The sequence below is a fragment of the Nomascus leucogenys genome, chromosome 2 (assembly GCF_006542625.1).
Source record: "Nomascus leucogenys isolate Asia chromosome 2, Asia_NLE_v1, whole genome shotgun sequence".
Lineage (NCBI taxonomy): Eukaryota > Metazoa > Chordata > Mammalia > Primates > Hylobatidae > Nomascus > Nomascus leucogenys.
In genome coordinates, this window is record NC_044382.1 from 132,532,038 (window position 1) to 132,820,395 (window position 288,358).

Below are 288,358 nucleotides of genomic sequence, written 5' to 3' on the forward strand. Positions count from 1 at the left end.
TTTTATGGAATGCTAGACTTAAAAGCTGGAAAAAACAAGACACCAGTCACGTCACCAAATCTAGTATTATTTTACTCTCCAAGATTATCAAGCCCAATGTACACGGCACTGCCTCATTATTTTTATTTTTTTATTTTTTTCGAGACGGAGTCTCGCTCTGTCGCCCAGGCTGGAGTGCAGTGGCGCAATCTCGGCTCACTGCAAGCTCCGCCTCCCGGGTTCACGCCATTCTCCTGCCGCAGCCTTTCCGAGTAGCTGGGACTACAGGGGCCCGCCACCACGCCCAGCTAATTTTTTGTATTTTTAGTAGAGACGGGGTTTCAGCGTGGTCTCGATCTCCTGACCTCGTGATCCGCCCGCCTCGGCGTCCCAAAGTGCTGGGATTACAAGCGTGAGCCACCGCGACAGGCCGGCACTGCCTCGTTATTTTAATCAATACGATATTCAATCCTCAAAGGATTTGTGGTGAAAACATATTAAGATTATGTATTTTTTAAGAATGGTAAACACCAGGAGGAAAGTACATCCTTGAAGTACTCAATATATAAACATACACACACACACACAGACACACACACACACACACACACACACAATACATATTATGTCTTCTAACCCCAATTCAAGTTAATCTGCTTTCTTTGTATTCCCTGTAATGCCTTGCACAAATGATACACATGATAGGCATTCAATAAATCCATGTTGAATCTACTGCCAACTACTATCTGGTCCAGAGAGTAGTTAAAAACATTTCTCATTGTGTGAGACAAATGCTATTGAAGGTGTGTGAAATGAAGTAGATCACAAACACAGCATTAAGTAACGCTAACTTACGCAGTGAACAAGTTATTCTATTTTCAGTTTTCTCTCAATCCTTCTGAATACATCAAGGAGAAAGTTGTTTTTCTTTTTTTTTTGAGATGGAGTCTCGCTGTGTTGCCTAGGCTGGAGTGCAGTGGTGCGATCTCGGCTCACTGCAACCTCCGCCTACTGGGTTCAAGCAATTCTCCTGCCTCAGCCTCCCAAGTAGCAGGGATTACAGGCACATGCCACCACTCCCAGCTAATTTTTTGTATTTTTAGTGGAGACAGGGTTTCACCATATTAGCCAAGATGGTCTTGATCTCCTGACCTTGTGATCTACCCACCTTGGCCTCCCAAAGTGCTTGGATTACAGGAGTGAGCCACTGCACCCGGCCTTTTTTTTTTTTTTTTTTTTTGAGATGGTATGTCACTCTGTTGCCCAGGCTTGAGTGCAGTGGCAAGATCCCGGCTTACTGCAACCTCTGCCTCCCGGGTTCAAGCAGTTCTCCTGCCTCAGCCTCCCCAGTAGCTGGGATTACAGGCACCTACCCACAGTGCCCTGCTAATTTTTATATTTTTAGTAGAGACAGGGTTTCACCATGTTGGCCAGGCTGGTCTCGAACTCCTGACCTCAGGTAATCCACCCGTCTTGAGTTCCCAAAGTGCTGGGATTACAGGCATGAGCCACTACACCCAGCCAAGGAGAAAGTTTTAGTTTGGCACTGGTATGTCCTTGCCACCTCTCTAACCCTGACCTCTCAGAAAAAGAGAACAGGCCTCAATCTCAGATCCTTTTTAGCATTTAAAGTCTAAACTCCATTGTTTGTCTCCACAGTTTTGAATGGAGTCTCCTACTTACAGCGTGGGATATCTTGTTTCCTTCTATAATACGTTTATTTAAATTAAAATGTAGGTCCACTTTTTTTAAGATTTGGTAAATTTTAGAAAAGTGGGTTCACAGATAAGTGGGTGAAGCACTGCTTGAAAGATACATTTTTTAAATTGTTTATCTCTAAACCCTGGTGAACATCTTTGGCCTGGAGCTTTGCATGCACAATCCATGGATCAACGGTAGTCAAGCTAGCACTAGTTCTGGAAAAGGGGTGAGGAGCAGGAAGAAGGAAGCAGTCTAGACAGTGATGCCAAAAACCAAAAAACCAAAAAACCCACAAGTTTCATTAACACACAAGTCCCCCATAAATCAACTCAAATACCCAGGCATGCCTCACTCACCCCTACCTCACAGACTGCTCTGTGGCCTGTCTCAGATCATTGCTTTACCTGATTTCACCAGATTAAATGCTCAGTTGTGGAAGGGGCAGACTACATGACTCATCCTAGAACAACAGCCTCTGAAGATTTGGACCTCACTTTTCCTAACCATGACTCAACATATTCAAGCTCATTATTTGTATTTATCTTTGAGCTATATTTGAAATGGAGATCACAGCCCCAATTTGGTGATCTTAAATGTTAGCAGAAACTAATCTAAATTCCTAGCTTTAGGAATTCCTGGGGAAATCAAACCAGGGAAATTACATGACACAGGGCCAAGAATGTATGTAAGAAGTAATTACGCTGAAATTCCTTTGTTATCTATTAATATTAACTGCCTGGCACTGTGTCAGCATGGGGATAAACAAGTGGCCCTGCTGGTTCAATTGTTCAATTCTTTCATTTGAAAGGAGATAAGACAAAACAATAGATTCCTCTTTGGGAAGAAATGGCCTCTTATTTTTGTGGTAAACAAAACAGCTTTTTGGATAAGTCCTTTCATCATTTGATCCAGGAAAGATTGACGGCTGAGGTTAGAATTTCAAGATATTTATCTTGAACAGAAGTGGTAGGAGAGAAAAATAGCAGATGTAGAGTAAAAGGTGGTTCTAAATGTTAGGAATGAGATTTACAAGGGAGCAGGGTTAGACCCAAAAGAAGTAAAAGTAAGGCAAGAGGACTACAAATGAACCTATCCAGGCTGACTGTCTTCAGGTAAAGATTAAAGGAGCTTAGACACTACCATAAGTCACTTAAACAATTGCACAAGAAGTAATTATTAAATACATTTTATTTGATTAATAAATATGTACAGATATATAAAATTGGTGCATGCTTAATTCTTCAAACCAATCTTTTAGACTTTGCATTATTGGGACACTCTAACTAGTCTCTAAGAATAAAGCCAGTAGAATCCATTGTCATAATCCTGTCTGGTCTGCTAAAGACCTGGGTAACCCTAGTAACATTGAGAACACAGCCAGGGAAGAAGTGGACTGCCACTTGCTACTTTGACATTTCAAATTTCATATTTCCAATAAAAACTGTGCTGTTGGCCAGGCACAGTGGCTCACAGCTGTAATCCCACAACTTTGGGAGGCTGATGTGGGTGGATTGCTTGACCTCACGAGTTTGAGATCAGCCTGGGCAATGTGGCAAAATCCCGTCTCTACAAAAGATACAAAAATTAGCCAGGCATGCTGGTGCACACCTGTAGTCCCAGCTGAGGTGGGAGGATGGTTTGAGCCCGGGAGGTGGAGGTTGAAGTGAGCCAAGATTGTGCCACTACACTCCAGCCTGGGCGATAGAGCCAGACCTTGGCTCAAAAACAAAACAAAACAACAACAAAACTGTGCTGTCATGGTTTTTGGAAAATATATTCACATACCACCTGAGAATATATTCAAGATAAGTCAAAAGATCTTACTTAAAGTAAGCCAATGGAAACCTTTCTTTCTTTGTTACCTATAAAGCTGCAGTAGAATAACTTCTAAATACAGACTAAATATACTTAAATATCATCCATATGATTATAAAGTTAAAATGAACTTATATAAATAGTAATAAATACAACAAAGACAGTGACCAAGAAATTGGTCATTTCTTATATGAGCTAGCAAGCATATCTCAAAGTCCTATACTATACACTATAATTTGAATATCTTCCTCTGTAAAAAGTCATAATCCCACATTCCAGAGGTTTAAACTCCCCAAATCTGAGTAAGCAAATACCATGTAGTGAGGCTATTCTATACTTTCATAAACTTGATTAAAAAATTATATGTTAATATTTATGGTAAACTGTGCAATGAGGCAATGTAGATATCTATGCATATCCACAATTATAAAAGGGTAAGTTGAAGTTTACAAATGGAAATTACCTTGAAGATCCTCTTTGAAAAGACAGAAATCCAACAAAGTAAAATTGTTAGACCTGGGAAACACCTTAGCTGGTATGCTACACATTAGATATCTGACTTTGAGCAAAGTTCTTAGCTTTGCTGAGATTCCATAGGAAACAGCAAAGCTAACTGTATTTACCTTTCAGGGCTTTTTTGAGGATATGATGGAGTATTGCGTGTCAAGCTTGTAGCACTGCCTGGCACAGAAAACGGGCTCAATAAACACAAGCTGTTGTCATCAGTATCATCGACAATAGCTTAGTTAACCTAGAAAGGTTAAGTGAGGACTTGACCATGATCAAAAAGCTATAATAGTAAATGGCAGAGTTAGGGCTTGCATTAAGGTTTCCTGAATTTTCATACAGTGCTATTCCCACTAAACCACAACTGCCACTGATGTTTCATCCAGTTTTTAAGATCACATTTTTAAGAGATTGATTAATGTGGTGTACCCTGCAGCCTCTGTTCAGCTTCATTTCAACTTTTCAGTGAAGCCACAGGAACTGTGTGTGGTGTGAGATGAAATTGCAGTTGAACGGGGTCTTTAAGCCCGTTAGAGAAATTTCTCTTGTGTTCCATTAGTTTAATTATGACATAGTTAAACAGACTCTGAGAAATGTCAAACCTGGGAACATTTGCCCACAGAGGCACGCAGGCCCTGGCAGTTGCTCTTAATCACATTCCTCAGTCAGGTGTCAAGCAGAACACAGGCACAAGCACACAAGCAAGTTTTGTTTAGAATACCTCAAACAGCCAGCCAAGTGGCAAATGTGGACATCTGTTCTAGACTGTGGCTGTCCTGTTTTTTCAGTCTAATCTGTCAAGATAACCATTTCCCCATTCTCTTAAACAAACACAGACTTCCTTGTTTAAACACTATAACAGTTCTAACAGAACACACAGCTTTTAATCATTCTGTGTTAAGTACACTGGCAAGAGTCTGAGAAAAGAATCAAAACATCTTAAATGTAAACTGGCTGATTTTGCTACTTTGCAAATCCCAGGAAACAGAAAAAAGAAACCTGAAATTCCAGATAAAGGGAATACAACATTGTAGGAGAGACTGAAGTGAATTTTAAATTTTTAATTGAATTGAAAATGCAATTGTGAACCCAGTTCAGCTTCTCATGAAAAAAGCGATCTGATCATGTTTTATTTTTTCTTCTAAGTTTCGCAAATTTAAGTTCATTTATTCCAATGGTTTTGTATATATTTATAAAGGCAACACTAATGCTTGAGCAGAGTGATATTTTCAGGAAAGCTATTCAAAAACAGAGCAAAGTTGCTTCTCTACTAACTCTCTTGAAAGCCCTTTAGCATAAAGCTCTGTCACAGTGCAGAGCACATTTTTTTCCATATAATATTTGAGAATAAAAATGTGAAGGGTGAGGAGAACATCTGTCGTGGTGGAATAAGCAGGAATATTGACAACACTGAAGTTCAGGTGTGCACCCTGAGCCTCGATACTCTTCATTTCACTTGCAGAATATCCAGACTCACCCTGAGATATGAAAAAGTTAAAATTTACATAAAACCTGATATGTTTTCTACTTGGAGAAAAATGAGGGTTAAATAATCCAAACTCTGCTGGTGGCTCACGCCTGTAATCCCAGCACTTTCGGAGTCTGAGGTGGGAGGATCACTTGAGCCCAGGAGTTCAAGACCAGCCCTGGCAATATAACGAGACCCCAGTCTCTACAGAAAATTTTAAAAATTAGCTGGGCATAGTGGTGAGCAACTGTAATTCCAGCTACTCAGGAAGCTGAGGTGGAAGGGTGGCTTGAGCCTGGGAGTTTGAGGCTGTGGTGAATTATGATTGTACCATTGCACTCCAGCCTGGGTGACAGGGAGACACTCTGTCTCTAAAAACATAAAAATAAAAAGTAAATAATAATTCAAATTCTACATTGTCCATGCTTGAGTGTGGTTCATATACAGGTTTTGCAACCTAACCAACTTACGGTCATATCCCAGTTCTATGACTTAATTGTGACTGTACACAAGTTAACAAACTTCTCTGAGCCTTTTCTATGAAATGAGGATTAAAAAGTATCTTACAGAGTTCTTGAGAAGATGAAAGAAGACACATTTGCAATGGTAAGTGCTTGATAAAGTTAGTACTTTTTTTTTTTTTTTTTTTTTTTGAGACAGAGTCTTGCTCTGCCGCCCAGGCTGGAGTGCAATGGCTCAATCTCGGCTCACTGCAACCTCCACCTCCCGGGTTCAAGAGATTCTCTTGCCTCAGCCTCCTGAGTAGTTGGGATTACAGGCACCCACCACCATGCCCGGCTAATTTGCATATTTTTAATAGAGACAGGGTTTCGCCATGTTGGTCAGGCTGGTCTCGAACTCCCGACCTCAGGTGATCCACCCACCTCAGCCTCCCAAAGTGCTGGGATTACAGGCGTGAGCCACCGTGCCCAGCAAGGTTAGTACATATTATTAAGTAGAATATCCATTAACACCTGTCAAAATTGGATAAAGTCCCAACTGACATAAAATTCAGGTTTAATAGAGTTTATATGCAACATATGAATTACCAACTTTATAAAATTAGAAAATAATTTAACAATGAAAAACTAAACCTGTTTAAGAGATTTAATGCCAGGAGTATAAATCTCATGTCCAATTCCTTAGGTGAATAAGTGGCCAGAATTTGCACAATTTTCACAGTCATCCTAACACCGTCAGCTGGGCCACAGTGGGACACAAGTGGGACCCCAGTCTAAAAACTCTGGCATTTGGCTGCCTTGTAGACTGTGGTCCAACCACAGATGGCTTGAGGGCACCGGTAGATGGGGACTGGCTGGCCAGTCAAATCTTCCACTTGCATGACAAAGTCAATCTTGAGAGCAGTGGTAGCAAAGACCAACAGAAGCTTAGTTTCCATAATGGCAAAGTTCAGGAGTTGGGAGCAAAAGGAGCCTGTACTGAGGAGCCAAGGAAAAACTAGAAAAGAGGTAAAAATTCTGATCCTCCAGGAGCTGGGGCAGTGTGGGAAATGGATTGTTTTTAATCATTCTTCATTTCCTCTTGAATCCTTACAATATATAGCCTAATTGAAGCAGCCAGATCATTTTATCTTTGATGATTCGGAACACACTTGAAGATCTCAAAACACTTGAGGGTCAGAATTGTTTGCATCAGTTATCACGTAAGTATAGATGTCTAATTACTTCCTCTTGAGATTCAGTGTCTGTATTCTGATAGCTGCTACTAAGCGGTGGATTAGGACACTAATTGGGGTCTCTTGGGTCCAACCTATATACTTAAATTAAACAAATATTTGTTAAGAAACTGCTATATGTAAGGCACACTGATAAATATTGAGAGCAATTAACAAATAAATAAGAAGTTTCTCTGCCATCAAGAATATTACAACTTAATGGTATTTGACAAGTTCACAAGTACTATGAGATAGATAGAATGTGATAAATGCTTTAAGAGAGAAGCAAAACTTTCACCATGATCCAGAGGAGGAAGAAATTACAGGCACTTGGGAGGAGAAACATGTCAGGAATCAGGGAAAGCTGTGGGAGGGCATGACTCTAAACACCTTGAAATCCAAGTGAAATTTTGACAGGAAAGGTGGAACCTATGATAGGGAGCAGGAAGAAGTATTGTTTGAGGAACAGCAATAATCACTGATTGGCTGCTGTGTAGAGAACTTCTAGTAAGAGATAAAGATGGAAGGAAGCTTAAGGCCAGAAAATGAAGGACTTGAAGTGTCAGAATAAAGAATTCAGAATTTATTTAGTAAGTAATGGAGTCTGGTGAGGGTTTTGAGCAGGAAATGAAACAATCAGCTGAGTTGGAGGCTGACACATGCTTCCACACTTGAATAACTTTTCTATAAAAATACGACTTTATCAAAATCTTTATGAATAAAATAACACATACCTAAAAAATATGAATAGGCAATAGAAACACAGTAGAGACTAAGACTGTAAATAGTATAACATCTAGGCATAATGTGTTATCCAATTTGCCTTATCAGAGAGAGATGTCAATTTTCTCTCCTAATAATCACTTGAAGCTGATTTCTGCAACCATTATTCTCTTCTTCACAGAGCATGGAACAAACTGGCCTTTGTCAGGTTCTCTCCCTAAGTTGCAGGATACAGTAGTTATAAAGACTAGGAGCTAGATTGCCTTGACACGGGAATTTTCATTCATAATTGGCTCATCCCTTTTGGAGAGCAATTTGGCATGTCTATTAAAAGCTATGGATTATCCATACCCATTAACCCAGCGCATCCACTTGTAAGTCTCTAGCCTCAGGACATTTTTAAAACAAGGAGAAAGTAATGTGAATTAATATAATTCAATATTATATAGTATAGGAACATATATGGCAATATGATTCACATAATATATAGTAGTAAGATAGTATAGTTTACTTAGATATGTAAAAATAAATAAAAACTTAAATTTAAAAAAATAGGAAGACTTCTCTATATAAATGATGAACTATCTAGTTCATGAAATGTTACACAGCTGTTTTAAATAATAATTATGAAAACTGCATTAAAAAAGTCTAGCAATATGTCTATGTTAACTATTAAAAAAAGCATGATTACAAATCTATGTAAAAATAGATTTATACAAAAGAGACTTGATGACAACATGTATTTTTTTAAAATACCAATTGTGTTGGAATAATTTTATTAAAGGGGATGGGTTTTTTTCCCCCATTTTGTTTTCCAAAATGCTATTATGTTGTCATAATTATCAAAGAGTTTTAAAAAAAGAAGGTATTAAGACTGGGTGCAGTGGCTCACACCTCTAATCCCAGCACTTTGGGAGGCTGAGGCGGGCAGATCACCTGAGGTCAGGAGTTCAGGACCAGCCTGGCCAACATGGTGAAACCGCATCTCTACTAAAAATACAAAAATTAGCCGGGTGTGGTGGTGGGCACCTGTAGTCCCAGCTATTCGGGAGGTTGAAACAGGAGAATCACTTGAACCTGGGAGACGGAGGTTAGAGTGAGCCGAGATCATGCCATTGCACTCCAGCCTGGGTAACAGAGCAAGACTCTGTCTCAAAAAAAAAAAAAAAAAAAAAAAAAAAGAGGATTAAAAATAGATCTCTAAAAAGAAGCTAGTTAGTCCGTTTAAGGCATGTGAAGAAAGAATCAAGTGGCCTTGAGAGGTTTCTTTCCTGACAGATCCCATGGGAACTTAAGGTTCCAGGAAATCCTGAAGCTGCCAAAGCCACATAGCACAGGATGAAACATGAGCTCCATGATGATTTTGTCCTCTTTGATCCCTGCATGAGAGTGCAATCAGAAGGGGACACGAAAGGAAAGGAGGACATGTGTGTGACATTTCATTGAGCTGTAGCTCTAGTGTGCACGAATCATCAGACTCCACTCTCCAAGGTCTACTCTCAAACGCTAGGCAGATTCTCGCTTCCTCCTTTCTTTTTCTTCCCTTAGGAATGAGAAATAGGAGATCAGTAACAGAATACTAGGAACAAAATAGATTTACCAGCTGATATGAGCAACATACATTTAGAAACAGCTATTTCATTCTCTTTTTAAGTAAACCAGCAAAAATAAAATGTTTTCTGATCAATCAGGTCATCAATTGAGACCATGATAAAGGCCTGCTTAAGTGTTTTGTGAGTAGCTGGATGCAATATATATTTAATTGCTAGCTACAAATAGTCAAAGTATTATCTCTATGTTTCTTAGAATAATCTTATCTATAGAATTATTCATAATTCTACAATATGTATAGAAACTAAAAGAATTTTAAAAAGCATTACCATATAAAAACAGCAAATGAAATTACTATTTCACAAGGATTTAAATATTACTCCATAATTAATGTTCCTCTTGTACTAAAACAGTTTTAAAGCAAAGGTCTGACTCAAAGGCAATTAGTACTATTAAATGAAAGTTTTTGCTTTTGGGACTTTTCTTATTTACAAGATATTTTATCATTAATTTAAATTAGGCAACACTTAACTAGGTTGCTGACATGTATATTGTATAAGACAGAAACAAATATTCTCTGAATTCATTTCTATGTGCAGCCACTTTCCACTGGTAGTTGGCTGTTCAGACCTGGTCCTGTGTGCTGGAGTTATTTTCTGGGTGTGCAAACATCTTTAACCTTGCTCCTTCTGACTATTGTGAGGAAGATATACAGAAAGAATGCAGAGTCTCGGCAGTATTTCACACTTCATTCCGAGGAGGAGGCAAAGGTCAAGAATGAGGAAAATTAGGCAGACAACCATGTGTGGCCGAAAGAAAGGCTTACTATTCTGCAGAGGCTGATTCCCCTGACACAAAGAGAAGAAAGGCCCATGAATGAGATCATGTCAACTTCCTCTGCTTACATAGTAATGCTGGCCTTCTTTCCTTTCGGAAAAACAAGTCATCCATGCACCAGAGTTCAGGGCCGCATTGTAAAATGTTTCCGAACTCCCAGTGACAGCACACTGACACAGGTCCAAGGGACAGGTCCAAGCAAGCTTTTTCAGGCCTGGCCTAAGAGCCCTAGAGAATTCTCAGAGCCTATTTTCTGCATGTCGATGAAATCTAAACCTCTGATTATCCAACAGTGAATGAACTTCTGGAAACGTGCTAAATGAATGGACTTGATTTTTGAAGGAGAGTCTTTCAAGAATCTCAAGATGGTGTTGGGCTGGCTTTGGACTCAGTGATAAATTTTTTCATGTTAAAGGGAGGTGATTCTGGTTTTTGGCAGTGTGCCTACTTGTGGGGGACGAGACTCAGTAAAATCATTTCACAGATGAACTTTAAGTCAGAAAGAGTTTTTAAAATTATATTTTAATCCATGGATTAGTACACTCGATTTCTTTTATGATTATTTTTCTCAATCAATTATTTTTGCTCTCCAAGAGTGATTCTAGTTAGGAAATATGACATCAATTCCCAGAGTAGGCATTAACTCATGGTAGATTGAAAGGCTGAAGATCATAATATTTCATATAAAGAACGAGGTTCCTATACTCTAATGCTGAACAGCATTACGCAATTGTTTTATGGGCAAATGGGCCTCTAAGTTTCTGAACATTAAACAATAAGTAATATGTTGCTATGGAAATTCTATATTAAAATCAGATGTGTATAAATGTATTCATTTCAATATTTTCATATGAATTTTTTTTTTTCGCTAAGTCTCTGTTTAAAAAAAATTGAAAAGGCCCTGTAGCATTTTCATTGCTTTATGTCAGACTAATGGCCATCTCTGCCAAGGCAGAAGTTACTGATAAGGGAATAGGCCATTATTCTAACAATACTTCCCACATTCCCTCCTCAAAGTAAGCTTCCCATGAGGTCAGGTATCTCTACAGACTGTGAGTGGTATTCTTTAGGATTTCAGAAACAAAGCTATCTCACTCCAGGTAATTTGACAATACAGTAGATGCTCTGTTAACTCACCCCCAAATAGCCAAATTCCCAGACTAGCTGATATTTTCCCAGCCCTGATTCTTGGCCACGGCACACAGATGTCTTGCCTCATCACAGACAGGCTCCTCTCTCCAGACAAAATATCTGAACACCTTTGCTCTCACCATTTGTATTATATACTTAGCAAGATAGGTTGTGTTTGTGCCCAAATCTGTTTATACAGGTTGTCTTTGTTATTATAATTAGATGATTTATTTACTATTTAAAATAAACTGATAAAATTAAAGTGGTGGAAGAAAGAGATTTGTATTTTCTGTGAAAGAGGTGGGTTTTTTTTTGGTTTTTGTTTTTTTTAACATCATCAAATTAGGTGTGGAGGGCGGGACATGGTGGCTCATGCCTGTAATCCCAGCACTTTGGAAGGCTGAGGCGGGTGGATCACCTGAGGTCAGGAGTTTGAGACCAGCCTGGCCAACATGGCAAAACCCCATCTCTACTAAAAATATCAAAAAATTAGCCAGGTGTGGTGGCGGACGCCTGTAGTCCCAGCTACTTGGGAGCCTGAGGCAGGAGAATTGCTTGAACCTGGGAGGTTGCAGTGAGCCAAGATCGTGCCACTGTACTCCAGCCTGGGTGACTAAGCAAGACTCCATCTCAAAAAAAAAAAAAAAAAAAAAAAAATTTGGCATGGAGGAGAAACCTATAAATGGTTGCTGGGATAATATTAAAATTTAGGAGGATTTTGTTCTCATATTGCTTCAAAAGTTTCTTTAAGTTCTTGCTCCACTTAAAAGAAACCAAAACCAAAGAAATCACGCAGTTGAGATACGAATGCAAAAAAAGACGACACAGAATATGCGTCAATGGGCCAGAAAGTGTTAGACTAAGGCACATTTATATGTTTTAAGGTAAAAGAAAACATGTAAGATATGCAAGTACCATCTGAGTCTGTTTTAACTGACTTTGTTTTTATTAACCCAGATACTACCTACCAATTCTGATATTTTCGAATAGGAGGATTTCTACTGCAGTGTGTATCATGCCCTACAGTTTAAGAGCTAGAAAGCAGACATGGAATTCAGGAAGCAATTTCACTCAAAGCAGGAAAGGAGAACCTGAACCTCAGTGATGACAAGAGAGTAGGAGGTGTACATAAGAGAAATTACAGAGTAGAAGTAACCCATTTCTGACCGTTTATGAGAAGGCATTAAGAAGACTCCAAGGTTTGAGTGTGAGTGGGAGGTGGCATCTTGGAAAGATGTGGGGAGACCAGGAGAAGCATCTGGTTTAGTGGAGGAAAAGGGACTCAGGTTTTTGATTGATCGAGTTTGAGATGGACAAAGACCTTCAGGTAGAGATACCTGGATGCTGTTAGGAGGGAGTTAGAAACATAGTTCTGAAATTTAGGAAAGAGGTCAATAGTAAAAATACAGGTTTGGAAGTGGCAACATAGACAACAGCAATTGAAGTCCTGAGGATGACAGAAACCTGAAGGAAAACCAACAGAGAGAAGTGGCCTAAGGGAAAAAAAAACTATGTCTGAGGGTAAACGGTTTAAGAAAATCTATAATACTAAGGAGATAAAAGAGCTGAAAAAAACAAAGATGGGAATTACCATCGGACCAGGTTTCAGCAGGCAAGGGAGGGGAGAGTTGGGGAAGGTGAAGATGGTCAGGGACATGTGCTTCAGGGAAGTGTCACTTAGCCTGTCACCAGGCTCCAGTCACGGAAGCACTCTCAATAGAACATTAAGGGAATACACCAGATTTCAAAAGGTGAAGGATTGAGTATCTGGGGAGGAAGAAGAGTTAAGGGCCACAGAAAGCTCAAGAAGCTCAGTGTGAAGAGAAGGCAGACGGCATTGTGCCTTTCCGGGTAAAATGTTTGAGTGGTAGTGTTTAAGATAATGAAGGCTTTGGCTGACCATGTTTATGGGAGAAGGGAAGAAAGCATTAAACACACAGTTGGTGAGATAGTAAAAGAGAGGGACCCCGTGCGGGTAGACGAGGGAGAAGCAAGAGAGCCAGAAGGGGCAAACTTGGCAAAAAGGAAAGGGTCTTCTTTCTTCAACATAGGAGCCAGAAAAGAGAAAGGGTAAAGAGAGGAGGAAAGTTAAAGTGTTCACATCTGCTAGGCTCCATTTTATTACTAAAGTCTCTTCACACACTGGCCAAATCAATGTTTAGTGAATAAATGTGTCTAAAGTCATCTGCTAAGTGGGATTACCAAGGATAGGACTGGGGATTGGAATTGATGCATGACATGTAAGAAGCATACATACCAAATGGACAACTGATTGATTGGTACATTCAGTGAGATAAGCATTCAATTCCACGTAAAGAATAAATTCCTGGACACATACACCCTCCCAAGACTAAAACAGGAAGAAATTGAATCTCTGAATACACCAATTAAAAGGCTCTGAAATTGAGGCAATAATTAATAGCCTACCAACCAAAAAAAGTCCAGGACCAGATGGATTCACAGCTGAATTCTACCAGAGATACAAAGAGGAGCTGGTACCATTCCTTCTGAAACTATTCCAATCAATAGAAAAAGAGGGAATCCTCCCTAACTCATTTTATGAGTTATCATCCTGATACCAAAGCCTGGCAGAGACACAACAAACAGGAGAATTTTAGACCAATATCCCTGATGAACATCGATGTAAAAATTCTCAATAAAATACTGACAAACCGAATCCAGCAGCACATCAAAAAGCTTATCCACCACGATCAAGTTGGCTTCATCCCCGGGATGTGAGGCTGGTTTAACATACGGAAATCAATAAACTTAATCCGTCACATAAACAGAACCAACAACAAAAACCACATGATTATCTCAATAGATGCAGAAAAGGCCTTTGACAAAATTCAACAGCCCTTCATGCTAAAAACTCTCAATAAACTAGGTATTGATGGAACGTATCTCAAAATAATAAGAGCTATCTATGACAAACCCACAGCCAATATCATACTGAATGGACAAAAACTGGAAGCATTCCCTTTGAAAACTGGCACAAGACAGGGATGCCCTCTCTCACCACTCCTATTCAACATAGTGTTGGAAGTTCTGGCCAGGGCAATCAGGCAAGAGAAACAAATAAAGAGTATTCAATTAGGCAAAGAGGAACTCAAATTGTCCCTGTTTGCAGATGACATGATTGTATATTTAGAAAACTTCATCGTCGCAGCCCAAAATCTCTTTAAGCTAATAAGCAACTTCAGCAAAGTCTCAGGATACAAAATCAATGTGCAAAAATCACAAGCATTCCTATACACCAATAACAGACAGAGAGCCAAATCATGAGTGAACTCCCATTCACAATTGCTTCAAAGAGAATAAAATACCTAGGAATCCAACTTACAAGGGATGTGAAGGACCTCTTCAAGGAGAACCACAAACCACTGCTCAATGAAATAAAAGAGAACACAAACAAATGTAAGAACATTCCATGCTCATGGATAGGAAGAATCAATATCATGAAAATGGCCATACTGCCCAAGGTAATTTATAGATTCAATGCCATCCCCATCAAGCTACTAATGACTTTCTTCACAGAATTGGAAAAAACTACTTTAAAGTTCATATGGAACCAAAAAAGAGCCCGCATTGCTGAGACAATCCTAAGCAAAAAGAACAAAGCTGGAGGCATCATGCTACCTGACTTCAAACTATACTACAAGGCTACAGTAACCAAAACAGCATGGTACTGGTGCCAAAAGAGATATATAGACTAATGGAACAGAACAGAGGCCTCAGAAATAACGCCACACATCTACAACCATCTGATCTTTGACAAACCTGACAAAAACAAGAAATGGGGAAAGGATTCCCTATTTAATAAATGGTGCTGGGAAAACTGGCTAGCCATATGTAGAAAGCTGAAATTGGATCCCTTCCTTACACCTTATACAAAAATTAATTCAAGATGGATTAAAGACTTAAATGTTAGGCCTAAAACCATAAAAACCCTAGAAGAAAACCTAGGCAATACCATTCAGGACTGAGGCATGGGCAAGGACTTCATGACTTAAACACCAAAAGCAATGGCAACAAAAGCCAAAATAGACAAATGGGATCTAATCAAACTAAAGAGCTTCTGCACAGCAAAAGAAACTACCATCAGAGTGAACAGACAACCTACAGAATGGGAGAAAAGTTTTGCAATCTACCCATCTGACAAAGGGCTAATATCCAGAATCTACAAATAACTTAAACAAATTTACAAGAAAAAAACAAGCAACCCCATCAAAAAGTGGACAAAGGATATGAAAGATACTTCTCAAAAGAAGACATTTATGCAGCCAACAGACACATGAAAAAATGCTCTTCATCACTGGTCAACAGAGAAATGCAAATCAAAACCACAATGAGATATCATCTCATGCCAGTTAGAATGACGATCATCAAAAAGTCAGGAAACAACAGATGCTGCAGAGGATGTGGAGAAATAGGAACACTTTTACACTGCTGGGGGAACTGTAAATTAGTTCAACCATTGTGGAAGACAGTGTGGCGATTCGTCAAGGATCTAGAACTAGAAATACCATTTGACCCGGCAATCCCATTACTGGGTATATACCCAAAGGATTATAAATCGTGCTACTATAAAGACACATGTTCACATATGTTTATTGTGGCACTATTCACAATAGCAAAGACTTGGAACCAACCCAAATGTCCAACAATGATACACTGGATTAAGAAAATGTGGCATATATACACCATGGAATACTATGCAGCCATAAAAAAGGATGAGTTCATGTCCTTTGCAGGGACATGGATGAAGCTGGAAACCATCATTCTCAGCAAACTATCACAAGGACAGAAAACCAAACATCACATGTTCTCACTCATAGGTGGGAACTGAATAATGAAAACATTTGGACACAGGGCAGGGAACATCACACACTGGGGCCTGTCAGGGGGTTGGGGGCTGAGGGAGGGATAGCATTAGGAGAAATACCTAATGCAAATGATGAGTTGATGAGTGCAGCAAACCAACATGGCACATGTATACCTATGTTACAAACCTGCATGTTGTGCACATCATATACCCTAGAACTTAAAGTATAATAAAATAAATAAGTAAATAAAACACTACAAAAATATTTGTTATTGATTTTTTTTTCAACCTGGGTAAACATTACATAAATGATCACAAGTACTGTTAGGACCAGAAAAGACTGAATTAAAAATTCCTGATTTTCTCTCCAGGCTCTCTAGTCTGGTTGGGAAGAATGGATACATAGAGGCACACTTTTCATGGTGACAAAAGTGTTGGGACATTGGCATAGGTAATAATAGCACAGTGGCTTAGGGAATCCATTTTAATGAATAAATTATCCTTCTAATTCACACAGCATTGGCCCTAGCTCTTCTGCAAAAGGATTTTCTATAGTTATAGTTGGTGTTTTTAATGAGGCCTCATCAAGCTGTGTGAGATTTGCTTCTTGAAAAGCAAAGCCTTTTCTTGATAAGAATGACAATGTCCAGCTCCCCCTGCCAGAGAGGCCATCCGGCAGACCTTCCCTACTTATTCTCAGCCACTTAAAAAGGTGTCCAATTTAAACATGAAGCAGTTGGATTTGATTTTCCTTTTTAGAAATGTTGAACAGCCAAGACATTTAGAAGGTAATGTGATAGGACTCAGCCTTTACTAAGTTATTTCAATCTTATGCTGAAGCATTTCAACTGCATCGAGTAATCATGTAAGTTGAAAGAGACATTCTCTGTTTCTGGTGTACATGAACACTGCCCACGCTGATCTTAAACAGATAGAAGGAAAATATGTTGTATGATTTGAAGAAATGGGAGGCCTTCCAATGCCCACCCTCCCAAGATATCTCCCCCATAAGATTGCCCAAGTCCCAGATAACCTTATTTCATCCCTGTTGAGGAGGTCACTGTAGTTTTATGAGTCACCATTAAAATGAGAATAACCCCAAGAGAGAAGATCATCATTAAAACTTTATATCTTAGTATATCAAATTAATCAGCCTGTGAGCTGAGGAAATTAGACCCAGAACAATTAAGCACAGAAAGGCAAAGGAAGCAAATGGTCTGACCCTAGATATACCAAGCAGGGCAGCAGGTCTGGGTGGCAAACTACCCAGGGTGGAGGATCCTGAGCAGCCAGCCTGGTCCCCCAGAGCAGATCTAGAAATAATTACATCAGCTAAATAGAGGAGTGCTTCCTTAACTTCCCAAGGAACCCCAAACGCTGGCAGATCAGGTCCATTCCAGAAGAAACATATTTCATAAGGTCAGTTGCCTTGTACCCCATCAGTTTGCTTCACAGATGAAATTCAAGTCAATGACTCCCCCAGTCTGTTTTCTCCTTTGGTTCAGATAGGACCAAAGAATAAGAAACAGGGGATTAGAACAACAGGTGGGCCATTAGACCAGATGATCCTTAGAATCTCTTCTAACATCAAGATCCTAGGATTGTGTAAAATACTGCTGAAAGTATACGGGCCAAAGCTTAGAATTTCAAAGGTGTTTGATTAGATAAGACAATGTTGCAACTGAGATTTTGATTTTTTTTAACAAAGAAATTATCCTGCTTAATTTTCTATTATTTCTTGACAGATTTTGAGTAGAGAACCAGAAGTTTGTAACTATATTCCATTTAGCAGTTGAGAGATTCCAACTCCTTCAAACACCTTTTGTTTGTTTGTTTGAGACAGGGTCTTGCTCTGTCGGCCAGGCTGGAGCAAAGTGGCATGATCATAACTCACTGCAGCTTCAGTCTCCTGGGCTCAAATGGTCATCCCACCTTAGCCTCGTGGGTGGATGGGGCCACAGTCACATGTCACTACACCCAGACAATTTAAAAAATTTGTTGTAGAAGTGGGGTCTTGCTATATTGCCCAGGCTGGTCTCAAACTCCTGGCCTCAAGCAATCCTCCTGCCTCAGCCTTCCCAAGGGCTAGGAAAGACATGAGCCACAGCACTGGGCCCCTTGTGTATCTCTTCATGTTATTTTGAGATAGCAAAAGGAATAGGAAGGAGAAAATAATGTTTATTGAGCAACTATTAGGCACTTTAAATTAATTACTTTATCTAATTCTCTTTAATACACATTTTCTTTTGTTACCTCCATTTTATAAGAGAGATCATTGGTCTTATGGAGGTTAAATTACTTGCCTATGAACATAGAATCAGAGGGCACAGATTTAGAGTCTAACCAAATTTTTTATACCAAATCTCATGCTTCTTTAATATGCATCATGTTCTACCTCATACTTTGAGTTGTAATATAGATTTTTTTTTATGGATTCCACCAAATCACTCCACTCTCAAGGATGAAAGTCATGTGAATTTTAAATGTAGCTGAAATCCAAGGACATTTCTGACCCATATACTGCCCTTGCTAAGTACCCTTTATCAAATAAGGAAGTTTTATGGCTGTTCTACTCATATAAATAATTTCAATTCATTGAAATGTAAACTATTAAAGAATTTTAAGTGCTAAATATTGAAATACAATCCTGTTTGTTTTAAAACATATGTTAAAACAAAGCAAAAATGCCATGAGGTCCTTTAGAAAAGAATGTAGTACTCTAAAATATTTCCAGTATGACTAATGTTGCATATCTAAATAGGATGCTTAACAAAATAACTCTAGAAAGGTTAAGAATTCCTATTCATGTCACCATTGCAGATCTTTATTTACTTTGGTAATTATTTTGAATTTTTACTAAAGTAATAAATAGATTACCCACAAATATGGTGACAGACTTGCTAGCAATTATATGATCTTTTTTTTTTTTTTTTTTTGAGACGGAGTCTCGCTCTGTCGCCCACGCTGGAGTGCAGTGGCGCAATCTCGGCTCACTGCAAGCTCCGCCTCCCGAGTTCACACCATTATCCTGCCTCAGCCTCTCCGAGTAGCTGGGACTACAGGCGCCCGCCACCAGGCCCGGCTAATTTTTTTGTATTTTTAGTAGAGACGGGGTTTCACCGTGGTCTCGATCTCCTGACCTCGTGATCCGCCCGCCTCGGCCTCCCAAAGTGCTGAGATTACAAGCGTGAGCCACCGTGCTAGGCGTATATGATCATTTTTATTTTGTATTTCTTTTTAGAGACAAGAGTGAGCGCTTGCTGGAGTGCAGTGGTGTGATCATAGCTCACTGCAACCTCCATCTTCTGGGCTCAAACTATCCTCCTGTCTCAACCTCCAGAGTACCTGGGATTATAGGCTTGAGCCACCACACCCACCTATAAGTCATATTCTCTGATACAGAGCAAACTAACAAAGTAAGCCATGCCTTTCCTTAAATTAAAGAAGAAGTAGATTGTACCCCCCCACACAATTTGAAATCATTTTTTAAAAACCTATAGAAAAAAACTGATGTTCATTAAACTGGTTGACTCCATGAGGTCTGAGTCCTATAAGCATGCTTCTCCAAATGTATGATTTTTCCTACAAGAAGAAACAAATAGAAATTGAGTATTAATTATTTGAGGTTTTAGCCGCTCTTCTCTAAGACTTGCTAAGAACAAGGCTCTGATCTTGCTTTAGTTCTTAGATTACATCCTGCCATAGAATGTAACAGAAGACCTTCAGCCCCTTGAACTGCAGTTACCAATTCAGACTGGACCACCTAATATGGTCCACTTCTATCCAGCCTTCTATTAATAAGCCCAATATGCTGAGTTTTTAGATTAAGAAGGGATAAAGCACAGAATTCATCTACTTTCAATGGACTTTAAGTGCTTAAACCAAAGGAGAAGGGCAGCTTAATTCCAAGAGCTGCTGATCTTTCTTAGGCCTTAACCGATCTTTTCTGAAAAAGATAGGTTCCAGATGAATCCCAGAGTTGGGAAAATCATGCCAATTATTTCGAAATTCTGAACACACTTCTAAGTATCTACTGCTGTCCTATAACGATTTTTGACTTATTATCTTGGAGAAATTCTTATCCATGGATATATATCTGATTTCATAATAGACATCAATACAGAAGTGGGATTTGCTTTGCAGAAATTCTCTTTATAGCCAAATTTGCTAGCTGCACGTATTTGATAAAGTGAGAGATAAATTTACTTGTGTTCATATTTATCATCTCTATATCTGCTTACCTCTCTGGGGTTCCTTCAGACAGAATCTGACAAAAGAAAATTGACTTAGAGGAGAATGTGCTTAGTTCAACAGATATGATAGACCTTGTTTGGGAGAGCCCAGCATAACATTTATAACCATCTAGTAGAAGCCTTTCAAAGAGAGTGTATCATTTAACTGCCTCCCCACTCCCAATCTTCTCCACCTAAAAAATAAAGCTAACTAATAAAGAAAGTATTATTTTCATTGTGTTATTCTCGCCCCTATTTTACAGACTAGGAGATAAACGTTTAGTAATGTTGTTTGATTTCCTCAAGACCACAAATTTAACAGTGTAGCAATAATCATTTTTTTTTTAAGTTCAAGGTTACAAGTGCGGGTTTGTTATATAGGTTAACTTGTGTCACCGGAGTTCGTTGTACCGATTATTTCATCACTGAGGTATTAAGCCCAGTACCCATTAATTATTTTTCCTGATCCCTCCTTCCAACCTCCTCCCTCCAAAAGGCCCCAGTGTGTGTTGTTCCCCTCTATGTGCCCATATGGGTTCTCATCATTTAGCTCCCACTTATATCTAAGGGAAAGATTCTTTCAGGCCTTTTAACCCCAAATTTTACCTTTCTTTCTCATTCATGAAACCACATTGTCTTGTTGGTTTCTTCTAAAAACTTAGTGACCATTTTTCTTCTCTTTCTTACATATAGTTCTATTTTCCTTTCCTTCTATTGAATTTATCTTCTTCCTCCTTTACCCAACTGAGAAAAAATTGTTTCTTGAACTCCAAACCCTCTTTGTCTCTAAATTCTCTGATTAGAAATAAGATGCTAGCCAAGCTTTATTTCAGGTCAGAGCAGTCTTTATTCTGATTTGGACAACTAAAACTGTGTGTGTAGTGGGGAGGGGTGGGAAAAGTAGGGGTAGAACAGCCGAGACATCCAGGTGGGATCTTTAAGTAGGACTCATAACAACAGCCCTTAAGAAACAGGAAGGAGACCTGAAGCTGCAGAGTCATTCATTTGAGCTTCAGATTATTCACTTTCCTAACTAATCAATAATTGTTATAATTAAAATTGATAGCTGCAAATAACATGACAGAGGGCTGCTGCCAGAATACTGATTGTGTCTTTGGCTTGGAAAGATAGGCAGCAGCGTGGAACACTTATTTTCCAATTTGCTTTTAGCTGTGTGCAAATTGCTTTAGCTGTATCCAGCTGATTTAGACCTTGCCTGGAGGTGCACTAGATTAATTGGGAGCCACACATTCATTGCTTACAGAATGGACTCTGTAATTGGCAAAATTTGTTAGTGCCAGTTATAAAATAACTATATAGTTCTGTTTTTAGCTGTTGCTTCATTACTCTTTCTGTTAGAGGGGAGGGGGGACAATTAGAACACATCTGACGATTAAGATGGGAGCTTTTACTTAAGGATTCAAAGGAACGTGTCTACAGTCAATATTTTATCCAAGCAAACATTAGTGTGAATATGGTATTGATTTTTTTCAAAAACTGAAAAAGTACTTGAGCACATAAAAGAATTTTTTCATCTTTGTTGTGACTGAGCCTTAGATAAGAGAACCTATTTTGTTAGAACTGTCAGCAGATTTTTCAAAATGATTCTTTGTTCTCTCTTCTGACTTCATTGGGTTAAATAGAACGAGCACTCTTTCTTGCTTATTGCAAATGAAAGAAATAAGAAAAATCCTGAAGTCACACTCAGGTGCCCTCCAGTTTGTCTTGTTTCTCCCACTTTCTTCTTTGGGTCACAGCGTACCATGGGGGCGTCCACACTGCCGACTTAAAATACCAGATGAATATGAATGAATATGAAAGTCATTTTTGGCAGAAGGGCATTTTTTAAGAGCAAAACCAGGTAGGCCAAGGAAAAAACATAAGTTATAATTACAGGTTAGGAAAACTAAAAGTTTTTTTTTTTAGCCCCTTAAAAAGTGTCTTATGTCAATAGACTTAAATATGCGAAACGGTAAATTACATCTCCCAAACAACTCGTAGACGTTGTGACGCATGCCAAATTGTAGATGCTATTCCCACACATATTCAAAAACCATTTATATACACAAAGATGTCAGCCAGGACTCTGTCACCTGAGTGACAAAATCCCAACTCAAACTCATTTAAGTAAACAAAGGAGTGGAAGAAGAGTGTGTTTATTAGTTTAGGTAACTAAAAAGTACAGAAGGAAACTGTTAGACACTACCGGATTTATGGGCTCAAAAAGGTATCATGACTCTCTTCTTCCATTTCTTGGCTCAATCTTATTTCCTGCTAGCTTCACTTTCAGAAAAGCTCTTACCCCATGGAGGTCCCTGTCAGACCCAGATTTATATTATATCTGTTCAGCAACTCCAGTAAAAAGAAGATGTTTCAGCAAATTCTCAGACCTATAGTGAGTTACTTGCCCACTTACTGAACCACACATTATCGCCGGAAGGGTAGAGTGTGCTTATCACCACACCTGAGCCATGTGCTCACCTGGACTGAGAGTGAAGGAGGGCAGTTCCCCAAAGGAACACTGAGGTACTGTTACCAAAGAAACTGGAAATGGATACCAGGCAGGCACAACAACAAATGGCCACAACACTACCCACACTAAAGTTACAGTAAACTATTAGGATCCTTAGTAGTACTGCTTAAACTTTTCATTCATTGGTGTCTTTGGGTTCTCATTTAAACTAAAGATCTTTTCCTGCAGAAAAATGCCTATGTGACCATGTCATGCAAGATATTGCTTGCTATTTCAGACGGGTTCATGCATCCCTACAGCCCAACCAATAACACAGAAACTAGAAATCTTTCTGAAGGAAAAGTTGCTTTTTAAAGTAACCTGTATTGTATCTAAGTCCCACAATTTTAGGTTTTTCTTTTCCTTCCAATGGCCTTTTTTCCCCACCAAGTAATTTTGTTTGTGAAGAATTCCTCCTATGCAGGTACTTGTTATCCTTATTGTAGAAGGACGAAGGAGGGAGCAGGTCTTCAGTTCTTGCTTTCAGATTTTAGAAAAGAGAGGGGTTTGAATGAAAACTCAGAAAAAAAAAAAAAAAGAAAGGGAAAATTACCACAATCATAATGTTCAACTTTTATTGAACACTTTGCCCTTGAAGATAGAAGGAATTGTCATATTTCAAGACCAATAATTCTTATAAAAATGTATCATGTTCTGTAGCTATAGAATAAGAACAAAGTTAATGACAGGATGAGATAGTATCCTAAAAGTATTAACAAAAGACAAGATTAAATATATGAATTTAAAAATATATAATATCAATTTAATATATGTACATAGAGAAATATCTAGAAAGTTGTATACTAACCAGTGAAAACTGATCGTTTTTAAAGAGTTGAGGAGGAAGAATCAAAGAGACTTCTATTTCCTTCATTCTCATTTATTTATATATGCCTTGTGCAATGAAAAAAACTGTATAATAGAAGTGAAAATGTTTAAAGTATGAGAGTAAAGATTTCTGATACAAACAAAATGACAATTTGGCCCAGAATTTCTCTTCTCCTGGAAACTGTACTGAGTAACAAGGACTATGGAAAGAACTCTTTGGTAAAACTTGGATACCAAGAACACTATATCAACTTACTGTTATTATCGCTGTCCCAAACAGCAGAGATTAGGCAGACCCCCAAAGGAAGATGTTCTGGAAGCATCAGGGAACAGCCCAGCAAGGGATGAAGGAGCCCAAATTCACAGCACATCCCAAAAAGCATAAACATACATGCACTGAAAATAAGAGGGATCCACTAAGAAGTGAAAAATGAAAAAGAAGGCTGCTGTGAGATGAAACAGAGCTACGATCATGCTATCAGGTTCAGAGAAGAAAAGAGAGCCTGCCAAGCACAGAGATATCATATTGAAGCAAAATGTCTCTAAGACAGCAGGAAAAAAAAAAAAAAAAAGAACAATTACAAAGCCTGGAATTTTATCTTGCCCTATTTCCCACTCTTAAGAAAAACATCCTTCAAATAAGTGGTCTAGGAAAATGTAACCCAATCAATCACGTATAACATAATTAGTACAATGTGGTTTTAAAAACATTTTTACAGCACTAAAACTTAGAAATGGGTTTAAAAAAACACTCGTTAAAAAGATATTGCCATAGAGTAGATAAAATTCATAATCACAAAAAGTATCACGACTTTTTAAAGTAATAAAAAATTACCTCCATAAAGCAAGACTGCAAAATAAAAACATAAGAACACAGAGAAGACTAAGCATCCAAGGGAGTATAAAATATCACTGATAGAACTTAGGAAAAAACACAAGAAAAAAATTAACGAAATGAATTTTTCTAAATGGAAGGAGCAAAGGGGGAAATGGAAAATACCCAAAAAGAAATATTAAAGATAGAAATGCAATAAGCTAACAAGATAGAAATTTTATAAAAAATTAAAGAATTGTGCAGAAAATAATGGTTATAAAAGACAAAATGTATCTAAATGATCTAGAAATCAAGGATATTCAATGTACACATAATTGGAATCTCCAAAGATGGGAATGTAAAACAGAGCAAGTATTCTGAAACAATCAGCAAATAAACCTTCCTGAAATAAATAAAGATTTGTATCTATACATTCAAAGGCACATTTTGTATTAGGGAAACCAAAACAGGACAACCAACACTGAGACACAAACTTTTTTTTTTTTTTTTTTTTTTGAGACAGAGTTTTGCTCTTGTTGCCCAGGCTGGAGTGCAATGGCGTGATCTCAGCTCACCACAACCTCTGCCTCCCGTGTTCAAGTGATTCTCCTGCCTCGGCCTCCCAAGTAGCTGGGATTACAGGCATGTGCCACCACGCCTGGCTAATTTTGTATTTTTAGTACAGACAGGGTTTCTCCATGTTGGTCAGGCTGGTTTCGAACTCCTGACCCCAGGTGATCTGCCTGCCTCAGCCTCCGAAACTGCTGGGATTACAGGCGTGAGCCACCATGCCCGGCAACATAATCTTTTTAACTCTGACATATGAAGTACCATAAGAGGGTACTTAGCCTATTATAAATAAAGATATCTATTTGTTTGCTACTCCATTTGAGCACTTTTCTAATAAAGTTACGGGAATTTTAAGATAAAGAAGTAATACTCTGCACACCTAGGCCAAAAGATCACATCATTTATAATGAGGGTTTGGTATCATTTTGTCTTAGGTATGAAAATGTTTTTATAACCTCTTAAAAATAATAAAAATTGAGAGGAGAAGGTAGAAGATAGAAAACAAGTGATGACAAGGGAATGTTATTTAATATTGACCAAGTGGTGGAAGGGTTAGCACTACAAAGGCGACAACAAAAACGATAAGACTAAATTTGCAGGAAAGAGAGTACACAGAGAAGGAAAAGAACATCAACTAATCCTGTCATGGATGATGGTAAGGAACAAAGAGGATGGGTGTTATTAAATAAAGGGAGCCTTCGTACAAGGGAGCCTTTGGGTGAAGAAACCTTTGTATGGGGTAATTACATTTTTATATAATACAAGCAAGTTGTGCAAAATATTTGCACAAAAATATAAACCTTCCCAAATATCACAAGAATTACAATGTCAAAATTAGCAAAAAGATAACATAGTACAAAATAATATGACAGAACAGAGACAAACGTATCTTTTAGAGCCATAAATGAGCTAAATTTGAGTATTAAAAAAAAGTTTCTGAGAAACGAATCTCTACCCTTCCTAAAAGAGACACACCCAAAACAAATGATTCAGAAAGCTTGGGATGAAAAGGTTGGCCAAAGGTATTCAGACAAATACAAAATACTTGCATATATATACAAAAGATCTAGGCTTGCCTCCATTGACGTAGAAATATTTGAGTATATGAGACGGCAATACAAGGCAACTGTTTTATATCAAGAGCTATCTTAAGCCTGCTTACCGTTCCTGGTCCCATCAGTGACTCCCAGTCCCTAGAGACTAAGCAGGAGAAAAGCAGGGAAGGTGGAAGGAAGCCTTTCTGTTACTCCGGGCATTAACTAATCACAAGTCCCTCACCAAAATTATTTCTCACTAAACACGTAAGGAATCTAAACTGCTCTTTTCAAAGCAGCAATTCACAGTGCAGAGGAGTCCACTACTTGCTCCTAACTGCCCATCACATCTCATTCTTAAAATGATAAGACTTTCTCCATTACTTCAAAATAACGCATCTGTTAAAAGAACGTTACTTACACAGCTTCACAATTGATACGTTTAACTCCAAGATGTCTATTTTTACCTCTGAGATATTAAGTACCATAAGAGGGTACTTAGCCTATTATTAATAAAGATATCTATTTATTTGCTACTCCATTTGAGCACTTTTCTCATTAAGCCTGTAAGAATATGCATATAATGTTATGCTGGAATGAAATGTTATTCACTAATAGCCAAAGACAAACTTTGTGTAAATCAAAGCCATTACCATCACTGTAAAAGATTATATAACTAATAAACATTCTCCCTTTATTTATATATATTAAATTAACTGAATAGAAATAAATTAAATAGAGGTAGTGATACCAAAAGAGATAGAGATAATTTGGAGACACATCATGCCATATATTGTTGGTGAAAAAAAAAGTCAGTTTATTTTTAAAGCGATTCATGTCCTTCATTTTAAAAAACCAAATAGTTCATAATTATATTAATTAACAACAATATTTCCTCCCCCCTCCAGACTACTTCTTTCCACTTCCCATTCATCATAAATCACTGCTGCTAACAGTTTGAAATACTTTGCTTTCCAGGTTTCTCTATCCAAATATAAATATACTGCACAAACACACATACACATCTACACACAAACATACACATACACAAACATGTATTCATTGTTTTTTGTCTTTACAGAAATAAGATTGTACTCCTATAACCCTATACATAGTATCTAGCGAATTCAGTTGTTAACAATATGTGATGGCCACTATATCGTGTAAATACATGAAGACTTATTTCATCCTTTTCAAGGCAGCATACTGTGGCCCTGCTGTTACTAGAACACACTGATGGACATTTAGGTAGTTTTCAGTGATTTAAAATGATGCAATGAGCATTTTTGTACAGTGTCTTTGTGCAATTGAGGGAGAAGAGCTATGGACTATTTCCCAAAAGGAAATTATTATGTGCATTTACGTTTTTGACAAATAGTGCCAAATTTGTCTCTAGAAATTTCTCACCAACGGTGCAGGAATTTGGACCCACATACTCACCAACATTTAACCTTTGTCATACTGATAGATGAAAAATATTCTGTTGTCCTTTTAATTCACTAAATGACCATCTTTTCATATTTTTCTCAGTCATCACAGTTTCTTTTCTGTTAATAGTTATTTATACCCTTTGCTCATCTTTTCTGTGAGGTTCCTGGCTCAATGCTTTTTACAAATAATTTGAGTAGAAAAATTGGCCCTTTGCCTGAGGTATATTTCGCAAATATTTTCCCGTTTCCTGTTTGCTATGTGACTTTATTTATGACGTTATTCCCCAAGTGCAACTTAAAATTTTTAAAATGTAATTAAATTATCCATCTTTTCCTATATGGCTTCTGAATTTCATGCTACGCACAGAAGCACTGCCCCAATTCCAAGAATAGAAATAAATTCATCCACATTTTCTTCTAATAGTGTGATACTTGCACTAAAAGTTTGATCCATCTGGAATTTATTTTGTTGTAAGGCATTATATAGGATTCCAGGCTAACTTTTTTCCATATGGCTAACCAATGTGTCAAGGTATATTTAGGGCACTAACATATCACATTTGCTGGTCAAGTAATGTTTTATTACAAATGCAGATAAAATTACCTTTATGTTTTCGTGTATTAATTTTACTTATTAGTTTTGTTTGGTTGGTTGGCTGGTTGTTTTCTTAGACAGGATCTCTCACTCTATTGCCCAGGCTGGAACGCAGTGGTGTGAACACGACTCACTGCAGCCAGCCTCCACCTCTTGGGCTAAAGTGATCCTCCCACCTCAGCTTCCTGAGTAGCTGGGATGACAAGCGTGTGCCACCATGCCTGGCAGGAACATTAACAGTACACTCTTGTTGTTTCATAAGTTTTATGATTTTTTTAAGAAACATATTCTGCAATTTACAAATAAACAAAATGCAATTGCTAGTTCTGTGTTACAGGAACACGAAAAAGGAATATCCCGTTAATTTCTTTTCAACAAAAGACTCCAAAAAAAATGAAAAAAATGAAAACAATTATACTGCACAAAAACATTTTTAAGTGACTGTTTTAGTAGAGCTTAATTGGCTTTCAGGGTTTTATATCAGATAAGATTGTTATGCTCTTTTGCTTCGTAAACAAACACGGCAACACTTCTTTATTTATTTTTGAGACAGAGTTTTGCTCTTGTCGCCGCAGGCAGAAGTGCAATGGCACAATCTCAACTCACTGCAACCTCTGCCTCCCAGGTTCAAGAGATTCTCCTGCCTCAGCCTCCTGAGTAGCTGGGATTACAGGCACCTGCCACCATGCCAGATAATTTATTTTATTTGTTTATTTATTTATTTGAGACGGAGTCTCACTCTGTCACCCAGGCTGGAATGCAATGGCACAGTCTCAGCTCACTGCAACCTCCACTTCCCATGTTCAAGTGATTCTCCCACCTCAGCCTCCCAAGTAGCTGGGACTACAGGCGTGTGCCACCACACCTGGCTAATTTTTGTATTTTTAGTAGAGGTGGAGTTTCACCATGTTGGCCAGGCTACTCTCAAATTCCTGACCTCAGGTGATCCACCCGCCTTGGCCTCCCAAAGTGCTGAGATTACAGGCATGAGCCACCGCACCTGGCTCAACATTTCTATCAGTAGGAAATATGTTGGTGTTCTGTCCCAGCTAACTCAAATCATGAAAATAGTGCAAAGTATAAAATATCATATTATTCAAAATATATTCAAATGGGCAGAAGGAAATAGATAAGGACTAACTGAAACAGGACATCTTGGGGGAAAAGCCAAGTTTATTGTAAAAATGGAACAATCAGTTAAAAAGCAACCGTGTCCCTTGATCTTAAAGGTGCTAATTTATCTCCTCCTGTCTTGCAAACTTCTCCCATTAAACTTCCTTCCAGAGCTGGCTGAATCTGTTCTCTAGGCTGACCCGTGTCTGCTCTTGCCCAGTCCCTTCTTTCATCCTGGGGTGGCTGCCTTATCCCACACTGTCTTCTCACCTTGGCGTCATTGCACAATTGGAAAGACTGGTAGGCAAACAAGTGAAATTAATACCCATTATCCTTCCCCCCGCCAACCACCCATAACTCACATTCTCAGCAGCTTTTATAAAACACCACTCTACAAAGAAGCAGCTGGCACCTTCTTCTATAATTTTTCTTACCTCCTGCCTTTCCTAAAATCTTCCATGCATGTGATAAAGAATCATCTAAACAAGCAGCTCCTTCATTCCCTTTAAAGTAAAAACGAAGTTCTTACAAGAGTATACAAGATCATAATTAATGTTTCACTTTCCCCACCCAAGCACACACACAACTCTTGGGCTTCATGCAATGACCATTTGCTGAATTGAGAATATTCAGTTCTGTTAGAGAAGGCAAAGAAATAAATGAAATTGATGCAAATCATTGGATGTGTTAAGCATAATTAAATTATTTACCTGAGAGATATGTTAGATGGATAAAGTAAGTAGAGCATATATGTGTGAACCTAGTTAGGAAGGAAAGGAAGAACCAAATAAATACTAAATATTCATGATACCCCAAATATACATGAGAAACATGAAGCACTAAATATTTATTGTATCCTAAATATAAATGAGGTCACGAAGCAGTCACTATCCGTGAAGTCTTATCTCAGCCACTCAGTGACACCCATGCAGGGCCTCAGCTGCCCTCTACCTGGGAGATGCAAATAAAGCCGTTAACTGCTCATCAGGCTAATGCTAGAGCCCTGGGCCAGGCTTTCCAATAGAGCAGGCATGTGCTCACTCCAGGCACCTTCCATCCTCCTCGTCCTCTTCTTGGGCCCTCATAACTACATTACCAGAAGGAAAGGCTGATGGAGCACAAAGACCGACAAGATATATGATCATTGTGTAACCCTATCAGGTCCTGTGGCCCTTCCATTTGCTTGTACTCCCCAGCCTAGGTGCATTAACTTATTGCATTTTTTTTTTTTTTTGAGACAGGGTCTGACTCTGTTGCCAAGGCTGGGGTATAGTGGTGCAATCATAGCTCACTGCAGCCTCAAACTCCTGGCCTCAAACAATCCTCCTGCCTCAGCCTCCCAAGTAGCTAGGACTACAGGTATGCACTACCATGCCCAGCTATTTTTTAGTGTTTGTTTGTTTGTTTGTTTGTAGAGACAAGGTCTCACTACATTGCCCAGGCTGGTCTTGAACTCCTGGCCTCAGGTGATCCTTCCACCTCGGCCTCTTGTGTTACTGGGATTACACATAAGAGCCACACGGCTGGCCTCCACTCCATTTTATTCAACTTGCTTCTCACTGTATGCTTTAGTTTAAAATGCTTCAGCAAACTCTGATCTGTGCATTTTAAATCTGTGAGCTGCCTGTCCCACAGTTATAGGATAGCATGCCTGGCTGTGTAGCTGAAGGTTACTGTTGCCTCAAGGTTGTGTCCACACGACACCTCATCTGCCATTCTGCCCCTCACCTGTATTCCAACCACAATGTTTCTCATGCTTTCCCTTAAACACTTCAGACACATTCTCACCTCAGGACGTTTGCACCTGCTCTTCCCTCTGCCTGAAACATTTCCTGAGACATCTGCATGACTTGCTCCTTTAGTGCCTTCAGATGTCTCTTCCCTGAACCTCCTACAGAAAATTACATCATTTTCCCAACAATTTCCAATTCTCTAACACCAGCTGGGTGTCCTACAACCCAGTTCAATTCGGACATTACTTGGAGTGGGTGCAGCTCCACAGAGTTAAGGATTCAGTCCCACAAGACTTCCTTCACTTCAGGTGCCAGACACAAACGGGGTCCCCAGACTACCTGCATTTCTGCCCAGCCAACTACAAATTTGAGGCTTCTCATGATCCCCTTGTGGTTTAATAATTTGCAAAAATGACTCACAGAACTAGGAAAGAGTTATAATCTCAGTTTTATTATGAAGAATACAACACAGAACAGCCAAATAGAAGAGATATGTATAAGACACAGTATGGAGACAGGGGTGGCACAGAGCTTCCAGGCCCTCCCCAGGCATGCCACCACCCAGCACATGGGTTCAGCAGCCCAGTTCACCAGCTCCCTAAACCTTGTTTTTGAAGAGTTTTTATTGAAGGATCATTATATAGCCATGGCTGATTAAATCACTAGCCATTGGTGACTGGACTCAATCTCCCATCCTTCTTCCCCGAAAAAGTTCCAAACCTCTAATCACAAGGTTGGTTCCTCTGATGACCGGCCCCTTCCTGAAACTACCTAAGGGCCCACCAAGAGTAACCTCATTAGCATAAAGTCAGTAAGGTACAAAGGGGTTCATTATGAAAAATAAAACCTTCTAGAGGTTGTGGGTGAGGCAGATTCTCAAAGAAAGGAGGCAGATGAATGGCATCTCTACTGTATCCTGACATGACATTTGCTCACTCATTCATTTGACAATACTTAAGTGCCGTTTTAGGCGAAACACTCTTCTGGATGCTGGAGATAGAATAGTAGGAAAAAATGATTACGTCCCTGTTCTTATGGAGTTTACATTCTAATGGGAGGAGAGGCCATAATCAGATACACAAACAAATATATAACATGTCATTTGGTGGTAAACAATATGGAACAAGTAAAGTACGAGAAAAGAGGAAGTGCTCAGTGAAAAGGGGGACATTTCTATTTTGTGGTGTAAAAAATAAGTATATATATACTTGTATATATACCATATATATGTATACATAGTATATATGTGTATATATACATATACATATATACATATACACGTATATATATGTGTATATACATATACATACATATATACGTATATATGTATGTATAGTTGTATATATACACATATATATACGTGTATATGTATACTTGTATATATACTATATATGTGCTTGTATATATATACTTGTATATATATGTATACTTGTATATATGTATACTTCTGTGATTTACACCTTAAACGTCCTTGACCAAGGCGCATTGGCCCTGGAAAGCAGGTGGTACACAGGGGAGCCCTGCTAAGCATTCAGAGGGAGGCTTCCAGGCCTGCGGAGCTGCTGACATCGAGTGGGACAAGATTAGAGATTCTCAGCCTCCCAGGAGGATATCGCATTCATGTTAGGTACCAATTCATCGATTTCCACCACCGGATGGTGACAAGGGAGTCCCTCTAGCTGACCCTGGAAGGCCACTTGTTCACCTACCATACCCTGAGCACACCTCATCCAGTGGAGTCAGTCACAGGAATGTCCCTGGGCCCCATCGGCTTCCAGAAGCTACATTGCCACAGCGTGAGGACTGTCAAGCTGGAAGCCATTCAGAGGCTGGCCGCTCACAGGCACCGGGCGAGCTCAGCGCTGGCTTTCTCTGCTTCTGACTCCTCAGCTCCCTGCCAGTGCCTGACGGGGTTGGTGTGACTCACCGCATCTCCCTACCTCTGAGCACATCTGTGGCTCCCCAGTGTCCTGTTATGGCCCAGCCCACAGCACCGCAGGGTCAGAGGTTTCCTCAGCTGTCTGCTGGGGCCTCTCCTTGAGTCATCCCTGCTTCAGCCCTCAGCAGGCCTCAGCGGAGGAAACGGTCTGGTCACCAAGCTGTTGTCATAAAATCCACCTTTTATGGTCTGCCTCCCAGTATCTTATCACTGAGGGGATGGTGGGGGCTAGGGATGGCAGACACATGGGCACCTGGGGGTTTCTGAGGCTGAGCACAGCAGGCTCCCAGGTTTATGAGCTTTCAAGGCAGAGTCTCAGTGAGTGCTTGTCTTCATGGCAGACCTTCTGGGCCGGCACTAGGTCTGCCGAGTTCAGCTTTGCTCAGCTTTACGGAGACATCTATGTCCTCATCCAGAGGTGGGAGGGGGTTGCCCCACTCTGTCTATAAGTGGGAGAGGGCAGGGCCTGGGCATCCTGTCCCGAGGACACAGGACCTGGGCACCCAGTACCTAGGCCCCTCACAGGTACTCAGGAAATACTTCCTGAATGAATTCTGCCTCATGACCTGCTTACCCACTTTCAAAATTCCTTCTTTTGAAGGAATTAATCCCACCCCAAGGGTTTGCAGTCACTAGATCTGCTGGGTGGGTCACTCGCTCACCACTCACCCAATCAGGGACAAATTCAGGTTGGTAGAGGGGCAAGGAAAATGAGGCCAGTCCTTTATCTTTTTCCCTACCAGACACATTCTGCTTTGCTCTCTGAGAGTGGAGAGAGGGCCAACGGCAGAGAAGATTATGCCCCCACCCAGCTGGAAGTTCTAGGGGTTGCCCACCCATTCTTCCCCTTCCAGCAAGAGTGAGATGGTTTTCTGAAACTTGGTCAAGGCTCTTTCCTAACCTTGATAACTCTAAGTCAGAGACCCCAAGCTAAAGCCTGGTTTCTCTTTCTCCTGAGCGAATCTCCCTTGTTCCTGATATGGTGAGATTCTCCCTCTGCCAGTGGGCTAATTTGTTTTTTCTCTTTCCAATTTTGGTATACCAGGGCTCAACGCTTGCCCTTCCTAACATTCCAGTCCCTTCACCCCTCCACCCACCCCTCCTAATTATATCTAAATTCTAGTAAATATGGTCCTGAGTTCCTCTTTTCTCTCCAGAGTGCAGAACTTGCTTTGGGGAGAAGGTAGGTCCCTGTTCTTTCTTATACACTGTAAGTTCTGGGGAACCTCTGAAGAGCGGAGTGTGTGTGTGTGTGTGTGTGTATGTGTGTGTGTGTGCGGGAATGGTGGAAGAGTGGCACCTTTCCTCCTACCCATAGTCTTACTCCGCTGTGTCATGGAAGAGAGAGAAAAGAAAGACAGCAGGTTTCTGAATCTCTTCATGTTCCTTTGGAACAGTGCGTTCAGTGCAGCTCCGTGCCCGCTATCCTAATTCTGCCCAATCACCAGATTCTCTAAGGAAAAATCAGTTACAAGGCCGGGCGCGGTGGCTCACGCTTGTAATCCCAGCACTTTGGGAGGCCGAGGCGGGCGGATCATGAGGTCAGGAGATCGAGACCACGGTGAAACCCCGTCTCTACTAAAAATACAAAAAATTAGCCGGGCGTGGTGGCGGGCGCCTGTAGTCCCAGCTACTCGGAGAGGCTGAGGCAGGAGAATGGCGTGAACCCGGGAGGCGGAGCTTGCAGTGAGCCGAGATCGCGCCACTGCACTCCAGCCTGGGTGAGAGAGCGAGACTCCATCTCAAAAAAAAAAAAAAAAGAAAAATTAGTTACAGCGGAGGGTCTCTGTGAGTTCTGCTGGAGTGCAAACAACTGTCTGCCTCCCACCCACACCCATCCCAGACTTACACCTCAGGAGAACCCAGAGGACACTAGAAGAATCTACCACGTTTCACTGGCCTCAAAGAAAGGTTCATGCCTCAGACTAAACATTCATCCCCCTCTTCGCTCTCCCCAACAGAGTCCTAGTTCTAAGCCATAAGCCGCTCCTCCCATGCATGACTCAGGGGCAAATTCTCATCCTTCTTAGCCTGAGGAACTCATGGCAATCCCATTCTCTTCCGGTAATGTTTCAGGAGTGAGCATGTGTCCTGGTTCTGGCCAAGGATATGGGAGAGATGCCTGCCAGAGGCATCTGAGGAAGGTTTCTTCCCTCCTAAGAGACACAGGAAGACACGGTTCTCTCCCCTGCACATTGATGTCTCCAGACAGAGATCTGGAACTCCTGTGGCCATAACACAGGGGACAAGCCCAAGGAAGACTGAGCAAAGAGTATCACAGAGAAGCAGAGTCAGCAGCATGAGGGATGATGTCTGGAGATCACCCTGCTCTTGGCTTCGCGTTAGGGGAGAGAACACATTTCCTTGTAGTTGATGGCAGTTTCAGTCATGGTTTCTGTTACAGGCAGCTGAAAACATCCAGCTGTACAGCAGCCTTGCTAGAGACAGTCTCCCTCTCCATGGTTATTATGCTGAAAGGTCATCCCCACTAGGCTAGGGATTCCACCCACTTCCCCAACCCTGGGAAATTCCGATCTAGTGATGAGGAAGATGCAACTACTTCCTCTTTCAGACTTATAGTTCAGTGACCTCCAGTGATTAAATGGGGCCAGGATGTCTTGATTCACTGGCCCTCTTACCCTTATTAGGAAGAATTTTTCAATCAATTTCTGTATTTTGCCCCAACACATACTATTTAGAGCAAAGTCCTCTCAGAAGCCAAGAAAAATCTAGGCATTCATTTTTTGAGGTTCTCACCATATCAAAATAAAGAAGCAATTTCAATATAACATTGCAGAAATTATAATTTAAATGTTTACATCTTGCAAGTAAGTATGTTTCACATATTCCCTTGTCCCTCGGTACACACAAAATATACTGGTGAAGGATCTGGTTAGGGGAGAGTATTTAAAGAGTTAAAGCTGAGGTTTGAACATCCTTCTTTCTAATATTTTCAAAAATCCCCTGAGACAGTGAGAATGACATCATTTGTAGATAATTGAAAGTACAAATTTGGGGCCTTTTGTCAGAACGTTGGAATGACCCTTTGTAGGAGCCCATGATAGTCTCTGCCAGAATCACAAAAGCATCAGCCTTCCCACCAGCCTCTGACACCCAAGCACCAGTTCCCATGAAGCCCAGCTCTTGCATTCTGAGCTTCTAGTCATCAGATACATATGGTAGAGTATTGAAAAAGGCAAGGGCCACCATGACAACGAGAAAACAAAAAAAAGGTAACCCTTTCAGCAACCACTGTCAGCAATGCACTGAAGAGCCGCTAGGCTCTCAGGATCCTGGGCCTGGAATGTGGAGTTTAACGAGGGCATGATGCCTGGCTCCAGCACAGGCTGCACAGAGGCTTTGTCTCATAGCAGCCTGGAGAGACACACTGTTATTTGCCCCTCTGAAATAATAAGCACTTTAGCAAAGGAAAATCTTGTCAATTCCCTAGGGAGTGTATTATCCCTTCTCTGAAACAGTATAGCATAGGGGTTATGGTCCTGTCACTTACACAGTTACTTTAGCTTGATGCCTCAGTTTTTCCAGCTCTAAATGGGAATAGTAATTGGGTGGTTATAAAAACTAAATGAGTTGTTACATATGAAGTGCAAAGTAAATATACTATAATTTTGATGATGGTCATTATACCAGTTGTAACATTGTATATTATACAGTAGAACTATTATACTATTATTACTGTGTTAATAGAGCCCAGGCAGAAAGGAATTTGTGTTGGGTGGTGTGGCAGGCAGAGTGGTAGCCCCCAAAGATGTCCATGTCCTAATCCCCAGAATCTGTGAATCTGTTGTTACATGGAAAAGGGGAATTAAGATTGCAGATGGAACTAAAATTGCTAATCAGGTGACATTGAGAGAAGGAGATGATGCTGGATTATTTGGATAGACTCTATCTAATCAAAGATCATTATAAGAGGGTGGCAGGAGAGCCAAAGAAGATGTGATGATAGCATGAAAGTAAAAGAGAAAAAGATAACACCTCCATAAATCAGTAGAAAGTTGGGTCAATAAGTAACGATTCTGGTTCCCCAACTTTTCTGACTAAAGAAATCAGTGCTTTAAAACACTGAAGGTAAATAAATAACTTCCAAAGTTTCCAATAGTTGAAAGGAGGAATAGTGCTATGTTAAGTCTCCTTGCCTGAAATTGGGGGGGTGTGAGGGTGACACCCTTGAAAGTTATAGGGGTCATGATTTAGTTCCATAAGAATTTAGTTTCTTGCAGAGGTGGCAAATAGCCTTCATGTTGCGTGTCAACTTTGGTCTGTTTTTTAGGGACTACTGGGAAAGCTGCACTGAGAAAGTTGTTATGAGGTCTCACACACATTCAGGTGGAGAGAACGCAGCAATGATTAGCCATGTCCGTTATGGACACAGGAAAGAAGTTTTGTTCCATTCCAGGTAGACAGGGACATGACAACAGCTGGCCAAGGGTCAGGCCAGTCTGATCAGACCTAAACCTAGACTTGTCCATGGGTGTTATCATGCCTTGTGCTCGTGATAGCCCTGGATACTTTAACTTTCTCCATATTGCAGATTTTGATGTTTCCTTTCATTTTATTTTCAAATGTCTAAGCAAAAAAAAAAACTTCACTGAAATGTATAGTGTATGTGAGAATCTCTCAAAGTTTGTTCCTGTATATGAAAGAAATGCCTCTCCCTATGTGAAGAAAATCTGAGTTCAATCCCAGCAGCTCAATTAAGATTTATCCATTTTTTTCCAGGTTTTCCACAGACAGCCTTCATTCCAGAAGAAATAATATGTATTTTTAGTGGGCTAGCGTTGCTAATTGACGTGCTGTGAAATGAACCCGGCCCTCAGATGTGGTTTTAAAATTGAATTCATCTTCAACCTAAAAGAACTACTAATTATTATGTTAAAATCTGGGTCATCCAATTCTTTTTAAAGAGCTGGAGGTCTGGTCCAACTTTATCCACATTGGTCAAATGAGCATCCCCATTCTGTTTACATCGAGTTACAAGGAACCATCAATGGCTTTCCTATCTCCAAAAGCAACAAAGAAAAGTAGAACTCAGTACTCTACCTGTGGGGCAGGGGCTAGGCATGAGTTCTAAATTTCATACGACCTGTTGGTTGTCACAATTTGTTGGGGAGGTTGCTACTGGCATCTCCAGAGTAGAGGTCAGGAGTACTGCTAAATATACTACAATGCACAGAACAGTTCCCCCACAGCAAAGACCTATCTGGTCCCATATGTCGATAGTGCCAAGGTTGAGAAATCACCCCTTGCTTTAAAGAGTGATTTTGTTCAGAAAAATGAAAAGTCAGACTGGGGGCTTTGCTTTGTTTTCTCTTCTAAAGTTAACTGAATGCAAACAACATTCATGACTCAGGCTACTGCAAGAAGCAGGGAATGGATGACTGCGGTTAGTGACAAAAACAATAATAAATGGCTTTGCCTGTCTTGTCTCTTTCAGAGTCAGGGAAGGAATGAAATGACCACTAATTATCATTTAAACTGCTGTTTTTATCCTGCATCAATCAGAGCTATTCATTCTGGTTACTCACAGACCCTTGGGCTGAAACCACACTAAATCAGGGTCACAGCCAGTGTGAATGTATAAGGCCACACTTTTTACTCTGCAAGTGTTAATGACCTGGGCTGAACAGCAACGGCAAGTTTCCATGAAAAAGTCATCTGAGATTGTAATCTAGGAATAAATGGTTCTATATGGAGCCTATTACCTGGTTTTTAATATTCTGTATTCAGTGGGACCACAGCTGTAAACAACTCTTCACTCCCATTTCTCCATGAAGTTAATTTGCACTGTGTCAGCACTGCAGGCTTTTTGCATATGTTCAGGACAAGCTGATATGAGCAGGCCTGGAATGAGTAATGTTTAGTAAAATCAATAAACCCTATTATTAGTCACTAAGGGGACTGATTTTATGTCTATAAAAGTAAAACAATTAGAACGTATTAATGGCAGATTCATCATGGTAATATAATGGAGCCAAGTACACTTGTCTTTTGGGAATCTTTAATTTACCATTTGGTACTGACTATATGCTCAGCCAGAGAAATGGCACATGTAATATAAATAAGCCCTGGCCTTTGGCAATTCATGTTGTCATCAGCAAACACAACACTGTAACAGTAAGAGGAAGAAACAAAACTTCCTTTAGTGATTAATGTAAACCAGTCATGAATAATGTTCCAGTAAAAGCCTAGGGGAAGAGCCTATTCAAATTGCAATGTGCTTTTGGTCATATATCTCTTTGTATTTATCAGCATTCCTGTTTATTACAGTAGCAGAGTTAAACATGGTCCAATGCAGCTATTTATAACCTATTTACTTAACCACCTAATTAGAAGTGATTTTAAAAAGCCTGCTATGTAATAAACATACATTTAGTCATTTTGCAGCTGAAAGGTAGGATTGGCTTCCATATATATTATTAAGAGCAAGAAAAATCATCAGGAATCCACAGTATCACCCAGATACCCACAAGAACATGAAAATTCAGCTAGTGAAGATTTAAGTTGACCTTAGTTCTGCTTCTGTGCTTTGACAGTTAAGGGGTTGGTCAAGAACTGGATCAGCATGTAGGCAACCAACAGATACCCTGCCAACTACAGTCTGAACAGAGAAAACATACTTGCTTAACTGGTATAAGACAAATTACCTCAAGTCTTCAAGGATAATCAAGATGTCGTATAAAAACGAAAAAGCATTGATAGCTTAAAAATGATGAAAAATATGTGAAATACTCTTATGTGTAGGATTAAACACCATAAACAATGTTTTTATAAATGACAGCTTGGATGAAATTCAAAAGAAAAACTGAAAACTAACAGAAAAATATCTTCTTAATGAAATCTATTAAGAACATAGACGAGATGTGTAAGCCAAGCAGCAAAGGCAACACTTTAAGGTGGTATTTCAAAATCAAGGAAAACATTTCTTTTTGATTGCAAAATTCTATTCATTTCTGACGCAAAGGCCTCTAGGTAGAACTAACCAAATTATACCAAGACAAATTCCGTCGGCTTAAAGAACTTTTTAGTAAACCATGTGGTAGCACTGTCATTAGCAATTATAATAAAATAATAAAAACTTACAGCTGGAATGGAGCACTGAAATCAACCAGTCCAAACATACAAAGCACACTCCCACCTTGGGGCTTCGGTACTTGCTTTTCAGCGTCACCACAGTGGTGTTCCCCCAGATGTCTGCATGGATCCCCCCCCTCATCTCTTTAGTGGCCACTCTGTTTACAGTTACAAACTCCGGCACACATTCACTATGCCCCACTCCCATGCTTCATTTCTCTTCATTGCATTTATCAACCATCTAACATGCTCTATATATTATTTAGATATTTTATGATATCTTTATCCCACCCACCAAAAAATGAAAGCTCCATGAAGACAGGAATTTGTATCTGCTTTGTTTACTGCAATATGCCAGTACCCTGTGCAGTGCTTGGGATAAAGCAGGCACTCAGTAAGTGTTTCTTCAAAGCAAAGAAGGGAGAGAAAAGGCAGTTAAAATTTGGCATAAAATATTCTAGTAAATCAATGTAATGACAGCTGACTGACTAAATGACTTTTTACATATTTTTCCTATTATCCACATGTCATAACATTTGAATCTTTGAAGTATCATTCCATACCATAGAAACCTGTATCTACTAATTTATAGTGATATTGTGCTCCACGTTTAGGGTAGATACCCTGTAAATGGGAATACATTCACCAAATTAAATACACTATTTGGTTGTTATACCTATGTATCCTATAAGAAAAGTTAATATCTGTTTACTGTACCTTATGCATTGGATATTAATAATATTAAGAAACCCTTCTTTGAAAATTAGAATGACTATCAGCCAGGTAGAAAATAACATGAGACAGACAAGAGGCCATTATTTAAAAAAAAAAAACTTTTTAATTCTGATTGCCAAATTATTTAAGGCAGGTATAAAAAAGGAAAGCATTCAATATACATTTTACATAAAATAAACTAGATTACAGCATAAAACAAGTAACCAGGCAATGGCGTTAAAGTCTCTCTCTTCTAAAACTGGATAATTGTAAACATTAAAAAAAAAAAAAGACTGTAGAACTATTCAAGTAATAGAACAATCACAGATGTCTCTGGTACGCAGGCTATTGGGTTATTTGCCATTCAAGATTATCAAAAAATGACACCTCATTATTCACAGATGCTCATTATTTCCCCATTTTAATCTTTACATTATATACAACACAGTTTTTGTGGTACTGGCAACCCCATGCCTTCCAAAAGTACTTTTTCCACAATACACAAGTACAAACAGTGACTACAGGAACATTTTACACTGATGCGTCTTTAACAGGAGCCACCAAATAGACATCTAAATTGTACCAAAGTGTCATCATCACAGTTAGCCTTTCTGAGGGGCTTATGGGAAATATGTGAAGAATATGCAAGGTTCAGGCACACTGATACATAACATTATTTATTTACAATTTTAAAGGAAAAGGAAAAGAAAGTAAGTAGCCTTTTGTGGCTAACACTTTTCAACATGACAAATACATTTTTAATTTCCTTTACTGAGTGGTTTGCGACGTGGCAGCAGACCCTGTGTGTGCGAGCCTGGTTACTGATACAAAAAGTAAAGAATATATTTATATTTATATATATATATATGTATATATACAGATATGTATACGTATATATATATAAAACAGAAGTTTAATTACAGCAACATTTGTTACTCTGTGATAAAATCTGTAATTTACAAAAATGAAATGACTGGTTTTTGCCTGCCATTAAGGCATTTCAAATTAACACCATGGAACTGATGTCTGTATAAAGCGCTTCCCCATGTGATCCAGTCACATGACAATGTACATTTCCAATCTTGTTATTCTCTGCAAAAGAAAAGCAAACCTTAGCACACGGTTCTATCAACATTTTGTTTGTTCGTTTGTTTGTTTTTTGAGTCGGAGTTTTGCTCTTGTTGCCCAGGCTGGAGTGCCATGGCTCGATCTCGGCTCACCACAACCTCCGCCTCCTGGTTTCAAGCGATTCTCCCGACTCAGCCACCCGAGTAGCTGGGATTACAGGCACGTGCCACCACGCCTGGCTAATTTTGTGTTTTTAGTAGAGAGGGGGTTTCTCCATGTTGGTCAGACTGGTCTCCATCTCCCGACCTCAGGTGATCCGCCCACCTCGGCCTCCCAAAGTGGTGGGATTACAGGCATGAGCCACCACACCCGGCCAACAGTTTTTTTTTAATTTTGAGACAGAGTCTCACTCCATCACCCAGGCTGGAGTGCAATGGTGCAATCTTGGCTCACTGCAACCTCCGCCTCCCGGGTTCCAGCAATTCTCATGCCTCAGCCTCCCTAGTAGCTGGAATTACAGGCGCACACCACCGCGCCCAGCTAATTTTTGTATTTTTATTAGAGACGGGGTTTCACCATGTTGGCCAGGCTGGTCTGCAACTCCCGACCTCAGGTGATCCACCCGTCTTAGCCTCCCAAAGTGCTGGGACTACAGGCATGGGTCATCATGCCCAGCCTCTATCAACATTTGGCACTGTAAACCAGAAAACCATAAGACTGAGTCTTATTTTAATTCCATTCAAATGTGGAATTCAATTCCAGAGAAAGTGAATAAACACAAAGTAATGATATACACTGTGAAAAATATTAATTGTATAATGTTGATAATTTAATTCCTTTAAATCATTTTCCTTCTTAAAACTTAGGGAATAATTTAAAATATCAAAGAACAAACATTACCTTTAGCATTATGAAAATAAATGTCTCCATTTGCGACTTTATCTTTAAACATAATAAAACAAAGGGAGTCATGGTGAATTATTTTAGCAATGCTGTAAGGATAACCCAAGAAAATTTCAACTGTCTAAAAAACTTATCAGTTAATTACTAATCTACGTAACCCTTACAGAATGAGGTTCACGGAATATAAGTTGCATGTGAAGCAACTTATATTGGCATAATAAACACACATTACAATGATATAAAACCCAAGGAGTTAAGTTTTTGGTCGAAAAATCCTGTACTTGCTTCCTCCCAACCATTAAGATATTTCTATCTACAACTAATTAAAAATGTAGAGGCTATTTACCTCCTTTGTCCAGGAAACATTCCAGATGCAGATGCCTGGGCAGCCACCTGCTGAGAGGCAACAAGGGCAGCAGAGGTCAAGCCTAATGGGGAAAAAATATAGAGTGTCTGTGATCTTTAGAAGGATAAGAGTAGATACAGGCCCAGTGGAGAAGGGCCGCAGAACTAGTAGCAGCACGGTGTCCTCTCCTGAACACACACATGAACTGTTTCATGCAGCAAGGACACAGTACAAACCATTTGGTCTATCTGCTATCTATCCTTTCTTGAATACTCTGCAGTTTTCTTAATAGCTATTCAAAGGAGATACAGCATTCCATCTCTCCGGCTCTGCATGGTGCTAAATGGTTTGCATGCATTCCTGAATAGGAAGCTCAGGAGAAATAACAGATACCAGGTAACAACAGGAATCAAAAGTCACAGTGAATTACGGAAGCGGCATGCTATTTGCCTAGAATACAATACTTTCATAATAATTGTTATCACTTTAACATTTTCCCCAGTGACTGAACACAATGCATCCCATAAGATACACAGAATCAGTAAATCAAACTTAGAAATGCTCTTAACTTTCACCCTGCAAGACGAAGGTAGCAGCCAGAGACTGTAACAGCTCCAAATGGCATGATGTTGCCTAACAGAGAATTCTTTTAAATTCTATAGAAGACAGTCCTGGGGAAAAATAGAGTAAACAAATGCAAACCTAGGGAAGATTACTGTCTCCTTCTAGGTCTTTTATTTGGATATATTTTCTTTTCCCAGAGGTAACTTAAGACAGTACAATAACAATAATATTATCTTAAAAGAGACAATTGTTTTCTTCTCATATATACTTTATTTATATATAGATATAATGTGTTAGACTAGAAATAAAACCTCTTTCTCTTCTAAGTTCTTATCACACTCAATACAAATTGTTTAAGAAATAGAAAAGCTGTCTTTTAACACTACTCGTTGACATCAACTAAAAAGACTTGAAAAATAAAAATGACCCCTTCACATTTGTATATCACTTCCCAGTTTTGGAAACACCTTCAAACACATTATCTTACTTTCTATTCGCACAGCAGCACAAGAGGCAACTTGGCAAGTGCAATAGACTAAATTATGTCTCCTCAAAATATGTTGAAGCTCTAATCCACAATGTGATTAGATTTGGAGATGGGGCTTATAAGGAGGTAATTAAGGTTAAATCAGGTCATATCGGTGGGACCCTAATAGGGCAGGATTAGTGTCCTTATAAGAAAGCATACAAGGGCTCCCCCCTGCCCCTTCCCCACCCACCAGCTCATGCACAAAGAAGAGGTCATATGAGCGCACAGCAAGACAGCAGCTGCACACAAGCCAGGAAGAGTGGCCTGAGCAGACACTGGCTGTACTGGCACCCTGATCTTGAACTTCCGGCCTCCAGAACTGTGAGAAAATAAATTCCTGTTGTTTAAAGCCATGCAATCTGTGGTATTCTAGCAAGCTGTAAAGATGGTGCCACCACCCACCCACTATGAGCTGACAAAGATGGGACAAATAATACATGCTCAACTAATGAACCACAAGGCGAAGATTCCCTCATATCAATCCTATGGCTTAAAACATGTTGCTCTTTCCCAATTCTCCCATTTAGTGAAGTCGCAGCAGTGAAGGGCTGTAAAAAACCCTTGAATGAGGTTATAAAAGTGTTAAACCTGATCACATTACTCCCATGATTTCCATGGGAAAAGAGCAACTTAAAAGGCATGCAGAAATCAGAACAAGTAATTTCACCAAAGTTTCCCACCATCCCTCCCTTTTTCTACAATTTCCCTGAAGTAGATATCTGATCTTCTGATTGTTATATTCAGTGCCCCACACACTGGCCACCGCCCTCAGTCTGTGAGATAACAGTAAGCCGCTGATAACATCAACTGGTGACAATTATTAAGTGGTAGCCATTTCATGTCTCAATAGAATACAAAGATGTGGGAATAGCCTTAGCTGTGTCACTAGAAAATAAGTGTTAAAAACCCTCCTGAGAGCTAATGTGAACTCAAAGCTCAATATTTTTAAGATGTGAAATGCAATTTTAGCAACTGTTTTCCAAAGCAGAATGGACAAAGGTACAGTAATGATAGAGCTGCTGACCTTGAAAAGGGTCATATTGACCCGGGATTAGCGGGTAACCCATGCCAACGTGGGTGTGGTGGTGCGTGTGCAGGTGCCGCTGGCCGAAGGGGGAGTGGCGATCCCTTTCCCTTTCCGCCTCTCGTTCCCGCTCAGCTGTAGCCTTTTCCACAGGCTGCAACAGAAAAGAGAAATTTTCCCCCTTCATGCTCTGAAATTCAACTTTTAAGAGTACTAAACTACCTTTGTCCCTTTGACAATATTGTGTTAATGATTAAAAAGTAAACATAAAGACACAATTCTTTAGTAACTAAAGAGAATTTCAAAAAACATGCATTAGTTTCAGTTGGAATTAAGCCAACACAAAAGAACTGCTCCACCCAAAGTAAACCAAGTGACACCAATATTTTCCTGAAATGACGGAAATAAGAGGACTTCTCTCTACATTCATTCATAATTGCAGGTTAAGAATTTACCCAATTGCTTCCCATAAACAACTTTTACAAAATAAGTAGTTTTGGAGATATCTTTAAGGTCAAGTTTTGTAATTACACTTGTATTTTGTGAAGAGAACCTATATCACAATTTTAAATGTGTCTGTATACATTTTGTTCTACTGAAAAAACATGCCCTAAAGTTATATGCCAATATAAAGCACAAGAAATCACTGTCCTACACCCACATTTTGAATCTCTCAATTTTTGAACTCTCAAAGAGAAGCCACCATCCTCTCAAACCATAGTTTGGGGTAAGGATGGTTTATTTCCTATGACTTTCTACCTTTAGAGCCTAGCCACCCTTTAACTAAAGTTATCCTTCTCACTTAAAACAAATCCTTGTGCTAAGAAGGATGACTCAGACAAAGATTCAGAAGTCACCTTTTCTATTTTCTCTATAGAGTTTCTGGTAGACTCATACACATTGCAGATACTATTATTTTAATTTACTTTAAACTCTTTCCTAGCCAAGCACCATCCTATTTTTGTTTAGTCTCTCTTCACAACAGTCTCTAGGACTTGAGCAGTCACCTTTTTTGGGGAAGAGCCATCTTTCACAGACACATATTTGTATTACTTCAGCAGAGTTAAAGGGACATGACAAAGAGTCAAGGCCAGGAAACAGCAGACACAGCTCTCACTCCTAAGCCACATGACTTACTCTTGCAAATGAGCTTCACACTGTGCAAGGCTCAAATTTGTGCCTTATTACATGTCACGGGCACTCAGCTTTGCTCGTGATGAACCCCCAACCATGAACACTAATGTGAATATGAAGGGTCAATACAAGTAGCAGAAACCTCAAATCTCTCCAGAAGTCAAACTAACAACAAAGATAAGTGATGCAGGTTGGGGAGCTTCTATTTATATCCATGCACATTGATGGGGAGTAGCACATCTGCCTAGATGGGACTAGTTCCCATCAGTTATTGCCATGTGATTTTGAACCAGATTTTCTATTGTCTTTTTTTTTTTGAGACAGAGCCTTGCTCTGTCACCCAGGCTAGAGTGCAGTGGCACGATCTCTGCTCACTGCAACCTCCGTCTCTCGGGCTCAAGCAATTCTCCTGCCTCAGCCTCCTGAGTAACTTGGATTACAGGTGCCCACCACCACTAGGCTACTTTTTGTATTTTTAGTAGAGACGGAGTTTCACCGTATTTGCCAGGCTGGTCTCAAATTCCTGACCTCAGGTGATGTGCCTGCCTCGGCCTCCCAAAGTGCTGGGATTACAGGCAGTGGCTCACTCCCAGCCCAGATTTTCTATTGTCTCAAGAGAAAGAGGTCATCTGAACTTGTATGTAAAATGTCTGATTTTTAAAAGATATCCCGCAAGAAAACATTTTGTGGAAAGCTTGATTTGCCCAAAAGGTCAACAGTTTGTAGCCTCTGAACTACTTACTTACAAAAATTATATAAAATATACTCCTCTGTTACCTAATTTCTCAATGTATTATCAAACATATTTTGCACCAAAAGTTGGTTCCTCTGAATTTAAATTTCCACCTAACAACCATCCTCCTGGGTAAGCAAGGTATACTAGATTTTGCAACAGAACAGCTTGCTACTGCCATACATGCTTTAACAATTTTCTCTCATGTGTGAAAGCATCTTTCTTTTGAACGCTCCATTCTTTATGTATTAGGATGAAACAGCATCCTGAAATCACAGCTGGGTTCTGAAACCATTTATATTTGAAGACTGTTCTCTAGCTTGTTCCCCTTTCTCCCCAAAACACAGTACTTTTAAATAACAACAAAAGGAGGCTTACAGCAGGAGACTTGCTGCGGTATTGGTTAGCATGCTGCTGGAGCAAATCCAGTGCTTTAGATTCAGTGGTTGTCTTCGTGTTGATGCTAGGGCTGGTATTGACTTTCTCTGTCTCTTCTCTCCCTGACATCTTCCCATAAACAGGATAATGAAATCCTGGAGAGAGATAGGCCCCTGCAGATAAACAACAAATGCCACATCAAGTTACAGGCTGTATCTTAAAAAAAAATCATTTGGGTTACATGAATTTGTAAGAGTCAAAGAGATCTTAAAATAGGGGGTTACATTAAGAATGGGCTACATCGTCATTAAACTGTATCTAGCTTCTCCAATTTTCTTCTCCCAGTTAATTCATCCTGATGAAGGGAGGTTATAAACAGAATTGAGCTTACAGCCATTTCATACATTTACATGTCCGCTTAAGTGAAAGGAATAGTAACTACAATGATTATGACAGTAAGTGCTTAGAATATTTTTATAGGCAATAAAGTATCTGTCAGCCTAACAGCTATAGCAGACCATCAGAGACTATGGAAACTATGGCTGAGGATTCTTGACATTTCATTAAAAAAACTTATATTAAATCAGTTTTATCTTTGGGACTTTAAACAGCATAAAAACAAGCAAAACAAATGTCACTCTTGAAGCTTCTAATTTATCTTGAGTTTTTAACAGCTAATATTTGAACAGCATCTTCCCTCCATTATAGTCAGAACCAACAACACGTACCAGGATAACTGTGCATTAGGACGGGAGAAACAGCCCGATATGCAGGATGGCTGGGGTCGTACATCTGTGGGTAAGGATAAGCATGCAAGTACTGTATGTATGACTGATGCTGACTCATGGGTGAGGAGACAGCCACTCTTGTTCCCCGAGAGTCCTTCCAGTTCACAGGAGTCTTTCGATCATCGTTTTTCAGCTTGCTCTCCTCCAGTGATTGAGAATCAGGACGCTTCGCCTCTTTGGGCTCCTCTTTAATGCTTGTTAATGATACAGGAAGGCTGGGCACACCACTCTCTTTATTAGGAGTTTTCCTCGGACTATCCTCTTTTAATTTCTTCTCTCTATCAAGTTCTTCTGACTTTTGCTGATCCAGATATTTGGGCTGGTATACATAATGATGCCATGTTCTTGAATCTGGGTCCTGATTTTTTTTTTTTTTTAAAGAAAAAAAACCCAACAGATTTGTTTTAAAATTTCAATTTTAAAGAAAACTTGTTAATAATCATGACAGCACTACTACTCTTAATTTTAATGCTAAGTTGACGTTTATTTCTGTGCTAGACACTGTGCTAATTGCTTTACCTCCCTCTCTTAGAAAGTAATAATGTCCCAGGTAGGCGTTATTATTGATCCCTTGTACAGAAGACAAAACCAAAGTGTTTAAAGTTCAGGCAACATCAAGGTCATGCTGCTGCCCAGTCGTGGAGCTGGGCTTCAAACTCAGGTCTGCTGAAATTCAGAGCTGGGCCCTTAATGTCATTTCTCAACACTAAATAACATCCTCAGACATATTTAATTCTACCTTCATTTGCTTTTAATATCTTGCACAGGTAAAAAGAATGTTAAAAACTCCAACTCAAGCTAATAATAGTAAATGTAAGTAATTGCTATAGCTATTAACATCACTTAGGAGGCAAAACTCTTGGTTTCCCAATACATTTTCCTCATCTACTGCAGCTGAGGCCTAATATATTGGCTCACTTCTCATTATGTGCTAACATCTTAATCAAAACAAAATTTCAAATTAATAGCACACATGATGGCTTCTCTATTGGAAAACAAAGCCATCTATAAACCCCCCAAATTGTATAATTCTTCTGCAGCCCTGTGAAGTGACAGCCTGATTTACGCCTCTGTAACTGGGGTAACTGAGAATCCTAAATGGCCTTTGTGATCCCCATCCCATTCATGATATAAACCCACTGGGGATTCAGGTTCTCAGAGAACACGCAAAGTTGTGCCTAAGTAAATGTGTGTGTGGGTGGCGGTGGTAGGGGCTGGTGGTTCTTGCTCTAATGCACCAGGGATTATCTAAGCATGGGGGTGAGGGTGGGAGTGCGGATGTGCGGTGCTGGGAAATACCAGGATTAATGCTCATGGGGTTGCAGTGGGTCAGGATGTCTGAACCATGACAGAAGGTGCTAGTACGTTTGCGGTTTCACGGTGACCAATTTTCAGGTGTTCTCAAGCTGACCGACCCATGGGGCTCTGGGACAGCTGTTGAGGCCCGCCACCCAAACCTCCTCACCCTCCTCACAAACATTCAGCACTGAGCTCTGAGTTTTGGGGTACTTAATATAGAGAGTAAGGCTGTAATCTAGGCATCTCTGACCCCATGTGAAAGAAATTTGGGCCTCAAATTCTATTAAAAAGATTAATGGGAAATGTGAATTCAGGAACCCAGTTTTTATTATCTTCCCAGAAGATGCTAGTAGAAATTTGATAATGGAAAATAAATATTTTAGAGATGAGACTCAGAATCTCAGAGTTAGAAGAGAATTCAGCAGCCCCATCGTGGAATGCCCTTGCCTTGGACTAAGAAATTAAGGGATCCTGGCCAGCTGCGGTGGCTCATGCCTGTAATCCCAGCACTTTGGGAGGCCAGGGTGGGCAGATCATGAGGTCAGGAGATCGAGACCATCCTGGCTAACACGGTGAAACCCCGTCTCTACTAAAAATACAAAAAATTAGCCGGGCGTGGTGGCGGGCGCCTGTAGTTCCAGCTACTCAAGAGGCTGAGGCGGGAGAATCGCTTGAACAGAGGTGGAGGTTGCAGAGAGTCAAGAGTGCGCCACTGCACTCCAGCCTGGGTGACAGCGAGATTCCGTCTCGAAAAAAAAAAAAAAAAAAAAAAAGAAATTAACGGACCTCATCAGAGTCACAGAGCAAGTCAGTGGCATGAAACACAAATCTGCAAAGCACACGTCCACAGTTCCTTTTACCATACACCATGATAAGAAAATAGTGATAATGTACATTTTAGAGCTACATAGTAACTCCCGAGAATCTTAAGATATTTTTCAAGAGCAGAAGAAAAAACTAATTTGGGTTTCTTTCCTGTGTCAGAAGTCTAACCAGATCAAGCCCAGACATGTATAATACAAGTCTCAGACTGCTCTCTCCCTGTTGGGGCCACGCTCCACAATCTTACTTGTTTAAATCTCGAGGTTGGGTCTACACCTGTCTGCTTCATAGAGTCCATGACAGACTTCATTTCTACAGCCTCCTTAATAAGCTGGTGGTTTTCCATCTGCTTAGCTTTGAAGCTGTCGGCCTGAAGCTGCTGCTGGTGATTGGAGAGAAGCTGTGATTTACCTGTCTCCTCAGTTTTATTAGGCACTGATGGCCCTAGTTTAGAATGGTTTTTGTTAGGCTCCGGAGTAGAGGGAGCTTTTGAGATTGTGGCCGATGGCAAATTTTTCTGTTTAGTTTCCTCCTTGCCCAGCTCTTTCAAGGGGAGCTCACTTTTCCTTTCACAGTCTCCTCTCCCACTCTGGGCCATTTTCTGCTCTGCCAGCCTCTGGTCCTCATAGTACTTCTCATATTGCTGTCTATAGGCAGGGCTGGTAGCCATCAGAGACTTCTGGTCCATATAGAGCCCATAGGCATACTGGCCATAATAAAGTGACTGAGCCAGGGCAGGATGTCTTTGTGTGATCACCGACTGGTGCTGAGGCTGTAAGGATGCAGAATTGTGGTCCACCTTCTTAGAATCTAACTGCTCTGCCTTGTCTTTCTTTTCAGCATCTTCCTCAGACTCCTTCTTGATCTTCATTCCCTGCGTGCTCCCACTATTTCCAGCTGCAGGGGCACCGACCTGCCCAGGGTGCATGTAACTTGGAGAATAATAAGGATCATAGCCGTGGTAATAGGGAGAATGGGACTCTTTCAGTTGAGATGATTGTGCTGTAGTTGAAGAATGCCCTTTTACAACACTGTCCTTACTAGAAATAATATCTGATGGGGAACTGGCCTTTGATCTCATGCCCTCCGACCTGCTGTCGGAACCACCATCGTCAGCAGCATCAGATATGTCTGAATAGGCCGGGCTGCTTGTCTTTGCAGCTGAACTCTCTGCCCCATTCTGGGTCAACACATGCAGAGGTGCCATTGGTGCCTGCCCGTTCACCAAAGTGCTGCATTCCATCCTCGAGGCGCTCCCTATGGAAGGGCTGGGAGCATTGTCTGTGAAAGTGTAAACCTTATCGGCCTCAGCTTTGATACTGGCCATACGGCTCTCCTGAGACTCCGACAGTCCATTTGCCAGCCCTTCATTCTTGTTGAGATGATCCTTTAAAAAATGCCCAGGTAAATCTTTGCTGGCCCCCTTGGAGTCCTCTAGCTTCCCCAGCTTGGCATCCATTTTTGGGCTTCCCGTCTCTTTCCCTTCTTTGTCCTTTAGCTTTCGCTTCTCCTTTTTCTTTTTGTCTTTGAGTGACACCAGAGCTGGGTTCACCGTGATGGGCTCCCCCATAATCGTGGGCTTTGGTTGAATGGGTTTTAACGGAGGACTCTTTGGTGTAGCCTGAACAACAGTTGTTGTGAGGGAGGGCAGTCCGGGTATTGTCCCAGTGGTGGTGCTTGTAAAGGTTGCAGTGGGTATAGCGATTAGCTGCGGGGGAGTGGGGGCTGGGGCAGGGGCAATGGGCCGGGCACTCTTCAGTTTAGAGAGGTTTTTGTCCATTTTGCAGTTGTTAGCTTTTTTGCCCTTTTCTTTATCTCCTAAATTTTTCTTATCAATTAATCCTTCTGCTTCCAGTTTAGGCATCTCAGCAGCCAAACTGCCGTCTGCTGCTGAGCAACTGTCTAACGCAGCCGTCATGTTGGAGATTACTGGAAGGTTGTTCAGTTCATTGTTAAGGCCCTTCCTTTTGCCGGAATTCTTCCCAGCTTTAGCACCAATAATGGAACCTGGGCCATTGCTCATCAGCTCTCTCTTTCCCTTTGGGGTCCCAGGCGGGTTTCCAGCACCAGGGGATGCGGGTGCCTTCACCTGGTCATAAGCAGATACACTTGTGCTTGGCTCACTGCATTCAAGTGCCACATTACTCAATGCTTCCTCGCAGTCCGAGATCTTGTCCTCACTGTCAGGCTCGAACTCCAGCTTGTTTTCTGGGTCTAAGTGTGCGTGAGCCTGGTGGTACCTCAGGCCGTTAATGTGCTTGTATTTTTTGTTGCAGTTTGGGTGGGGACAGTCGATTAACACTGGAGAAGAGCAGCCTTGGTCCAAAAAAGTAGTCTCTGGTTTCCCTTGAGGGGTAGTGGGAGTGCTTCTGGAATTTGTGCGGACACGCTTCCCAGGCTTATTGTCCTCAGAGCTGGAGTTCAGGTCCAGCTCCATTGGAGGCTTGTTTTTCCTTTTGTTGGTGGAGGAAGGGCTGGCTTTGATGTCCTCAGCAGCACAATTTGGGGGTGTCCTTCGTCCGCTGGCATTGAGGCTGCCCCGCCTCCCTTTCCCATTGGCCCCCCCTCTGTTCTTATTCTGCAGCCCTCTGGACTCTATGAAGCTGGCCTCGGAGCCCGGGGCAGCAGCAGCAGACCTCGCTCTCTTCCCTCTGCCCCGGCCTCCTCTCATCTCCAGGTCACTTGTCGGTGACTCACAAAACCTACGGAAGCAAGTAACAGATGTGAAAATGAGCATCCCCAAAAGAGCCAGGTGAAATCACAATGCCGCAAAGAGGAGTCAACACTCCAGCAGCTTAAGGGCTGGGCCCAGTCACGGAAAAGACTGACAATTTCCAACACCTGCAAAAGAACAGGCTACCAAGGGCTTATATTCTTCCTCAGAAAAACCAAAGAAAAACAGCTCAAGTAGCTAGCTTCCAATCCAGTTCAAATTCCCACTTTGAGAAAAAATGAAAGCAAAGACAGCAGAGAAGGGGTGGGGAGTAGAGATCGTCTGATAGAAAAGAAATCTAGCATCTGCATTTTACTGCGTTCAATCCTAAATTGCTCATTTCTCCTTTGCCTCGTTTCAATTACAGGCACACTTTTATGTATTATGAATCTCTCTCTATAGTTTCTCTGCAAAGAGAGGATGGGGAAGGAGAGAAATAAAAGGCCCTGTTCGTACCTGGGAGGGGCCCAGTCGTGCTTGGTACAGTCCAGTAGGGTTCCCACGTACGTTTTGTTCCTCCACGTGACATTGACCACTAGAACACCTGCAGGAGGCAGGGGATGAAAAAGGATCATAGTTACCACTGATTACTATTATTTCCAGTTCACTTATTATTTCTTTTTTTTTTTTTTTTTTTTTGCCAGCAAAGTTCTATTCTCATTTGCTTTTAAAAGCTGTGGTTTGCATTCTTCCTCTTTCTGGTTTCAGTGACCTCAAGTTAAAACCCACAGGAAATAATATGTGTTGTGCATTTGTGCGCGTGCGCATGTGGTACAAAAGGGTGAGACTGTGTGTGAGAGTGTAATCAAGATACTGCTGACAGAAGGAAATGGTTTTTGCCATGTCCTGCTGTAAAACAGCAACACTCACCTCTTAATTTTTCTATTATTACACATAATTGCTTTCGTTTGGCAAGCAGCCAACATAAACTAGCGCCAGTTACCAGTGCTTAAACCAGAGGGTGACTGAAAGCAATCGGTTTTGTTTCCAATTCAACAATATAAAATGATGGTGATTTTTATTAAGAAAAACTAATTATGCAGGTGCATAAAAATAGGCATAGACAGGAGAGTGGGGACTTAAAGAGTCCAGATAGCAGACAATCAACTATGATTTCACTTCCCTAATCCTCCCCTCTTTGACTTTGTGAGACAATAATCAGCCTGGGTACCGTATCTGTTTCAGTGTTTGGTCTTGTTTCATATTAAGGACTCCTAAAATAGCCCTCTTAAGAAAATAAATGTGCACAATAGATTTACTCTTCGGGTTATCTTTGGAATCAACTTTGGTAAGCATTTGCCTCAGAGGATTAGAAAAGAAATCTCAAAACTAACACACTCGTTTCCTGCAAGCCATTCGGCTTTTTCCAACTGCTTTGCAGACAGACAATTTAATTTAGCACTGCATCTGTGAATTACTAAACTTAAAGTACGCTTAGTATACCAAATGTCACAGAGAAAATATAATATCCTCTTTATTTCTGAGAGGACAAATGCCAAATTACAAAAATCACTTCTTTAAAGCATATTTTAATAGAACCTTGATTTTGAGACATACATAAATTTTTAGGGTAAAGAAATAAAATATTTAGGTGAGCCTTTGTTTTCTTTTCTGCATCTACCTCTACTCTTTCTTGGAAGCGCCAGAAGACATTAGTCAAAATCTATTTCTAGCTAGTTTGCTCACTTGCATTACCATTGCCATTGTGAATTTTACAGAAAATCTGTACTGGGCTCCTTTATGGTAAGGGAAATCTCACAAGGTAAGACTCATTTCCTTGGGAACCTTTTAACAGCAGGTAAAATATTTGAATGGTTGGGACTCAAGTAATGGAGAACGATTTATTTCCAAAGTCTCAAAAGGAGATTTTAAAATTGTTTCCCATATGGTCTATGTTGCTATTACTTAGGCAACAGCTGAATTATTTACTCTGTGTTAATTCAGTGTATTGTAGCAATAGGCTAGCCGGGGAAAGGCTAGGATGGAGCAAAGCAGGTATTTCCTCAAATCATAGCTGATTCCAATGTGATTCCAATGTAATTCCCTCAGGACATTTTTTAAAAACCATTGAGTATAAAATTTCATATTGCGATGAGAATCCATGGTAATTAGGCATTTGGTCAAAATCTGCACAAGACAGAACAATTGGAGGAAAGGATTCTTTATGAGCACATCCCTTCAGGAAAGGGGAGGGGGTGGGAGAGGAGGCGAAGGGGAAGACTGAGCTGGTTTTCTCATCATCTGCTCTCTGGGGCACTGTGTGTGGTGTCAAAGACCTTTGCAGCTGCTTAAAATTCTTTAGCATGTCAGCTATATTTACAGTGCAGGAATATATCTGTATTGCCAGAAGGTTACTGCATTTTAGCTTTAGATCCAATAGGCTGAATCACTGCGTTCCAGAGTCCCTGATGTAGCACAAATGTATAATTAAAATTGCTTGAAAGGAAACATGAAAGAAACAACAAACCTTCCATTCTTGCAGTAATAAAATTAAAAACAGGAAAAGTCTGCACAGACACTTAACATTTGTCTGCAGTGAAAGGCTTTTGTTATTGCTTTTCCCCTAAGGGTTTCGCGTTTCCCGAGAACGCTGGCCGCGGATTGGCCGGCGCCCGCTGCGAGCACTCGCGTCTGATTGGCTGGGCCGAGGCGGCCGCTCGGAGCACAGAGGCAGCGGTCGGGTACAGGCGAGCGTGGCGGAGGCAAACGGACGCAGCCCCCACGGCGCGCTGGCCGTGCGGGGCTAGAGGGCCGTCTGCGCTGCTCGGCTACCTCGGTGCACGCGGGACACAGGCTCATTCTCACTAACGAGTCCGGCCGTGCCGTGAAAGCTTCGGTCTGCGTGACCGTGCTGCGCTCCCCCCACCACGCGGCTCCACACAGCACGCCGGCCCACGCAGAATCCTCAGAACGAAATTCACCGTCTCAAAACAGGCTCAAGGGAGACCTGGAGCCGGAAAAAAGGAAGGGACCCAGGGCAGGCAATTAATCACTGGTTATCTGGGACTACAGGTTGAAGCTGTCACAAAGGCTAATCTGCAGTTGCAACTTCCTCACTGTAAAATTATTCACATCTCCTGCTGCTCTTTCTGGAAGCCACACAAGCAGACCTCTTATCGAAGTACAAGTGATGCCGTTACTATTTGCACTCGGAAGGAATCAAGTCCTGGAAAGAAAAATCCATTTTTCAACTTCAAAGGGCCTAAATAAGTCACCCTTATTTTTCCAGAAGCACTCCGTATTTAAAATGCTCAAAACAAATGCTTTACACCCAAGGAGATTTTGAACAGTCTCCATCAAGCAGTGCTAATTAAATATGTGTGCTTGTGTCTATCTTTTTTTATATGTACGAGCCGCTTCACAATGCCACAGAGTATTTAAATCTGCCCACGGTTCACATCCGAATATATACAGGCACATGTTTACACAGCCAAATCTGCCACTCTATATTGGAATGAAGGATTAAGGAATGTTTCTCATATAAACTACACAGTGTACTGTTTCTTTGTAAGAAGGTCTATGTTTAGACAACACCCCATTGTGAAGGGCCAAGTATAAAGGTCGTGTTTAAATTCTAAAACATGCAAATGATTTATCATTTTGCTGAAATCTCAAAATCTTGAACATTTTATAACCCACAGTCATATAAAGCAGACTACACTTACTGAAGGCATAAATGCCCATGATGAAAATAGTTCTTTAAAAGTGCAAATTTGTATTTTATAAATTTGGGCATAAAGTTCTATTTCTCACATATAAGTTGGAAATAAGTGTACATTTATTCCAGAAAGATTAGTTTCTTTTCATGCACATTTATTCAAACATCTAGCCTGTGAGCTAGGTGTTGGGGACGCTCTATACAGGTACTTTTCATCTTTATATTCAAGTATTCTACCAGGTTTATTCTTCTCCCCTTTCTACCCATGGACTAGGCCTGGCCTTTGTCAGAGAGCTAATGCCCTGTAACATTTTATATTTGAAAAATATCTGAGGCTTATTACTAATAAAGTAAGAATACAGCTTAAGAGTACAATGGATGGTTTGAGAGTGTGCTGACCACACACAGGTTTCTTCTTTGTACTGGTAACACTTTGTCTAAGACGCTGCCCCAAAGGCCTATTACCTACAGAACATTTAATAAGAACAAGGTCTTTATTATATAACCTGAGCCTCTTACTTCCTCAAGCCAAAAAACCCTGAGACCTCATAAGGATTTCAGTCAGCGTTCTGTTATGTCCTTTGTAAAGGGTTTCCAGGAAGATGTCAAGCCCAACAAACACTACTGTGTGTGTCTACAGGGTACACATTAGGTGCCTATTTGGTGCTATGGAATCAACCACGTTTTACTTGGAGCTCCATCCAAACTCTGTACTTCAAGAGTCTGTGCATGAAAAGAACAGAACAGACACAGGCATACACCGTGGAAGTACAGTTTTGTCTATTACCTGCATTTTTACAGTAGGCCCCTTATGCTATCACATCAGGCTAGACCCTGGATTTCATGTTCATGGTGCCCCCACCTAGACCAGTGATCCTAACCCTGCCCCCATCTGACTGGACCAGTGATGGGCACCTGGAGCAAAGGCAGCCAGCCCAACAGGGACTTATGTTGGGAATCTGAATGAGAAATATGGAAGTTCCAAAGAATTGGCAATAGGAGTAGAAGCCTACAGCTTGCAAGGTAATAAGAGGTGTAAAGAACTATGATGGGCCGAAGTTCCAAGGGTGCAATAGCTGTGAGACCAGGAAGCCAACTGCACCGTTGGTGCAACACCCTCAGGGCTTTGTGTGTGTGTGCGTCCCTTTTCTCTCCAGCTTCATCACTGATAGAAGATTTCACCAGCACTCCTCCAGGACTGCCTAGTTATTTTCCAGCCATCTTGTTAAAAAGTTGTTCCTTGTGTTAAACTAAATTTGTCTTTGAATACCTTGGTCCTGGCTGAGCCTCCTGATACCCTGCAGATGCAGCCCACCCATCATCCACTCAACAGCCTTTCATCCAGGCAAGGATAATGGCCATGCTGGCATTCTCCCCACCTCCTGCTTACTCTCTCTCTTTTTCCTATTTTTTTTAATGAGATGGGCTCTCAGTATGTTGCCCAGGGTGGTCTTGAACTCTTGGCCTCAAGCAATTCTCCCCCGTCAGCCTCCCAAAATGCTGGGATTACAGTGTGACCCACCACACCCAGCCTCTATCTCTTCTTTACTCTCCAGCCTAGACAAGTTTCTTCAACCGTTCTTCATGTCACATTTTTAATTCCCCTAAAAGAAACCTTGAAGATGCCTTAGTCCAAATCCCTAGGGAAAGTTAAAGTTCCTAATGAATTAGAAGCAAATGGAGACAAATGCAAAGGTTCTCACTTCTGTGAACCCTTGCCCTAGACACACACATACCAGGCACACCACCAAAAGACAGCCATTCTCTCTTGGATCCCCACAGCACTGCATAAACAGTTCTTGCCCTGATGGAAACGTACAAGCCATGTTTCCCTCCCCTTTCTGAGCTCACAACTAGACTCCTTCTCAGCCTCCCTACCAGTCTGATGCAGCCATGTGACTGAGTCCTACGGAAATCAAGTGAGAGAACTGATGAATGTGGGCCACTTCCAGGCCTGGCCCATAAGAACCTCTCATCCTTTTCTGTCTGGCTGCAATGGAAATGGCTATTGTGATCTCGAAGGCCTCAGGATGAAGGTGGTAGAGTCTCCTTCATCTGGGACCCTGAATGACAAAGAGAACTTCCCAGGTCTGAACTTGAGGCTGTTTGCCCTACCGTAATACGTGGCCCCCATAATATTTTACTCTGCTCATATACACAGTATGTCTATCTCTTCCAACTAGATGACAGTCCTTGAAAACAGCAGCAGTGTCTGCACTCACAACCCCGGCAGCACAGTGGCTACCTAATAGTGAGAATTCATTAAACACCTAGGAACTAGGTGAGGAGAGAGAGAGTCTAGACTGAATCCTACCCAGTGACTGCCTTTTATTACTACCATACTTTTTCAATAAGCATAATCTCCCACTAGTTTTATAGATGATAGACATTCTCTGTGGAGAGGCTTTGCTCCCAACATGTTATAAATGTGGTTTATGAATTATTATTTCTGGTATTTGTGAAGCTGTTTCCTCAAGAACAGGGCAAATGCCTGATTTCCCAGTGGATCGACATAATTCTGTTTGTATTGAGTTTAAAGACTGCTTCAGAGTCTTTAAAGTGCCTCATCTCTGGGACAGAAGTCTTTGCCAACCATCGCAAATGCTGAGTTTGGAATCAGACAGAAGTTTTTTTGAACTCTCTCAGACTACCACATCTGGATGCATTTGATGTGCATCCAGGCAGAAAACAGAAACCTCATTCGAATAACACCAAATGATAACCCATTCATGCCATATGCCTTTAAAAAAGAAAGTTTACACGTTTCTTTCCTTTTATATATTTTTTTCTAGCGAAACATTGGTGACAAAATGTCACAATATGCTGATTTCATGAGTACAGGATAAAATTCGTATATTTCAGATATCATATTACCCTACATTTTTACACAATGTGACTATTGTACAAGGTATGATTTATCACCATTTCTTTGTTCAGGACTCCCTCCCCCCATTATTATGTTGTCGTCACTCTGTGGTATTCAATACTGGTACTTTGTAAAAGCTGAATCTTGTATAGTAAAAGCTTCGCTGTTCCAGCTTCGGAGCTTATAACCTTCAGACAGATCCTTCTTCAAATATAATTATTTGGAAAAATTTTAAATGTACAACTAAGGTTGCTCATAAAATACCTGCCAGCCGAAAATCAGAGGGACTTTCCCATTACCTGTGCCAAGTATATATAGAGCACTAGGACAGGAAAAGTAAGTGTTGTCACATGACCATAAAATGCAGTATGTTTTTTTTAAAGAGCCCTACCGCTGGGCTGAATGTTTGAAGAGTCACTTTAACCACATCCTGTAATCAAACCATCTGGAACACAGTGCTGCGATTAGTCACCCTGAACATAGGGCTTTATCTGAACAAATAGTGTATGGCAATGGAGCTTGGGAGATAGGGCAGTACTAACAAAAGGAAGTGTAATGAAACACTTTATGCCCTAGTGTGCCGCCACCCCAGTCATAAACCCCAGAGAGACACTGCTCTGGTGTTAATGTACTACTTTATGAAAGCACAGTGAGCTTAAAGATTAAAGGACTGAAGGGCTAAAAATTGCTGGTTTGGATAGATCTTCTCTGTCAGTGGCTGGAATATGTTGGCATCACTCTATCTGCGTTAATTATAACCTCTCAGATGACAGTTGAGCATTCCTATTAGGGTTTGGTGTTATTTTCAGGGCATTAGGAACAGGGTTTGTTTATGGGAGGGTAGTTACGATTCTTGGTTTGCCAGAGGTTAATCTGAACACAGACTTTTTTTTTGGTTCATCTAAACCCAATCCACATATAACAACAAAAAAATGAAACCTTAAGCAATAACAAAAGCAATGAAAAAATGCTGTTCTACTCTGCATTTTAAAACATGATAGTCTTTCTTACTTGACTGTACTTATCTCTTTCAAAAGTACATTTGATCATTGGTATACAATCTATGGAAATCCTTTTTTTAAAAAAAATCTGAAAGGATTTCCCCCCTAAATACACAAAATAAGCCCTAAACACACACACACATACACACACACACACACACACACACACTCACACACACTACATAGCTAAAGAAACCTTGTTTCCCCCTGGGCCTTATGGTTTAATATACAAAAGAACACAGAGCCACTTCCATCACTGTCACCTCCCCCGCAGCCTTTGTTCTGAGGCCTGATGAGCTGTATTGATTTGGGAAAATCATTGAGCTTCTTTGGAAAACTAGACTCTCGCTTATTCACTGCCATCTATTTCTTTCTCATGAAGACAGGTGGTCAATATCCAGTTGACTGGTCAGCTAAAAGAAGCCCTAGCTGCTTTTTTCTTGCTTCCCTAGTAACATTATCCTTTCCCACTTCTAGAAGATACAATGGCCTGTTAAGGAGTCTTGTGAGTAAGAAATGGGAGCAGAAATAAGACTTTTATAAGGCACCACCGGTAACACTAAAATACTGTCCCATATGTTCACATGGGAGGCTGCACTGCACATACAGATGGTGACAATATTTTCACTGACCAAGTTTAAGCATCAGTGAAAACTTAAAGGGCCGAAGATATAACATGAAAAAAAAATACTAAATCAAAACAGATCATTAGAGGCCAGGTGCAGTGGCTCATGCCTGTAATCCCAGCACTTTGGGAAGCCAAAGCAGGCGGATCACGAGGTCGGCAGATCGAGACAATCCTGGCCAACACAGTGAAACCCTATCTCTACTAAAAAATACAAAAAAAAAAAAAAAAAAGATAGCCGGGCGTGGTGGCGGGCACCTGTAGTCCCAGCTACTCGGGAGGCTGAGGCAGGTGAATGGCGTGAACCTGGGAGGCAGAGCTTATAGTGAGCTGAGATCACGCCACTGCACTCCAGCCTGGGCAACAGAGCGAGACTCCATCTCAAACAAACAAACAAACAAAAAACAGATCATTAAAGATCAATTAATGTTTACTGTGGAAAGACATGCTTTACTTCTTTTAAATAATCAAAACATTATGTTCTACCAAGCAAGTGTCCTAGTTATAAAATGTCATAGGTGTAATTTAGACATTTTAGGTAACAAAGAGCATCGTAAAAAAAAAAATCACATGGAGATCTTTAGAAAGTAATTTTTAATCAGGAATTTTGATCAGTAACAAAAATATTTGCTTTTAAGTTAGGCTAACATACATATCCTAAAGCAACATTGCCCTTGATGACTTGAGGCCAGCTTTAAAATAAAATAAAATATATGTACTGCACCATTCATATACAGTATGTACCCCTTATTGTGTAGACCGTTCCTCTAGTAGTTTCTGCTAAGGTTCCCGGAGTCCCTACTTTGGGGACGGGCAGGCAGAACAGGTTTGAGGTAATAGTGTTGGGGGAGGAGGGAGGAAGACAAGTCCCCTGAGCTTGCTTCAGCAAGGTCAGGAAGTCAGACATTTAACTGGGATGCATCAAAAGCCACCCTCTGTACCCCAAAAGGGATGGTCTTCATGCTGTGGTCCATCAGGGCTCAGTCAACACACAACAGGATGCAAGGGACAAAGGAGGAAGGAAAATAGAATCAAATAAAAAAATACAGTCTTCTGAGACAGACATTTGGAGAAATTCAAATGCATAAACTGAATATGTACATGTATAGAGTGTGTGTCTGTATACATTTGTACCAAGGGGTTTTATTTCTTGTCTTTGATTAAACTTCCTAGTAAGTAGCTGCCTCCTTTGAGGCTTAGTGCCACCAAACTAAGCAACAGCATCACTCCGATTTCTAATGCCAAGTTTGAAACTTAATTTTTCTCCTGCTCCTTGTCAGGCACCACTGGTTGGTCTGAAATCTGATGAGTTTGGATGACGATTTCTAGTGTGGGGCAGGTTTCTCAAACCCTCTACTTTTTTAAAGCCAAACTTCCTCATTAGAGTAGCAGAATGTTTTCTCCTTCTCTTCCTCCTCCCTCTCTTCGTGGGAAAACAAAGGTTCAATGCCCACTGTAACAGAATTGACTCCCCTCCCCCAATCCAGTCTCACAAGCTTGTATCATTAGCTTGTTAGGACATATTTTTCTTCTTTTAAATAAAAGTGTTAAAAAGTTTGGGAAAGGTATTTTGTAATTATTGAACTAGGCCTACTATGAGCCATAATAATGACACAGATTTGTGGTATTACCTCCTAATGGTCATTCCTTTCCTAAGGGTGTTATTTTAGAAGACAGCTATTACAAGTGGCCCTGGGCACATAGCACAGGGCCAGGGTCTCTCAAAATGAGAGGGAAACAGCTTTCACTTACTCCCACTGTCAGACTCAGGATGTCACTGAAGATAAGCAACTGAAAGAATGCAGCCTTTCAAATCATTGGTCCCAGTCCTTTCCTGCACTTAATATTAATTACAGGATTTTTTTTTTAAGTTAACTACTCAGATACCCAAGCTCTCCAAGATTCCATTACTTCGACTAGAAAAAAACAGGTAAAGAGAACAGCAAAACCAGACAAAAATAAATCATCCTTCAGGCAAAATCTCCCCGTCCATGCCACTCACCAAAAAACAGAGTACTCTAGGACTAAAAGGGCGTAGAAGGGTGTAAAATGCCCTGAATTTGAGAAGTCATTAACAGCTATCTGCCACTTCCCTATTTTCTGTATCTGGCAGCATAGTCTGTTTCTTGCCCAATTCTTCCCCAGTGGCAGGAGCAAAGGAAGGAGGAGCAGGCAGGAAGGCAAAGTAATTACCAAGATGAATGAAACTGAAAGATGCAAAGGAAATAAAATGTAAGAATGAAAAATCTCATGCCTTGTGGGGAGGGATAGGCAAGGAAAAGGGAATAGGAGCTATCGTCTTCCTAACGCCTCTCATCCCCTAGTTTTCCTCACAAATCCACTACCTCTTGTAGATCAGTAGGTCATGGGTGATTAGCAGAATTCCAGGTTTAAATGCTATTGAATTGCTTGTCAAAATATGTGTAATACAACTATAGATTATAGGACTGTATCTTAAAGTAATTTCTTACCATCCCCAGTCCTTGAGCTATAAGGAGACAGTGGGAACCAATTGACAATTATGCTCCACATCAAAAAGCTGCTACTGATCCATGTGTCTCACTGGGATTGAAGAGCCAGGCTTCCTATAAATTATGATGCTTTATTTAAAGTCAGAGCGCTTATTTGCTTTTGTGCCAGCTCTGGGCCCTTTTCATCTCTAGCTATACCGGGCCCAGGAGAGCATACATTCCTACCGCTCTGCTGGCCACCAGCTGTGTCCTCTGTAAATCATAAAACCTCTGAACAAGCTATTCTTTACAAAGGCCAACAACATTTACTGGAGAGGATCACTCTGCTATTATTCCACTCACTGAAATTTAAAATAGCAATTTACAACAGCAGCCAAAAACAGAAGAACTGCCTCTCTTAACTGTGTGTGTGTGTGTGTGTGTGCGCGCGTGTGTGTGTGTGTGTGTGTGTGTGAGTGAATGGGAGGGATCTGCATGTATATGGCACACAAAGGTGTACATTTTGTGTGTCACCAAAAAGCCACCATCTTTGCAAATGTAGAAGGGAAACAAGGAATATGAATGTCAGAGAAACCAGACTCAGTTTCACCTTTGGTGACAAGGTGAATGAGGCTTAAGTTGTTGGTGAACCTCCCTGTTCTTCCTGGAGGTGGCCATGCCCTGCAGGCAGTGTGAGAAGTAGTTCCCACATTCTGATAGAGAAGCCACAGCATGTGGCTCAAGTTCAGAATGCAACCGGGAAAGCTGAAAGGATGAACTCTAATCAAGTTTAGTCTGCAGTCATGTTTGAGGAGTAGGAAGGAAGAAAGAATAAACAGTGGCCATCAAATGGAGCACCCTAAGCACCTGAAAGCATGTCTCTGGAGACAGAGGCAGACTCACCTGTTCACAACCAGCTTTGTAGCTGCTTCATCTTGAGCTAACCTAAACCTACCTGAGCCTCAGTTTCCTCATCTATCTCATCTATAAAATGGGGATAATATGAATATTAAATAAGATGTGATTTATGTAAAGTATTTAACATGAGCACTGGCATAAAGAAGCCACTCAGCATATGTACTTTGGCGTCCTCATCTTTTACACTCTCCTGTAACTCACCCAGGTCATAAGCTGAAGAATGGAAGGAGATGCCAAAATGCTATGAATTCCACACTCAGAAACGCAGCTGGCAGCAAGCCCTCCCGCATTCCTCCCAGGTGAAGCAAACTCAGTTATGCGCATCTACACTAATTATCCGACATTGCTTGTGACCAGGCTTACTATAAATGTGGCCTGTCTATCTTTTAGAATCTTAAGGGCTACAAATTTCAACCTGAGGGACTTCTTTTATTATTTCTATACCCACCACCAATTTCAACTGATATAAAAGTTATCTTTCCTAACCCATCCGTTTTAAAGCAAACATTTCCTCTGACTACTCAATAGTAAAGTCAACTGAGAAATGCAGTTCTAAATCACTGAAGCCTCATCTCTGGACTATTTCAGGGTAAGGAAACCTCATTTCATGTTTTCAGGAACAGCTAACTGAATGCCTGACATTTGTCTAAATTACAGAAGCCAAAATTAAAGCTCCCCAGTACCGTGACAACAGCAATGAGACTCTGCAGCAAGGCTCTGGGGATGCAGATGGACGGAGCAGGTTAAACATGAACTCATCTTTCCAATTCCCATCTGGACCCACCAGTTTTCTTGACAGCACTCAGAGGCAGCCTTCCCACCCTCCCCCATTCCACATTCCAAAGTTCTTATCTTTCAGGGAAGAAAAAAAAAAAAAGCCCCACAGAGTTACAAGTATTTCAATAACGTGCTTAGAGACCAGCTCTTTTCTGTAAACAAGCCTAATGAAGTGTGACTAATAGTGCTCTCCTCCAGCACAGGGAAGGTAAAAGGGCCTTTGTTTGCACTTAGTGGAGCAAAGTCGTCATTTTGCTGGAGCAGAACAAAACTTAGCTGGTTATTGATTGACCAGCCTGCTCGATGTCACTGCTTTACTATTTCTATATACTCTGCGTGTAAATACGTGTGTTTACACAGACACGGAGACCGTCTGTACACACACAGTCACACACAGTCAGCCAACTGTTCTCTGCAAACAGGATGAAGTGTTCAAGGCATCTAACTGAAACCTAACTCCTCTCCGATATTTGTATCTCTTCTAGTCCTTGATATCACCTAACATTTCTCTCCATGTTGTCAGTATCATGAACCTCAATTTCAGGGCCTGTAAACCGACCCTCCCCATGGACACTTAATAGTTTCCGAAGTCACTCTGATTTAACCTGACCTGGTTATTACATTCTAGAGGTGATTTTGTTTTTTCATGAATTCAAAATTGCTGCTGTTTCCTTTCCGCATTTCACTGATCAATTCCGAAACTCCTGAAATTTGGCTCCAAATGTTAACTGCTAAATAAATATTTCATGATGACTTAAATTATCTTCTTCAATTAACGTTTGTCTTAAGTATTATTAATATACACAGCAGCGATGTTAGCAGGAAGATCTGAAGTTGGCTCCTGACTTCTTTCTTGGATGACTGAGGAATTCAAGTCAAAACCTGCTTTCCTTGCGAATCTGAGCACAAATTTCCGTATAAATTATTGACTGCACTTTGGCCTCATCTGAAACATTAGCCCCACAGGCTGATAAGTTCTGACCCCAGGTGGCACATCAGCCCTCTCAGAAGAGGCAGGAACATTAGTGCTTCGCACTGGGGACTAAGGCGTGTGAGCCAATCAATCACACTCTCTGACAGCTTTTACTGCCTCTGTGCATTAGGCCCAAGTCAACCTCCAAGACTCCTATTGTTCGCATTATTCTCTTATTCTCTGGTCTGATGAAGTTAGGGTTAAGTCCAAGGCTTTAGCGAGAGAAAGGCTATTGTTAGTAACTCAGTCTTTATTGACTCTGACCTGCAGGGCAGCCGACTTCAAGCCTTTTCCAGAAAGTAATGCACTGTTAATTGCTGCTCATCATCAGCGTGTGTTTTATACACCTCTCTTCACTGAAAGAAAACCTGACCAAATATTTCAGCATCCTCCCAGGTTGCCTTGTAATTCTCTCAAGAGTTACAGACACACAGACACACACAGACACACACACACACACATGCACACTTCTGGACAAAAATCTGATTTGTACTCGCCACAGTCCCTGAACCAGTAAATCTAATACCAATGCAAACAGAACGTTTGGCTGGACAATGCTAACACTTGGGGGTTGCCACCTGGAACAATAAATAAATTTTTTCATGGCAAATATCTGTGGGGATTAGTATATAGGGCAGGAAAATGCCTGATGGAAGAGTGAGGTAGAAACCTATTATTTCCTTCTGATGTCCTTTGCTTAAAATAACTAAAGATCTTTTTCAGTGGAAACTGCTAGCTCTATTTGTGAGCAGCCAGCAACAGACTGGATAGCCTCAGGGTGAAGAGTACAGCATTCCACTCAGGCTTCCTTTGAAGAAATTCAGCACTCTAAAGGGGTGGCAGAATTACTGGTCCAAAGGCTTTCCGGTTTTCTTTGAAAGAGAAAACAGGCAGCCCATTATCTCTTCTTACCCAAACAGGCCTCTCAGGGGAGACAGGAGGGAAAGGCGAGTGGTGTGGCCGTAGAAGGTACACACCAGAGCGTCCAGGTCTGTTGCTCACCGCAGCGGGGACACAGACCTGGCCCACCACACAGCACGCACAAAACCCGTCCCACCTCCCAAACCTTGCTGTTCAAAGTGGTAAACAACAGGCTAGAATGTGAATGCTTCAAGGGAGAAAGCACATGTTGACATTTTGGAAATCAAATTTCTTGGGTTCAGGGAAAAAGCACAAAAACCAAATGGTTTGGTTTTATACACAGCTTTTGATTGAGAAATTTTCAGCCACAAAAGACTTTGACATTTAGCCAAAGTATTATGCTATTAATACTTTATTAAGTACATCTCAGCATATGAATTAGTGTACTTTTTATACTATGAATTAGTGCACACTTTCCCAAACCAGTGAGCAGAAAGCCATTTTAAATTCTGTTCCATTTGTGTGCTAGATAATGGATTGACTCCCAGATATGTGAAAGTAATACTAAATTTGATAAGCTTTCCAAAAAGGCACTGGTTAGGAGAACAATGCTTTCTGTCTTGATAAAGTCTCCTGGTGCGGCCGATTACATTTTCTGGTGCCATTCCATTCAACTTAATTTTAATATTAGAGAGAATTAGATCAAGGAAATCTAAAATTTGCAATTAACCTTTTCCCTTTAAATTGCAGTCCTGTATCTGTAGCTTAAATTTTTAACAAATCCTTAATTTTTAACAAACAAGAATGCAACATCATAGCACATTAAACTCATAAATACAACGGGCTAACAGGGCCAAAACATATTTTGTAAAGCATTCAAAACAAAATAATAGCCTGTTCTTATATAAATGAACTTTCTTCAGTCGTCCTATTTCTTATAGCCTAGAAATAAGTTAGGAAACAATTCAGAGGAAAAAAACCAAAATATTCAAGTAGCTGCTGAAAAAAGACACACTACAAATTTTAAGTCTTGAGTTAATAAAGATGGAAACTGCAGGGGGTCAAAATTGAAATCACTAAAAATTGTAAGCCTATGGACAAACTGAACTCAGGATTTGCTCACTGAATCTTGGTAAAGTTGAAGTTGGGGCTTCCTCTGAAGCTTAAAAGAAGGCAATTCAAAACTAATAAAATAAGCATTATTTTACACACTAGGCAGTTAACATTTTTGTTATTGTCCCCAGGGGATAAAGACAGAAAATAAATATTAGGAACAGTGATTGAGTGCTTTGCTATGTGTAGGTCGCAAGAATAAGTGTTTATATACAGCTTATCTCATTAATTCCTCAGAGCCTGTGTGTCAGGTTCTTCTATTATTGCTATTTTACTGATGAGCAAAGTAACTCTTGGAAAGCTTAACTGGCTGACTTGCCTCAGGTCAGAAAGTCAGAGATTTGGAGCACAGGTAGTCTAACTTCTAATACCATACTTCTAAATGCACTGTATAAGTTTACATAAACTTATTTATAAATAACAGTGTCATGAAGGAACAATGCATGTATGGATGGAGACCCACAAGGCTAAGGTCACCTCAACGATGACAGTGGTATGTTGGAGGCATGTGCTGCAGGTGGCAAGCATCTCTTCTCAATACTATGTTCAAGGCCAGGCACGGTGGCTCACGCCTGTAATCCCAGCACTTTGGGAGGCCGAGGTGGATGGATCACGAGGTCAGTAGTTCGAGACCAGCCTGGCCAACATAGTGAAACCCCATCTCTACTAAAAATACAAAAAATTAGCTGGGCGTGGTGGTGGGTGCCTGTAATCCCAGCTACTCAGGAGGCTGAGGTAGGACAATGGCTTGAACCCGGGAGGCGGAGGTTGCAGTGAGACGAGATTGTGCCATTGCACTCCAGCCTGGGAGACAGAGCAAGACTCCGTCTCAAAAAAAAAAAAAAAAAATACCATGTTCAGTGACATCACACTGGAAGCTTGAAACTAACCCCGGTGGTGATATAATCACCAAAGAAAACAGCAAATGTTACAAATCAGGGCTCTCTCCCTGCAACTCCCACCACAGAGCCAGTTGTTAAATATTTACTGGCACACAAATGGTAATAAATTTAATTTGCTGAACTGCCATGCTTCAATCACATGAAATATTAAAATAAAGTATAACAGAGGCAAAAGAGCTCCTGTATTATAATTATGTTCCCCAGTCAAATATAAAAGTAAAAACTGGGAAGGTGAAAATTGTTCATCAGCTGCTTCTGATATCTCGTAAGTGAAGGAGCCCATCTCAGTTGGTTCTTTTCTTTTTTAAAATAATCCAATAATGGTATAGCTGTAAACAATTTGGTTTTATGTATTTCTATTTTTTCATTAGAAACTTTTGTGGAATAAGTAATCTCACAAGTCAAAGAAATCAGGAATATTCCTGAGATTTCAGTAGCCATCCAGTTTTATTGGACTATTACAAAAACAATTGATGAGGTACATTTGTTGCTCACCTGATGTAGAAGCTCTAAACACAGCCCATAACGTGCCCAGCCATGGCAGATCCAGACTGTTGGCCTCTCCCACTATTCCTTGCAGTTTAATGAACAGTCATATCCAACAAATCTCCTCCCAATAGCCTGCCAGTGGTTATTCTCCCAGACTCTGGGCCCCAAAGAGAGATTTGTCATTGCTTAAAATAAATTTTACAGATGTAATAGATAAAGGCAATAAAGAAAACAGAGCTTTTATAAAACAAAGTTGACAGAGCAGAAAGCTATCTCTCCAAAATGGGCACGTACGTTTGTGCATACTAGGTTGCTTGTGTGTACCAAAGGGAAATAGACAATGAAGGTTAGGAGGCATGAAATGACAGTCTTCTTTGCCTTTCAGGGAACGTAAATTTTATTCACTGAATGTAAATCTTAAAGCCACAGTTTTCAATCTGCATGTGTGATCACCAGAAATTGATTTCAAAGAGATACAAAATTATTTAACATGTTGCTTGGCAATGCAAATCCCAGGCTACACAGTCAAGATTGTCAATAGTGGAAAATTCAGATGATGTTTCCTGTTGTGATCCTTGTTGGTACAGATTATTTTCATCTGCCTCTTGGTGAATGCGCCACTACTGGATGCAATCCATGTCCTCAAGTGGCCCATTGCTTCTAATAGGCACTTCTCTTGTACTAGCTGAAATACTAAAAGATAATTTTCTTTCCCAATGTGTTTTGGGTACCTCATGCTCTCCAAATAATACAAGTAGAGTAGTTTCTTTTAAAATGTCAGTTCTTTAGGCTACTAGAAATCATGTACCTGGCTCCTAATACAAGGGAAAGAAATGGAAAGAAAAAAACTTCAATTTTCTTGCCTTCATAATATAGCAAAGGCACATTCTGCTCCCCCAGCCCCGGAAGATTAGTAACTTAGTTTGACTACTTTTATCACAACTCGAATATCAAAATACAAACTGGGTTTGCTCTGTGTCTGTGTGCGTGTGTGTGTGTGTGTGTTTAATCTGTTTAACAATTTATGGCCTTTAATGCTTAACCCTAGTCAATTAAATTAGCCTAATTTTATGTAAAGACATATTTTAAAATAGAATCTTGGTAAATATGTAGAAATCCCAGTATGCAAGCATATATTCTATAAAATAGAACACAAAATGATAAAAAAAATTTAATAAAAATTGTCATTCTAAAAACACATGGTCACAATAACCAACAATGTAGGTGCCTGGAATCAACATATGAGTAAATATGGCCAGTACAGATGCAGAAGGTATCCTCTGGAGCAGCAGATTACAGAGATGTAAATTTTCATCTACTTAATATAAATTAGCAATTCAATTCAAAGTAAAAATGAACTGCCTGATCCCTAAGTGCCTGAAGTATTTAAGATCAACTCTTCAAGATAACATCTACTTAGACTATATTCACAACCCCAGTCATTACATTAAAGAAATAAACTTATTGGCATGGGTTTGGAAGTCAGGATGGCAGGAGGAATGGCGGGAGACAAATATCTTTTACAAAGCATTTATACATAAAGCACTGATCCCAACTACCTATATTCCTATAGTTTAATTCCATCTGACCCCAGAGGAAAGCTGCTTCTGATAATCAGTGAAACTGGGCTCCTGGGGACAGTGTTCATTCTGTGCAGGTCCAGGTCCTGCACTGCATTCATCCCCTGAACACAGCTTCCTCCCACCCCCACTGTCACCGTGGCTGGAAGAAAACAAGTGGCAACATCAACACCATTGTTGATAACTGTAAGAACATCTACAAGTAGCAGGGTCTTCGATGTTGAAATTCCAAATTATAGACAGCATGCTGGCATGCTAATGACAGAACCCCTGTCTCTGCCTACAACAAATATTAGAATACTGGGAATTGCACTTTTGTTTGTTTAATTTAACAAGTGCATATCGTGCTGACTATGTTAGGCACTATTCAAAATGTCTTCCAAATATTAACTCTTTTAATCCTCCTAACCACCCAAAGAGGAGGTACTATATTATAGTATCTCTATTGCACAACCAAGGTACAAGGAAGGCAATAAGTAACTGCCCAACATCACATAGGCAGTAATCTGTGGAACTAGGAAAGGGAACCCAGTTTGTGACAATTATCCAATATTCCCATGTAGAAGACACTGGTGCAAAGAGAGTGAACAGAAGACTCCTGGCCCTCAACTCAAGGGGTTTGCCCCTTGCTCTAGTTGGTCAGGGTGCTAAATATACATGACAAGGTACGTGAATCACACAATAAGCTTCACCATATCACATTGAAAACTCATATCAAATAAACACCAACAAACAACAAAGGCCAGGCATGGTGGCTCATGCCTGTAATACCAGAACTTTGGGAGGCTGAGGCAGGAGGATTCACTTGAGCTCAGGGGTTTGAGACCAGCCTGAGCAACATACGGAGACCTTCTCTATGCTTAAAAAAAAAAAGAAAAAAATAATATATATACACAGCCGGATGTAGTGGCTTGCACCTATAGTTCCAGCTACTTACAAGGCTGAGACCAGAGATCGTTTGAGCCTTGAGGCGACTGAGGTTGCAGTGAGGTATGATAATGAGACCCTGTCTCAAAACAAAACAAAACACCACACACACACACACACACAAATCACATAATTTTCAAGCATAAAAGAATCTTGGAGATCACTTATTCCATATTTGTCCTCCTTATCAAGAAGGAAACTGGGGCCCAGAGAGGTTAAATGGCTAGTCCTGGGCCCTAAAACTAATTGGAACAGAGCCAAAAACAGAGCCCAAACCACACTTGGATCTCTAACTTTCTTCTCTTCCAGTGATCCTTTGCCTCCACACAGCAGCCTCTGGGGTAGGTGGCCATCAGGACGCCAGTTGCCTGGCTCTCAGCACTTCTCCAGTGGGCATGTGTTCCTTTAACGCCCATCACACAGCTGGGAGGCCTGACCCACGCCCAGGAGCCTTTCGGGAATTTTGCCCCAGTGAGACTAACACAAAGCTAAGTGATTAGAAATTGCTTTGGAGAATGGGGGTTCAAGACAAGACTTCCTTGAGGTCTGGGTAAAGAAGGGGCCAATGTACTAGGCAATAACCAAAGTCCTTCAGTTGGTGACACAGGAAGCAATTCATTTAATCAATCATTCAACCAATTCATTTAATCCTAAACTTCCTCATTAGCAAGACAGCCAGACCCAAATGTCTCAAATTTATGGCACATAAAGTAATTGAAGAGAAGGAACCAGAAGACTACCTATTGCAAAAGGCATACTGCTAAAATATAACCCATTTAACACCACATTTAGTGCACTGAGAAGAAAAAAAAAATCGGATGGAGCAGTAGTGACTTTACTGCCTCTGGTAAATATGACCATAGACTTCCTGGGATAGCACCTTCATCAGACAGGAACAAGTGGTGGACAAGAAGAACCTGGTGACTCAGCATCCCCCACTGAAATCACATTACAAAACAGAGTTTATCTAAACTTACATTGCAAGCCTTTTGCTCTACTTGCTTCATTTTATCACAAGGCTTACATAGCCACTCTGGCTGAAAGGTGGGGGGCTGCATCCTCAGATGCACACTGTCCGTGCTTTCCACAATGGAAGAAGAGGTGTTCTCAGGATGGCATCAGCCACTGCACGGCCTGCCCTCATGGAGATGGTTCAGCACCCAGGGACCTGACGGGAACAGTGGGCAGCATACAATACAATACTCAAACCAAATGGGCTGTCCCTGCCAAGTGAACGCTATAGGCTGCAAGGCACTAGCTTGTTCCAAATGTTAAGAATCAGGGTTCCATTTTTGAAGGAACTATAGTGTAGGTTTCAGAACCTGGGTCCCTGGTTCAAAAATATCCATGAATCCCTTCTCCCAAACACACACACACACACACACACATACATGTACACACACACACTCCTGGAAGATGGTATAGATGGGTTTCATACCTAGGCTTATCAGACTCCTGTGTTTTCCTAAACTCACCAGATGATAAAAATACCCCTGAGTGCTTATTACAGATACTAATCCCTAGCTCTCCCCTAAGGATCCAAGGTGATTCTTATGAGAGCCACTAGGCTAACAGACTTTAAAGAAAAATGTACATTATACAAACTAAGATATACATAAACTGTGTTGAGTTTTTCCAGGAAAGAAATGGCGAATGATGATTCTGATTAATTACTTTACAGTATTTTGGGGACTGGGTTGCAGGTGGGAGTAGGATGTATTTGACTATTCCTTTAGAAGTCACTAAGGAGCCTGGAACAAGGCTGAGAGCTTTTTATCTGCCTGAGTCCTATGACAGGAGTATTAATACAACAGCTTTGCTTGGTTTAAAGACAGAATTATTTTACCACCCACACTAATCTCTTCTGGCAAGAGGCAGAAATCTGCTGTGGCTACTCACAAAAGATGATGGAGCTTAGCAATCCTTTCTTCGTAGAGATAGAGGGGAATTTGGGACTTTTCAAAATATTAATATAATCTCACTTATTAAGATAAAATGATGTGCTAAATACAGCACTGGAAATTTTCGCAAGTGCAGCTATCCTTTTTCTTTTTTTTTAATGGAAAGGCTCTATAAGAGTGCCCATTTTCACATCATAGCCTAAAATATGAATGTCTTGATATGCTATGTAAATGTGTGCTATTTTACCAGAAGTCAAATAACTGGACCAGTCACCACACAAGATAAAATAAATTGTAGCTTAGAGAAAAAACTAATAGCAAGGCTCACTTCTTCCTTGTCATAGGCATGGATCCTCTGCCAAGAATGCCTTTGTATGACGGTGAGTGTGCCTGAGGGTAACTCCTAACTCCACCTAATCACCCTACTTTAGAATCAGTTAACCAGTACACTTTTCATTAAGTTTATCAAAGGCCCTTTCTTTTCTTTTAAAACTATAAGAGACAGAGACAGAGAAAGGAAGGAAGAGAAGCAAACAAGCTTGCCTTTTCTATACCTTTCCATCACACAAAACCCTTCTTGTGAGGTCTTCAAAAATAACAATTCAGCAAAAAGTGACAGCAGAGCAACCACTGGGTCAGCCCTTATAAGTCCTTTTCAAAAAGCTGCTTTCAGTGAATCAATTTTCAATGTTGTTTCAGTTATTCTTAGATAGAAAACTTTCTACCCCCTCCCCTTTTCCTTTGGAAATTTGGTAACCATAGTTTCTGTATCCTGCTGAGACTTGATATGTAGAGCTGTATTCTACCTGCTATTAAGCTGCTGATAGCAGTGTTTCTGTTGCAATTTATGAGCAATGTCAGCTGAAGGCAGAGAGTATTGTACACACTATATTTTCCCAGCTGGAGATCTCCGTGAATGGAAAGCAAAAACATGAATACACATGCACTGTGGGCTTGAGGGAATAAAAAGGCAGAAAAGAGTCAGCAGGCTAAAATCAGGTGGGTGGTCCTGATTATAAACCAAGTAGATAATAAAATATTCAAAGGAAGCTCTAACTAAATAGTCAGAAAGAGAGACACACAATATAAAGAGAAGCCCAGAAAGGTCTTTTTCTGCCTGTGTATCTCCTGCCCAATTCCTAGATCAGTAATGTGCCAAGACTCACTTTGCCACCTGGGGTTTTAAATAACTCACCATATCCAAAACGTCATTTGAAACCACAAAAACAAATCCCATTCCACATTAAATTTCTAATAACTACTACAGCACACGGTGAGAACACCAGATTTAATTTCTCAACCTTCTCTTCTAAATGTGTCTACCCACACAATACCTCAAGAGTCAAATTTACTTCTTTTCCCTTAAACGAAAATATTTTATATGGAGAAAGAAACTAGGCTTATCTTTGGGGCTAAGAAACAGGCACATCATACTGTCCTGGGGCTTCTCTTTTTTTTTTTTTTGAGACAGGGTCTCACCCCAGAGTGCGGTGGCAGGATGACATCACAACTCACTGCAGCCGCAACCTCCTGGGCTCAAGCCATCCTTCCAGCTCAGCCTCCCTAGTAGCTGGGACTACAGGCATGAGCCACCATGCCTGGCTAATTTTTTAAATTTTTTGTAGAGATGGGGTCTCCCTATGTTACCCAGGCTGGTCTCGAATTCCTGGGCTCAAGTGATCCACCTGCCTCAGCTTCGCAAAGTGCTGGGATTACAGGTGTGAGCCACTGTGCCCAGACCCCTTGGGCTTCTTTATCAGGAAGTACACAGAAAAGGTAACAGGTCTTAGAGAAGCCCAATTCTACAGAGAAAAAAAGAATCAAATAATGAATCAAGAAAGTATCCAGGAAAAGCATTTTTAAAAAGTCATTCTTTCCCTAAGAAGTCTACTGAGAAATACGACATAAAATATTAATAGGCACCTAGTTAAATAAACTTGATTTAACTGTCTCACAGCCAAATATAATACGGAACTGGTTTGTCTGTGTCAGTGGTTTCCAATCCTAGTGCTCATTAATTACAAGGGAGGTTTTGTTTCATTTTGTTTTTGAATAACCAAGCATGGCTGACTCCTAAATATTGTGATTTGGTTGATCTGGATCCCAAAGGCCACTTATTAAAAAAAGGAATTCTTATGTTTAAGCAGAGTTGAAAACCACTGGCCTATGCTATTCCTCCACGGAAATAATGAATCTCTAAAGAACTAATAAACTAATCTAACTATGCCCTTGATTACCTCAGTAGGGCTAAGTTGACTGGGAAACAGGAAAACTGTCTCCTGATACTAAATGAAAAATGCATGCAAAATGAATAATTACAAAAAGCAAACGGGCCTTTTTCACTGGAACAGTGAAAATAAGTGAAGGTCCTTTTGCTTTTTGTAATTATTCATTTTGCTTCTCAAGTAATACTGGAACAGATCTTCAATATAGGTGTTCAACTGACTTCCTAATCAGAATTTAGTGTTTTGATTCAGACACTCATCTCATAGTACCAAAATAAAATAAAAATACTGAGCCTATTAAATATACCAAGCCCAGAGCTAAACCGGGGGAAAAGTGATTACTAATTAAATAGCAACATGACGTTCTTTGAAGGAACAGCGTTTTGATGTTACCATCTCAAATGCTAAAAGGCAAAAATCTTAGATCTTAACCTTGTTCAGAGGAAGTCCAGAGAAAACAAATATGTCTCCTAAAAATTATTTCACCGGAAAAAAGTATGAGCCCAAGTCATTTATCATAGGCTCGTAGTGAGTATGCAGTGACAACAGTAAGGTCCTACTAAATTCAGGTGACTCTCAAAGAAACAGGAAAACAGGGGAACTGCAGTGGACTGGCTATTCTCAAACTGCAGAAAAAACATAACCCGAAAAACTGGGTACATGCAATTAATACATTTCTGGAGCCTCCAATAGCCAATGAAGGGGCCTAACTTAACTATCAGGTCCCAACACCCACCCCACATCCCCACCATCGGTAGCAGCATAGTTTGTGCATCCTTTCAAATGGATTCAGCACAAAGCTGCAAATGCTTGTTATTATTAAACTCAGTGTACTTAACTCACACCAGGAGAACTTTCTCCTACAAGAGATTGGAAATCTCTTACAAATGATTAGAAACACCAGACAATATGATGGTTATAGATAGAAATACAGATATGTAGGTATATCTCCCACTCTTAATTATTATGCAATTGGTTATGGATTAAGCAGTTTGGACATTTTTTGGACACTGCAAAACATTTATATTTATCCTCCAATCACAAGAGATGGTCTTAAACTTTTAATTTATTTCCCAGTAAAAAAAATATAAACATTCTTACACAATGCTAGGCACATAATAGAATTCAATAGATTCTATTGAATGAGCTCAGCTTTTCATCTTTTTTTGTTGTTCATTTCTCTTTTTTAATATAATACTATATCTGAGTATGTCCTTAAAGCAAAAATCATGAAAACAAAATAGAGTTAAACACAAACCAGACAACAGCTCAAAATTCAAAAAAGCCTAAATAGAAAATGGAGTAGGGGAGAGGAAACCTCAGGTATAATAAGACTTCTCATCAGTTTTGACGAATATTCCTATTATCAAATGTTTATCTCTAAATCGGTTGTTTATTTCAAGGATATATACAGCATGTAGTTTATGATCATTTAACTATAGAAAGAAAGCAATTATAATTGTTTCCTGACATGGCATAATTTGATGCCTTTTGCTGCTTATATACATTTTCCCTAAATTTGAAAGTTTTTTTAAATTATTCAAGACAGTATGTGCTTGCAAAGCAAGTTTATCTGCTCAAAGGCAAACCAGGTAAATTATGAGAAAATTCACTCATAAAGATAATTAATTCTAGAAGTGGAATATTTACTGGGCCATGTTCTCCAAACTTGCATTATCATAAACATCATCGTGGATCTTGGCATTCCTCTAAACATTCTTCTGTAGATTCTGGTGTGGTATCCAGGAATCTGCATTTTAGCAATCACTACACATTATAGGTAAATTGAATCATCAGGTAAAGCCAGACAAGGGCTAACCTATCTGTGTCTGGTACTATGTTCAAAGAGCCCACAACTGAGTGCAGTGGTTCGAAAACTGCTGCACACTGTAATCAACTGGGTAGTCTTTCAAGCTTTGATGCCCATCCCCATTTAAATCAAATCCTGTGGAAGTGGGGCCCAAATATCAGTACGTTTTAACTTGCCTAGGTGATTCCAGTGCACAGCCACATTGGTGAACTAATGTTCCAGCCTAGTTTAGTGGTTCTCAGTCCTCACTGCTCATCAGAATAACTTGTAGGAAGTTACAAACTAACTCATTAAAAAAATGCATAGACTGCATATTAAACCAATTGAATCAGAATATTTGACCATTAGGACTGAGCCAATGCATTTTTTTTTCTAAGTTCCTAAAATGATTTTGTGTGTTTGTTTTGCTTTGAGACAGAGTCTCCCTCTATCACCCAGTGTGGAGTGCAATGGTATAATCATAGCTCACGGCAGCCTCAAACTCCTAGGCTCAAGCAATGCTCCTACCTCAGCCTCCTGAGTAGCTTGGACTACATATATGTGCCACCACACCTGGCTAATTTTTTAATTCTATTATTGTAGAGATAGGATCTTACTTTGTTGCCCAGGTTGGTCTTGAACTCCTGGACTTAAGTGATCTTCTGCCTCACCTCCCCAAATGCTAGGATTACAGGGGTGAGCCACCACACCCAGCCCTAAAATGACTTTAATATGCAGTCTAGACTGAGAAGAATGGGCCTAATCGATTCTAAGGTTAATCAAAAGTATTTAAACAACTTAATAAGCTTTTATCCAAACACGCCTTCTCTGCAAAGCACATGACTATGTTTGCCAAATATAACAACAAAACAGTCTCTCCTTTGAAGGAGACTGCAACTCAGCTGGTCAGATAATAATACACCCTGATGAAAAAACAAGAGGATATTAAAGAGCATCAGCAAGGGTGAAATTTACAGAAGGTTGAATACCTAAGTGCTGAGAAGAAAACTAAAAATGTTATTAGTAAGTTTCCAGTACATGTTAGCTAAGTGACAAATCATTCAAACGTATGCAAATTCTTGACAAAAATTACTCAAGCTGACTTGGAGATCATGGATTTGAAATATAAAGTCTTCTGGAGCCTTCCAACCTGACTGATCCTTTTCTATTTGAAGACTGTCTTTTTCCTGCAGGAAAATTTATAAAAAACACTCTCAATCCACATTCCCTCCACAAACATTTAAAGCTAGTATGGCCAGTGGCAGTTTAGGTATCTGTAACACATTCTCATAATAATGTTTCCATTTTTTAAAGCAATATTTTATCTGTTAACATTTTACATTTACCAATTCCTTAATCCCGTTTTACAGACAGAAAAATTAGGCCTAAGGAGTTTAATGACTTGTTTAAAAGACTCTTGTCCCTATCAGGATTAATTCCATGAGACTACGGCCATCATTTTTTTAGAAATATCCTTAATCTATCTGTTATTTAAGGGAAATTCATTTTCTCCATCCATTTTTATGCTCTGTCCCCTCATGGCATTAGGCACTTCTAGGTGCTTGGAATACAGTAGTGGACAAGACAGACTCCATGCCCACATGGGGCAAGAGAGGTAATAACCAAGCAAGCAGCTATAATTTTAGGTACTAAATTCTTGATGAAAATAAGGCAAAGGTTTAGGAAGTAATAGGAGAGAGACTATTTTGGAAAAGGGAGTCAAGAAATGCCCTTCTGTGAGGTAGTATCTGTGCCAAGAGCTGAAAGACATGAGACAGCTGGCCACGCAAACGCCCGCTGGCAGCAACGAGATGGGCTGCAGAAGTAGAGATGTGGCATTCTACTTATTCAACAAAGCCTGTCTCAGAAGTCATACTTGAAAAATGGTACACATTTATTGAGAACTTAGTGTGTTCTCAACATTAAATGAAGTCAAAGAGATGTCATCAAAGGCCTTTGGTGAATGCTACTGGAGAGAAGTAACCAGAGAAGCCTAGAGCCATCTGAGGGGCAAGTGCAAACAATAAATACTCTGTGAACCCAAGAAGGAGAGGTGAATGCAGCATATGGAAATGAAGTACGCACTTCTTGGAGGTTTTCTTTTCCTTCTGTTTATCTTTCTGATCTTAAAATTCCATTTGACTCTTCATGCTGTAGTTTTAACAAATATTAATGAAATGCATTTTGCAGAAGCAATGACTTATCTAGACCGCTATTAAGAGCAGACAAAGCTCCTGTTCCTTTACACTGTTGTGTAAATATGGAACTTTCTTTGAAGTGTGTAATAAATAGTCATTTTATAATCTATAATACCTAAAATATTTTGTGACGTACCGTGTTAGCAAAACAAATCTTTAAAAAAAATAGCTGCACACTATTTAAAGTAGATTGGTTTGTTTAACAACTGGCTTAGATACCAGGAGAAAGTGTGTGAAATAGTAAAGAACTGGCCACAATCCAAAAGTCTATGGGCACAAGAATGGATAAATAATAACGGTATATTCAAACAACGTGATGCAGCATTAACAATGAACTCATGCTTCATGTTGAGTGAAAAAAGCAAGTTGGAAAAATATACTATATATGATTCCATTTATGCAAAGTGCAAAACCATGTAAAACTAAGCGATGTATTATTTAGGAATTTAGAGGTATATGATAAAACATGGGAATAAAAACCACATAATTCAGGATAGCGGCTATGTAGGGAGGGCAACAAGCACAACAGGGTTAAGGAAGGATCACTGAGGGGTTAAAAAGGTCCTGAAAGTGAAATTTTCTATTACTTAACCTAGAGATAGGAAATATATGTTTGCTTTCATGTTGTTTTTTATATCTTATGCATATGTTTTAAAATATTATATTGCATATATATTTAATGTTTAATAAGACAAGATTTTAACTGATTTAGGAAGAACTCAGATCTTCACCCAGATACATTCGTGCTTGTTTCACATTTGTCTATAAATTCCTTTTCTTAAGCTTAAATGTAACATTCTTTCTTGCATTTATTCAATATTTTGGTGAACACAGCCTGAAGGAAAAGAAAAATAATCCCCCCCCTTTGAAAGCGAAAACATCTTAAAACACAAAGTAAATTGTGAATGAAAACAGTTTTTCCCTGAGGAGCCATGGGAAACTGGAGCGAGAACTCTCCTCTTCAACTGAACATGGAGTCTATGGTGTCCTGATCTGTTTGACATAGGACACAGCACAGGGTCTGTAAGGAACACTGCAGCAACATTCACATACAAGGGTGTACTTTACAGGAAACCAAGGATTAATTTTCCCAAGGCTCACAGGCAAGTACTTCCAAAAAAGGGAAAAATACAACTATTACATATCCGTGCAAATCAAAATTCATAGAACAGTGGCAGGCAGCCAACCCAACTATTTCAGGTCTGCTCCCCCATCTGCTTGGCCTGTTAACTGTCGGAAAATACAAGCAAATCGCTTCTTCTGCAACTAATTCTCAATAGGGCTCCTAAAAACCAGACTCCATGATGCAACTTTAATAAGACAGAACAGCTTATTATGATCAATAGAGCAAAGCCTTCCAGCAGTTGCAGAGCCAAAAGCTAGCTCAAATGCCTCTTCGGTGGACACGGAGCACGAACACCACCCTTGCCCAGCACTGCAGAAGGCCCCGAGCCAGAAACACTCAGACACCAGGAAGCAGCCCTCAGTCCTTATTCCTCTCTGCAGATGAACCCAAAGGCGTTCTCATCCTGCTAGATTTTATTAGCCCCAATATATGGTAATTAATTTACTGCAGGCTCTTAATTCATAAATGGATCAAATAAAGCCTTACATGGCTTTTGGCAGCCAACCCTTACTAAATTATGGTGACTACAAGTTTGTTCAAATGCTGCCTGTAAGTCAGCCCCTTCAGCTTGTAAAGTTCAATTAGAGAGTTCTTAGCTTATTGTGTGCCTTAAAGCTTCAAAGAAGGCATTATTCATGCCTTTTCCACTGCCAAAAAAGGAAAGTTGGCAATGAAGCAATTCCTAGAATGTTGATCCAGGCATTACCAAGAAATCTTAAAACTTCAACTCTCAGTACCCAAAGGCCTCCACTTTGGGACAAAAATCCCAGTAAATTGTAATAGACTAAAATTAATCTAATTAACTATGGAAATCCACATAATAATTAAACAGCTGACCAAGAATGCACAAATAGAACCACCTGGCAGAGTTTCTTTTTCTACATTCCCCTTCTAAGTGCCACTGATAGGTTCCTGTAAATGTAGTCTAAACAGACAGGGGATTTAACCAGAGGCCAGAAAAGGACAACTTGGAACTGCCATTCCCACCACCATGGGCTGCCATTCCGTTCCCATGCTCACATCTAGACCGGCAGGCAAAGCCAGGGGTGTCACTTGCCAAAGGTTTGAGTCTGGCTAGCATTTTCTGAGGGTGCGTGTTAGTTGATGTGTGTTTCCTTTGTATGCTGTCTACTGCCAGGGCTGATGACAGCTCTGCCCAAGGCCCATGAGCCAAAACCTTTCCCTCTGATTCTTCCTTTCCCAGCAGGTAAGTGACTGGACTCCAGTGCTCCTTCCCGTGGGCTGTTCTGTGGTTGCCCTCAGATATGAAAAAAGATTGGTGTATTTTCCCAAGAGTACACCATTAGGTCAGAAAAGTCCTGGGCAACAAATCTCCAGGTCTGTCTGCAAAAAGAAGAATTTGGTCCTGCCAGTTCAGTAAACACCCCGGCCTTTCTTATTGCTGTGCAGCAGACTTATATGAAGGAGCAAGAAAACAATTCCACTGTGAGCTACTGCTGGGGAAGCCAAGGCTCTAAATCTCCTTGAACCTGAAAACAAATTAGCAGCTTTGCCTGCATCAAGCCGGCCATCTGAAAGGAGGCTTCTTTTCACTCCAGCATTACAAACTGTGCTCCTCGAAGATAACACTTTTAAGGATATAAAAACGTTTCCTTCAGTTTACTGCCTGTCACCTATTTACTCAACTGGCAGAACAGCGTGGACTCCATGCAACAAGCTCCCTCTGGGTGCCTGTGTAGGACTTGAGCAACATGGGAGGGAGAGGGGACAGAAGTGGGAAGATTGTTTTCAGTCAGGTTGAAGTCAAGTCATGAGTTCACTTGACTTCCCCTTCTTTCCTTCCCTCCTTCCTTCCTTTTCTTTCCTTCCTTCCTTCTTTCCTTCCTTCCTTCCTTTCCTCCCTCCCTCCCTCCCTCCCTCCCTCCCTCCTTCCTTCCTTCCTTTCTTCCTTCCTTACTTCCTTCCTTCCGACAACACATATTTATTGGTAACAGCCAATGTGCTGGGCACCGGGGCTACATTCATGGAAAAGAGAGAAAAATCCCTGCCTCAGAATAAGATATCAATTGATGTTTAAAATCACCTTTTACAGTCTCCACTCAAGGAAGGCAGGCAAGTACCTTTTATTATTCTGAAGTAGGTAGACTAAAGGAAAAAGCACCTTTCTAGGCTGAGAAGAAAAACTTGAAAATACAGGTGACTGAATGTGCTTTGGTTAAGTGAGCAGAGTGCTTTGGAGCTCTGGGGAATACACCCTGTCCCGTGGCTTGGGTTTACCACAGAACATACCAGTGTACCTTGGTTTTAAGGAGGTGTCTTCCATGCATCTGTCCCTTGTAGAAGGAAAGTGCTTATGAGATCTGTCTTTTCCTAGGACTTCGATTCTTAGAAGTGCAGATATTAAAGGGCTGGTCAACACTGAAAGAATTTGTGAAAAATCAGCTTGGCGAACAGCTCATGTTGATAAGTAAAGATAAAAACAGAGCTCAAGCCCAAGATAATGATCTGGCAAGGACCCATAAGGGAGGGAGGTAGGGCTGGGTTGTGGGGAGTCTGGCCATTCATATGCTGCTATTTTAAGTCCCAAGCTTATAGTCTTCTGAAAATCAAGCATCGCTGAAGCCACATTTGAAAAAAGAATAGGCCAAGCAAACCACAATCTCTGACTAGATCTCTGTAGAAGGATAATTATGATGGCACATTCCATATTGACTGAAATTATCTCAATTTCAAGTCATGGAATAAATAATAGCTATGAAGAAATTACAACAAAGAAATGTAAAGCTCTAAAAATTTTCTCATTTGTAAAATAGGGATGATATTATAGCCACTAAAAAAAAAAAATGGAGATTTAAGTCATAGTTTACAAAGTTTATATAATGAAGAGTGAATGCTTCACTCTCTTTTTTTCCAAAATTGGCACCAAGAAAGTTGGTTGCCAGCTAATCAGTGAAGCCTTTTCAGGGAAAACTGATAAAAGCAAGAGAAAAGGAATATGGGAATTGCAACTCTGCAGAAATAATTGATCCAGGTCTGCCTGTACCATCAACCAGTTCTACTGAAGCATGTAGAATTTCAAACTAGCTTCTCAGCACACCACTCATAGAAGCAGACAGCCAACAGTCACGGGCATTTGAGGAAAGTCTCCAACATAAAATACAGATGACAAATCAGACACACACACATAAACAAAAAAGAAACTTAGAGGAATTAAAAGCAATGCTGACAATAAAAAGAAGAAGAAAAGCTAATTAAATATCTTCAGAGAAACGAGGAGACGCTTCATTCATGAAACTAGAATAGAAGGCTTTTTAAGACAGCAATGCCAATAACCAAAATAGAAAATAAAAAACTTTTAGAAATTAAAAACTACATGAGGGAAATGAAAAAACAAAGATAAATTTGAAAAACTCTCCCGACAGAAAATACAAAACGCATATAAACCAGAGTTTTGAAAAAGGAGGAGAAAAATCAGAAAAGAAGAAGATTGGTAGAGGAGGTTCAACTTCTACATAAAATGAGTTCCAGAAAGAGAGAGCATGGAAATGGAAATTAATCCTTTCTAAAGAAATACATCTATAAAATTTCCAAAACTACAGGACTTGAGTTTTCAACAAGAGGACCAAGCTCAGAACAACAGATTAAAAAAAGAATCCCAGGCCAGTTGCGGTGGCTCACACCTGTAATCCCAACACTTTGGGAGGCCAAGGCGGGCACATCACTTGAGGTCAGGAGTTTGAGACCAGCCTGGTCAACATGGTGACCCCGTCTCTACTAAAAATACAAAGTTAGCCGGGCGTGATGGCGGGAGCCTGTAATCCCGGCTACCCAAGAGGCTGAGGCAGGAGAATCACTTGAACTCAGGAGGCGAAGGTTTCAGTGAGCCGAGATTGCGCCACTGCACTCCAGCCTAGGTGACACAGTGAGACTCCATCTCAAAAAAAAAAAAAAAGAAAAAAGAATCCTAGCAACTCCGGAGGCTGAGCTGGGAGCATAACTTGAGGCCAGGAGTTCAAGACCACCTTTAAACTCCTAGGAAGATCCCATCTCTACAAAAAATAGAAAAAAAAAAAATTGGCCTAGCATATTGGCACATGACTGTAAGTCCCACCTACTTGAAAGCCTGAGGCAGGACGATCCCTTGAGCCCAGGAATTTGTGGCTATAGTGTACTAGGACCATGCTACTCACTCTAGCCTAGGTGAAAGAACAAGTCCCTGACTCTAAAAAAAGACCTCATGCTAAAGGATGGCATTGACATATGTCAGAATACCGGAAACAAAGAAAACATGAAAGTTTCTGGGGTGGAGCAATAGGTATCAAATACAAGATCTGAAATCAGGAATGACATTGGACTCCTCAGAGACAACACTGGGGAGCTCAAAGCAAAGGAGCATAATCTTCAGAAGTCTGAAGAAAAATGATTTTCAACCAATTCTTCATGTAACCCCATTATCAATCAAGCATGAGGGTAGACAGAAGACATTTTTACGTATTACATTTTTTAAGCATCTGAGCTTTGAAAATTTTTACTTCCCATGAATCCTTTTCTTTTCTTTTTTGAGACGGAGTTTCGCCCTTGTTTCCTGGGCTAGAGTGCAACAGCGTGATCTACACTCACTGCAACCTCCGCCTCCCAGGTTCAAGCGATTCTCCTATCTCAGCCTCCCCAGTAGCTGGGATTACAGGCGCCTGCCACCATGCCTGGCTAATTTTTGTACTTTTAGTAGAGACAGGGTTTTGCCATGTTGGCCAGCCTAGTCTCAAACTCCTGACCTCAGGTGATCCTCCCGCCTTGGCCTTCCAAAGTGCTGGGATTACAGGCGTGAGCCACTGTGCCTGACATACCATGAATCCTTTTTTAGGAAGCTATAGGAAAATGTGCACCACGAAAATGAAGGGATGGACCAAGAGAGATGAGTCAGGAAATAGTGTATTCAACATAAGAGGCAATGGCATCTTCAGAATGGTATACAAGAGATATTTCAGATTTTTATAGCTATGAATAATGCCTAAGCAATCAGTCCAGACTGGAGAAGGTTAGAAAACTCTGGGAGAAACTATCCCAAAAGATAAAACGTATAGAACTTATACTTGGTGTATTTCAATATACTGAGAAGCAATTTATAATTCTGGCATGATAGTTAATGGTGAATCAGTGTGGATGCACAGAACACTAAGCAAACAAAAAAATAACTTATTAACTTTTGGAAAAGAGTTGGATTAGAAAAGGTAATCATAGAACATGGCTGTGCTGTAGTCATAATATAAATACCGAATATTGACCTAACCATAATTACTTCTGGTGGGCAGCCTCATAATTACTTGTGATGCAATTGCTTCAAAGAGAATAAAATACCTAGGAGTCCAACTTAAAAGGGATGTGAAGGACCTCTTCAAGGAGAACTACAAACCACTGCTCAATGAAATAAAAGAGGATACAAACAAATGGAAGAACATTCCATGCTCATGGGTTGGAAGAATCAATATCGTGAAAATGGCCATACTGCCCAAGGTAATTTATAGATTCAATGTCATCCCCATCAAGCTACCAATGACTTTCTTCACAGAATTGGAAAAAACTACTTTAAAGTTCATATGGAACCAAAAAAGAGCCCGCATCGCCAAGTCAATCCTAAGCCAAAAGAACAAAGCTGGAGGCATCACGCTATCTGACTTTAAACTATACTACAAGGCTACAGTAACCAAAACAGCATGGTACTGGTACCACAACAGAGACATAGATCAATGGAACAGAACAGAGCCCTCAGAAATGATGCCGCATAGCTACAACTATCTGATCTTTGACAAACCTGACAAAAACAAGAAATGGGGAAAGGATTCTCTATTTAATAAATGGTGCTGGGAAAACTGGCTAGCCATATGTAGAAAGCTGAAACTGGATCCCTCCCTTACACCTTATACAAAAATTAATTCAAGATGGATTAAAGACTTATATGTTAGACCTAAAACCATTAAAATCCTACAAGAAAACCTAGGCAATACCATTCAGGACATAGGCGTGGGCAAGGACTTCATGTCTAAAACACCAAAAGCAATGGCAACAAAAGCCAAAATTGACAAATGGGATCTAACTAAACTAAAGAGCTTCTGCACAGCAAAAGAAACTATCATCAGAGTGAACAGGCAACCTACAGAATGGGAGAAAATTTTTGCAACCTACTCATCTGACAAAGGGCTAATATCCAGAATCTACCATGAACTCAAACAAATTTACAAGAAAAAAACAAACAACCCCATCAAAAAGTGGGCAGAGGACATGAACAGACACTTCTCAAAAGAAGACATTTATGCAGCCAAAAAACACATGAAGAAATGCTCATCATCACTGGCCATCAGAGAAATGCAAATCAAAACCACAGTGAGATACCATCTCACACCAGTTAGAATGGCCATCATTAAAAAATCAGGAAACAACAGGTGCTGGAGAGGATGTGGAGAAATAGGAACACTTTTACACTGTTGGTGGGACTGTAAACTAGTTCAACCATTGTGGAAGTCAGTGTGGCGATTCCTCAGGGATCTCGAACTAGAAATACCATTTGACCCAGCCATCCCATTACTGGGTATATACCCAACGGACTATAAATCATGCTGCTATAAAGACACATGCACACGTATGTTTATTGCGGCACTATTCACAATAGCAAAGAGTTGGAACCAACCCAAATGTCCAACAACGATAGACTGGATTAAGAAAATGTGGCACATATACACCATGGAATACTATGCAGCCATAAAAAATGATGAGTTCGTGTCCTTTGTAGGGACATGGATGAAACTGGAAAACATCATTCTCAGTAAACTATCGTAAGGACAAAAAACCAAACACCGCATGTTCTCACTCATAGGTGGGAATTGAACAATGAGAACTCATGGACACAGGAAGGGGATCATCACACTCCGGGGACTGTTGTGGGGTTGGGGGAGGGGGGAGGGACAGCATTGGGAGATACACCTAATGCTAAATGACGAGTTAATGGGTGCAGGAAATCAACATGGCACATGGATACATATGTAACAAACCTGCACATTGTGCACATGTACCCTAAAACCCTAAAGTATAATAAAAAAAAAAAAAAAAAATTACTTGTGATGGCCCCTAATGACCACTGCCTCTTGGCATTCACACTCTTGTGTGATGCCCTCCCGAGTGTGGGCTGAACTTACTTATATAACGAACGGAAGTAATGAGCTATCATTTCTAACATTAAGTTATTCAAAGACTATGAATTCTATTTTGGGTGCTCTGCCTCTCTCTCTCTCTCTCTCTCTCCCCGCCTCTCTCTCTGATCTTGCTGGAAAGAAAGCTGCCATGTTGTGAGCAGTCCTAGGGAGAGGCCCACGTGGCATAGCAAGTCGAATTGCCCCGTGAGGAATTAAAGCCTGCCAAAAACCATGTAAGGAAGCTTAGAAGTGGCTCCTTCATCTCCACTGGATGGGGTCTTCAGCTGACAGTAGCACCTGCCTACAGCTTGATTGAAACCTTCTGAGACAACCTGAGCCAGAGGCACCAGCTAAGTTGCTCCCAGATTCCTGACCCATGGAAACTGTGGGATATGTTTGTTGTTTTAAGATACTATCATCTAGAATAACGTGTTACATAGCAATGAAGAGCTTATAACTCATAATTATATTGGAAGTATGGGTGGTGATAAAATATATTTGTGTTGGGGGAAAGGGTGAGTAAGGGAGCTAAATCATTACCTTCCATAATAAAAAGTTACTATAAAATACCTAAAACTGAAAAATAAATCAAGAAATATCCATATAAACATGTGTTTTCAAAATACAGAGGAAAATGCCAGTTCAAAGAGTTTAGTGAGTTGCCTCTGGAAAGTAGAAAATGGGTGAAGGGAAAGGTGAAATAGGAAACTACCGTTCTTTGTTATGGGCCTTGTAGAGCTATGTGGCTCTTTAAACTATATAAACATAACCTGAATAAAAGTTAAAAAGAAAATTCAACTACATTTATGTGTTAACTCTGGTGCATCCAATAAATTCTGTATTTCACAGTGGTCTTTTGAGCATTCTAAGGAATCTTAATACAAAGTATATACGAGTAGCACTAGAAGTCATTGGATCTGGTACAGGCACGTTAGACCAGGGGTTCCAAAACCTGCTAATGAAACTGGTAAGACTCTACCTCTTAGGAATCTTATCAGATAATGTCTTTAATGGGTTCATTCTTCTTTGGAGTGTATCAGAGCATAAAATAAGTGTCAGTCTACTCAAACCAGACCCTGCTTTACCTGCAGAAGTGCTACTAGTTTAACAAATGATGTGAGTAAATAGAGTCCTAGAAACAGATCTATTTTTGGAGACTCGAATCATGGCTACTCATTCAACAGGACTTCGCACTATGTGTAATGCCATCAGGGCCGACTATTTGCTAATAATTTTGTTTAGAATTCTTTAAGTCTGAAATGATGCTGGCATGAAGAACACTTTAAGATCTTTACCACTCCTTTGCTACCTGATTCTGCCATGAAGAACACTCTAATATCTTAACACTCCTTTGCTACCTGAATTTCAGGTATCTTCAAGAGATTATGTACTCCAACCTCCACCCCTTCACTGTACACATGAGGAAAGTGAGGCCAGGGCCAAGAAAACACAGCCAGAGGGTGCGAAAAGGGAGGTTACAGCCCTGTTCTCTTGACACCTGATCCAGTGCTTTTTTCCAGGGTTCTTCTTTTCCCTTGTACCTTATCGATCTTACCCATAAGTCCTAAGGCATTTCTGAACTACATCATATTTAGGTTATATAAAATGCATTAGTTTTCATAGTGAATGGGGGATAATGTCACCAAAAGGAGAGGGCACAACAGGAATACTCTGAAAGAACTTCGTTAGTCATCATATATACATATATTTTTATAACAAATGGGCATAGTGGGAAGTGAGAGTTCCCAACAGAAGCTCACCACTTAGTTTTCCTTTTCCTTTTAACTGGTCTCCCTTTTCCCTTCTTTTAAAACCAGTATACTATAGTAACCTTAAAGTTACAGCAATCACACCATTTTGTTTTAATTCGGTTTTTCTCATGGTTTAGCCACAGATCTTTTCTCAAAAACAGTTTGTCCAATAATAGTCATAACTGAAATACCAAGAACTCTTGAGGATTCTGCAATAATACATTTTTTAAATCTGCTAAGTGGATAGATGCTAGACTATTGCAGCCAAAGAATAAAGAATTTCTAAGCAAAATATTACAGATGCTTCTTGATTTATACAATCATGCCCTTTCAGAGGGTCTTAATAAACACAATATTTTGTAGGAAATATAAATGCACATTTTGCTTAGTTGTCATGAGGTATTATAAAGGCAAATAACTTCTCATATGCTTTTGTGGTCACGTACTATCAACTCCAAATACTTTTCACTATTCATGTATCCAAAAAAGAAGTTCATATGTAATAGAAGTAAGGCTTTGGCTGCCTTCAAGTGAGTTTAATGTTTTCATTTTGGGCTCTAATCAATCTTATTATGCCTACCAACTGGCCTGGCACTCTTGCTACACTTTTGTCGCTTTTCATTAATGATCAGAATGAAATAAACGGGGGAATGACATAAAACACTGAACCATACCAAGTTGTAGTGCCAGAATTCACAGAGCGAAAGAACAAAACAAAATTAGGCTCCCTGACAATCCCCTAATATTCCTCTGTAAACACCAGACTATTCTTTTTACTTTCCAAAATACACAAACAATTTACCCCAAGGAATGCATGAAGTTACAGTTGCATACCCACTGGTAGAGTATCTGCATCTCCCTTGGGTAAAGTGTAGTGTAAAGCCTGACTCTCCTGATCAGGCGTAGTCAGGGTAGAGTCAAATCTAGAGGAAAAAAAAAAAACAACAACAGCAACTTGTCAACAGACCCCAGGGGATCTGACTTAGCTGCCAGCCTGATTCTCCAGAGGAGGAACTCACTATGTGGCCAGCCCACCTGATCCTGAAACCTTTAGGTGGGTATATGTGGTTAGAACAACTAGATCCCTCCCAAGCCATCACTAGAGCCAAAGAACTCTGTGCTGTTAATTCTCCTGTGGACTCTGCCTTGATTTCTATGCAAGTCATAGATTCCCCCATACTTCATTTTCCTCACTGTGAGAAAATAAAGATGGTGATGCTAAATCACAGCCTCAAATACTTAACAGTCACACTCAACATATGATGTGCTTTGTTGAAACTCCATACTTGGAAATGTGCTACTTGCAAGAAACTGCAAGCTAAGGAGGACTGGTATGGCTGATGATATTTATTTTAAGAAGACTTTTAATTCAAATGCCAAATATAAAGGGAGATTTCCTAGAGGGTGTATACTTTAGGGATTCTCTAGTAACTGGGAAATGTAAGGTAATGCTCTCCTTCTGAATCATTGAAGATTAATGTGCAACCAATATAATTTTAAGTAGCTCACTCTATTCTGCTTTTTTGAAACCTGACCCTCCATTTCCTTAATCCCATTAGATTATCTGTCCCTGAGAATGTGATAATGCCCTTCGGTCACCCTATCAGGCAGGAGTCTATGAAGAGACGAGTTCAACATGGCGCTACTGCTTTGCAACGAAGATTGTCCTGGTTCCTGGTCTATGGCCTCCTAATGTGTCTGCCCTTGAGTATTCAAAGACTTTTTGAACTGAAAGTGACTCTCACACACTTGCTTACTGCAGCCAGCTTCAAGAGGGAGCCAAGTCAATGCCCCGGTCCCAGGTGTGGTTCTTCTGTGCTTCTGGTACCCACCCACACATGTTTGTCTGGACAATAAATAATTTTATATGTGCACTGTGTGCACTGTCTGGAACTGGCTGGCTTTTTGTATTCTGAAAAGTGACTAGGTCTTCTCATGAAGCTGGGGAAAGCAGTAGAAAGCAGCTTTTGCAGGTTCTCCTTAAACAAGTTGGCCTCTGCTGCTGCTCAAGTGAAATAAGACACATTAAATGTTCTCAGTCAGCTCTGTCAACTTGAGTTACTTCAAAAGTTGTCTGTCAACGTGGATATGAGGAAGACATCTACAAGACAATATACAAACTGTGCAAATGTACAAGTAAGTCCTCGAAGAGCTGGCAGGATCAAAACTGCCCACTGGGCCAGGAGAATACAAGGCATTGACTCTCCGAGGCACAGGAAGTGGTGGGCCATTTTTTTTCCTTGTTATGAAATACACAGTTGGAAACTACACTTGGGGTGTTTTTGCAAAAATATTTGGTGAATATCAAATTTTAAAAACATTTCACTCAATAAGCCGAATTAAGTTTCCACATTTCAGTCAAAACCTCAAACGGACAAGCAAATGTTTATTTATTTCCCCATAGCATATTTTTTAAATAGCTAGTTATATTCACACACACATAAACAGACTCAAAACTAGGAAAGACCCATAATATTAGATAAAACTAGAAATCCAGAAAGAACATACTTCCCACAGTCATTTTCTTCGGATGGTCTGTACCTCAGTTTTTCCATAAGAATAATGGGCCTAATTATGGGACTCATCTCTGTAAATGAGAAAAATGCTAACTAGATGGTGTTGACAGAGCAACAGAAGGTTCTCCAGGCAAAAGTGTTTAATTGTTCAGACACACCAAATGTGTCTTGTGTCACATAAAGGAAACAGCCACATTTCTGACATCCAAGGACTCAAATACTGTGAAAGAGTCTCAAATATATATATTGAGTCTGAAGACTTAATTATGAAATGAATATCTATGGGTATAATGTGTATGTATATAATAAATGCTCAATTTACTATTCAATTCCAAGAAATTATCAAATGAGCAGTAAGCACCTTGCCTGCCTCACAGCACTTTTTTAACCTTCTTGGGTCTCCTGACTGGGTTATGTCAGACTTTGCTAGATACCCTGCAATTGTGCCCATGAGCTGAATTCCCCCTACTTTCTTTGTTGAGGACAGCTTTTGAAAATCCGTGATATGACTTCTGTCATATTATAGCTCATTTTTCTTTTGCCAGGAAAATACCAGCCAAACTTATTTGAGATCAGAAAGGCCCCAGAAGGGCATATAGGAATGCTTTCGTAGATACTACTTTTAAAAACTACCTTGATGGTTCTTCCTCCTGCTGTAGTTATGTACAGAAGAAGACAAGGGAAAAGAGACTACAAGAGGAAATAAAAGTAGCAGGGGGCAGGACAGCACTTGGGCATGCCAGGGAAACTGCACACTGCATGCATTGAGTGACAAATTATATATTACAAACAAATCATGAGACACAAAAGGTTTTCTAGAAAATCCTGTCCTTCATCCTTCTTTATTCTGAAAAAGCAGAATCCAAAAGAAAAATGTTTGCAGAGACAGCAACAAAAGTAAATCAGATTCCTTCCAGTTCAGAATGGATGTTTGGCAGACTAATTTTCTCCCTTGAGTGTTTGAATTCTTCATATTTAAAAGTATCTTTTAACTTCTTTCACCTGGGAGAGAAAGAGCTCTAAGAGTCATTCTAGACACAAGCAGAAGTTAAATCCCAACCTTTGTGCCATCCAGAGCAAAGCCCTCCATTGAGGCAGAGCCCAGCCATGTGGTCTCTTGGGAGCATCACTTGCACTCTTGCTTCCTCTTGCTGAACAATTTTGATTTTTACTATAAGGAGAAAGTCTCATTCCTTTTCTACCTAGGGTAGGACCCTGGATATGAACATTGAGAGCTATACATTTGACTTACAACTTCATCCCTTTGTCATCAAAATGTCAGCAAGTCCAAAGTTAGAAAGGATAACTGAGATGGGCACTCTCATCCAGGAAATATAAACTGGTACAACTCTTAGGGGAAGCAGTTAGGCAATACGTGTTTCTACTACATTAGAAATGTTTGTATACTTCAACTCAATAATTCAGTTTCCTGAAAATTAATCCCAGCATAAAAATTCCAAACTCATAACACAAAACAAAAAAACTTCATACACAAAGATATACTATGTAATGCTATTTATATTTATCTAAGAAGTTGAAAGCAAGTAAATATCCATTGTTAATGGAATTTAAATTAAATTAATCTTTGGTGTGTCCATTCCATGGAATATTTGATATTTTAAAAAATGCTTCCTAGAAAGTGTTTTCATAACATCAGAAATGCTTGTGTTTTAATGTTAAGATTAAAAGAAGGCAACATTTAAAAGTGTATCTACCTAGAACTACTAAGAAATTATATTAAGGTTGCAGGATATAAGGTTAATATACAAAAGTCATTCACTTTCCTATACACCAATAATGAGTAAGTAGAATTTGAAATTAAAAACACAATGTTTACATTAGCAATGAAAAAGGTGAAATAGGTAGTATAAATGTAAAAGAAATATGTATAAGATCTATATGAGAAAAGCTAAAGATCAGGCATACTGGGTCATGCCCACAATCCAGTGCTTTGAGAGGCCAAGATGGGAGGATCACTTGAGCCCAAGAGTTCAAGTTTACAGTTATATGCTTGTGATGTGCTTGATATGATTGTACTACTACACTCTAGTTTGGGCAACTGAGCAAGATCCTGTCTCTAAAATAAATTTTTTTTTTTTTAATTAGCCAGGTGTGGCAGTGCACACCTGTAGTCCCAGCTACTCAGGAGGCTGAGAAGGGAGTATGGCTTCAGTCAAAAAGTTCAAGGCTGCAATGTGCTATGATCACACCACTGCAATCCAGCGTGGGTGACAGAGTAAGACCAGAGTAAGACCCTGTCCCTCAAAAAACAACAAAAAAAAGAGAGACACAGAGAGAAAGAACTGAAGAACTAGTTTCCAAAATATTCAAAGACCTTTTCAAATTCAATAATAAGAAAACAACTCTGTAAGAAAAATGGGCCAAAAACCTTAACAGTCAGCTCATCAAAAAAGATATACAGATGGCTAGTAAGTACCAGCAAAGAGGCTCCACAACACAAATTGTCAAGAAAATTCACATTAAAACAATGAGATACCACTACACACCTATTAGAATGGTCAAAACCCACAACACCGACAACACCAAATGAACTCTCATTCATTTCTGGTGGGAATGCCAAACAGTATTGCCACTTTTCCAAAAAACAGTCTGGCAGGTTCTTACACAACTAAACATACTCTTACCAGATGATCCTGCAATTGCACTCCCTGGTATTTACCCAAAGCAGTTAAAAACTTTATGTCCACACAAAAACCTACAAATGGATGTTTACAGCAGCTTTATTAATAATTGCCAACCTTGGAAGTTACCAAGATGTCCTTCAGAAGTGAATGGACAAATAAACCATGATACATCCAGACTCAATGAAATAATATTCAGCACTCACAAGCATTGAGTTATTGAGCCACAAAAAGACATGGAAGAAACTTAAATGCATATTGCTAAGTAAAAGAAGCCAGTCTGAAAAAGGCTACAGACAGTATGATTCCAACAATATGACATCTTTAGAAAGAGCAAAACAATGGGGACAATGAAAAGATCAGTAGTTGCCAGGGATGGGAGAAGGAGAGATGAGTAAGTGGAGCACAGAAGATTTTTAGGGCAGTGCAAATACTCTGTATGAAACTACATAGTGAATACAGCTTATTATACATCTATCTAAACTCACTGATTGTATCACGCCATGGGCAAACCCTAATATAAACTAGGAGCTTTGGGTGATGGTGTGTCAATTAGATTCATCAATTGTAACACATGTACCACTCTGGTGGGGAATGTTGATAATGGAGAGGCTATGCATGTGTAGGGGCAAGGGATATATGGGAAATTTTTGTAACTTCTTCTCGATTTTTCTGTGAACCTAAAACTGCTCTTATAAAACAGCCTTTTAAAAAAGTGTATCCAGGTCAGACACAGTGGTTCATCCCTGTAATTCCAGCACTTTGGGAGGCCAAGGCAGGAAGATCGCTTGAACCCAGGAGTTCAAGAACAGCCTGGGCAACATGGTGAGACCCCATCTCTACAAAAAGACAAACGAAAAAAACCTTATCGGCTGAATGATCTCAACTAAAGACACTAAGACAAAGGCAACAAAAGTAAAAATAGCTAGCCAAGTAACTAACAATTAACATGTAACTAAAAAGATTCCACAGAGTAAAGGAAACAACAGATTAAAAAGGAAAAAGAACGGAAAAATATTATAAACTCTGTTTCTGACAAAAGGTTAATATCCAAAACAGGGACTCCTTCAAAGCAACAGAAAAACACACACACACACACACACACAAATAATGAAAAAGTGTGCAAAATTTTTTTACACAATTTTTCATTGGGTTATTTGTTATTTGCTATAATCCCAGGAACTCAAGAGGCCAAGATGGTAGGATCACTCGAGGCCAGGAGTTCAACACCAACCCGCACAACACAGTGAGACCCCCATCTCAGCCAGGTATGGTGGCACACATCTGTAGGCCCATCCCAGCTACTTGGGAGACTGAGGCAGAAGGATCACTTGAGCCCAGGAGTTTGAGGCTGCACTCCAGGCTGGGTGACATAGCAAGACCCTGTCTCTTTTATTTAAAAAACAAAAACAAAACAAAAAAAAGGTGAGGGCTGGGGGAACCCTTGAATAGACTTTTCTCCAGAGGAGACACACAAATGGCCAACAAGTATGTGTGAAGATGCTCAGTGCTCAGCAGCACTACCCACAAAGGAAATGAAATCAAAACCATGAGACACCATCTCATACCTGTTAGGATAGCCATTATTTAAAAAATCAAAAGATAACAATTCCATTTCTGGGTTATTTATCAAATTGAAATCAGGATCTTGAAGAGATGTCTGTATTCCCATGTTCATCACAGCATTATTCACAATAGCCAACATATGGAAGCAACCTAAGTGTCCATCAATGGGTGAATAAAGAAAATGCGGAATATACACACACTGGAATATTATTCAGCATGTCAAAAGGACATCCTGTCATATGTGACACCATGCATGAGCCTTAAGGATATTACATCAAATGAAATGAGCCAGTCACATAATTATTACACATATATGATGTATCTAAAGTAGTTGGCCAGGCAGAAGCAGAGTGGAATGGTGGTTACCAGCAACTGTCGGTGAGAAAAAGGGGAAATTGCTGCTCAATAGGTATAAAGTTTTAGTTGTTCAAGATAACTAAGTTCCAGAGGTCTGCAGTACAACACGGTACCTATGGTTAAGAATTAAAAAAAAAATCAAGAAAATGAACTAACATATTAAGTGGTCACCTAAATTGTGAGATTATAGAGTTTTTTCCAATCTACATTTTTACTTTTCTTCCCAAATCTCCTAAAATGCCATATATTCCTTTTATAATTGAAAAATAAAAACCGTATTGAGGACATGAATGATTTGAGGGAAAAAGTATGTCAAATATTTTGTTCCTCCTTTCTTGTGCAGATTAATCTTACAATAACAAGGCTGGAAGCTGAAATATAATAAAATGTAATGAGATTTTATAATGGATTTTTAAAAATCAGTGACAAAGTAGATTTCTCTATTTTCAATTGTCTAGACCAAACTTAATTTAAAAGTAACATATTCCTGACTAGAAAGCTACACTACTCAAACAGGTATCAAGACCATATCACTTTGTTCCACGAATTTACTCAACATTCAACAAATATGTATGGCGCACTTACTCTGTGCCAGGCGCTGGGGATCCAACAGTGAACAAAACAGATGGAATTTGTGCACTTAAGAAGCTCGCAGCATAGTGGGGCTGAAAATGATGGTTTGTATACATCAACCCAGCTGAAGCTGATTCAAATACTACTGCCAAAATCAGATGCTAGAATTATAAAGAAATTCCTACCATTCCATGTTTAAAAATAAACTCCAGTTATTACATCACATTTGACTCTCTTTCCAAAGAGCACTTTGTAAAATACACAGGAACTTCTGTGAAGGGGTAGACAGAAATCCAGAATACCCAGGAATTGTATGAAGAGCAAGGGCTCTTTTCGTCCAACCACAGTGTGTTCAAATTCAGACTCTCCCCCACTTGCCAGGTGTGCTGCCTGGCACAGATGAATCCCTTTCTAAGTCTCCTTTATTAAAATATAGATAATGACAGTGGGCTTATTTTGGCTTTTTTTCTGAGGATTAAAGGAAATCATGACCTGACAAGCATGCCTAGCACAATGCCTGGCACAAAGTAAGTACTCAACAAGCTAGTCCCTTCTATTATCTACAAAACATACATGTTTACACATAAAAACAACAAAGAATCAAGGACAATGATGTAAAAGTCAACAAAATGGGGGGATTGGAGTAAGTGGTAATGACTGTTGATGGATACAGGGTTTCCTTTAGGGTGATAAAAAATGTTCTGAAATGAATTGTGGTGATGGTGGTACACCTCTGAATACACACAGAAAAAAACACTGAATTATACTCCTCAAGTGCATAGATTGTAAGTTATGTGAATTATGTCTCAATAAAGCTGCTGTGAGAACTTATTTTTAAAATGTCAGTGGAATACTTTAATCAAATGCCTACCTAGGATAACAAGCTATTCTTTGCAACCAATGAGACCATCTCCATTTTGTAATTAGAAAATACATCTTCAGCTCAAAGTCACTATAATATTAAGACACTCAAGATTTTCTTACTAATTCCTTCTTTACAGGAAGAAGATTAAAAAGCAGAACAATACCACATATATACACAAATACTACAAGATAGCGCTTACATCTTTTACTATAACTAAGTCCTAAGAAAAAAAGTTTTAAAGTTTTCCATTATATATTCACATGTAAGAATAAACCTGGCTACAATATCAACCAACACAAAAAAGGAATTAACAATGTCTTTACACAGTGAGTTTTAAACCTATTGGTTCATTACTTAGCACCTAATGTCACCACGAAAATATATACACAAATGACACCAAAAAACAAATATTTGATCTAAAAACATTAAACTGAATCCTACTCAACAGCAGCTTATTTTTCACATTGACAAGAGTCAAAGTGACGGTCTATGTTGTTGCTTTCCAACAAAATACACAATCACTCATCATATCCAAATTTGGCTGCATTCCCTCATCAGGAAAGCATAAAACGAGTAGGTCCAAGAGTAAAGCAAATCCAGGAAAATGGCACAAAACCCCGGACAATTCCTTCCCTTCTCTCCATTCAGTACACCTTTGTTGACTGTCTATTGTAAGCCTGTGTGAAGACCTGTCTTCCATTTTTTTACCTTCTGTATTTTTCTGTGAAGCTGGTAACATTTCATTAATCTTTTTTTTTTTTTTTTTTTTTGAGACAGAGTCTTGCTCTGTTGCCCAGGCTGGAGTGCAGTCGCGCAATCTCGGCTCACTGCAAGCTCCGCCTCCCGGGTTCACGCCATTCTCCTGCGTCAGCCTCCCGAGTAGCTGGGACTACAGGTGCCCGCCCGCCACCATGCAGGGCTAATTTTTTTTTTCTTTTTTTTTTTGTATTTTTAGTGGAGACGGGGTTTCACCGTGTTAGCCAGGATGGTCTCAATCTCCTGACCTCATGATCTGCCCGCCTCGGCCTCCCAAACTGCTGAGATTACAGGCGTGAGCCACTGCACCCAGCCCTCATTAACCTTAAAATGAAAATACCCTGATGAGTTTTGTTGTTTATTATGTATCCTTAATTCAATGTTATTTTTACTAAAAAAAATTTTTTTCATCAATGTACTCAGAATAGAGGTAACTAAGATGGTATATGGTCCAGTAAATATACAGATTTGATTCACTATTTGGATTGCCTTTTCCATATGAAAGTGGGTAGCACTTGTGTACTTCGGAAGTGCACTGCTACCCTGAGCTGCTCTGTTGACAATGGTGACGAACCTCAAGGAACCATCCACACTTCCTTTTTTTTTTTTATTATTATACTTTAAGTTCTAGGGTACATGTGCACAACCTGCCAGTTTGTTACATATGTATACATGTGCCATGTTGGTGTGCTGCACCCATTAACTCATCATTTACATTAGGTATATCTCCTAATGCTATCCCTCCCACCTCCCGCCACCCCATGACAGGCCCAAGTGTGTGATGTTCAAGTGTCCAAGTGTCCTCATTGTTCAGTTCCCACCTATGAGTGAGAACATCCGGTGTTTGGTTTTCTGTCCTTGCAATAGTTTGCTCAGAATGATGGGAACCATCCAGACTTTCACTGACAACTTCCACGGCAAGATGGCCCAGGCCAAGGGGAAAGTTCACAGCCAATACAGAGTGGCACTAACTAGTAGTTCTTCCAGCCCCTCAAAACTTCTGTAGAGTTCATGTTGAGGGTCACCACTTGGCCCTTTTTCTCATTAGCATGGTAATTAAACAACCATGCTCACCTGCCCAACTCACATATTGGGGGCTGATTTATCTCCGTTTAGCACAGGAGTCGTAAGAAGCATGCCCACTAGACATCTCAAGTTCCCCATTCCCGCATTGTTATAATTGCCACAGATTTGGATAGGGGTAATGAAATAAAGACATCTTATTCCTCTTGAGAGTCAAAGTTGAATTGATAAAGTCACTATGATATACCTCAATAAATAATATTTCACTCTGTAAAGTACTGTACCAACTCCATGCTCTTACTGAAAATACAAAGTAAGCCTGGATTAATGTTTAATCTCCCCTCAAATTAATCAGAATTTCAAAAGAAAAGTTCTATTTTCAGTAGTAAGATCGGCAAGTAAATACTGCAGAATGAGAATAACAATACCACAGATTCATTTTCCATTACATAGGATCATTTGCCTTTTAATTAATTAGCTTGAGGCTGAGTGAGATACCTCACTATAATCCCAGCACTTTGGGAGGCCAAGGCGGGTGGATCGCTTGAGCCCAGGGGTTCGAGACTAGCATGGGCAACATGGCAAAACCTCTTGTCTACAAAAAATACAAAAAAAATGAGCTGGGTGTGGTGGTATGCACCTGTGGTCCCAGCTATTCGGGAGGCTGAGGTGGGAGGACCACCTGAGCCCAGGAGATCGAGGCTACAGTGAACCATGATCACAACAACTGCACTCCAGCCTGAGCGATGAACTAAGACCCTGTCTCAAAAAAAAAAAAGAATTAGCTTGAACCTCCTCCTACGTTGCACATTTAAACACTACCATCTTTATGACTTTGGAAATATAGAAGAAGCAGAAGAATTTTAGAACATCTCTGGTGATTTAAAAGAGAATCATTTCGGCCAGGCGGGGCGGCTCACGCCTATAATACCAGTACTTTGGGAGGCCAAGGTGGGTGGATCACCTGAGGTCAGGAGTTCGAGACCAGCCTGACCAACATGGAGAAACCCCGTCTCTACTAAAAATACAAAAATTATCGAGGCATGGTGGTGCATGCCTGTAATCCCAGCTACTCAGGAGGCTGAGGCAGGAGAATTGCTTGAACCCAAGAGGTGGAGGTTGCAGTGGGCAAAGATCGTGCCACTGCACTCCAGCCTGGGCAACAAGAGCGAAACTCCGTGTCAAGAAAAAAAAAAAAAAGAAAAAAGAGAGAGAGAGAAAATCATTTCTTTCTCCAATTAACTACCCTGAAAACACTGATTTCCAAAATCAGTTTCCTTCCTTGAAAAATGCATCAGGTGAAGAAGGTCCTCATACAAACAAGCATTCGTCCTCTCACACCAGGTGCTGAGTCTTCTCGTTAAAATGATAGTCACTATCATAAGTTGCCCTTTGTATTTTCATTGCCCCCCAAACCCCCAAAAACTCTGATTCTCTGAGCACATTCTATATTTGCTACATTAACAACTTTCCTTAATACTATGGGGTTCTGTGTCATCTCAAAAATAATTCAGCAGAGGCCACACAGAAATAGAAGTATTGCATCTGACTCACTTGAGAAATCAACAGTAGGGTCCGCTCTTCCCATATCAATAAATTACGAAGAGTGGTACTACCAGTTGTTTGTTAAGCCTCTTAAATCCTCTGTGGAGTTCATGTTGAGGAGCAAAGCCAGACCCTCTTCCTCATCAGCACAGTGATTAAACAACCCTGCTCACCTGCCATAGCATCTTAATAGACACTATCTGCTCTGTGAGGTAAGCAGGATGGGTGTCCCTATGTCCATTTTATACCTGGGAAAGTGAAGCAATAATACATGTGTCTTCGTTACAGGGAAAAGGCCAAGGAACTTGCAAAGGGCTAAGACATCAACTCTTTGCCATGAGACAGTGGTTCTCAACCTTGTTTGCACATTAGAATCACCTAGGGAGCTTTGACAAAACACCAATACCAAACCAGACCAAAATGCCAACCCAGACTAAACAAATGCCTGGGGTGGTGCCTGGGCATCAGTGGGTTTTAAAAGCTCCCAAGGTGATTCAAAGGCACAGCACTGAGAACCGTCTTTGGCAAGTACCAGTTTTCTTTCTCTCACTTTCTTTTCTTCATGGCTTTACTTAACCAGTAAGAAAGCGAAAGGGTCGTGAATGATAGAGTGGCACAGCAGTAGTAAATAACGGTCATGATAACGGCAACAGATGCAGCTAAACCAAGTATGTTCTCAGGTAAGGCAAAAAAAAAAAAAAAAAAAAAGAAAGAAAGCCAATAAGAAACATGATTCAATAAAAATCAAAGGGAAACACATTCATAAAGGCTAAAAAGCCAAGTTCAGCACTTATGTATTTACACATATTGCTATATACACCATGTTTTTTCTGTTTTGTTTTTTTTTTAAAGAGCAAATTTTCAAACAAATGACTATACAGAGGCATGTGTGTCCCAAATGGCAGGAATAAATGCTAAGGAAATTCTTTCCAACATCTGTGAGTAATTTTATACCATACATCATTGGTCCTATGCATTCACCTTAAAGAAAAAAGATCAGAGTAGAATTACCAAACATCCAAATGCAGTAATAGTTTTTCTCTCCTATTAGGCATGATCTGAAACCCATTAATTTTTTCCAGAGGGAAATTCACTAGTAACACTTTATTCCTGAGCACAACTTGGTTCTTAGACAACCAGTACTTCAGGTACTGGCAGTAACACTAGGGGAAAGACTGACTAAAAGAATCTTCCTCTAATGAGAAACTCCAAACACAAGAAACAATTAAGTATTGAATGGGGATCCTCCTAGTCCAGTCTTGCGATTCCCAACCATCCAAAGAAATCACAGTAATATTCAATATTCCCCCCCAAAGAGCGCAGACATGAACTCTTAAAATTCTAGGATCTTAAAACACACGCACGTATATGACCTTCACAGACATATGAATGCACGTAACAAATTAAGTTTGTGGAAAACACTACCAGTTACACAATACTCTCCAAGTGAAAATACCAGGGACGGGGTTTTATTCAACTCCATCTACAGGACATTAGTCAAAGGCACCTGACAGTTTTATAAATGCTCAACTTGAAGCTCTTTGTTAGTGAAACCTCATACTACAAAACGATTGTAGCTTACTCTCCCCTCCCCTTCTCCTGGAATCCCTCTCTTTCAGCTCTGCCAAATAACTGGCTCCCAATGTGTTTGTTCTGTGTCTCTCTTTGTTTTTCCCAAAAGGAAAAAATTAATGGTCAAGTGGGTTTAATTTTTAAATTGGTACAAGAGCTTTAAACACACTATAGTGAGAAAAATGCAAATGGAATGCTCTTGCAAATGGTTGCACATTAAACATACATCTTATGACCCAGGCCTTTACTAAGATGAGTTCTTAAATTCTTTGGAGGTCAGAAGTTTAGTTTATTCAGCAAGAATAACTCTATTAACAGCTCCAGCTCCTTCTTGTCACCACAGTAAACATCCACACATTCCAAATCCTGGAAAATGTGAGGCAGTAAAGAGAAGGCTGGAGCTGCCAATAGCCTGAAAACCTTCTAAAGCTATCAGTCCGTTGTATGAATATACAAAGATATCCACAGAAATGGATGGATCGGAGCACGTATAAAAGCAGCCACGTTGGACTCAGCAGACCAATTTTTCAGAGGACAGAGTGGAACTGGTGAGGCTTTATGTATATCACTATCAAATAATAATAATAGTAATAATATCTAATAGCTCTTTAAGCATATGCCCAGAATTCCACATCAACTTATGTACTGCTACAGTTTTTAAACCCAGATTTTTTTCCTAAATAATCTTATCTTTGAGAAGAGGCTAAGGTTAAAAGTCAAAACTAAGCAGACTTCTAAGCAAAGTGAAAAATAACCCAAGCTTTACAGCTGTTCCAGAAAGTTTGTGGCTAATTTTACAACATCTACCACCCAGTGAGGTCACACTGCAGGGACTTAGTCCTACTCCACACTTGAATAAATAAAATCATGACAAGCAATAAACTGATGGGAGTGCTAAGTCATAGCTAAGAAATGGGAAGATAGCATTTCACCCTAATGAGTAAAGTATCCAAGTACAAAAAAATCTGATGTTCAAGTTTAGGGAAATTAACCCTCACACTTTCCAAATATTTTTCTGTTCCTGAAAATGTGCACCTAAACAAATTCACTGTGACCTTATTAAGGTCTTGAATACTTTTTTATACTTTTCACACTGAGTGTCAGTCTGAAAGCCTTATCCACCATTTCCCTTAGAGAAAAATCCAAAGGAAGGCAAACTGCACAACGCAAGAGAATAACATGATAGAAGCTTGCTCCCCACATGGGACCCCTTGTACTGGAGGGTGACTGAACAGACAAGCAAGATGAGACAAATTCTGGCTCCTCCTACATCAGTTCCTCCCAATGTGGTTCCACAGTTTTGTTTCAAACGGCTTCCTAGAATATCTGAAAAACCCAAATTAAAAGTACAAAATGAAGGAAGAGACCCAAAACTCAAAAATTTCTAAAGCCAAAAAAGTAAATTTTAATCACTTCCCTCTGAGCAAACAAGAGCTGACCATAGCTACTTTCAGTCCTTTTCTCTGATTCTTTCTTGTATATTGTCTTTATTTATACTTACCAGTGCTATCTACAAATATTTTTATTTAATTACAGAACATATCCTACAAGAGTATATTTAATGTAATATGTAGAATTCAGAGTTCTCTAAGAACCTTTTTTTTCTACCTTGAAACAGCTTGAGCTGTTTTCTACCTTTTAAGAATTATACTCAACACTTGTCATCTGATTTTCATTTATTTTTATCTTCTTCTTTCGTTTCCCAGTTTATCACTATCCTTAACTATTTTTTCTCAACTACTTCTTGCCCCCCAATTACCCTCAATATTCCCCATCCACTCAGCCACTTTTGTATACATTTCACCTTCTCCCTTTGAGTTTCGGCCCTCAATTTTTCCCCCTTGATTTAGAGGAATCTAATGAATAATTGTGAGTCTCAAACACTTCTTGTTACCCTCATCCTGCCCTTACTCCTCTGGCAAATGACCATGATATCAACAACTGTCATCTCCTTTATCTTTGACCAATCTAACTTACAGGGAAAAAAATGTTCCCCCACCCCTTCATTTTTCTTTGTTCCCTGGTCCACTCTGAAGCACCCTGGAGCATGCTTCTTCCTTATCTCTTCTACTCTACTCATTCCCCAATGGAGCACTGCCGCTCTTCTCGGTACTTAGTTTTCAATTATTGGTTGCCTTGTTAATGACACTGGCCATATGAAACACTTTGAACCTGGTGGTCATGTGCTATGAGCCATGGCCAACCATGATTTGGATCCACTATCAGCATGGCATATGCTCTGATTTATATTCCAACAGCAATGAGAGATTAATCCTGATCCATTTCCTTTGAACCTTGTTTCTCTTGTGGCTAATGGACTGCATTTGCCAAATGGCTTGCCAAGTTAAGTAACAGGAAAGGTTTTACGTCTCTGGCCATAGAAGAGAAGTGACCAGCTTACTAGGGCTTAAGTCTTTGGCCCTGGCCTCATTACTTCCAAGCACCAGCTGGCCACAACCACATCATGACAATGATCCTCACTATGTGCAAGAACCTTGGCTCAATTCAGAAAGTAAATATAAGCCTCTACAACACAAAAACAACCATGTCAAGATAGACACATTGGTTGGCACCCTAAGAATTAAATAAACTTGAGATCTATCTCCCTTCCTAATTTCCACAATACCTTTTAGGGGAAGAGTAAACCCTGACCCGCTTCTCACAGTCCTTCCATGTTAGCACTTAAAGAGGAGAATCACTTTTAGAAACACCCGACTCATCCGCAATGTAAAAGCAGCCATGCACAAGAAGACAAACACAGTTCTTACTTCCAACACAAATCCAGAGAGCAGAAATAAAAAACACTTTCCATTCCTCTCCGAATACCGCAAAAAAAATTCCCCTCACAGGTGGACATAAATACATCATGGGGAAGAGGGCATGGGGAAATATATAAAAATAAATTGTATTTACCTTCTTCTGTTTCATGCCACACGATCCCTTCCAAATTCACACTGGTCCCAGGTTCACAGGGCCCAAGACACTCTGGCTCTGTCACTACTCCAACTTCACATGTATTGACACCCACAGAACGAGTCCGAACCAAAAGCTGTTCAACCGGTGCTGCAATATTGGATGAAGATGGGGAAAAGTAGGAGGGTAGAATCTGAGGCGTGAGACTGCTGGAAATCGGCGGTGGTGGCGCTGGCACTGTAAACAGGGGGTCAACCTGAAAGACAGACAGGCTTACTGCAGTAGTGCTGCATTCCGTGAATTCCTTTTAATGCAATTTGCTTGTATCACTTCTAGAATATATCACCATTCCAAATTCCATTTGCAATTATAATATGCTTTGAGTGTTTTAATGGTGCCAAAATATAAAGTAGAATAGAAATGAGCATTTTGCTTTTTCATGCCAAATAAGCTAAACATGAGAGCGCTAGCTCCCTGAATCATAAGCAGGCCTTCAGTGTCCTTCTCTTTCTAAATTCATCATTGGACAACCGTTAGCCTCAGCAGATGTGAATGAAACATGTTTTGCAAAATTAAGGCTACTTCTCACATGTAATGAAATCTCACTTTAAAAATTCTAACATTTTCCAAAGGAGAAACTCTAATAAACACTAAAAATTTAAGTATAAGAGATGAAATTGTTTTCAAAGAACTTTATAAACCATAATGAATTAAATCACTACTAAAATATATTAGCTTTGCTGAATATATAAAATATATAAACTTTACAATCTATACCAAAACACAAAAACTGGATATTGTTAGCATGTATTATAAGCATCAACTCCTAATTAAGCATTCTATTGCAAAGTTTAGCAGAATTCATATAAGGGGGGAGATAAATGCGTGTGCCCAACATCAACATAACTTGAGTTTTTCCAATACGCAAATTCTTCCGTGGCTAAACTGGTAAAGATCCCTAATGAGTTTGATTAAGGCTAAGCCACCGCCTCTCTAAATACAGGAAATGTAAATCGCAGCCAAATACAAGATCTTGTGGTGCAATGGCATCCCCTTTGCACCGCTATCCCCAGGAGAGCAGCAAAGGAGTTCTTCATCGCAAAAACTTTAAAAGTCCGGCCATAATGAAACCAAATGCTCTGCATGTACTAAACAGTGCATTCATTTGGCCCATTGTAACAACTGCTAGGACTGCTACAGATAGCTTTGACCCTGATTATTGGTTGTGAAAATGCCACACACAAAGCCCATTTATACCAAGACTCCAGATTACCTATGTCTTCGTGTTGGACATAGAAATGGCCTACATTTAAGGGATGACACCCCGCATGTATTATCAGCTGGACTAACAAATCCTATATGTAAAAAGGGCACATCGAAGATCATTCCAGTAAAATGTTATCTTATTCTGCTGTTCATAGATTCCCAGTTATCCATTGTAAGTTATCTTTTGTAGCCACTTGGCTACAGGCATAATAGTATATAGTCTTTGTTGGGTTTTGGTTTTTTTTTTTTTTTGAAAAGAAACAAAACAAAAAGAGTGTATTTCAAGAGTCATATGAGGAAGTGTGCTCCTAGTTAAACAGCTGAAGCAGTCATCTGTGTGGGCGCCTTGTTCATATGACTGTAGGAACTATTTCTACAGTTTGCGTTTCACTAAAATGATAAACTGACGTTCACTTGCCTGAGTGATCCAAGATGCAACAGAACAGCCTTTCACCCATCTGCATGTTAAAAAAACTTAATTTCCTGCTCTCAAAGCTGCCATAAAACTTCTTTTGCTCCATGCTTTTTATTGTTCTGCATTCTTGATCACAGAGCCCAGGAAAGAAAAGCATTTAACAGCCCCAAACCCCAGATACTGTGATTTATGCTTTTGTGTAAATGTAGCTTAATGTGGATCAAAGTTCACACTGATAGTTCTTATTTTAAAACTGAGCTGACAAATGAACAAAGGGGTTCTGAGAGAGGAAATTTAAGGGGGGAAAAAAACAATGCTACCTAGTAGTCTTTATTACAACTAAAAGACTGTCCGAGATTAGAATCACTTTCCAGAATTAAAAATAAAGAGCAAAGAAAATTATAAAACAGTGTTTTTTTCTTTTGCAAGCTTTCCAGCTTCTTAATTTGTATAGTTAGTTATAAACTGACTGCAATTCGATGTCATATGTATAAATTGAAAAGAAAAAATGGAACATTATTCTGAAAATATTCTTCACATCACCTGATTAACAGCCTACATTAATACCAAGAGAACAAATGTAGCTTGAATAGGATGCATAGGAAAATGAAATAAAATTAGAGATGAGTCTTACAGCGTATCAATTCTCTGATTTGGAGGTGAGAACACAATGGGGCAATGAGAGTTATGGTGGCAAGACATACTAACACTAGGATTGGCGCCAACTCTGATATTAACTAGCTTATGACCCTGGAGAGTCATTCAGCCTCTCTGAGGCCCATTTTCCTCAACTAGAAAACACATTCCTGGCCAGGTGCAGTGGCTCACACCTGTAATCCCAACACTGTGGGAGCTCCAAGAAGGAGTATCACTTGAGGCTGGGAGTTGGAGACCAGCCTGGGCAACACAGCAAGACCCCCATCCCTATAAAAAAGAATTTAAAAATTAGCCAGGCACGGTGGCATGCGAGTAGACCCAGATACTCGAGAGGCTGAGGTGGGAGGATCAACTGAGCCCAAGAATTCAAGGCAGCAGTGAGCTATGATCATGCCATGGCACTACAGCCTGGACAACAAAGCAAGCCCCTGTCTCTTAAAAACAACAACAAATGCATTCTTCAGCCGCCTACTACTGATGACAAATCCTATCACAACAGAGCTTCTAGACTAAATCCTTATTTCTACATAACTCCACCTATAGATATATTTGCATGCAGAAACACACACACACACACACACACACCCCTCTCTCTCTCTCATATTTATGTAATTTCTAAGTTCAAATTTCTATGGAATCTGGATGCCTTGAGGGGAGAAGCCAGAGTACTCTGGGCCTACTTGTAAGTTAATTGTGTTTGTTTCCATTAACACAATTCAAATGTAACATGAAAGTTCCATTGATATTTATAGCAAGAACTTTTGAGCCCAGTTCAACATGTTTTAAAATGAGAAAGCTAAGGTTCAGAGAGTTTGACTATAAATATATACTTAATCATAAATAGTACCCTGATGTGATAATAGTCTTTAGACTATTTAAGGCTTTTAAGGCTTAAACCCGATAGTTACTATTGGTTTGAGGTTCACATCTTTGACTTGCACAAGTGAATTTCTTCGTTTTTCCACTGCTTCTCATGGTGGCTCAGAACTGCCACTCCCATAGGTACCAGACCAGCACTACCAGTGAGAGGAGAACCAAATGAGAGGAGAATCGCACTTTCTCCCCATTCACTGTGACATGTCGGGATTGGGGAGGAGGTGGAGCGCAAAGTCTCCCCATGTGGTCTACCATAGGCCCCTCTTCCTTAGAGGTCGCCAACAAGAACAGGATTTGCAGGTGGGGATTACAGCAACTCCCAGAGGTGTTTTTATTTGGCAGGTATGTTACTTTTTAAAACATTCCAGTTTTTTTTTTTTTTTAGCAGCGCTTTAATAAATTAGGAAAGAATTTAAATTTCTCCTATCTCGTAAAATAATAATTGGATAATGTGCTCTCCTGGACCCACATTCCTCATGGCATCAACTGACAGGACTGAGCTTCACTGCAGCCTTGCCACGTGACTTGCCCGACCAGAGAATGCTGGAGTTTGTGCTTCCACCCTCTCCCTGAAACAATCACAGAATGTCGCCTAGCCCAACCTACGCAGTCGAGAGAAAACTGTGGCCTATATTTGTACAAGTGTAATAAGCTATCTCTAGTGGCAGCCCAGGTACATATAAAACGATGGCATCCCACAAGCAGAAAATTGACAGAGTTAAACACACACTGGGAAACAGAAGAAGGGTGGAAGGGAAGTAATTCAAAGAGTGTGGCCAATTCTTTCTGCTAGGTAATGCACCCAGTGGGAGCTGTTCCCCCCAAAAGGTTTCAGTTCTCTTGTGTATCTCAGTGTCAAACATGAAGTCACATGTATCATACGTAAAGCAGGATTTTAAAGCATTTTCAGTAGTTATTTTTGCCTTACACAAAAGATCAACTCCACTGCACCCTGGTTTCTCAGGTCGCTGATCCATACACTGAACCATAATTTCTTCAGCCAATGAAGGTCCTTAAGGCGGAGGGTGGCAACGGTTTCTACAAGGACTCCCTCCAGTGAGGAGGCAGCATACCAGGCCTTGAACCTCTGGTTCCCTTAGCAGACCCTGTCAGTACTTGCTGTGTGGAACCCTGAGCAAGTTACTGGGCTTCTCTTCTCTAAGACTCAGTGTCTAGTTCTAAGAAATGGGAGTAATAATAACAATTACCCCCACAAGCATTGCAGTGAAGACTCAGTGAGATAATCCATGCAAAGTGAATGCTCAGCATAGTGCTTAGCTTAGTAAACACTGGCTTAAAAGTCCCTGGTCTGATATTACAGTTCCTTAACCCTGCACCCAACCTTCCAAAGCTCCTTTTTATATCCTACTATATTTAACATAAATCTATAATCCCCTCCAAATGCATGGTTAAGTGCGGTTAAAGTATGTTAAAAATATAAGAAAGGGGGCTTAACCTTGAGAAGCTCAGCCTGGGGAAATACTGCTTCTTTCATACACTGACATCTGGCAGCAGTCAACTGGCTTAACTCACCCCCATTTTACAATTTTATGGCAATGATGGGATCACCATGAAGGCCCTGATGAGTCCCGTACTACTACAGAATCTCCTCCTCCTAATCTCTAGTTGCAGCTTTTTTTTCATGCACTGCTGCCCTAACAGTCAGCTCACCTCAACTCTTATCACATATCCACCCAATAATTACTACACACCTGCCATGTGCCAGGCACTGTGCAACCTGCTAGAACAAGAGTGGCCCAAACAGACCAGGTCCCTGCCCTTGTGGACTGACTGTGTAGTGGGCAAGACTGTGACACTAGTCAGATAATCATACAAATATAGCAAAATTACAAGGATAATTGTAGAACTACAACCAAAGGACCTTTCATGCCGGCCTGAGAGCAAAAAGTAGGGTGTTAATGGAAGACAGGGCGGGGCAGGGATCTGTCTTCACTGGGAGTTGGAATCCAGCTCTACTGTTAGCTTGAAAACCTTAAGCAAGTAGTTTGATCACTCTGGGGAATCAGTGCCTTCATCTGTAAAACGGAAATAACATCTGGCTCATGCGACTACTACAGAAGATCATACAAATAACTTTAGCTCAGGGCCTGGTAGAAGGTAGCACTCAATAAACAGGGGCTATTGCTATTGTCAATATTAGTATCATTATTACAAATATATCTGAGACCTGAAATCGATAGGTGGTTTGGCCCTATGGGACCAAATGCTAGTATTTGCTACATTCAAAGGCAATTCACAAGAGGCAACTACAAATCGCTTTGTGAGGGGAGAAACACTAATATAGTTCTAATCAGATGCTCCTCATTTAAAAATCAGTGGGGGATTATTAGTCTAGTAATACTAATAACTGGAATAAAATATCAGAATAGAGAACTGGCCTGTTTTAGCAATGGTTTCTTTGTCAAAGCTCTTTTCTGTCATCTTGATAGGACACTGATGTAACCTATTAGAGCCCCAAAAAAAAGGAAAGCAGGAAAGCAGCTATCTCCACTGGAAAAAAAAGACCCATAAGTCTAACAGCTGGTGGTGGCAGCCTGTCAAACTGAGGAAAGTTAATGTCAAGAACAGACGCGCGGCAGTCTCTCACTGTTATTTTTGCATGATTATTCCCAGGTGTTGGTGCATGCTGAGCAGTAGCCTGGCTATTTATCACGCGAGAGAGCCTAAGAGCATGGGAGGGGGGAGCGGGGAGGCTGAAGGGAGGCAGGGAAGAAAAGGTTATTTACGCAGATAGCGGCACTTAGTGTGTGTAATCAGAGGGCTGGGTTGGGGGCGGGCAATCTGCAGGGAAACCCTGGCAATATTTTCTCTGTTCACCTTCTTTCAAGGGCTTCCTAAGTGCTGATGGGCAAGGAAGGATCCAAAGCTGGAGTGTTGGTGGGGACAGCTTTTCATCACTGGGGCATTTCACTGTGTTGGTCAGTGATGCTTTCAGGACCAGGAAACCGACAGCCAGTGAGGATAGGTGGCCAGGGTAGGGCTGGAGGTGCTCCCTCGAGCACTCCTGCTCCACCCAGACCCAACAAAGAGACATTCAGGTGGCTCTGCTGCCAGGTAGAAGGAGAAGGCAAAACCCAGGACTGCCAAGAAGCAAGCCTCCAGAAGGTAGAGAGATTCCCTCCTTTACCTGGGATCAGGTCTAAACCCTGACAGGGAAGCTTACCACAGCTTTCTCACATCTGTTGCCAAAAATATCCACACCGATCCTGCAGTTAACCCCTCAATCCCGGGATCACCAACAACCAGAGGGGGAATGGTGTTTTACTTTGCTCGGAGCCAATATTTTTATAGTCTATGAGAATGCTGGGGCACAATTACTTAATGCTCACGTTTTCTCCATATCCTGGTATTGGGCTGTTTTATGAGATTGCCCATAGTCACCTCTTCATTTAAAAAGCATTAGAAAGAGACTCCACTACTATGGAGGGGAAATCACAGCTCTTTAGAGGTGACCACTGCTGCAGTCTCTTACTTTGCATTTTAACCACCCTTTTTCTGCCTGACGTCACTGCTTCATTAGCAAAGCAGGGGAAGCTTAAAAAACCATTTCCTTAAATTAGGCACTGATCTTTCCTCCAAAACTAATCATCAAGGCTGAATTTCCATCCCTAAAGGACAAACCTGTAACAACTGAATTTTGGTCATTTCTAATTCCACCTTTCGTAAATGCGATGGAGACAACTCTTCCTTTCAGAACCATGATCAAAGCAATTTACGCTTTGCAGCTTGCTGAGAAAACAACATGGGCAAATTCTCACAAAGGGTCTAAGGTACCAGACTTTTTCTATCTCCTTTAATTCTCACAACATTCCTGTTTTATAGAAGCAGAAACTGAAGATCTCAGAGGATGGGCAACTTTATCCAAGGAGCTGAAATTCAAGACCAAAGCTCTCTGATCTTAAAGTCCATGGGCTTTCTCATAAAAATAGTAACATCAGCAGCTACTTTTTAACACAGACAACATAGAGGGATTATAACTGTCTTACCACATATAGTGTAGGAGGGATTATACTGTGCATTCTCTCTTTTGATCTTTACAAAATTGTTAAGGGAAGTATTTTACAGATGAGGAAAAGGAAACGTGGGAAAAGTTAAGTAACTTAAAAGGTCACTCAGGGTCGGTGGCTGAGCCAGAATTTGACCCCACATTGGTCTAACATCAAACACAAACCCTTCTAAATGTAAAATAGAAGATGAGATGGAAAGAAACCTTTCTCCATGGGTAATTTCTGACCCTTTTCTGTATGTTGGAAGCAATATACCTGAATCACCCTTTATTACCCATAGTTCAGAATAGTGAATCTCAGGCTTGCAAGCAAATACTACAATCCCTTCAGAAACCTCACTTTAAAACCTTACTGAAACCAAAGCTCAGCTTTTGTTTTATTGTTGTTGCTGTTTTAAATCATCCAATTCTAAAACTACCACTATGCCACTATGCACAGACTGGGAATTATATTGCCATTTCCACTTTCTCATTATCAGGTATGAAGACCAACCCTGCCCTCAAGTGCTGTTCAGGCTTAGCAGCTGATCTGGTAGGACTTGGCCTGGGGATGGACCAGGGCTCTGGCCCCAAGGCCAGTGGGGCCAAGACGGATGCTTCCACCTCCAGCCAGAACCCCAACCATGCCAAAATTCCAGAATGCCAAATATCCGAGGCCCGGTGCAGTGGCTCACACCTGTAATCCCAGCACTTTGGGAGGCCGAGGCGGGTAGCCTGGGCAACAGAGAGAGACTCTGTCTCAAAAAAAAAAAAAAAAAAAAAAAAAAAAATCTGGGGTCTGCATGGCACTGCTTTGGCGTGGAGAGGAAAGGGGGTCACTGACTGTTCATGTCTGACTGCCAGAAGGATCCCTATATGCAGGTCACAAAGCAAGAGAATGTACACAGCTACATGTGTAAAATATGCTTTAAAAAGCAGTGACTATTTTTAACTTCATTCTCTAGCCATGACAGTTTTCAAAGCAAAACAGAAGGTACTCAGTATGTAAAGATGGAATATAATTAAACTACTCTACTCAATGTCTTAAATTTCTTTTGTTACGAAGCCAAATTAAATTCCTCCCTCAAAGGCCTTGAACTGTGTAGAGTTCCATAGCTAAGCGATATTGGTGGAGGCGGAGCAGACACAGGGACTCTTTTCTACCACACCACATCAGTTGTCACATACTTAGCCTCAGTTGTGTTCTTTGAAAACCTGTCCTACTGCTGAGCCACAGATACTTAATCTGTTTCAAAAGTGCCGCTGACATCTTTCACTGCTCAGAGAGCTGTGTGTGCTTTAAATAGTGGCAGTAAATGATCAGTGTTTTCATATCTTGTTAATAAGAGTTCTCTGATTTCCTCTCGTCCTATTTCCAAAGACACTTAAAGCACAAAAATAAGCCACAAAGAAAGGAGACCATCGTAAAGGTACTAAAAAAGCCTGTGTTCTTGGATTAATCCTTTGCACAAGGCCCTTTGTACAAAGCTGAATTCCTGAAATTCCCAATCCCTTAAGAGTGAAAGTTTTTAAAAAGAAAATTCAATGGTAAATTCTGGATGTTGCTACACATGGTTGGGCCTACATTAGCCAATAAATCAATTTCAAAACACATGAATAATGCACGTATCTTAGTTGATATTGGTCATTGATAAATACACTGTCCTTGTGTGACCCTCATTTCTCCTTGAAATTAGGATAAAATCAGGGAAAGGTTAGAAGTCTCTCATCCTTACGCTTCTGGACACAGACATGATTTTAAGAAGAAAGAAAGGCAGGGAGAAAGGAAAGAAAAGCCCATTTTGGAAACCACCGCATTCCGATTTCTCTCAGCTTAACATCAGTCATTTTTCTTACCTTCTTTTAGGGAATCTCACTTGCAACCACCTAAAAGGAGTATTTTTAACTAAAATTTTACACATTTGAATTACAAACTCAAAACATGCTGGTCATAACAAATTAAATGACAAGGAAGCACCTGAGTCACACTATATGGGAGCTATGTGGTGTATAAAGGTTGCGGTGAGCTGAGATCCATGTAAAGGGAAGGCCACAGAAGGACCCAAAGCATCGTGGGTCGGCCACATAAGGAGACAATTTTGACTCCCTGCATAGGATACTATCTTGGTACCATTCACTTTCCTCCCTGCAAAATCTGAATATTGCTTACATATATTCAACATATGTCCAAGAAGCTTCTTATGCATGTCTCCTGCCTCTTCTTTTCATACCTCCCAAATGTTGATCCAAAACACTGATCAATTTTAATAAATTAAAGTTTTGAAAATGTAATTTCATTCTGAATCGCAGTTAAGCAACTGGGTAAAGCTCTCCATAGTTTATCACAGAGATGGAATGGTTAGAGAGAACATGACAAAGCTTCCCCATATACCATCTCTATACATCCATGTATATGATATTTCCATCCATATGTAATACTTAGCTACATATCTATTGTCAAGCACTCTTTAAAGAAACATTCATTTTTACTACAGCTCTAGAGAAAGGCAAGGTGGGTTTTCTCATCTGATTGTGTAAACTGAAGAAACTTAGTCTTAAGAGATAAGTTACTTCTCAGGGTCAGGAGCAAAAACAAGAGGCCACAACCTGTCCCAATGAGGTCTATCCTGCCCCCTACCAAGTTCTAAACCATAAACCACTTTTAAAAGTTTCTTCTCACAGAGGCCTACACACAAAAAAGCTGCTTGCTCACAGGTCCAGAATTCGGCTTCCCCACCTTGAGAACACAGCAGATTTTATTAATAAAAGTTAACAGATCACTCTCCAGAGAGAACCTCTCATCTAACAGTTTCTTGTGTGTTCTTTCAGAAATTTTATCCATATAGAACCATACAGAGGAAGAAGGAATCACTTTTCATTTTATAGCCTTCTATGCTGCTTAAATTTTAACATGACCATATACTATTTTATCATTTTTTAAACTAACTTTTTAATGAAAAGATGCTAAGGCATTCCACTTTAGAGTAAAAGTAAAGCAGAGAGGAGAGGGTAGATGCTTGAAGACTATTATTTCAACTCCTCATGCAGAGGTCCTGAAATCCACAATTGAGTCCAAGGTGGCATAAGGACCTAGTTTGTGTGACAGGAATCATGTATTAACCCTAGGCCCTCCCCTTTAGATGGGATGCCGTTTAAGCCGCCTCACTGTTGGGGAAGTCATTCCTTCATCCAGCGAATTTTTGCCAGGTGCCACAACGTGCCAAAGGTGGGGAGATGAGCAGTGGCCGCAGAGCCAAGTGTGGTCAGAGCTGAAGATGGTCAGTTAAGCCCAAGGCATTGTGGGAGCACCAAGGGGGTGGGGCAGGGAGTGTGCTGAGCTGGGTGTTAAGGAAGTGAAGAACTTAGCCTGAAGGGATAGGGATGGGAGGTGGAGTGGAGCTGGGCAGCCCTGGATGATACACTCTGTGAAGGGGCTGGCAGCTTAGGGGGTGGGGGAGCAAAGAGAGCTGAGGCTGGAATATCAGAGAATTCACAAAAGCCCAGGCCAGGCTAAGAATCTGGGGGGTTATTATGAAGTTGGAAGTGGGCACTGAGGATTTTAAAGTAGGGGCACGGAAGGATTCGATTGTTAATGTGGTAAAAAGCACACTGGAAGCCATGGGAAAACAGATGAGACAGGGCAAGACTGGAGGAAGGAAGACAAGAAACCATTACAAATTAGCCAAGTGTAGGTGTGTGCCTATAATCCCAGCTACTCAGGAGGTTGAGGCAGGAGAATCACTTGAACCCGGGAGGCAGAGGCTGCAGTGAGCTGAGATCACACCATTGCACTCCAGCCCGGGCAACAGAGCCAGACTCCATCACAAAACATAAAAAAAAGAAGCCATTGCAGTACTCCAAGAAGACCTGGCACCCGTGGTGGGGTGGGGCGATAGGGAGGAGACGTCAGACTCAGGAAGGTGGCAGAGGAGGACAAACTCAAGATGTGCCCCAGGGGTCTGTTTCAGTTGGTGACAGTGTCATGGCCTGGGATGGGGAGGATGGGCAGAGGATCGCCTGTTGGGCAATGTCTACCAGGCAGATGGACAGAATTAGATCATTCTAGATCATCTCTGTGACCCCTGGTAGAAAGAAAGTCATGAAGCCAGTGGAGTGGCTGAGATGGCCCAGGGAAAATGCAAAGAATGTAAAGAGAAGGGCCGAAACCCTGTAGACTCCAATAGTGATGGGGCACAAAGAGTGAGAAGGAGCAGAGTGGCTGGAGAGGGACTGGCAAACCTAGAAAGTGGTGTGACTAATCTAAGGAGTGGGGCTCTAAGAGTAGGGAGGTCTGGGCAGTCTGGTGTCCAATGACGCCAATGGAGAAGCCACGAGGAGACAGTGCCCGCCCACCCTGTGGAGTTGGCCCAGGGTCCCCGCTTTCCCTCCAGCCACCACAAGAACAAAGCAGCTGGCTTTTTAAAACCTGTAGATTCCTAATAATTCCCTTAATTTTACCCTAACAGCCACCGGCAGCCTCACAGTGTTGCCCCTACACCAACCTGGAACCTTTTGTTTCAGTTTAGGTGAAGAAATGACTCCACACCATGCTGCAAGTCACCTATTTTTCCATTAGATGACTCATGATATTTGAGAAACCAGATCCCATCCCCAAATGCCATGTCCTTTCATCTTTGTGTGTCACTGACAAAATGAGCCCTTCATTTCAGGAAGCTAAATCACAAAAGTAATGGGTATCCTAAATAAGCTTTTTCAAACCTCTATCCCCACCTACCACCTGACTCCGGCCTTCCCAGCATGACGTCCAAGGCACATGGCCCCTTAATCACCATTGGTCCCTGAACAGAGATAAACTCTGTCTCCTTCCCTTCCCTCTTACTACTCTTGTATCTTTATATTCACTAGTTCCCAAAGGTGGTTCCACCCTACAAATCCCATTTAAACATCTTCCCTTTCCAGTCTTAGAGCAATGAGCCTTTATGAGAAGGAATATCCAGGGCAAGTGACCCTGCTTACGGATTTCTCTGTCCACAGTCTAGTTAAAAGGTCACCAAATGATGGCCCATGGTCCAAATCTGGCCCACTGTCTGTTTTCGTAAGGCCTGAAAGCTAAGAATGTTTTCTACAGATGAACTTTTGCAATCAATGTAATGACAGCAAACATTAACTTTGAACACTTATTAAGTGGAATGTTATTCTCTCCCACAAAAAGAATTTCATTCTTCTCATCAGTAGATCTTTATTACCAAAAACTGTGCTCAATAATTGTCATTGGATTTCAAATTTTGTCAATTAAAAAATTCTGTGGAATTTGTTTTCTCTCTTGTTATCCAAGTGCCTACATAATATCCGTGATGTTGCCTCTTGGCCTGCAAAGCCTAAAGTATTTACTATCAGCCATTTACGGAAAAAATTTGCCAATCCTTGCTCTACTGAATTCAAGAGCTCATTTAGGTTCACTCTTGGACGTTAATATCTGTTGGTGGAGAGGGGGAGGGGGAGTTACCAGTATGCTGGAAAAGGGCAGGAAGGAAGTGAAAAAGGAAGTAGGGAGTGGAGAGAAGTGTAGGAGATTTTAAAAGTAAACATCTAGATCCATCTCTGAATGAAAAATAATAATAAATGTACCTACTACTACCTAACTCTTAAAAAAACCTAGGAGTCATAAACCAAAAGAGATATGAGGAGCCACATTCCAGTTCTAACTTAAGCAGTCATAACATAGAACATTAAATATTTATTGAACATCTTTTTATTATACCAGCCATTGTGCTGGGTGCTAATGACAACCAAGACAGACAAGATTCCTCCCTTCACGGAGCTTACAAAGGAGTAAACTTTTTTAAAAAAAACAACATTGTCAATCTATGATACCTCTCTATTCCTAAAAGAAGAAACAACCATCCTATGTAATTGCAATGTGTTTTTGGTAACATTTTCAGCTTGAAAACCAGGATATTTTATCTTAATTCCCCCATAAGTGAATGAATTACATGAAAAAATCAAGTTCTCAAACACATTCTGTTGAGGACTAGAAATGAAACAAGCCCTCCTAGAAACTTGGGGTTCTTTCATCCAGAAGTCTAGTCATGGATGAACAACTAAGACCATCAGTCCCAGAAGCTACTTCTCACACAGGATGACAGGTCAATGTCACACATCACATGCCTCACTAATGCTTTTGAACTGGGTAATATAGTGTAATAAATAGGAGTGTGGTCTCTGTGCTTCAATCTCAGATCGTTTACTTACTAGTATAATCTTGAAAATTTACTTAACCTTTCTAAGCCTCAATTTCCTCACCTATAAAGTGGAGATTATAGTATTACCTAATTGTATTTAATGCAATAGACACATCAAATGAGAGATCCTACATAAAGGCCTTAGTATCTCTATCATATAAGTGCTCAACAAATGTTAGTTATTACTGTCCTTGCCAATACCAGTCTCAATAACACATGTTCATAGGGCTTGCTTAATTTGTCACATGGCTAAACCAACACATTAAAAAGATACTGCTGTAGTCTCTGAAAACCAGATGACAATTTTCAAATTAAACGAAACACTTCAAAATACCTGGGGATGAATTTATAATTGAATATTTAAGGTTCTTTAGAACCAACTATATAGTAAGATTTTATCTGGAGGGAACAGTGATTTTTCCTCTCCTAAAAGCTGACGTCCTAGGAGAAATCCCAGCCTAGGAATCAGATCAGAATCTTCTACTTCTAGTGTTAACATCCATAAGAATTAAGAATGCTTGCCTCAGCTATTTTACAGGGGTACTTCAAGAATCAAATGAAATGGACTCTATGAAAATGCTTCCTCAGCTATTTTATAGGGGTGCTTCAAGAATTAAATGAAACAAACTCTATGAAAATGGTCTCAAAAGAATGCACAAATGTAAAAAAAAAAAATGTTATTAACCATTTATTCTTGCACAGTTACCAAGTCACCTCATTTACTCTTTAACACAAAAAAAATGATGCCACAAAGAAATGAAGGATAGCAGGGGTGGTGAACAGGATCACACTCTCTTGGCATCACGTTTTCAGAATATTTATTATTTATTTTTACAAATGTGTCTAATATCCAAGTACAAGCACCCCATGGATGACAGAGCTTGCCGTATCTGCAGCAAAATAAATATTTCTATTATGCACTCCCTTAACCATTAAAATAATTTCTAGCTAGTTGACAAACACCTGCAATATAGTTTTAGCATTATCTAGACTACATTTAAATCAAGTTGATTTGAATCATGATTTAAATCATCAGTCAAGAAAAACTATTACCTTCTAAAATTAAAAAATGCATGCTTATTTTTTGCCATAATGGTAATACACACACTTCATAAAGCTCATAGATATGTGTATGTATACTGGTTTTAAACAGAAAATATTATTTTTAAGTGGTGTAAAAAATCTTTTTAAATGTTATCATTACTTTTATTTTGAATATTACCAATCAGCCCTTATTTATGCATATATATCTTACATAATGAAAACCATACTCCATAACTTTTAATGCATTTTTCTCATATTTTACAGTTGCATTAGAAACTCTAATATAGGCTGGGCGCAGTGGCTCATGCCTGTAATCCCAGCACTTTGGGAGGCTGAGGCAGGCGGATCATGAGGTCAAGAGATCGAGACCATCCTGGCTAACACGGTGAAACCACGTCTCTACTAAAAATACAAAAAATTAGCCGGGCGTGGTGGTGGGCACCTGTAGTCCCAGCTACTGGGGAGGCTGAGGCAGGAGGATGGCATGAACCCGGGAGGCGGAGCTGGCAGTGAGCCAAGACCGCACCACTGCACTCCAGCCTGGGTGACAGAGCGTGAATCTGTCTCAAAAAAAAAAGAAAGAAATTCTAATATAGTTGCTTTACATATCAAAACTAAATGAAGCATCTATTTAAATCACTGAATGGCTAGCTTCTCTAAGTTAATCATGGGTATTTTTCCATAGTGCATTAAAATCTAATAACCATAACCAAAACAACTTAAATTTAAATTGTTTCATTTAATAAAAAAAAAAAAGAGGGGATTTCCTTCAACCACAAGTCATTTAAATGAGCAGCTTAGTTAAGCACCTTTGTTCATCAATGTTAATACTTATCAATAAACATTTATTCCCTGACTACAGTGCTTATTTTAATTACAGCCCTAAAATATACTAGGAAAAAGTAGTGCTCATGTCAAAGCCACTCTTAGGAAGTTGGGAAATAAACTTGCCACCTAGACTTAAGGTCTAAAAGTACTGAATATAAAAGAAAGTACTCAGTTAAATCTTACATGACTTTCGTTTTGGTGGAGTGGGGTAGGGTAGGATAGGTGAAATTTTTTCACGTAGCTTTAGTGTTAAGTGCATTCTCCTGCATTCTTGCATTCTAGAGCTCTAATAACTCTTTAAACTTTAGTAAGTTATTAACAAAAGCCCCACTCCCAATCTTTGTCACAGAACATAATTTTATTCTGAATAAACGTAAAGTTTGGCCGGGCATGGTGGCTCACGCCTCTAATTCCAGCACTTTGGGAGGCCAAGGCGGGCGGATCACCTGAGGTCAGGAGTTGGAGACCACCCTGACTAACCTAGAGAAACCCCGTCTCTACAAAAATACAAAATTAGCCGGGCTGTGGTGGTGCATGCCTATAATCCCAGCTACTTAGGAGGCTGAGGCAGGAGAATCACTTGAAACTGGGAGGCGGAGGTTGCAGTGAGCCAAGATGGTGCCATTGCACTCCAGCCTGGGCGACAACAGCGAAACTCCATCTCAAAAAAAAGTAAATTTTGATTAAATATTTACCCTCTGACACATTTTAAAATTATATAAACTTCTCTTAAAAGAAATGTGATTTTTGCCGGGCGCGGTGGCTCACGCTTGTAATCCCAGCACTTTGGGAGGCCGAGGCGGGCGGATCACGAGGTCAGGAGATCGAGACCACAGTGAAACCTCGTCTCTACTAAAAATACAAAAAATTAGCCGGGCGTGGTGGCGGGCGCCTGTAGTCCCAGCTACTCGGAGAGGCTGAGGCAGGAGAATGGCGTGAACCCAGGAAGCGGAGCTTGCAGTGAGCCGAGATTGCGCCACTGCACTCCAGCCTGGGCGACAGAGCAAGACTCCGTCTCAAAAAAAAAAAGAAAAAAAAAAAAGAAATGTGATTTTTAAAATTCATTTTTGTTGGCCAGGAGCAATGGCTCATGCCTGTAACCCCAGCATTTCGGGAGGCCTAGGTGGGCAAATCACCTGAGATCAGGAGTTCGAGACCCACCTGGCCAACATAGCAAAACCCTGTCTCTACTAAAAATTAAAAAAAAAAAATTAGCCAGGCATGGTGGCGAGCACCTGTAATCCCAGCTACTGGGGAGGCTGAGGCAGGAGAATTGCTTGAACCCAAGAGGCGGAAGTTGCAGTGAGCCAAGATTGCGCCAGTGCACTCCAGCCTGGGCGACAGAGCGAGACTCCACCTTAAATAAATAAATAAATAAATTCATTCATTCATTTTTTAAAAATCACAAACCATTCTGATTTAACCACTTCTTTGCAATCTAATATTTGATCTCAAAAATTAAGCAAAGATTAACTAATATTAGCAAAAAGGCTTTTTTTGAGGCTCTGGAACAATACATTCCAAGGACATGCAAAATTAAGAGCAATAAAATGAGCTTAGGTATTATTTAGTCCTTTTTTGTTGTTGTTTTAGTTTTATAAATGAGGAAAGTTAATTCAAGACCACAGGAGTTTGTAGCCAATAAACACCCAAAACTTAGCAGAAGTTCTCAAAGCCCACCATGTGCATGTGACATGCAACCTGGTTTCATCTCTGCAGTACACAGAGTTCTGGACAGATGGGGGACTCTGGGTGTGTCTGTGGCCAGCCAAGTGTCCCCACAGGGGCAGCGAAGGAGGAAAATGAATCCTATGGCTGGCACCTTTTCCTCTTATAAATCCTTTTTTGCTTTCTCTTGCCTGTCTATAAAGCAGAATCACACCTTGACGCATGGGCTCAACACATAACATGACTGAACAATTAGTGCTCTCTCACTACTCCACCCTGTCACAATCTGAGCACAGGCCCACATTCTGCAAAATTCCTTGCTGGTGGCCTCTTCTCTTCTTCTTTCAAAGTGGCATGGCACCAGATGCCATGGCCCCATTCCATTCACCTTGGAGTAGGTAGCAAAAGCAAAACTAGGACCTGCCATCCCAACTTGTACATCTTCCCACTGAAAGCAGGTCATCTTTCTCTGCTTAGCACTCTTTAAATGCCTTGTTAGGGGAACAAAAAAATTCTCTTTCACATGCGTTAGAAAGTCTAACATTTTGTCAAACAGAAATGAAAAATAAACCTAATCTAAGCTGTCAAAGAATCATGAAATGCCTCTGGCACTTCCATCAAAGTATGCAGAATTGTACGAACTCTTTGAAGAAATGAAACTGCAGTTTATCAAGTGTGATTTATAAGCAACACTGATTTAGCTGGTAGATAACACTGCTGTCTAATCATTAGTAGTCAGACAACAGCCATGTGAACACATCAATTATGGGCCACTGCCAAAAGCCCTTGAGATCTTGGAGATTAACAGCCAATCCTCTGTTTTACAAGCTCACATCAAAAAGAATATTAATAAGAGGAGGGGCGATGTGAAAGCTTGTCAGAGTAATTCAGCCACTAAAACAAGGCATTTTTTTTTTCTCTCTTCTCTGTTGAATTGGCCCAAGGAAGAAGCTGGCATCAGCTACAAAGTGCAATGCTGCCAATTTCTTGGAAAATGTTTTTCACTAGCATATGGGAACTTGTAAGGGTCTGCAAAACTGCTATTTGGTGAATAAAGACAGGCAAGCCTTCTCCATGTCCCTTTTTAATGCTGGAATGAAACAAATGGAGTCATTATTAAATTATTTTTAAATTAACATGCACAATAGGAAATCCACTGGCTTTTTCTCTACCCTCAAAATCAGAAATTTTGTAAAATCTCATTACATATATGCCATTTTTAATACTTCTGCCATCCACCAATATGTAACTAAGAGAAACTACTAGTACTGACCTGCACATTAATGAGTTTCTTGAAATTAACATGGTTCTTCCCCATGTAGAACAAAAATCAAAATGTGTGCCAAGTGCTTACATTTCTTCTTTCCAACTATTTGAAGAAGACAGATGTAAATCCCACTGATATTTCTGCAATTAGAATTAAACTAGCTCTGACAACCCATACATAGAAAGCACTTGCAAAAATGTATGTCACAGGCACAGCATTCATTTCAGTGATGTCTGTATTTAACATACACACCAGTGAGGATTGCTATATTTTTGTAAATGATCATATTAAACCAAACAGCTGGTAACTAACAGTTTAGTGGGGTTCCAGGAGGCTCCCTAATATATGAACATAGGCCACACTGCGAAATGTGTGGCCTGGGTTTCCCTGCCACTTACAGATTTGTATGCATTCATATCTGTAGAACACTACATTTACAAAGTGTTTTCCTGTTATTTAATTTGTTGTTGACCACTTCAAAATCAGCATGGGGTGGTGGGAAAAACATTAGGGGAGGAAAAAGAGGCATGGGGTTCCTATTGCTTCTCAGTAGTTAAGCTATTTGCCCCCTAAGTCAGTTACTTAATTCAAGGGCTTGTTGACAAGCAATGGTTAAATCAAAGATTCTTTATGTGGGGATCAAAGATTCTTAATCTGGGGTTCAAAGATTTCTGGGGCCTCAGAAACCTTGTAATTACAGAAGCAAAGGTTTATGTGTTTGTGTACTTTCTCTCTTCCTTTTCCTGGAGAGAGAGTCCATAGATGCCCAGTAAAATCCTAACCTACCTAGGAGATGAGAACTGAACCCAATGGTAAATTCAAGGGCAAGAGTTGTGCTTCTTCTTCATTACAATGCATACTCAATAAACATTTGCTAGACTAAAATCACAGGAATTCATTCTAAACCTCAGTTTCTCCACCTGTGAGCCAGAGCACTGACATACTCTCTTATGATCATTGAAGGCTGTCAAAACAACAACAACAATAACAAAACTACCAACAGAAGTATGGCTTTCGAAGTACTTCAAACATAATTTAAGGTACTACTGAATTCAACAAATGTTCCTTGGGCAGCTAGATGCCAGGCACTGTATAGAGATTACAAATTATTGATTGTATTTTTTATTTTAGAAAAGAAATAGCCTTCTCAGTAAGTAATTTATCTGAGCAAATGTATTTGGGGGCAAGCGGAGTGTCTGAAAAAGGAAACTCTTCCAAGGCTTTGTTGATACTGTTTAGAAGCTCACTTCAAAAGATGTTAGATTTCTTATTAATGGGTGTCATCATCTCCTTTTATAATATATCTAACTATGAGGTTTCTCTATCACCTTTCTGATTATGAAGTTTCTTTTTTCTACCACTTTTCTGGCAAAAATTGTGAATGGTAAGAAAAATAAAACTTAGTAGAGGCTCTACAAAAACCACAACCATGCTATAGCTATCTAACACAGCAACACCAGAATTCATTCAGGTGAAACAGACTTTCATGGTAAACATGTATAGCTTCAATCTGTTGAATGTATACTGAAAAGTATACTTTTTGGAAAAATAAATTTTAATAACATGTTGTGTTTAACGGGCAACTTCCAGGTAAAAATAAATCCAACCACTGTTCTTTTCAACAACAATTACGGCTACGAATGACCTATGATTAAAGTGTCAGAATGGGCCGCACTTCATGTTCTTATACAAATTTCAACAGAGATAAAGGGGCCAAATTCATGCCTGAGCTCGTAATATCTAATTACACTCCCAACTCCTGGGCTGGCTTTTTTTTTCCTTTTTTTTCTTTATCTTCCCCCCAAACCCCACCCCACAAATTAAATCATTAACTTGGTTTAAACAACTTTCCCAAGGTCACACCTAAGCTATATGTTGTAATAAACGCTTCTCTTACTTTTGAATAATGACTTAAAGAAAAAAGTAGCATTTCATTTTAGCCCTAAAAGTCGTGTGGATAACAAAAAAATCATCAGACAAAAATCTGCCTAATGCAGATTTTTGCAAACAGGATGCCATGACAGTTTGTTATTCTGAGGGCATGACCCTTCCAAATAAATCATCTTTATTCTTTAAAACTCAACAGGCATGCTCTACCTAAACCTGGGAAACCAGGTGCAATGTAACTGATTATACGGATGACAATACTGTTAAAGAATTAAAAATGTCACATAAATGCAAGATAGAACAAAATCCAGATAATTCCCATCAATGCTTTTGCCAATGATCTCTACATGGAAGAAAAGACAAAAGATGTAGACCCCGTGGAGCCAGTTTTAAGTCTCCTTTTTCCTCTGTAACCCTACTAAAACAGAATCCAATTCAACAAATATTGACTGAGCATTTCCTGTAAGAGGGCACAGTGCTAGGCGCCAGGGAGATAAAAAGAAATAAGATGGCATCCATGCCCTTAGGGATTCCAGGCTGGCAGGGAAAACATGCGCTCGCACACCACAGAACAAAACAGCAAAAGTGTAGATAAACGACATGTGTTTCCAGAGCAATAAATACAAATGGGGGAAATTACAACTGTTTTGGAACAGCAAAGATACACAACATAACCAAGAAGCAACTAAGGCTCAGAGCCAGTGGCTGTTGCCCAAGGGTCATAAAAGAACTCAGAGCCAGGCCGGGCACAGTGGCTCACACCTGTAATCTCAACACTTTGGGAGGCTGAGGCAGGTGGATCGTCTGAGGTCAGGGGTTCAAGACCAGACTGGCCAACATGGTGAAACCCCATCTCTACTTTAAAAATACAAAAATTACCCAGGCGAGGTGGCGGGCGCCTGTAATCCCAGCTACTCGGAAGGCTGCAGCAGGAGAACTGCTTGAACCCAGGAAGCGGAGGTTACAGTGAGCCGAGATCACACCACTGCACTCCAGCCTGGGTGACAGAATGAGACTCTGTCAAAAAAAAAAAAAAGAACTCAAAGCCAAATCATCAAGTGGAACCAGTCCCCCAATTCCCAGTTCTAGAGCTTCTCTCCCTGGATCATGACCCAGGTAGAAATCAAGAGTAAAAGGTCTGCAAGAGGGAACAATCTACCTAAAGGCCACATCTGGCCAACATCAGCAGGACTTATTGGCTACCTCCATACTGAGAGCACAATAGCAAAATGACAATTTTCTGAAGCCCAGCTGACCAGAAGAGATGACCTGCATACATCAGACCTGTAGCAGTAATACTTACAACTTCATGCTTTATACACTCCCAAAAAGTTTCCCCCTGCCTCCACGGCAATTACCTACATTCTACTAAACCAAAATGGCTAACTAAGCAAAGCTATGGCTCGTCTTTACTACTTAAGCAATTCATTTGTGCAGGGATGTTTCTGCTCTAGGATTCTGGGAAACACCAGTAGGTGTATTTACTGGCTATAAATATTCCTAGGGCTGGAGCTGCAAATCATTAGTCCTTTTGCCTCCCATTTGACCAAGTACACTAATTAACCACCTGTAAAACACCTTAATGAAGTCATATTTAAAGCAATACTGTGATGATTTTTCTATAAATAAGAACCCTTAAAACACACACACACACACACACACACACACACACACACGAAATTCTAATAACCATTCCTAACATCTCCCTTTTGAGAAAGGGCAGGGAGGTGGGGGTTGTGGGTTGGAGAAGGTATCTTCAAATAAGCTATCTGAAGCTTTTGCTAAATGCACACAAAGGAGCCAACCTTTAGAGCTGGAGAATCAGAATAGGGGTTAGGAGGCCTGAGACTGGATATCTGTGGAAATGAAAACAATTAAGCATTCTTCGGGTAATTCAGATGCACAGCTATGATTAAGAAATAATATTTATATTAAGAGTTCAACAATTCTGTATACTGGATCAAAAATTATTTAAGTAGAAATACGACCCCCAAAACCAAGAAGGTGTGTATCATAACTTCCAGTTAAAGACCATAAAAATAGTTCAACTACCATAAAAGCAGTAGGAGACTTAAAAAAAAAATTTTTTTTTTTTTGAGACAAGATCTTTCTATGTTGCCCAGGCTGGAGGGCAGTGGCACGATCTTGGCTCACTGCAGCCTCTGCCTCGCCAGTTCAAGCGGTTCTCGGTTCTCAGCCTCTCAAAAAGGTGAGATTACAGGCGCGCGACAACACTCCCAGCTACAAGGTTTCCCCACATTGGCCAGGCTGGTTTTGCATTCCTGGCCTCAGGTGATTCGCCCGCCTCTTCCTCCCAAAGTATTGGGATTACAGGCGTGAGCCACCACACCCTGCCTTATAGTCAGATTATAATTCATTGCCTTTTATTGCTAAGGGGTTTTGTATTGGTTTAGGGAGACATTTCTTACTCCAAGGTTAATAAATAAAAATTTTAGGCTGGGCACAGTGGCTTACCCCTGTAATCCCAGCACTTTGGGAGGCCAAGGTGGGTGGATCACCTGAGGCCAGGAGTTCAGGACCAGCCCGGCCAACATGGTGAAACCCCATCTCTACTAGAAGTACAAAAATTAGCCGGTCATGGTGGTGGGCACCTGTAATTCCAGCCACTTGAGAGGCTGAGGCAGGAGAATCACTTGAACCCAGGAAGCAGAGGTTGCAATGACCAGAGATCATGCCACTGCAATCCAGCCTGGGTGATGGGGTGAGACGCTGACTCAATCAGTCAATCAATCAATCTGACTATACAGTTTAAGATATTTGCACGGGGTAGGGGGAGGAACAGCATAAACAATCAAACGACAAGAGATGGGAAAAAATATTTGCAAAGCACATAAAAAAATTTGCAAAACACATGAAAAAAATATATATTTAATTATTATACACTGAAATACTTTAAAATCAATAAGAAATGTCCAACAACTCACTAGACAATCAAAGGTTATAAGTTATCAGTATTTAGGAAAATAAATACAATGGCTTGTACACGTGAAAAATGCAAATTAAAATAATAGATTACTATCAGATTAGCACAGATTAAAGCCAGAAAATTATAACTCACAGTATTAAATTGTAGAAATTACAGGCAATTCATGTTCCATCATTGCTGGGAATGCAAACGGACGCAATCAAGTTGGGGGGCAATTAAATTTTGAAACACACATGTGCAAAGATGCTCAAAGGAACATTTTAAAGGTGCAGATCAGTTTCTTTAATATGCTGTGATTTGTATAAGGGGACGAAAATATAAATATATATTCTTGAACATACAGCGACTATTTCGAGGATATACAAAACTGTTCAAAATAATTGGCTCTAGGGAACAGGCTGGGAGGCATAAGGGGGAAGTAAAACCTACTTTTCATTATATAACATTTTAGTATAGTTAGAACTTTTACCAATTTCTGACCTGTTTTTTAATTTAAAAAAAATAGTCAAAAAGTAATAAATGGAACTAATTTCTCAGGGCTCTAGACCAGTCTCCTAAGTAGGAGACATGTTCAAACCCAGGGAGTATGCAAAAAGTGCAAGAAAAAAAAAAAAAAAAGACTGGCATTTCTATTTATATTATTACCTCATCATTTCCAATATTTTGTTATTTGTAACTTTAGTAAACATCAACTATATTAATTCAACAGCACGTGTGTGTGTGTGTGTGTGTGTGTGTACACAACCAGAGACACCTGGAAAACATTCTCTGGGGAAAGTAATACTCTTTCAATTAATGTCTTCAGAGAAAGGTACCATTTTGTCCACTCGCTGAAAAAGGACTTAGTATTTACGATCTTGCATGTGAAATCAGTTAATCTAATTCACACGAGGTAACATCATCTCCCTCAACCACTGAGAAATGAGAATGAAATCAAAAGCCAGAGGTTAAGCTTAGGATCAGTTCCCACACACTGAGATACATTTAGAACTTAAGTCACAGCCTGTCCCTCCTCTGCTCAAAGCCCCCCAGTCCCTCCCACCTTTCTGAGTCTTACTTGGTTCTGGAAGGCTCTCTGGAGCCTGGCCCCAAGCTCCATCTTAGATTTCATCTTCTGGCTCATCCAGCTTCTCCCTCATCCAGCTTCAGTCACTCTGGTGTCTCCTCAAACACACCAAATACACTCTCCCTCTCCCCCACCCCCAGGGGGATTGTACACAGGCCCTGAGTCTAAAAAGTTCCCTCCACAAGGGGGCCAAATGGCTCCTAACTGTACTCAGGTCCCTACTCAAACATAAACAAATAAAATTCTTCTTTTCCACCATCTCTCTCTACCACCTTCACCTGCTTGATTCTCCCTTATAGCACGTAATGCCAACCAAAATACATTTATTTGTCTGGAATAAATTTGAATATAAGCTTCGTGAGTGCAGAGACTTAGTTTCTTCACTACTGTACCTCCAGGACCCAGACTGTGCTAGGCACATAATAGACATTCAAAAAAATGTTTGCTGAGGAAATATTTTTACTAGGTATTTTTGCTGGGTAAACAAAGTAAGGAATGAATAAAGGAATGAACAAATGAAAGAACAGATTGAGACCTGCTTTTACACCTCCCCCATTCTAATTATTTTTGCTGTCAGAACACAAAATGGCCAAAGCTTCTAAACTGTAGGAGGAGGCAAGGAAATGAATATTTAACTGCTGTCTATAACATGTGTATTTTTTAGTCCCTTAACACAGCAACAATACCCTGCACAGTGATAAAATGAAAACGCTCTAGTTTTTTTCTAGAAAAAACTGTACCACCCCTAAACCTGTACATATTCTCTGACTTTCTCCTGTTACAATGGAGGACTGTCCTAGCTCCAGAGACCCATGGATGCACCCTATTTCAGGACACTGTCTTCTCTCTCTCTAGTATGGACAGCTCTTCTCCATCCCTCTCTCATCATTCCCATCAGCATACAAACAGGCTGTGAGAGTTCTCCACTTTAAAAAATGATGGATATTCCCTGATCTCTTTGCCCCTTATAGAAAAGGGTGCTATATTCATAGTGTCCTGTTTTTTCTCACAGCCCACAAAAAATCCAAGCACTCTAATCAAACTTTTTATTTCCCCATCACTACCCTTTACCCCAGAAACCATCTGTGCTAATGTCACCAAAAATCAATTCTGAGTCTCATTTTAACCTGACTTCTTGGCAGCAGTTGACACAGCTGATCCCACCTTCCTTGCTAGAATTTCTTCAATTGCTTTCCGGAAACACCAGACTGGCTGGGTTTTCTTCCCCCTCAGTGGACACGGCGCTGGCTCCTACTGCTCCATAGCCCACGTCTGGGCCCTAGTCTTTTCCATTGCTACTAACTCTAGAGGTGACCTCTTCCAGCCCAATAACTTTAAAGCCCACCTATTTGCCCATAGGTGTCTCCAGACCTGGCCTTCCTGTGGAAGAACCATAATCACTTGGCAGCCACAGGATATATCAAAAATGAGTCACAACTCTTGATTCCATCCACCTCCAAAATCCAGGTATTTTCCTTAATTCTCATTCTTTCACAACTCTACATATATCCATATCCTCATTATCTCAGGACAACGTGACCACTTCTTGCCACTTCCCACCACTTCCATGCCTACCAAAGAAGCCTATCTTCTCTCACCAGGACCACTGAAAAAGTCTCGTAACTGATTTCCCTTGTCCTCTTCTTCCCTCTCTACAGTCAATTCTCCACACAACAGTCAACAGTAAGATGTGTTTAAAAAAAAAAAAAAAAAGTCACTGCCTTGCTCAAAATTCTGAAATGGTTTCTCATCGCATTCAAGCTAAAATCCAAATTCCTTACCATGGCCTACAAGGCCCTGCATGACTTGGCCTCTGCCCAACTCCGAGTCCAATCTGGACATGGTCTGTGCACCCAACACATTGCATGTGTGTTACCTGAGTGGATTTAACAGCATGTGCAGTCGGCCAAGAAACAGACTAGGAAGCACCTCCAGAAAAAAAAGTGCAAACATCCAATCAACTGGGATTCCGGGCTTTGGATCCTCTCTCAATTCAGCATCAGTTGCTGTATCTGCTCTTTCTCTCCCATCTCAAGCTTGTACTTAACACAGGCCTCTACCCTGTAACCGAGCTTCCAAATCACAGTGAGATCCTGCACTTCCATTTCATCCCTTTACCTACAGTTCCTAGCACCAAAGGTCTTACAGTGACAGCAACAGGGTTGTGCAACAAGTAGGCAAATCTCCTCCAGTAAATTTCTTCTCCACTGTGTTCTAAATGTGCCAGGATTTTCAATAGAAAATTTCACAACCCTGTGCTCTGTCAACCCTAAAACCTCTCCTCTCCGCAAGTCAAGGCTTCAGAGGAAATAAAAAGTATCACTGCTCATACGGGCTGTATTGAGTTTATCACAAGTCATTATCTTTCTGACTTGTGTCCTTGGGATTCCAGTGGTCTTGACCTTGTATAGCTGTCCTCACAGTATCTTTGTCAGTTTATGCATACTACTTCTATTATTTCTCTTTCTCAAATCAATTTCATTGGGTATGTTAGAAATATGCAGAAATTCTAGAAATGAATGTATATGTAAAAATATATTAACAAATATGGAAAAAAGAAATATATAACATTTATACTACTCTCAAGATGGTATCAAGCCTCAGGATCTCATTTTCTTATTAGGTCCCTATTGAACTTCACTTCTTAGTTATAAAAGTCCCTTAAAAAAAAAAAAACACACACACACATCAGATACAGCTTCAATCTCATCAGTTATACCTTGTTGCCCGCTCCAAGTATCTTTTTTTTTTTTTTTTTTTTTTTCAGACAGAGTTTCACTCTTGTTGCCCAGGCTCCAGTGCAATGGCATGATCTCGGCTCACCACAACCTCCATCTCCCGGGTTAAAGCGATTCTCTTGCCTCAGCCTCCCGAGTAGCTGGGATTACAGGTATGCGCCACCATGCCCAGCTAATTTTGTATTTTTAGTAGAGACAGGATTTCTCCATGTTGGTCAGGCTGGTCTCGAACTCTCGACCTCAGGTGATCTGCCCACCTCGGCCTCCCAAAGTGCTGGGATTACAGGGGTGAGCCACTGCGCCCGGGCCCAAATATCTTAAGAAACTTATGTAAAGGAGGTTCTCTCCAAACACAGCTTTACAAATAGGCAGAGGAGATGACTGCCCAAAGGTGTGATTTAAGACACCAGGAAAGCTCTTATGCCTCTTCTCCTATCAGACCAGTCCCTACCTTTGAATTCCATACCTTGGTCCTGAAAAGTCGACTCATGATGGGATAGAGGTGCTATCTTAAAATCACCTTAAGGGTCATTCAATAGGTTGGTAGTGGACGGCAAAGCTCTTGATAAATGGAGAAAAAAATAGGCTTTAGGTGGATAGGAACATATCAGAAAGATATTTTCAGAAAGAACTCAGCCAAGGGGATCAAGGCAAAGATCACCTCTGCTTTGGGGTGGCTGACCTTTTGTTTATCTAGCTCTCCCATGCTACTGGCGATAATAATAGCCTCACAGACACGTACAGTACTCACTCCTCCACAGGAAGCACCTTCTCTTGACCTATCTTACACAGATTTTCCACAATCTGAAAATCACTATCCCAACATGTCTGGCCTTCTGCTTATCTTCCTTACCATGCAAGACAACCTCAAGCTCGTTCCTTAGCCATTTTTAAATGCTGAGGACTCACTAATCAAATATGACAGCAACTGATATATGATAAATACATATACATTTAGCTCATTTCTCTATACTTCCTGAATATTATTAAATACGTTGATTTATAAATATTTGGCATATTTCTACTCTAGTGCAAGAAATACATCCATGTTGCTTGCGTTGTAGACTCTAGTACCATAAACCCCACCCACTCAAACAATGTCGACTTTATCAACAGCCCCATAACCTCACCTTCTGTCCTGCTATTTCCTAAACCCCATGACACATCACTCTTCTCTCTCTTCTTATAAGTCCAGGTAACACAAATAAAATTCACTACAGAACCCTATTAACCCACCAACTTCAAAGCTAATTTATGGGCCCAAGATTTAGGTCAGCTGTATTCTAACTCTACAAAAGGGGAGACCAATTTCTTTCCTTTAAGCGCTCATCTGCACAGGAAGCAACCAGAAGGAGGAGGTCCCTGAGTCGCTTTAAAAGCATCAGTTCTGATTACTGTACTCATTCTGGCATGGCCATCAAATGCAAGAAGTGTGAAGAAGAAATGGATGCTGTTTTAAAAGAAGGCTCGTCCTGACACAGCACACTGATCACCATCTCACTGTCCCTTTCGCAAGCTTACTCCCTCTTTGAGTTTCACAGCTGCAGTTTGGGAAGAACAGGCTAGCCCAGGCCTCCGAGAGCACCCCAGAGAGGAAGACCAGCCAATGGAGGTCCTGAGTGAGAGGGACATTTGCCCTAATGTTTGGTGAGATACCTAACAATGCCCCTAAACCAAGGATAGCCAGTGGCAGGAAAGTGGTATTTTAACACACTGGAGGGGAAACCTATTCTGAGCGCAGGAGAGGCTAAACACTCACATTTAGGAAACACTTAAGAACAGAACATAATAAATCCTTAAACATTAAAAATTACTCCTCTTGTAGGTTGTATTGGTTCATGCTGTTACAACAAATTCTTTAAGCTGTTCCTTGACTGTAAATACTGTATTTCTATATGTGTATATATGTTTAAGTATATATGTCTATGTGTGTTTATAAATATAAAATATACGTATATGCTATATTTAGTGATCTGTGGTTACTTTTATTTCTTTTTTGTTGTTTACTTGTTGTTTCCCTCACTCCCCCAAAGGGTACTTTGAAATCTTTCCAGTTTTTACAATTAAACCTAACCATCTGGACAAAAATCTTCACATTCACTAAATTAGTCACAGATTTTGTGGGTAAGCTGAGAAAGTAAATGCTATGCTCAGTGCTAGGATTTAAACCACATCTACCACAGCAAAACTCTCTCCAATAATCTCTCCAATTATGCACGCACATTCAGGCTCAAATAACATGGAAGCAACTACACCTCACTGCACAGATTTGTACAATTAGTATTATTCCTTAGATCCTGAAGTAACAACAAATCCAAAGTAAAATTATTCAAAAAGCTTTCAGAATTTATTTTACAGACAAAAGATAAAACAGTACCTATTTTTTCACCACCATTTAACTTCCTCCTACTACTGGTGTGTGCTGGCAAGCTGCTCACCAAATGCACAAGTGATTTGAAGAGATCTGTGTTTATGTGTTAAACACTGGCAAAAATGTTATTTGAACACATAGGGCATTTTCTAGATTTTTCAAGTGTAAAAGCCTTCGACCCTCTTCAGAGTTTACTGTGTCAAAAAAGGAAAATGCAACATGTTTAAGACCCAATATACTTACAGAGCTGAAATCCAACAAAAGAAACTGATTTCGTGTTGTCATCCAATCACTGGTGTATAGCTATAGATATTACAGAATTTCTCTCAATCTAAAACTAGACAGGATTATCTGCTGGAAGTAACTCTCGCAGTGTACTGACTCCAGGTAAATGGAAAAGATTGGGTTTTTTGTTTTTTTTTTTTTTTGAGACGGAGTCTCACTCTGTCGCCCAGTCTGGAGTGCAGTGGCGCGATCTCGGCTCACTGCAAGCGCCGCCTCCCGGGTTCACGCCATTCCCCTGCCTCAGCCTCTCCGAGTAGCTGGGACTACAGGCGCCCGCCACCACGCCCGGCTAATTTTTTTGTATTTTTAGTAGAGACGGGGTTTCACCGTGGTTTTTACAAGGAAATAATGTACAGGAATTTATAGCAGGCTTATGGATGCAAATGCTAGTGTTTCAAAGGAGACTTTAAGCCTTTAATACGAGCTAAGATAGACAGTATTAGACTTTGGTGTAAACAGGTTTATAGAAATCATTTTCAGAGTGTCTTAGGTTAGCATTTTTCCTTTCACATTTTATATGGGCAACAAAAAGGATATCCATGTCTGTAGTATACAGAACAGGTTAGAGAGGAGAAGCAAGAGACAGGAACTCTTAATATTAAATTTTGAGGGGCTGAAAGCTCAGCGCTTACTCTCCATTCTTTATGCTACATGTGAGCACATATTAAACTTACTGAAATAAATTTGTATTTTGGGGGGTTGTTTTTTAAATCCTCAGAAGTATTCATATTGTGGAGGCACTGACAATTTGGTAAAAAGCTTTCTTTCCAGGAAAGATTAAAACTGTAGAGCAATTTCAAGATTGCAAAGCCCCTAGGCTGTTCACAAATATTAAGAGAAGCCATGTTTATCTTTGCACTTTTGTTTTGGTTTGCTAAGTAAACCTGGACTGAGCACATGTTAACATTGAAACAACCAAAGAAATCACATGTAGGTGAGCATCTGCAGGTTTTCCCACTGGTAAGACATATTTTTTTATAACTTTAAAAAAAATGTGTTTACACAAATTTAGTCTACTTAGTGACTATGGCAGTGTTATTGTTTTTTGGGTTTTTTTGAGACGGAGTCTCGCTCTGTGGCCCAGGCTGGCGTGCAGTGGCACGATGTCAGCTCACTGCAACCTCCGCCTCCCGGGTTCAAGTGATTCACCTGTTTCAGCTTCCTGAGTAGCTAGGGTTATCGGTGCGAACCACCACGCCCAGCTAATTTTTGTATTCTTTTAGTACAGACGGGGTTTCACCATGTTGGTCAGGCTGATCTCGAACTCCTGACCTCGTGATCCACCCGCCTCAGCCTTCCAAAATGCTGGGATTACAGGCATGAGCCACCGCGCCCGGCCAACTCACATGAGATTTAAAAGTTTGGAGTTTTAGGCCAGGCGTGGTGGCTCACGCCTATAATCTCAGCACTTTGGGAGGCTGAGGCGGGCAGATTACCTGAGGCCAGGAGTTCGAGACTAGCCTGGCCAACATGGTGAAACCCTGTCTCAAGTAAAAACACAAAAATTAGCCAGGCATGGTGGTAGGTGTCTGTAATCCCAGATACTCGGGCGGCTGAGGCAGAATAATCGCTTGAACCTGGGAGGCAGAGGTTGCAGCGAGCCGAGATTGTGCCACTGCACTCCAGCCTGGGAGACAAAGTAAGACTCATCTCAAAAAAAAAAAAAAAAGTTTGGAGTTTTAGACATTAACAGAAGTAAAATCCAGTCTCTTTCCTCACTAATATGGAAAATATTAGTAGGAAAGAATCAGGAATGAGCAATAGCACATTAAAAAGTGAGTAGCAGTTTGACAAAACTGAAACTACTTAGACCTAATTTTTTACACTCTCTTTGCTCCCCAATTCCTACAATCCTTCTTTTGTTCACCACTCCTCAGAAGAAATAGATCTATAAAATGAAGCTATCAGCCATTATTTGGACCCAAAAATCATGCCATTTCAAAAGGATCATGATACCAAAATAACAAATAATACCAGAACTTAAAGCTAGGAGAAAAACAAAACAAGATCACTTAAAGCCAATTAAGATATTTAAAAGTTCAATGTATCAAATATGCATCAATAAACAAATGATTTTAATGTTACAGAAGAAATGGGCTTTTTCAAGGCATGCATCCTGAGTTATCAAAAAGAGAGACAGTTTATATACAAAAGAGCAGATTAAGATAAAGGGTTTCACTCCCAAGATTAAAGTAAAAATAAAAACAGTGAGTTGGGGAGTGTTTAGAATGATACTTCTAGAAAACAATGCTAGATCTTTCCAGAAACCTATTTATTCACAATAAGATTAGAAGGACAAACTGCAACTACAACATGGACAAATGCCATGATTTCTGGTCTTCTAGTCCTTAGGAAAGGGGTTTTTTTGTTTGTTCAAAAAAAAAAAAAGACATACTGACATTCAGGCTGCCAGGCAACTGCTTTTCCCCCTCCAAAACTGCTGTACCACTTCACTGCTGTTGCTGGAGAGTCCCTTTCTATTCAGAAGCAGGGCTACTAACTAATGAAATCATGGGGAATTTCTATAAATGGTCCCAATTATTCAAGAGAATGCATTGTCTAGGGCCCTTGCAACAAACGCTCTACCCCAACCACCCTCTTTCCCACACACCTTTCTTCTACTTTTTACTCCCTACCTCCACCACCACTATTCCTCCTTAAGTGAGCAAACAGGAAGATTCAGCAAGTCTTCTAGCCACTCTCTCAGCTAAAAGAACCTTGAGAGTTTTGCTTCCTGACCAGGGAGCACAGAAATAACCTGCCTCCCCACCTTCTTCCCTCCCTCTATACAGCTTAAAAAATGCACTTGGCCAGGCAGTTCTCTCCATTAAACAATTCATTCTTCTTTTGCCTTCTTTGTGAAAAAATGGGTAAAAACAGCTGAGCACGATCACAAAACATAACATTGGGCATTCAATCTCTGTACCTTACGGCCTCATTCTTTCACCTCATCCATAGGATTTGGCGACCAAGTAAATCTTAATCTGCAAACAAATGGTTTGCTCTACAATTAAACCATTCATTCTCTCTCTCTCTCTCTCTCTCTCTCTTTTTTTTTTTTTTTTTCTGTTTGGCGGCTGCCCAACCCAAAGACTTCTAGGTTCTTCCATTATTTAGCTCTCCCAATGGTTAAAAAGCAATAAGCTCATTTGGAGTTTATAAAACTATGCACCATCAACAAAAGCATGTAATGCTTCCAAGATGCACAGTGGCTTCTACAAGCACAATGAGGAGCTGTGTGTAGTCTCCCCACAAACAAAAATGCCCAGGCCCCAATTAAGCACCCTGGGGGCTTTCAAAGCAGTTATGCTAAGTTGCAAATACAGCAAGATCCACTTGAACTCCAACTGTCTTGTGTGCTTTTCCTCCCAAGGTAGGGAAAAAGCCGGGGCAGACTGACCTCATTAAAGGGTAATTAGTGAACCCCAGGACTTGAGGGGCTACCACAATCATTGCTATTGTGAGCATTTCACTACGGGGCCACTATTTTTTTTTCATTTTTTTAACCCAGGAGGTCTCTGCAATCTGAAGGCTCAACATTTTAAATTTTTAAGGATTTCAATCTGGCTGTTTTTTTCTACTACTAGTCATTGAGTAAGAAGAAAGGAAGCAATACAAAGAGCACTCCGACTTCTTTTGTGGAATTCTGGCATATCTAAAAATAAGTTTTTAGAAAACCATTTAAATAACGTATACCCTATATATCTAAGTAATAATTTTGAATAGATTTTGTTGAAACAAAATGAAATAAATTCTCCACCTCCTGATTAGAGATTTAAAGTGGCACATAAAAGAGCATTAGAAATCAATCAATATAGGGTTTTATGATTATATGTGATAAAGATGTTTAAAAAAACTCATGCATCCATTTACATGCGCAGTTGTTACTCAGAAACTAATACACAGTGATGCGATCAACATAACCACTTTACCATCAATAAAATCCTTCACACCTCTTTAAAGCCCATTATTACTGTTGATATCAATCTGCCAAGATGCTTGAGGACTAAATTCTACTCTAAAATGCACCAGTAAATTTCGCTGTTTACATTAAGGGTAGCACCTTTTCACAAATACTAATCCACTGCCTTGGTACTAAAATTCTCCAGTACTTGAGAAAGCAGTCTTTAAGGCAAGTAATAAAATGGTTGTCTTAACTTGCATTCTCAGCAACCAAGATTTAAACAACTCTAGTATTTACATATAATCAGGGGGATCAACATCTTTGTTAACAACAACAACAAAAAATCACTGAAAGAGAGGAAATGGAGTTGGGGTGATGAGTGATGATCACCCTCTAAACAGAACCACCTCAAAGCCCAGAGCTAGGTCCATTCTCCTAACACTGGCGTACGGAGGGACTGGGAAGACCGAAGTCACAGGAACGCACCTACTATACTGATCTCAGCACAACCGCCCCAGCCGCTCGCTGAGGGAGGGTGTGCTCCAGAGACCTACACAAAAACTTGGGTACACATTAATGCCCACAGTAACTTATTTAATGCTACCCTTAGATTTGTGCCAAGCCAATTAATCACTTAGTTTGTTTATTTGGGTTTACAGCTTTTGAATATTGAATGAAAAAATTTAAACGTGTGGAACAAAAGTCTTTGTGTTTTGGCCAAAGTATACTTAAACTATATTTAGGAGGAAATGTGTGTGTATATTTCTCTTTTATTAAAGCACTGCATAGGGACCCTTCCTTAGCCAATACATCCTTGTTTTGTTTATTTTAGAAATACTAGAAAATTTATTTGCATTACTTAAACATATGCAATACATTTTGGGAAATCTTGAAAAGATGGAAAAGGCTTATTAAGTGATGGGGGGCAACCGTAGTTGCTTTGTTTTGTTTTAATGTACCCAGTATATTCGGCTTTCGGGAAAAAATGCAAACCCTGGAAGTCATTCCAAACAGTTGGAAACTCTTCCTCTTAAAGTAAATCCAAGGGCTCAAAAAATAAATATTCAAAAGCATTAATTTGTTTCTAGATGTGTGCGTGCAAGTAAAACAGCAGTCATAATGTGGAAATTTCAGTCACATTTTGCAACTAATTGGAAGCAGATTAGAATTCTGCCTCAGGGGAACATTGTCAAACTAGAAGCTGGAGCAAATGAAGAAAGAGGTGAAGGCGTCGTGAAGAGCTGACAGATTTACAGCGCTCAGGGCCATAAACGGGTCCCAGGCGGGAAGAAGGGCGCGTCCCCGGCTGCACGCCCCCGCCGCCCCGTCGGGAACGCGCAGCCCCGGGCCCGAGGTGCCAGCGGCCACGCCCCGAGGAGCCCAGGGCCCTCCATCTGCTCCCATAGCGAAAACAATAAACGGACCTGCTGAAGAAACCAGTGCGACTGATAAGATAGAAAACCCGCACACTGATAAACTGGAGGATGCAAAAGTCAAAGGGAGAGAAGGCGTCTTTATTTTAAGAATGGGGGAAGGGGAAAGCAAAAGAAAGCAGACTGTGGAGGATAATACAGCAATGGAGTAATGTTTGGAAACAGCTGCTCGCTTTCTACTTCAGTGTCTGGCATCTGCTGCGGCATCATGGGAAAGGCTGGTGAAAGATTTGGGCAGGGAATGTAAATGGAGACAATTGACCAAATGGAGTTGGATGCAGAGAGGCTCAATTGCTCTTTTTTAACATCATGTTGCTCCCTTTTGGGGGCAGAAACAAACAATATTACTTAACTTAAATTACACCTTCAGAGAAGTTTAAAGATTTGGGAATACAAATCGCTTTTCAATTACTGAAGATGTCAAACGATACAAGGGGATAAAATCTACTTGCAGCCTCCACTTCTCAAAATGTTGAGCTCATCTTCCACACATCTTCACAGACAAGCTAAATGGAAGTAGTTTCCTCTGTGTTTCACTTATTTTGAAAAAAAAAAAAAATGTTTAATCACCACTGCTTACTTCTTAACTGGCTCAAGGGATAGTTTCTATTTGTTGTGCCTATTTTCCCCTTCGCTGCAAAGATTCAGCTCTAATTTCATTTCCATCACAAAAGAATTGGCAAATAACTAAAGCACGGGAACACATAACTAAAGTGCGGCTGTGCTAGTCATAAGCCTATAATAAAGCACAGATTTGATAGCATTATCCATGTACTGTGGTGAACCACACACAAATAAACAGTTCTCCATGAAGAATGAAACCCAAGGCTTCAACCCTTCCAGTTCAAACATTTTTGTTGTTTTTAACATGAGCCATCCATAAAATCAGCCAAGGAAGTGACAGGAAATCCAGAAGTAATCTGGTCTGGCTATGCACACTTTGGAAAAAAAAGTTAGAAGATGCTTTCCAACTCATCCTGATGATGTTTGAGGTGAAGAATGGATAAAACTGTAAAATCTAGGTACAAAAACAAAAGGTACTTTTATGCCAGCTGAATCCAAACACATTATGAGTGTAGTTTAAAAAAAAAAAAAAAAAGTACATTTCCTCCAGCATGGGGAAAATTTTCTAACTAGGAACAACTTAGACACAACCTTTGAACCTTCAGTGACTAATGCGAAGGACAAAAAGGTGTACCGAAAGTGGCCAGAAGGCCAGATCTGCTTTCCTAAGAAACTAAACCAGGAGTTTTCTTTAATCCAAAGGACAAACAGTGACTTCAGGAGTTTATGAAAGTGTGACCAATTGAAACTTTGTCGTCTTTTGCTAATTGAGGCTTATAAAAGAGTCCACTTCTTAAAACATACTACTAACACTTTTTTAAAAATTCTCTGCCACATGACAAAAACCAGAATCGAGTTGACTGGTAGAAGATTAGCGCAACCAAAGACCAAGCCAAGCTATTATTTCAAACTGTCAGGGGAAGGCAGTAAAATTGCTACCAGGTCTCCTTAAGTTACCCTTCAATAAAAAGAAGCCATCAGGGAAATAAGAGGAAAAGAAAACACATCAAAACCTTAAAAGTCCCTTTAAGTAAAATTATACGTCTGTGGCACCATGCCATCTGCTCTCTGGTTAGCATAATAAGCCAATTCCACAACCTAAATATCTGCTTTCTGAAATCATTATGTACAACACAAAATATAATCAATATATTTTTACTTGCTTTTTAAACTGTAAAAGCTACATTCATGTGGCATTATTGGAATATGCCTAAATGTCCCTGTAGACATATTTTTCTTAAGGTGCTAGCTGACAATGAGGATTCCCAGGAGGCAGAAAGCTCAGTGGTTGGGCTGGAATAGTCCCAGTGAGTAATAATCAAACTAGGTCGGGGGGTGGAGATGAGAAAGAAGAGAAAGGGGCTTTGAAAAATCCACAGAAGTATTTGTTCATCATTTCAAACCTATTTGTTCTAACCGAAACACCTTTGAGTTCTCCATTACAATTATAATACATACCTTTAAGTTTTCATTTAGTTTCACTGGGGGGAAAAGCCTTCTGAATACCAGATGGGATCCCTGTGGTTCAAGGCCCACTGACCTAGCAAAGTGTAAGTATTTGCTTTGTGATCATTTCAGTTCTTAAGGCAAAACCCATCATCTTTTCTACTACATTCCCAAAGGTATTTCTAAGCAAAATTTAGCAAATATGCAAAATTCAGCTTTAGGAGCAAAGTGCCAAGTCTCACTTTGGATATGTAAGAGGTTGCATATCCTTTGAGCTCTCAAAATAACATTACAAACAGCCCAACTGCTGGTCAATCAACTATGAATAGTTTAACAACCTTTCATTCAGTTGCAAAGGCTTTGTTCCCATTGCCAAAACCTTGAGCTTAAATTAAAAAGAACTTGTGACAGGGAGCAAGTAGTCACTAGTGAAACTGCAGTTGGGAGAAAGAATTAGACACAGAGGGAGAGGTCCATATACTCTGCAGCAGAGTGGAACGTAAAGCCAACAGTGAAAATTTTTTAAAGAATAAAGCCCATACTAACTAAATACTCCCAATCCAACATCTGTATATGCAGTTACAACATTTATATACACACACCTATGAAATACCAGTTACAGGGCACCAATATCATACACATATTACTTACTCTGTAATGACAACCTTAAGTCATTACTGAGGCAGGGAGCTCACCTGTTCTCCATCCCTTTGATCTTCAATGACTACATTAGGAGAGTATTATGATCATTTATCAACAAGAATCCTAGTGAAGAAGGGTTATTTTCCTTAAGATGTTGCTAACAAGGATAGCCCAGTATTTCCTTAGTTCTGACTTCCATATAACACAGGAATGTAACACAAGTAATTTAGGAATAAACTGTTTTGTATTCAATCAAAACCCTTGATGTTCAGATTGCTGGCAAGTTCAGAGTGCTGGCAATCAAAACTATGTTGTGCTGCAGTAATTACTATGAAAAACTTCAGTGCTTAATATTAAAGAATAGAATAACATGATCCTGCCACCTCTTCTACACCTCTAGAGTGTGTTCAACATGGCAATTATCTTCGTTCAAGAAGCAGAGAGTTTAAACTGCACTGAAACTCAATTATACTCATGACTTTTGAAAACATACACTCCAAGTCAGGTTTCATCACATTCAAATCACTGCACAATATCTTATGAAACAGATTTTATCTCCCTCCCACAAGACATCTTCAAGCATAAAAATGACTTATTTTCAGCTCTGTACCCACTTTTTCACTTTATTAAAGTAGAGGGATGGCTGAGCAATGTTGAAAGACAAAGAAGGATCTCAACTGATAAAAACAATTCAACGTGCAGCTCTCCCACATGTCATTACCCAGGCAGCCTAGAACTGCCACCACGTTAAAAAACCAGATCACACACTTGTTAACAAAAAAACACATTACTTTGCTACTTTTAAGAATGCAAAGAACTAGGAGTAGTAGATTTATGATTTAAGTGCTTGTGGCTAAAATAGCTTTCCAATTATCAAGGGCCTCTTAGGAAGAGCAAGAATGCATTATGTGTTAATGACCACAACCAGGGGTCCCTTTCTCGACTCTTGTCAGAACCCAAGCAGATCCTCCCCGCAGCTTCACCATTAACATGTCTGTTTCCTGTCAGGCCACTCAGAGATAATGTCATTTATCTCAGGGAGGCACAAGCCCAGTCATTAGCTTCAATAAAAGACCTCAAACAAAGGCCGGATAATGTTTTACCCAGGGCTCTAACTAAACCCAGAACCAAGATTCTTAGTGTCTAAAAGTCAAGGACTCAAAAGTTACGCTTCCTTAAAAGGATATTTTCCTCATTATCAACAATCCTAGATTACAGCTCTGAACAAGAGCAAGGTCTATGTATAGTAAACACCAGTCCATAGCAATATCACACACAATTAGATTAACTGATAAACGCTGACCAGAGTTGGCGTGAGAGCCTTTTCCCCTCCTTGCCTCCAGGGGGAAAATTGACAGAATAATTCAAGTACTGACTAAATAGTCAGATCTTTGGAAAAGCTGACCGCTCATTGTGATTGCCTGCAGGAACTGTATAACCATTATAAAGTGTTCAATGGCTGGTCTTCTGGAAATCTTTTAAATAAAAGTGGAACTGGTTAAAATAAATGTAGGAACATGTGTTTTCACAGTGTTGCTCATATTACTGCAATTTCAAGTTTCTGTGAAGTACCAGGTGAACTTTTTTAAATTAAAAAAAATACACGCGCACACACAGACACCATCGAAATTGGAGCAAATCTCAGCCATTCAATCCCTCTTTTTCATGCTGAAAACGAAGAACAGATGGTACTTTCCATGTTATTTGAATCTGGTTATTGAACACCTCTGTGGTTAGGGAGATTTCTGCTTAGCACTTTCGGCATACATTTCATTTACTAACTATAAAATGCTGCTTAGGAAAAATAAGTCTTTATAACAGTCTAATTAAAACCATCTTGCAGCCAAGCAATTTCACTTGAAGAGCATTCTTAACCTCATGACATTTGGACTATCAATCCCTCCCCCCACCGTTTTTTACAGACTCTTTGCAAAGTTATTAAAAGTTGCAAAACATTATTTATCTCCTATAGGACAATCTTGATCAGTTATGCATATTCCTTCTCTCTCCAGCAAAGCAAACGGATTTCACACACCGAAGTCAGAATTCAGTGATGGGTCTGATCACACAAATACCTAAGTTCCATGTGTTCTTGGGGAAAGGGCAGCCCCTCCCTACCTCAGAAAGCCCTGTCACCCTGTGAGGAGGCCTATAGAAAAGTAAGGCGCTGGATCAATGCTGATTGGAAGCCACCCTCAGTTACCAACGTTTTTAACAGCTAAATCTCTTATGTAGCTTTCAAAACAGTTTGCTGTCCGACAACAATGGACTCTGTTCTTTAATTATAGCAAGTGACCTTTCTGCCCTTTTATTTGACAGTAGATACACTACACTCTAGGCAGAATTCATATGGGACACTATATTTGAAAAAAAAAAAAAAGCATAATGTCCACAAAACTCATTAATCAAAATATGTTCTTAAACTGCTCACACTCACTTAGAAAATGTGCCAGAATTCCCTAGTGAAGTATAAAAAGGCCTCTACAAAAGAATAAAATAAAATGAATGATATCCTTTATGGACAGGTCCATTTGTAGACACCACCTTTATGACCAGGGCCATCTTAATGAAAGCAATATGATATTACAGAAATAATTCTCTTCCCTGAATAGGTATTGAGACACAACTATATGACCTCCTGTGCCTTTCACTTCTGTTCAAGTATCAGCCATTATAGGATTTTTGAGTTTTTGTATATATTTTTGAATTTTCCAGAAATCAAATAAACCCATCAACTTTATATATAAACTGTTTATTTATAAAGCCCAGCTGAATGCCTCCCTATCTGATAAGTCAAAACTGTAAGATGGCTAGGAGGATACATAAAGAAGAGCTTCCATACAAGGCTATTATGCTTCACAAGAAAGGAGGGTAAGGTGGAGAGGCAGGTTTTAACAACCAAAAGCCAACCCGTCAAATCTACTTATGCAGACATGTCACTGGTGGCTTAACCACAAAATGGGCTACAGAAATATAGCTCAAACATCTTAGAATTATGGCATGTTTTGATTTTGTTCACGTACTAAGGGAGTGGCGACTTTTACAACATACTTGTGGTTTCCACATAAAGGAGTAGAACACTCACTGATTTAATTAGGTTTCATAAGGTCCAATTTATCATGTTTTACATGACTTTGTGTAGTGAAGAAACAGAATACACAGACCAAAAATAGACATTTAAGCATGCTGTGAAAATTAACCGGTGACAGCAAGTCTTATGAATCTCCTGTGAACCTTCCAACCAGGAAAAAAAAAAAAAAAAATGCACACACACATACACTCCCCTTTGGTTTTCACATGTGGCCCCTCACTAGCCACATCTGATTGCTGAAAATTAATAATCTTCACTCTCCAGGCACTTACTCTTCACAAACTCAGATAATCAAGCCAGGCTGAAGGAAATTAAAACATTGTATAAAATGTCAAAAAACCTCAGTGTTGAAATATTTTTTCAGGTGAAGCTTCTGGTCCTACTAAATCTTTACTTTCTAAATAGGTATTCTCACATCAGTAGGAAGCATTTTCTAAATTGATGCCTAATTTGATGCAACCACTAGTTAGTGGAATTAGAGTTACTTTCCTGGGTGGCATTCATGCAAGGGAGTGCCATTTCTGTGTGCCAAGGATGAAAGCATTCTTAAGAGAAGTCGTTCTCAGGGTGAAGTGGGGGTGGGGAGGGAAGCCTTAAGGAATACTGTTTGAGGTCCTGAACCAACGCCCAACTTGACAGAGAATGGCCAACACTACAGGATCCAAGCCCCTGGATCCAAGCCTTTGAGGGGCCCCTGTGCCAACTCCAGTGGCTAAGATTGGTGGCACAGCTTCCTCTGGTATAGGATCAGAAGTGAATCTAAAATGCAATGTACTTTCTTCCCTCTCCCACCCCAGATCCACCATGACTTGTTTGCTCTTCATTTATATAATTCATATTTATCACATTTATGCTGCTCTAACTGAAGATGAGTTGCATGTATATGAATAATTTAATTCTTCCATTCTTCACCCAGTTTCCTCTGTGACTGGAAAGTGAAAAGAACACAAAAACTGGAGAAACGACACCACGCTGTAATCTCAGTTGCCATGACAGCAGCCTTTGAGATACTGAAATGTTCCGATTGCCAGCTAAACAAAATTGTTGAATGTGAACATTTGGCTGGAAGATTAAAAGGCTAAGGGGAATGCAAAAGGGCAGTACCTCCCACATTCCAAGCAGCCAGTGAATCCAATCAAATGGCTCTGACTCCTTAACCACAGCCATTGTGAGCACTGGATTAGGGCAATTCATCTAGATAGTTAAAGCAGATTAGAACTGCAATTTGAAGACTATTGGCAACAAAAGTAAATGCCCTACTGTACTAAGTAATAAGAAGATTGCAGAACACCTTTTAGCAGAAATAATGTGAAACTACACATTTAAACATAAGAATCAAAACCTGGAATTTTAAAAAATTCATTTATATTCATCAATGTGCCTGACCAAAAGGATATGAATTTATAAGCGTTCAGAGGCTTTTTGCAAATTTGGCATTATCTACACCTTAATGTGCCTCTATCAACTTTTAAAAATCCAAATTTTACTCCTATACTCCAACTTAAATCCTGAACACAAAAACAAGAATATAAAAGTTTAAGTAGCAGTGAACCATTTTACACAGAAATAATTCTCCAAAGACATATTATCACCACTTACAATCCCAATCGCCAACTAAAGCAAAAAAAAAAAATCAAAATTATTTAATAAGCATGTTCCCCAACAACCATGCCACAACACACGAGAGAAATCTTGCTTCTGCAAGGCACAACCTGTAGAATTAATATGAAGATTAATTTCATAGAAATATCACACACACACCCCTAACTCCTTCCCAACCTGCCTAGTGGACAGAACACCTTCTGTTCCCAAACATTAGTCAATGTGGTCCATGACTAAGCAGCAAAACATGGGGCGGGTGTCGGGGTGGGCCGTTCTTCCAAAGCAGTGTCTTAACTATAGACTTGTACAAAGATGGGAGGAAGGGTCCAAATGGTCTAAATCAACCATCCACACTGTTTAAATGCAGCACATAATTCTATATTCCAATTCACTCAGCCATCTACATCTCCTTTGGCTACATTTTCACATTTCACCAGTATCAGTCCAAGTCTGTTTAATTCTTCTTAGCAGCTGTCCAGCCCCCCAGTCAAGCTAGGTATCCAAGTGGTAACACTCTTAAATCTCTAGCTAAGAACTGGGTGAGGGAACAAGAGCAGAGTGCTAACAGCCACCAAAACCATCGAGTTTTTCTGCAGTTATGAAACCAATGACCCAACACATCAAGCTTGGGGTTTAATTCAGGATCAATAACAAGAACTCATTCAGGGATATCCTTTCACAGTACTATTTTGGAGACAGTAAGAAAAAAAAAAAAGGGATGAGGTCTGTAGAATGTAAATTAGAATCTTCGACATTGCTCTCCAGGGAGGGAACTTGAACCTTGCACCTCAGGACACATTACCAGCAATACTAGGATGAATAAATTAAAATAGAAAGCTGTTCCCCTTAAGGAAGAAACCAGGACAAGATTGAAGAGGGTGCATGAGCAGGTTTTCTATTAAAAGCACACGGCAACCTGCTGACTAGTGAGGAACCGATCTACAGGGCAAAACGTACTTAGAACACTCAGGCCCTCCCACCTGGAAACCCAAACACTAGCATCACAAGCAGCAGCAGCAGCAAGGACAGCAGAAGCAAGAGCCAAACACTGCACCCAAGTAGGTTCCCCCATATCAAATTTTGATATAAAGGATGCATATCATAGAAATCTCACAAAGAACCAGAAAGCATAAAGAAGTGTAAGGCACACAGAGGCACACCCCCACACACCCACACAAATGCACACAGAGGAGAGTAGGACATCTAGGAAGGCGACTTTATCCTACCTTCTCAGTTTTCAGTTTCTTGATTCGCCTGTGGCTCTCCTCCTCCTCCTCTTCCTTCTTTACCAACATAGAGTTTCCCATGAGCCCTGAATCCGGGGCACTTTTGCTAACTTCCCCTGCAGCGGCGACGCTGCCACTCCCAGTGCCCCCGCAGTGGAAGGGGCTCGCGCCACCTCCATTGCTCTTGGCCCCAAAGCCATAGAGGTGCCCCCCGGAAGGGGCCTGGCTGCCACTGCCATTCTGGTGGCCCTGAAGCAGGTCGTGCTTGTCCTTCCTGGATTTCCCCGTATCCTTATCCCGCTTGGCGCCTCGGCTGCTCTGGCTTTTACCTGGCTTCTCCTCTTTGCTTTTCCCACAGGAGCCTGCCCCCGCGGTGGCGGCAGAGGTGCTGGTGCTGGTACTATTGCTGTTTGGGTTGCCGCTGCCGCCGCTGCTCACACTTTGACCCAGCGCTGAATTCATGCCAGTTGCCTCTCCAGGGCGCCCTTGGACTTCCTGCCTCTTGCCAGTGCTGCTGATCTCGGGAATCCCATACAAGGCAGCAGAAGGCAGAGATTTATTAGCATCCTTAGAAGTTTTACTCCTTTTCACTTTTGATTTGCTGGTCTCTTTGTGTGAATTCCCCTGGGGAGCAGAGGCCTGAACAGAAGCAAATTTTAGGCCATCAGCTAAGGCTGCGGTAGCACCAGCCCCACTGGAGGCCGGACCTCCACAATCCTTGGAGTTGCTGCTACTAGTGGTGTTGGTGGAATTATTCATCTCAAATTTCTGTCTGTCCTTCTCCAAATCAGCGTCCAAATCAATTATTAAATTTCCAACCCCGATTTCCCAATCATCGCCACTGTCATAAGTATCAACTGTATTTGGATCCACACCTTTTCCTGCAGTAGAAATGTTCACTGACATCCTGAAGATGAGCTCTCTAGAATAAAAATCCGATGAACTTTCCTTTGGAGATGAGGGGACATTCGTTTATCTCCGCTGGGTTTTCTCTCAAAGAAAAAAAAAATCTTCTAATCTTCCTCTTCTTTTTCCTGCCCCACGAATGTGTCCAGGGATTTTACACCCTCAGTCCAGGTCCACCTTTTCCTGTGAAGGGGGGAAAAGTCGAATATTTCTTGTCTGGGTGTTACCAGAATAAAAAACGATTAGTATTGGGGAATCAGTAAAGGGGACAGGGAAGGATGGAGGGTACGGTGGCTCATGTATTGTCCTCACAGTCCAGTATCAGGTTTAAAGGAAAATAACCAAACCCGAAAAATAAACCTATGACAGTAAGCATCTTACGGTAGCTAAAAAGAAAATCCCTTTATCAACAACACAAGGATAATCACCTTTTTAAAAGCATTAAATTATCTTAAGGATCTGATTCAAGTCCAGAAAGGTTTTTGTGTTCTTTTTTAAAGTTTAGGATTTCAGTCTGGCACATGTGGTATCTCAATCCCAGAAACACAGCCTGAACACTCAGACAAGAAGGAAGAACACAGCTTTAAACATCCCTAAACATGTCCTAGATCTTGCAATTTAGAAGACCAGACCCTGAAGTTCTGAGGCTAGTTTTCAGAATAGAACGTTGCTAAATTTTCCTTAATTCTAATTTTAGGTTTCAGTACTTCTTTTTACAAATTGTCTGGGCAATCTGGTTTTTGTTCCTAGTAAGGAACAGAAAAAACAACCAATAACTGCCCCCAACACACACACATACCTCCCTCCTATCCTTTTTTCCCCAACAGCTTATACAATTTCTTTTTTGAAATATGCATGCCTTTTAAGAGCACTTCTCTCTAGAAAAGACAGTGTTATATAAAAAGTTAAATATCTGCCTTTTGAGAAAAAAATACATTTAAACAATTCTACCGTATTCCTAGGTCACAGAATTGCTCACTCTGTTAAATATGGTGCTACTGACTGTACAGAAAACTGATTAAGACATACACTTTAAGTGATCTGCGCCAAGGTGGCCTCAATGACCGCAAATGAGTGTGTGTTTGACAAAGAGCAGTTAAAACGGTTTTTAAAGGGATCAGCCCCTTTTTAACAGTTGATTGTCAAGAAAAAAATAAATAAATATACATACACACACACATACACACACACAGACATTGCTTACCTTTTAATCCTTTATCATTTTTTAATTAGGCCAGCAAATCAAAATGCCTTTCCCACTCCACTCGGCAAACAAGCCTGTGCCTCATTTTACTTAAACACCAAATGATCAAGAAGGAAGAAACCAAATAACACATCTCAGCCAGAATAATCACTCGATAACATTATTCCACCTCCCCACCCCCCTTTTGGCAAACGAATCAGTCCTTTTCTCCTTAAAAAAAAAAAATGTGTCACTGTACAGCTGGAAAATAATGTTTCACATTCACAACAGAAGCACCAAAGGTTTTTTTTTCCTCTTAACAAGCATCGAGAATAATAGTTTTTTAAAAAACAGAGAGTTTAGAGAAAAAAGTTTTCCCAACTTCTCATTCCGCCTTCAGTTCCAGACTTCAGAGTCACCGTGATCAGTAATGATCCCAAGTAGCAAACCTACAGGCGTCCGCTAGTAACGAGACAGAATGTGCTAACATCGGGATAAATTAGTGAAAGGGAAGAAAGAATAAGAAGAAAGGACTGAAAATCTGGGCTGGATTCCGCCTGTTAGTCGGGAAGTGGCATTTTTCCGCCCGTCCTGACAGATTTGATTTCTTGAACTAACTTAAGAGAAAAGGAGGGGAGGGAGTAGAGGGAGGAGGAGGAGGAGGAGGAGGAAGAAAGGGTGCGATGAGAAACTGGGCAAGAGGAGAAAAAGAAAGGTGTGGAGGAGGAGGGAGCAGATGATTCCGTGAGCTGATAAACCAGTTATAACAGCATTCGCTCGGGGCGGGGGGCGTGGGGCGGTGGGGTGGGGAAAATAACGGCGTTTAAAATGGGCTCAGTCTTCGAAACCTAAAGGATGTGATGTTTTCCTGTCTTAAGTTGTTTTAAGAAAAAGGAACTGAGTTCCTAGTATAGCTCCCGAGGGGAGTGGAATCCTCTGTCGCTCAGGTCAGTCAGTCATGTGGTAATTCGATAATTAGAGTCAGAAAAAGGTTTTTGTTTTCTTTTTTTTTTTTTTAAGGCGACCTTTTTCGGGAGTTTTTCCCTCTTATACTCGCAGCAAACGGTGTGTCTCCCTTGTATTTATTTTTTCTCTCCTCCTCCTCCCTTCGCCCACCCCCTCCTGTGTTTAGTCAGATGGCCCCGGAGCTTGGCTTAGTATTTTTAATTAGCTGGCGTTTGGAAGCTAAAAGCAGTAATGAATTGTTGATGGATTGGAAGTGGAGAGTCGCTTTGCTGGAAATGTCGGGGCTGGGAGAGGGGGATGGGCGAGTTAGTAACAACCAACCATCTAAAAGGAGCGATTTTGTTACAGTGCAAGCCTTTCACATCACGTGAGGATCAAGGGCTCAATTGGTTGTCGTGAGAACAAAAATGGTGACAAGCGTATCAAGAAAATACTGATCTGGTCTTTAAAAAAAAAATGCTGAAGGTCTCTCCCCTCCCCCTGCACATACTCCCCCAACCTCCTCCGCCCGCCTCCCCGCAGTGGGAGAAGCTACAAGTTATGAATGTGAAACATTTCTCGGAGATCTAGGATCTCCGAAGTTCGGAAGGAGTGAAATGTGATGAGCACAAGAGCAAAGCAGATGTTTTAAAGAAACACTTTATAAACGTTTCCTCAACTTATCTCCAATTTGTCGGCTTTCCAAAGGGGCCAGGGACGGGGACGCCTGGGGGAGGGAAAAGGGTATCTCCGAGCTACTTGGATTTTAGGGACCCCCACTTCATGTATTAAACAAAGAAAAACCTTTTGCTTGCTCCCCAGCCTGGTCCTGTAATAAACACACTATTGTTACTATTTGTGGTTTTGTTTGGGTTGGGTGGGGCTTTTATTTTTTCTCTTAATGGTATTTTTGTTGCTTGCTTTTTTAAGGAGATGGCGAATGGTAATTATAACCATTACATGTAATGAGTGACTATTTCCCTGTTTAATATTAAATTATCGGGCACTGGGATCTGACAAGAGACAGAAATCAGCTTGTTCTGCCCTTGCCCCCATTTTCCTGGATCGCTTTCGGAGGGGGGTCTGCCCAGCTAGGACAGAAGAGGGAGGGAGTAAGGTGAGCTAGAGAATTGACACTGCAGACCAGGATACGTAACTGTGTCACTTTTATTCTCCTTTGGGTTAGAGCCCAAAAGCTAATTTCCTCTAAGTTACCCCGAGTGCCCAGTCAAGCTTAATTTGTGTGAAGTTACAAATGCTTCACCCTCCACTGAATAAAATTCACCCTTCTTGGGTTGTTGTTCTAAATGCAAAAGCCAAACCCTGTAACTAGTTCCTCATTTCTATGCATAAAACTCGCACATTCCCCTGCATGAAGTCCCCGCTAAGTGCTATATAGAGACACACCACGCAACCGTACTTACGGTCTGTATTGGATCGAGTTGACCTTTTCCTTCTAACTGCATTGAATGTGTTTGGTTGCAGCCGCTTTATTTTGGAAATTATAATCTCTTCAACAAATTTATTATTAAAGAAGATGGACCATCAAATGTCACAGACCGTCCTGTGTATTTTTATAAAAGCAAAAATTAAAATTTAAAAAAAGCAAAACAAAAATTCCCCTGGTGCACACACACAACAAGCTTGTTCTGCAACACTAAATCAGGAATGAAACACAACACACACACAGGGGGAGTGGAGCAAAAGAAGCTCTCAGCCTCTATACCTGAAAGGGACTTTTCTTTGTTCCCAGTGCCCTTTCGCATCGGGCCAATCAGAGAGCAGCTTTTATGAAACTGGGCTCTCTCATTGGCTAGCTGCTTTCTCTTGGCTACTGTAGGGGGTTGAGATATACACACGTATAAAACACACACTGAGAGCGGGTGGGGGTGCTGTAGGGGGTGGTTGTGGAGACAAAGCGTTTTATTTTCCAACCAGATTGGGGTTGAGGAACCTCCCGCAGTAAGAAGGGAAAAAAATGGTGCGCCCGTTTCAATTACTACATCATTCACATAAAACACTTATTTATTAGAACAAATCTCAAACAGGCTGCGAGGAGAGGATGTCGGTAAATACAAGTTTGATTGTGTTATCTTGGGGGAAATAATGTATGTGATCGCTCGGTGGCAGAGAGAAGCCAAATGAGCCACTAGCGCGTAGCGAGGAGAAAAGGGAGGCTGGCTGTGTGGAAATGACTGCGAGCATTTTGCCCGCTTCCCTTCCTTGTTCCAAGAACTCCGCAGCCCAACTCCCAAGACTGATTTTCTGTATTGCAGCTTCTGGCTTTCAACCCTCCCCCCCACCACTTTGCCCTTCCTGCAATTTTTTTTTTCTTCCTTGTGTCTCTCTTTTTACTCGCTGATTAAATAAGAAAAATCGATCTGCGGGTAAAGGCGATGGTGGGGAAACAAGTAACCCTTTTGTTTCCAGGGCTCTGGTCTACAGGCACTGAAGTGTGAAAGCAGGCGACCATTTAACCAACACTATGTGAATGGTTCTTCCCTGGAATTAGTAACAAATCTTTTCCACCTGGTGTTATGTGACTCCAAAAAAGAAAAACTTAATATTAAAATAGGGCCCCAGCTAACCATAGTAACACCTCGGGCCAGCCTCATCTTTTAAAAAATCGACTTATGCAAGTTAAATGTACTAGGAAGATTAACTGTTAAACAGTCCCAGTACACATATTTAAACTGTGGAATGGTCAGAATTCCTCTTCCTCCAAATCTTTAACCTACTGGTGTGGGGGAGGGGGGCGTCATGAATCCTCTGAATGCTACATCTACAATCCACAAACACAGAAATATTTTAGAATTTATTGTAGGACAAATGCCAGCAACCAAGTTAATGAGACTCAGCTCATAGGATAAGAGAGATTAATATGAAATAACAAGTTTAGCATTTTACTATAACAGCTAACATATTTAAGCTAATGTATTTACATATATTAAGCCTTTAGAGTACATTTAATTTTTAATTTTTTATTGTTACCTTCATTATTTTTAGAAGCTACAATGTGGACATTTGAAAGTCAAAGGGTACTGTAAACTGAAAGCATCATGATCCCAAGTTTTAAAGATCCATTACTACTGGGATTGTAATTTCCACGTGACAATTGCAATTTAAGATTGTGTCTTAACTGAGTCATATGGACACATAAAGTGAATGAGTGCTAGCAGAAGACAGCTTCTGATGTAAATATTCAGTGATGACTTCGTGGATCAATAAAAATATTTATGTCACATATTTTAAATAATGGCTATTGACTCATGTGTGAGCTTTCAGTATATTTAGTCCATAAAAAAATGCCAATTAGCTGTTTCACTACCATAAATGAACGAGATTTGAGGCTGCAAATAGTAATAAACAGCAGTTTCCACCATTTATTGAGATATATAAACCAGAGGAATGCAATCTGTAACAGTCCTTAGCTCTCCCTAAGTCAATTTGTATTCAAATCAAAGCTGTACTTTAACAAATAAAAAGGGCAAATTAGGGATCTTATATCTACCTAGCCTCCATTTTAGCTTTGAGATTTGTTTTATATTTTTGAATATACAGATTTTACATTTGTGTATGCCCCATTGATAAGAATACAGCACCATACTGTTTTTTAACTTTTCTTCTTCTAAAAGAGTGATTTCTCAAAGGACCAGATCACTCTTGGGCACTTCCTGTGTCCCTGGGGTGTCATCTACATCTCAGCCTTTGGAAGCCCATGCCTACCCCATATGTTATATTACTTTGGAAAATCAATAGGTAGTTCTTAAGAGAATGGGACATTCAAAAATGAGACCTAGTGAAGCTGGAGAAGATTGGAGTTCTTCCAATACAAAACAAATTACAGCATCTGCAGCACAGATGAAGTCTAACTAAAACCAAGGTTTAGGGTTCGTAATAATGAAATAATCTAATCTAACCCTAACTTCAACACTTAAACCCAAACCTTAAACCTTTCTGAGAAACCGTACTGGCCCAAGATGAAAGCTTAGGCCCGACTCAATCACATATTTAACCCAAACCATTTTGATAAATTAAAGTATTTCCTTCCATTCCAACATCTCCACACTCCATTTACACCCCACCCCCACCTCCTTCCTCCCAGGTTCTTCCAGGAGACTTTTGAATAAACCAGTGTTGTCAGACTGGCTTTTCTTGTGTTTGTTTTGTTTGACAAAGGGGCCAATCAAAAGGCATCAGAGGACCATCAGCTAATTGATGACTGAAACTAAGACAATTAACTACCAGCTTTGAGAATCAGAGCTACTCCTCTCACAAAACTGGGAAGTTTTCTGTATTTATAGAGGTGAAAATGTTATCTTAATCTCTCGTCAAGGTAACTAGGAACCTATTTGTCACCATTCTAATATCCACATGCATATACTTCATAATATCAATACACTACTGTATAATATGCGCACTATATAATTTTGCACCTTAGTATCAGAGATGTGGTAGAAAGGAGATGTCTGGAAATGAGTATTTGGAACAGAGGAGTGGAAGGAGCATGAGGATAGTGTAAAAGGGGCATTTAAAAAGTATCATCCAGTTCTCTGGGAGGCCGAGGTGGGCGGATCACCTGAGGTCGGGAGTTCGAGACTCGCCTGACCAACATGGAGAAACCTCCATCTCTACTAAAAATACAAAATTAGCCAGGCGTGGTGGCAGGCGCCTGTAATCCCAGCTACTCGGGAGGCTGAGGCAGGAGAATCGCTTGAACCTAGGAGGCGGAGGTTGCAGCAAGCTGATATCGTGCCATTGCACTGCAGCCTGGGCAACAAGAGCAAAACTCCGTTTCAAAACAAAAACAAAAACAAAACAAAAAAACATATCATCCCCCTCTGACAACCTCCACTACCCCCTCCTTGGATCTCAAGATCAACTCTGCCCCTGCTTGTACTACATCATTGTTAAGGTCATCAAAAGGTCCCTTTCCTCCTTTTTTAAGACAGACGATCTCAATGCTGAGGAGGCCAGGGGCTTCTAGCAGTAACACAGGAAAACATGGTGATTTTCTTTGGTGCCTGTTTCCTCTGATTTAGGGTATATTATTAAAGATCAAAGATTATTTCTTGGGCTAGGCCTGGTGACTCATGCTTGTAATCCCAGCACTTTGGGAGGCTGAGGCTGGAGGATTGCTTGAAACCAGGAATTCAAGACCAGCCTGCTCAGCCTAGCGAGACCCTGTCTCTATAAAGTTTTTTTCTTTTTTTTTTTTTTTTTTTTGAGTCAGAGTCTCACTCTGTTGCCCAGGCTGGAATGCTTTAGCACCATCTCAGCTCACTACAACCTCCACTTCCCGGGTTCAAGCGATTCTCCTGCCTCAGCCTCCTGAGTACATGAGATTACAGGTGTGCGCCACCACGCTTGGCTAATTTTTGTATTTTAGAGGAGACGGGGTTTCGCCATGTTGGTCAGGCTGATCTCGAATTCCTGACCTCATGATCCTCCCGCCTCAGCCACCCAAAGTGCTGGGATTACAGGTGTGAGGCACCGTGCTCGGCTACAAAAATGTTTTAAAAAGTTAGCCACGCGTGGTGGCACATGCCTATGTCCTAGCTACTCTGGAGGCTGAGGTGGGAGGCTCATTAACGGCCAGGAGTTGGAGGCTGCAGTAAGCTATGATCATACCACTATACTCCAGCCTGGGCAACAGAATGAGAACATGTCTAAATATATATCTATTTCTCCAGTTTTTGTGTATTTGTAAGGGAGTCTATTCCTAGGCCTACCTTTTCTATGTTTATGCCAACATTGACACTTGAGATCTACTCAGGATCAAGGGAAAAAGTGGAAAACAACGTTATAAAAAATGAAACCTACATGGAAATGGGATTAATTTATAGGAAAAGGAACTTAATTTAGACATAATGAGAAACTTACTGGCTATCCCACAGGATTATGGAGAAAGATTCTTATCTCTCTGGGTTTGCTTGTCAACAGGACGGCCTCAGGCAATGGGGAGGTGTCCTGCCCTGGTTTCTAGGGAATATAGTTGATGACTTATTAAATACCCACACAAACACAAGAAGGTCTTTGCTTTTTTCCCCTACAGGTAACATCCTGACTTGCTAAAGCTCCTCTAGAAAAAACACTGTCTCTACTTTTTCACACCTGCATGCTAAATCCAATTTAAGTTTCTGGGTAGTACTTTAAACAATATCCATTTCCCAGGCTGGATGTGGTGACTCATGCATGTAATCTCAACACTTTTAGAGGCTGGGGTGAGAAGATGCCTTGAGCCCAGAAGTGCAAGACCAGCCTGGGCAACATAGGGTGACCCCGTCTCTACATAAAATCAAAAAAACTAGTCAGGCAAGGTGGTCTATAATGCCAGCTACTCAGGAGGCTGAGGCAGAAGGATCACCTGAGCCCAGGAGGTCGAGGCTGCAGTGAGCCATAATCACGCCACTGCACTCTAGCCTGGGCAACAGAGCCGGACCCTGTCTTTTAAAAAAACCAAAAATATCAATTTCTGGATAACTGTTGCCAAAAAGAGACGAGCAGTGTTGTTCTTGGTCAAACATTTGACGTTTTGCATTATCCTGAAATATCACTGGAACAAGACAAAGCACCAAGAGCCTTGTCTACTGTGGAAAGAAGGGCCCCTGTACACCATAACATTTCAGGTCCTTTTGGGGAGCATGAAGGGTCTCAGAGAAGAAAAACATCAACAGTGTTCTCCCTGCCATGAAAGACTGTGGGACATTTCCAATATACATTTTGTAAATATGGCTATTTACACACGTCGTATAACTCTGCTATGTTAACTTTTCAAGATATTTCTAATAATGCCCTATTAATTCACCTTCAGCTTAAATTCCTTAGAGTATAACAAAAAGACCCTCCATCCAAGGGAGGGAAAATAATGACTGTCTTGACATGTCTTTACAATACAGTTTTCCTTAAACAAGTTGCCATGATATAAAGCAAATATTACATGAATTTATTTAAGACTACAATGCATTTAATTAGTAAAGCAATATAAAGTTGAAGAACTTTATATACTTATAAACCCTCTATGTTTATGTAATTCCTCACACAGTCTCTAATCCTCCATCTTAAAATAATCAAAAAGAAAAAGCAACAAATTGTCATTTTTATGCCTCGCAGCTCTAGAGAACCTAGCAAAATATGGCAAAACAATGTGATCTTTAAAGGAAAACATTTGTATACTGCTCGCATTAAGAGAAGTGCAATGTAGGTCAGTGTTAAGTATCTGAAATTGTACCTCCGCTTGGCTCAGGCTTTTGTGGTGTGGTGTGTGCAGCTATATCTAAGTGGGTGCCCAAGCAAGGTCTGAGGATCAGTTAGCAAAGTAAGGCAATTTACATCTCATGTAATGAAACCATTTCTGGAAAAGGATTTTTCTTTTATGCCAGTGGAGACTGGCTGCATAAAGAAGATCAAAACACAAGTTACATTTAAAAAAAAAAAAAAAAGAACTACTTATTGGAGATTTCTGTTGCTGGTTTTATTACAATATGTATTTTACAGATTTAGGTAATAGCCCTGATTTTTCAAATCGACCTCTGTTTAGACACGTTTCACTTTGGGCTGTTTCTTGTCTGTAAAATTACAGTCATTTGCACGTTATTACAGTGAGTAGGAGACAGATTGTATTTAGCATTGGGTGGGGGAAGGGTTATTATGGGAAGTGATCTGCTAAGGTCAGCACATAATTTCAGCCTGAAGAAAATTGCTTCTGAATGGCTGGTCTGTTAGCTAGCCAAGGAATAGTCACTGGGAGAGACTGCAAAATACTTCTGCTTAATTTGCATTATAGAGTTATTCTCATTTCCAGATAGATGGCCTGTAGATACAATGTTTGTAAAACTAAATTTAAAAACTTGCGGTGAAATGTTGTCACTGCTCTATTTGAATTCAAAACAATTACAACAAAATGCAATACGATCAAGCACAGGAAGATCAAGAGGCAGCAGGATCCAGCCATTACTTCCACTCCATCTTTCTCCTTTGCCTCCATTTCTCTGCTTCCTCTTTTGTCATTTTCAAAATCCCTATGACTTAATGACAGTAGATTTTTACATATGTGTAAAAATTGAGAGCAATACCAAACACATTGATAAATGTATCTCCAACTTTCACACATATATGACTGCAGGAAAACAAAATGTCTAAATTAGCTTCTTTTTGGAGATTGGCAGAATTCCCTCAAGTGTGAAAGCATTAAATATACTTTTGATGCTAGAATTTAAGGATTTTTCACATTTTATAAAAATATATTCTATTCGTGCACATTTTCTAAAGCTGACAGAAGAATAAGGCAGTGATACCTATCAGAAACAGTAACCCCTGCCTAATTTTATGATTTAAATCCAACCCTTATGCATCACCTAGGAAGTCTTAACATATTTGGTTAGATGAAATCAGGAGACCAAAGTTTATTTTAAAGAAGAATAAAAGAGTTCCATTATACTCGGCTCCTTTGGCTGTTGAATATCACTTTTGTTGTGAACAACTGTGCCTCTTTTGTTTTCAAAACAAGCTTTCCTAAAGAATGAATCACTACAATCATTTGGAGAATATGCAATAAACAACAGAAAGCCAGAAAGTTGTTTTGCTATTTTCTCAGCAGAGCCTTTCCTCCCCTTCCTCACAGCTCCGCGGAGCCTCCAGTCCACCAGCCAATCGTCATTATGGAAATGTGGTTCTCAGTCCCCTGATTGGCTGACTTCTGGTCCAGGATGTTTAAGGTTTCTACAGCTCAACACATGCATTGCCTGCCAGACTGCTCTGTGGACCTTTTTCTACTATGAATATTTTAATCATCTTTTATTTTCCTTTCTTTTCTTTTCTGTCCTTCTGTCTTCTTTTTTAAGATTCTTAAAATCATTTAAGGAAGCACATTGTATTTTCTTGCAAACACCTTTAAAATGTAATGATCTGTTAAAAATAGAGTTGAGTATACGAGAACATGTTTTCTAACCATATTTTAATGTTTTCTGTCTATTTGGGTTTTAATAGTGTGTCTTTGGATTTTAGAGGAGTCCCATGAAAGTTAAATGAACAATCATATGCTTTAATTTTTATAATTCTAAGCATAATGTCTCCCAAAAAGAATTTTCTTGAGATTTTTACAATTCAAAACATTAAATTAAAAAAACTTTAATACTGAAAAATAATCTTTCAGGCAAAGGAGACAATGTATTTTTTCATAATTAAAACGTTGCCTTTTATTTGTAATTTTAAAAGATGTTTTAAACATTAACACTCTCGGCCAGGTGCTGTGGTGTACGCCTGTAATCCCAGCAGTTTGGGAGGCCGAGGCAGGTGGATAGCTTGGGGTTAGGTGTTCGAGACCAGCCTGGCCAAAATGGTGAAACCCCGTCTCTCCTAAAAATACAAAAATTAGCCGGGCATTGTGGCAGGTGCCTGTAATCCCAGCTACTCAGGAGGCTGAGGCAGGGGAATTGCTTGAACCTGGGAGGCAGAGGTTTCAGTGAGCCAAGATCACACCACTGCACTCCAGCACTCCAGTCTGGACAACAAAGCAAGACTCTGTCTCAAAAAAAAAAAAAGTTAACACTCCTATAGTGTATTAAGGATGCACAACCCTTTCAAGCTTGTTGTTGTTGTTGTTGTTGTTGTTGTTGGGTTTTTTGTTTTGTTTTGTTTTGTTTTGTATTTTTGGAGACAAGGTCTCACTCTGTCACCCAGGCTGGATTGCAGTGGCATGATGGAAGCTCACTGCAGCCTCAACCTCCTGGGCTCAAGCAATCCTCCTACCTCAGCCTCCTAAGTAGCTGGGACCACAGCCATGCACCACCACAGCCAGCTAGTTTCTTTATATTTGTAAAGAAGGGTGTCTCCTATGTTGCCCAGCCTGGTCTCAAACTGCTGGACTCAAGGGATCCTCTTGCCTCGGCCTCCCAAAATGCTGGGATAATAAGCATGAGCCACCACGCCTGGCCTGAAATAGGTTTGTAATTCAAGTGAATAATAGTAGGAAATATATGTGTGATTTACTGTGTTCCAAAAACTATCCTTAATTATTTATATGTATTATTTATTTAATCTTCTTAGCAGGTAAGTAAGATAAGTAGTATTGGCATCAGAATGAGGAAACTGAGACACAGAAATGATGTAATTTGCCTAAATTTTCCAGCTAAATCTTGGTCCAGCCAAGATTTAATATAGGAAGCCTGTATGCTTAACCACTGCACCAGGACTATCATAAAAGAACAAAACTCCAGACAACATTGCCATTCTTTTTGTTGAGCGCAGGAACGTTAACAGGTGACCAAGGACTTCTTTTCCTGAAAGAATGCAGTTAACAAGCAATGTGCTAACTTTTTTCCAACACAGAACAACTCCATGCGAAACTGAAGATATGGCACATTTGATCAGATATATGCAAATTCTGAGAGAAATTGTATCACTTCTGTTCCTAATACTCAGGATATTTTTAAAAAATCAATTTTCTTCTTATTACTTAATTGAAAAAAACGTTTTTGGTCACATCTTTGCATCTGAGAAAATTTTTTTTTTTTTTTTTTTTTTTTGAGACAGAGTCTCGCTGTCATCCAGGCTGGAGTGCAGTGGCGCGATCTCGGCTCACTGCAGGCTCCGCCCCCCGGGGTTCACGCCATTCTCCTGCCTCAGCCTCCCGAGTAGCTGGGACTATAGGCGCCCACCACCTCGCCCGGCTAATTTTTTTTTTTTTTTGTATTTTTAGTAGAGACGGGGTTTCACTGTGTTAGCCAGGATGGAATCTGAGAAAATTTTTAAACATTTAAAAAATATTCTCATAGTAGTGAGGCAGCCAGGTGGGAGGGGGTCCCTGGAGAAACTCCGACCAACCTGTCCAGTGAGGTGGAGCCTCGCCAACGCGAAGTTCAGGACATTTGCAGCAGGGAGGAACCTTGCCTGACCTTTTCCTGTGTGGAACCTGGGATTCGAACTGCTGGTGAGCAGCACTATATCTGGCCTTGCCAGAGTCCTTGTTTCCCCCTTTTCTTCCTTTTCACCCAATAAAACCCTGCTTCACTCACCCTTCAAACCATCTGGGAGCCTAAATTTTCATGGCCGTAGGACGGAAAAGGACACCGTCGTTAGCTGAACCAAGGAAAAGTCCTACCACAATACGTGGCAGAGTGAGGTTAAAAAATGACATAAAACTGGCCATTATTGGGACTGGTGGTTTGTTGGTTGGGATCATAATGTTCTTTTTTTTTTTTTTTTTCTGAAACGGAGTCTCACTCTGTCGCCCAGGCTGGAGTGCAGTGGCGCGATCTCGGCTCACTGCAACGTCTGCCTCCCGGGTTCACGCCATTCTCCTGCCTCAGCCTCCCGAGTAGCTGGGACTACAGGCGCCCGCCAACACGCCCAACTAATTTTTTGTATTTTTAGTAAAGACGGGGTTTCACTGTGTTAGCCAGGATGGTCTCGATCTCTTGACTTCGTGATCCACCTGCCTCGGCCTCCCAAAGTGCTGGGATTACAGGCGTGAGCCATCGTGCCCCGCTGGGTTCATAATATTCTTTAGGTAATGCATGCACTTACACACACACACACACTTTAGAAAATTTCTATGTTAAAAACGGGCTGGTTGAGCTGCTCATTCCTATAATCCCAACATTTTGGGAGGCCATGGTGAGAGGATTGCTTGAGGCCAGGAGTTGGAGACCAGACTAGGCAACATAACAAGACCATGTCTCTACAAAAAATTTTAAAAATTAGGTGAATGTGGTGACACATGCCTGTAGTCCCAGCTACTTGAGAGACTGAGGCAGGAGGACCACTTGAGCCCAGGAGTTCAAGGCTCACTACAGTGAGCTATGCCACTGTACTCCAATCTGGGCAAAAGAGCAAGACCCTCTTTCAAACAAACAAACAAACAAACAAACAAAAGCTACCTTGCCTTGGAGAAGGAAGGAGCTATTCAGAAACACAATTTATCCCTTGGCTTTGGAACAGTTTTTGCATTAATCCAATAGGGTAAAATGACTTTACTGTATATACAAACAAGCAGCAGATTACACCTGTAGCCTATCCTTTGTTTACACAGGTTTTTGTTTGTTTTGAGTCCGATTTACTTGCAAGGCCATGTACGTTGAAAATCTATAACGTGCTATTTATATTTTCTTTCTTTCTTGAGACGGAGTCTGGCTCTGTCACCCAGGCTGGAGTGCAATGGTGCTATCTCGGCTCACTGTAACCTCCGCCTCCTGGATTCAGGCGATTCTCCTGCCTCAGCATCCCAAGTAGCTGGGATTACAGGCATGCACTGCTACGCATGGTTAATTTTTGTATTTTTAGTAGAGACGAGGTTTCACCATGTTGGCCAGGCTGGTCTCAAACTCCTGACCTCAAGCGATCCACCCATCTCAGCCTCCCAAAGTGCTGGGATTACAGCTGTGAGCCACCACGCCCGGCCGCTATTTATATTTTCAACATGTGTCTAGGAGACTCAGTTGAACAGTTTATAACCTCCTTGCACAAACTGTTTTTTTTTTTTTTTCCAGACAGAGTTTCGCTCTTTCGCCCAGGCCTGAGTGCTATGGCGCAATCTCAGCTCACTACAACCTCTGCCTCCTGAGTTCAAGCAATTCTCCTGCCTCAGCCTCCTGAGTAGCTGGGATTACAGGCGTGTGCCACCATGCCCAGCTAATTTTTGTATTTTTAGTAGAGACGGGGTTTCACCATGTTGATCAGGCTGGTCTCAAACTCCTGACCTTGTGATCTGCCTGCCTGGGCCTCCCAAGTGCTGTGATTACAGGCATGAGTCACCACATCCGGCTCATTCATTTTCTTTAAAATAAAGAAAAAATTTGGTAGTTTAGATTTCTTCAGTACATGTTTTCTGTCTTATTCAAAGAAATAGAATTGTAGAAATTAAACACACAATTCAGACACAGAATTCTTTTTTTTTTTCCTAAGGCGGGCTCTTGCTCTGTAGCCACAGCTGGAGTGCAGTGGCATGATCATAGCTCACTGCAGCCTTGAAGTCCTGGGCCTAAGCCATTCTTCCACCTCAGCCTCCCGAGTAGCTGGGACTATAGGTGCACACCACCACACCTGGCTAATTTTTTAATTCTCATTTTTGTAGAGATGGGGATTTTGCTTTGCTGACAAGGCTGGTCTTGAACTCCTGGACTTAAGCAATCCTCCTGCCTTGGCCTCCCAAAGCACTGGAATTACAAGGATGAGCCACCATGCCTATCCAGAATTAAATTCTTTAAATAAAATAGCAGCATACAGTGAAAGACCCTGTATAATATAAGCAAAATTGAACAGAATTAGACTAAATGAAGAGAAAAATGTTTAATCTTTTCACAAAGAGGTCTAAGACATCGACATTAAAAAGGGCATTGAAAAAGATAAAATCGTGGTAACAGTTACTATTCTTAACAAATAGGATATAATTTTGTGAAATAATGAGATTATAACACAAGGAGTCACTGATAAAACTGTTATAGCAGAAAATGGATAAATCATTAAATATAATGAGATTTAACTATCACTGTAAGAGAAATGATATGTAATTAGAAAAAGGAACAGAATATAAAAAGAAAGCAATGTTTCTATCCATGGTTCCACATTAGTAAAAGTCTAGTGATAAAGAGGGAAGTATCTCTGAGTCTTTTAATAAATTATAGACCCAGTTTTCATTAATTATAATAACAATGGTCCTTCCAAATTCAAACCCATCTCCTATCATCATTTCATTTTTAAGAAACACCTGTATAGCACTTAGTCAGTGCAAGGCACTATACTAAGCATTTTAGAAATATCAACTCATTTCCTGTAATTAAGTTTGAGATATCCATGTAGTAACTCAACAATCCTCTATTGTGTTATGTAAGGATCAAAGAAGATATGAAAAGGAAAAGACATCATCTCTGCCCTTGAGAGGCTTTCAGTTTCCTAGAGGAGATAAGACACCCAACTATGAAAAGAATGTGATTTGTGATAATAAGTAGAAAAAAGCATTGCTTTGGGGGAAAAGGAAAAGCTAACTTTATCTAAGGAGTCAGTACAGGTTCTAGAAACAAAGTAGGTTCAATTGTTAAACCACACTAGAATGGAGATTGTATTTCCAAGCACAGGAAATATAATGACCATACATGTAGGGGCAAGAAAGAATGGGGCCCCAGTGTTGTCCAGCATGGCTAGATCTTAGGGGTCTTAAAGGGAAGGAATGCTGGTCAGGCTGTAGGCTGAAGTCTTATTGTAGATAGGGTCATTATGAACCGGCACAACGGTGTTCTGTTGAGGAAACAATGGACGCTGACATCAGGCCACGCTCTGCTCACCAGGCTGAGTGCCCTGGCTCTGTGTTATGTCACCCTAACGAAGGGCAATCTTTTGTAATGTATGTCAAACTGTGCTCTCATCCAGACTGGATTACACAGCTGCCTTTACCCCCTTTAGAGGGGGGTTTCAGTTTATCAGAGGACAATGGCCTACTCCTAGTAGGGACTATGGAAAATTCCTGAATCTCTTATCACTTTCAGTTTTTTATTGACATATATAAAAAGAAAAGACAGAGAAGTTCCAGGAGATAGTAATGGATCATATCATATATGCCTGGGCAAGTTCTTGAAAACTGTAATGCTCAAAACATTTGTTAATGAATTTATATTGAACTTCTACATGTGTAAATAGTAGAGAGAATGGATTCCCCAAAAATGTAAGGGGCAGTAATGAATCGCAAGCAGCTCAGGATGTATTGAGATATACTGAAGCCAATGAGTATATTCACTGGACAAAAGATAACAATAAACATGTAGTAAGACAACTCTGAATTTAGAAACCCTCAAATTAGAAAGTGCAAATTCTGCAAGAATGTTTTACAGCCAAATTAAATAAACTAATGGAGGCAGAGAGAGGTCTTTATGAATCAAAACCTGTTGAGAGACAGGTCCTTATGAATCAAAATATGTTGAATGAAACAAAAGTTAATGTCAAGAAACGGAACATAGAGTCAAAAATGGGATCCCTAGAGAACAACAACATCTAAGTTGTCAAGGAAGATATTCTGGATAAATAAATAAATAAAACTCTAAGTATGGGGCAAAAAATAAAAGGTCCTAAATGAGAGAGAAGAGAGATTTTCTTTTCTTTCTTTCTTTCTTTTTTTTTTTTTTGAGAAGAATTCTAGCTCTGTCGCCCAGGTTGGAGTGCAGTGAGTCAAGCTTGGCTCACTGCAGCCTCCACCTCCCGGGTTCAAGCAATTCTTCCGCCTCAGCCTCCTTAGTAGCTGGGAATACAGGCGCCCATCACCACGCCCAGCTAATTTTTTCACATTTTTATTACAGACGGGGTTTCACCATGTTGACCAGGCTGGTCTTGAACTCCTGACCTAGTGATCCACCTGCTTCAACCTCCCAAAGTGCTGGGATTACAGGCTTGAGCCACAGCGCCCGGCCAAGAAGATAGATTTTCTAAAGCTAGGGAAGGTACAGCTCTGAAGACAGAGTGACCAACAATTCTAAATGCATCAGGGAAATCAAGTAAGTTTCAGATGGAAAAGCCTCCGTTGGTTTTTGTTTTTGGAAAAGTCACGGGTGGTCTTAAAAGCAGCAACGTCAGTGAAATGGTAGCTAACCCATTCACTACAATGGCTTTGGGACTGAAATAGACAGGAACAAGTATATCAAATGAAGTCTCTACTCTTAGAAGCTTGTTGTTGAAAGGGAAGAGAGAGCATCATTTTCAGAAAAAGAGTCTGGGAAAAGGCATTTGTTGTTGTTTACCTACTATGAAATAGCCTTCAACATTCTTTTTTTTTTTTTTTTTTTTTTGAGACAGAGTCTTGCTCTGTTGCCCAGGTTACAGTGTAGTGGCGCAATCTCAGCTCACTGAAACCTCTGCCTCCTGGTTCAAGCGATTCTCCTGCCTCAGCCTCCCGAGTAGCTGGGATTACAGGCATGTGCCACCACGTTGGGAAAATTTTTTTGTATTTTTAGTAGAGACAGGGTTTCATCATGTTGGCCAGGATGGTCTCAATCTCTTGACCTAGTGATCCGCCCACCTCAACCTCCCAAAGTGCTGGGATTATACGCGTGAGCCACTGCGCCCGGCTGACATTTTTAACATGCCGAGAGAAAAGAGTCAGTAGAGAGGGGTTGGCCATGGTGGCTCACGCCTGTAATCTCAGCACTTTGGGAGCCGAGGTGGGCAGATCACTTGAGGTCAGGAGTTCGAGACCAGCCTGGCCAACATGACGAAATCCTGTCTCTACTAAAAATACAAAAATTAGCCGGGCGTGGTGGTGGATGTCTGTAATCGCAGCTACTTGGGAGGCTGAGGCGGGAGAATCTCTTGATCCCGGGAGGAAGAGGTTGCAGTGAGCCAAGATCATGCCATTGCACCCCAGCCTTAGGGGCAGAGAGAAACTCCATCTCAAAAAAAAGAAGGACACAATGGACTTTGGAGACTCAGGGGGAAAGGGTGGAAAGGGAGTGAGGGATAAAAGACTACAAATTGGGTTCAGTGTATACTGCTCGAATGATGGGTGCACCAAACTCTCACAAATCACCACTAAAGAACTTACTCATGTAACCACACACCACCTGTTCCCTAATAACCTGTGGAAATACATTTTGTTTTTTTAAAAAGAAATGCCTATTCAAGGTTTTATCCTAGCAACAAATGCTATGCAAAAGGAAAGGAAGGCAGCTGAATACAGTGTGAATATATTCCCCACACCCAGGCCCTTTGGTAGACCTTGCCTTACCTATGGCCCCTCTCCAACTTGAACTCACAAACTAGAGGCTGTCTTATTTTGTTTGGAAAGAAGTTAGAGCAATAATCTGGAGGCAAAAAGCCTTTGTTTCCTGCTGTTCAATTGACGTGGCAAAGGAGCAAGGAGTTGGACCCTGCTAGTGTAGCTCTTTCAAACGTGGTTCTTTGGTACTTTGAGGATTACTGTGGGTCCTCTATTGAACTTCCTATATGTTAGGTTATTGTTGGTATTACTGATATCACGTTTATGATAGCTTTCTTCTGTTCATGTTTTTCTCTACTGGTTTTTCCTCTTTCAGAAATTTCTCAAGATAATATGGTGCTCTTATGGTAACCAGTGTTGCTTTATAGCACTTTTTTTTTTTTTTTTTTTTTTGGAGACGGAGTCTCACTCCATTGCCGACGCTGGAGTGCAGTGGTGCGATCCCGGCTCACTGCAACCTCCGCCTCCTGGGTTCAAGCGATTCTTCTGCCTCAGCCTCCCGAGTAGCTGGGATTACAGGCATGTGCCACCACACCCAGCTAATTTTGTGTATTTAGTAGAGACGGGGTTTCACCATGTTAGCCAGGCTGATGTGGAACTCCCGACCTCAGGTGATCTGCCTGGCTCAGTCTCCCAAAGTGCTGGGATTACAGGCGTGAGCCACCGTGCCCGGCCAATATGCTGCTCTTATGGTAACCCATGTTTCTTTGTAGCACTCTTAAAGGTTATTTTCTGTCATTTCGGTGGAGTTTGGGGTGTTAAAAAAATTATATAGGCATACCAAGGCCATTATCTTGATGTAATCCCTATTGGGTTTTAAATTGAAGAAATAAGTAAAAGTAATTACGTTTGTCTCATAAAGTAAATATACCACTACTAATAAATGCAATATTCAGTGTATATAAAGCAAAAAAGAATAAGTTTCCTTCCAAATCTCCTTCTAACCATACTCTCTTACCCAGTAGAAATGTTTCTCTGTGATTTACTATATTCCCTTGTATATTTTGTTTCCATGCCTTTATAAGTGTATACACGATATGCAGTGTTTTCTTGCAAAAACTAGAATTTCTCTATTACAGCTTTTTCTGCAATTACTTTTTCACTTAAGAATATATGATAAATATCTTCCCAGATCAGTACATATAAATGAGCTCATTCTTTTTATGGCTGCATGATATCATTGAGATGGAAATACTATAATTTACTCTATCAGTTCTCCATTGATGAATATTTAGGTTGTTTCAAAAAAGCTTATGGTTTAATTCAATATCTCAAATAGTTTTAAGGTGTTATATGTATCAGGGGTATCAAATAACATCTTATATCATAACAGAAAATATTATTAAACTATTCAGTATGAAAAATGAAGACTATTCCAGGAAAAGTCATTTGGTTGTCTCCCTTATGCTTAGGATTAAAATTATTAGGCAGAAAAAACTAAGTAACAGTGGCCATGGCTGAGCATGAAAGCAAACATCACATTAAATATTTGCTTTCCATGGGTCATTTGAGGTTCTATCAACTCTAAACACATTGCCTTAAACTGTTGAAAATCTAAAAATAGTTGTGTTACTGCTTTCCTTTTTGTTCCTTATTCATCTCATATCAGTTTACCTGATGTGAGAAGTTTTGTTCTAATCTTTATTTAAGCACTCTCTGTGTGCCAGGCATTGTACTAAATCTTTAGCCAGAGTATTTTGCTCAACCCATACACCATCCAAGAAAAGTGTTATCCCAATTTTTAAATTAGATTTTGTTCAAATCCTAGCTCTGTTCTTTGTTAGCTGTGTGGCCTTGTGCAAGTCACATAACTTCTCTGAGATTTGTGTTCCTCATAGAAAATAATGAGAACCATACTCTAGTACTCAATCATTTACCAACGTTTATTGAGTTCCTACAGTGTGTCAGGCACTGAGTAACAAGGTTGTTTGAAAGATTCAATGAAATCATACTTTTAAAATTGTACCTGGCACAAAATATACTTTCAAATGATAAATATCAGGTTGGTACAAAAGTAATTGTGGTTTTTGCAATGTAATAGTAATATTAATTTTTAAATGTATTTATTTATTTATTTTGAGACCAGGTTATGAAACTGGCTAATTTTTGTATTTTTGGTAGAGACAAGGTTTCACCATGTTGCCAAGGCTGGTCTCGAACACCTGGGCTTCAAGGGATCCACCCGCCCTCAGCCTCCCAATGTGCTGGGATTACAGGCGTGAGCTATTGCGCCTGGCCTGTAATAGTAATACTATTATTGTGACTAGAAAGACACCAAGCTTGAATTTGAACCCAAGTCTATGTGAGTCCAAGGCCTCCTTTTTTCTTCATGACTCCATGTTGTCTTCCTGAAACCAAGGTCATGTGACTATACCTGTAATTCACCATTTGTTTCACTGGTTTTTGCAATCTAAATCATACAGTTCTTTCAAGGCTAAAAAGTAAATTGAGCCCACCATAGTTTTTATGCTGAGGACTACTACTCCAAATCATTTTTTACTTCTCTTATTTGTTTTTTTGTTTTTTTGTTTTTTTAGTTTGCAGTGTACACTACAGGCTCTAGTTAGTTCTCCATGGGTTGTCATATATTTTTTCTCTAAGCTATAAAAGTTAGCTGGCACTATTCACAATAGCAAAGACTTGGAACCAACTCAACTGTCCAACAATGATAGACTGGATTAAGAAAATGTGGCACATATACACCATGGAATACTATGCAGCCATAAAAAATGATGAGTTCATGTCCTTTGTAGGAACATGGATGAAGCTGGAAACCATCATTCTCAGCAAACTATTGCAAGGACAAAAAACCAAACACCGCATGTTCTCACTCATAGGTGGGAATTGAACAATGAGAACACATGGACACTGGAAGGGGAACATCACACACTGGGGACTGTTGTGGGGTTGGGGGAGGGAAGAGGGATAGCATTAGGAGATATACCTAATGCTAAATGACAAGTTAATGGGTGCAGCACACCAACATGGCACATGTATTCATATGTAACAAACCTGCACGTTGTGCACATATACCCTAAAACTTAAAGTATAATAATAATAAAATTTAAAAAAAAAGAAAGAAAACTCCACAAAAAAAAAAAGTTATCTTGGGCAAGCATAACAAACAAGATACATTGGGAGACTTAAGCAACTGTTTTTTTTCACAGTTCTGGAGGCTAAAAGTCTCAGATCAAGATCTGGTATGGTTGGTTATTGGTGAGCATTTTCTTCCTGGCTTGCAAATGGCTCCTTTCTCCCTGTGTCTTTATGTGGTAGAAAGAGAGAGAGGCAGAGAGCTCTCTGGTGTCTCTTCTTATAGGACACCAGTGCTATTGGATCAAGGCCCTATGCATATGATCTCATTCACCCTCAATTACTTCCTTAGAGGCTTCATCTCTAAATACAGCCATGTTGGAAGTTAGGGCATCAACGTATGAATTTGGGGGAGACACAAACATTCAGTGCATAACCAAGTGCCTTCTTAAATGTATCTTGTCTTTCAAGACTTCAAGCAGACGGATAGTATTGTATTTTTGACTTCTTTTATGTTTCCTGCAAAGGGCTTAGCTGTGACTAGACATGTAGTAGACTGAGCAATATACAAATGAAATCTATTTTACAAAATTTGCAAATCAAAATAAATGGAAAGACAATCACTATGATACATGGGTTCATGGATACTAGTATGAAAGAGGTCAGTGATAGAAGACTGAAGAAAGGGCAAACATTTAAAACTTCTAGGCTCTTTGACATTGAAAGATATATATATATAAGAGAGAGATATATATATATAGAAAGATATATATATATCAAGAAAGATATATATATATATAATATATATATATATATATAATATATATATATATATATATTTTTTTTTTTTTTTGTGACGGAGTTTCACTCTTGATGCCCAGGCTGGAGTGCAATGGCACGATCTCAGCTCACTGCAACCTCCGCCTCCCAGCTTCAAGCGATTCTCCTGCTTCAGCCTCCTGAATAGCTGGGATTACAGGCATGTGCCACCACTTTGGGAAAATTTTTTGTATTTTTAGTAGAGATGGGGCTTTTTCCATGTTGGTCAGGTTGGTTTTGAACTCCTGATCTCAGGTGATCCGCCTGCTTCAGGATGCCAAAGTGCTGGGATTACAGGGGTGAGCCACTGCACCCAGCCTGACACTGAAAGAGATTATTGTCAATGCCCATGATGTTACAGTAATAAAATTGGGAAGGTGAGTGTAAATCAGCAAGAGTAAACATCGATCTAATAGTTTATTCAGAGTTGTAAATAGCAGGAACGTTACAGTTCAAATGGTAACCACCACTTCCCAGAAAGAGGAATGCTTTTTTTTTTTTTTTTTTTTCCACTAGAATCTTGGAGTTTGCTTGTTATTTTTAACTGATTATCAGATGTTTTCCTCACCAGGGCGCATGTTGGCGAAGACAGTAAGGCACTAAAGCCAAGCATAACCAGAATTTTTTTTCTTTTTTCTTTTTCTATTTTTTTGAGATAGAGTCTCACTCTGTCACCCAGGCTGGAGTGCAGTGGCATGTTCTTGGCTCAATGCAACCTTTACCTCCCAGGTTCAAGTGATCCTTCCATCTCAGCCTCCCTAGTAGTTGGGACCACAGGCATGTGTCACCATGCCCGGCTAAATTTTTTTTTGTATTTTTAGTAGAGACGGGTTTTTGTCATGTTGCCTAGGCTAGTCTCAAACTCCTGAGCTCAAGCAATCTACCCGCCTCGGCCCCCCAAAGTCCTGGGATTACAGGTATGAGCCACCACCCCGGCCAGGATTTTTATCTTCAGCAACACATCACATCTGCAACTGCGGACTGCAAACACCTACCTGTATAACATTTCATAAGAATATAAACACATATATATACTTTTCTATTTTTATTTTTATATAACAAATTATTTGACTATTCTCCCCAAACAAAGCAATGTGGTCAATGGGTAAGAGATCTCTTACAGCAGTGAAGAATTTGGTGATGGGCACCTAGTGGAGTGAGTGAGCTGGCTGAGAATGGGGGCAGAAACCATCGAAATAACCCTGGATTCAGAGTTAGAATCCTGGGTTCTTGTCCTCGTTGTCACTAATCAACGGTGGTGCCTAGGGCAAGCCACTTCAGTTTTCTGCTGTGCCCTAGTTTTTCTTGTTATAAATTGGGACAATAAGGCTTGCCCTACTTATCTCATTCATTTGTTGTGAGGGTCATACGAGTCAATGTGTGAATGTGCTTTTAAGACAAAAAGCCATCCACAAATGCAATGCATTTTCATTTTTTATGTTGTCTAGTGAAACTATCAAATAAACATGTAGTTGGATGATACTCCATCTTGATGGCTGTGGATTATACAAACAGACATAATAAATTGCTAATATTTTACCCCCAAATTTTATTTCCAGTATGAGTTGATAGAGGGATAAAAACAGTTGTATACAGATAAGGCTAAGAGTATGTTAGAAAATGATATATTAGACACTGATAACTTTAGGAGATGTTGAGATAAAGATGTAATAGCAAATGTGCAATCTAGATCAGTTAGTCTAGCATTTGATAAAATAATAGTGAAGTTGAATGTTTTGCTACAGTAGTTATTTTTAAAATTTAACCTGAAGAAGTATGAAAGTAAATAAAATGTTTCATCATTAGAACTATATCCTTCCTTCCTTCCTTTCCTTCCTTCCTTCCTTCCTTCCTTCCTTCCTTCTTCTTTCTCTTTCTTTCTTTCTTTCGTTCTTTCTTTCGTTCTTTCTTTCTTCTCTCTCTCTCTCTCTCTCTTTCTTTCTTTCTTTCTTTCTTTCTTTCTTTCTTTCTCTCTTTCTCTTTTTCTTTGATACAGAGTCTCACTCCTGTTACTCAGGCTGGAGTTCAGTGGCATGATCACAGTTCACTGCAGCCTCTACTTCCTGGGCTCAGGTGAATCTCCCACTTCAGCCTCCTGAGTAAGTAAGGCTACAGGTGTGCACCACCACACTGGGCTATTTTTTTTGTATTTTTAGTAGAGATGGGGTTTTGCCGTATTGCCCAGGCTGGTCTCAAACTCCTGGACACAAGTAACCTGCCCTCCTCAGCCTCCCAAAATGCTGGGATTACAGGCATGAGCTACCACTTGCAGCCAGAACCAAATATTTTTAATTGGAAAAGACCTTAGAGAATATTCTAACCCAAACTCCCATAAATTTGTAGATGAAAACATGGAAACTCAGCTTGCTTGTTCCTTGTCAAAGGTCACACATCAAAGATAGTGGCAAGATTAATCTAATATTCTGGATAATCAGAGCTATCTTTGAAACCATTTTTCAATCTCAAAGTGAGAGACTCACTCAAAGTGGTAGCTAGATTAAGAATCTGGGATTCCAAAGATGGACAAGATGGACAATGCTGGCATGGCTGGGCTGGGAGATAAAATGAAGCTTATGGATAGCCAGGTGTAAAGACAAGTTGGTTGAATGATCCACTCCAATAAAAAGGTAAAAATGAGTCAATTAAATTCTGAAGGAAAGAATAAAGTATCTGAAGGGAGACCTTGAGCTGAAGACAATGTAGACACAGACAGTAAGTACCAGAAGTTAGGACAGGCTAGCCAAAATAGGTTTGGGAACCAGGGCAACAAGAGAATCATGATACTAATTCTAATGAGTCTCGCTCTGTCACCCAGGGTGGAGTGCAGTGGCACAGTCTTGGCTCACTGCAACCTGGACATCCTGAGTTCAAGTGATCCTCCTGTCTCATCCTCCCAAGTAGCTGGGATTACAGGTGTCCACCACCATGCCCGACTAATTTTGTATTTTTAGTAGAAATGGGTTTTCACCATGTTGGCCAGGATGGTCTCAAGCTCCTGACCTCAAGCGATCCTCTGGCCTTGGCCTCCCAAAGTGCTAGGATTACAGGCATGAGCCACTGTGCCTGGCCTCATAATTTTGTTCCTAAAATATATTTTATTTTATTTTATTTATTTATTTTTTTTGAGACAGAGTCTCGCTCTGTCGCCCAGGCTGCAGTGCAGTGGCGCAATCTCGGCTCACTGCAAGCTCCGCCTCCCTGGTTCACGCCTTTCTCCTGCCTCAGCCTCCCAAGTAGCTGGGACTACAGGCGCCCGCCATTACACCCGGCTAATTGTTTGTATTTTTAGTAGAGACGGGGTTTCACCGTGTTAGCCAGGATGGTTTCAATCTTCTGACCTAGTGATCCACCCGCCTCGGCCTCCCAGAGTGCTGGGATTACAGGCGTGAGCCACCCTCCCGGGCTAAAATATATTTTAAAAAAGAAGATAGAAACTGTTATCTCATTCTAGGGAGGAGGAAATGGAGGCATAAGGGAGAGTTGGAGCTTAATTAACCTGCATAAGTCTAAAATCCACATTCTTTACTACTATGGTCTATGACCTCCAAAATAGGAAAAAAGAGAAGACATATACTGGATTTGGCAAGACTGGTCTTCGATCCATAGGCTTGTTGTTAAGGGTGCAGTGTATGGTTCCCAAAAGCTATCAATGCGTTTGAATATAATATCCAGACTCTACATCCAACTCTTGTTTCAAAATTATAGCTTAGCTTGTAAGTTATCATCTTGCGCTAATTCTGGGTCATCATATGTCTTAGTTTTCTTTGTAATGTAGATGTGATAAAGTGGCAGTAGGGAGTCATTGGACATTGGCTTGCAATTAATTCTAGTGGATTGACGTTTATACCAAACAGCAATCAAAATAATCAGGTCATTTGTATACTAGTTAAATATTTATAAAATTATAGAATCAGAAGTCTAGCAAATGTTGATATATGTGTTTACAATAACATACCCATTCATTAATTCTTTCAACAAATATTTATTGAAAATCTATTGTGTGCCAGGCTTTGCTCTAGGATCCAGGGATACTAAAGTTCCTGCTTTTATGAAGTTTATATTCCAGTGAAGTTGAGAAATAATATGTAAACGGGTAATAATATATAATAATTTTAGATTAATAAATGCTGTAAAAAGATAGAAAATGATGATATGAGGGAATGTGATGGGAGCAGGAAGAATTTTAACCCTCTAACTGCCCTCCCACCACTTCGTTAAAAATCCATGAGGGTGTTCCTTTCGTAACTGTAGAATATTTCTCTGAATTGGGTTTAAAATAAGCCTCAAAAAATATACTTGCATTAGAGGGAATATTAAATAAGTATTGCCCATATGAAACAGGACTAGCCCCAGAAAAACCATGTCTTGGTTCTGTGTGACCGAGGGACCCACAGGATTAAAGTGCACTTGTCATTTTGCACTTCTTCGTTGGCCATTTGCTGCATTCTCTTTCAGGGTAACACAACCCTGGGATCCCAATGAGCTTTTGAAGACTGATGAAATCACTGACTGCTGTGGTCTGGTTAGTTCACAAGGAAAGGCACAGGACATAAATTTTCCATGTTTTATCATATCCATCCATAAAATTAGGCTAACAAATTGGTAAAATAAACTGGCATTCTGAAGTTATCATCAAGAAACTCTCAATATTGGCTGGATCATTTTCATAATGTTGCCATTTCATTGTTATAAGCAAAGAGACCCCATTTGGAAAACAGTGCCTCTTATGCTTTATCATGTAAATGCAAACCACTGTTGAAGTTAAGACACATAATGCTATGGAAGTGCGGAGACCTTATTTTTGCAAACGGACAGCTCCTATTGTGTCTCTCTGATTAATATGGAAGTGATGAATGCAAATCTTGTGACTTCATTTGATATCAGCTATGGTAAAAATTTGACTCATAATATTGTTTTCATGAAAAAAATCGTTAAGAATCAAGTTTGGGAGAATAAGATTGGGGATAGGGAGAGAAGTTGTGAGGTAGGCAGGGAAGAGAAATGTGAAGAAGAGTCTTAAGAAAATCAGCAAAAAGAGGGACCTGTTAGGAGATTATTCAACCTTTGGGCATTGATTATGTGCATATGTATCTCACTTAGAAACAGAGGTCTTTGTATCAGATTGACATGGAAACCTGGATGGATACCACACTCTTCTGTGGAAGGTGCTTCTTTTACAAAAACAGAACCAGCAAGGGTAGTCTACTTTGAAAGATGTCATTTAGTTTGGACCAAAATTACCTAGGCTTCAGTTGGGAGAGCTGTCCCAAGTGTTTTTTCTTAGAACCAGCACAAGAAATGTATTTTCTTTCAGTTGGTTCAGAATCCCTGTGGGATAGAGGCACCATCAAATGCAGATTGACATCTATTTGTAGCACAACCAGAAAGGCAGTTTCATTCTGAATTATTTAACATGGCAACATTTTGCACATATAAATCATGTCCAGCTTTATTAGATTAGGCCAATTGAAGAAATATATACACCTGCCTGTCATGTAAAGCCCTTTATCTTGGGGAGTAGACTTCCCAGGGGGACATCCCAGGAAGTAAATTGAATACTGAGTGGTTTATTCAGTGATGGGGCCTGAACTGAAAATTGAAATTTCTGCATGGACATCAAATTCACATCAAAAATGAGAATCTAGTTTATCTCTTTTGGTTACCAGGGTACTAATCACTCTGGAAATTTAGATTTACATGACTATGGCCCTTCTGTGCCCTTTATGTTGGAGCTGGGCCCTGTCAATGTGATAATGTTCATAAGGCCCTTTGAGGTCTTCAGATGAAAGGCATTCTACAAACACAAACTATCACTTGCATAAATCAATCAAGTAGCTTGATATTATTTCTCTCCATCTTTGGGTTTACCAGAATGAGACAGAAGATAGCAAATGCTATAAAGTGAGACGAAAGCATAGAGATTAATAGGTGACTGCTTTGTAATCAGATAAGGCATGATGATGTACAGTTGATAGACTTGATTTCTATTACAGGAAAAAAAAAATACACCCAGGGTTGTTCTCATTGTATTCACAAAATCACAGAGGGCAATCTCTTTCCTAAAAACAGGCTGCATCTTAAATAACTGCACCACGTTAAAGCTCTTCCTAAGTTCAGAAAAAAAAAAAAATCACTTAGTGCCACATATGGGCACAGCATTGAGAAAATGGGATTGTATTTCTTCTCCCTCTCACTCCCCCTTCTTAGACCCAGTGCTATTATTTTGGAGAGCTGAGAGGTGGAGAATGAAAAAGCCATTGGTCTCAGTTTTCCTGCCACAATGGCCTTTTATGAGAGGGATTAGATACGCCAAGAACTGGTGCAGCATTCACTGGTGCCCTGAACGACAGTCTGGAAAAAAGACGATAAAAATCAGTTTGTCATAAGGTTAAATCACCAAAGACTTCCTAGATTGGTTTTTCAGATTGTTTTTTCTTTGGAAAGAAGATAAAAAAAAAAAAAAAAAAAAGAAAAGCAAGAAATATGGGCTAAAAGCTGAGTTTTTTTCTTTTCTTTTTTTTCCCCTCAGTGCAAGATGTAGCATTCAAAAAACATGTTGAGAGAGTTGAAGCATTAAAAAGATCAGTCTTTGGCTGTTGAATGAAAGACTGTTGTGTGTGTGACTCACATACTAAATGGAAACCTGCCTTCAAAGCCTATTTTACTGCCTAATTATATATACACAAAATGTAGCTGTCTGTTTCAATCAAATCATAGGAAAAGGAATAAAACTCCCCTAAAGATGCAATTTTCATGGTTTGTCATAACCTTAGAAACACTGCTAATGTAAAAGGAGGAAGTACAGCTGCATGGTCCAGATAAGGTTCCAGTAATTGTTTTTCTTTTAATTATTACTTTATAAAGACGTTATACCTCCTACTCTGAAGAAGAAAAATTAGCGTCCTCTGTCTCTTCTTTTTTTTTTTTTTTTCCCTCCCTTTCCATTTTCACACCAAGCTTGTTGATATGCATTTGAGCTGTGGCTAGAAGCCAGCGTAGCTATGGAAATAATATAAGTAACCAACATAACTACAGGCTTTCAGAGGGTTTCAGGGAGGAAACCTTTTCTAAATTTATGTTCTGAATTGAGTAGAGCTTTCCAGAGCACAAAATAGAGGGCCAGGGATTGAGATAAAGTGCTTAGACCTAAACAACTGTTTGCACTTGGCTTTCATGGAAATAGTTTCAGTTCATAATAGCTAATGTACTTATTTTTAAAAATTAGTAATTGCATGGGCACTTTTATTCTTGTCATCTTCACTGAAGAATAATGTAATAAAATACACAAAAGGCTCCCCCCTCAACATCTTATAATGTACAGATCTTTTTTTACAATAACCAGAAATTGTAAAGTTTAATAAGCCATTAGTAATTTACATATTTTCATAGAGTCAAATCATTAAAATGCAATGATATTTTAGTGGCTTAATAATATATCTAATTGCAGATTAAAACTTTCTAACACTGGAGATAGCATTGAACATACCAGCAAGGGACTCCAAGTGCATAATTCAGTAAGCATTGACAGCATCTAACATTTCTTAGGAAAACAGAGTTCATCACTGAATGAGTCAATTGATTATCTTGCAATACGCGTTTTTTAAAAAAGTTATAATTTTAACTACACGTACCAGCGTTCCCCTTAATCTCTTCCTGCCTACCCACAGTTCCGTCTCCAGCCCTATTGAGTTTGGGACCTGCTCTATGAATCCACAGAGTAAAAACTTAGCTGAGAATTCTGTGATGATTAAGCAGATATGATCACAAAGCTACTCTCAATGACTCTGAGAAATCCTGGGGTATGACAGATATGCTAACAAATAAGAAACACACAAAAACTGAGTGAGTTTATACTCTAGAAATCACTGCTTATACCCCAAATTCCAAAATGGGGTTTGGGACCTGTTAAAAGGAAACATACAATGTTCATAGTAGCAGTATTCACAATAGCCAAAAGATGGAAAAAACCCATGTGCATCACAGACAAATGGCTAAAATGGAGGCACAAATGGAGGGACAAACGGCTAAACAAATATAAGTATGTCCATATAATGGAATATTATTCAACTACAATAAGGAACAAAATACTGATACATGCTGCAATGTGGATGAACCTCAAAAACATTATGCTAAGTAAAAAAGAAGCTAGAGAGAAAAGGTCATATATCATATGATTCAATGATATGAAGTATTCAGAATAGGTAAATCCATAGACACAGAAAGCAGATTGGTTGTTGTCAGAGACTAAGGGGAGGAGAGAATGGGATGTAACTGCTTAATGGGTATGAGGTTTTATTTTGGAGTGATGAAAATGTTTTGGAACTAGAGAGAGATGGTAACTGAACATTGTGAATGTACTGAATGCCACTGGTTCTTCACTTTAAAATTGTTAATTTTATGTTATGTGGATTTCACCTCAGTGAAAAAAACCATGATCTCATCACTCTCACTCACTCACTCACTCAATCTTCATTATGACTTCAAGGAGCATATATATTTACTACTGACAATGTGTCAGGCACTGTGGTAGGCACGGGGGGAGTAATGTTGAATCAGCTAAGAAAGCCTCATGGAGCTTGCTTTCTGGTTGGAGGAACAAAGTGAAAAAATCAAATCAAACAAATTAGATCATTATAAATCCTTATGTGAGAAATAATGACTAAGTTGGTGGTCTGGGGCAGATTAGCTAGAGAAGTCACTGAAAGCCTTTCTAAGGAAATGATAGTTGAATTCAGACATAAAAAAGAAGCCATATATGGGAAATTACTGGGGGAGAGAATAACATATACAAAGCATAAGTTTTTCTTGTTACAGGAGAAGAAAGGACTTCAATAATAGTAAACAAAGTGAGTTAAGATAAATGTATAAAGTGAAGTCAGAGAGGTAAGCAGATACCAGGTTATGTAGGACATGTTCAGAAACTTGAATTTTATTCTAATTGTGATGGGAAGATATTATAGAGGGTTTTTTTGACATACAAAAAGCTATACCTATTTATTGTACACAACTTGATGAGATATTACAGAGTTTAAAGCAGAAAAGTGACATGCACTTTTTGGAAGATCACTGTCGCTAACTCATGAAGAATTAATTGGAGGGTGGCCATTGTAGACACCGACTATCAGGCTACTGTGGTTGTCCAGAAGCAAGATGATGATGGCCTGGACCAGGATGCTGGCAGTGAAGAGGGAGAGGAATGGACGGATTCAAGTTCTAATTTGGAGGCAGGCCCATCAGAACCTGTTAATGGATTGAGTGGGTAAAAGGTAATTAAAAAGGAAGCATCACAAACTACACATAAGGTTTTGGCCTGGGCAACTGGGTAGATTTTGGTGTCACTTCCAGAGATGGGGGTTGTATTAATTTTCTATTACTGATGTAACAAAATACCATAAATTTAGCAGCTTAGGACAATACAAATTCAATATCTTGCAGTTCTATAGGTCAGAAGTCTGACCTGAGTCTCACTGGGATAAAATCCAAGCATCAGCAAGACTGTTTTTTTCTGGAGGTTCTAGGGGAGGATCTTTTTCCTTGTCAATCCCAGCTTCTAGAGACTAGCAGCATTTTTAAACTCATAGCCTTCTTTCTCCATCTTCAAAGCCAACAAAGGTGGCTCTTGCGTGTAATCTCTCTGAGCTTCCTTCTGTTATCACATCTCCTTCTGACCACAACTGGGAAATGTTCTTTGCTTTTGAGGATTAGATTGGGCTCACCTTGATAATCATGCTGCCATCTTTCTGGCTTTCTTTCCCATTGTCACAGCTCCTTCTCTGTCATGCTTCTTCATTTCACTTTTAAGGACTCTTGTGATGACGTTGGCTCTATTCAGATAATCTAGAACAATCTCCTCATCTCAAAGTTCTCAATCATAACTGCAACGTCCCTTTTGCCATGTAAGGTAATACATTCATCGGTTCCAGGTATTGGCATGTGGACATCCTTGGGAGGGACATTATTCTGCCTACCACAGGGATAATTGAGAGATAACTAGGTTTAAGATGGAAAATTAAGATTTAAATTTGAGATTCTCAAGAGACATCCAAGTGGAATGCCAAATAGGTAGTTGGATCTCCACTTGGAATTATGTCCAAATTTCGCAAGGGAGGTCTTGGCTAACAGCTATAAACGGAAGATGTGTAGTATTTAAAGCCACAGGGAACTAGATTATCTAGAGGAGGCCGGGTGTGGTGGCTCACGCCTGTAATCTCAGCACTTTGGGAGGCCGAGGCAGGCAGATCATGAGGTCAAGAGGTCGAGACCATCCTGGCGAACATAGTGAAACCTCACCTTTACTAAAAGTACAAAAAATTTAGCTAGGCATGGTGGCGTGCACCTGTATTCCCAGCCACTCGGGAGGCTGAGGCAGGAGAATCGCTTGAAACTGGGAAGTGGAGTTTGCAGTGAGTCGAGATTACGCCTCTGCACTCCAGCTTGGTGACAGAGCGAGACTCTATCAAAAATAAAAAGTGAAAAATAAAAAATTAAAAAAAAGATTATCTGGAGGAACAATGAGATAGAGAAGAAAGTCTAGGACCAAACCCTAAAGCACTTCAGCATTTAGAGTTTGGGTTGAGTAGGGGGACCAGTGAAAGAGAATAAAAGAAAATCACTGAATTAGGAGGCAAAGCATTTAAAAAATGGTATTTCAGAAACTAATAGAAAAAGAAAAACATTTTTTTTTTCTCAACCTCCCTGGCTCATGTGGTCCTCCCACCTCAGCCTCCCAAATAGCTGGGACCACAGGCATGTGCCACCATGCCTGGCTAATTTTTTATTTTTTGTAGAGACTGGGTCTCTCTGTGTTACCCAGGCTGGCCTCAAATTCCTGGGCTCAAGTGATCCTCCTGCCTTGGCTTCCCAAAGTGCTGGGATTATAGGCATAAGCCATCTTGTCCAGCTTTAGAAAAGCACTTTAAGAAAGAAGTTCTTAAAAGTGCCAGAGAGATGTAATAAGAATAGGTCAGACAAGTGATCTTTAAATTTAGCAACAAGAAAACCATTGGTAAACTTGCTTAAAGATGTTTCGGTGGTGTTGGGATGAACATGAGAAAATAGGGAATATGAGATTATACAATGCTCTGAGTAAGTCTGGCTATGAAGGGGAAGAGGGAAGTGAGGCAACATTTTTGTAGGTGCTTTTGTAAAATCGGAGAAGAGTTTTGGTGTTCTGTTTTTAAGATGGAGTCTCACTCTTGTCACCCAGGCTGGAGTGTGGTGGCCGATCTCGGCTTACTGCAACCTCCACCTCCTGGGTTCAAATGATTCTCCTGCCTCAGCCTCCTGAGTAGCTGGGATTATAGGCACCTCCCACCACACTGGCTAATTTTTGTATTTTTAGTAGAGACAGAGTTTCATCATGTTGGCCAGGCCGGTCCCGAATTCCTGACCTCTGGTAATCCACCCACCTTAGCCTCCCAAGGTGCTGGGATTATAGGCATGAGCCATGACACCCAGACTGTTTTATTTTAAAGAAGGGACATACTAAGGTTGCTGGTTCTCAAACTATGGTCCCGAGACCAGCAACATCAACATCAGCTTGGAAATTATTAGAAATGCAAATTTTTGGCTCCCACCTCAGAACTATTGAATGAGAAACTCTGGGAATGAAACGCAGAAATCTGGGTTTTAACAAGGCCTCCAGATGATTTTGAAGCCAAATCAGGTTTGAGAACTGTGATGGTTAATATTAGGTGTCAACTTGATTGGATTGAAGGATGCCTAGGTGGCTGGTAAAGTACTGTTTCTGGGTGTGTTTGTGAAGGTGTTGCCAGAGGAGATTGACATTGGAGTCAGTGGACTGGGAGAGGAAGACCCACCCTCAGTGTAGGTGGGCACTATCCAATCACTGCCAGCACAGCTAGAACAAAGCAGGTAAAAGAAACCTTGCTTGCTGAGTCTTCTGGCTTTCCTCTTCTTCCCACGCTGGATGCTTCCTTCCGTTCCTCCTGCCCTTGGTCATCAGGCTCCAGGTTCTTTGGCCTTTGTATTCTTAGACTTACACCAGTGGTTTGCCAGGCACTCTCAGGCCTTTGGCCACAGACTGAAGACTGCACTGTTGGCTTCCCTGCTTTTGAGGCTTTTGGACTTGAACTGAGCCAATATTGGCTCCTTTTTTCCCCCAGCTTGCAGACAGCTTATCATGGGACTTTACATTGTGATCGTGTGAGCCAACTCTCCTTAATAAACTCGTATATACATATATATATATATATATATCTTATCAGTTCTGTCCCTCTGGAGAACCTGACTAATACAAGAACTAATACTGCAGTAGTGATGGCTATGATCTGATGAAAGAAGGAGGGGCTGTTATTACTGAAGAGTGGAAATGCCTAAAGTCTGCAACAAGACGCAAGGAGTTAATTTAGGAAGTCCTAATAGAAGGATGTAACATCAGTTGAATCAAGAATATTTTCCCTTGGTGAAAATAAGTAAGACAAAGTTGTAGGTAAAGTTGCAGATCAGTCAACAGAAGAGGAAAACAAGTCATGACAAACCTAGTTTCCTTTTATTTTTAGAAATAGGATTGGTTAAATAGGTAGGTAGAAAAGGGAATTCTATAAATATTTGATATTTATTTATTGAGACAAGTTCTCTTTCTGTTACACAGGCTGGAGTGCAGTGGCGCAGCCATAGGTTACTGCAGCCTCAAAGTCCTGGGCACAAGTTTTCCTACCATCTCAGCCTCCCAAGCAGCTAGGACTATAGCAGTGCACCCCATGCCTGGCTAATTTTTACATTTTTTGTAGAGACTGGGTCTTGCTATGTATCCCAGGCTGGTCTCGAACTCCTGGCCTCAAGAGATCCTCCCACCTCAGCCTAATATTTAATATTTTGATTTCAACAAGACATATGACAAATTGCCAATGACATCCTCAGAAAAGGTAGAAACATGAAAAGTGGGGAATAGGAGAGTTGAGTAGGTGTGGCTGGTTCAACTCAGGGGGAGATTTTTAGTGGTATAATAGTGGCATGTCTCTCTTCCAGGACTTCCCTGTCCAACATTTTATCATCTACTTTGCTGAAGACAGAGGAAATGTGCTTATCAAATTTGAATTTGGCACAAAACTGGGAAAGCAAGCAAATGTGTTTGGTGACATAATGTGGATTCAGAAAAATTCTGACAAATTTGAATAATGAGCCAGAAACTGAAGAGAAATCTGAGTGAGGACAAAGATTATGTATTTTATGGTATTTAAAAATGATTTTTAATGACAATTTGGGGATGGGATAAGCTTAAGATTTGTATTAAGAGTCGTTTGTAGGTGAAAATAGAACTTTTAGTTGCCTGTAAGTTCTATATGAACCAAGAAGTTCCACCTTAGGCTGCATCAATGAAAGTGAAGTAATCACATCAAGAGTTAACTTCTATCCTTCTCTAACGATCATGAAATATACCAGAAAGATTGTGCACAGTACTAGAGGACACTGGGGGCTAGAGGACATCATGCATCTACACAGGCATGAGTGCAGTGAAAAGTCTGAAAGCCATATTACAGCAGGAATTTTGAAGTGACTTTGACTGCATTCAATCATGCAGCAAGCATTCCTTGAGCCAGACATGGTTCTATGTGCTGAGCACAGACTGGAAGACCAAAATCTTTATTCTGTCTTATGGTACTTATAAACTTACTGGATGAAAACAGAATATAAATAAGAAAATAAATGAAACTGATAATTTTAAATAGTGATAATTGCTGTGAAGAAATAAAACACGATGGGCTGGGCATGGTGGCTCACGCCTGTAATCCCAGCACTTTGGGAGGCCAAGGCGGGCGGATCACGAGGTCAGGAGATTGAGACCATCCTGGCTAACACAGTGAAACCCCATCTCTATTAAAAATACAAAAAAATTAGCCGGGTGTGGTGGCAGGCGTCTGTAGTCCCAGCTATTTGGGAGGCTGAGGCAGGAGAATGGTGTGAACCTGGGAGGCAGAGATTGCAGTGAGCTGAGATCATGCCTCTGCACTCCAGCCTGGGCAACAGAGTGAGACTCTCTCTCAAAAAATAACAACAACAAAAAAGAAATAAAACACGATGACAAGAGAGGTACAGGAAGAGAGTAGGGCAGGTAACATTTAATAGAGAGGCTGGGGAATGTCTTTCTAAGGATAGGGCACTGGAGCTAAAGCTGGAAAGTCTAGATGTCAACCTTGGTACAATCTGGGTGCAAAGCATTTCTTGCAGAAGAAACAGTATATGAAAAGACAGCAAGGCAGGAATAAGCATGGTGCCTTGGAGGAAGAGAAAGAGGGCCAAGGTAACTGAAGTACAGAAAGTGAGGGGAGCAAGGCTGTCAGAGATGTGGGCAGGGGTGAGATCAGTTAGGCTCTTCTAGGCCATGTTTATGAGTTTAGATTTCATTCTGAGGAAAAGAGGAAAGTCCTAAAAAGCAAGTGATAAGATAAGAGCTATGTTTTTAAAATATCATTTGGGCTTTTATGTAGAGAATAAATTATTGAGGAATTGGAAGACCAGATGGTCTGAGGAGATGGGGTGGGAGAAAAGGAGGAAGGTCAGAGCCATGATCGCAGGGAGAGCTGATGGTGGCGCTGCTAAGAGACAACACTCCATGTGGTCAATTTTTAGCCACTCTACAAACAGAAACTGCAAACCATACAATTATTACCATCATGGGAAAAGTCAATGGATAAAAGGGAATAGAAAGGAATTGACTCCAGACAAAAAAAAAAAAAAAACATATGGGTGGGCAGATTTTATAAATACTTTCTACCATAATGAAAAAAAGCTTAAACTTTGAAGGGGCGAAATGATCAATTCACGCATGCTTAAAAAATATTTACTTTTAGAAAAAGGATCTCATACAATAAAACATCATTGCCTTGATAAGACAATCCTATAGTTAATGTAAAGCTTAAGATTTGCTACAAAAAGTTCTAAGATCTTTTCAAATGTCAACACTTTGGACTCTTCTTCACACACAGAATACTTTGAGGTCTTGAAATCTCCTTGGTCTCTCCACACCATGCCCCATTATCTCACCTAACAAGCACCTCTTACTCCCATTTCTTTCTCTGTGAACGGGACCACTAGTGTCTCTGAAACACAGGGTAGAGACACAGAGCGTTACCGCTGATTCTCCACTTTGCTTCACTCTACCCCGATTGCATCTGTAACCATGGACTTTGTTCTACCTACTGTCCCCATTATTTTTTCCCACTACTAGTTTCTATTTTCATCTTTGTAGCAATTCTTGTTATCTTTGATTTACCCCACTCCAGGTCTCCAAACTTTCTATATATACCAGTAGAAATAGTTCCTTGAACAAATTCTATGATGTCATTCAACAGGTACCTGGTGTATCATTAAGTCTCCATGGCTGCTTCAGCTGAGCATTCAAGACCTTGTATCACGAGACTGAGTCTACCTTATCTTACAGCCTTACCATTTCTAAGTCCTAGTGACCTAGCCAACAAAGAGAAGGAAATTATAGTGTTCATAACAATGTTATATTCCATGTATTTTTATCGCCATTTCATAAAGTAGTTTGTTTGCAAGATGCCTACAATTATTCCTCCCATTCCTACGTTCACACCTTTTTGCAATGTGACTTTGCCTTTCTTCTCATCAAGAGATAGTTTCTTTCTCTACCCTTTGTTTTTTTGTTGTTTTGGGTTTTTTATTTTTACTTTTATTTATTTTTATTTTTTTTTTTTAGATGTGTTTCACTCTTATTGCCCAGGCTGGAGTGCAACAGCATGATCTTGGCTCATGGCAACCTCTGCATCCTGTGTTCAAGCGATTCTCCTGCCTCAGCCTCCTGAGTGGCTGGGACTACAGGCACCTGCCACCACGTCCAGCTAATTTTTGTATTTTTAGTAGATATGGGGTTTCACCATATTGGCCAGGGTGGTCTCGACCTCCTGACCTTGTGATCTGCCCGCCTCAGCCTCCCAAAGTGCTGGGATCACAGGTGTGAGCCACTGTGCCCGGCTTGTTTTGGGTTTTTTTGAGAAGTGTCTCACTTGTCACCCAGGTGGAATGCAGTGACATGCGCATGGTTCGCTGAAGCCTTGACTTCTTGGGCTCAAGTGGTCTTCCTGTCCAGCTAAATTTTGAATGTTTTGTAGAGATGGGGTTTCATCACGTTGCGAGGTTTTTCTCCGCACTTGGAATCTGGGCTTGGCCATGAGACTTGCTTTGGTCAACGGGACATTAGCAAATGTAATGCAAGCATCGGTTTAAAAAATGTTTATAGATGGGTTTGTGCTTTTTTGCCCGTGGTTGCAATCTTGAGATGATTGTGTGAATGAGCCCAAGCTAGGCTGCTGGTTACGGGAAGGAGAAGTGAGATGCCCCAGGCAGACATGTGCGTGAGACCATCTACGATCAGTCATCCCCTAGTTGAGTCACTATCCAACTGTATCCTCATACCTGACCTTAGGAGAGATCAGAAGAACTGCCCCATGGAGCCTAGTCCAATGAGCTGACCCACACAATCATGAGAAAATAAAATGATTACTGTCTTAAGCCTACAAAATTTTGGGATGTTTTGTTACACAGCAACAAATAAATAACTGCCAGTGGGAGATTTGAAGAATTGCTCACAATTTCATAGGAAGTAAAGTGTGGGAGCCGGAAATCTAACCAAGTCTGCTGACTGCACTGGCTGTTATTTTGCCAGGACCTACACTACTTCCCCCAACGTGTCCCCACAGGACTGTCCGCAAAGTTAAACTATATGTTGGTGAAAATCGTATAATTGCACATTTAGTGAAAATCCAAACTCAGGGGAACAGTTTGCAGAAGAACTGGGTATGTGGCAATGCTGTTTGTCTGTGAAATTGAGCAATGTCTTTTGAAATGCTCAGCCAAAAAATAGGTTTGCCCTAGATTTGGGGAAAAAAATCTCTGACTCACTTTTCTCTGCCTCTAGATAACAAAATACCTGTGCCAGCAGCCTTTTCCCATTCTTTTATGAATCCTCCATACAACAACACAGGCTTTGGGCTAGGAAGTGGCTCTAGTCCTTTTGCTCTAGGGACTGCTGGGCAAAATTTCTCTTGGGTAGCTAGAATGCTTGCATGGAAGAGCCAGAAGAATCCTGAGCTCTGTGATAATGATAAGCATCTTGAAAATCACAGGTTGTTTTTCATTCGTTTATTTTTTATTTATTTATTTTTATTATTATTATTTTTTTTGAGACAGAGTCTCACTCTGTCGCCCAGGCTGAAGTGCAGTGGTGCCATCTCGGCTCACTGCAACCTCCGCCTCTCAAGTTCAAACAATTCTCCTGCCTCAGCCTCCCGAGTAGCTGGGATTACAGGTGCACGCCACCACGCTGGCTAACTTTTATATTTTTAGTATAGATGGGGTTTCACCATGTTGGCCAGGCTGGTCTCGAACTCCTGACCTCATGATCCACCCGCCTCTGCCTCCCAAAGTGTCAAGATTACAGGTGTGAGCCACCGTGCCAGGCCCAGGGTTTCTATGTGTTGTGTGTGTAGTGAACTCTGTCTTGGACAGAGAAAGCTTGAGTTTCCAGGATCTATCACTCTGTAGGTTTCTGGAGGGTAGCCTTTTCCCAAATATTTAAGTAGACACATGTAGTGTGAACTAGTTTTTATATTATCCCAAACAAAGCCTAATTAGAAGGATAAGTATATTATCTTGGAAATTTTAAAGCTATTAATAGAACTAGAAATAGGTTTTCTATTACATCATTCTCTGGTTTGGAGTATCTGGACCATTGCAATGCGGAGAAATGGGAAAAGCATAGGCTCTGAATAGGAGAAAATTAGGTTGGTATCCTAGTTACAATGTCACAAGATCTTGAGGCTTGAGGGGTCTTTGACAATAACGTAACTGTTAAAATTTGAGTATTAAATAATGTAATGTGTTTAAAGGGCTTAGTACATTATCTGGGCGCTTGGGGGTTCTAAATATGTGTCAGCTCCTTTGATAGTTAATACTGAGTGTCAACTTGATTGGATTGAAGGATGCAAAGTATTGATCCTGGGTGTGTCTGTGAGGGTGTTGCCAAAGGAGATTAACATTTGAGTCAGTGGGCTGGGAAAGGCAGACCCACTCTTAATCTGGGTGGGCAGGCACCATCTAATCAGCTGCCAGCACGGCCAGGATATAGAACAGGCAGAAAAATGTGAAAAGGTAGACTGGCTTCCCAGGCTACATCTTTCTCCAGTGCTGGAAGCTTCTTGCCCTCAAACATCAGACTCCAAGTTCTTCAGCTTTGGGACTTGGACTGGCTACCTTGTTACCCAGCTTGCAGACAGCCTATTGTGGGACCTTGTGATTGTGTGAGTTAATACTACTTAATAGACTTCTCTTTACATACATATACCCTATTAGTTCTGTCCCTCTAGAGAACCCTGACTAATACAGCTCCTGAGCATGTTATAATGCTATAATTAAAAACAACAACAATATTTACATATTATTATTATTTATTATTATTATTTTTGAGATAGAGTTTTGCTCTTGTTGCCCAGGCTGGAGTGCAATGGTGCAATCTCAGCTCACTGCAACCTCTGCCTCTGGGGTTCAAGCAATTAGCTTGCCTCAGCCTCCTAAGTAGCTGGGATTACAGGCGCCCACCACCATGCCCAGCTAATTTTTGTATTTTGAGTAGAAATGGGTTTTAACCACGTTGGCCAGGCTGGTCTCAAACTTTTGACCTCAGGTGATCCTCCTGCCTCAGCCTCCTAAAATGTTAGGATTATAAGCGTGAGCCACTGTGCCTGGTCGGCACTACGTATTATTTTTTGAATAGCAGAAATTAAACATGGTTGGGGTGGGGGGTGGCAAATACATTTTAAAATGCATCTTCTTTTTTTTTTTTTGAGATGGAGACTTGCTCTGTTGCCCAGGCTGGAATGCAGTGGCACTATCTCAACTCACTGCAACCTCTGCTTCCCCGGTTCAAGTGATTCTCCTGGTTCATCCTCTGGAATAGCTGGGAATACAGATGCCCATCACCATGCCTGGCTAATTTTTGTATTTTTAGTAGAGACGAGGTTTCACCATGTTGGCCATGGCTGATCTCAAACTCCCAACCTCAAATGATCCGCCTGCCTTGGCCTCCCAAAGTGTTGGGGTTACAGGTATGAGCCACTGCGCTTGGCTAAAAATGAATGTTGTTTTTTTTTTTTTTTTTTTTTTTTTGAGACAGAGTCTTGCTCTCCCACCCAGGCTAGAGTGCAGTGGCGTGATCTCAGCTCACTGCAACTTCCGCCTCCCAGGTTCAAGCAATTCTCTTGCCTCAGCCTCCTGTGTAGCTGGGATTATAGGCACATGCCACCACACCCGGCTAATTTTTGTATTTTTAGTAGAGATGGTGTTTTGCCATGTTGGCCAGGCTGGTGTCAAACTCCTGAGCTCAGGTGATCCACCTGCCTCGGCCTCCTAAACTGCTGGGATTACTGGTGTGAGCCACCACATCTGGCCCTAAAAATGAATCTTAATGCTACATCATGAATTAACCTTGAAAACATTATGCTAAGGAAAATAAGACATAAAAGAACAAATATTATATAATTCCACTATGTGAGGTACCTAAAATAGGCAAATTCTTAGAGACAGAATGGCGAATAGAGGTTAGTACATGCTGAGGGAGGGGGAAAGAAGAGTTATTATTTATTTTATTTATTTATTTTTATTTTATGTATATTTTTTTTTTGAGATGGAGTCTCGATCTATCCCCCAGGCTGGAGTGCAGTGGCATGATCTCGGCTCACTGCAACCTCTGCCTCCTGGGTTCAAGCAATTCTCTGCCTCAGCCTCCAGAGTAGCTGGGATTATAGGCGCCCACCACCACACCTGGAAAATTTTTTTGTATTTTTAGTAGAGATAGGGTTTCATCATCTTGGCCAGGCTGGTCTTGAACTCCTGACCTCGTGATCCATCCGCCTCGGCTCCCCAATGTGCTGGGATTACAGGTGTGAGCCTCCGCGCCTCGCCTGTTTACTGTTTTGTGGGTACAGAGTTTCAGGTTGAAATGATGAAAAAGTAATGGAGATGGATGGATGGTTGCACAACATTGTGAATGTACTAATGCCACTGAATGGTACACTTAAAAATGGTCAAAATGGTCAATTTTATATTATGTATATCTTACTACAATTAAAACAAAAATTTTAAAGCAAATCTTTATTAAGGATCACACAAATGTTGAGCACTTTCTTACGTGTTATTGAGGACATTAAAAACAAAAAGCTTCCAATTCTAGGAAGATAGTGTCAAGACAGCTTTGGAGGTTAGCTATGAATGTTAAATACTTCTTTTTAATATCCATTTTCTTTGTCTTCATCTCTGAATCAGGTTGAATGAGAATTGATGGATTAGAAAGTTGGCTCTACCTCTGTGCTTAGGTTAAGCTCTCAGAGATGAGCTTATCCATTCTCTCATTGACTCCACTTGAATCTATTTCACCCTAAGCTGAAATATACATCTGGAAGAACATAGACCAATAGATACCTGACTAGGCACAAAAATTAGATACAGGGAAGGTGTTAATTTGGTGGCTATGTCAGCATTCTCACAATTCTGACCAGAAATTCCACTCAGTCTGGCTTAAGCAAAAAAGGGCTTATGCACATGAAATAGTTCTGATTTTTTTTGTTGTTGTTGTTGTTGTTTTTCTTTTTGAGATGGACTCTTGCTCTGTCACCCAGGCTGGAGTGCAGTGGCACGATCTTGGCCCACTGCAACCTCTGCCTCCCAGGTTTAAGTGATTCTCCTCCCTCAGCATCCCCAGTAGCTGGGACTACAGGCACGTGCCACCACAACCGGCTAATTTTTTGTATTTTTAGTAGAGACGGTGTTTCACCGTGTTAGCCAGGATGGTCTCAATCTCCTGACCTCGTGATATGCCCGCCTTGGCCTCCCAAAATGTGGGGGTTACAGGCGTGAGCCACCGAGCCCAGCCAAAATAGTTTTGACTTTGGAGGAGACTGGACCTACTGCTCCCGTGATGTCGCTAAGGGGCTGAGTGCTCCTTCCCTCCATTCTGCCTGCCTTGTTTCTGCCTTCCTCTTCAGGTTCCACATGATAGACCTCAACAACTCCAAGCTCATAACTTCTGGTTGCAGAACACCCAAAGCAATTTCTGATTTCACATCCACATTAACCATGAGCTCCTTTTGGGAGCTCTCAGTAAGAGTGAGGGAGCTTCTTTTTCCCAAAGTCTCAGCAAACATCTCTTCACATCTCATTGGGTCACACATTCATCCCTGAGCTCTTCACTGTAGCCAGGAAGATGGGTATGCCAATTGGTTTAAGGCAGGGTTAGAGTCTCTTTGGGGCTACATTGTAATCTATATGTAAATGGGTCCCCCTGGAGTTGTGCGAAACACAGTGTGTCCAGCCAATCACAATGGCAAACCAAGAATTTATCTTATCCTTTCCCAAAGAGTATTCACTCTTTGAGTGCAAGGCCTATGTCACCATCTTCTCTTTTTTGTTTGTTTGTTTGTTGTTTGTTTTTGAGACAGAGTCTCTCTCTGTCACCCAGGCTGGAGTGCAGTGGCGCAATCTTGTCTCACTGCAACCTCTGCCTTCCGGGTTCAAGTGATTCTCCTGCCTCAGCCTCCCAAGTAGCTGGGATTACAGGCGCATGCCACCATGCCCGGCTAATTTTTGTATTTTTAGCAGAGACGGGGTTTCATCATGTTGGTCAGCCTGGTCTCCAACTCCTGACCTCGTGATCTGCCCTCCTCAGCCTCCCAAAGTGCTGGGATTACAGGCGTGAGCCACCGCGCCCAGTCTGTATTACGAACTTCTATCCACTCATAGCATCTGGCACATTATGGCTGCTTGGCAAGTACTTATGAATGAATGAATTATTGTATGAGTTCACAGAAAACTCATTGAAAAGTGTAAATCTTCCTTCTGAATTTAACATAAAATTATTGTTTTTCCAATGGTTTCTTGCTACTGGATGATTAACAGTTTTTAATTTTCAGTATTAACAAAGATGAGGCAAAGCATGGATGAATATGATTTCAGTCTTCTGCTCTATTAGAAGACGATACTTTTGTACTTCACATTTGTTATATTTAGTTTTAAATGAAAATTCAGTCATTGCAATTCAAATCTCCATCAGCAGAGACTAAGCTCTTAACCTAGGCCTTCTCTCCACACTCAGCTGGGGAAAGACAACACTGACTCAGATAGTTCTTGCATGAGTAGTAGTTAGACTGTAAACACTAACTTTGTGTGTATTTTTACGATTTAATTTCCTCTTTTTATGGGAGTATAAAATGTATTTTTAAAAATAAACAAATCTTTAATCAAAGTGTGTGATGGTTGACATGGGAAGTGTATAAATCTGTCACCTACAATATAAACACATATTTAAATATGCATATTATGAACATTTAAAGCTGCAATGGTTCAAAATAATGTTAGCCTCTTATGTGAAACATTACTCTATAAATATGAGCCCACTAGCATCTTAAATACAGATTGCATTATATATAAGCAACCAATACAAAATATTTTCAATCTAATATTTATTCTCAAATTTTGTCTTTAAGAAATTATTATTCTATGTGCCAAGTTTACTTTGTAAATAGAAAAAAAACATAAAAATTCCTCAAGCCTGTGATGTTTTTCTTAATGTAAAAACTATCACAAAAAAATGGGAAATAGTTTTTCTCCCATAAAATATTCCCTGGACTCTCTCTCCTTCTTTTTCTACTTTTTTGCCTTTGGTAGTCTTATCTTCCTCTATGACTTAAATAATCAAGTATAAATTGATAACCCCCAAATCAGTGTATCCAGCCCTGTTGTCACTCATGAGTGCCATAACATCCTAACAGAAATCACCATTCCCATGACCTTCCATGCCTTGGTCCATAGCATTATCATCTGCTTATCTGACACAACCAAATCCCTTGGCATCTTCTTAGATTCCTTTGGCTCCACTGTCCACCCTGTGGTTCCCTTCAGGAACTCTTTTGACTAGTTCTGTCACATCTGGCTCCACAGCGTTTGTCTCCACTCTATGGGTTTAAGCTGTTATCACTGCTTTTCTGGATGACTTGTACTCTCTTCCACTTTGGAGACAGTGATTCTAGTTTCTTACCAACTAATCTGCCATCCAACCTGCCCTTGCCCCAAATAATCATTTTCCAATACAATCTGATTATTCTAACTTTTCTGCTTCAAACTCTTCACAGTTTTCTCATTCCTTTTAGAATAAAGTACATGTTCAAAGACTTTTGCAATCTGGCTCCAAGTTACTGTACAATCTCATCTTCTACCACTCCTTCCAGCTGTCCTACACAATCTTGCTTTCTGCCCCAGCCCCAACAGATTGCTCATTAGTCTCTGAACACTCACTAAGGCTTTATGTTGTTTCCTATGTCTAGATTGTTTTTCTCATCTTTCTCCCTGTCTAAAGTTAACTTCAGTGTTTTCTGATTTCCCATCACAATCAGTCATACTCCCTTCTGTACTCACACCAAATCATGTTCCCAGTGCACATGGTATTAGTGGTATTAGTACTCCTAGTTGGGAGTGCACTTATTGGAGGAGGCAGAGAGAGGGAGAGCTATGTCTCATTCATCTTAGCACGGACAGCTCCTAGCAGGTGCTTGGTGTTTAGTATGTACTAAAAAATGTTTGGTGAATGAGTCTTTATTTTGAATGCCCAGAAAGACCTTAAATTTGACTTATAAACTTCCAGAAATAGGAAAAAGGCCTACAGATTCATAGCAGTTATATGACTACATGTGGTAAAAGCGAGCAAGTTATATCCAAGACAGACTGCAGCTAGGTAAACCCATTTAGGTACAGTCCCTTCTCTGTCTTTTAAGACATGTCTAATTTGAGATCCCTTTCACATGCTCCCCTTCCAAGGTTTAATGTACGTGATTAATCTTGACTTGCCTTAATACTGCTAGGAATGTGGCAATGACCTCAGCTGAACACTGGCAAAGTGATTAATGTTACATGAACTGGATGAGGTGTTTTTTTTCCCCCCTCTGCTCTAGCTCCTGAATAAACACATTCATGCAAGATTCGGTTGCAGACCTTTGCTCGATGGAAAATGTACCATGATTTCAAAGAGTAACGTTTCAGATGCAATAAACAACGTTAAAGGAAACACGGTCCTTGTTAAAGAAAATGCTGTTTCAGGCTAAAGTCCCAGTGATCATAAAAGATATATGATGCAATAAACAAAATGAACCATAGGCAGACAGGTCCATTCGATGACTAACCACTGATTGAATTTTCCAACACGTTTAGACTTTCTAAGAGATAAACTACTCACAAAAGGTTCGTGTTAAATATAAGGCTGTCATTTCCTTTTTATGTTTCTAGTGGGGTCTGAGAACAGTAGAGGATATTCCTTCTTTTTTACTTTTTTTTTTCTATTGGTTGTTTGTGTTTTTGAATTTTTTATGATGTGAGAAGACTGGCAAACAGTTGCTATGATTGTCAAATGCCTTAAATCAAGAAGAGAGAATGCAATAAAACACAGTTTCCATGGTAACACATTGTAACCTAGTACCTCTGCATTATGAGCCAGCTCACATCTATGATCATTACTTGTTGACAGGCATAAATTGAGCCTAAAAGCATTAATTTTAGAGATAAAACTTGAATGTGTAGCTTAGTTTTAATAATGTTTAAATATTTCCAAGGTAGTGGCAGCACATCAACTCTGGTTGTGTTATTATTTAAATAATGTTAATAAACTAACCACAAATACTTTTTGAAAATGTACAAGCTTTTCTCTAAAAATGGTGTAACATCTGTGTATGCAGTTGGTCTTCCACATTCCTGGATTCCACATCAATGGATTTAATCAACCTTGGGTTGAAAATGTTGGGGAAAAAAAGACCCACAAAGTTGCCAAAAGCAAAAGTTGAATTTGCCACCCGCCAAAAATTGTGTTGAATTCACGTGAATGTGGTGATGTGTAGGCATTGTATTAAGTATTATAAGTGATCTAGAGATAACTTAAAGTATATGAGAGAATGTGTGTAAGTTATATGCAAATACTAGGTTATTCTGTGTAAGGGACCGAGCATCTGTGGATTTTGGTACAATTCCACATAGATACTGAGGGACAACTGTATACTCTTGAGGCTGCAAGTGGTAGCTGACATGTTTTCGATGGAGTTTAAATAATCTGAAATCAGCAATGATATGGAATGATAGCCAGACATTTTAAGGAAGGAATGTTGTTCAATATGGACAAATTCCTAAGTATCTTGATAGTAGAGTAACTCCTAGAACTCTTGTAGGACATTCACACACCATATTTTTTAGTAGACATAAGTTCCTTTTCCTCTTTTTAAGGAGCCTGAGGTAAAATGTGGATGATCACATGCTTTTTTTTTTGAGACGGAGTCTCCCTCTGTCACCCAGGCCGAGAATGCAGTGGTGCCATCTCGGCTCACTTGCAAGCTCCGCCTCCTGGGTTCATGCCATTCTCCTGCCTCAGCCTCCCAGTAGCTGGGACTACAGGCGCCCATCACCACACCCGGTTAGTTTTTTGTATTTTTAGTAGAGACGGGGTTTTGCCGTGTTAGCCAGGATGGTCTCGATCTCCTGACCTTGTGATCCGCCCGCCTCGGCCTCCCAAAGTGCTGGGATTACAGGTGTGAGCTACCGCGCCCAGCCGATCACATGGTTTTTACACATTCACTTCCATGTCCTCATCAGAAGCACTCACACTACCGTCAAACATTTAAGGTTAAAACAAAAATTACATTATGTTTAGCAGTTACCCATTAACGAATATAGTTAACAAGACAATTTTTTTCCAAGGCTGCTTGTGACACTTCTAAATATATCTTTATGACAATCAAGATAATCTTGGCCAGGTGCAGTAACTCATGCCTCTCATCCCAGCACTTTGGGAGGCCAAGGCAGAAGGACTGCTTGAGCCCAGGAGTTCAAGACAAGCTTGGGCAACGTGACGAGACCTCATCTCTACAGAAAATAAAAAACAAACAAAAAAATAGCCAGCTGTGGTGGTGCACACCTGTGGCCTCAGCTACTCAGAAGACTGAGGCAGGAAGATTGCTTGAGCCTGGGAGATTGAGGCTGCAATGAGCCGTGTTCACATCACTGCACTCCAGCCTAAGTGACAGAGCAAGACATTGTCTCAAAAGAAGTAAAAAACAAAACAACAACAAAAAAGAGATAATCTGATATGATATGATATGATTTAATATGATACAATAATAAGAATTGGTCCATTTTCTCAACATCTAGACTTTATGTAAGAGTTCACTTTTTTCCTCTGGCAACTTCTGAGCTCCTTTTCCTCACTAACGCTTTTACATTGAGTGTGGGATAAACAAGGAGAGACAGATTGCTCTTCCTCTAAGTGTGCCTTTCGCTGCCCTGAGCCTCAGAAAGGCAGAGAGTGACCAGCACACCTCAGTTTCCGTTTCTGTACACTTGGGATTAGACCTATTTCATAAGGTTGTTGTATGCACTTATTGAGATGGACACATGTGGAGAACTTAGAACAGTACTTGGTGCATAGTAAGTCCTCCACGAAGGTTACCCCCTGTAGGGGGTAATGCTTTGTCTAGCATTGTGCTTCCCACTCAGGTGTGCCTAGTAAATGTTTATTAAATTGAATAAGCCTATTTGCCTAATTGGCTATTACAAGAGTGTTTATTGTAACTACTTTTGCAGGAATATGTAACATTTTCAGGAAATCTGACGACATCGCTTTTATTCACTTGCACCTTACCTGTAAGAGATTCACAAAACGCTTTAGTTATCAGAGCTCATGGAGTTGTGTAATAATTGTATCTTCTAGTATTGCTAAGTTTTAGAATCAAACCCTTGGGAATACTGCAGGGTATCTGAACCAATCTAACACAGACTAGTCTTTAACCTATTGACCTGAGAAGGATACCTATTTCAGAATCTGCCATACTTTCAAGCAATGACTCAGAAGTTTGCTAGTTACTTCTGTTTTGTTTTTCAGTTCTTTGAATTTAGGTTTTTTTTTTTTTAGACAGAATCTCACCCTGTGGCCAGGCTGGAATGCAGTGGTGTGATCTCAGCTCGCTGCAACCTCTGCCTCCCAAGTTCAAGCAATTCTTCTGCCTCAGACTCCCAAGTAGCTGGAACTACAGGCATGCGCCACCACGCCCAGCTAATTTGTTGTTGTTGTTGTTGTTTTGAGACGGAGTCTCACTCTGTCATCAGGCTGGAGTGCAGTGGTGCAGCCTCGGCTCAATGCAACCTCCGCCTCCTGGGTTCAAGTGATTCTCCTGCCTCAGCCTCCTGAGTAGTTGGGACTTCAGGTGCCCACCACCATGCCCAGCTAATTTTTTGTATTTTTGGTAGAGGCGGGATTTCACCGTGCTGGCCAGGACAGTCTCAATCTCTTGACCTCGCGATCCACCCGCCTCGGCCTCCCAAAGTGCTGGGATTACAGGCATGAGTCACCATGAAATTTTTGTATTTTTAGTAGAGATGGGGTTTCACCACGTTAGTCAGGATGGTCTTGATCTCTTGACCTCGTGATCTGCCCGCCTTGGTCTCTCAAAGTGTTGGAATTACAGGTGTGAGCCACCGCACCTGGCCTTGAATTTAGCTTTTTAAGGATAAAATTATTTTAAGAACAAAGAAAGCAATTTTCTTCCATTCTAATTGCTATAGACCCTGGAATATGTCAACATGATATTTAGTTAGTCTAAAAAAATTAAGACATTGACCCATGCATATCCAGCTTTGAACACTGAATACCACTTGGCATTCTTTTTATTTATCTCTAGTCATTTTCCTTTCACCTTCCCCAAAGCATACTCCCAAATGTAACCATCTTCTTTTTTTTTTTTTTTGAGATGGAGTCTCGCTCTGTCTCCCAGGCTGGAGTGCAGTGGCACAATCTCGGCTCACTGCAAGCTCCGCCTCCCAGGTTCACGCCATTCTCCTGCCTCAGCCTGTCCGAGTAGCTGGGACTACAGGCGCCTACCACCACGCCCGGCTAATTTTTTTGTATTTTTAGTAGAGACGGGGTTTCACCGTGGTCTCGATCTCCTGACCTCGTGATCCGCCCGCCTTGGCCTCCCAAAGCGCTGGGATTACAAGCGTGAGCCACCTCGCCCGGCCGTAACCATCTTCTTAATCTCACTCTCTATTTTTAAAATATCAGTCAGTGTTCTTGCTCTGTAGACACATAGAAAATAAAAACTATCATTTGATAACCTGCTCTTTTTTAAAAACAGTTTCCAAACGTACAGTTGACACTTGAACAACTTGGGGGATGGGGTGTCAATCCCTGCCCAGTTAAAAATCCTCATATGACTTTTGATTCCTCCCAAAATTTACTAATAGCTATTGACTGGAATCCTTATTTATAACATAAACAGGTGATTAACACATTTTGTATGTTATATGTGTTATATACTGTATTCTTACAATGATGTAAGTTAGAGAAAAGCAAACATTAAGAAAATCATAAGGAAGATAAAATACATTTACTATTCATTAAGTGGAAATGAATCATCATAAAGCTCTTTATCCTTGCCATCTTCACACTGAGTAGGCTGAGGAGGAGAATGAAGAGGAGGGGTTGGTCTTGCTGTCTCAGGGGTGGCAGATGCAGAAAAAATATCCATGTATAAGTGGACTTGCAAAGTTCAAACTCATGCTGTTCAAGGGTCAACTGTACAAGAAAGTGCTGAAGCACAGTGCTAGCTACATGCAAAGCCACCAACAAATGTTAGTCCCTTAGTTTAAAGGAAGGCGTTTTCTAGCTTAGAGTAAGGAGTTTCCTAATGCACAGGAATCAGTGTTCTTTTTTCTTCAGGATTAACCATTCAACCTATATGCATTCATCAGTTCCTTATTGTTTTCTCTCAGTTTTGGTTTTATCATTTGTTTCCATTTCTCTATTTTCAGGGTGTCTCTCTCTCCCTCTCTGTGTCTCTCTCCTGATTCTTCCTCATTATAGTCTTTTTATCCAAACCCAGTCTTCGTTCAGAGTTCGTATCTCAATGAAAGCATCATCATTCCTATCAGAAGTTTAGGTATTACCTGCCCTTCCTGCTCTTGTCCATTTCATCTCCTCTGCACCCCCCACCCCCTGCATTTTGGGCTCAATGGGATGTGGGTTTGTGGCTGAAAAATTACTTTGCAGGTGGTGGTATGATGCTGCTTTTATTCATGCATTTGTCTTAATTTAGACTATGTTCTAATGCAGGGATTCCCAACCCCCAGGCCGCAGACTAGTACCGGGCCTCACAGCAGGAGGTGAGGGGAAGGGAGCATTACCATCTGAGCTCAGCCTCCTGTCAGGTCAGCCAGGGCATTAGATTCTCATAGGAGTGTGAATCCCATTGTGAACTGTGAATGCAAAGGAGCTAGGTTGCATGCTCCTCATGAGTATCTAATGCCTGATAACCCCAACCCACCCCCTCCACCCTCACCTTCCCATCCGTGGAAAAATTGTCTTTCGAAAAACTGGTCCCTGTTCCCAGAAAGATTGGGGACCACTGTTCTGAAGTTTTTTTTTGGGAAAAGAAAATATTTAGAATGTGGGAGGGTGGGATTGGGTGTGGGAGAGATTCTTTCATAATTGCATTCTCATTTTTAGATTATTGCCAATATACCATCATCTTTGGACTGGTCCTGAAAGAATTTCCCCGTTGTAGGAGCTACATTTCCTTTATAACAATTATTTAGTGATGACTGATGTTCCACTGAAAAAACACCATTCTCTTAATGAGACTATCACTATTTCACAGTTCCTTTTGCTCTCTGTGTGGGACAAGGCCCAGGATGTCATATAGCCTGAGAGATTTCACTACCAAACAAAGCTTAACCACCATGGGCTGGCCTAGGGAAGCAAGAGTGTGTTCGTAGTCAACTCAGAGTTACTGTGTTTCTGGGTGACCTGGAGCAATGTGACTTCATCTTTGGGGTGTTGTTGCTCACTCTAGATCTCTTCTTCACCCCAGGGAAGAACCTGACCCAAAAGGGCAGCAGGCAATAGACGAAAGGCTATACTAAGCCTTTCCCAGTCAGGTAAGCCAATTGAGTGCTGCATATATCCAAGCCGCCTTTAACATTTTCCTAGGTAAGTAAACACAAAATAGTTTTTCTTCTTTCTATATTCATGTATTCTTTTCATTGTATAAGAGTATTTTATGGTGATAGAGGCAGGAGGCAGAGAAACTCTAGGCAAACAGGGGCAGGTTCTCCCCACCTTCAAGCTGAAAAGCCTGAAGCCCAGGGCCCAAAGTGAGAACTTCTGTCACTGTTTGCCCCTCTCTCCTGATTGGTTCATTCTGAATAACTTTTTTTTTTTTTTTTTGAGATGGAGTCTTGTTCTGTCACCAAGGCTGGAGTGCACTGTCACAATCTCAGTTCACTGAAACCTCTACCTCCTAGATTCAAGCAATTCTCCTGCCTCAGCCTCCTGAGTATCTGGGACTACTACAGTGCACGTCACCACACCTGGCTAATTTTTTGTATTTTTAGTAGAGAGAGGGTTTCACCATGTTGGCCAGGCTGCACTTGAACTCCTGGCCTCAGGTGATCTGCCTGCCTCAGCTTCCCAATGTCCTGGGATTACAGGCATGAGTCACCCCACGCCCTGCCTCACATCCTGTGCCTACAAAGATCTGCAACTCAGCTGGTAGAGATGAGAATCAGCTGGACATCAAAGGGAGGCAACTTGACTTCAGGGACAATGGCTGGATGTTGGAGAGAGGCAACTTGACTTTGGAGGAGAGAAGCAGACAGACAACTTGACTTCAGGAGAGAGCAACCTGCACTTCCCATCCGCTTTCCACCTCCCCTTTCCACTGAGAGCTGCTTTCATCACTCAATAAAGTTTTCTGCATTCACCATCCTTCAATTCATCTACATGACCTCATTCTTCTTGGGCACCAGGCAAGAATTCAGAACCACCAAATGCGGATACTCAAAAAGGCTATCACACTGGCCCTTTGCCCTTGCCGGTGGAGGACAGCCACCCCACGCAATGAGGAAAAAGGCTTACCGAGCTGATAACACTCTGCTGTTTGTGGACAGCAGAGCTAAGAGAGCATTGTAATACGCCTCTGGGGCCTTAGGGTCACAGGCACCCCCACCTGGATGTCACCGCAGGGCCTACACAGAGTTTGCGTCTGCTATTGCCAAAGCAGCCAGCTGGTTCCTGCGCTCCATTACCTACGTGCTCCCTTCGGTGGGGGTGGAGCATGGTGGACTGAGTAAATGGGGCACCCCTGTCATGAGTCCCATAAAGGGTTCAGGAAACTATCCTACATCAATGGGAAACTGGAACATAGTTAAAAACTAAGGAAATCTAAATAAATTATGAGCTCGAGTTAAAAACAAGAGCATTTGTACTTGGTCTCCGTACTGTCTATATTAATGAAATGAAATGCTGATCCTGCTGTTGTTTCCCACATTTTCCTTAAAATGGCATAGTTTTACTTTTCTGGAGACTTTTGGAAGCTTGCAGTAAAGGAAAACAATGGCCTAACCAATGGCCTAGTTTGCATGCCAGAGACCCACGATCTCCAGACAACTCTCCTGTTCAGCTTCTCAGGTGCAGTGCTCAGTGTTGACTTCCAAATGTTGACTTATGCTAGAGAATCTTAAATTGAAGTCTACTGAGGGCTCTGGGTCAATCCCTGCATTTACCTAAAAGACAACACTGTATTAGAAGTCACTTCTACTCCTGAACCTTAATACCCCATTATTCTGATAATTAAACTTTTTTTTTTAAATCACAGCTTTCCAACTTTCTGTTCTAAAAAATTATTTCAAGGACAAGACCTCTGTGTTTATTATTTCCATATACCTGAACAATAGCTGATGCTTGCTGAATGATGGTTAATTTTTATTTTTGAGACAGAGTCGCACTCTGTCGCCCAGGCTGGAGTGTAGTGGCGCGATCTTAGCTCACTGCAACCTTCACCCCCTGGTTTCAACGATTCTTCTGCCTCAGCCTCCTGAGTAGCTGGGATTATAGGCGCCTGTCACCATGCCCAGTTAATTTTTTGTATTTTAGGTAGAGATGGGTTTTCACCATGTTGGTCAGGCTGGACTTGAACTCCTGGCCTCAAATGATCCGCCCACCTTGTCCTCCCAATGTGCTGAGATTACAGGCATGAGCCATGACACCTGGCCAATGATGGCTAATTTAAACTGCCCTCAATTTATTATCTGAGAAGTGCATACAAATAGGCAGAACGAAATAGCCAGTCAGCATGATGACATCACATTTCTTCTTTGAATGGCACTTAAGAGAACGAATCTGTGGAATTCAATTTGGAATGTCTCTAATTGCTTTTGGAAAATGGACCCATCATCACTATGAGAACAAAATGATGGTTGAAACTCAGATCCATCCAGATGAGGTGAGAAAAGGAAGAGCTGTTTTGAATCTTGCCCTTGTGCTGCCTCCTTTCATCATTAGTTAATTCTAGCCTTCTCTTACCTGATCACGCAGGGACACGTGATCTGAATGCACCATGGAAAACTCCCAAAATGCAAACGAAATTAAAGGGGCTTCCTACTCTTTGTCTATGGATGGAGAAGTTATGGACATTCTGAACCAAATCCACCTCTTCTACTTATTCAAACTTTGTCAATATAAACATTTTTTTGTTCTCATTGTTCTAACACTACGTAGAGGAGACAATTTACATGAAAGTAATTATGTTGCTATATTTAGTAGTGCACTCTCTACCCATTCCTTAAATTGCTTTTATTTAAAACATTGAATGGGCCTTTAAAAACTTGGAACATATGTGTATAGTACTTTTTTTTTTTTTTTTTTCAGACTGAGTCTTGCTCTGTCACCCAGGCTGGAGTGCAGTAGCGCAATCTTGACTCACTGCAAGCTCCGTCTCCTGGGTTCACACCATTCTCCCGCCTCAGCCTCCCAAGTAGCTGGGACTACAGGCGCCCGCCACCATGCCCAGCTAATTTTTTGTATTTTTAGTAGAGACGGGGTTTCACCATGTTAGCCAGGTTGGTCTCGATCTCCTGACCTTGTGACCCACCCGCCTCGGCCTCCCAAAGTGCTGGGATTACAGGTGTGAGCCACCGTGCCCGGCAATATGTATAGTACTATTTAAAACATGACATCTAGAAAGCAGCCCTATTTTGATAGTTTGTGTACCTCATAGCTTTTGGGGAAGAGCAGAGGAGAAAAATATCTCTAAACTTCCTTTTTAAACAATGTATTGTGGCCGGGTGCAGTGGATCACGCCTATAATCCCAGCACTTTGGGAGGCCGAGGCGGGCGGATCATCTGAGGTCAGGAGTTCAAGACCAGCCTGGCCAACATGGTGAAACTCCATCTCTACTAAAAATACAAAATTAGCTGGGCTTGGTGGTGCATGCCTGTAATCCTAGCTACTCAAGAGGCTGAAGCAGGAGAACCGCTTGAGCCTGGGAGGTGGAGGTTGCAAAGAGCCAAGATCGCGCCATTGCACTCCAGCCTGGGTGACAAGAGCAACACTGTCTCAAAAACCAACAACAACAACAACAACAACAACACCAATGTATTGCGACAGGGGAAAAATATCGTTTCCTCACCCATTGCTAGGTTCATGGTGAGGCTTCTATAATGAAAGATGGATTAAAGAAAAGGATAGACTTATTTAGTACATGTTTTATGTGACATGGGAGCCTTCATATGGAAATGAAGACCCGAAGAAACAGGTAAACCAGTGTTTTGTTTTGTTTTGTTTTGTTTTCAGTTTTTTTTTTTTTTTTTTTTTTTAAGACGGCGTCTTGCTTTGTTGCCCAGGCTGGAGTGCAGTGGTGTGATTTTGGTATCTGTGGGCATCTTGGAATGAATTTTCCATGGACACCAAGGGACAACTGTATTTTAGTATACATCTCTGTAAGACAAGGGCTCTTTCTCTCTTTTTTTTTTTTTTTTTGAGACGGAATCTTGCTCTGTTGCCAGGCTGGAATGCCGTGGCACGATCTTGGCTCCCTGCAACCTCTGCCTCCCAGGTTTGAACCTGTGATTTTCCTGCCTCAGCCTCCTGAGTAGCTGGGACTACAGGCGTGTGCCACCACACCCGGCTAGTTTTTGTATTTTTAGTAGAGACGGGGTTTCACCATGTTGGTCAGGCTGGTCTCAAACTCCTGACCTCATGATCCACCTGCCTCAGCCTCCCAAAGTTCTGGGATTACAGGCATGAGCCACCACGTCTGGCCAACCTGTGTACATTTTAATGCTAAGCTGGATGAGTAAATGCATAGTTGTGAAGAATATGATTGGGTTAAAAAGTATGATCTAATGGTAATAAACTTGGGGGCGGGGAACTTAGCAACATCTGCTTCAGATTCTTTTCTATGTCCCTATGCCTTCGGAGATAAAGATGTTCCTTTCTTTTTTGTGTAGGCAGGGAACCTCTGACGTGAGGGTCTTAACGACCTGCTTCACGGAAAGGTTAGAAAATCCTTCCTAGGTTTTGGGACTTGCATCAGAAGAGAAGGGTGGGAGACGGTCTGAGATGCTTTCTTGTTTCTACTATTTTCTCAAATTCTTTCAGTTTAAAATATTTAATATGCCAAGGCACCATATCTTGGGTGTAATGTGTCTTGAACCCTAGCAATGTACTCTAAAAGGAAGCTTCTATTTTATTGGCTTTCTCTTCCCACAAGCAAATGATTATTTTCATTTTTTTATATATTTTGCCCAGCTACCAGAAGCAGTTTCAAAAAAAAATCTGACATTGATTTATTTTTCTTCTTCCCTCAGGTTAAAACAATGAAAAGAAAGCAACTATTCTGTTGGACTGAACAATTTCTTTGAAACTTTGACTTCACAAAGACTCAAGTAGCATTCTTTCATTTGTTTCATGGTGTTAGTTGGTTTAACCTTTTTTGACTTGTGCAAGCACAGTGAATTCACTGCCCACAGGGAGTTTGCTGACCATCTGCTTTATGCCATGTAGAAAAGCCGTAGGGCCTTTCTTCCTTTCCTGGTGTCCATAGTTCCAGAAGGATTTAGTCAAGATAAAATTGCCTCCCATCTTGAGTTGATGTGTTTGAATGTAAGAGTTACCTTTGGAGGGGAAAAGAAATAACATTTTTTTTAAAATCTGTCATTAAGTTCATGGCTTGGGCCCTAATAACAAAAGACAGATTAACAAGAGAAAAGCATACACATTTATTTAATATAAGTTTTATGTGACATGAGAGCATTCACAAAGAAATGAAGGCCCAAAGAAATAGACAAACTTGGGGATTTTTATGCTGAGGTTTGATTAAGTGTGATTGGATGACAAAAGGGCATGATCTAATGGTAATAAAAATTTAGAATTAAGGGGGAATTAAGCAAGGTCTGTTTGTTCATATTCTTCTCTGTGTCCCTGTGTCCTCAGAGGTAAGGATGGTCCTTTCCTCTGTGTTTGAAAGGATATTTTTTGAATGAGGGTCTCATGCCCTGCTCCATGGAAGAAGAGTGAGGGGAAGAGGAGAATGGCTTTTCTGCTTCTGCTGTTTCCTCAAATGCCATGTTGCCATATTTGAGGGGCAGCATGTCCTGAACCCCATTACCTCCTTTCTTTCAAAAGTAATTCCAGATTAGTATCTTGGAGGGTTATAAACCTTCACTAAATAGAATGTCTATTACACCCTGACCCTCTGGAGGCCTTTTTTCCTCCATCTGCATTATCAATCTCTGGTGATTCTCACAATGGTCCTAGAACCTCCAAAGAGTTCTCCACTTTTATTTTCTTTTTCACATTTCATTTTAGTTGCTGAGCTAAGCCTGAATTGGCATTTCCATAAATTCCCCTTTCATAGCTATAAATTATTATATTTCCTTTAGTCCAGTCTATTTACAACGTTGTGGTTTTAAAAAAAAATTAAAATTTAAAAAGACTTCAGTTTGGGCTTTCAACTTATCATTTTATGTATTTTTGATTTTTGTGGAAGGAGGGAAGTGTAGAAGAGAGGAAAATAAAGCCAAAGTATAAAACTGCAGGAACAGTGTGTATGAGAGCATTTTCCACCATTATAGTGGAACTAGAATACATATGCCCTGAAAAGTTAGAAAAAAAAAAAAGACCACATTAGATTTCCAGTAAGGCAGCAGCAGAGCTTTAGAAATAAAGCTTCTTTTTACTCCTACTCTTTATGGGCATGGGTTTAAAATGGTATTTTTATTAACAAAGTAGTTCTATCAGGGAGGCATCCTTGGCATGCCAGTGCACCAGCTGATTCCCCTCTTAGTCTCTATTTCTAGTCTTCCTTATCCTATTCTTCCCTATTTTTATTTCTCTAGTTACCATTTTTTCCTTTTGACCTTCCTGTCCCTGCAATGTGCACATTGGTTCTTAGCCCTTGGTAAACCAAACTCTTAACAGTTTCATGACTCTTAAACCACATCAAGAAAATCACAAAAGATTCCTTAAAGGATGAGGAAGTGTTACTGTATCTATAAAGACTGCACATAGCTGAATTTCTAGGTCTTCTCAAATCTGAATTTCAATCTCAAAAAGCAGTTGAAGAGGCCCTCTATTTGTTTAGTGCATTTATTGGATGGCTTGATGTAGGTCAAAGGGGGTGTGATTCTATTTTGAAAGTATCTCAGGTGATTTTTGTTCACACCCAGGCCCCCACTGACATTTTTTCCTAGATATCCATTGAAAAATCAGAAATTACAATGAAATGCTGCATTCCACATGAAGCTGTAGGGGAGAGAAAATATCTTTTCCTCACCCATTGCTAGGTTCATGGCTAAGACCCCTATAATGAAAGATGGACTAACAAGAGAAAAATAAATAAATTTATTTGAGTTTTATGTGACATGAGAGCCTTCATAAGGTAATGAAGACCTGAAGAAACAGGTAAATCTGTGTATTTTTTATGCTAGATTTAATAAGTAGATAGTTGTGGAGAAGTATGATTGGATTAAAAAGTATGATCTGATGATGATAAAACACTAGGGAGACTTAGTGAGGCCTCTTTTCTTAGATTCTTCTCTGTATATCTGTCTTCAGAGATAAGGATGCTCCTTTCCTCCAGGCATAGGAGGCAGCCTCTCACAGGCAGGTCTTATGTTCTGCTTCAGGGAAAGGTCAAAAAATCCTTTCTAGGTTTTTTGACATTCCTTCCTTCAGGAAGGAAGGGTAGGAGAAGGTCAGATATACCTTCCTGCTTCTGCCATCTTCTCACATTCTTTCAGCTTAAAATACTTAGTATGCAAGATGCCATATTTTGGGGGAGTGGTTTCTGAACCCCATCAAAGCTACTTTCATTGCAGGAAAAAAAAAAACTGCTTCAATGGGAAACCATGCATCATCTGGTACAGTACACCCTTCCTATTATCTGATTCTAGCCTTTCATTGTCTTTGAGTTATTTTACAACTCTGTATCTTGTAGGTAACCGATAGACACACGCATTCTGCCCTGTCTAATATAGGTTCAATTGACTTCTTCCCCTTACCCCTGGAAAAAGTGGTTTTATTCCATTTGCATGCTAATTTCAATATTCGTGATCTTTAAATATGACTCTTCACATTCTCTTGAACCAGTTGTAATATCTTCTGCATTCCATCTTTGATTAATGGCTAGAATCAAATCTTTAACGTGTTCATTTTTATATCTGTATGAGGGTCGTGATTTCGCCCTTCTTTTGAAAATTATCTTGTAATGCCATTCTCCCTAGCTTTTATTCATCATTCTTTTCCTAACTCTGATAGTTCTTTTTATTTTTAGAGAGGCTGATTATGCTTCCTGAATTCTGTATTTGATGAGCATAAATATTTTTACAGGCATGATGGGCCACAACATTTGGAATTGGGATGTCCCACAAAATCTGATAGGTGTGACTGCACAACAATATTTTTCATAGAACTATAGAGATGGAAAAGGTCTTAGGTTCATCTCGTGTCCTTCATTACAGGAACAAGACTAATAAAAATCCAGAGAAATAGATAATTTTTTCAAGATTGCAGAGATATTGAGTAGGAACAGAATTGTGTATGACCCTGCTGAGGCTCAGAACATGATACTCCAAAGTATGGTGCTTTGGCATGCTGACTACTTTGAACTAAAGGGGATTGAAAGGCCTCAGAAGCAAGGTCTCTCTGAGCGTCTCCTGCTCCCCTGTCCCTCACTTCTTTTTAGTGAGCCATAGAAACCAGAATTCTTCTCCCCCAAAGCAAGCCACAAAACTTAGGAAGGTCACTTCCTCTCTTCTCCCTTGAAGACTACCATTGCACAAATGTCCTGTCCCATACCTGGGAGAAAGAAATGTTACACATAGAGGCCAAAAAGAATCTAAACAGACAGGCCTTGCTGGGCTCCTACATTCCCAGTCTATTACCATTAGATCATACTGTTTGGTCCAATCACATTTCCATATGCCTTGTCCATTCTTCATTAAATCTAAACATAAAAATAAACAGCTTTCCTTGGGTCTTTGGGTCTTCTTTTCTGAAGGTTCCCATGTTATGTAAAACTTTGATTGAATACATTTGTTATGCTTTTGTCTCATTAATCTCTTTCATTATACGAATGTCCCTTACAATGGACAAGGAAAGTTATTATACCTTTTCTCCTTTGCAAACACAAGTCTGGCTAATTCCGGATTCCAGGGTCTGTTTTACTACAGTAAACTCTTTCTAAAGTGGGGCTAATAATATGAACCTAAAAATTAATGTAACAGTTAAATGGCGTCTGAATCTGAAGAACCTAACACCATGCCTCACTCATAGCAGAGTCTTCTGGTGTTCTCTCTCAATGAATACAATGAAATGAGAAAGCAAATGGCACCATTTCTGTGTCTGCTTGGTCAGCCAGTCTCATTAACTCATAGGCATACTTCACATCTAATTTATGTTTCCCAGAATGATTAGACACATAATAAATGCTCGATAAAATTTTGTTGAATAGAATTGATTTGAGCAGAATGAGCAGTTATGTGAAGGAACCACAGCTGATTTCAAACAAAGACTCTTTTAACTCTACAGCTTGAAGGGAGAGCATGTTCTCATTGTGAATTGTACCCTAATCCTTACATCAACCATAAATTCTAAAAATAATCAGACTAGATTTTTAGTGAATGATATATCATCTAGAGCAATTGGGTTTTCTTTTAAATTTAAATTTAAGTTTTTTCTTTTTTTTAGAGACAGGGTCCTCCTGCTCTGTCTCCCAGGCTGGAATTCAGTGGTACAATCATAATTCATTGCAGCCTGCAACACCTGGGCCCAAGCAATCCTTCTGCCTCAGCCTCCCAAGTAGCTAGGACTACAGGTACACACCACCTCACCTGGCTACTAATTATTATATTTTTTTGTGTAGAGAAGGGGTCTTGCTTTGTTGCTCAGCCTGGTCTTGAACTCTTGGCTTCAAGTGATCTTCTCACCTGGGGCTCCCAATGTGTAGGGATTTCAGGCTTGAGCCATCACTCACCTGGCTGCAGTTGTAACCAGATGTCCCGACCTACTTTCTGCTGAAAATCACCCTACATTCCTCTTTACATAGAAATATTATCACAAATCTCTTTGAATGAGCAACTGCCTATTTTAGGAAATCAGTGACTGTACTTACATTGGTTACGACTTCCTTCTTCAGCAAATATTCCCCGGTCGATCTTCAGTTCAGGCGGATGACGCTGGGCAGTATTCGCAAAGGCCCTCTATAGTATAGATGCCTGAGAGCTCTTTAGGCTGTGTGCTAACAATATTTTGATATACTCTGTTTTTCTCCCCCCTAGCTGTTTCCTTTACTGCCTGAGCTGTTTGGTCATGTCTGAACTGCTGCTGATGAAGCCTTTTCTGGCAGGTTGCCCGGGGAGCAGCTCTCCTGTAGATTCCGCCTCTCTCCAGGAGTTGCCTGCCTTCAGTATAATGGGTAACATTGAAAGCAGCAAGGCGTTCGGTCGACAAGGTCAGAGTGCCTTTCATTCCTGCAATAATCAACCAGTGTAGCTCTTCCACAGACCTGGGGAGAGAGAAGATAGAGGTCAAAAGAGCAATTACATTTCACATTGACTCCAGAAAAGGCTTGGATCACAAGACTGAAAAGAAAAACGGATTCTAGCCTCATTCTTACCCATTCCTTTTCTGGTCATTTTTGTTATTAACACTGCCCTGAAACCATAACAAGTTTTAGCCTGATGACGTGAAAAATGCATTTTCCGCCTGCAGATGAGATCTTTCTTCTTAGACATTTAGCACTGTCAGCATGTTGCAAAAGAATGCAAATGAGCTGCAGGATCTATAACCAGAGACAGTAAGCAAAGGCCATTAATTATGTTTTTTAAAAATGTTAACCCTAGCAAACTGTATAACAAGCAATTGTGCTAATTTCAATCTGTAATCAGTCCTTACATTAGCATAACTTTATTTATTTAGCATTAAGGCAACAATTTGGAGAATATAATTTAGTTGGAAATGTCAGTAATTTTGCAGTGGCAGATTGTTGTTACAAAGCTACCTCTAGTTGACCTTACAGCTGCCAGGACTAATTACTTTAATTGCATTAATTGCACTGACCATTCTGGTGTTTAATGTAGTTGCTGTTACTCTTTAACCATTGAGCAGATCAGCCTGGCTGAATTCTCAGTAAAATGGGCCAATGCTCCTTTCTAAATCTCTTTTGATTCTTTTCTGCATTTTGAGAGCCCAGATAATTCACAGATTACTGGTGTTCTCACTGAGATCATGAATTCTGCGGAGAGCTCTTGAAGGAAATAAAAATCTGTACTCTATTACTGTATTTCCTAATGGATTCTTATTGCTCACTGCTGACTCGATTAAAGTACAATTAGTTCACTAATGACAAAGAAATGTGTAAGAAATGCTTGTGTCAGTTTTGACAGTGGATTAAAACTCCTTTATTTCACATTTTGGAATGAATTCCTTTGAACAAGTCTGTATTCTTATTTCTGCCTTATAGACTGAACCCATAGTTTTCCCTAGGATTGGACTCAACACAAATTGAAATACACAGCTATGTCCTAATTTAAGATCTATGGCCTTGGGGATCTATGAAATAGATATTTCTTCCTGACAAGGAAAGTTTCACAGGACATTTAATAAATACTTTACTACCAGTGATACATCTATTAGTCAAAATAAAGAGCACTTGAAATATCCTTTTTTTTTTTTTTTTTGAGATGGAGTTTCGCTCTTGTTGCCCAGGCTGGAGTGCAATGGCACGATCTTGGCTCACCACAACCTCCGCCTCCTGGGTTCAAGTGATTCTCCTGCCTCAGCCTCTCAAGTAGCTGGGATTACAGGCATGCACCACCATGCCCGGCTAAATTTGTATTTTTAGTAGAGACGGGGTTTCTCCATGTTGATCAGGCTGGTCTCGAACTCCCAAGCTCAGGTGATCCGCCTGCCTCGGCCTCCCGAAGTGCTGAGATTACCAGAGTGAGCCACTGGGCCCGGCCTGAAATATCCATTTTTATACATGAAATTATGGGCTTCTGGGGCTTGGGCATGGTAGCTCATGCCTCTGTAATCCCACCACTTTGGGAGGCTGAGGCGGGAGGATCGCTTCAAACCAGGAGCTTGAGACCAACCTGGGCAACATGGAAAGATCATGCCTCTACAAAAAATAAAAACAAAAAATAAAAAATTAGCTCAGCGTGGTGGCCACACCTGTAGTCCTAGCTACTCAGTAGGCTGACGTAGGAGGATTACTTGAGTTCAGGAGGTTGAAGTTACAGTGAGCTGTGATCATGCACTCAAAACTAGGCAACAGAGCAAGACCCTGTCACCATATATATATGTATGTATATACTCCGAAAGTCAGAAAAACTAGAGTCAGCCAGTTCATCTGTCTACTGAAAGCAGGCAGCAGCTTCTCCTTGCTTCTTCCAGATGATCCTCTAATCTCTAGTTAAACATTTTAACTTTTTTAATTTTAAATTTTTTTTTATTATTATAATTTTTTTTGAGAAAGCCAGCTGACTTTTTATTGCTTTGGGGGCAGGGGCTCAGGAGCTCTTGATGGGGCGGGTCCGCTTCCTCTTCACCATTACAGGCTTCTGGCTGTGCAGGGCGCTGGCCCTGCGGATGGCAGCCATGCGCAGGTCAGGGCATACTTGTTCTTGAGTATCATGTGTCTGATGCTGCTGAGCGTGGCGCGAGCATTCTCGTTGATGGTGGTCCGGACATAGGAGGTGGCAGGCTTCCGCTGGCTGGATCTCCGCTTCATGACCACCACACCTCTGCTGTCGGCTGCAGGCTCCACGACCACAGTCTTGCGGTGAATCAGCCCTTTGTAGCGGAAGGAGTTGCGGGCCTTCAAGTTATTGGGCTCTGTGCTGTCTGTCTACTTACTCCTCTTGATCAGGAAACTGGAGCAGTTCCGCACGACCATCCGTTGCAGATGCACAGACATGGCGGCGGCTCCTCTCACAGCGGCCTCAGGGGCTATTTAAAAGGTAACACAGATTACTTTGTTCAACCATTTGAATTCCGAAACATTCTTTAATATAACAATATATATCTATCTGTTTTATTATAACCATTATTCACTGGATAATAATATTAATAATAAGAAACATGCATTGTGTGACTGCTATGTTCCGGGCACTGTTTTAGTCACTTGAGGCGTGTTAATTCATTTCTTCCTCCCAACAATTCTATGCAATTATTATTATTAATGTTATTATACATAAAAGTAATGTAATTCATAGTAGGGCCGGAATTTTAACGCGCATATTTGGGTCTAGAGCTTCTGAGCTTGACCTTGACGCTAGATTGCCTCAGAATTGTATGACATCCTTCCTCTAAGGCTACATAGAATTGATAACCAGATTTCTTGCTGTGTCAGTTAACTCCTAGCTAGCCATCTTTGATTCCTCATCTGGCAGAGTTCAATTTGGCAACATTTTTCTTTAAAGTGAGGCACCCTGGTCTGAATACAATTTTCACACTCCAAACATGCAGAGTATTTCTTCAGGCTAAGCTCTACTCGTCTGAAGTTCTCAGCCCACATGTCACTTCCTTCTCCTGACCCCCCAGTCAGCCTTAGGAAGCCTCAGCATCAGCTCTGGTGGTACCACAAGGCTTTCTTTACTGGCATTAACACCCTGAAATTAAAGAATTAATCCAGATTCCCTGCCTTTCGCAGGGACAGGAGGGGTGGCTCTGTCCACAGTTTCCAACAGTTTCACTGTTAACTAATCAATCCCACACAAAACAAAACGAAACGAAATTCACAAAATTCTTGATTCCTTCAGATTTCAGCTCTATATTCAGATTACATGGTATCCCCAGAATGAGGAGGCAAATGAATAGCTCTATATGTGTGTGGTTTTTTGTTTTGTTTTGTTTTTGATTCATCTCTGGATCCTCATCAGGTGTGGAGCACTCATGTGAGACTTTCTGACAGGTAGTAAACCCTTCAGACATAGTGTTTATCCCTTCCTCCAAGGCCCCTTTATAGCCAGTTATTTCCCTGGAAATAACCTGTGACTCTGATGAACCCGGATTCTCACTATGTCTCCAACACAGCTCCACTTTCTGTCTCCATGAATAGACTCATGTGGTTGCTCTCTCCTTCCCCATCCTGTTTGCTTTCTGCTCCTACAAAAGATGTATGGAATCCTTTCCTTCTGTAAGTTCACCTTAAGCATCACATCCAGCGCTTTTCTAGAGCCTTTGCAGTGGGTTATTCTGTCATTTCTGCCCTCTCAGCCCCTCTCCCCTATGCCTCCTTTGCTCTGTTCCTCTGGACTGCCTCACTGTGTCCTTATCACCTCTTGTATGGGCCATCACAGTAGTTGCCCAGCTTCTGGCTTCCAGTTTTCTTCACACTGTTGGCACTCGCCTATGGAAAATCACCCCGGGGCTCCCTGCCTGATAGAGAACACTTTTTGTCTGCAATCGTCAGCCACATCTGCATTTTCAGTCTGAAGGTCATTCTTCTAGTGGAAAAGACAGAAGCAAAATGGAGTTAAGTCATTCTATTTTCTCTTTGTCTCGTTACGATTACATCATAATCTCTTAGAAATGTGGCTAACAGTTCCTTGTTGTTCTTACTCTGTACACATTAGTAAAAGTCATTTTTTAACCTTTTATTCAGCAAAATGGTGCTTATTTTTCACTTTATTCTATATGACACCATTCTTCTAGGATTGTGCTATTGCATTGCTTTTGTTCTTGGCTACAAGTTCTTTTATCTTTCAAATATGCCTTTTAATATATGAGCTCCAAGGAGAGTTCCCAAGCAACCATATTGATTTCTTTAGTTTTTCTTCCATATCTGGCTAATTTTTATTATGTAGTTAGAATTTAATTTTCTAGTCCTTCTGGACCTATTTATAGTCTTCTAGGAAACCCTCTGGCCCTGGAACCAAACATATGTTTTCTTTGAACTTTTTGAAACGTGCCTTTCCATAGTCTAGGATGCATGTCAGATACTGCTCAGCCTATCTTTTGCTCAGATGGATTTTAAGGCACTCTTACTTTCTCCCAAGGTTCTCAGCACTCCTTTGTTCTAAACCTGTTCTTTCTTGAAGATCGGTCTCAAGTTCAGAGTGTCCTGCAAAGTCCAAGTTGACAGACTAGGTCTATTTATTTGCTCCAACTTCTGTTCCTGGAGGCGAGATGGGTCCCAAATCCTATACTGCTTAGTGATGATAGTTGGTCACACCAAGCTTTGGCTCCTGTGCACAGGCACTAGCGAAGAATACCGAGGAGCAAGGATGACAGCTACACGGGAGGTACCCAGCCTCTCTACACTGGAATGAAGGCCGCCAGGTCAATGTGTTATCCAGCATAAATGAATGTGGTCTCCTTTGTCCAGAGGTGCTCCTTTGATGGTGTAGAGAAGGAGATGGCCAAGCAGAGGAGGCAAGGGGACCAACATGGGAGGAAGAGAAAGCAATGAGGGGTGGGGTGGGGAGGTGGGGGACTAGCATCTACTGAGACTTTATTTTGTGCCAGGCACTGTGCTAGGCATTTACACACACCTATCACTTATTTCTCCTAATACTACTGTAACACATAGGGAAACCGCTCATGATATAAGCTGACTTCTGACAGTCACAGAGCTAAGGAATGTGAAAACCAGGAATTAAACCTATATTTGAAGATGACAGTTAGGATAACAGCAGTAACACAATGCCATAAAAACAAAACCAGAAACATACAGTTCATTGCAATACAGGTATCTCAAGTCATGTGCATCACAAAAGTAATAACCTTATAAAAAAGATATACATATACGTCAAAGCCTTATGACAAACTTCAAGAGAATAGCTATTTTACTATACATTATTAATAATTTTGATGTATATTACTAGAATTTCGTTGTATCTACTTTGTTGAAAATTGTACCCTTTATTTGGATATTTTTGCTGGGCAGAGTTTTTTGTTTGTTTATTTTTAGTTTTAAATTCTATTGAGGATACTTCTTAGCCAAATGGAAAGAAAAATAAATAACACCATAGGGATAGTTACATTCTTTGTGACCTATAAAGGAACTAGTCTTCTTGGTACATTACTGTCAGCTAAACATATAAATGTTCTTTGAAAAGTCTGCTTCTAGATGTTAATGGAGGTATTGATTTTCACCTCTGTCTTTTTTTGATAACGCCTATTTACTGTGCTACCTCCTCATCTCCATTCTGAGCTCTGCTCTCTCAAGTGTTAGCGTCAGAGGCAAGTGCCAAAACCCAGGTGACTAAGTGGGTGTCAAGCCAGTTGCAGAAACAGAGGGAAGACTTAACTAATGGCACAGGTCTTCTAAGTCAATGGACCCTGTCTCTCCTAATTTCATTATCAATTCACCACAGGAACCTGACAGAGTCCGTATGCTAAGTCAAATTCAAAAGCTCAAAAATGAAAAGGGAAAAAAAATCCATTTTCAGAGTCAGGTAAAAACATCATAATTCAGAGAAAATCTTTAGTATTGATTGATAGCCGCAGACTCCTGTCTAAAGGTTTCCTCTTTAAGAATACTAATGATTTCTCATGCTGAAATTAATAATCCCAAAGCTGCACATATTCAAAAAAGACACTAATTGTTGTACTTCAACCAGGAAGTGCCAGTGAGCAGATGCCTAACCTGTTTCCTTCAGTGACTGAGGCTGATGACGTGCCGTGGTGTTCCTGAGAATCATATGCTTCCCTGGGAGGCATTCTTGTGTTTGCCAAGAGGTCATCAATTTGAGATGGAATATCCTGTTTATTGAGGCTTCTGTAACATGTGATCCAATGGCTCTCTGATAAACAGATTTGTTTAAGACAAAAGTTCTTGCCTAAGTCATTTGGAGACTGAATTGTGCTTGTGGAGGAGGTGACGCAGACCCCACATGGAGACAAGCCAGGGCAGTCTGGGGCCAGAGCAAGGCACTGATCAGTTCCAGAGGAAACCCGAGCTTTCCAGATAGCCACAAAGAATTGAAACCAGGAGAGAGGAAATAGCTATTTGTGGGGAATAGGAAATTGATATTGAGAGGAAATTGATATAGAAAGACACACAGATATAGTCATTTTGCTACTATTTTCATTTATTCTGTGCTATTGTATATATTTTTGTAAGCCATATGAAAATATTTTTAAAATTATGTAAAGGTATGAATGAATAGGTAAAGTCTCTTTGAAAAATTTTTTTTTTTTTTTGAGACAAAGTCTTGTTCTGTTGCCTAGGTTGGAGTGCAGTGGCATGATCTCATCTCACTGCAACCTCTGCCTCCTGTGTCCAAGCTATTTTCCTGCCTTAGCCTCCCGAGTAACTGGGTTTGCAGGTATGTGCCACCACGCCCAGCTAATTTTTTGTATTTTTAGTAGAGACGGGATTTCACCATGTTGGCCAGGCTGGTCTTGAACTGCTGACCTCAAGTGATCCACCTGCCTCGACCTCCCAAAGTGCCAGGATTACAGACATGAGCTATTGTACTCAGCCTGTTTTAAGTTATTTTACTGGCAAATACTATCATTAGAAATTAGGCCAGGTGCAGTGGCTTACAACTGTAATCCTAACAGTTTGGGAGGCTGAAGTGGGAGGATTACTTAAGGCCAGGAGTTTGAGATGAGCCTCAGCAACATAATGAGACCTCACCTCTACAAGAAAAAAAAAAAAAAAATTAGCCACGTATGGTGGCACATGCCTGTAGTGCTAGCTACTCATGAGGCCGAGGCAGGAGGATCTTGTGAGCCCAAGAGTTCAAGGCTGCAGTGAGCTATGATCATGCCACTGCATTCCAGTGCACTGAGTGACACAGTGAGACCCTGTCTCAAAACATAAAAATAAAAAAAAAAAACTTTGTTAGAAGTAAGTAACTTTGTTAGAAGAAAAGAGTATTTAGAAACCTTGCCAGAGTTCCCTTACAGAAAAAAAGATAAAGAGGTACCTATATTACTAGTTAGTTACCCATCTGTTTTTAGAAAGCTTTTTGTGTCAAAATATTGGAGTCTTTTGCAACAGCCTCAGAATTTGTTTTTTGGGCTAAGCCTACCAGTTTGATTGGTGCACACATTAAAGAAATTTAAATTTAAAATGTATGCTCGAATACCCTTCTGTTCATCTACGTATTATGGGACTTTACTGTTTGTATTGTAATTAGTCATTCATATGCTATCTTCCCCACCAGAATGGGTTCCTGGTGGGATCACAAAGTCTCTAACCCCTGTAAAAGTCCCTAGAACAGAGAAAGTACACAGTAGACACTCTCTGGGGATTAAGTTATACAATGTAACTATTTTGCAGAATAGGTACAAGGATTAAATGAGATGACATAAAATCCAACATGTATCTACAACAAATCACAATAGGAATTCAACTGTTCTCTCCCTTTCTTTGAACTAAAGAAAAGATATTTTTCAATTTGTAAAGCAGTGTAAAACATGAAATATCAAGTTTCACCTAAAAAATATATATATTCTGTAGAACTTGGTTTACTTTTAAGAATAATCACATTTGAGGCCAGGTGCTGTGGCTCATGCCTGTAATCCCAGCACTTTGGGAGGCCGAGGTGGATCACTGCAAGCCAGGAGTTTGAAACTAGCCTCGTCAACATGGTGAAACCCTGTCTCTACTAAAAATACAAAATTTAGCCTGGCGTGGTGGTGCCCACCTGTAATCCCAGCTTCTCAGGAGGCTGAGGCAGGAGAATCACTTGAACCTGGGAGGCTGAGGTTGCAGTGAGCCAAGATCGCACCACTGCACTCCAGCCTGGGTGAAGAGTGAGACTCTATCAAAAAAAAAACAAACTCATATTTGATATATTTGAAAATTTAAAGCCTAGGGAGATGGATGGGAACAGAAAAAAATTGGAAAAAAGAAAATTTGGCTTTCTTGGCTGGGCTTGGTGGCTCACGCCTGTAATCCCAGCACTTTGGGAGGCCGAGGTGGGCGGATCACGAGGTCAGGAGATGGAGACCATCCTGGCTAACACGGTGAAACCCTGTCTCTACTAAAAATACAAAAAATTAGCCAGGCGTGGTTGTGGGCGCCTGTAGTCTCAGCTACTCGGGAGGCTGAGGCAGGAGAATAGTGTGAACCCAGGAGGCGGAGCTGGCAGTGAGCCGAGATCAAGCCATTGCACTCCCGCCTGGGTGACAAAGCGAGACTCCGTCTCAAAAAAAAAAAAAATTTGGCTTTCTTCTTATCAATGCTTTGTGGGGAAACAGCCTTAGGAAAAGGTTGGCCTCCCTTCTTCTAGCCTCTCTTGTCACTGCCTGGAACTAATGTGGATCTTTTGGTCCATCTTGGATGTACCACCAGGCCACAGGCCCAAACTAAGGCTGAGGTACTTTAAAGGAGCATTGGGAGATTTGGTGCCAATGGCTCAGATCAATGTTTTCTCAGACTAAGTCACTTATACTGCATGAATTCCATGCATGAGACAACCTCTAAGCTCTTCCTCTGGAGAGTTACCTAGCATTTCCATCTTGCAAACAGATAAGCTTTGCCTGTAAAGTCAGGGCTGCTGAGGAACAGCTATTTCTCCAGGTGTTATAAGGATAGGAAGCCCCCGTAGAAGAAAATGCAATGTTGATATACAGAGGGAGGGAGCGGCAATTTGCAGCTAAAATGTTTTTAGTCAGTTAAGGCCAAGGTATGGCTTTGGGCTCATAGGAGGAACAATTCCCCAGATATGGTAGACACAGAGATTTGTCAGACAATTTATGTGCAGGTTTAAAAATATCCTATGTGAAATACAAATAAAAAAGATAGTAACTGCTATGCCACAAGTGGTCTGGTCTACTCTTGTGAAAATGACCATTAGGCTACGCTGAATTTTCTTTGTGGTTGATTTCCATCAGACCATAACTAGCTACAAAAGTGTGACCGAAGGATGTTTCTTTCTGAAAACAATGTCTACCGTTTTAATGATTTCCAAACACATCTTTCTCCATGAAACTTCTAATCTCTTTAAATTGCTAGTGAAAGGGGTTTTAAAACATCTAGTTAGTGATTCCTGCTTCTTAGAGCTGTAATTCAAAGAGGGGCAGTGCCTCTGATCACTTAGAAGAGACTTTGAGAATTATACCTCTACAAAGACATCTTAAAGTAAACAGAGCAATCTTACTCTGGTCTCTGTCTGTCACTGAGTCATACATGTGGGAGGACTGATGGCAAACAGCACGGAGCTGATTTCAGTTACAAATAATTTCATTGTTTCTTCTTTCAAGGGGAAGCCAAACAAGGTTCTCCGGAATTTTCTTTGTCAACAAAATGATCTGGTCATCTATGTTCCTTCATTTCAAAAACTGGGACATATTCCAGACTCTGTGGTCTGTCCAGAAATCCCAAAAAATGAGTCCAAGTATCTGAGTCAGGTGTTAGCACTGACCAATTTGTTGGCCTCAGGGTGTTCATTAAAAAGGCAATATGGGCTGGCTGCGGTGGCTCATACCTGTAATCCCAGCACTCTGGGAGGCCTAGGTAGGAGGATCGCCTGAGACCATGAGTTTGAGACCAGTGTGGGCAACACAATAAGATGCCCCAACCCCCCATCTGTACAAAAAGAAAAAAGTCAATATGTTTAAATATTACTCCGACAACCAATTCTAAACACTTTTGGCTCTATTCAACCTAAAGATTGATATTTGACCATATAGATTAATAATTCTCATTGTCTGCACTTCAGAAACACTGAGGACCTTAATAAAGAAAAGAAAAGTGAAGTGAAGAGAATAATATAGATACATAATGAAAAAAATTCAATCCACACAAAAAAGTATACAGTGAATTAATGCTCTCTCCCATCCAAGCTTCAGTTGTCCAGTCTCTAACTCTCTTTTAACTGGGATTAAAAAACATACAGATGCCCAAACCTGACGTCATTCCCACTGGGTCAATATCCTCTGGCATGGGTACTTTTGGTAAGTTCCCTGGGTGATCCTATTGCCCAATCAGATTAAGAACCACTGACTTGGCCAGGCACGATGGCTCATGCTTGTAATCCCAGCACTTTGGGAGGCCGAGGCGGGCGGATCACGAGGTCAGGAGATCGAGACCACGGTGAAACCCTGTCTCTATAAAAATACAAAAAACTTAGCTGGGCGTGGTGGCGGGCGCCTGTAGTCCCAGCTACTCGGAGAGGCTGAGGCAGGAGAATGGCGTGAACCTGGGAGGCGGAGCTTGCAGTGAGCCGAGATCGCACCCCTGCACTCCAGCCTGGGCGACAGAGCGAGACTCTGTCTCAAAAAAAAAAAAAAGAACCACTGACTTTGATGGTGTGGCAGAATTCCTGGACCTCTTATGCTGGCGGGCACAGTATAAGATGCGTGGGTCTGGGGACTCACTGAGTATCAGACTTTAGAATTGGAGAACCCTTATTATATGCACTTGTTAGGGTGAAAAGGTTTTGTATTACTTGCTTAAGAGGCAGTTTAATATAGGCAAGACAAAACAACACTACAACAAAACAAACTTATGACTTGGGATGTAAGAAAAATCACTAGATATGACTTTACCAATACTTCGTTGTATGACATTGTCATCACATTGGAAAACTTAGGAGGCTGAACTAAATGAAAGTGTAATGTTTACCTTGCTAATATTCTGTAGTGTAAAAGGTAGATGACCTACCCTGGATCAATCTGTACTTTTTTCCTAACACTACCTGGTTTTGTTCAGGTACCTAAGCCCTCCGACATAGCCCAAATACTTCAAGGGAAGCTGACTCCCACATGGCCTATGGGTGAGGCTGATTGATTGAGGGATAAGTCCTTTTCTCTCTAGGAATGGGTATATGATCCAGTTCCAGAAAATATAAGATGCTGACAGATTTGTAGGAAGTTTCTGAAACTATGAGGATCTAGTTCCTTCCTCCCACCAAATGTGAACAAGAAAGCACCAGAGCTCTGACTGGTACTGTGGCCATTCTGTGATTAATGTGGAATGGACTTTAGTACTGGGCTTTCACTCTGAAGGCAGAGTGAAAAGACTAATAGAACCCAGACCCAGGCCGATGTATTGAACCATGGCATCCAACAATGCTGAAGCCCTTACTATATCTGGACTTTCTGATAGATGAGCCAATAAATCTATTGTTTAAACAATTCTGAGCTTAGTTTTCTGTTACTTGAAGCTGAAATCCACCTCAGTAATCCATCTTTTTTAAGTCTAAATCCCTCACTCAAGGTCTTAATTCATTCCCTGCTTTCAGGTATGTTTCATTAGCTTCTTGGCAATTTACCTTGTTTTTATGTTTTGTTTTGTTTTGTTTTTTCAGTTTTGTGACCTCCACTCACCCTGATAACTTAGTGACTACTAACTACTAATTTGCCATTTTTATCATATCTTCTCTGTCTACTCTTGGCCCATCACAAATTAGCATTTAGAAGCATTGAAGTTTATGTGCATATATCTATATAGCTCTTCTTCACAATAAGGGGATACTTTACTAGTGACAGGAAGCGGAGAGGAAGCTAATGTACAGCCAGTCACGCATTTTAGAAATCTAAATTGGAAATTGTAAAAGAAATTTCCAATGTCCACTTCCTAGCTTTAATTAAGTAAAGGACCATTTGAATCTTGATGCTAAAGGATCAAGAAATAGATTATTTCATACAGAATGTAAAAGTTCTTTCTCCTTACCTTGGGGAACTGATTTTATAGGAATTCAGGGGAAGGAAGGAAGGGAGGGATGAAGGGAGGGAGGGAGGGAGGGAAAAATCCATTTTTTTCCTAGTTTTACATCTCAGGGCATTTTCATATATAACTTCAGTTAAGTCTTACAACAAGTCTGCAAGGTAAGTAACTTTTATCTCCACTTTATGTTTGGGGGCAACTGAAGCTTAAATGAATAATGTTCTCAAGGCCACTCAGATATGTGTCAAAGCCAGATTTACACCAAGGACTGTAAGACTCCAAAGTCATATATTCTCTACAACTTAAACCTCATCAGCTCTTTGCCTATCCCTGGCAAGTTTTTCTGACTTTTGCAGTCTTCCCCAGTGGTCTCTTTACTGAGGAAGTGGTCAGTGTCATGGAGATGGCCTTCTAGCTTTGGGCTGCTTGTGGCTTCCATTCCTAGGTAGTTCTGCCCTTCTCCTCAGGCCCTTGGAAGCCAGTGATAACGCCTGGCTGCTTCTCTCCCAGGCAACTCTGGTAAATACAAGGTCACTGAGTAAATGGCTGGTTCCCATCAAATATTTCCCTGACTTGATTCCCCTACCATACTTTGGTGGTCTTGTGGTCACCACATATGGAATTATAGCCCTGGTTATAGTCACCAACCTGGTCTTGTGGATCATTGCAATTGATTGAATTGTTCACAAATACCCACTACCTGTGTTTATGCTGCATATTTTCTCTGTTTTAAGTAATATGTCTCAGCTCTTAGTGAAACCTGCCATAGTGCCCAGGAACACACATTTATAGTACTCTCTGACATGTCAAGCTTAAAGTATGATGAATCACCCTGAGCAGGCTGGGGTGACTCTCTTTTTAGAATTATTCCCAACCATGACATCAGAACACTGTAATAATATGGAGAAAAAGTGGATGGGAAGAAACATTGACAAAAAGGAAAGAAAGAAGGGAGGGAGGGAGGGAGGGAAACAGATCTGGAATGGTTGAACCCATAGAACTGCTGAAACGATTTTACCAATTCTATTTACATAGACATTGTTTTGGCTTAGTGATGTCAATATCAGTACTTCTGAAAATTATATTTAGAGAGTAACAATGTAACAAGATCTAGACATCAACTCACAGATACAAGCAGAATTTTCTTTTGGAGTTGCCAGGGGGCATCTGGCCATTCTATTGAAAACAACAATGTCCTAATTTTCTTGTTTCTCTCCCACTACTTTACCACCCCAAGTAGTTTGAGGGACAAGGGGAAGGAAGAGCACAGATCTCCACATTTCTTGAATGTTTCTTATATGCTAGGAATGTTCATGTCTGTGAATTCATTTGATCATCACAAAATGTTCAGTGAAGGTAGGTGAAAATTATTATCCCTGTTTTTTATCCTTAAGATAAGGGAGGCACATAGAGATTGAGTAATGTTCCCTACCATAGCTAGTGAGTGACTAAGTGGAGACTTGGACCTCCTCTTGTACCAGGCCCTTTGATATGGTTTGGCTGTGTCCCCACCCAAATTTCATCTTGACTGCAGCTCCCATAATCCCCATGTGTTGTGGGAGGGATCAGGTGGGAGGTAATTGAATCATGGGAGTGGGTCTTTCCCATGCTGTTCTCATGATCCTGAATAAATCTCATGAGATCTGATGGTTTTATAAAGGTGACTTCCCCTGCACAGGCTCTCTTGCCTGCTGCCATGTAAGACAGGCCTTTGCCCCTCCTTCACCTTCTGACGTGATTGTGAGGTGTCCTCAACCATGTGGAAACTGTGAATTCATTAAATCTCTTTCTCTTTATAAATTACCCAGTCTCAGGTATGTCTTTATTAGCAGCATGAGAACAGACTAACACACCCTTCACACCCATTGTCTCATTTAATTTACACAACACTTTCATGAGGTAGGTAAAACTCTCTCATAGTTCTGGAGGCCAGAAGTCTAAAATCAAGGTGTCAGCAGGGCCATTCGCCCTTCAATGGCCCCAGGAGAGAATCCTTCCTTGCTTATTCCAGTTTATGGTGGCTCCTTGTATTCCTTGCCCTGTGCCTCTGTTTTCATGTGGCCTTCTTTCCTGTGTCTCTATGCCTTCTATTCTGTCTCTCCCAAGGCACTTTCATTAGCTGAAGGCCAACTCTAATCCAGTATGAGCTCATCTTGATCTTTTTTTTTTTTTTTTGAGATGGAGTCTCACTCTGTCGCCCAGGCTGGATTGCAGTGGCGTGATCTTGGCTCACTGCAAGCTCTGCCTCCTGGGTTGATCTTTTTTTTTTTTTTTTTTTTTGAGACAGAGTCTTGCTCTGTCTCCCAAGCCAGAGTGCTCTGGAGTGATCTGGGCTCACTGCAAGCTCTGCCTCCTGGATTCACACCATTCTCCTGCCTCAGTCTCCTGAGTAGCTGGAACTACAGGCCCCCACCACCATGCCTGGCTAATTTTTTGTGTTTTCAGTAGAGACGGGGTTTCACTGTGTTAGCCAGGATGGTCTTGATCTCCTGACCTCGTGATCTGCCCACCTTGGCCTCCCAAAGTGCTGGGATTACAGGCGTGAGCCACCACGCCCAGCCAGTCATTTTCTTAATTATACCTGCAAAGACCCTTTTTCCAAATTAGATCACATTCTGAGGTTCAGGATGGACAAGGATTTTGGGGAAATACTGCTCCACCCACTAGAGGAGGTCAGGAAATCGTATGCTTAAGATCACACAGCTATGTGGCTAAGAATGTAATTACTACTCTTGTTTATTTGATGCTAAGTCTTGTTTATAACCACTTCAGAGACAACCCTGGGGATACACAGAGTTAAGTCGTGGGCTTTGCATGGGGCTCAAAGATTTGCAATAATAGGTAGAAAGGAGAGCTAGAATAACACTTAACTAAAATTAACGTGGCTCTATTTGAGGGCCCCCCGCCTAGCAAGTATGGTAGTGTGGAAATGATAAAAACTACATGAAGATCTTTGGTGAAACAATCAAAGCTGAAGAACCATGTCTTAGGGGACTCTATTGGGAAAGGGGTTAATGTAATGGAGACTATGACAAGATACTGTGATGGCATAAAGCTTAGTGCTGAGGCAATAAAGTGAGAAGCTCCCAAGACTTCACAGGCTTAGAAAATAAATCCAAGAGTAGAAGATTTTAAACGAATTAGTGAACACTACATTCTTAGATATTCTTAAGCATTTAAGGAGATCGATAAAAATTAGGAATTACTTTTTTGCACTGTGCTTCTTTAGTGAAGATACATTTGCAAAACTGGTCTTAGTTTTAGTCATTGATTTGTAAATATTATACACAGATTATATAGAACTTGGTAGAAATTTCTAGCCATTCTGCTGGAAGTTTTCTACCTTCTTTCCCAAATCTTGGGAAGAAAAATCATAATTCAGAAATTAGGAGAAATAATCAAAGAAAGGTCAGAAAAGGTGGAGGGGGGGAGAGGGCATCGAACCAATCTAGTTAATGAAAAACACAGACAAGAAATATGATAACATGGAAATCAGACTTACAATGGTGAATTAAGTCTAAAATTCAAAAGCAGTCTTTACAGTCACTTGCGAAAAATTTTTCTTTGATTTCCTTACAAACTTCCTTCTGTTGATAAATTGCAGCATTTTCACCATGGAATGGTTAAGCACTCCATTTGGGACATCCATCACTGAGCAAATCGTCCAAATCTAACAAAATGAACATTGTGGTAGTGCTGCTGCAATTCTAATGCCCTGGGAGTCTTCAAGGTGCTCCAGAGAAAGAAAAGGGAAAACTCTGTTGTCAAATGTTTGGAATCCATTAAATCAAAGTAAGATGATCTTGGATTTTATTTATGAAGTCATAAAAACATTTTATCAAAACAGTCATCCAGTGAGTACTCAAGAAACTAAAAATAGAACTACCATATGATCTAGCAATCCCACCTGTGAGTACATATCCAAAAGAAGTGAAATCAATATATTGAGGCAACATCTGCACACATATGTTCATTGTAGCATTATTCACAATAGCCAGGATATGGAAATGACCTAGTGTCCATTAGTGGATGAATGGATAAGGAAAATGTGGTATATACACACAATGAAATACTACTCAGCCTTAAAAAAAAGGGGGGGAGGATATCCTGTGATTTGCAACAAAATGGATGAATCTAGAGGACATTATGCTAAGTGAAATAAGCCAGGCACAGAAAGACAAATACTGTATGATCTCACTTATATGTGGGATCCAATAAAGTTGAACTATGGTTTCCAGCGGCTGGGGCGGAAGAAAAGGATGGGAATGGAGGAAATGTGGAATTCTTAATTAAAGGGTACAAAGTTTCAGAGAGACAGGGAAGTTAGGTTTTGAGACCTATTGCACAGCAGGGTGACTCTAGTTAATAATAACTAAGAGAGTAGATTTCATACGTCTCACCATAAAAAATGACAGGGGAGGTAGATGATGGATATGTGAATTAGTTTGATTTAATCATGCCATGTTGTGTACATATATCAAAACATCACATCGTACCCCGTAAATGTGCACAATTATGATTTGTGAATCAAAATAATTTTAATACTAAATTTTTAAATTTCTCCAGGTACCTCAGAAAGGACTCTGTTTCATTAAGAAGTATAGAAGGTGTTTATATATGTGTCTACTTGTGAGGCTAAGAGGGAAAATATGTTTTTATTTAAGCCTGCCGTTTAAACAATGGAGAGAATAGGCTATCCATTAAGAGTTAGATCCCATCCAACTAGCATCATGTATGAGAACTTATTTTGTCCCTTTCACATTTATACTCTAGCCCTGATTTTGCTTGGCAACTTACTGGAGAATTTTCAGTATCTTGAAAGCTCTTCAGTATTTTGAGAATGGCACTGAATTGTTTCCCTTGTAACAGATTTAGCAAGTGAAAAATGAGGATTTTTTTCCCCTCATTTTCAGACATAATCTTGGCAGAATGTTTAAAAGAAAGATAAACAAAATGTCAGGAACACTTACAAAAGAACACTGCAACAGAGATGCAAGAGGTGGCAGGGAACAGAATAAATGGATATTGTCATACAGATGGCAGCTGCTGCTAGATTGGCCAATGCAGTGATACTTCGTTTTCTTCCATGGACACTGAACTCATTTCAAATAGCCCTGACACGGCAAAAGTGGAAAGGAAGCGCCTTTCCTTTTCTTCTGTGCCACATGGGATAAGTCATAAAGTCATTCTCGGTACCACGGACTCATCTATTTCCAGAGAGGCTATGAGTGTAAGTGGGAGAATAAATGTTTAGCTTCCCAAATCACCTTGTTCCCTGGGAGGTTTCATCAAACCTAGCAGAATCTGTATGGATGCTCCAAATCTGTCTGTTCTAAGCATCTACAGATGTTTTCTCTTGGCACACATAATAAGGATCTAGGATTAAATGTTACCATTTAATAATTAATTCCATTCAAACTCTCCCTCCCTTCTGTTGAAGGCTGGCACTGTGGCATAACTGCTGATGTGCTGACATCCTGGAACACCCGATGTGCTGATTTCCATGCTATTTCTAACATTATATTCAGGATAAAAGTACTTTAATTTCCCAAGATGTAGTATTGTAGTTTTCATAAAGTGGACCATATGCTGAGATGTGTTCATATAGCTGCAGTTAGTTACATTTATATGTAAAAGTTGGCAATTGATTTCTTTCAAAGAAATTGAGAATGTGGATTCTCTAACATTCTCCTAAATGATTTTCAATGTGAAATCCCTATGCCTTTATTAGACATATAATATGTTATCACAGAATTATACAAGACTCCTGTTTCTGAACCAGGAATCATCGTTCATCCTCTTTTAAATCACACTACCCATCTATAAAATTTTAACATTTGAGGAATCTGAGTGAGAGGTATCCATATAGTCTTTATATTATTTTCTCAACTTTTTGGTAATTCTGAAGTTATTTCAACACAAATCATTAAAAATTTACATATATGAAGTAGCATGGTATATTCTTTTAAAATAAACCATCTTCTGTTTTATCTAAAAAAATCTGTCATTTTATATACAGAAAACATGTAGTTTAAAGGTTCTACCCCACTACCTATAGAAACATAAAGTAATAGATATGCTTGTTGTGCAACTAACAAGGTCACAGGCTGTTCAGCTGCTGGAGCAAACTCGATTAAGACCGTGATAATCTTTTGAAAGATTGTAATTTATCTCCATCCGAAGGGCATTATCTTAGTTCTTCAGCTATCACAGGGAGCAAGGGTAACAAATATTCAGTGATGAATTTTTGAAAGCTATAGTCAGATCTTGTTCTCTTAAACTCTTCTAAAGGGCTGTCAAAAGGCAATGAAATAAAAATTGTCAAATTTGTCCACAGACTTACATAATGGCTGTTATCTGAGAAAGTGGTTTATGATTCATACAGTCACTACCTTTACTTAAGCAATTTCTTGTTTGCCTTAGATTGAAAACAATCTGTTCCCATTGCTCACGTGGGAGAGATTACCACAAAAGGCTCTTGTTTACTTGCAATAAGAAGCTATGAGACACAAAATCCATGAAGAAAGGATCTGTACTCTCAAAATAGTGTGGTACTTTCATTAAGAGTCAGCATTATTGACCACCTTTTTACCATGTTTTCTTGATTTAAATGTAGATTTTGGAGTCTGCAAGTAGCTTTGAATATTTGAAATAGATTTTGAAAGTAATTTTTAAGGAGGACGAGGGGAAAATAACTAAACTGATTTAGTATCTTCTGCATGGTGGCTGGGGGGGGCTCTGCTTGGTAAACAGGTTATTCTTATTGAATTTTGCGAACAACCCCCATGAGATATATATGATTTACATCTTACAGATAAGCACATTAAACACGGAAAGCTGAAGTACACAGCACCCATTCACATTGTGAAGTCGTTGAGAATTGAATTGGGGAAATATTCACCACAAAGATATATCTTTCCACTACTATCTATGCTTGCAACTGTTTGTGTTTCAGTCCACTTTCTGTTGCTTATAACAGAATACCTGAAGCTAGGTAAATTATAAAGAAAATGAATTTATTTCTTATAATTATGGAGGCCAAGAAGTCCAAGGTCTAGGGGCTGCACCTGGTGAGAGCCTTCTTCCTGCTGGGACTCTCTACGGAGTCCCCAGGTGGTGCAGGGCATCACATGGTGAGGTGGCTGAGCATGCTAACTCAGGTCTCTCTTCCTCTTTTTATAAAGCCACCGGTCCCACTCCGGTGATAACCCATTAATCCATGAACCCATTAATCCATACATAGATTAATCCATTCAGGATGGCAGAGCCCTTATAACCCAATCAACTCTTAAAATTTCCACCTGTCAATACTGCCACATTGGGAATTAAATTTCCACATGGGTTTTAGAGGGGATAAATGTTCAAACCCTAGCAGTTTTAAAAATGTTTTTATACAATTTTGTCTGATCATTTGCTCAAGTGAGTGATTTTTTCCCCATTTATGCTGAGAACAGTTTCTTTGAGGTGCAATATTGCTATGATGTAGATATTCAACTGGCCTGAAAAGCCTCAGTAACACTCAGTAAGTGTGGCCTCACTGATTCTCAAAAGAGTAAAATAAAAGTGGGGGGTGGGGAAGGAGAAGAGGAACTGATAGGCCATTCCAATGTCTTGTGTATTTAGAATGCACAGACCCACTAGCTTTCAAATATTACTTTATGTAACTTAACTTTTTGCTAGTTAGACTTGGGAAGGGTGATGAGAGAGATGGAGTATGGCAAGAGTAGTGTAAGAGACATACAATTCAACTTTCTGTAAAAAAGTCAATGCATAATCTTTACACACAGTTTTTCAGTTGTCTATAAAGCCAACCACATAATTAGGCCAAGTTATTTGACCACAGGAGAGAGACCAAGACTACCTTGTATTTTTGATAGACTTGGTTTAATTTAAAAATGGAGAGTGACTAAGACAGGCTTATAAACATTAAAGTAATTTAGAAACTTACATTTTTACAAATTTAATGCTTTTACCTGCAAAATATCCAACGCAGCATAATTATGCTATTCATAAGATAGTAATAGGATTAAATTTTTTTTTTTTTTTGAGACCGAGTCTCACTCTGTCACCCAGGTTGGAGTGCAGTGGCATGATCTTGGCTCACTGCAACCTCCGTCTCCCAGGTTCAAGTGATACTCTTGCCTCAGCCTCCTGAATAGCTGGGATTACAGGTGCGTGCCACCACGCCGGGCTACTTTTTGTATTTTTAGTAGAGATGAGGTTTTACCATGTTGGCCAAGCTGGTTTTGAACTCCTGACCTTGTGATCTGCCCACCTTAGCCCCCAAAAGTGCTGGGATTACAAGGCATGAGCCACTGAGACTGGCCTAAAAATATTTTTATTTGTAATGTAGTACAGATAGTGTGGTCTGGTAATAAGAAGTAAGCTTGAAGTAGGGTGGTGGTAATAGTGACACAATTGTGTACATTTGTCAAAACATAAAATTGTATACTTCAAAAGGGTAAATTATTTCTTGATGTAAATTTTACTTCAATAAACCAGACTTTTCTTTTTTTTTTTCTGAGACAGAGTTTTGCTCTGTCATCCAGGCTGGAGTGCAGTGGCACCATCTCGGCTCATTGCAACCTCTGCCTCCTGGGTTCAAGCGATTCTCGTGTCTCAGCCTCCTGAGTAGCTGGGATTACAGGCATGCACCACTATGCCCAGCTAATTTTTGTATTTTTAGTAGAGATGGGGTTTCTCCATGTTGGTCAAGCTGGTCGTGAACTCCTGGCCTCATGATCTGCCCACCTCGGCCTCCCAAAGTGCTAGGATTACAGGCGTGAGCCACCACTCCCAGCCAAACCAGACTTTTTTTTTTTTTTTTAATTGCAGTTTTGTCAGTGTATTCTTGTGACTATATAACCTTATTAGAAGATATTGCTAGAAGCATACATGTGAGTCCTTTTAAGAATGTTAATTTCAGACTGGTCTGATCATCTCCCTGGGCTGCAATGAGGAAAATAACTACATATGGCATATTCAGCATGGAATTTCATGCCTTACAGAGTATCGGCACATAGTCGGCTCATTTGCACTTGTTGATGGAATACATGAAGATTCCCACTAGGGCATAGCCTCAAGGCACCCTGTTAGCCTTATGTTGTTCTGGAGCCAAAGGCATCTTGCAAGCCTAGCTACTGTCTTTCTTTTTTTTTTTTTCTTTTTATTGAGATGGAGTTTTGCCCTGTTGCCCAGGTTGGAGTTCAGTGGCGTGATCTCAGCTCAATGACAACCTCTGCCACCTGGGTTCAAGCGATTCTTGTGCCTCAACCTCCTGAGTAGCTGGGATTACAGGTGCCCACCACCACACCTGGCTAATTTTTTTGGTATTTTTAGTAGAGATGGGGTTTCGCCATGTTGGCCAGGCTGTTCTCGAACTCCTGACCTCAGGTGATCTGCCCGCCTCAGCCTCCCAAAGTGCTGGGATTACAGGCTGAGCCACGCCTGCTTTCTAAGGCCCTAAAGATCTTCATGAATATTGGTGGCATTATTTTGTGTTGGTCAATTCCAGGAGAGGGTCTACACTGGATCTTCTAAACTTTTTAGATCCTCTTTCATCTTGAGAGTAGTTATAGAGGTTCTCTAGAAGCTCAGCTCTTTGGTGGCAGCTTTTTGGGCCATAATCTTCACTAAATACAAGGACATTTCTACCTTGGGCCTATCCTGAAAAAAATGAGGGGCAAAGCTGACCTACCTGGAAAAGCATATTTGTTCAATTATTGTTCCTTTTGCTTGGAGAGGAACAATTGCTTTTGAGATTAATTTCTTCTGTGGATAGACACAATTTTAGAGTTAATTACTCTTCAAAATAAAGTTCAGACCCTCAACAACAATAAAAAAAATCCTACTATACTTGAAGCCTTTGACAGAGCGATAGATACATAAATTTTCCTTTAGACTAGAGAAGTATTTACAGTCTCTTACCTAGTTATTCCTATTCCTAATTATGGATTTATTTTATTATATGAAATTCATTTCAAAATGATTGTATAGAACTAACAAAATATCCCAGACATTATAGATTTCTTCAGTTGTTTATATTTCAGTTTGTAAATTTGATAATATTATATGTCAATCCTTGTATCATATATAAAAATAGAGTAAGCTATATTATCACACTTCTCCAGAAAATTGGCTGAAGGCTGTTATCAGTCAGTTAAAATAAAAACGCACAAGTATGTGGAAATACCATTCTTTTCTATGAAATTTAGCCAACCTTAGAAATAGTTTCATAATGTTAATGGACCACCAAATTTCTAAAATCCTCTAAAGTTTCACCTAGATGATTTTGCTACTTATCTCTGGAAGGGATGCCCTGCTCTTTTTGTATGTCAGAGGGATTTTATTGAGTTTCCTCTTTTTTTTTTTTTTTTTGGTCCAGGTATGATGATAGGGCTGGCCTGAACCAGCTCGTTCATTAGTAATTTCTCCAGTGGGAGAAATCTGTAGGGGTACTACGTAGACCAGAAGCATGCCAACTAGTGCGATGGATTGTTCCTAAGAACTTATTTTCTATTTTTAGGATTTTGGTGAGCTGATTGTTAAACACAATCATTCTTCAAAATTAGATTAGGCAAATTTTAAATTAAATAAATGATGTTAAAGATAATACATTAAAATCGACCACCTCTTAATTATTTCCTATTACCTATGTTCTTGAGGTTATCTACATCTATTGTAAGTGCATGATAGAAATGTAATATAATGGTGTACTGCTTCATCTCTCCCCAGCTCTGTGTGCAGTGACATTGCCTTGGTAGCTTGAAACTGATCATCATAGATGGGAAATCAGCAACACAAAAACTCGAACTGTCTATCCTCCCACACTGTAAATACCTGTCCTTCCTTGTCCCCAAGGACTGTTAGCATTTACCAGGACATTTAACAGCTTTCTATTTAAAGCTAATGGGACAAAAAAACAAAACAAGCAAAACCACACACACACACACACACAAACCCCCAGGATATCTAAGCCCTATGAGTGTAACCTCTCCTACCCATACTACTGAATGTAGTTAGTAGGTATTATCATTACACAAGTCTATTTATAGAAACTATCCATTCATCCGTTCCTTCATTTACTGAATATCTACTTAGTGTTGTTGTGTAAAGTGTTGTGGTAAGCATTGCTGTAATGGGGGTGGGGGGTAAGTAGATACTATACAACTCAACAAAGAAACTGTTGAGTAATGGAAAGAACACAAGCTTTGGATTCAGAAGGATCTGGCATATGAATACAACTAGTTAGAGTGACCAAGAACTCTGCATTGGAACATTTGGTCATGCTGCAACTATAACATTGAACAGTTTTGAAAACTTGGGCTAGTTACTTTGCATCTCTGAAACAGTTTTACCATGTGTGGGAAAAAGCCATTTTTTAAGAGCCTTTGTGAGGATTAGGATTATATATGGGCACCCTGTTTAGGACAGTGCCTACATATGTAGGCAGTTAGGACAATGCCTTACATATGTAATATGCTCAATGAATGAGAGCTTTCAGAATTATTCACAATAAAATCCAATATAAAATAGGCAAAGAACACTTTTGCAGGAGTTGAGATATAAGATTTTTTTCTCGTTTTTTGGGTTTTTTTTTTTTTTTTTGAGGCGGAGTCTTGCTCTGTTGCCAGGCTGGAGTGCAGTGGCGTGATCTCGGCTTACCGCAACCTCCGCCTCCTGGGGTCAAGCGATTCTCCTGCCTCAGCCTCCTGAGTATCTGGGACTACAAGCGCCCGCCACCACGCCCAGATAATTTTTGTGTTTTTAGTAGAGACAGAGTTTCACCACGTTGGCCAGGATGGTCTCGATCTCTTGACCTTATGATCCGCCCACTTTGGCCTGTATCTTGCCCATTATCAAACTATTTCTTGCCGCCATATTCTTTTCTAGTATTTGACATCTTGATTTTCAGAACCTGGTCAATCTTACCATAAAAACCTAGCTGCCATTTCACACTTCTGCTCTGACTGGCTGAAGGCCTGCTCTTCTTTAATGCCTATAACTGGGCAGAATGAAGCAGGTATTTAAATACTGATCTCTAAATATTTTAGTAGAATGATGTATGTGTTCAGCTTATCTATTAGTGGGATAAATTTTAATGGGAGAAGACGAGATCAACTTACAATATCTACATTGCAGATTTTCAGTGAGGCTTAAGAGGCATGAAAAATTCCCTAATGTCAGTAAATACTCAAGAAATGCTGGTTAATATTTCTACTTCTGGTCAATTGCTTTCCAAGTCGAAACAGCTGATAAAATTCTATACATTATACATTATGTTATTCATATTATGAAAATGTTAAGTCTTTCATTTCACAATATTATTAGCCAAGAAAATAAAGGTTTGTAGTGACTTAAAGATCTTGAAAAGCAACATACTGTTTTGTTTAAGAGGGATGAAAAAGTCCACATAGAAGGTGATTAAAAAATACCCACATTGATCATCAATCAAACCATAAAGGGAATATAAGAAAAGCATTACTCCGCTGGGCGTGGTGGCTCACGCCTGTAACCCCAGCACTTTGGGAGGCCGAGGAACGTGGATCACAAGGTCAGGAGATCGAGACCATCCTGGCTAACACGGTGAAACCCCATCTCTAGTAAAAATACAAAAAGTTAGCTGGGCATGGTGGCGGGCGCCTGTAGTCCCAGCTACGCGGCAGGCTGAGGCAGGAGAATGGCATGAACCCGGTAGGCAGAGCATGCAGGGAGCCAAGATCGTGCCACTGCACTTGAGCCTGGGTGACAGAGCGAGACTCCATCTCAAATTAAAAAAAAAAGAAAAAAAAGAGAAAAGCATCACTATTGTTTGGAAGCCTTTGCATAGTAGGTAAAAATATAATTTTGAATAGATACTAAAATTAGACACATATGCAAACATTGATCTCACTGTTGAGGAAGTCGCTTTAAGAAAAGCTTACATTGTTCATCTTCCCCTTCCTTCAGGGGAATTACTCTTCTTATTCTTGTTTTGTGTCTTGATACCATAATATTGTGATCATAGATGCCGAATGATCACTCCTTTTTGGGGAAAAATGTGAGGAAACTGAATGGATCCCTGGGGAAACCCTTTGGTGACAGGTAGCAAATCTGGTGTCTTAGCCTCCAAAGTAGCCCCCAGTCATCTTCACCTCCTGGTGTCCAAACTTTTGTGTAGTTTCCTCTCCCAGACAGCAGACAGCTGCTCAGCATGTCTAATTAAGTATGGCGGAAGTGATGGTGTATGATTTCTGAAGCTAGGTAATGAGGGGTGGGTTTTTAGATAAATACAGTATATCTAATTAACTTTGAATTTGATATAATAAAAAAAAATTTAGTATGCGTCCCAAATATTGCATGTGTCATGCTTATACTAACACTTCATTTATTATTTACCTGAAATTCAAATTTAACTAGGTGTTATGTAGTTTTATTTGTGAAACCTGGCAGCCCTATAAAGGGCATTTTGGCCTCCACCTTCTTCTTTCAAATTGCTGTTTATGTTGTGAGGACACTCAAATGACTTGTGGATAGACCCAGAGTGGAGAGGAGCTGAGGCTTCCTACCACTAGCCAGCACCGATCTGCTGCCTATGCAAGACAGCAACCTTGAGACCATTGTTATGGCTCAGATATCTCTTTATGTAACACAATTTGTCTCTTACTTCTTGTTTGTTTGATTATATCCTTAGTGGCTACTCTAGCCTCTGGGTTCCACTAGAACAGTTATGTGAGTTTTGCTCCCCATTGTGCCCAAGTGCTTAATACACCACAGTGCCAGGCACTTGATTGGTTTCAGTTTTGTAAAATGATGTAAAATATGCTCTGAGCCTCACTGTCTTCATCACAAGATGGGATAAAAATGGTATCCATCTTACAGGGCTGGTGTGAAGATTAAATGTGTTAATATGCTTAGAAATGTTCCTGGTACATAGGAAAGGCTCAGTACACATGGGAAGAAGCTTCCTTCTCTATAATTAGCTTGCATTAGAATCACCTGGAGGGCTGGTTAAAACTCTAATTACTCTGATTACTGGGCCTCAACCCCCTGAGATTTTGATTAAGTAGGTCTGGGAGTGGCCAGGTGATGCTGATTCTGCTAATTTTGGGACTGAGCCTCTGCTTTAGCTTAATGCTTTCCATGAATGTGACCATGCTGTGAGAGTGCCTTCTCATTTCTGTTTATAAATGATTTGTGTTGGCTGGGTGCAGACCTCAGCTCCAGCAGAGCTGTCAGGAGTGTGAAGTCTGATTTCTCTTAACTCAAGCAGGCATAGAAATCTCTGATTTATTTCTGGCTATAATCAATACCTCTAGGCCAAGAGATGCTCTTAGCCAGCAGGAAGTCTAAAACAGTAGAAAGATAGCAGCCTCTGTTCTAAATTCAGAGGTGAGCTCTGTTCAACTACTGCCATTTTTGCTGGCTCCTGGGCCCTGATCTCAGCCTGTTTGAAGTGCTAAATATATACATTCAGCTGAAGTCCTCACTGTACTCCAGTGTGGGGGGAAATTTCCTAGTAAATAATCCTGTAGTGGATCAGACACAAATGTTTTGTGGCCTCCTAATTGGCACAAGTTTAAAGTATTAAAGAGAACCTACAAGCATTTCCTATCATTAAACCCCTTTCCAGGTCACAAACATCTCCCAAAGTAGTGTAGGAGAGAAAAACTTTTCCTCTACTGTCCTCAGTTATTTGCTTGAGGCCTATAATTAAACTAATAAAAGATCAACAGGGGAAAAGGTATACACATTTTGTGAACATTTTTACTTGCGTAGGGGCTTCACAGAAAAGAAATGAAAACCCAAAGAGGTGGTTAGACCTGGTGACTTATATACCATTTTAACAAAGGGTGATAAATTGTGGAGAAGTGACTAGACAAAGGAAAAAGGGATTTGGGATCCTAAGTGTGATAAATTGTGAAAGTGACTAGGAAATGTAGATAAGTTTTGTTTTGTAAAGTTTGTTATGCAGACTCAGGTTGTCTCTGGTGATAAGAATTGTCTCTGGAGTTGCTCCCCTTTTCCTCGTAGAAAGAAGGGAACATCTTTACAAAGGAAATCTATGCCCTGCTTTTAGGCAGAAGGGGGGAGGGCAGAGAGCTCTTCCTGTTTCTGCTGTTTCTCAATTGCCTTCAGCTAAAAATAATCCTTATGCTAAAGTAGCATATTTGGGTTAGCATATTCTGATCCTTTTCAGCAGTACTTCTCAAACTAACCAACTTCCTTCCTTCCCTTTTCTTTTCTTCCTTTCTTTTTCTTTTTTTTCAAACAGGGTCTCCCTTTGTCACCCAGGCTGGAGTGCAGTAGTATGATCTAGGCTCACTGTAGCATTGATATCCTGAGCTCAAGCAGTCCTCCCACATCAGCCTCTTGAGTAGCTAGGGCTACAGTTACATGCTAGTCCACCTGGCTAATTTTCTATATTTTTGTAGAGATGGGGTTTCACCATGTCGCTCAGGCTGGTTTAGAACTCCTCTGGGCTCAAGCAGTCTTCCCTGCCTGGGCCTTTCAAAGTGCTGAGATTTCAGACATGAGCCACTGGGCCACCATGTCTGGCAAGACTTTTATGTTCATATGAATCACCTGAAGTTTTTGTTAAACTACTGACTCTGATTCAGTAGATCTGGGCTGGAGCCTTGACATTCCACATTTCTAACAAGCTCCTTAGTGGTACCATATCAAGGGAGCTTTTGAGCCTCATTGCAGAGCAACTGAACATGAATTTAGTGGGAGTTGAGCGTAGGTATCAGGCACCAAGTATTAGACGCTGCTACACAGTGAGGGTTGAGGACCACTGCTCTACATTCAGATGCTTGATGTCATTGTTTATTTTTGCCAGTGTACACTTCCACCATCCATGTAGCCTAGCCTGTACTACTTTTTTATTCCTACAGGACCCAGGACAAATGGAATCTTTGCCTTCCTAAGCCCTACAGGTACCTATTTTAAATTCAAGCAAACATCAATCTCAAGGGAGCCAAGCACTACACAAACTGTATATTCGGAAAGAAAATGGTGTATTTATTGCTTATGCCCTTAAAGGAAAAATGGGACAAACCATTTGAAATCAGAAGGTACTAAAAATTCCGAGATATGCAGTCCCCACACTGTGTTCCCTGCAATTTGGCCACAGGAATTCTCTGAGTGGCCTTTGCTTAGCTCCATCTCTGGGTAGGATGGGCCTTTGGCCATCCATGTTACACTTTGATCCTGACTCAGCTCTTCTCTTTTCTATACATTCAAGTCCCTTCAGAGGTTCAAGTCTACTCTAGGTTAATACCTCAGGCCTTTCAGGCACATAAGTAATATTTTTTTTAAAAAGCATCCTCATATACAGAAAATTTCCCCAAATTTATCCTTGTTTGTAACATATCTATGATCTCACATTTAAATGTTATCACACTTACAGCAAAGGCAATACTAAGAGGAAAGTTCGTAGCCTTAAATGCCTTCATCAAAAAGTCTGAAAGAGCACAAATAGGCAGTCTAAGGTCATGGCTCAAGGAACTAGAGAAACAAACCAAACCCAAACCCAGCAGAAGAAAGGGAATAACCAAGATCAGAGCAGAACTAAATGAAATTGAAACAAACAAACAAAAAAATACAAAAGACAAATGAAACAAAAAACTGGTTCTTTGAAAATATAAATAAAATTGATAGACCATTAGCAAGATTAACCAAGGAAAGAAGAGAGAAGATCTAAATAAGCTCAATCGGAAATGAAATGGGAGAGATTACAACTGACACCACAGAAATACAGATCATTCAAGGCTACTATGAATACTTTTGCACATATAAACTAGAAAACCTAGAGGAGATGGATAAATTCCTGGAAAGATACAACCCTCTTAGCTTAAATCAGGAAGAATTAGAAACCCTGAACAGACCAATAACAAGCAGAGAGATTGAAGTGGTAATAAAAATATTACCAACAACAACAACAACAAAAAGTCCTGGATCAGATGGATTCACAGCTGAATTCTACCAGACATTCAAAGATTTGGTACCAATTCTATTGACACTATTCCACAAGATAGAAAAAGAGGGAATCCTCCCTAAATAATTTTATGAAGCCAGTATCACCCTAATACAGAAACCAGGGAAGGACATAACAAAAAAAGAAAACTACAGACTAATATCTCTGATGAACATAGATGCAAAAATCCTCAACAAAATACTAGTTAACTGAATCCAACAGCATATCAAAAAGGTAATCTACCATGATCAAGTGGGTTTTGTATCATGAATGCAGGGATGATTTAACATGCACAAGTCAATAAATATGATACACCACATAAACAGAATTAGAAAAAAAAGCACATGGTCATCTCAATAGATGCAGAAAAGGCATTTGACAAAATCCAGCATCACTTTATGATTAAAACCTTCAGCAAAATCAGCATACAAAGGACATACCTCAATGTAATAAAAGCCATCTATGACAAACCCCCACAGCCAACATAACACTTAATGGAGAAAAGTTGAAAGCATTGCCTGTGAAAACTGGAACAACACAAGGATGCTCACTCTCACCATTTCTATTCAACATAGTACTGAAATTCCTAGCCAGAGCAATCAGACAAGAGAAAGAAATAAAGGGCATCAAATCAGTAAAGAGGAAGTCAAATCGTCACTGTCTGCAGATGATCTCATTGTATACCTAGAAAACCCTAAAGACTCCTCCAGAAAGCTCCTGGAATTGATAAATGAATTCAGCAAAGTTTCAGAATATAAAATTAATGTACACAAATAAGTAGCTCTGCTGTACACCAACAGCGACCAAGCTGAGAATGAAATCAAGAACTCAATCCCTTTATGATAGCTGCAAAAAAATAAAATACTTAGGAATATACTTAACCAAGGAGGTGAAAGACCTGTACGAGGAAAACTACAAAACGCTGCTGAAAGAAATCATAGATGACACAAACAAATGGAAACACATCCATGCTCATGGATGGGTAGAATCAATATTGTGAAAATGACCATACTGCCAAAAGCAATCTACAGATTCAATGCAATTCCCATCGAAATACCACCATCATTCTTCACTAAAAAAAAAAAAAAAATCTTAAAATTCATATGGAACCTAAAAAGAACCTGCATAGCTAAAGCAAGGCTAAGCAAAAAGGGCTGGGTGTGGTGGCTCATGCCTGTAATCCCATCACTTTGGGAGGCCGAGGCGGGCAGATCACCTAAGGTCAGGAGTTTGAAACCAGCCTGGCCAACATGGTGAGCCCCTGTGTCTACTGAAAATACAAAAATTAGCCAGGCATGGTGGCAGGTGCATGTAATCCCAGCTACTAGAGAGGCTGAGGCAGGAGAATCACTTGAACCCTAGGAGGCTTTGGTTGCAATGAGCCAAAATCGCACCATTGCACTCTAGCCTGGGCGACTAGAGCAAAACTCTGTCTCAACACACACACACACACACACACACACACACACGCAGAAAAACAACAACAACAACAACAAAAACTAAGCAAAAAGAACAAATCTGGAGGCATCACATTACCCGACTTCAAACTATACTATAAGGCTCTAGTTACCAAAACAATGTGGTACTGGTGTAAAAATAGCCACATAGCCCAACAGAAAAGAAAAGAGAACACACAAATAAACCCAAATACTTAGAGCCAAATGATCTTCGATAGAGCAAACAAAAACATAAAGTGGGGAAGGGACACTCTATTCAACAAGTGGTGCTGAGATAATTGGCTAGCCACATGTAGGAGAATGAAACTGGATCCTCATTTCTCACCTTATACAAAAATCAACTCAAGATGGATCAAGGACTCAAATCTAAGACCTGAAACCAAAAATTCTGGAAGATAACATTGGAAAAACCCTTCTAGACATTGGCTTAGGCAAAGGTATCATGACCAGGAACCCAAAAGCAAATGCAACAAAAGCAAAGATAAATAGGTGTGACTTAATTAAACTAAAGAGCTTTTTGCATGGCAAAAGGAACATTCAGCAGAGTAAACAGACAACCCATAAAGTGGGAGAAAATCTTCACAATCTATACATCTGACAAAGGACTAATATCCAGAATCTACAAGGAACTCAAACAAATTAGCAAGAAAAAAACAGTCTCATCAAAAAGTGGGCTAAGGACATGAATAGACAATTCTCAAAAGAAGATACACAAGTGGCCAACAAACACATGAAAAAATGCTCAGCATCACTAATGATCAGGGAAATGCAAATCAAAACCACAATGCAATACCACCTTACTCCTGCAAGAATGGGAATAATAAAAAAAAATAGATGTTGGCATGGATACAGTGAAAGGGGAATACTTCTACACTGCTGGTGGGAACATAAACTAGTACAACCACTATGGAAAACAGTGTGGAGATTCCTTAAAGAACTGAAAGTATAACTACCATTTGACTCAGCAATCCCACTACTGGGTATCTACCCAGAAAAAAAGAGGTCATTATACTAAAAAGATACTTTCACATGCATGTTTATAGCAGCACAACTTGCATTTGTGAAAACGTGGAACCAACCCAAATGCCCATCAATCAACAAATGGATAAAGAAACTATGGTATATATATGATATATATATAATATATAATATAATATTGTACATATCAAACATAATATATACTTATACATACATTATATATAATATAATATATGATATGTATAATATATGATACATAATATATATTATATATGATATATACATGATAGAATACTACTCAGCCATAAAATGGAATGAATTAATGGCATTTGTAGCAACTTGAATGGGATTAGAGACTATTATTCTAGGTGAAGTAACTCAGGAATAGAAAATCAAACATTATGTGTCCTCAATCATAAGTGGGAGCTAAGCTATGAGGATGCAAAAGTGTAAGAATGATACAATGGGCCGAGTGCGGTGGCTCACATCTGTATTCCCAGCACTTTGGGTGGCCAAGGGGGAGTGGATCACCTGAGGTCAGGAGTTTGAGACCAGCCTGGCCAACATGGTGCAACCCCGTCTCTACTAAAAATATGAGAATTAGCTGGGCATGGTGGCACACACGTGTAGTCTCACTTACTTGGGAAGATAAGGCAGGAGAATCGCTTGAACCCAGGAGGCAGAGGTTGCAGTGAGCTGAGACCGTGCCACTGTACTCCAGCCTAGGTGACAGAGACTCTGTCTCAAAAAAAAAAAAAAAAAAGAATGATACAATGGACTTTGGGGGAAAGGGTGGGAACGGGGTGAGGGATAAAAGACTACAAATTGGGTACAGTGTACACTGCGCGGGTGACAGGTGCATGAAAATCTCACAAATTACCACTAAAGAACTTACTCATGTAACTAAATACCATTCCAAATACCAAATAATGTTCCCCCAAAACCTATGGAAATAAAAATTTAAAAAATAAATAGAAATACAAAATATAAAAAAAATCAAATGTAGAAAAAGAAATGTTATCACCCATATTGAGGGTGTGAAACCTCAATTCACGATTATTTTTGAGAAAAAAACTGTTTAATTGTAAGCCCACCTTGAAAAGGAGGCTTCTAGCATATCACATTTCTCTGTCATCCTTATTCATGTTCCCAGGCTAGACTGAGAAGACTCTCCTTTGTTTACGAAATATAGCTTCTCGTTTGGAAAACTGCCAAGCAGATCCAAAGTAGTGATCCACCTGCCTTGCCCTCCCAAAGTGCCTCTTCTTTTCTAATATAAGTTTTCTTAGAAGGTTTTGGTGACTCTAATATGTACTCATACGTATTCAAGTGAAATGCAATACCAAAGTGGGGAGCAGAGTGCAAAAAGGGAAATTTCATTATGCACAAAATAGAAAATCAACCTCAAAACCAGACTTCTCATAACAGAAAATGGATCTGTACAACTGGCGATCATTTGCCATCAAAGATGAATTTTAAATATTTTGTTTTAAGAATCATTTTATAAATGATAAATAGGCCAGAGGAAGAAGATAAAAATCACTTAGAAAGTCATCACCAAAGATGGCCACTGCATCCATTTTGGCATCTGTTTTCCAGGCTTTATTCTATATCTATCTAGATCTATGTCTACACATGTATATATATACACATATATATGAATATGGAGAATTTTTTCCAAAAATGAGATAATACAGACGATTATAATTTGAATTCATTGTGAATTACCATCTTGCAATTATTAGTTTATTAGAGCTTTTTCAGTTGAATTAATATGGCTAATATCTCAACATTTTCTTATTTTATTCTTGGTAACTTACACATTCATTTCTCTGTGCAAGGATTGTGTACATAGTGATTACTTAATAGTGGCCATTTCATTTAAATTACAATTGGCTTTACTAAACACTTCAGGAGCCCCAGCTTTAACATTTCATGTTTCTTGGCTTTAAAAATGTAAGCCTAATTTTTACTGTACCAAATAATGTAAATTTCACTTCATTTCCATCATTTCTTCAAGGAATGAGGGTTGGAAATGAAAATCTTTGTTCTTAGGAATTACTTACTGCATGAAGAAAAACAATTAGTATCTTACACATGGGAAACAAATAATGCATCTGATGAAAATAAAGAGAAATTTAAATTATGATTTACTGCTTATGAAAATGACTTTGTTTATGAAATGAAGTTTGGCAATCTCTCAATGAATACAGTAATTTAAGTAAAATTTTGCATTAACAATGAATTATAGTGAGGATTTTCTGTTGTGACATGGTAAGATTTTAATGGCCATTTGCTTTGAAGCAAGTCTCTGAAAAGAATTGGTCAACTGCCAGAAGCTCATTGTAATGACAAATTGCTTACGATGAATTGCTCTGAAAGAAAACACTACTTTTTGTTTTTGAAACAAATTTATATAAGGGCTAGACTTATTCCAGTATCTATAAATCATATTATCTGACCATAAGCTTAAGAGGGCCAATTTTATCTTTTCTAGTTTGTGACTTTCAGATGTTACTAAACCTTCTGCCTATGTTCTTTGTGGCTGCAGAGTTGAGTAATGTGTTATCATTGCTAGTGATGTATTACTCTTTCACATGTCCTTATTGTGCATACATACAAGACTTTGTTGATTAGTTTAAGTTTTGTAGTTCTTTAAAGTGGTCCTTAAAATATGAGGTTTTCTCTCCCTTTTTCCACTCTTTGAGGATTCAGAATTGTCCATATGTTTTTAATAGGTCATCTTCAGAGTTTCATTTCAACTCCTAAAATAAATAAAAAACCTTTTTCTCAAACAAGCTCTACATTGATTTATAAAGATAACTGTTGTTAAAATTGTAATTATCTGTATTTCAAGTAATGTTATTTGTAATATGAATTACATAAAATCAATGAGAATACAAATTAATATTGTCCATTTTCACAAATGAGTAAGATGGCTGCCAATTTTTAAAAGCAAAACATGTGTCTTCATTTGATTAATAGTTCTAGAATTACATTGATGGATTCAAGGAAAAAACAGAGAACTGGGGGCAAAGTAATCATTTATTTTTGAAACCCTAATTCTGCTTCTGACTTGGTTGCCTTACTCCTCTTGGACCTATATCCATGGACCATCTCTAGGGCCAGACCCAAGTCATGTAGGGTTTGATGCTTATACAATTTTGGAGGCTCTCTTCAAGAAAATAGTTTAAAAAATATTTTACTTTTGCAAAATTTACAAAAATAGTTGACCACATTAACTCAATATCAGGGCTTCTCACTGAGCCACAGAAGGGCATGATGAAGCCGTGATGCAAATGATGAGCCTGAAGATTAAGCTTCATTACATGGTAAATCCATCTCTGGACTTACATGCATAACAAAACTGGAATATGCATCTGTAGTAACTCTCCCCATTAGAAGCACCACGTGATTTATTTGTGTATGGCTTGTGGAAATCAGTTTTATTACTTAGTCATGTTATCTAGAAAAAGCACTGGGGAAAAATCATGTATTGATGAATTAGTAAAAGATTTTGTGCAGCACATAGCAGTGGACTTTGTGGAATTACTATGTGGCCAATTTGATTCTACTAGGAGGACGGCTGGTACAATTTTAGATTTCTTGGTGACTAACCGTTATCATGGTTATTTAAAAACAACAACAACAAATTAAAAAACAGTTAATTTTTGTTTTGCTATATAAATTAAACCTTGACTAGGATCTTCAAATTTATTGATTGTTTTATACTGCAAACTAGTTTACTTGATCACATTTATGGATAGATAAGTAATAATACCAGGCAGTTTATACCATGGTCAAACACACAGCAGAGAAAAGCCAATGCTACTATAATCAGAGATGAAAGAAATCCTGAAATCCTGTAGAATCTGGAGAAGACCTCATGGAAGTGGTGGGACTGAGTTTTACAGAAAGAGTAAGTGTATGTTTTAAACAGCAGAAATTATCTCAATCCCGGTGGCAACATCTGTTCTGGGGGTAAAGAATAGAAGAGTTTCACCAAAATAGCAGGTCTCTGTGAAAGCAACTTATGGATGTCCATTTCAAGGAATAGGGAAAGGCCATATTATTAAAAGAAAAGGGCATTAAAATCAAACTGAAAGTCTGGGTTTCAATGTCAATGCTTTTTCAAAGTGTGGTCTCTACTCCAACAGCCTCATCCTCACCTGAAGCATGTTATATATGTAAATTATCAGGCTCCACTCCAGTCCCACTGGATCTGAAATGGTGGAATGGGGCTGAGCGAACTGTTTTAATAAGCTCTCCAGGTGATTTTGATGCTCACTGGAGAATGATTCTCTAAATGATACAAAGCTGCAGATTTCTGAAAGGTATGTAAAGTGATGTTTCTGTAGGATTAAGGTGGCAACTGTGGGTTAGATAGATTGAATAGAGAAGGGATTGGAGGCAGGAAAGTCTATTTTAAAACATAACATCTTAATCAGCATAACATGTATAAACTATCATACCTGCTGCTGAATTCCAAAGCTGTTCTTTGTCAGGGTTTTAGCATCTTCATTTTATGCTACAACGTATTAAGTTGTGGCAATATACCTTAGTGAGCCTGCTTTAAATTATTTAACAATCAAGTAAATGCTTTCATTTTATTACAGTGAAAGCTAATTTAATGACTTTTAGCTAGTAACTAGTAGGAGGAAACTCCATCTTTGCACAAAAAACAACAAAAATCCAGCAACCTTATAAATATACATCAGATAGATGGGGGACCATTTTTAGGTAATGAATTTGCATTATTTAAGAGAGCTTTAACAGAGACTCTCCTTCCCTAGACATAATAATTTCAAATAAACATGTGTGAACTTGCAGTACTATGGGTTGTTTACAAGAGAGGGAGTGGAGAAAGGGGAGAGAGAGGACAGAGATAATGGTTATTCTGAAGAGCGAACGAAATAGTGGGGGAGCAGAAGAGTGACAAGAGAAGAAAATGAAAGAAGAAAAATGCAGCAAGAATATAAAAATTATGTGCCTTAAAAGTCAGATCCATTAGCCATTTGGTCTCAGTGGATCAGTAGAGTAGGGAAGCCGTCTGCCTAGAAGCACTTGGTAATGAGCATCAGCTAGAACCGTCCAGTTGCAAAGAACTCATGCTCCTGTGCCTCAGGGCAAAAAATGACTGTAATGCTGCTGGACGGCCGCCCTTTAAGTGTTTTCTTAAGTTTGAAATCTTGGCACTTTTTATTTATCCATCTATAGAAAACCTGCTGTGTGAGAACCTCTGAGCAAATGTACTTACGGAACCCCATGCGTGAAGCGATATTGTTTACATAAGGCTTACACAATTTGAGAATAACGCAATTTGACAGAAGAGACAGGTTGATGAAATGTCTGTGGTTTTTTTTTTTTTTTTTTTTTGGCATTATAGTTGAGTGGGTAGAACATAGCCATGGGAAAGCCGAGAGCTGGCCCCAGTTTCTGGCTGTGTTACTGACATCCTGTATGTTTCAGGGCAAGAGATATGGCTTCATCCCCATATCCGTTCTAGAGCTGGACTGGGGGCAGAGGAGTGCAAGGGATTGATTGTACATGGGTCCAGCACTTTTATAAGATGAGGAAGGTTATCCAACAGATAACTTCCAAGCCATATGTGCCACAGGGAGTCTCCCCTCAGGTTAGGATGTAAAAAGAGAGCCTGTCATCAAGACCAAAACTTGAATATTGTTAGTGTTGGAACTGCATGGAGCAGCTGGTCAGGGAAGTAGGGTGGAGGCCTGGGAGAGTGTGATAAGAAAGGTCATGCTTGGTGTGGAAATTGGTAGGACTCTGGAATAAGTGCCCAGAAGCATTAGGCAAGTTGTAAGGGCCTTCGGCTGGAGAAGAGACCCAGAATCAGAGCACATCTGTGAGTTACGGTAAAATCAAGGCAGTGGGACCAACCCTGGAGGTGGTTAAGGAGCCAGGAGGGTATGGTAAGGGAGTAATGATCACATGTACCCAGGGTTCACTAAATGCCAGATACAGATTCAGCACCTTGACTACATTAATTCATTTAATCCTCCCAAACCCGCATGGAGTAGTACTATTATAATCCCCATTTTACAGATGAGCAAACTGAGGCACACCAAGGTTAAGATGATAGCATTGGTAGTGGCTCAAAGGCTGAGCATGTGGGCTAGCTCCTGGCACTTCACAGGAATGGAAGAGGTGGGGTGAGGTAGATTTATGTGTGTAGATCAGAAATAAACTTCCCAGTACACAGGTTAACTCTGTGGTCCAATCAGAAGGCTTCCTGCACACTTCCTGTGAGGGTGCTAGCCAAGTCCAGAACATGAAAGACTTACAGTAGAGCAGTTTCTCACTTCTCCCGACTCAGAGAATAGCAGCTGCGTGAATCTGTTTTACCACTCCAGGCCAATCCTGCCACTGTGATGCTCTGCCAGGCCTGGGAGACGAGAGATTGGTGGCCTCTGCGCCAGTTTGGGGAGAGTGGGCTCGATAGCATTATGAAACCACACACTTACATAAACTCTGTGTTTACTCAACAGAAAACGAAGTGGAAAGTTTGCAATTATGTAGCTTATTTGAACCAAGCAGTCATCCAAACTGGGTAATTTGACTCTCAGACATAAACCAGTTACAGTAGAGAAGGGTTGAAGATGTGTTTCTCTCTCTGACACACACACACACACACACACACACACACACACACACACACAGCTTTGTTTGAGTAAAATGCAATTTGAAAACCTCAATTGAGTAACATAGTTGTTGAGATTCTTTTAGCTAAACTGTACTTTCAGAAGAGTAAGGCAGTGTACAATTTTGAAGAGTAACACTTTAATATATTGCCAAAGCTCACGATGCTTACAGTGATATTACAGGTGAATTCGTTTCTCTTTTCAGAAAGAATATAACCTGCAAAGATCCTCGGAGCACTCATTTTTCTATTAATTACTTCTTTTGAAAAACACAAGTTGGGCCAGGCATGGTGGCTCACGCCTGTAATCCCAGCACTTTGGGAGGCTGAGGCAGGTGGATCACGAGGTCAGGAGTTTAAGACCAGCCTGGCCAAGATGGTGAAACCCCGTCTCTACTAAAAATAAAAATAAAAATAAAATTAGTTGGGTGTGGTGGTGGGCGTCTGTAATCCCAGCTACTCAGGAGGCTGAGGCAGAAAATTGCTTGAACCAGGGAGGCAGAGGTTACAGTGAGCCAAGATTGTGCCACTGCACTCTGGCCTGGGCGACAGAGCGAGACTCTGTCTCAAAAAAAAAAAAAAAAAATTGCATGGAAAACAAAAGAATTGAAAGCATGGACTTGGAGAGATGTTTGCACACCCATGTTCATAGTAACATTATTCACAATAGCCAAAAGGTGGAAGCAGCCCAAGAGTCCATTGATAGATAATGGATAAACACAGTGTGGTATAGACACACAGTGTCTCAAAAAGGAAGGAAATTCTAACATACACTACAACATAGATGGACCTTGAGGACATTGATGTTAAGTGAAATAAGCCAGTCATGAAAGGAGACTATATGATTCCTTTTAGGTGAGGTACCTAGAGTGGTCAAATTGATAAACAGAAAGTAGAATGATGGTTGCCAGGAACTGAGGAGGAGGGGAAATTGGAAGTCATTGTTTAATGGGTTCCAAGTTTAAGTTGGGGAAGATGAAAAACTTCTGGAAATAAATGGTGGTAATGGCTGCACAAGAAATAAATATACTTAATGTCACTGGGCTGGTTCTTTAAAAATAGGATAGGCAGGGCACGGTGGCTCACGCCTGTAATCCTAGAACTTTGGAAAGCCGAGGTGGGTGGATCACCTGAGGTCAGGAGTTTGAGACCAAACTGGCCAACATGGTGAAACCCCGTCTCTACTAAAAACACAAAAATTAGCCGGGTGTGGCGGGCGTCTGTAATCCCAGCTACTCAGGAGGCTGAGGCAGGAGAATCGCTTGAACCTGGGAGGCAGAGGTTGCAGTGAGTCGAGATCAGGCCACTTCACTCCAGCTTGGCCAAAGAGTGAAACTCCGTCTCAAAAAAAACCAGAAAACAATGACAACAACAAAAATAGTCAGGATGGTAAATTTTATGTTATGTGTATTTTACCACAATAGTTTTAAAAAGTACATAGGAAACCATTATCTTTGCTCTAGGTGAAAAGACTGGCAAAGTTCTTATGATTGTGCCATTGTTTCATTCTTTAAAAGAACTATGTTTGATGAGTCTTTTAATATAATGTTTTCATGAAAGTGATGCTTTCAGTTTATCAAACTGTCCTATAAGTGAAATTTGAATATGTACTTGATCCACTTAAGTAGTTTTACATTGTAGATTTATTAAATCTATTTGGTAAAGGGGAAAAGGTTAGGAATGTATTTATTTCCATGGACAGACAGCATAGAAATTTAAGAATGTAAGGTGCTGGGGTCTTCATTTCATAGCTGGATGTGTTTGCTGTAATTGCATTTGTGCATTTTGGACAAACATGTCCAACATACCTGTGAACAAAGATTCAAGGAAAGATAGTAAGTTCTAAGTTGTTCCACTAGCAAATTGTCAGTTAGAAATTCTAACAAAGGCCGGGCGCGGTGGCTCACGCCTACAATCCCAGCACTTTGGGAGGCTGAGGTGGGCAGATCATGAGATCAGGAGATCAAGACCATCCTGGCTAAAACGGTGAAATGTCATCTCTACTAAAAATACAAAAAATTAGCCTGGCATGATGGTGAGTGCCTGTAGTCCCAGCTACTCGGGAGGCTGAGGCAGGAGAATGGCGTGAACCCAGGAGGCGGAGCTTGCAGTGAGCCGAGATTGTGCCACTGAGCTCCAGCCTGGGTGACAGAGCAAGACTCCGTCTCAAAAAAAAAAACAGAAATTCTAACAAGAAAGCTGGAGGCTAAATTCTAATTATTAGACTTATGCTCTGATGAGAAGAAAACAATTTATTATTATGTGCTGCTTTAACCAAAATATAGCACGGGACCTGCAGACTGTGACATGACTCATTTTTCTAAAATAAGTGATGAAAGTATATAACTTTTACTGAACATTTTCAACGTCTATTTCAATTTATTTTAAAAATTGTATAATTGGCTAGACGTGGTGGCTCTTGCCTGAATCCCAGTACTTGGGGCCAAAGTGGAAGGTTTGCTTGAGTCCAGGAGTTTGAGAAATGCCTGGGCAACATGGTGAAACCATCTCTCTACAAAAACTACAGAAACTAGCTGGGTGTTGTGATGTGTACCTGTAGGCCCAGCTACTTAGGGGCTGAGGTGGGAGAATCACTACAGCCGGGAGATTGAAGCTGCAGTGGGCTGTGATCATGCAACTGCACTCCAACCTGTGGGACAGAGAGAAATCCTGTCTCAATAAATAAATAAATAAATAAATAAATAAATAAATAAATAAATAAATAAATTGTATAATCTTTGTCTAGGTCGGGCACGGTGGCTCATGCCTGTAATCCCAGCACTTTGGGAGGCCAAGGTGGGTGGATTACCTGAGGTCAGGAGTTGGAGACCAGCCTGGCCAACATGGTGAAACCCCATCTTTACTAAAAAATACAAAAAATTAGCTGAGTATGGTGGTGGGTGCCTGTAATCCCAGCTACTCGGGAGGCTGTGGCAGCAGAATCGCTTGAACCCAAGAGGTGGAGGTTGCAGTGAGCCGAGATCGCACCACTGCACTCCAGCCTGAGCAACAAGAGTAAGACTTTGTCTCAAATAAAATAAAATAAAATAAAAAATCTTTGCCTATGCTTACTTCAGGGGTCATTGTAAGTATTATTAGCAAATTGTTTTTATTTCAAATGGGAAAATACTATATAAGAACAAAGTCTGTTGTTCATTTTTGTATGTCACCTGTAATGGAGATTTCTTAATGATTAATAATAATTAAACAAAACTCTTATTAAGCCAACATTTAAATCCAGCTTTTCATGAGTTGCTAATATGGGGTTAAGCTCTATTAATTCTTTTTTTAAATGTTTAGAACTTGTGACATATCTGAAAGGCAAATTTGGCATTAAACCAACATTTTACTATTGTCAGCTCTACAGAGTCAATATATCATACTCCCACAAGAGTAGGTTGTGTTCCTCTTTGCCTCAAACATCATTAACAAAACTGACAGCGAAGCGCTAATTCCAGAAGTGTTCCAGTAGTTGTTGATGTGCAAAGCAGAAAGGACTGAGTATGATTGTCAGATGTCAAGCTGGGTTTCCATCACTGACACCTAAAAAACGTGTACAGTTTGACTTGTAAAGAGGGCCCCAACTGATAAGAACATTGTAGGCTAAAAAAAGTAAGAAAGATACAATTATGGCACCTTTTTGGAACTTTTCTTTTTTTAAAATCATGAAAAGGAGTTGGAGAAAACAGAAGATTAAACAAAAACAACAAAGATGCTTTAGGGACAAAGAAAACGAAAGGTTTTATACAGAAAAAATTACATTTTTGTCTTCTTTTATCTTTTACTTAAAAAAAGTTCAACATTTCCCTATTTGTATATTGCTATAGGCAGCTTCACTGTTTTTTAGGTTCATTTCTTCTAGGTCTGTGAGCGTTTCCATACAGATGTAGGTTTCAACTCTTTGCTCCAGTTCCAAAGTGAGACAAGCATGTGTCTTCATGTCATGCATTTCCCCAACAGGGTTCTGATGGCTTCTATTAGAGATCTCAAACATAGATTTTTTTTTTTTTTAAGAGACTTCTAGAATTCCTTACTTATTGTTCTTTACTCTTCCAAGTTCTAGGAGATAAAGACAAGGCTGGTTGCTCACCTAATATCAACTTTTCCCCCACCTTCCTCCCTAATATAACCCTCATTTTGTGTAGAGAAGAGATTTGCCCCTGCTAAAAAGCTATTTCTCATCACCCTTTCTTACCCACCCTCCCACCCTCCTCATCATCACTCTCACAAATCCTCACTCCCCACGGTCACACTTTGTAGCTAGAGGTGGCCATGAGATAGTTTGGGTCACTGCTATGTAGGTGAAAGTTACTGGGTAGGGCTTCTAGACAAGCTCTTTCAAGGACACCAATTCAGCTGGTGGCTCCTTCTGCCCTTTGCCTTCCTCTTCTTCTTGCTCAGAATGGGATCATAAATTTGCAGCGGAGCAGCTATCGTGAGACCCTAAGGAGATGAACTCACCCTAAGGACATGCTGAGTAGAAATAGAAAAGAGCCTGGATCACTACCCACTGCCTGGAAACACCACATCAGCTCTGAACAGCTTACCTCCAGACTTCTGGCTACATTATAATAATAATACCCCAAATTTGTTTAAGTTCCCTCTTTTCAGCTTCCTGTTACTTAAAGGCAAGTTCACTTCCTACTCACAGGAATATTTTAGAGCCGAAAATTCAGAAACAAAATACACCAGAGCCTTTAATGAATGGTATTTCCCTAGGCTAACTTGCTTAATTATGAGAATGTTTAGTTAATATACAAATTATGAAGCTTGAAATAATTGGCTCTGATCAGCATCCTCATTATTATCATTAAAGAGATTTTTATTCAGAACTGATTTGCATGAGGAAGCTTGCTCGGCTATTTACCTGGTGAATGGTTTTCTACACTGTAAACCTGTTTCTGGCTTGGAAATCATTGAGCATCTGTAAATGGGTGACTTGCTCTGAGCTCTTGCTGTTTTTAAGAGGGTTGTTACAAATAATTTTATCTTCAAGTCACTTGAAGATTATTTAGGAACACTTGATATGATTTAATATCTTTATATATTAAAGCAAATTCAAAGTTGTCACTATCATTACATCACTTATAATAATGTCATTCTCACTCCAATTCTTATATGCTTTCTTGAGTGAGATTGAAAATGATGGAGTTACAGTTAGCAAGTTGGAAATTTCTTCTCACTCTGAGCATGCCCATGGGTGTTTCACATTGCGAATATCATCTGTTCTGTTCCATGAGGCAGAAAAAACAAAAGTTGAGAACTGCTTTATACACAAAGAACAAAACCCCTTAATGAGTACCTTTAGCAGTACCTAGGCAGCTGATGGGAGCTCTGTTCTAGTTATTCTTGGTGGGCATGGAAGAGAGGGGAGTTGGGTTTCAATCCTCCAGGGGTGTATCATTTTCTCAAGGGCGAGAGCTTGGAGCTTTTTATGTTTACCATAAGTGGTGTAGAATAAGAGTTGAAAATACTGCCGTAGAGCCTTTGTGTACTATGTCTCTCTTGGCTTATATCCAACCTAAAGAATTGGTAGTGGTGCTCTGAATCTTCACTAAGTTTTGTGACATTGTGCTCAGGCCCAGCCTGGGGTGAGTATAATGACTGCCTTCCTGGCCTCTGGGCTTGGCACTCCTTGCCCGCTCCCCCTCCCTGCCTTACCCTTTTGTTGCTTTGGGCACTTATGTTGAACTCATTTCTATTAGCCTGTGTAAAGAACCTGGGCCAATTTCTCTGCACTACCACTACATCTTCAGCATTATATACATCCCTATTTACTTCTAATCTGTATGAGTTGGGATTAGTTTCAGCTGAAAATAATAGTGAACCCTCAACAGTGGCTTAAACAATATAAAAGTTTCTCTTTGAAGTAAAGTAAATCTGGAGGTAGCGAGTCAAGGACTGGCATGGTTTCTTCTCATTTTCTGCTCCACATTTCCTAGGATGGTCTGCAGTTTCATGTTCTGTACGGCAGGATAAAGTAGATAGAACAAAGGGCTGGGCGTGGTGGCTCACACCTGTAATCTCGGCACTTTGGGAGGCCAAAGTGGGTGGATCACGAGGTCAAGAGATCCAGACCATCCTGGCCAACATGGTGAAATCCCATCTCTACTAAAAGTACAAAAATTAGCTGGGCGTGGTGGCACACACCTGTAGTCCCAGCTACTGGGGAGGCTGAGGCAGGAGAATCGCTTGAACCCAGGAGGTGGAGGTTGCAGTGAGCCGAGATCGCACCACTACACTCCAACCTGGAGACAGAGCGAGACTCCATCTCAAAAAAAAAAAAAGAAAAAAGAAAAAAGGGCTCACTCCCTGCATTTTGAGGGAACTTTCTGTAAACACTGTACAACACTTTGGTTTCATATCATTAGCCAGAACTTCTTTACACGGTCACATCAAACTTAAAGAGGGGGCTGAAAATAGGGTGTTATGTCTGGGCTCATGGATCAATAAAGTTGGGATCTGCTACTAGAGTAGGGGAGAATGACTATTAGGAAGCAATCAGCTTTTGTCGCTGCCATTTGCAAGTCACTATAATTGAGGGTGTGGTTATTTGTAAATGCACCGATTGCAACATATGGGCTGTAACCCTTGATCCATTTAGCACCTGAAATGCCTTCTCCACTTCCAAGGGATTTATGGAAGACAGATGGTAGTTAGTTACCAGCCATAGGGGTTTACATTTTCTCCGCTGAGTTTGTTTGTCTTGGTTCTATAGATGAAAGGGCTCTAATTTATCTTTTTTTGCTCCCAGGCTTATTGCATTCAGTGAAATTGCTTTTCAGACAGGATACACCTCTTCTTCCCCTGACATTTTGGATACTTGCTTCTTTCTTTGCTATTCTTCCTCCCTCCCTCCCTCCCTCCCCCCTCCCCTCCCCTCCCCTTCCCTCCCCTCCTTCCCTCCCTCCCTCCTTTCCTTCCTTCCTTCCTTCCTTCCTTCCTTCCTTCCTTCCTTCCTTCCTTCCTTCCTTCCTTCCTTCCTTTTGAGATGGAGTCTGGCTCTGTCTCCCAGGCTGGAGTGCAGTGGTGTGATCCTGGCTCACCATAACCTCTGCCTTCTGGGTTCACGCAAGCCTCCAGAGTAGCTGGGATTACAGGTGTGCACCACCATGCCCAGCTAATTTTTGTATTTTTAGTAGAGACGAGGTTTCACCACGTTAGCCAGGCTGGTCTTGAACTCCTGACCTCAAATGATCCACTTGCCTTGACCTCCCAAAGTGCTGGGATTACAGGCATGAGCCACCGTGCCCGACAGGGTACTTGCTTATTTCTGAAGATTATCAGGATGCTCTTCAAGTGCAAATCCTTTCGTGGGACACACTTTAGTAACCTGATCATGCCATGTATTAAAGAGCTCTGGTTTCTATCTAGAGAAGGAATAAAAACTGGAATACTGTGAAAGTAGTAAAAAAGTTCTAGAACCTCCAGGTTGCATAAAGAATGCCATGTTAGGGATTATTAGTGGCAATTACTAAGCACAGGACATACGTTTATCTCAAAGGCAGTGATGACATCCTTTTGCTACTCTCCCAAACAGCCAAAATCCCAAAGCATCTCCTGTCCAGTGAGCCCCAGAGACCCATTGTAAGACATTGTAGTTGGCTTGGGCTATTCCAGATTATCTGAACTTGCCTAACAAATTTCAGTATTTAAAATATTTATTAGCTATAGTTCTATTTTAGAAGGGATAGGATTTCAGGAACAGATTAAGGCATGAGGGAAGGGTAATTCTGAGAATGAAGATAATACACATACTTAAGAAGAAAATAAAGAAGAAATTCTTTTTCTTGATTCATTCAACTATTGTGAGGATCATGGTGTTCTAATTTATTTGGTTTGGATATTTGAATAAAACAGTACATTGTTCACCCAAACTTTAAGAGTTTTTGCTATATTAAAAGATTATAAGTCTTTTCATTTTAAGTCCATATGACTGAAGACACCACATTGTCACAAGAATAGAGATACATTTTAACAACTGCTCAGCAATTCCTACATGACTGTCTTTAATTCAGCTCAATTCAGTTCACTGCAATAAATCAATGGAATTAAATTTAATTAAACTCTGATTAATTCTTTGGAGGAGGTGCAAAAGGAGACTATTTTTATGTAAGGACTACATGCACAGGAAACAAATAGACAGGTTATGTCTAAATACAAAGGTGTTTGCAATAGGACATTATTGTACCTGAATCACAGTGTTTCATTCTAACTGGATTCATAGAGGGGAGTCCCTGAAATACCATCATGAGATGATGCCTGATAGCTGATATGGATACATCATGCCCTTTTGCAAAGGTGAAAATTGGATTAGTTATTTATAGAAAAAGAAGTCAAAATATTTTCATCAAACCTTCACTTATGCATGCAGAATATTATATATCAATTAATATTAATCATGGTTGTCAGTGGGTAGAAAGATTTCAGTGCTTCTATTTTATCTCTTATGTTTTTCTGTGTTGTTGGCACTATTTCTAACATATGTGTATTATTCATCTATTATACAACTATAAATGCAGCATATGACATATTTCAGCATTGTTAAAAAAAATCAGAGTATTAAATTAATGATGTTTTAGAAATCGGTCATCACCGCTGTCCTAATAGTTTGCTTTGTTCATTCTCTTTTTCCTTTATTCTACTTGGTTCTCTAAAAAATTCTAAAGAAGTCCTGTTAAAATAAGCAAAATGCACCTATGGCTTATGCTTGTAATCCCAGCAACTTGGGAGGCTGAGTTGGGCAGATCACTTGAGTCCAGAACTTTGAGACCAGCATGGGCAACGTGGCGAAATCCTGTATACACAAAAAATACAAAAAGTTAGCTGGGCATAGTGATGTGTGCTTGTATTCCAAGCTACCTTGGAGGCTGAGGTGGGAGGATTGCTTATGCCAGGGCGGCAGAAGTTGCAGTGAGCTGAGATCATCCCACTATAATCTAGCTTGGGCAACAGAATAAAATCCTGTCTCAAAAAACAAAAAACAAACAAACAAAAGCATAATGCAAGTAATAAAAATCAGGGTCAACTCTTCGGCATTGTGGTTCCTGAATGGAATGCTCATCGGTCATGCCATGGTCCCATTGGTTGGTCATGACCACTGAAATTGTGGGCCTGAGATTGATTCAGTGTTTGGGCTTCTAGCACACTGCAGGACACTCAATGAATCCATAACAGACTTCACAAGTTTTTAGTTCTCATTCATTCCAGTGATAATTTCAGGTGGAGAAAATGATTTAAGGAAATCTTTCTATGCTAATAATAAAAAACCAAAGGAGGAAAGCTTATTACAGTTTAATAGCTGAAAGACTGATCTGGGGTTTCTGATCATTGGTAAGAGCAAAGGGCAAGGAAGCAAAGTGGCAACAACTTTCACTCAGTCAAAGCTTGGTTTTGCCAGTTAAGTGGCTCTCAGCTTCAGTTAACTTACCCGTAAAACAGGGTTGATGATATTTGTATCTACCTTGAAGAAATATTGTCAGGCTGGGCGTGGTGGCTCACCCCTGTAATCCCAGTACTTTGGGAGGCCGAGGCGGGCGGATCACCTGAGGTCAGGAGTTCGACACCAGCCTGACCAACATGGAGAAACCCTGTCTCTACTAAAAATACAAAATTACCCAAGTGTGGTGGCACATGCCTGTATTCCCAGCTACTCGGGAGGCTGAGGCAGCAAAATCGCTTGAAGCTGGGAGGCAGAGCTTGTGGTGAGCCAAGATTGTGTGACATTGCACTCCAGCCTGGGCAACAAGAGCAAAACTCCGTCTCAAAAAAAGAAAAAAATAAAGGAAGAAAGAAAAAAAATATTGCCAAGATTAATTCAGATAATGTGTGCAAAGTATTTTGCAAAATGCCTAACATAAAGTAGGTAGTCAATGAATGTCAGATAATAACATTGATGATGGTAGTTATTTGTACAATAACACTAGAGACCTTTTAAGGTCAATAATGTCTTTTTTTCCCTTTCATTTATTTTTATTATCTTTTGTGGGTACATAATAGGTGTATATATTTATGGGGTACATGAAATGTTTTGATATAGGCATGCAATATGAAGTAAGCACATCATGGAGAATGGGGTATCCATCCCCTCAAGTATTTATCCTTTGAGTTACAAAAAATCCAGTTACACTCTTTAAGTTATTTTTAAATGTAAAATTAAGTTATTTTTTACTATAGTCACCCTATTGTGCTATTGAATAGTCCTTTCATTTACATTTAATCCCTCCTGTTCAATCTATTGTAAATCTCTGCACATAATAGATGTAAAACATATGGTGAATTGACTGAGATGTAGGAGAGGATGCTAAATAGTTTGCATCCTCTTGATAAAAATGTTAGCATTACTTAGTCCTTAGGTGCTGGCTATTAAGAAGAGGAACCCGGGGGTATAGGAACAGCTCTGGTCTACAGCTCCCAGCGTGAGCAACGCAGAAGACAGGTGATTTCTGCATTTCCATCTGAGGTGCCGGGTTCATCTCACTAGGGAGTGCCAGACAGTGGGTGCAGGACAGTGGGTGCTGTGCACCGTGCATGAGCCGAAGCAGGGCGAAGCATTGCCTCACTCAGAAAGCACAAGGGGTCAGGGAGTTCCCTTTCCTAGTCAAAGAAAGAGGTCACAGATGGCACCTGGAAAATCAGGTCACTCCCACCCTAATACTGCGCTTTTCCAACAGGCTTAAAAAACGGCACACAAGGAGATTATATCCCACACCTGGCTCAGAGGGTCCTACGCCCACGGAGTCTCGCTGATTGCTAGCACAGCAGTCTGAGATCAAACTGCAAGGCAGCAGCGAGGCTGGGGGAGGGGCGCCCACCATTGCCCAGTCTTGCTTAGGTAAACAAAGCAGCCAGGAAGCTCGAACTGGGTGGATCCCACCACAGCTCAAGGAGGCCTGCCTGCCTCTGTAGGCTGCACCTCTGGGGGCAGGGCACAGACAAACAAAAAGACAGCAGTAACCTCTGCAAACTTAAATGTCACTGTCTGACAGTTTGAAGAGATCAGTGGTTCTCTCAGCACACAGCTGGAGATCTGAGAACGGGCAGACTGCCTCCTCAAGTGGGCCCATGACCTCCGAGCAGCCTAACTGGGAGGCATCCCCCAGTAGGGGCAGACTGACACCTCACACGGCTGGGTACTCCTCTGAGACAAAACTTCCAGAGGAATGATCAAACAGCAGCATTTGCATTTCATGAAAATCCGCTGTTCTGCAGCCTCCACTGCTGATACTCAGGCAAATAGGGTCTGGAGTGGACCTCTAGAAAACTCCAACAGACCTGCAGCTGAGGGTCCTCTCTGTTAGAAGGAAAACTAACAAACAGAAAGGACATCCACACCAAAAATCCATCTGTACGTCACCATCATCAAAGACCAAAAGTAGATAGAACCACAAAGACAGGGAAAAAACAGAGCAGAAAAACTGGAAACTCTAAAAAGCAGAGCACCTCTCCTCCTCCAAAGGAACGCAGTTCCTCACCAGCAACGGAACAAAGCTGGATGAAGAATGACTTTGACGAGTTGAGAGAAGAAGGCTTCAGACAATCAAATTACTCCAAGCTACAGGAGGAAAATCAAAACAAAGGCAAAGAAGTTAAAAACTTTGAAAAAAATTTAGACGAATGTATAATTAGAATAACCAACACAGAGAAGTGCTTAAAGGAGATGATGGAGCTGAAAGCCAAGGCTTGAGAACTACATGAAGAATGCAGAAGCCGGAGGAGCTGATGCAATCAACTGGAAGAAAGGGTATCAGTGATGGAAGATGAAATGAATGAAATGAAGCGAGAAGGGAAGTCTAGAGAAAAAAGAATAAAAAGAAATGAACAAAGCCTCCAAGAAATATGGGACTATGTGAAAAGACCAAACCTACATCTGATTGGTGTACCTGAAAGTGACAGGGAGAATGGAACCAAGTTGGAAAACACTCTGCAGGATATTATCCAGGAGAACTTCCCCAATCTAGCAAGGCAGGCCAACATTCAGATTCAGGAAATACAGAGAAGGCCACAAAGATACTCCTCGAGAAGAGCAACTCCAAGACACATAATTGTCAGATTCACGAAAGTTGAAATGAAGGAAAAAATGTTAAGGGCAGCCAGAGAGAATGGTCAGGTTACCCACAAAGGGAAGCCCATCAGACTAACAGCTGATCTCTTGGCAGAAACTCTACAAGCCAGAAGAGAGTGGGGGCCGATATTCAACATTCTTAAAGAAAAGAATTTTCAACCCAGAATTTCATATCCAGCCAAACTAAGCTTCATAAGTGAAGGAGAAATAAAATACTTTACAGACAAGCAAATGCTGAGAGATTTTGTCACCACCAGGCCTGCCCTAAAAGAGCTCTGAAGGAAGCCCTAAACATGGAAAGGAACAACCGGTACCAGCCCCTGCAAAATCATGCCAAATTGTAAAGACCATCAAGGATAGGAAGAAACTGAATCAACTAACGAGCAAAATAACTGGCTAACATCATAATGACAGGATCAAATTCACACATAACAAAATTAACTTTAAATGTAAATGGACTAAATGCTCCAATTAAAAGACACAGACTGGCAAATTGGATAAATAGTCAAGACTCATCAGTGTGCTGTATTCAGGAAACCCAACTCACATGCAGAGACACACATAGGCTCAAAATAAAAGGATGGAGGAAGATCTACCAAGCAAATGGAAAATAAAAAAAGGCAGGGGTTGCAATCCTAGTCTCTGATAAAACAGACTTTAAACCAACAAAGATCAAAAGAGACAAAGAAGGCCATTACATAATGGTAAAGGGATCAATTCAACAAGAAGAGCTAACTATCCTAAATATATATGCACCCAACACAGGAGCACCCAGATTCATAAAGCAAGTCCTTAGTGACCTACAAAGAGACTTAGACTCCCACACAATAATAATGGGAGACTTTAACACCCCACTGTCAACATTAGACAGATCAACGAAACAGAAAGTTAACAACGATACCCAGGAATTGAACTCAGCTCTGCACCAAGTGGACCTAATAGACATCTACAGAACTCTCCACCCCAAATCAACAGAATATACATTTTTTTCAGCACCACACCACACCTATTCCAAAATTGACCACATAGTTGGAAGTAAAGCTCTCCTCAGCAAATGTAAAAGAACAGAAATTATAACAAACTGTCTCCCAGATCCCAGTGCAATCAAACTACAACTCAGGATTAAGAAACTCACTCAAAACTGCTCAACTACATGGAAACTGAACAACCTGCTCCTGAATGACTACTGGGTACATAACGAAATGAAGGCAGAAATCAAGATGTTCTTTGAAACCAACGAGAACAAAGACACAACATACCAGAATCTCTGGGACACATTCAAAGCAGTGTGTAGAGGGAAATTTATAGCACTAAATGCCCACAAGAGAAAGCAGGAAAGATCCAAAATTGACACCCTAACATCACAATTAGAAGAACTAGAAAAGCAAGAGCAAACACATTCAAAAGCTAGCAGAAGGCAAGAAATAACTAAAATCAGAGCAGAACTGAAGGAAATAGAGACACAAAAAACCCTTCAAAGAATTAATGAATCCAGGAGCTGGTTTTTTGAAGGCATCAACAAAATTGATAGACTGCTAGCAAGACTAATAAAGAAGAAATGAGAGAAGAATCAAATAGATGCAATAAAAAATGATAAAGGGGATATCACCACCGATCCCACAGAAATACAAACTACCATCAGAGAATACTACAAACACCTCTATGCAAATAAACTAGAAAATCTAGAAGGAATGGATAAATTCCTCGACACATACACCCTCCCAAGACTAAACCAGGAAGAAGTTGAATCTCTGAATAGACCAATAACAGGCTCTGAAATTGTGGCAATAATCAATAGCTTACCAACCAAAAAGAGTCCAGGACCTGATGGATTCACAGCCGAATTCTACCAGAGGAACAAGGAGGAGATGGTACCATTCCTTCTGAAACTATTCCAATCAATAGAAAAAGAAGGAATCCTCCCTAACTCGTTTAATCAGGCCAGCATCATCCTAATACCAAAGCTGGGCAGAGACACAACCAAAAAAGAGAATTTTAGACCAATATCCTTGATGAACATCGATGCAAAAATCCTCAATAAAATACTGGCAAACTGACTCCAGCAGCACATCAAAAAGCTTATCCACCATGATCAAGTGGGCTTCATCCCTGGGATGCAAGGCTGGTTTAACATACGCAAATCAATAAATGTAATCCAGCATATAAACAGAACCAAAGACAAAAACCACATGATCATCTCAATAGATGCAGAAAAGGCCTTTGACAAAATTCAACAACCCTTCATGCTAAAAACTCTCAATAAATTAGGTATTGATGGGACGTATCTCAAAATAATAAGAGCTATCTATGACAAACCCACAGCCAATATCATACTGAATGGGCAAAAACTGGAAGCATTCCCTTTGAAAACTGGCACAAGACAGGGATGCCATCTCTCACCACTCCTATTGAACATAGTGTTGGAAGTTCTGGCCAGGGCAATTAGGCAGGAGAAGGAAATAAAGGGTATTCAATAAGGAAAAGAGGAAGTCAAATTGTCCCTGTTTGCAGATGACATGATTGTATATCTAGAAAACCCCATTGTCTCAGCCCAAAATCTCCTTAAGCTGATAGGCAACTTCAGCAAAGTCTCAGAATACAAAATCAATGTACAAAAATCACAAGCATTCTTTTACACCAATAACAGAGAGCCAAATCATGAGTGAACTCCCATTCACAATTGCTTCAAAGAGAATAAAATACCTAGGAATCCAACTTACAAGGGATGTGAAGGACCTCTTCAAGGAGAACTACAAACCACTGCTCAATGAAATAAAAGAGGATACAAACAAATGGAAGAACATTCCATGCTCATGGGTTGGAAGAATCAATATCGTGAAAATGGCCATATTGCCCGAGGTAATTTGATACAATGCAATCCCCATCAAGCTACCAATGACTTTCTTCACAGAATTGGAAAAAACTACTTTAAAGTTCACATGAAATGAAAAAAGAGCCCGGGTCGCCAAGTCAATCCTAAGCCAAAAGAACAAAGCTGGAGGCATCATGCTACCTGACTTCAAACTACACTACAAGGCTACAGTAACCAAAACAGCATGGTACTGGTACCAAAACAGAGATATAGATCAATGGAACAGAACAGAGCCCTGAGAAATAATGCCACATATCTACAACTATCTGATCTTTGACAAACCTGGCAAAAACAAGCAATGGGGAAAGGATTCCCTATTTAAGAAATGGTGCTGGGAAAATTGGCTAGCCATATGTAGAAAGCTGAAACTGGATCACTTCCTTACACCTTATACAAAAATTAATTCAAGATGGATTAAAGACTTACATGTTAGACCTAAAACCATAAAAACCCTAGAAGAAAACCTAGGCATTACCATTCAGGACATAGGCATGGGCAAGGACTTCATGTCTAAAACACCAAAAGCAATGGCAACAGAAGCCAAAATTGACAAATGGGATCTAATTACACTAAAGAGCTTCTGCACAGCTAAAGAAACTACCATCAGAGTGAACAGGCCACCTACAAAATGGGAGAAAATTTTCGCAACCTACTCATCTGACAAAGGGCTAATATCCAGAATCTACAATGAACTCAAACAAATTTACAAGAAAAAAACAAACAACCCCATCAAAAAGTGAGCGAAGGACATGAACAGACACTTCTCAAGACATTTGTGCAGCGAAAAAACACTTGAAAAAATGCTCATCATCACTGGCCATCAGAGAAATGCAAATCAAAACCACAATGAGATACCATCTCACACCAGTTAGAATGGCAATCATTAAAAAGTCAGGAAACAACAGGTGCTGGAGAGGATGTGGAGAAATAGGAACACTTTTACACTGTTGGTGGGACTGTAAACTAGTTCAACCGTTGTGGAAGTCAGTGTGGCAATTCCTCAAGGATCTAGAACTAGAAATCCCATTTGACCCAGCCATCCCATTACTGGATATATATCCAAAGGATTATAAATCATGCTGCTATAAAGACACATGGATATGTATGTTTATTGTGGCACTATCACAATAGCAAAGACCTGGAACCAACCCAAATGTCCAACAATGATAGACTGGATTAAGAAAATGTGGCACATATACACCATGGAATACTATGCAGCCATAAAAAATGATGAGTTCATGTCCTTTGTAGGGACATGGATGAAGTTGGAAATCATCATTCTCAGTAAACTATCGCAAGGACAAAAAACCAAACACTGCATGTTCTCACTCATAGGTGGGAAGTGAACAATGAGAACACATGGACACAGGAAGGGGAACATCACACTCCGGGGGTTGTTGTGGGGTGGGGGGAGGGGGGAGGGACTGCATTAGGAGATATACCTAATGCTAAATGACGAGTTCATGGGTGCAGCACACCAACATGGCACATGTATACGTATATAACAAACCTGCACACTGTGCACATGTACCCTAAATCTTAAAGTATAATAATAATAATATAAAATAAAATAGAATAAAAAAAGGAGAGGAAGCCATAGAAAACATGGTTGATTTAGAGCTGAAGGCTAGTTACTCTACCTTAGCAATGTCCAATCTTTTGGCTCCGCAGGGCCACCCTGAAACAAGAATTGTCTCAGGACACACATAAAACACACTAACACCAATGATAGCTGATGAGCTAAGACAAACAAAAACAGTAAAAAACTCATAATGTTTTAAGAAAGTTTACAAATTTGTGTTGGGCCACATTCAAAGCCATCCTGGGCCACTTGTGGCCCTTGGGCAGCAGGTTGGACAAGCTTGCCGTATGGTCTTACCCGTCTTCTCCTACCCATAAAGTTGTCTGCTTCATGAAGCTGGTTGCATTTGTTCCTCAACCTGTTTATGCAAATTGTAATTGCCATTGTAATTATTAAATTTAATTAAAATTTATTCGAACGAATAAAATATGAGATTCAAAAGAAACTTGTTAATACAATGGAAAGTAAGTTGAAAGTGCTGGAAAAACTTGACATCATGAAGTTGCTATAAGGGAAATGCATTTGATTAGATGTGGTAGAGACTACTGTGAATATTAGGGTGAGGGAATCCTAGACATCTAGAAGTGTTTTACATTCAGATTGCTTCATAAATGTGTTTAAGTTTCTCTTACAGAAAAAAGTTGGTGGTCTATTTTGGGTGTGATTTATATAAGAAAGCCCATGTGGTAGTCCGTGGTCAATGTGGAGGTCCTATGTCTTTTAAAGTGGCTAATGAGTATTTAAATATTTGAGGTAAGTGTACACTTTTGTGTGTGTGCGTGCATGTGCTGCCTTGTTTTAACTGGTTTTTAAAATTACAACCCATTAATGTCCTGTCCCTGATGCACATAATTAAAGGATTCCTCCATTAGGGCTTTTTTTTTTTTTCTTTTTTTGAGACAGTTTTGCTGTTGCCTAAGCTGGGGTGCATTGGCACAATCATAGCTCACTGTAACCTTAAACTCCTGGGTTCAGGTGATCCTCCTGCCTCAGCCTCCTGAGTAGCTGGGACTACAGTCACATGCCACTGCACCCCACTAATTTTATTTTAAGTAGAGACAAGGTCTCACTATGTTGTCCAGGCTGGTCTCAGACTCCTGGCCTCAAGCCATCCCAAAGTGCTACTCTCCCAAAGTGCTGGGATTACAGACATGAGCCACTGCACCCAGGCCTCTAGGACTTCTTGTTCTCTGGTGTTTTCGGAACTTTGCTCCTTGGCTCTCTCCACCTGTAAGAGTCTTCCCCTCAGTTTTCGCCGTAGTGATGCTTGCCCCTGTTTCAAGATTCAGGAAGTGTTAGGTTTTATTCTTCTTCCAGTTTAGGTTTACAAGATCAGTTTACCTGTCGTAGCCCTTGTCACCAATTCTGTAATCTTTGTTATTTTACCTGACTTGCTGGTAGACCAGGATGTTCCTTGAAGGCAGAGTCCACGTGTCCCTGGCACCTTAACCCAGGGCCTGGCATTTAGTATATACTCAATATTCGTTCAATGCACAGTGCACCCAGAAAAGAATAGTTAAATAAAGTGATTATAATTCATTTCTGATACATTTTTGTTAACTTTTATCATAAACAATGACATTGTAAACTTAACAAGTGCCTGGCAATGATGAAGACTGGGTGAGACATATTGAAAATGTGGGCTACTGAGTCATGCTAAAACAACTATCTTTCCTAACCAACTTTCTCAAAGGAATTTTTTAAAGGCAGATGTTTTTCATATGATCTTTTCAGGAAAATAAAGAACAAACAATAATCTTGAAATTTAATGAGAGTTTCTTTCTTAAAGCATGACCTTTTTTTGTGCCTTGCTGAGCAGTGGAAGTTGAGTTCTCTCTTCTCGTTCCCTCTCTTCCTCTATGTATCTGGACTCTTTTTTGCACAGAGGGGACTCTTTTTTTCCTAGTGGTATTTTCACTCTTTTGTCCAAGCCCTTGATCAGTTCTCAGAGTTGGAGGCACCTGTGGTTCCAGATAAATCATAAAGCCACAATGCTGTCAGTGGCCCAGCACACCAAGCTCTCCTGTCTCAGGATTTCCCACACGCTTCTCGCTCTGCTCAGCTTTTCCTCATAGTTTTAGCCCAGTTTGCTCCCTGTTTTCATGAGTTTGCACATTAGTGGGGAAAACGACAATAAGTAAATGAAACACAATATATAGTATGGTACAGAAAATGAAAGCCGAGTGGGGGCCTGAGAGTGCTGGTGGGACGCTCCTCATTTATACAGATTGGCAGGAAAGGCAGACCTGACAAAGTGACATTTCAGTAGAGTCTGTGTTAAGTGAAGGAGACACTCTGCAGACATCTGGGGGAAGAGCTTTGTTGGAGGAGGGCCACAATTTGGAAGGCCCTGAGAAAGGGTCAGTCTCGGTCTTTTGAAGAACAACAAAGAGGCCGGTGTGGCAGAAACACAGTGGTTAGAGATGAGGGCAGAGAGAGAGCAGGGCATCAGGTCTTCTAGGGCCTTGAAGGCCATGAAAGGACTTTAATCTTTACACTACAAGTTCAAGTAGGGGAAGGAAATTACCTCCCATGAGCTGGGCGCAGTGGTCCATTCTTGTAATTCCAGAACTTTGGGAGGCTGAGGCGGGTGGATCACTTGAGGTCAGGAGTTTGAGACCAGCCTGGCCAACGTGGAGAAACCCCATCTCTAGGAAAATACAAAAAACTTAGCCAGGTGTGGTGGTGGATACCTGTAATCCCAGCTACTCAGGAGGCTGAGGTAGAAGGATCATTTGAACCCGGGGAGGCGAGGTTGCAGTGAGCTGAGAGATTGTGCCAGTGTACTCCAGCCTGGATGACAGAGCAAGACTGTCTCAAAAAAAGAGAAATTACCTCCCATGCATTTTGGGAGGCTCCCTCTGGCTGCTATATGGAAATGAACTAGTTGGGGATAAGGATGTGAATCAGAAAATCTGCTTCAAAGGCTCTTGCCATGGTCCTGGCAATAGAACGAAGGGATCATGGATGATGCCACTAGAAGAGAAGGTGGCAAGAGGTGTCTGGTTCTATTTCCTGGTGTGGTCTTCCCTGACCAAGCATGTTCCTCCCATACACTCATTCATAACACCTGTTTTGTTTTGTTTTCCTACAATAGTGGTTCCTACTTATATTTTTGAGTGGCACTCGGTTGATGTCCCTTACTCTTCCCCTACAAGTAAATATATAAACAACATGAGGGCAAGGATCATGTTTGTTTTGTTAATCATTTCATCTCCAGCACCTAGTCAGTACCTGGCACATAGAAGGTATTTAATAAATATTTTTGAATGATAGGAAACAGAGTCAATTCATGGTCAGCTAGTGGTTGCATCTGAGTATTAAGAGAATGAATGTTCAGCAAACCACTGGATTGAGAAAGAGGAGAAGTTGAGATTGCCAGAGAGCTGACACTAAATTTAAAATAAATCAGGGCCAGGCGTGGTGGCTCACACCTGTAATCCCAGCACTTTGGGAGGCCAAGGCAGGCGAATCACCTGAGGTCAGGAGTTTGAGACCAGCCTGGCCAACATGGAGAAACCCCATCTCTACTAAAATATTAAAATTATCTGGGTGTGGTGGTGTGCATGTGTAATCCCAGCTACTTGGGGGGCTGAGGCAAGAGAATTGCTTGAACCCAGGAGGTGGAGGTTGTAGTGAGTCGAGATCATGCCACTATACTCCAGCCTAGGTGACAGAGCAAGACTATCTCAAAAAATAATAATAAAATAAAATAAACCGGAACAAATTTCGATAATTCTCTAGGTATTTTTTAAAATGCTGGTCCTTGATAGCATTTTTCAGTGTCTGGCATCATTTAGATATGGTCTGTCTCAGTATTCTGGCCTGCTGTAACCCCTGGGGCTTCTCTAATTTCAACACTGTGAGCTTTTAGCGAAGAGAGCAAGAGTGTTAATGCAAGAGCTATTTGGCCTAGGAAATGGATAGAGTAGCCCTTGAACTGTTCTTGTTGTGTGGGTCATTTTGTTATTAACGCTGATACTATGAAAGCTTTCATTTCTGGTGATTTCTTACCTGATAAGAACAAAATAAAATGATGCTCAGTGTGCCACTTCCCTTCATTGCCTCAAAATGTCCCAGGCTTCTCTTATAAATTTTTTATGTGGTCTAGCTATAAAATTTGAGAAATGAAACTGAGAACTCCAGCAACTGCTTCTTGATTGGTCTCACATGGTGTGCATTGCTAGGTCTCTGCGCTGTTACAACCATCGCTGTCCCATCAGCTGTGTTTTCCTGAGGGTGGCTCAAGTCACAGTGCTGGTGATGTCACTCCTGTCCCCTCTGCTGAGATCGGCATGGTTCCAGTAAGCGATGCGTATGGTAGCAATTTGCATCATGCTGTGTTATCCAAAACTTCTCTAATGTGCACTTTTTATAGCATCTCTGCTCTAAAATCCCGCACCGCCAGCACTGCTTGTTTTAGAACTCTTTCTGAAGTCTGATCACACAGAAATAAGAATACACTCATGGATAGAAAATCCCTGACTGATATTGGCACTAGCTCTTTATTTGGAAAGAGGTTTCATATATTGGATAATAAAGAGCACAAAAATTAAAATAAAAGCAAAACTCATTACTGCTCATATCCACTATACTCTCAAAAGTCCTATTGCCTGACACAATGAATATTATTCAAAATTGTAAGTTAAGGGCAATGCCAACCAATTTGGGGATCAGACTTCTTTATGTCACTCCTTGTCCTGAAAAATCTCCAGTGGCTTTTACAAAATGGTGATATTAACGAATTTTAGGAATATGAGCTTGTGTGGCTTTCCCTTTTGAAAAATGTCTCAACTTCCCCATTCACAGGCTGAAAGGCTTAGCAAAGTGCTTTGTTAACAAATGTCTTAGTAATGGTAGATTTTCAATAGCATAAACTACGTGGTTTGACTAAATATGGATGAAACTATGCTTTTTAAGTTACATGTGAAATCAGCCACATTACTTCATCTAATATGCAGCCTTACCCAGTATGAGTATAAAAACATTCAATGATAATTACAGTGGTAAAGATGATGGTGAAGGCTTTAGGGATATTGGGCAGGATTCAAATCATTAACTGGGAATGGATACAATTTCAGAATCTTGAAAAAAAATACTGAAATGGAGTAAATAAGAGGCTCACTAGAGATATATTTAAGAAACAGAATTTGCTGCTTTCCGGTTAATGATGTGAGTCATGCCCAGTATCCCTAAGGTCATCAGCATCCTCCTCATCATTGTAATTATCTTTGAATTTCTCTCAAACTCACACTGAGCATGGAGGGCTAGTAGGTGCTTTGGTGTCTTCTATGGTTCTAAATTCTGGCTTTAGAGCTTGTTAACAGTATCATCTGGTTTTTAATTGGTCAGCTGTCAAAAACTTTAAAAATACTGAATCATCTCCCTGAGCAAAATTGGTGCTTTTTGGCTTTTGACTTGAGTTTACAGTGGGAATAATATAAGGGCAAGTCTGACTGGGAAGCTGTGGGGCTGGGATGAGTCAAAGGCCTCCCTCAATCCATTTAGAGTTCTTCATCTCATCAGGGTGATTCGCCTGTCACTGTTCATATGGTGCCCAAGGCAAAGGGTTAGTACTGCTGATGGTGACATACCCTATAGCAGCAGCGCAGCAATTACCTGGGAGTCACATTGTATTTGCAGTTTGTTTAGATGGATGGATGGAAGAGACTGCAGGTCAATATCAAGTTTTGTGGTCAGACTTGGCAAATACAGGAATAAAAATATGACCACAATGGTCATTTAAATATGAGCTACTGTGTAATCTTCTGTCTATGCACCCTTGAATACGTGCTTCTATTTATGAGGTTCTTACTCTATGGAACTACTTAATGTCATTCTATTCCACATGATACTTATTTCCCTCTATGTGAAGCTGAGTTTATTCGATCATTATCAGCAACAGGGAGATAGAAGGAAAATATTGTAAAGGAAATACAATAAAAGCCATCAGGGAAAGCTCCTTAAGGATGAGATTTTTTTTTTAAATGAACTCAAATAATCAGATAAAAGAAAAAGTACAGAGAAGAGAAAAATGGAAAGATGTACTGAAAACAGGAACATACAAAGAAAATAATAGAATGATAGCTGCAAAACCTGCCAAAGGTCTGCAGAAGGGAAAGGGGAGCAAAAAGACAACTAAATATATTGCATTATACCGTATGACCCAGCAATTCCATTCCTAGGTATATACCAAAGATAATTGCAAACATGTGCACACAAAAAGCTGTATGCAGATGTTCACAGCAGGATTATTCATGACATCCCCAAACTGGAAACAACCCAAATGCCTATCAACCTATGAGTGGATCAGCAAAATGTGGTATACCCATACAATGGAATATTATTCAATGATGAAATGAAATGAAGTACTCACACATGCAACAGCATGGAAGAACCTTGAAAACATTATGCTAAGTGAAAGAAGCTACTCATGCATTGTTATTATTGTATTTTGTACATAATATATTTATATGAAATGCCCAGAATAAGCAACTTTGTAGAGACAGAAAGTAGATTGGTGGTTCCCAGAGACTAGGGGGAGGAGGAAATGGAGAATGACTGCTTATGGGTATGGGATTTCTTTTTGAGATGATGAAAATATTCTAAAATTAAGCAGTTGTGATGACTATACAACTCTGAATATATTAAAACCCACTAAATTGTATACTTTAAAATACTGAATTATGATATACATGTCAATAAAGTTGCCATTTAAAAAAATATCCAAACTGCTGCGTTATTTCTCTTCCATTTTTCCTAAAAAATTTTCTTCTATAGGGATGGGCCCCAGCAGTATGCCCTGAGGCATAGGTAGGGTTGAGGCATGGGGGAGAAAAGAAGAAAAAAGAAAGAAAGGGGCTTAGAAGGATAATAAAAGACATTGGAAGATGGTAGGTATAGAAGAAGAAACAATAGAAGAGAGAGTTTCAATTAGGTTTGTTAAACTGCAAGGGACAGAGACTCCAGTTAACTCAACAAAAGGGTTTATTGGTAAAGAAATACATGGAGAGACCTTGAAAGGCAAGACTTAGACACAAAGGCAGCTCTTGCAAGCAGCTCTGCCATCATCCTCATGGACTGCATCATCTCACAAGACATATCTACTTCTCTCTGTATATCTGATGCATTTTTTCTCTAATATATGACTTTCTCTTTTCCCTCGTAATTTCAGCTTGCATGTAACTTTGGCTTACAGTGTCCTTTCCAAACCTGACAATCTCATAGCATTCTTAGTACCATCTTTGCCCACTTCTTCGGTGGCTCCGTGATTCATTAACAGTTTTCTGATTCTCCTGTCCTGAGATAGGAGTCCAATTAGTTCTGTTCATGTTTGCAATCCAAAATCTGGATCATAGGCCACTGGTCACCTAGCCAATCTGTAGACTGATCCTCCTTGGATTATGTGCCCATCTGTTCTCATTAGCTGAGAGCAGAACAGTGGCATTATCTGGTTCACAAAAGGCACAGTGGGTTGTAGGGAGGAAAGAAGGATGGCTGGGCATGCTGGCTCAGTGGCCAGATGTAGTGGCTCATACCTGTAATCCTAGCACTTTGGGAGGCTAACGTGGGTAGATCATTTGAGCCCAGCCTGGGCAACATAGGGAGACCTTATCTCTCCAAAAAACTTAAAAATTGGCTGATTGTGGTGGTATGTGCTTGTGGTCTCAGCTACTCAGGAGGCTCAGGTGGAAGGATTGCTTGAGCCTGTGTGGTAGAGGTTGCAGTGAGCTAAGATCATCCCACTGTACTCCAGTTTGGGTGACAGAGCAAGACCTTGTCTCTAAAAAGAAAAAAATATAAAAGGAAGAACGGGGGACAGTTTGCCAAATGACACCCTGCATGGACAGTGGAAAATCTTCCCACTACAGGGAGAAAAGTGGCATACAGAAGGGTGGAGATGGAACTTTTGTCAACTGTCCCTGCCAACTGATAATAACTCTTGATAAACATGAAGTTCTTCCTGCATCCACCACTCAGAGGAAAATTCTTATTGCCCATGTTAGTGCTTTAGTTTGGACCTTACAATTGTTTGAATATGATTTGTCCGCACAAAAATTCATGATGAGGCTTGGTCCCCAGTGTGGCAGTGTTGGGAGGCGGTGCCTTTAAAAGGCAATTAGGGACCAGTTGTGGTGGCTCAAGCCTGTAATCTCAGCACTTCGGGAGGCCGAGGTGGGCGGATCACGAGGTCAGGAGATCGAGACCATCCTGGCTAACACAGTGAAACCCCATCTCTACTAAAAATACCAAAAAAAAAAAAAAAAAAAAAAAAAAATTAGCCAGGCATGGTGGCAGCTGCCTGTAGTCCTAGCTACTTGGGAGGCTGAGACAGGAGAATGGCATGAACCCGGGAGGCGGGGCTTGCAGTGAGCCGAGATCACACCACTGCACTCCAACCTAGAGGACACAGTAAGACTGTCTCAAAAAAAAAAAAACAAAAAAAAACGGCAATTAGGTCATTAAGAGGTCTCAATGCGTTTGTCTCAAGAGTGAGTTCTCACTCTCAAGGGACTGGGTTAGTTACCAAGAATGCAGGTATTTACAAAGAGAAGACACCACTAATGTTTGCCCTATTTGGCAAGTGCCTGCTTCCACCCCCACCGTTTTTTTTGAGACAGAGTTTCGCTCTTGTTGCCCAGGCTGGAATGCAATGGCACAATCTTGGCTCACGGCAACCTCTGCCTCCAAGGTTCAAGCGATTTTCCTGCCTCAGCCTCCCAAGAGTAGCTGAGATGACAGGCGTGTGCCACCATGCCCAGCTAATTTTGTATTTTTAGTAGCGATGGGGTTTCTCCATGTTGGTCAGGCTGGTCTCAAACTCCAGACCTCAGGCGATCTGCCCGCCTTGGCCTCCTAAAGTGCTGGGATTACAGGTGTGAACCACCGCGCCCGGCCCTGCTTCCCCTTTTGTTTCTCCGCCATGTTCTGATGCAGCATGAGGCATTCACCAGAAGCCACCAGATGTGGCTGCCCAATCTTGAACTTCCCAGCCTGCAGAACCATGAGCTAAATAAATCTTTAAAAACAAATTAGCCAGTTTCAGGCCAGGTGTGGTGGCTCACGCCTGTAATCCCAGCACTTTGGGAGGCTGAGGGGGGATGGATCACGAGGTCAGGACTTCGAGACCAGCCTGGCCAACATGGTGAAACCCCATCTCTACTAAAAATATAAAAATTAGCTGGGCATGGAGGCGTGCATCTGTAATCCCAGCTACTTGGGAGGCTGAGGCAGGAGAATTGCTTGAACCCGGGAGATGGAGCTTGTAGTGAGCCGAGATTGTACCATTGCACTCCAACCTGGGTGACAGGGCTGGACTCCATCTCGGAAAAAAAAAAAAAATTAACCAGTTTTAAGTATTCTGTTATAGCAACACAAGACAGACTAAGACAGACCTAAACTCTATATTTTTGCTAAAAGAAAATTAGAAAGAGCATTAATTCAGTTTCTCCCCCCATTTCTAAAGTTTTTGTTTTTGTTTTTGTTTTTTTGAGACAGAGTCTCACTGTCACCCAGGCTGGAGTGCAGTGGCGCGATCTCGGCTCACTGCAGGCTCCGCCCCCCGGGGTTCACGCCATTCTCCTGCCTCAGCCTCCTGAGTAGCTGGGACTACAGGCGCCTGCCACCTCGCCCGGCTAATTTTTTTTTGTATTTTTAGTAGAGACGGGGTTTCACTGTGTTAGCCAGGATGGTCTCGATCTCCTGACCTCATAATCCGCCCGCCTCAGCCTCCCAAAGTGCTGGGATTACAGGAGTGAGCCACCGCGCCTGGCCCATTTCTAAAGTTTTAAAATCTTCCTATAATTAGTCAAATACTTGAGTAACAACAAAAAAACCATGTTGAAATGGAATGTAAGCATGATAATATCCAATATTTGCTAAGTAGAATTTATATTCTATTTTTTTACCTCACATAAAGCAACACATGTGTGTTGGCCTGGCTAACACAATTATTGTACGTAAAAATTACAGTATATACTTTGTAATTTCACTTCTAGGTATATATCCCAAAGAATTGAAAGTAGGGACTCAAACACACCAATGTTCATAGCAGCATTATTCATGATAACCAAAAGGTGGAAATAACCCAAATCCCCATCAACAGATGAAGGGATAAACAAAATGTGGCATATATATATATATATATATATATGAATGTTATTTAGCCTTAAAAACAGAAATGTGATTCTGATACATGCTACAACGTCAATGAATCTTGAAAATGTGCTAAGTAAAATAAGCCAGGCAGAGAAGGACAAATATTATATGATTTTATTTATGTAAGGTACCTAAAATGACAAATTCATTGACACAGGATGTAGAGCAGTGGTCACCAATGGGTAGGGAAAGGGGTGATGGGGGAGTTTCTCTTTGGGATGACAAAAAAGTTCTAGAGATGGATGTGGTGAAGTACCTACAATATTGTGAATGTACTTAACACCACTTGAAATGTGCTTAATATACATTTGAAAATAGTAACATTGGTAAGTTTTATGTTACGTATATTGCCACACACACATACTCACACATCCAGGAAGAAGAACCACCAAAACTCCGAATTTGCATTAGTGCTTCTTGGTAAAAATGATTTCATTTTTCATGAAATCATTGGAAAGTTGTAGTCTCCACTAGATCTTCTTACAGAGATGTTGCTGAAGAAATAAAGGGCCAGGCCTGGTGGCTTGCACCAGTAATCTCAGGCATTATTTGGAAGGCTGAGGCAGGAGGATTGCTTGAGCCCAGGAGCTCAATATCAGCCTGGGCAGCATAGTGAGACCCCTGTGTCTACAAAAAAGAGAAAAGTTAGCTGGATATGGTGGTGAGCATCTCTATACCCACATTGGCTGAGGTGGGAGGATCACTTGAGCCCAGGAGTTTGAGGCTATGAGCTATGATCATGCCACTGTACTCCTACCTGGGTGACACCTGAAAAAGAAGGAAAGAAGAAAGAAAGAAAGAAAGAGAAAGAAAGAAAGAAAGAAAGAAAGAAAGAAAGAAAGAAAGAAAGAAGGAAGAAAAAAGAAATAAGAGACTAAGGGACTTGCTGTTTTACCACCCATTTACTCACTGCATGGTGAACATGGGGTGAAGAAAGAAAGAAGGAAAGAAAAGAAAGAAAGAAGGAAAGAAAGAAAGAAAGAAAGAGGAAAGAAGGGAGGGAGGGAGAGAAAGAAGAAACAAAGAGAAAGAAAGAGAAAAGAAAAGAAAGAAAAAGAAAAGAAAGGAAGGAAGGAAGGAAAAGAAAAGAGAAAAAAGAAATAAGAGACTAAGGCACTTGCTGTTTTATCACCCATTTACTCACTGCATGGTGAACAGGGGGTGAAGTTGCACAGAGGCCGTTTTTATTTTTACACACATAACACGCTTCAGTCTAGTCAAAAGATCAGGCTCTGTAGGGTATCTTGGTAATTATACAATTGTTAAAACACCTGAGCTGTTGTGTATAGTAACATGCTTCCTCTAGAAAAAACTATGTTGTTTGTTCCATCTTCTGTTTATATTTTCAAATATAATAATGCTTGGTTGGCTTGTGTGAAATAGTATGAGTTCTTAAAACAAGGAGCCATGAGTGTCAGGCAAAAGCAAGATTTCCTGCCCCCTAGCATGAGCTGCCATTCTCTGCCATTGCTTTTCTTTGAAAGATGACGTTTTCTTGTAATAAAAATGAAATGTAACTCTCTCAGACTTGCTTTTAAAGATATGGCTTCTGGCTTATAACTAAAGAGGCTGTTTATGGCCAAGAAATAGTAGCAGCTTAGAAATGTTAAAGCGGAGGGGGGTAGATGTTGAGCCTTTTCCATACAAAATCTTGTTGACCACTCCCACCACGAGTGTTGACACACGGGCACCATCATCGCTGAGTGTGCAGAAGTGTACCTTCTTTGAGAACTAGCAGATCAGCAAGAATCTAATACTTCTGGCTGCAGCAGAGCTTAAATATTTTAAATTTGCTTTTAATTTTTATGGTTGTTATGTTTATTAGTGTTTCCCTCCAATTTTCGTTATGTTGTTTGAATTCTTGTTTGGGTGTGGAAATCTTTGAAGTGAAATGAAGTTGTAGTAATCCAACACTTTTTTTTTTTTTTTTTTTGAGATGGAGTCTCGCTCTGTCGCCCAGGCTGGAGTGCAGTGGCACGATCTTGGCTCACTGCAAGCTCCGCCTCCCGGGTTCACGCCATTCTCCTGCCTCAGCCTCTCCGAGTAGATGGGACTACAGGTGCCCGCCACCACGCCCGGCTAATTTTTTGTATTTTGAGTAGAGACGGGGTTTCACCGTGGTCTCGATCTCCTGACCTCGTGATCCGCCCGCCTCAGCCTCCCAAAGTGCTGGGATTACAAGCGTGAGCCACCGCGCCCGGCCCAATCCAACACCTTTTTATCTTTTTCTTTCTCTCCAGCTTGCTCCTCATGCTTCCCTTTTCTTTCCATCACACCCAACGCTGGTAACACTTTCCTGCTGAGAAATTTTTAAAGTCACCACACAGCTCTGACAAATGAGGGCTGTCATAGTTTTGGGATGAGAAAATCTACAGAAACTCAGAAATCTAGGAGTTGATAGTGGTTAATTGACAGCCGGAAGGACTCGGGCTCCTGGCAGAGCTGGAGGGAGAGTGAGCCCTGTGGGTTTCATTTGGGCAGAGATAAAACAGGTTTTTATTCGATACTCATGAAGAGAGCATAATTAACCTTTTAGAAGTTTAAGGATGATCAAATTGTTATTCATGTTGCAAATGAGAAGAGGGAGCTTCCCTTCCTGCCAGTGAAATGCCAGTGCAGATTTCAAGGTCACTGGGTGATCTCTTTGAGGGAAAAGAAAGCAGTAAACACACACACACGCACACACACACACACACACACACACACACACACACACACCCAAACCCACAGATTGAGAAATGTCACCATGAAAACATTCAGGAATGAAAAGGAACAAATGTTCTTTTCTGTCATGCTCCACAATAAAAATCGAAGCGAATGTTTGCCGTACATTCACATGGGCCTGTTGGATTATAATGGCACTACCCTTGTCAGAGAAAACAGAATATATGACTCCAGCTGGTACCTCCTATGCTTTGGTGCGTTCCAGTGCTTTTTAGAGGGTAGGGGGAAGGGCTTTTTGAGAGCTAAGCATGTTTTAAAGATGGCGTGCATAACACTGCTACCACATGAGAACTCTGTGGTGTGAATAATCAACCCCAGTGCTTCAAAAAAATTTAAAAAGATTTAGCCAAGTCTATGCATGAAAGGAAGTGGTTTTCACTAGGCATCATGCTTTTAAGATGACCATACTTGTTATGTGAATAACTTTATTTTGCAGCTATTTGCTTTGCCACATCGCAAACAACACTTCACGCACTATTACTTAGGGAAAAAAAATACTCTGTGGCTATTATTTTTTCCAAAACAAACCTCGAACATTTTGTGATAATTTCAAACAGAGAAAATTGCAATAATAGTACAAAGAACTACTGTATACTCTTCACCTGGATTCACAGTTTTTAACCTTTTGCCTCATTTACTTTCGTTTCTTTAACTATCTAGCCATCTGTGAATCCATCCATCTATCCCATCGTGCTGTGTGATGAACATGCTGCATCGTGAACATGGGGTAAATGCACCTATGTCTATATTTGTCTGTATCATCTACATAAATTGATTATGTGATTCTATTTTTCTGAATCATTTGAGGGTAAGCTGTAGGCACAGTTCTTTACCCCTAAATAGTTCAGTGTGTATTTCCTAAAAACATGAATATTTGCTCACATAACAATGTTATAATTATCAAAATGTGAAATATTAATACAATCCCTTATCAAATCAACAGATCTTTATTCTAATTTTGCCAGAGACTCCAAAAACATCTTTTCCTTGGTTGGGGGATATGCAGCAGGGTTTAGCTTTGATGCCCAGGCTGGAGTGCAGTGGTCTACTCATAGCTCGTTGCAGCCTTGAACTCCTGGGATCAAGCTATCCTCCCTCCTTAGCCTCCCCCATGAGTATCTGGGACAACAGGCACGAGCCACTACTCCAATAATATTCTTTATAACATTTTTCCCCCTGGTTCAGAGCCCAGTCTGGGATCTTGTGTTAGGTTTAGTTTTTATGACTCTTTAATCTCCTTTAATCTGGAATGTTTCCTTACCTTTTTTTGTCTTTCATGATATTGTTTTGGAGAATATAGGCCATTTATTTTGTAGAATGTCCCTCAGTTTGGGTTTATCCCATGTTTCCCTATAATTAGATTCAGGATGCACTTTTTTCTCCCCTCAGAAATGCAAAGTAAGTGGTATTGTGTTTTGTCACACTGTCACACAAGCAGACACATGGTGCCTGTTCGTCCCACTGGTAGTATTGCTAAGTTGGGTAAAAGGGTGTCCACCAGAGTTCTCCTGTTAAGCTACTATTTTTCTCCTGTGTAATTAATAAGTAAACTGTGGGAAGCGTCTCATTTTTTTTATTGGCTTTGGTCTAAAATAAGCATAGCCAAATAACAAGCAGCTGGAAACAGTTCTTACATATTTTAAGAGGAGGCCAGAAAAGATTTCTTCAATAGTTTAGGAAAACATCTTGACCAAACATATTTGGATTTTCCTTTTTTCCTCACCCTGTGGTGTATAACCCTGTGCAGAATCAAGCAGAGCCCTTTCTTTTCACTTCCTTATCCAAAACCCAAGGTTTATTATTCGTTGACAAAATCATCAAGGAACTACATAGACACACACCATTTTTGGGAGGGAAGGTATCAGGTATGTAAAGGAAATATTGAAGGGGAATAGGAATGAAATAGGAAAGAGGAGAACGCAGAAATGCCAAGAGTACAAGAATAATAGTTGACAAAGTCTTTTCAAACGAGTTAGGTGTGCACCACTTCTAGTTTGCCTTTTCAACCTAGACAGGTTCTAAGTCTTTCATTTCTCTCCTGCCTCCTTTTGTTGTGTTCTATTTTAGTGAGAACAGTGGTATCTCCCTGCAGGAAACATGCTTATATTGACACAAAGTTTATGATTGGTTTCCTCAAATTGTCTTGGTCATATTCATTGTTAAGAACATTTTTAAAAGTAAATATTATGGAGAAGTTGGAAGATGAAAAAAATGAAGTGAAGCCAGTTTGTATATACTCACTAAAGGAGGATGTGCCTGGATATATAATTTTATACTATCTGTAAGATCAAACCCAGTGTTTGGGAGAAACATCATTCTTCCTGGCACACAGATCTGAGAGAAGTTTCTTCAGCACAAAGGAGACCCTTTGTAATGAAGTAAATAATGTCCTTGACAACATTCTTACAGTAAAGCAACAAATGAGTTACAGGGCTGTTTCTTATGAAGTCTCTTGATGTGGCTGACTGCCTAATGCCAAAGCAGAGAGGAATGAAAGAAATCCGTCAGTAAGTGACAATGCTCTCTGATAGTCTGGTTTATTCCAAGGTTAACTTGTAGGGTATCTAAAGCGGTATTTCCAAATGTGCTTTTAATCTCCTTCAGCCATGTCCTCAGTTCTGTCAGATAGGGATGATAAAGCTTTCTCCTTGATTGCAGTGAAGGTTGAATGAGGCAAACTGATGGGAACCAGGCAACACAGAGCCAGTAGCATTGTAGGAAGAAATTAACAAATGGAAGTTATTGTATTATTATTTTTGTTTTTCAGGAAGAAAAATAGGAATGAATGATTAATTAAAGCCCCAAATAGAACATGCTCACAATAATTTAGTTGGGAACATTTTTAAGCAGTTTTACCAGTCCATGACCCATGCCATTAAAAATGATCTTTGTAAATCATCCAGTGTGGTGCTGTCTCTTTAGTAAACCGAGAAAAGCAGAATATAAAGTATGCCCTTAGGTGACTTAGTGAGTGTGCTATTTAGGGTTGTTAGCTATAACCCAGTTAATCCTTGGCTTTGGTGCTGGAAAAACACACTATTTCAGTGGTTCTCAAAGTGTGGAAAAGGCAGCATCAGTACCATCTGGGAACTTTTTAGAAATGCACATTCTCAGCCCTGTTCTAGATCTACTGACTCAGAAACTGGGACAGGACTCAGCAATCGGTGTTTTAACAAACCCTCCAGGTGATTCTGATGCTTGCTAAAGTTTGAGAACCTCAGCTCCTGTGTCATAATTAAATAACAGGGTTAATCACTTATTAAGGCCTCTCCTAGGATATAAAAAAAATCCCACTTTCATATGGAAGGATGCATCTTTTTTCCTTCCCTATGGTGAACAGGGAGGCATTGTCCAGTGTCCTGGGTCAAAGTGATATAATATTCTTTTTTTTTTTTTTTTTTTTTTTTTTTTGAGACAGAGTCTCACTCTGTTGCCCAGGCTGGAGTGCAGTGGCACGATCTCGGCTCACTGTAAGCTCCACCTCCCGGGTTCATGCCATTCTCCTGCCTCAGCCTCCCGAGTAGCTGGGACTACAGGCGCCCGCCAACACGCCCGGCTAATTTTTTTGTATTTTTAGTAGAGACGGGGTTTCACCGTGTTAGCCAGGATGGTCTCGATCTCCTGACCTTGTGATCTGCCCGCCTCGGCCTCCCAAAGTGCTGGGATTACAGGCTTGAGCCACCGTGCCCGGCCAAAGTGATATAATATTCTTAAGATGTAAGTTAAAATGAAAGAGGAACAGATTACATACATCCCCAATTTATCCCAATAGAAAATATTGGATTTGGCCAATACTGTATCTCTTGACTCTGCCTCTAATAGGAGCTTAGCCTAAAACTGGTTTCTATTCATACAGTTAAAGGCTGAGGGAGAATGAATAAATGATTCTGTGAAAATAGCCTTAGTGTGTATTAAACCAGCTGTACCCAACTGACTTTCTCTTGTTAGCTGCACAAGGCAAAGAATGCTGAGATCTAGAGCATGTGCTTACAGGAGCAGAGGTAAGTTAGGTACAAGTTACTTGTACTTCCTGGTGTTTGAACAATAACTGGGCTCCTTTCTCTTGCAACCAGCAAAACATATTGTAACACTACCGCATTGAATGAGTGTGATGGATTAGAGGGAAATTCTTGAATGCCATCTCATTTACATTTTTTTAATTGATTCCCCTGCAACCTTTGGTACTTATGAAAAGTAACAAATTTCTAATAGCAGCCAGGTACCCAACACCAAATACACTGGTCCATTAAACAGGACTTAGGTGAAATGGGGTTTGAGCAGTAATGTTCAGACCCTATTCTACGTGAATCAGGTTTATTTATTTTCTTGTTTGTAGGATGCTCATTCTTGGCCTATGTACATAGGCTGCCAAGTACCAGAGATGATGCAGAATTCAGATTCCCAAGGAGGGATAATGGATGAAAATGAACACTTTCCCGCTTACACAGTAAATATTCACAAAGAAGTAAAAGCCAACCTGAGAGAAAAAAAAAAAGAAGAAAGGAGAAGGGGGAAAAGGCATTTTTTATTTTCATAGTGGGAAGAAATGTATTCTGGGAAGAAATGCATTGGCTCTGCCTCTATACAAAGAGCCCAGATAGTGCCTCAGCCATACTGGCTGGAGTCCAGAATGAAAATTCAGATGGTAATGACTATGTGTAGCTGGGTGGCTCATCAGATGAATACTTTAAAGGCAGATCTTTAATCATAAGCTCATGCAATGTGGGAAGAAGTAGGGAACTCTGTAAATATAATTGCTTTTCAGTTTAGGCGAAATGTTCAATATTAAATTTTAGAAAAAACAGATCACCTTTAATTCTAAATTTGGCTCATTTGGTTAAATGTCATATCCATTTCAAAAAGGAAGAATGAATGAGCTGATATCTTCAAACTTGCAGCAGGCTTTTAGGTTTTCCATTTTAAAAAACTTATTTAGTTTTTACAATATGAAAATTATAGACAGAGTGACATTTAAACCTTTGCTTTTCATAGCATTTCACACTTACACCATTTTAAAAGACAGCTATTAACATTTACAAAAATCTTTCAGAAACCAAATGTTCTAACATGCAGAATTCCAATTATACTGTGTAAGAGGGTTATCAACCATTCTTCTACAAGAATACTTTGAAGTGTCTGGTATTAAACCAAGAGCTAAAATGTCAGTTGCACATAGACAATAAATTACGGTTTATAAAATCTTGTAAGATTTATTTAATATTACAATTTTGACCTTTAGGTTGTCTTCACCATAGCTGGTTTAAGTTTCTCCTTCTCTTTCTGTGTGTGTGTGTGTGTGTGCACACACGCACACCTTTTTTCCCCTCTAATCTTACTTGAATGTTAAACAAATGCTATGTTGCAAGTTATATGAAGTTATGTGACCCATTCATGCCCCAGGTAAATACTTCCCAAGGCTCCTAGCTTCTCCTGTTTGGGTAATGGGATCCTGTGAGGCATTGCCTATTTCCTTACAGAGCACGCAAATGGAGTCCTCAGCAAAATGTTAACCCTTGTCAGCCTGTCCCTGAAGCAGCAAATCTGTTTACTTCTTTTTTGGACTTACTCTTGAAGACAAGCCTGAAGCTGTAAGGACCTATCTTACGCTTCTCAAGTATTTAGCAAAGGAAATAAAAGACGATGCTATCCACTTTTTTTTTTATGTTCGCAATTTGGGATGAGATTTGCTAAAATAAACAGAAACCATTATCAAAAGACATTTTGATCATTCTCACTAAGCTGACGAAGAATCAGAAAATTTCCCCTGAAGAATGGGCTCCAGATCAGGTACCATCCCTCTCACATCACATGGGAGGTCCTGCTAACAACTTTTTTTCATTATCAGGCACTTTTCCCAGAAATGTGGGAAAGATGCAGGGGAGAGAGCAAATATTGTAATAGAGAAGTGAATGGCCAGTCATCTTGGTCCTCCCCACCTGTTGGCAATGTTGAGGCTGTCCCTTCTCTTTTCCATGTTGGGAAGTAGCCAGAACCATTGTAGTTTGCAGGAATTCTTTTTTCAATCAATAAATACACATTTCCGTATAATCAGCAAATAGTTATATAGCATTTCTGTGGACGAGACTTTATGCTCAGTGCTTTATATATTCACTCCCCATGAGGATTCTGAGATTTACTGGTAAGTAACCAAGACATAGGGAGATTTAAATAATATTCTCAGCGTCAAACAGCTAGGAGATGGTAGAGCCATACTTCGCACCCCTTCCATCTGGCTTCAGAGTCCTTGCTTTATGAATGGCATGGTTCCTTCTGAGAAGCACCTTATTCAGGTGGTTTATGAAAACCATGCAAGCCTATTAATACTCTTTGCAAACAATTTTTTTAACCAACAATCTGAGAAGTTACAAATGACCTGAAATAAGGTCATATACTTGAGGCTTTCATTTTGTCACCTGCTTTTAAAAGCAACTTTGTGCTGAAGCCAAGAGCAACAAGCAAAAGCTAATAGTGAGGAATTGCTTGAGTAAGTGGTTCTCTGTAGCCAATTGCCAAGTCAGAAGCCTGTGAATACTTGCAGCTGATGCTTTAATGACACTTCTCATTTGTGGCAGATATGGCTTTTTTCTATATTTTTGTTAAACAACATATTGTGACATATTGTGTTAGCACATTTCTGAATGTTAGCTTCTGAGATATATCTGTGTAAAAAATAGATCAGTATTCATGATCCCATAGAAGAATATCTTGCACTGCTAGACCACCTTTTATGATTGTGGTAGAAATCAAATTCTATTTCAATGAAATAGCTGTAAGACTCAAAGATTTCTTACTTTCAGCTGATGGTCCACTTATTTTAAGCTATATTCCATATAACGAAATTCTAATATAACCAGAGAATTGGGTCACTTCCTTGGAGTCCACTGAAAAGGATGTAGCACGCAGCCATAAGACAGGCACTATAAACATAATCACCCATCCATTCATTCATATTGATTGAGATCTACTTAGGGCTCTATCGGATATGCAGGGATTTTAATCCCTCATACACTTCTATGTATTTAGGACACTGGGTGACAAATACTTTACATATAAATGAGTCAGCATTGTGAACGTCTTCCAGTCTGTGGTACTTTGTTATGGCAATTGGAAGGGTTCAGAATATCACCCCAAAATATGTCACTTTGTCATAAGGATTATTTTGAACTGAAGGCAATTAAGAAACAGCAAACATAGGCGACA

General features: G+C 40.3%; 1 protein-coding gene and 1 pseudogene across 3 annotated transcripts; both read right to left on the bottom strand.

The window, feature by feature from the left end:
- Positions 1-40,917: 40,917 nt before the first annotated feature.
- Positions 40,918-154,906, bottom strand: ZNF608 (zinc finger protein 608). Of its 3 annotated transcripts, XM_030818378.1 has the most exons (11): positions 152,268-152,870; positions 150,158-151,246; positions 106,726-106,981; positions 53,576-53,663; positions 50,654-53,108; positions 48,226-48,643; positions 47,498-47,670; positions 45,253-45,406; positions 43,136-43,217; positions 42,787-42,828; positions 40,918-41,910 (listed from the first exon to the last, which is right to left on the bottom strand). In XM_030818378.1, the coding sequence occupies exons 2-10, from the start codon at positions 151,061-151,063 to the stop codon at positions 42,825-42,827; spliced, it is 4,536 nt and encodes a 1,511-aa protein (XP_030674238.1). In that variant the 5' UTR covers positions 151,064-151,246; positions 152,268-152,870; the 3' UTR covers positions 40,918-41,910; positions 42,787-42,824. The 3 variants fall into 3 exon arrangements, with proteins under 3 accessions (XP_030674238.1, XP_030674237.1, XP_003259944.1); XM_030818377.1 differs by lacking the exons at positions 42,787-42,828; positions 152,268-152,870 and adding an exon at positions 154,616-154,906; XM_003259896.3 differs by lacking the exon at positions 42,787-42,828.
- Positions 154,907-215,647: 60,741 nt separating this feature from the next.
- Positions 215,648-216,054, bottom strand: LOC100581895 (annotated as a pseudogene).
- Between the last annotated feature and the right edge of the window lie 72,304 nt (positions 216,055-288,358).

What these genes read in the sequence shown, in the direction of transcription:
- ZNF608 (XM_030818377.1), bottom strand. Translation starts at nt 151,063, where the DNA reads ATGTCAGTGAACATTTCTACTGCAGGAAAAGGTGTGGATCCAAATACA. An exon ending in CACGACTGGGCCCCTCCCAG is followed by an intron (nt 53,109 to 53,575) that starts GTACGAACAGGG and finishes TTGCTTCCGTAG; the next exon opens with GTTTTGTGAGTCACCGACAA. An exon ending in CCTAATGCACAGTTATCCTG is followed by an intron (nt 47,671 to 48,225) that starts GTACGTGTTGTT and finishes GTTTATCTGCAG; the next exon opens with GGGCCTATCTCTCTCCAGGA.